Here is a 288,358-nt window from a genome sequence, read left to right on the forward strand (position 1 = left end):
TTTCAGGTCGTCATGCAGGATTGTGTGCACAGAACCCACAGAAATGCCAACCCTGGAGGCGATCTGTTCCACAGTCATTCGGCGATCCCCCAAAACCATTCTCTCCACTTTCTCAATCGTGTCTTCAGACCGGCTTGTGCGAGCCCCAGGTTGTTTCGGTTTTTTGTCACACGATGTTCTGCCTTCATTAAACTGTCGCACCCACGAACGCACTTTCGACACATCCATAACTCCATCACCACATGTCTCCTTCAACTGTCGATGTATTTCAATTGGTTTCACACCACGCAAATTCAGAAAACGAATGATTGCACGGTGTTCAAGTAAGGAACACGTCGCCATTTTAAGTATTTAAAACAGTTCTCACTCTCGCCTCTGGCGGTAAAATTCCATCTGCCGCATGGTGCTGCCATCTCTGGGACGTATTGACAATGAACGCGGCCTCATTTTAAAACAATGCGCATGTTTCTATCTCTTTCCAGTCCGGAGGCCTTAGAACATGAATGCACCTTGTAGTATGGTATCTTCACTCTGCGCAGGCCCTTCTTTGCGCAGCTCCTGGATTCGGCCGCTCGGACCTCGTGACCACCTCTTCCCGCAGCGCTACCGCCAGTTCCCATACTTCGTGCCTCTCTCACGGGCCAGCGAACCCCGTATAATCTCAGCACCAGACAGAACAGTCCACTAACTCAATGGAGCCACGGCTCAAGCATAAGTACAAAAATTATGGGAAATTTTTTTTTATATAAGTACTAACTAACAGTACAAACTCTATTTATTGTATGTTTTTTTTTTTTTTTTTTTTTTTCTTTGTCATCAGTCTACTGACTGGTTTAATACGGCCCGCCACGAATTCCTTTCCTGTGCTAAGCTCTTCATCTCAGAGTAGCACTTGCAACCTACTTCCTCAATTATTTGCTTGACGTATTCCAATCTCTGTCTTCCTCTACAGTTTTTGCCCTCTACAGCTCCCTCTAGTACCATGGAAGTCATTCCCTCACGTCTTAGCGGATGTCCTATCATGCTGTCCCGTCTCCTTATCAGTGTTTTCCACACATTCCATTCCTCTCCGATTCTGCGTAGAACCTCCTCATTCCTTACCTTATCAGTCCAGCTAATTTTCAACATTCGTCTATAGCACCGCATCTCAAATGCTTCGATTCTCTTCTGTTCCGTTTTTCCCACAGTCCATGTTTCACTACCATACAATGCTGTACTCCAGAAGTACATCCTCAGAAATTTCTTCCTCAAATTAAGGCCGGTATTTGATATTAGTAAACTTCTCTTGGCCAGAAATACCTTTTTTGCCATAGCGAGTCTGCTTTTGATGTCCTCCTTGCTCCGTCCGTCATTGGTTATTTTACTGCCTAGATAGCAGAATTCCTGAACTTCATTGACTTCGTGACCATCAATCCCGATGTTAAGTTTCTCGCTGTTCTCATTTCTACTACTTCGTCTTTCTCCGATTTACTCTCAAACCATACTGTGTATCCATTAGACTGTTCATTCCGTTCAGCAGATCATTTAATTCTTCTTCACTTTCACTCAGGATAGCAATGTCATCAGCGAATCGTATCATTGATATCCTTTCACCTTGTATTTTAATTCCACTCCTGAACCTTTCTTTTATTTCCATCATTGCTTCCTCGATGTACAGATGGAAGAGTAGGGTCGAAAGGCTACAGCCTTGTCTTACACCCTTCTTAATACGAGCACTTCGTTCTTGATCGTCTACTCTTATTATTCCCTCTTGGTTGTTATACATATTGTATATGACCCGTCTCTCCCTATAACTTAGCCTTACTTTTTTCAGAATCTCGAACAGCTTGCACCACTTTATATTGTCGAACGCTTTTTCCAGGTCGACAAATCCTATGAATGAGTCTTGATTTTTCTTTAGCCTTGCTTCCATTATTAGCCGTAACGTCAGAATTGCCTCTCTCGTCCCTTTACTTTTCCTGAAGTCAAACTGATCGTCACCTAGCGCATTCTCAATTTTCATTTCCATTCTTCTGTATATTATTCTTGTAAGCAACTTCGATGCATGAGCTGTTAAGCTGATTGTGCGGTAATTCTCGCACTTGTCAGCTCTTGCAGTCTTCGGAATTGTGTGGATGATGCTTTTCCGAAAGTCAGATAGTATATCGCCAGACTCATATTTTACACACCAACGTGAATAGTCGTTTTGTTGCCACTTCCCCCAATGATTTAGGAAATTCTGATGGAATGTTATCTACCCCTTCTGCCTTATTTGACCGTAAGTCCTCCAAAGCTCTTTTAAATTCCGATTCTAATACTGGATCCCCTATATCTTCTAAATCGACTCCTGTTTCTTCTTCTATCACATCAGACAAATCTCCACCCTCATAGAGGCTTTCAATGTATTCTTTCCACCTATCTGCTCTCTCCTCTGCATTTAACAGTGGAATTCCCGTTGCACTCTTAATGTTACTACCGTTGCTTTTAATGTCACCAAAGGTTGTTTTGACTTTCCTGTATGCTGAGTCTGTCCTTCCGACAATCATATCTTTTTCGATGTCTTCACATTTTTCCTGCAGCCATTTCGTCTTAGCTTCCCTGCACTTCCTATTTATTTCCATTCCTCAGCGACTTGTATTTCTGTATTCCTGATTTTCCCGGAACATGTTTGTACTTCCTCCTTTCATCAATCAACTGAAGTATTTCTTTTATTACCCATGGTTTCTTCGCAGCTACCTTTTTTGTACCTATGTTTTCCTTCCCAACTTCTGTGATGGCCTTTTTTAGAGATGTCCATTCCTCTTCAACTGTACTGCCTACAGCGATATTCCTTATTGCTGTATCTATAGCGTTAGAGAACTTCAAACGTATCTCGTCATTCCTTAGTACTTCCGTATCCCACTTCTTTGCGTATTGATTCTTCCTGACTAATGTCTTTAACTTCAGCCTACTCTTCATCACTACTATATTGTGATCTGAGTCTATATCTGCTCCTGGGTACGCCTTACAATCCAGTATCTGATTTCGGAATCTCTGTCTGACCATGATGTAATCTAATTGAAATCTTCCCGTATCTCCCGGCCTTTTCCAAGTATACCTCCTCCTCTTGTGATTCTTGAACAGGGTATTCGCTATTACTAGCTGAAACTTGTTACAGAACTCAATTAGTCTTTCTCGTCTTTCATTCCTCGTCCCAAGCCCATTTTCTCCTGTAAGCTTTTCTTCTACCCCTTCCCCTACAACTGCAATCCAGTCGCCCATGACTATTAGATTTTCGTCCCCCTTTACATACTGCATTACCCTTTCAATATCCTCATACACTTTCTCTATCTGTTCATCTTCAGCTTGCGACGTCGGCATATATACCTGAACTATCGTTGTCGGTCTGCTGTCGATTCTGATTAGAACAACCCGGTCACTGAACTGTTCACAGTAACACACCCTCTGCCCTACCTTCCTATTCATAACGAATCCTACACCTGTTATACCATTTCCTGCTGCTGTTAATATTACCCGATACTCATCCGACCAGAAATTCTTGTTTTCCTTCCACTTCACTTCACTGACCCCTACTATATCTAGATTGAGCCTTTGCATTTCCCTTTTCAGATTTTCTAGTTTCCCTACCACGTTCAAGCTTCTGACATTCCACGCCCCGACTCGTAGAACGTTATCCTTTCGTAGATTATTCAATCTTTTTCTTATGGTAACCTCCCCCTTGGCAGTCCCCTCCTGGAGATCCGAATGGGGGACTATTCCGTAATCGTTTGCCAATGGAGAGATCATCATGACACTTCTTCAATTACAGGCCGCATGTCCTGTGGATACACGTTACGTGTCTTTAATGCAGTGGTTTCCATTGCCTTCTGCATCCTCATGTCGTTGATCATTGCTGATTCTTCCGCCTTTAGGGGCAATTTCCCACCCCTAGGACAGGAGAGTGCCCTGAACCTCTATCCGCTCCTCCGCCCTCTTTGACAAGGCCAGAAGTCTTCGGCCGCCAATGCTGATTATTTATCACAATTTAGGCAGTGGCGGGGATCGAACCCGGTACCGAAGACGTTTTGATTATGAATCAAAGATGCTACCCCTAGACCACGGTTAAGGTGTATGTATATTCCCTGAGATAGGTCGTCGTCCTCTAAGCCCATTTTGAACTTCACATAATTGGACCTCTGCTGTGTCCTGCAAATGAACATTGAGTATCTCAGCATGCATTTTGTATCCTGTGTTCAAGGTGCTTGTTCCCCTGCATTTTTTGTACTGGATCTATCTCCTTTCCTGAAGACTAGTACCAAATTCACCGCCGTCCAATGCTCCTTTATCCTATGTCCAAGCTAGCTTATATTTATCAAATGCAGAAAGCGATGTTTCAGTAGCATTCCTCCGTATTTCAGTAGCTCCGCTGTAATGCCTTTTGAACCAAAGGTTTTTTTCCTTTCTTCCTTAATGCTTCTTCCCAATCACCTACTTTTTTGGTGCCTAAGCCTTTTGTTTCCATCTCCTCCCCTTCTTCTGTCACTTTATTATCACTGAACAATAATTTTTTAAAGTGTCTCACGAAATCTTTAATTTCTGGTGTATCTTCAGCGACTTATTCAGCTTTCTCAACAGTTTATAAGGGAATCACACGTCCATGTATATTGTTTCCTCTATAGGTAATAAAGGTGTTCCAGGTTTCCTAAATGCATTCCTTATGAGTGCTTTATCTTTGATTCTTTTTCGTCTGTATTTTCCACTTCATTCTTCTTAGTCACTTTGGATTAAATTCCGGGAGGCTTTTCGTTTTTATCTTAGTTACACTACTTTTCCCCAGTACATCTGTAGCAATTCTTATAATTCATTATTTGAAGTTATATATATATATATATATATATATATATATATATATATATATATATATATATAAAACCACAAACTCAACCGCCAAAGAAACTGGTACATCTACCTAAAATCCTGCAGGGCCCCCGCGAGGACGCAGAAGTGCACACACAACGTGGCATGGTCTCAACTAATGTCACAAACAGTGCTGGAGGGAACTGAAACCATGAATCCTGCAAGACTGTCATAAATCCGTAATAATACTGAGGGGTGGAGATCTCTTCTGCACAGTTCGTTGCAAGGTATCGCAGATATGCTCAATAATGTCTGGGGAGTTTGGTGGGCACCGAAAGTGTTTAAACTCAGAAAAGTGTTCCTGGAGTTACTCTGTAGCAATATTGGACGTGTGGGGTGTCACGTAGTCCTGATATTCTCGGTACACTCGTGAAATGGTCGTACGGGAAAATCCCCACTTCATCGCTACCTCGGAAATGCTGTGTCCCATCGTTCGTGCGCCGACTGCTAACACCCCGTTAAAACGCATTTAAATCTTGATAAGCTGCCATTATAGCAGCAGTAACCTAACTAACAACTCCACCAGACACTTTTTGTCTTATATAGGCGTCGCCGACCGCAGTGCCACATTTTGCCTGTTTACATATCTCCGTATTTGAATACACATGCCTATACCCATTGTGTGTGTGTGTGTGTGTGTGTGTGTGTGTGTGTGTGTGTGTGTGTGTTTCCCTTACCAAACGAACAGGAACTGTTGGAGGGGAAGAGAAGGGGGAGTGAGTACATAATATTTTGCATGGTAATAAAGGCCCAGAAAAGCACCCTCTCCGTTCTACTACGGTTTCAGTTCAGATGTGTAACACGTGCATATCAGCTCACGTAAATAGAAAAGTCTCACAGTTGCTTGTCCTGGTATACAGAAGGGCAAATAGGACGACGCTAAGTCAGGTGGTCACCTGATATCACGTAACGTCTGTCTTACTGTTTTATTTATGAGACTCCTGTAGAGTCAGTGGAAGATCTGCTGAAAGGAATCGTGGCCGCTGCACCAGAAATTTAAGAGACACAGGTGGAATGCAGAGTGTGTACCAGAACATGCTTCGTAGATACAACTTCTGTAGCAACGCTCGTCGTCGCCATATCGAGCCACTGTTGTAATACATCAGTACTCTTCCGTACGTGTATGCTGGGTTCTTTTTGTTTTGAAGTAATTTAAACACGTAAGGTTTAGATACTATTACAAACAAATGTACTTAAATGATAAATTGGTTTTTCGTTATGTTTCCATTCAAATTGTCAGGTAATAACTCAACTGCGTCATGGCAATTCACTTCCTCCAACAGAAGTGGATGAGATAAGCATTCGAACTGAAAACGTCGTGGAACGAAAACTGTGTTTTTTCCGGATATTGGTTCCTATTCAAATTATTGTGTACTCGCTCTCCTCCACAAGCCTAGTAGTTCGTAACGACAATTTTCGATCACCTTATATATGAATATAAAATTTTGCACACAGCTAGAGCAGCACTTGCAGGATGAAACCTTCTTGTGGAAACAGTGAACAGCCAATCAGTTGCAAATTGAAAGATTATTTAAACCCCATTATTATGACTTCAACGTTCATAAAAACGTCTTCTTCAGAAGGGAATACTGACAACTGGATTATGTGATATGGCAGAGGTAAGTTAAAGTACAACCGAAAGGCGTCAGTCAAATATAAAATTTTACCTCCATAATAAATGAAACATACAGGGTGTTTCAAAAATGACCGGTATATTTGAAACGGCAATAAAAACTAAACGAGCAGCGATAGAAATACACCGTTTGTTGCAATATGCTTGGGACAACAGTACATTTAGAGGCGGACAAACTTTCGAAATTACAGTAGTTACAATTTTCAACAACAGATGGCGCTGCGGTCTGGGAAACACTATAGTACGATATTTTCCACATATCCACCATGCGTAGCAATAGTATGGCGTAGTCTCTGAATAAAATTACCCGAGACCTTTGACAACGTGTCTGGCGGAATGGCTTCACATGCAGATGAGATATACTGCTTCAGCTGTTCAATTGTTTCTGGATTCTGGCAGTACACCTGGTCTTTCAAGTGTCCCCACAGAAAGAAGTCACAGGGGTTCATGTCTGGCGAATAGGGAGGCCAATCCACGCCGCCTCCTTTATGTTTCGGATAGCCCAAAGCAATCACACGATCATCGAAATATTCATTCAGGAAATTAAAGACGTCGGCCGTGCGATGTGGCCGGGCACCATCTTGCATAAACCACGAGGTGTTCGCAGTGTCGTCTAAGGCAGTTTGTACCGCCACAAATTCACGAAGAATGTCCAGATAGCGTGATGCAGTAATCGTTTCGGATCTGAAAAATGGGCCAATGATTCCTTTGGAAGAAATGGCGGCCCAGACCAGTACTTTTTGAGGATGCAGGGACGATGGGACTGCAACATTGGGCTTTTCGGTTCCCCATATGCGCCAGTTCTGTTTATTGACGAAGCCGTCCAGGTAAAAATAAGCTTCGTCAGTAAACCAAATGCTGCCCACATGCATATCGCCGTCATCAATCCTGTGCCCTATAGCGTTAGCGAATGTCTCTCGTGCAGCAATGGTAGCGGCGCTGAGGGGTTGCCGCGTTTGAATTTTGTATGGATAGAGGTGTAAACTCTGGCGCATGAGATGATACGTGGACGTTGGCGTCATTTGGACCACAGCTGCAACACGGCGAACGGAAACCCGAGGCCGCTGTTGGATCACCTGCTGCACTAGCTGCGCGTTGCCCTCTGTGGTTGCCGTACGCGGTCGCCCTACCTTTCCAGCACGTTCACCCGTCACGTTCCCAGTCCGTTGAAATTTTTCAAACAGATCCTTTATTGTATCGCTTTTCGGTCCTTTGGTTACATTAAACCTCCGTTGAAAACTTCGTCTTATTGCAACAACACTGTGTTCTAGGCGGTGGAATTCCAACACCAGAAAAATCCTCTGTTCTAAGGAATAAACCATGTTGTCTACAGCACACTTGCACGTTGTGAACAGCACACGCTTACAGCAGAAAGACGACGTACAGAATGGCGCACCCACAGACTGCGTTGTCTTCTATATCTTTCACATCACTTGCAGCGCCATCTGTTGTTGAAAATTGTAACTACTGTAATTTCGAAAGTTTGTCTGCCTGAAAATGTACTGTTGTCCCAAGCATATTGCAACAAACGGTGTATTTCTATCGCTGCTCGTTTAGTTTTTATTGCCGTTTCAAATATACCGGTCATTTTTGAAACACCCTGTAGTTATCACGGTTTTAGTAATTTCGTATTTCCTCTCGAGCGTATAGCTAGCGCAGTAGAACTAGTCATTCCTGAAGGACCACATCACGACATGATTGTATGCTTCTTCATTGGGTCCTATGAATTAACGGGTGGCAACAGCGAAAACCCGGGCGGAGGTTGCAGGCAATGCGTCACAACGAGACATCTGCAACAGATTACTGGGTGCTGGGTTGGGATGTCGATTTTCCATGCGTCGTTCGCCGACAGTACCATAGCATAACCTACAAATCCTTGCATGGTGTAGGGCCCGAATCAAGTGGGAAACTTAGTGGCATTCCGTTGAGCAGTTCAAAATGGTTCAAATGGCTCTGAACACTATGGGACTTAACTTCTGAGGTCATCAGCCCCCTAGAACTTAGCACTACTTAAGCCTAACTAACCTAGGGACATCACACACATCCATGCCCGAGGAAGGATTCGAACCTGCGACCTCAGCGGTCGCGCCGTTACAGACTGTAGCGCCTAGAACCACTCGGCCACCACGGCCGGCCGTGGTCAGTAATTATGTTTGTAGCTCGTTGGAATTACATTTAAGCTGATAATGGATATCATTTCCGAATAGAACGAGAAGTTTAATCTTTTAATTCTACTACTTCGGTATGTAGTGTTCTTTGTTGCGGAGCCGGCCATCTGCTGGATGGATTACCAGTATGTGGTTCATACAAAATTCATCTGTTAGGTGATTCATAGTTGATAAATGGGATTGTGAAAAAATAGTGCTGAAAAATTGCGAACGACGACTCTCAGACAAACCTATCGTTTTATAGAAGTCTGCAGGCTTTCATGAAAGATGCTCTCATGATAAAATATGAGTCGTAAGGCCACGTCACATTAGTATTCAAACTTCTCCAACGCGTGACGTTTCGATTCTTCTGCTGGGATCATCTTGAAGAGTCCACTGTTGTCCTCAGATGGCTGAAGAATCCTGAAGAAGATTCCAGCAGAGGTAGCGAATCGTGGAGCATATGAGAAGTCTGAAGAGAAATGTGACGTAGGCTAACGACACAGTATATTTTTTTCATTAAAATTGTTTATTGCTCATTTAGCGTGAACTGTTGCATATGACCAGGAACAACACATACATAAAGTATTACATAACAATCACAATAACAATAATTTACATGCTCGAACAGTCCTCGGGTATACTGCCCGTTGGACACAATGAATCGGCAGTATACTCGTGTACTGTTCGAGCAACAAATACGCCTGGAGAAACTGAAGAATCACAATAATTTGCATAATTAACGAAAATTATAATTGGCAATAATTACAATAATAGTAATAGTAACACTAATAATGTTGATAAAATACTGGAGAAATTAAGAACGGCCGGCCGAAGTGGCCGTGCGGTTAAAGGCGCTGCAGTCTGGAACCGCAGGACCGCTACGGTCGCAGGTTCGAATCCTGCCTCGGGCATGGATGTGTGTGATGTCCTTAGTTAGGTTTAATTAGTTCTAAGTTCTAGGCGACTGATGACCTCAGAGATTAAGTCGCACAGTGCTCAGAGCCATTTGAACCATTTGAAGCTATTATTTCCCGACAATCATCGAAACAGAAATTTCTGTCATGTTGCCATTTCGCCTCAATAATCTCAGCTAGGCTAATCTGCTCATTTATCTTTCCCGTATATCGCTTCCTTGACACTTTCAAAGTCCTAGCTTGCGATACAACGACTACATTGTACGGCAGTTAACACCATAAACTCTAGTTAACAAATGCGCTTGCTCCTGAGAAAATCGTAAACAGAAAGAGGGCGATTCAGTAAATGGGAAATTTTCCGCCCCCTTAGTCTCCATTTCAATGCATAATGTACGCTACTGGGATGGAAATCAGCATCCTTGTAGTCTTCACAGACTTAAACATCGCCCCGAGTTCATTTATCTAATTCGTATTCTCATGCAAACAGTACGTTGTCGCAGTAAAATGCCTGCCGAAGAAACAGAAATTAGCTGTTCAGTTGGAGATATACCTCTGCCTTTGCTTCACGCGAATTAAATACCATATGTAACAGAAATGCTGATGATGAATATCCTAACAACTGCTACAAAAGAACAGACCGAAATCAGCACATTAGACAAAGTAGCCCAATAACAAATATTCACAACTTTTTTTGACGTGCTATAATTGTAACTGACAAATTAATACCGACAATCACCTCTTTATGATGTCTGTGTTGACATATTGCTGACGAAAACACTGACGTAATCGGAAACGTTAACAATCTGAAGATGTGGATGACAACCTGAAACCGGTAATGGTGCTAAAATGAAGCTGTTTAAAAGCTGATTTAGCTCTTCACCAACAACAATAATTTTTGTCCTTCGGTATAAACAAAACCCGTGTTACACCAATTTTAGATTACAAACCTACTGGAAGAGAGACCGATCGGTGATCCTTTACGTACGTCACGGACCGTCACATGCGATTTAATTATAAAACAAGTTTCGCTGGGTAATCGAAGGCGGGAAATGGACTGAGGGAGATGCTGTTGCGTGTTCGCGGCCGAACACAACACAGCACAACAAGCCCCGGATATGAGTCCCATGCGGAGCGACCGGGGGAGAGCTGATTGCGGAGATATGGGTTTACAACCATACAGTCGACCATATGGGAGATAGCTCTGATTGGCCGCATCATTGCATTTCGCTTTATCTTATTTCAATCGATGTCCGACACGTTCGAGCCCCATTCTCTTTATCTTTGTTACAATCTATGTCTATACCCGCATGTACCCATAAAACGCGTTCTTCAATGTGTATATGAATTTTTGCGTGCGTGCGTCTATGTGTGTGTGTGTGTGTGTGTGTGTGTGTGTGTGTGTGTGTGTGTGTAGATGTAGACATCACATTATAGGAAGGCTAGAAGATTATCCCAGTTCACATATGATTTAAAAACGAGGTCTCTGCATGTAAAAGAAGCTGAAAGATATTTATAAAACATTAAGATTTTCGAAAAACATTTCTTGTAAGTTTCGTTCCCTCGGCACGGTTGTACAGAATTTTATTAGACTAAGCGTGGATGTAAGTGACGTAGAGAAAGCCTAGAGACCTTGAAAACTGTGGATTCTACTTTAATATCGGCCGTTTTCAATACTTTTTTCCCGATCTCCCTTTCTTTTCCCCACAGTGAGAGACGAATTATCATCGAGAGCGCAAAAAATCAGCCTATCAATACCAAGTACTATTGATCCGACACTAATACAGTTCGTTTTCAATCGCTTTTAAATATCGCTTCCTTTCTACCTGTAACCCATGGCCTAAGTCTGCGCAGGGTGTTTTATCTACACAGTACTCTTTCTCATTAGCGATTCATGTGTATATTAATTTTCCCCCACGCTCCATCCGTTTCACAGCTGCCACCAAAGAAGTGCTAAGAAAATTGCGTTTAATTTTAATTGTTCGGTATCCAAAGGCGCGCTTATTTATTGTTTCATTTTATCCTTTCTTTCCGCAGGCCCTCTCTTGTAATGTCGTTGACATGATGCGTAAGTCATTTGTGTGACAAGTTTGGATGATACTCCCCCAGGTATACAGCAACATGCAGGGACGAAAGCGGTGCTTCACACTCGCAGCATTTTATCCAGATAGTAAGTTGTGACTACGTAGACTTTCCCGGCCTATTAGTATATCAAATTCATGTCGGGTTTCCAGCCGAATCAAACTGTCATCTGAGCACAATATTTCAGCGGTCGACCTGGCCGCCATCATCAGGTTAGAAAATCTACGCTGCTCTCGCCGATAACTGATTCCACTCGCAAACGACTGCACCTTTATATGAATCGGAAGTACAACTTCGCATGCGCTAGATACAGTGCGCACGCGCTCAATCATTCCTGCAGCCCCCTGGCGCAAAAAGAGTTGCGGCGTCTCCGGTGGGGAATGCTGTTGAAAACTATATATCGTTACAAATTATTATTCATAGCCGGTCGATTCAGGTGTCGTTGTTTCTTCATGTCTGATAAAACAGGATTCCACTTTTACTTAGAGGGTATCCATTACCACGATTAATGGCATTATCTGCTAGTCTGATTTCAACAGATTCTTTTAAAACACAATCCTAATACCCAGAAGCATTTGCAGCTACTTGCGTCTCATTGTATAGCATCCTCTGTCCCTCTGTAAGGCAATGCTCAGCCGCCGCAGATTTATCTGGTTGTAATAATAGCGTATGGCGATGATGTTCCATACACCTGTCGTTGACACTACGAAATAACGGCACCTGAATCTTGGCCGGCTATGAATTATCATTTGTAACGATATATTGTTTTCAACAGCGTTCCCCACCGGAGACGCTGCAACTCTTTTTGCGCCAGGGGCCAGCAGGAATGATTGAGCGCGTGCGCACTGTATTTAGCGCATGCGCTGTTGTACTTCCGATGCACATAAAGGTCCGAGTGGAATCAGTTATAAGGGAGATCAGTATAGATTTTCTAGCCTGATGATGGCGGCCAGGTCGACCGCTGAAATAATGTGCTCAGATGACAGTTTGATCCGGCTAGAAACCCGACAATAATTTCAGATAGTAAGTTATTTTTGTAAAAAAGATTGATTGAAATTACTGCATTCGGTTCAGAGTTCGCCATCGCCCCAACTTTTCATGTATCCCTAAGTGTAATAGTTGTTTCCCAAACCCACACTATTCTTTACAGGGTAGAAAGTCATAAATGGACCAAGTTTAGTGGAAATTGCTCACGACGTTCCACCACTATGCTGGAACAAAGCCACATATCACCCTTCTCACAATGTTTTTAGAAGTTTGTGGTTGGGTCTGTGTATTTGCTTTATAGTATGTTAAATAACGCTATGGAGTTTCTGATTATAATTGAGGTAACTCATATGAAGTGGAGTTAAATATCTTACTAATCCATAGGATGTCAAGGAACGTGGTTTAGAGTTTTTTGCGCTACTGTGTATTAAGTACTAAGAAAGATAAGGAGTTTCATACATTGGTTTTGGATTACTGTAGTATAGTCGTTGAGCAATGTAAACAAGTTAGTTACTGCATTTATATCCAATTTACAGTTGCCTCGCTGCCTACACAGTTCACCAGTGCATATCCACCTACTCTTTCCTGATTGGCTGATGTCAACTGGCCTGGTTGGGAATCCTTTATGGCATGTCTATTTTACCAACGCATTGCACCACATACTACAAACGTCTTATGAACATTGCACAAACTCAAAGTAACGCAGTAACACTCACGAACTTTACAGATCCACATTTATAAACATACATTTAAAAGATAAAAAAAACATTAAATTTAAAAAATGGCTTTATTGCACATAAAGAGTGTGCAGGCTAACCCAAGTAATTGCCACAAGATTGAAAGCAATGTAAATAGACAGTATTTGCTTGTAAATATTATATTGGAATGAAAAAGTGTTTAACAGCAATATTAATTTCAGTACATGTAATTTTTATATTTGAAACTAATAAAAGCGACTTAGAAGTTCTGGAAACAAAGTTATGTAACAAAAACGACACACAAACTCAGCGAAAAATTTATACATTAATATTCAAAGGTTCATTTCAAACATGTTATGAGAATAGAGCTTCGTAACAGTCAGGATGTTCGACGTGGAAAAGCTGTTACAAATGGCGTGTCGTTATCCCATAGTGACGGCCCATAAAACTAATTCCAGTAGCGTAGTCTGTATTAGAAACTGCCATACTGCCATATGAATCACGATGAAGTAAAATGTACGCTGTAAAATGTACGCTGTTTATAGTCTCCTTCTTGATTAAATAATTGTAGCAGACGATGAAGAAAACCGTATTTCTACCGCAGAGAAAGCACTTTCCGCTAACTGCACTGCACTTCTAGATTTCTACCCACAGTTCAGAGGTTGTAGTTTTTCTACAATTTTATAAATATTACTCTATGATGAAACTTTAGTACATTTATAGTTCACAGCACGTGCTAATGTCAAATTATTTCACCGGATCTAAGTTTACGACGAGAAGTGCTCTGAAACCAATACAATTTTACTAGAAAGCCCGTGCTATACAGCGAAAACAATGTATATAGCGGCTGTTAAAGAATCGCCATTCCTTTCTTATGAGTCACCAACTACTTTTCTGTACTTCCGTGCTCAATTAGCGATGGATTAATACTGGTGCTTAACAATTCAATACTAAGATTTCCCTGTCGCAGAATATTAACATGATCACAACTTTATAAACTTCAATGTGGTGGCATAGCATCAACAAATTTTCAAGTTCACAGTACATGTATCCTTATAACAACCGTTAAGTTATGTTAAGGTATAGAAGCCGAACAATGACAGATGAGTTATTTCGACAGAGCAGAAAGCAATTGCCGACATTTGGAAAGAAGGAAAGTTGATGAATATGTTCTTTTCAACTATCCATCCATATGAAATTAAAAATCCTACATTAATAAGCGCCCAACTGTCGTAAATAAATAGTCTCAGAACAACTCCAGCTACAGCCATCTCCTTTAGAGGTGGAACGAAAAATTAAAAAAAAATTAAAAACTAAAAAGACTTACAAAAGTATAACAATCGATTAGAACAGAGTACCAAACACAGTGACGTAAGTAAAATACATGAGTATCAGACAATCAGAGAACGTATACAGCAAAGTATAAATTCTTACACAAATCCTTGTGTATAAGGACGTAAACAAAATATTCGTACAAACTCGAGACTGTATAGTCTACTTAAATATTTATAATGCTCCTGTGATATGAAAAGACTGACATAGGCGAGGAATTCGTGGGGTCCACCTCACCTGAGACCGCAATAATGTGTAGTTTACTGCGACTCTAGTAATGATTAGCTTACAGTCGGTGTACTAGTGATAATGGGACTGGATGTTAACTATTAAAGGAAGCGGAGACACGAGTGTGTTAGCGTTACATAGATACCAAGCATTTAAGTTAGTTGGGTACAAATACACTGCCAGAGCGAAAGAAAATTACTTCGACTCATTCGCCCATCACATTCTACACAATGGGATACAATGTTAAACATGTAGGTCCCTGTGTTGTTCTGCCTACAGATGTCCTCCTAATTTCACACAATTGTTACATTTTGAATGGCCTAGTACTTTGAAAAACGACAATTACAAACAAAATACGTGTATTGAACACACCAATTATGAATTCTGAATGAAACAGGTAAAAACAATGCAGTGAAAGAAATTCATCAAATCAAAATACCTAATGCAGTGCATCTGTAATGAATGTGTGTACATGACACAGAATGAAGATAGGTAAAATGTTCAATGTACCATTTCAACACGTCACTACCTGCTGCTCGTTGTTGCTCTTCTCCGTCTTGCCAGTAGTGTGTGTTTGCAAACCTTCTTTATGTCTTTCTCCATTCTTGCGGGCACTCCTATAGCGATAGGGTCCGCGCAGAATACCGTGGCCAGTGGATTTGCGCACAGGGCAGGGCATGCGTGGAGAGAGCGGTAGTGGGGCAGGCTGCGAGCAGGCTCTGTAGAGGAAGTGCTGTTCTAAGCTGAAGCCTACACCCATATTTTTTGTAGATATTTAGCGGGGCCCCTCCACGCCCACACTTTTATGGTGAACGTTCAAAAAGATCTGTCCCTTTGTAACTTTCAGAGAAGTATCACGAGTGGCGAATTTTAAGTGAAACCCACATATTTCTTTCATTGTTGTGATAAAATTTGCATCTTCTGGCAAAACACAGCGGAGTTTAAGCAGTCTTACCTCACTAATATTCTGTGCAGAAACAACTGCGAGATAATTCTGAAACAGTGGTTTATTAAATTTATTAAGTGAGGAACTGAGGAAATGTATGGTCAGTATCTTATGAAGAAGCACATCCTTGGTACAGATTAAACGTGAAATGTCTTCACTTACGTCGTTCGAAAACGTATAGCACTTCTCGTTTCACCAGCTGTCTATGGCCCTTAAAAATTAGATTCTTTCAACGAAGAAGTCTGTAGTGAGTGGAATATCACAGTATATAATGAAGTTTTGCGCAATAACCATACGGAAAAATACTCTCCTATCGTTTGCAAAATCTCATTTTGATACTTTAAACCGTTTATGAAATATGAGGAATGTTGCGAATATTTCACCCTGGCTTAACCTCTGTCGCGGTGCGATCGCAAATTAGTGTGCTACCTCAGATCAGTTTTCTTGCGATTGATAACAGTCCATACAACTCTAAAGAAAACTTCAACATGTTAGCTAAATTTCACATGCAGCAACGTATGTAATAGGTTCCAAACGCAAAATCGTAGCGACCCCTATTTCTCATTGTAAGCTTTTTCGAATTTCGCGCATTGTCTTACTTCCACGTAAATATCATAGTAATTATAACCATCAACGAAATTATTGGTACATCATATTGAACTTGACATATAAAGCTACAAGTAAAGCAAACACCAATGTTTTTACCGAATAGTTTCTGTAAATTCGCTTGAGAAATACTGTGCGACGTGCGGCTCGATTCTGTCACCGCCGGCCGACCGAAAGGTGCCAAAGACGACCACCCCTACCGAACAAACTGGCTCAACGCTTTGGACGAAAACTGGCCACTGGGCATCGTTCTTTAGAAATGCGAGAAAGCTGATATAAGCAGAGTAAAAGTATTGTTTAGAGTGATCAGTGAACGCCATATTTGATAGTAGTTTACTTCCCGTCTCGGTTGTACACCATGACTAAATGCAGATATGGAGCGGATTATGGTCAGCACACCGCTCTCCTGGCCGCTTCTTCTCAATGGAGTAATTCGTCAGTTGGCCTCACAGCGGGTGAGTGTACTCCACTTACCAACGGCGCTCGGCAGGCATGGAAAGTGACCCATCCAAGTGCTAGTCAAGCCCAACAACGCTTAACTTCGATGATGTGACAGGAACCGGGGTCACAACAGCGATAAGGCCGTTGGCAGAATGTGTACGTGCCATAAGATAATTGAATATGATCTGTCCGGTCATTTTTCATTTGTATAGACTTCACGAAATCATCTGATTCGTGAAATCTCACATACTTACAGCGGATCATCTTGTGATAAGCAGAGATATTAAGATGGTAGAATAAACTGATATTAGTTGCATCACAATTGATGTGCAACCGCGACTGGTAAAACTGTTATGAAGAAAGTAGGTCATCAACTGTGCTTGTTTTCTATTGATAAATTAAGAAATCTATTATAATTTTCTTTTTGTTACAGGTAAGAAATTCAGTGCAATAAGTGGAACTGGTGAGTACAATCATTCTGGTAAGTTTGGCCTTTCTGTAAAATACAGTTCAGTACCATTTAAAATGAAAAATAGAAATTTTCTCTCAAATAAAAGTGTGCAGAGCACAGGTGCCATCCGAGGACCATTGGGTGGCGTAATCTGATTGTTCAGGGTGAGGACAACGCGTTTTCAATCCAGCTGCGCTGAGCGAGGAAAAATAATTATTCCTTCCGCAGGTTTCAAATAATGTGCATATGTTTAGACGATCCTACGACAAAGGAGTGAATTACAGTAACCTGTCTTATTTCATTTTATTTCAAATTATATAAATTTGATGATTTTGTCATCATAATGAAATGGAAACGAATTGCTTCAAACATACCAGGAGAAAGAAGTAGCTACGGTAATTTTTTCATTGTGGTACTATATGTGAAACACTGTCTGTAGTTAGGTTTCTTTAGTGTCATTCTAAATTGTAATACTAACTTTTCTTCGACTAAGACTATACTGGATCTGTGGCCACGTCGTTATAAAACTACCGTAGCCAGCGTAGCCAGCAGCCTTCATAAGAGGGACTACAGGTAGCCGCCCTGATGAAGGATGCAGTTAGCAATAGCCGAAACGTCGGTAGTCCTGTCATACCACACGACTGAGCCAAGCGCTCACAGGAATCTCACTGAAAAGGAGTCGGCTACGGAAGACTACGCTCTTATATTAAATATCGTAAAGTCTGACAAACTGCCTGCCAGTCGTTCTGGCGAAACGTCAGGAAAATCATCAGACGAACGTCAGCCGAGGAACCCGACACAGAAGCCAACAGGCAGTTTGTCAACAAGTGGCCACGAAAACCTTAACAATTTTGTATCGTAGACTCTCTTATAGCTACAACTTAAACAAACCCTCCTCAGGGATTGAAGGAGCTGGTGAGCGCTGGGTTCAGTGACCAAACAAAGTTTGAGTCTCCCTGGATATACTGGGCTGCAGAGTAGACCGTGCAGTGGAGAACTGAATGCCTGAGAATACTGCAGCGTTAGCTGGGAAGCAATCTTTCGCCTCTCCCCTTTCTGCCCAGAGGCGGCATACGGTAGGTGGTACCGGGCGTCCGATTAATATTGCTCTGCTAATACCCTTCACTGTCCACCATTTTTGTGTTTGTTTCGTTGTTCGAGTTCAGATAGTATATGGATAAAAGAGCAGCACACAGTGCACACTAAATGATGTGGATACTTCATTTCTAGCAGTAAGTGTATTGTATATATGTGACGTCACGGCTTAGCCGTCGACATAACCCTAGTGACGTCAGATAGAGCTGTTCTGCGTGACCTTACTGATAATCAATTTGCTCCCATTAGAAACATTTAATGAGAGGTGTCACGCAATTGATCACTTAATGAATTTACTTTATTAAACCGGGGTGGTCCCAGCATACGTGAAACACAGATGCTGTAACTGACAAGATGACAAAATAGGGAGTTTCATTAAACCTACTGAATGAAACAATGGTTGGTGTGGGTTTCAAGTGAAACACAATTACCTAATGATATGAAATTCGTACGTTTATTGAGTATTAATGATAGTTTACAGTGGGACTAAGATAACCTTCCCAATGGTCTTGTAATTAGATTGGAGTGAATGCTTTGAAACATACATAAATACTGAAAGAGCTATTAATTTCGCGAAAGTCGCAAATATTGTCAACTGTTAATCAGAGAAGAAAGGAAGAACTGTAGAAAGAATCATGCATGCACCCGCTGTCTTGACTGAGCACATCTTCGAGATTTCTAATAGTGGTACTTGAATTAGAAACATAAAAATCCTGACGTCAGTCTGAAAACTCTACGTACCTCCCATCCACTTGGTTTGCGAACATTGCAGCTGCTCACCGTACGTGGCGTTAACGGTGCCTGTAACTTGTAGCTATGATGGTTGAAAATTCTGACTCATCTGGTCAGCACCGAAGGCTTCTGTCCCTCAGAGCCCGGAAATGAAGTCCCTTCCTCGGCTGAAACGACCCCTGGCGTGTCTCAGATGGAATAGTTCCAAAGAGCGCTCCCAACAAGAAGCGTAATTTTTACTGATTCTTTTTTTTAATGTGAGAATTGTGTATGATTTTGAGCACCAGTGACAGTGATTCTTCCGAGTACCGACAAATCACGAAGGTTCCAATAATGCGACAATCTTCCTTCCATACTTAATTTAAACATAAGTAACCTGTTGTGTGGGTGAACAGCTCGTCATTCCCAGTATCTATCCTCTGCTGCATTGTAGCCAACAAGTCCGTCCCCATTTACACACAGTGATTTCTCCCGCTCTAGATTTTATTTGCAGCCGCCCTTACTATTTCGTAGCAGGGTTAATAACAAGGCAAATTTGACGGGCTACGGGTCCCGAGTTCTTAAACATAAAAGGGCCGGACGGCCTCCCTTCTCACGACACTTAAGAGATCGTATCCTAGCGTTCCCCGGAATACTGTGTACTGGAGGGCAGGGCATCTTGCTACTGCTCTCGCTCGATGTGTGCTAACGGTACGTCTCCTGAGCGACAGCGGGCTACCCATGTTAATAACATGATACAGTGACTTGACATCGTTTATGATACAGAACAGTCGCCACCTCTTTTGTAGAGTTTATCCCCTATGCAGTATACTCATCCAAACTTTCTACCTGTTCTCATCCTTCCCCTGGCGGTGTTTGTCCTTGCCTCTCAATGGCCGGACACTGGCTCTCTCCCCTGATCAGGTGGCCTGTGCTCAACCTGTACTCAATAAGATTTCCAGCTACACTTAAACAGACCTCCGGAAGAACAATTTAATATGGAACCATAGTAATTATCTATGGCAATCACTCTCATTAACTTCAGTCATACTTGTCCTTGCATTTCTTGATTGGGGTTAACTTAGATTGGCTGGATTTCTTAATTTGTTGGAGTCAACTATGGTATGTGGCAGTTTTGACAAAAAAGGTAGTGTAACACTTGCATGTAATAAAACGTTTTTTATCACCTTACCTCTTAGTCACTTGTAACTTGTCAATGGAGACTTTCTATCTTCTTTTGCCCTGACGAATATATATGTTAGTTGCTCAATATTTCAAACGGATTTTATCTTTTACATTAGATTTTTTGCCCACGTTTGACTTATAGCGTTAGTGCCAAAGATGAAAATTCTTGAAATGTGCATGCAGACATCAAATGTTTTTTGTAAACAATAAACAAACGAGGAATCCACTCTTCCCCCTCCTCCAATCCCCCACCCCCCCTATGTCCTCATCTAGCTCAATGTTTAACCTGAAATACGAAACGTGTGAAAAACGCATTTCAGCAGTTGCAGGCACAGTGTTACAACTAATAGACCATTTATCTAGCAGCTACAGAAATCATGCCCACACAAATGAACAACCTAACTTATTAAGGTGAAACTGCCACTGTGCGTCATTTTTATGTCAACAACTCAGTCATAATTACAATGTTGGCTCAGCTGCGAACGGCTGCTCTAGACCACGTCACAATGCACAAGCTACTAGTCGGCGTATTCGTGTGATGCATTTTCTTCTCAGTAGTGAACGGTATATTCTTAATTCTTAAACCACAAGAGGATCTGTTTGTGGGGAGCCATGGGGCGTAAGGGGGGGGGGGGGGCGGTATGTGGCGAAATCGCTGCAACTGGAGAGCGAAAGTAGCCATCACAACCTTTAAGTAAGCAGGCAGTCAAAAGCTCAGCTATTCCCTGCCCCAATGGCCAATAACCTGATGTTCCGGGACGTTATGACCTGTACAATGTAGTGATCCACTTCATTTGAGGGAAGACATTCACAGTCGGAAACAGAGGTATCATAGCAGTAAAAGGGGTATTCGACATTAAAAAATTCTGACAGCATAGTACATGTCTCCGAGTACGATTTACCCTAATGTCCCAGTGCAAAAGCGTCTACATGTCTCCTGTATCTTGTCGTAAATTTCCTCTCCGCCTGTCGTATATATTTCGGATCACACGATGCACACTGTATTTTATAAACACTTACATGTTCAAATTTACTTATCCTGTTCCCAAATTAACGCTTAATACTATATTTCATTTTTGACATTTAAAACTATCTTTATTAGTTACTGAAAACCACTTCAGTTGTATAATTACACATTCATTTCTCTAAGACCGGTTACACTCAGCACTGGTAAATTTGATTGTAGAATATGAATGAAATGAAATGTGTACTTGAAATTATACAGTTACAAGTTTTAGATATAAATGTCACTATAATGACCAAAGATACGTTTGTCACTATACATGTTGGATTAAGTCTGGCACTCGTTTTACAAGAATAACAGATAAGTATTCTACAGCTTGCTTTGAGGTGTCAAAAACACTTCTGAAAAATCATTATGTCGCTGGTTAAATTGATATGAAACAGGTGATGTAACGCCTGCGCTCGTTACGACTTTTTGAGTCAAAGTGGTGAAATTGTTGGAATACCATAATGTAGCCTGGTAAGTCTTGCAACCGTGGCTAATTATTACGAGAGACGACTCCTTAATGCAGAAGTATTAATAAGCGCATTCGTTCATTATTATGTAAGCACCAATTGTTATGTCTTGTGGTGCACACTAAGACACTGCTTCTCACGATCATTTTTGATTGACTACTTGCCATTGGTCTCTTTTCTCGGCATAACAAGTGTTCCTGAAAACGGAATGCGACAAGACCACATGTTACCCCTATCTTAACACTGTTCGCCACGTCAGACTTAAGTGCCTTTTCCCTTCTAGAAAATGTGTTCGAAAACGGACCCAATAAGGAGAAAAGTTTGGTCTTCCTCTGGCCTAATGGCTTCTTTCTTTCTTTCTTTCTTTCTTTCTTTTGCGTGTCAGACTTCGACAATACGCCACGTGCATTGACGTTAACGCCGTACCATTGTTCGTGCACGAGCTAATCCAGAAACATGTGTACGGCTCTAAGAGACTGCACTGAGCCGTCAGCTGTCCCACAGCATTCCTGAGATGTTACAAGGGACTACAAGAGACGCAACCTCTGGTTATCTGTACCATTACTTACTGATTAATGAAAACCACTTCAGTTCTATGAGTACACATTCATTACGCTACGACAAGTTTCGTTCTTAGAAAATCTTCAGGTGGCCAAGTTCCAAGAACGAAGCCGGCCGTAGCATCATAAATGTGTAATTACGCAGCTGAAGTGGTTCTCATTTTAAAATTTGTCAATTATGGTGCTCAACATGACCAAGATTATTTCCGTTATTTATTTCTATCTGTTTAACAATGTTTAATTAATTAACCTATCTGCAGCAGTCATTGGTACATTAGCGGCTCCGTTCACTAAGCTTCTCAAGGCTGCTTCTTTACAAATTTGCGGGTTGCAAGGCCCATTAGGAATCACAGCATCTCTTACTGTTAGGCTTCTGAAGATCTTGAAGGCATGACATTTGCCGCGACTCGTTACCTCAAGATCCAAACAATACGATCGTATCTTTCGAGTTCTACAATGGTCAACTTTCTCAAGGAACCCACTGAATTTACCAACTGTTTTATCGATTTTATCAGTTGGACTTATGATTAACCACGTGTTGTCGACATAGCGTTAAGAATACGCTACCTTTTCCATTAGTGGAAAAGGAAGCATATTACAAACGCTATATCAATGACATGTTGCTTGTTGTAATTCCTTTTACTGATTTCATCCGAATTTTTTACAACCACCTTCCGCAGTGCTCGACGGTCCCTGTTCGTCAGTAAATGAGGTCTGCCTGCGCTTGGTTAAGCTGATGTTGTGCCTCGACGTTAACTCTTCACAGGCACATCACCAGCAGCAGTCGAGTTGGGCAAGATTTGAAAGTGCCTGACTGATTTTTTAGGAGGCATCGAATGACTAGGCCACTTTCGAAATCGCTGAGTTCTACTAAATCACGCATTCTCTTCTTACTGCCTCTCTGCTGACAACCCCTCTCCAGCTTTTATACTGACGAATCGGCCTCTCGTGACATCTAGCGGTCAGGTCCGCATTACGTAGGAGTGTCTGAATTCGTCAGAACAGAGAGTGTACTTGGACTGGTATATAACGTCCGGAAATTCTGAATGCTTTATGGTGACATTGTAGTTCCTTCAACATTACAAAATATTACAACAATAAACACAGCTGGCTGGAAAAAGAGTATCAAGAGAATAGCCTTTGTTGTCCATAAAATACTGTGCCATGGTCCGGAACAGCGCGACTGCTACGGTCGCAGGTTCGACTCCTGCCTCGGGCATGGATGTGTGTGATGTGCTTAGGTTAGTTCCTCGTCCTTCGACTGGAGATAAGAGTACAAGACTGACTCATACATTACGAGCAAGTAGGCAAATAGCACCGATTTCGATTTTTGTTCTTATTTCAATGTGAATGAAATGCGCTACAGGCCATTAAAATTGCTACACCACGAAGATGACGTGTTACAGACGCGAAATTTAACCGACAGGAAGAAGATGCTGTAATATGCAAATGATTAGCTTTTCAGAGCATTCATTCACACTAGGCTGGCGCTGGTGGGGACGCCTACTACGTGCAGACATGGGGAAAGTTTCAAACCGATTTCACAAACGCAAACAGCAGTTGACCGGCGTTGCCTGGTGAAACGTTGTTGTGATGCCTCGTGTAAGGAGGAGAAATGCGTACCATCACGTTTCTGACTTTGATAAAGGTCTGATTGTAGCCTATCACGATTGCGGTGTATCGTATCGCGACATTGCTGCTCGCGTTGGCCGAGATCCAATGACTGTTAGGAGAATATGGAATCGGTGGGTTCAGGAGGGTAGTACGGAACGCCGTGCTGGATCCCAACGGCCTCGTATCGCTAGCAGTCGAGATGACAGGCATCTTATACGCATGGCTGTAACGGATCGTGCAGCCACGTCTCGATCCCTGAGTCAACAGATGTGGACGTTTGCAAGACAACAACCATCTGCACGAACAGTTCGACGACGTTTGCAGCAGCATAGACTATCAGCTCGGAGACAATGGCTGCGGTTACCCTTGACGCTGCATCACAGACAGAAGCGCCTGCGATGGTGTACTCAACGACGAACCTGGGTTCACGAATGGCATAATGTCATTTTTTGGGATGAAACCAGGTTCTGTTTACAGCATCATGATGGTCGCATTCGTCTTTGGCGACATCGCAGTGAACTCACAATGGAGGCGTGTATTCGTCATCGCCATACCGGCGTATCACCCGGCGTGATGGGACGGTGTGCCATTGGTTACATGTCTCTGTCACCTCTTGTTCGCATTGAAGGCACTTTGAACAGTAGACGTTACATTTCAGGTGTGTTACGACCCGTGGCTCTACCCTTCATTCGATCCCTGCGAAACCCTATATTTCAGCAGGATTACGCACGACCGCATGTTGCAAGTCCTGTACGGGCCTTTCTGGATACAGAAAATGTTCGACTGCTGGCCTGGCCAGCACATTCTCCAGGCCTCTCACCAAATGAAAACGTCTGGTCAACGATGGCCGAGCAACTGGCTCGTCACAATACGCCAGTCACTACTCTTGATGAACCGTGGTATGGTGTTGAAGCTGCATGTGCAGCTGTACCTGTACACGCCATCCAAGCTCTGTTTGGCTCAATGGCCAGGCGTAATAAGGCCGTTATTACGGCGAGAGGTGGTAGTTCTGGCTACTGATTTCTCAGGATCTATGCACCCAAACTGCGTGAAAGTGTGATCACTTTTCAGTTCTAGTATAATATATTTGTCCGTTATTATCTGCATTTCTTCTTGGTGTAGCAATTTTAATGGCCAGTAGTGTAGGTACACATCCTTAAGCTTGCGAGAAAACTTGTTGTTCTTTGATAGTCACTTTGATAATTTTTGGGTCATATGTCACTGGACAACGGTTTCCATTGTAATTCATTTTAAATAGCGACACGAAATTAATATTTGTGTGTGGTAGAAGCACTTGCAGAGAACCCGCTTTTCGGGGGGAGGAGGCGCAGGAAGGGCGCATTTTTGGCAGTTCCGCCAGCGGCGCAGGCTCTCCTCGCTACGGCTGAGCCCTTCTCTCGACTCGCGGCCCGACTACTCCACGGCATTCCGGTACGGCACGGCCCACCCTGCGTTCGCCACCCGCTGTCGCGTACCGCGCGCCTGTTGTCCGGCCCGGCCGCTGGGAAATCAGACGGATGAAGCGGCTGTTTGCCGGCTAATAATCATCCCGTCCCGGATTTCTCCCTCCCTGCAGCCGACAAGTGCTAATTGCGTTGCCGGCCTGATCCTCGCCGCCGGAGACGTGGCCGGGAGGAGGGGCGGGCGGCTGACAACGGCCGAGATTCTTCCAGCAGCGGCTGCCGGCGCCGGGGTCCCGGTAATCCCGGGGAAGGAACGGAAGAGAGACGAGATCCCCACTGGAGCACAAAGGCGCTGCGGCACCCGTCAAGAGGCCGGCCGGGGGGCGGACAACGACGAGGAAACTAATTCGGGACAATCAGCAGCGCCGGCGGATGGCGGACACTGCGCCGGGCCCCAAACCCGATGCTTGCTTATTTCGCGTCCTTTAATCGTGGAACAGGCAGGCGCGCTGGATTGGCGGAAGCTACGGTTCGTCTCCGGTCGTTGCAACGCTGAACGCTGCCGGTTACAGTTACTTTTGTATAACTCGTAAGCACGAATTACATAGGAGTTTTAGTTGGTACCTTATCGACGTACAATGTTTGGTACCGACCTGAGAGTCCAACATCTGGAGGTTTGCGTGCTAGTTGCAATGTGGTCCAGAGCCATGATAAATTACTTGAATGTTTTCAGTATCCCGCACTGACATTGCTGGGATTAAAGCAACATTTTATACAAGGGCTTTTTAAATGATACACCCATTTTCAAAACGTCGTATTTATTCAAGTACAAATCCAAAATGAACAAGCTATATACCGAGGAAAAGAGTAAGTTTCAAAGCTTCTTCTCCATAATGATTGATATCAATTTCATAAATTTTTTAAATTGTAATAATCTCTAATTAATTAGTTTTTAATAATTATTTAATAATCAGAAATGTGATAAATGTTACTTAGTTGTGCTGCGGCTCGCCTTGGTGACATTGACAGGTTGGCTTCGTGTGTTGGGATTGTCACCTCTCGTTTTCTTGGTCTGTTCACTGGCGCCACCTCGTTTGCTCGCTTTGTCCGTCCGTCAGTGGCTGCAGCAGCGCTTATCGACAGCAAGTACTGTGGTACTGTCTTCCGAACGACCTACAGTATTTCCGGCTCGTCTTGTGTCAGGCAGATCGCTTAGGACGGAGCAGCAGTGAGTCCCGCACAGCGCCAGTACTGGCCGGGACAGCTGGCGATACATGCACTGCCCGATGGAAGCATGTGGTCGCGAGAGTGCACGACCACGTCGCGTTCCGGATTCAGCGAGTTTAAGTTGTATGGATTTTTACATTCGAGAAGTGCAACCTTCACGTGTGTGTGTGTGTGTGTGTGTGTGTGTGTGTGTGTGTGTGTGTGTGTGCTTCCATGGAAGTGACCTCATGGCGATAAGCTGTAAGTCGACTATTCATACTGGCACCTTTCCCTTGCCTGACTTGAGCGGGGACGACCGTTGGTTGGTTGTTCGGCCGGTCGTCTCACCGGACGACGTGTGTATGGTCCTCCGACCGCTTCTGAGCCCTCTGTGTGAGAATAACACTGGGCTGCCTGTCTCACCTTACTTACGTTTAAGGAACTTTTCCAGGTCGATCCTTGGAGCACTGTCTGTCGATCACTCCTTTATTTGGTCTGATCGTGTCAGTTGTTTAAAAATAGTATTTTGTTTAAATTATTCCTATTGTTTGTGACCTTCAGCCGACAAATAATTTGAATTCTTCTTAATAAGACATTCAGCCGTCAGTGTAGCTTGTGTTAGAATCAATTTATTTTAATTAATCTTTAAAAAAAATTATTTCCTTAAATGAAGTGTACGTGGTTTAAAAAAAAAAATACTGTGCAACCAACGGTAACTGATTAGGCCCCGTCCACACCTCTTCCTGTCTTCGCTAAGTCCCATGTTTCAGTTATAAATGTTCAATGTGGCCACTGTTGGCTGCAAGGCAAACATCGACGCGGTAGCCAAACTTTTCCCACACATGCGAAAGCCTACCTGCTGTTACTGAGTGTACGGCAGCAGTGATCCGGTTCCGCAGATCGTTCATGGTGGTTGGTAGAGGCGGGATGTAAACAGCTTCCTTCACATAACCCCATAAGAAATAGTCGCAGGGTGTGAGATCAGGCGATCTCGGTGGCCAGAAGTGCAGAGCCAGGTCCTCGAGTCCCCTGCGACCGATCCAGATCTAAGAGAGTCATTCAAAAAGCCTCGAACATCACGGTGCTAATGAAGCGGAGCTCCATCCTGTTGGAAAATGGAGTCCTGGGAATCTTCCATAACTTGAGGGAGCAGCTATTGTTGCAACATGTCCATGTGATTCCCATTACAGTTCTTTCCACAAAGAAAAATGGTCCATAAACTTTTGTACGGAATATGGCACAGAACACGTTGATCTTTGGTGAGTCTCTTGGATGTTTTTATGATGAATGTGGATTTTAAAAACCCCCATATACGAACATTGTGTCTCTTGACTTTTCCACTGAAGTGGGACGTCGCTTCGTTGCTAAAAATTACACGCTGTATAAATGCGTAAACCTCCATCTTTACTAGCACATAACCACAATATGCGAGACGTTACTCCTTGTCATTGGAGTTGACAGCCTGCAGAAGTTGTAATCGGTGGGGCTTGTACAACAAACGCCGTCTCAGAGCTTTACATACAGTTGGTTGGGGTATTTCAAGTTCTCGACTGACTCTGTTGGTAGACTTACTGGGACTGCGCACAACACTTTCTTGAATCCGTCGGACATCATCCTCTGACTCACGCTGTCGGCCTGTGCTTTTTCCTTTTTCACACACTCCCAGTCTGTTTAAATTGCTTATAATGGGTAATGCTTTTGCGAGCTGGTCGTTGAATACCGAATTTGGTACGAAAAGCATGCTGAACTACAATTTGCGACGTACTTTTCGCGAACTCAAGAACGCAAGAAATCTTGTGCTCCAATCGCCATCTCACTCAAAACTGACAGTGAAACGGAATGGCGGCCCTATTGTTGCGCGAACTCTACCGGCCGCTTCTGAAACAATCACCGCCCGTCCACCGCCGCCGCCAAAAACTTTGAAACTTCCTCTTTTCATCGGTATAAAGCTTGTTCGTTTTAGATTTGTACTTGAATATATACGAATTTTTGAAAATGTGTCCATCATTTAGAATAACCCTGGATTATATTTTTCACTACCATATAGTTTCGGTTTTCTAGCCAGTACAGGTGTAGAGTATAACCCGGTCGATTACGGTCAGCGGTCGTCACCGATTATGTAAGCATGATCATCTATAACTCTAGCCATGACTAATTACACTGACTAGCTATGTAACAATTGCTTCGTAGCACATTGTGTCATGCCTATAATTCTAAACTCCACTCTAGCCGGCCGCTGTGGCCTGCGAACCTTGCAATTTTAATCTGCCAGGAAGTTTCATAAAATCTCATTCTGGAAACATACCCCAGGTTGTGGCTGCGCCATGTCTCGGCAATGTCCTGTCTTTCAAGGGTGCTATTTCTGCAAGGTTCGCAGGAGAGCTTCTGAAAAGTTTGGAAGGTAGGTGACGAGCGAGGTACTGGTAGAAGTAAAGCTGTGAGGACGGGGCGTGAGTCGTGCTTGGGTAGCTTAGTTGGTAGAGCATTCGCCCGCGGAAGGCAAATGTCTCGAGTTCGAGTCTCGGTCCGGCACACAGTTTTAATCTGCCAGGAAGTTTCATATCAGCGCACACTCCGCTGCAGAGTGAAAATCTCATCCTAATAACAAAGTAGTTGATTCCGTAATCAGGCGGTATAAGTTCGAGATTTTTCGTGAACAAGGTCAGAAATAAAAATTATTTACTCCGTTTCAATAAAGCGGTTTTTTGTGTACGCTACTATGTGCAAGCGTTTGTCAGAAATATAATTACACTGATGTCAATAACGACTTATTATTATGTATTAGAGAACATACTTTAACCAGGCGAAGGCTTGATCTATTATCATTAGATTACTGATGCAACCTGTACGAAATTAAATAGACGTTTACTGTTTCTTAAGACTGTAAGCGCAGGTTTTCTGATATAAATTAAAGCAAACATACCTATCTATGTTAACTGAAAGTACAATTGTAGCTGAAGTGAAAGCTTCCCTATGTTTTAATGCCACTTACAACGTTTACTGATACTACAGTTACTAGAGATGGTATTACCTAGGTATTTCTGTTACGGGGTGTTTAAAATATTATGGTACTAGCAGTCAGCGTACCAGCAAGTGAAGAAGCTAAAGAGCTGGGAATAGTTTTGCGAAAACCCGAAATTAGTTGCTGATGCTGGTATGTGCGATCGAGCACTGAAAACAAATTCTGAATTGGACGGAAGTAGCCGGTTTCACAGTATATAACATGGCTTAACTTCCGCGTATCACACATGGCAGACAAAGAAGAATATGGTGGGTGATCGAAGACCTCCCACTGAAAACGTTGCAAACGCGGCTTAGTTGGAGCTGCAATGTGCGGCCGTACATTGCCATGGAGAAGAGCAATGCCTAATGACAGCATTCCTATTCGCCTGTTCTCAATTGCCATCGTGACGATTTTCTCGTGTCTCCTGACGTACTGGCTGATCAAGATCATCAGTTGATACTCGCTTTCTTTCCTGGTATCGAAATGTGTGTCAGTTCAACCCTTTACTGCTCGATGCAAAAGATGTTTAATTAGTACGAAAATTAATGTGGATAATTTGATAATGAGCTCAGGCTATAACTTTTATGGGTAAGGAAGGGAATTCATATTCCAACTTTGGCGATTCTCTGCATTTTATTGCATTATTTAGTTAACCAGAATAGTTACTGACGTCATACTTTCCAGAATGCTGTAAATCAATAAACTTACTACTAATTAATGCACGAAATAGAAGAAGCAAAGCTGTTCCATAAAAATGTTCAATTAGTATATGATTATATTGTATTAATAAGAATGATTTTTTTTTTAATTCCAGTTAACACCTCATTCTTTGTTAAATTATTTCCCCAAACAAGTTTTTGTAGCTGAAACAAGTTTTATCTAATGTTCAAAATTAAAAGCAGTTTTGTCTTAAATTCAGACATATATAGCAGTAAATTCCAGTTAGAGACAGGAGACTCTAGTTGTAACGAAGGCACGCAGTAGAAACTATTGTTAATTACGGAAAGCACGTTCTAACCATAAACCGGCTTTGACTGCAACATATATACCTGTAATCGCTATGAGGAATGTTTTTCCTTTGATCATAGCTGGCATCTACGTCTAGCAGTTGTTTGCATACCTTTAAAACCTAGCCGGCTGATGTGGCCGAACGGTTCTAGGACCTACAGTCTGGAATCGCGCGACCGCTACGGTCGCAGGTTCGAATCCTGCCTCGGGCATGGATGTGTGTGACGTCCTTAGTTTAGTTAGGGGGACTGATGACCTCAGATGTTAAGTCCCATAGTGCTCAGAGCCATTTGAACCATTGTTTTTGAGGGGAAAAATGTTTGTCTTGCAGTTATAACGATTTGTCGTAAGGCATATAATTGTTTTCGTGAACTAGGATTTGAGACGATGTGTTAATCATGTTAGGCGACCAGGAAAGACTGATTGCTTACGGAAGTTTACAAAAAGTTGCAAAGCTGCTTGATAACAAATTTGAGACAAAATTTTTGTTCATTAGTGCTATTTAATACGTAGCAATGGAAGACTGTACGTACATAAAGCAGTCAGATGCGGTGATGGCCAAATTTTCGCCAGCGCATTTCTGTCTCCTGAGAAAAACTAGGAATGAATACGAAGTACCTTAGCCAAATGCACAATGAATTAAGCAAGAGAAAAAATTACATTGCAGAAATAAGTAAATGTGAACCGCAATCTCCTTTGTAAAGAATTTAATGAGACTGACGGTCTGAAAATACCGTTTGTTGATAAAGAAACAAAACAAGATGCAGCGGAATGGGTTCTCCGTTGTTTTCTGGAGTGACAAGTAGACAGCCACGAAATAAGAGAGAATTATGATGTCAAACAAGTGCGAGGGAAGTATATCCGCCCTTTCTGGCTGTGTGGAATTTTTCTCTGATTTCATAACTGAGCAGCAGTGTCCGAAAACAGCAGCGTACAAGAGAAAGCTTGGGAAATAACTTCATTTATCACAAAAATTCCTTTCTTTACCTATCGAAAAATCATGAAACGATTTTGTTTTGGCGTTTCAGTACCAAGAAAATGGAGAAGTTTTATTTTATTTCTGATTAACAGAAGTCACTCTCAGACTGCAAGAAATGCTTTTTGTATTTAGTTGCTTCTTCGCAACGGCAGTTAATTATTTGAATGTCTTACAAATGGGCCAGCGTGGTCTATACCTTCTCTGGAGATTAAATGTTTGAACTGAATCAAACAAGAGAGGAATTTACCTACTCTCCGAAGTTGCTACGGAAGAGCAACAATTAAGAGAGAACCTTAATATTTGGGGCGGGAAGTAAAGTTTATTTGGAATATTTCTATTCTTCAGGATTATGTGAATGAAGACTTAACGCGTGTCGTACACGTCCTTAATAACTACACTACAGCCTTACCTTTCATATTGGCGCTCAATACGTACTTGAAAATGTAGCCCCTATTATGATTAGCAGATGGTTTTCGGCAGTATAGTTTCTAAACGCACATCAGAGGGGAATTAACGTCTATGAAAACGAGTTTTTCCTGCTACCATGTCAGTTCAAGTTTAAGAATCATATGACGAAAATAATAACAGCAACATCACTGGATTCTGCTACAGAAAACCTGCCACCCTTACCTCATCGTTTACAAAGAAAAATACTCACTCATTTCAAGAAGTAACTGACAATAACAATGAAGGATTTTAATTTTATTTAACGAATCCAATAGTGACAATGACAACATTTTTAGTTAAGATCAATTTCCACATGATTTCTTTCCTTCAGTATAGAAATTAATTAATACAGACACTGAAACGACTGTATTGATGATTGAGTGAACATGTTTTCTTTACTGTAGATTCCGTCGGTAACCATTTTGGGGTCATTGAGAATGATATTGTATACCGGTGTTGAAGACTCGCTACTGGTAACAGAGACCTATGGAATATAAAATAGGCCTGAACAGAGAAACGCTGTCAACAAACGATGATTGAGATTCTGCGCCGGCCGCGGTGGTCTCGCGGTTAAGGCGCTCAGTCCGGAACCGCGCGACTGCTACGGTCGCAGGTTCGAATCCTGCCTCGGGCATGGATGTGTGTGATGTCCTTAGGTTAGTTAGGTTTAAGTAGTTCTAAGTTCTAGGGGACTGATGACCACAGATGTTACGTCCCATAGTGCTCAGAGCCATTTTTTTGAGATTCTGCATCAGCCTTCAGTTGTTTACAAACGTAGAGCATACGATAAGCGCAGTAATGTGTAGGAAACGTAACTGACATACTGAATGGGCTCTTTTCCGTAATTAGAGTTGACTGTTGTTGGTTAAAGCATTGCGCGTTGTAAATAATTCTGCATATATATATCGCCGTTTTCCCTAGTCTAACCACCAATCAGTTGATCACCTCTGTCTCCATATCTCGGTCCCTCACATGCGAGTAGTAAAATGCCTCACGTCGGCTGGTCTTTCCGCTAGAACACTCCCCAACCATTCAGAAACGCCATTTAAAATTAACGCAACCAACTGACAGAATATAGGTCCGTCGTAAAGGAATAATTCGTGCCGGTTTGTAAATTTTTTAGGTCATGAGAGCAAGGATTTTCTAGCTACTGAACTAATAGAACAGGTCCAGCAATACCACCTTTTAATTAAGTCTAACAAATTCATACATTTTAAAATAAATAAACAGGAAATTTACATGGAAACGAAACATTAATATATGCGGTAAATTGTTCAATTAGGCTGATATTTCATTGCTATATTTGAGCTGGGCACAGGGAACTGTAGATACGAAACAAATAATGTCGTCTCCAGGGACAACATTCGAATCTAAATTCATCTATGCTGCAGAAATAATTGCGTTGACCATGGTATGAGAGAGAGGTGAACCGCGAATTTACTTTCAAAATATCTTTCTTAAGGAATCTACTTTATTTACTAGCGATTCATGAAGAACATTAACACATGTAATGACACTATGTGAGCGTGGAAGTAGTTGTCAATGGGTAACTAATAAACAAATTGAATTTTTAATAAATGGAAATTTTTTTTCTAAAAGACCTTTTTTCTTTAAACAGATTTAAAATTATAATCAGAAAGCACCCTGTAAATATAAAGTTACAATTTATTCAGAGGCAGAAATAACTTATTTTTTTTATAGTGTGAGCTTCCGGGCTGAGAACCTTGCCGCCCCCTTTTAACACGGCCGTAGTCACGACCGCATACAAAGAAACCCTGAAAGACTACACTGGTACAAATCTGCAACACACCAGATTACTTTAAACTAAAAATTTTAACAACTCACACAAACGCATAAACTATACAGCCCGTAAGAGGGATGGAAATGGTACAAAATACTCACATTAAAAATTATTTGCCACCGAAAGTGCAACTTGTTTTTAAAAGAACTCTTACGGTGGAAAACGACCATTTAAATAAAAACCCATGAAATGCAGTCTTACATAAAATGCTCTACATTACACAAATACCACCTCACAAGATGATAGGCAAGATAAAAATATATTTCAGGAATTCGGCCTTTACACCTTAAGCAATAAATTCGTTAACACCGAATCCGACAAACATGACAGAGGCAGCTATTAACGTACGGCAGACCGACAGACAGACACTAACTGCCCAACAAATGCGGACGGAAGACAGACGAGCAAGCTGGGAACGAGAGACTGACCAAGAAAACAAGTAGAATTTAACAAGTCAATGAAACAACATATCAGCAATCACTTAACTTCTAGTAAACTGCAATGTCTGGCGAAGAACTGGCGCAGCACCCCCATCACTCTCCTGAACCGTCCGCTGCCACCCGCTTCAGCGGACGCAGGAAGGCGCGCCGATCTCCCGTTTCACGGCGTCGCAGCTCGCGCCAGCTAGACCGATGTCGTGGATTGTTGACTCCTGTTGCTCTCGTGTCGGCCGCGAAGCCACTACTCCTCGCTATACGGCGCGGCCCACTGGCTGCCACGTGGCGACCTCGCATGCGCCGACGCTCGAGACGGACTAGGTATCATGTCTCAGTGCACGACCGACCAACCGATCGATCCAACTGGCCTTAAAGGTCGATCCGAATTATAGACATCCTGGCACTCCAGACGGCAGACCGACATTGGCTAAGCGATACACTCGGTCTGACCCACCCTTGCCGAGAAAACATGCCCTCAGGCTACCGACATCCCTGCCCCGGGAAGAGACCAACCAAGCAATCACTCCAATCGCCAATGCCCATTGCCTGAACAACTCGAGCAGATTGGCGGCCTAACACATACTACGACTCCGGACGACAATGACTGCCCCACACTGACCCGGCTGACCAACTGACCAGACTCGCTCCGACTGGCCGACTGGCAAGCTCATAGCACCCCTTAAATGCTCATGAACAGGCAACTTTTCCCCTTTCCCACCAGAGGGAGACACCAAAGCTGCGACTGCCACAGGGGCGACACCGCCAGAAACGGAGGGCGACTGCTTCACACAACGCGCTGCAGCGCGCTCTTCAAAACAGCAATTTTTACCACGGCTCAGGAGAAGTGGGGTGTTCTAAACAGATATTAAATGGAGTTATTGATACGACTTGGCACTGTGACTTGCAATAACGTGGATGCAGGTAAACAAATATTCATTAAGACGAAGTTCACTCGCGAATCACCTAACGTGAGGAAATCGTAATGCTCTGCGTAACAATTCAGAAGACAACAAGAGGATCGTAAAATCAAATTACCCTTGTTCAAAATACATAGCCTCCGGTAGCCGCCGCAACTCCAGAGACCAGCGAAGTTTGACCTGAATCTACCTATACTTATTATTAAATTAAAGTTCCCCGCAGCGTTATTCTCACCGTACGTGAAGGCTAATACAAGGAATCATTGCGGGGATTTTAATACCGTTTTCACTAATAGACAAATTGATACTCGAGGAAGGTTTGTGTACAGAATTTAATAACACCACCACAAATAAGTCGTTTGGCAGTATAAACTCAGAGCTAGTCGTTCGAAGCGATGTATGACTTTAATTTATAACATATGCAGATTTAGTCTTTCTTACTTTATACTCCACAGCTTTGATAAAACAAACATATGTGTATACCATCGAAAACTTTCTAAAACCTATAATATCATTCAGCTACACTCTAAGAAAGAAAAAAGAGTCTCACAATGACAGAATTATCCTAATAAATCGGTAACCTGATGTATATGTACAGACAAACAAATTATTACAATTTCAGAAATATAGGATGTTTTACTCAAGAGAAAGAGGTTCACAAATTGTTCAACTCAGTAATACGTTATTGGTCCACCTCTATCCCTTATGCGAGCTTAGCATTGAGTGTCAAATCCCGTCCAATTAGATCATTCGATCATCAAAAGCCAGACTTGGCTGGAGGTCTCCACCCATAATGCTCCAAACTCAATTCGTTAGGAATCCGGCGACCTCGCTCGCCAAGCTAGGATTTAGCAAACAGTACAGACTCTCGCCATGTGCGGAAGGGTATTACCCTGCTGAAATGTGTAGAAAATCACCGTTCTATCGCAGTGCCGTACGGATGCCGCTGATCACAATGAAAGGGGTCCGGCTATGGAAAGGAATGCCACCCCAAACCATCAGATTGCCTGACCGTGTGGAGGTCAGTGAGGTTGATATTCCACCTATGTCTGGGGTATCTGGAATCTCACAGTAGAATTGTATTCAGTGACAGACCCGCTTCGAACTGAACCCCTTCGACCAGCGAAGACATGTCTGGAAATGCTCCAGACAGCAGTGGGACACCAACCCGACTTTCACCCGCTTTACTGCCCTACAGGCAACAGTGATGGTATAGGGTGCCATTTTGCTTCAAAGCAGGGCCCGTTTGGTTGACATCCGCTGCAACCTTACATTATAGCTGTACGTCTACGATATTCGACGCTCCATTTTGTTAACATTTGTGGCTAGCGATATTGGGCTTACATTTCAACAAGATAACGCCCACTCACAAGCGGCGGAAGATTGTACTCTTGGTCTCCGTGCTTGTCAGACCCTGCTTAGGCCAACAAGATCACTGGATCTCTACTCAATTGACAACTCTTGGAGCAGTATGAGCAGGACCGTCCAACCAGCTCGCGATTTTGATGGTCAAGTGCGCCGATTGGACAGAATACGGCACGATAGCTGTCAGGTCGACATCCAACACCTCTGTCACTCGTAGCCAAGTCGAATAACTGGTTGCATATGGGCTAGAAGTGCACCATCATACTACTGTCTTGCACAATTTGCAAATCCCTTTCTCCTGAATAAATCATCCAACTTTTCTGAAACTGTAATCATTTGTTTGTCTGTAAAATGTGCCTCACATGTACACCATATGTACTGACTTCCATCGCATTCGGATATTTCCTTCGTGGTGGGTTGGTTCCTTTTTTGTGTCATAGATTGTAATTTTGGTCATTTACATCATCATCGGCAGACGCCAGTTTAAATTTTGCCACATCTTAAGATCAACCAGTTACATTCAGTAGCATGAAGGTTTTAGCAGCGGTTTGGTGGTACAGTAAAAAGTTTCTTTTTTTATTTGTTTTATATGTGTTGTGCATATGTTGTTTACATACGCAAACTAGACGTCACGTGAATCTATGTGCATATTTTATTGCTAATGCGCGGTGTTGTCAATCACGGGTGGCGATCAAAACAGCGCATCATAAATCGGGGGATAAAATCGAGAATCCCATAAATAACGGAAAACGGTTAATATGCGAATACGATAATCAGAGCGGTGCGATGACAGTTATAATGCGCATTTGATGAATATTCTAAAGCTCGCATTGCGGAATGAGTGATTGCTTTTGCCTCACACCCGAATTATTCGCGCAGTTACCTCGGGTCGCGCTAGTGGACGAATCTCTTTCCTCTCCATGGTCAAAGGTATTGCCTTGATGCTATTAAATGAACGGGAAATTTTATCAATCGCAAATCTATACTTTGTCACCCGCTGTGACTTTTCGACAGTATGTAACTTAACCGCTTATCTGCATCTCTCAGTCTGATCTTTCTAAAACTATCGACCAAAACATCTGAAAAATAATTACCAAGGCAAACTAATTCTTAACTTAGACTCCTGTGCTATGTATGACACTCATTATACTGAATTACACAAAGACTTAATATGATTTGCTCATGGTTCTAAACTGTGTTTTCCCTTATCTCATGCCTTGCACATTTCTCGAAAGCACCCACAGTGCACATCATCAAAGCAATATGAAAATCTGTGACCGAAAATTCCGTACCGAAAAGTGCTATGTATGTATATGCATAAGAAACTGAGTGAAGGGTGGGAATTTTAAATGCTAAGAAACGACTTCTCACAAAATTCAAATGAAACTCTGTATTATAAAGTAATGCTTTAAGAATCAACTGAATGTTCACAATAGTATTTACATAATAAGACTTCAAGGGTAACTTCAAGCAAGGGGACCCTCATATTCCTACAAGAGAAATCCATATAACAATCTTATTATTTGAGCTTCTTTACAACAGTATCGATCACACAAAACTATGCTACATGCTTGTGTGCTTACCTCAATCTCTGAACAATACAGAGAAACTCTCAAATAATCTCCTTAGATTCTCTCTTCACAATTGCTTGAAAAGTATTCTTATTCCGATTCCCTCAGTCTCATATCACATTTCCAAACAAAATATTCTGACTTTTCTTCAAAATACATCTGCCACTCAACGTTTCTCAGATTAGAATGCGTGCAACTATTCATCCGCTCTGAAGCAGAGGCGGTGTAGCAAGATAAAGATACTGTCGCAACAGTCAAAGATTACTCAGTTACATTGTTTTGCTCTGTGTGAGCTACGCATATCGATATTTACATAAGAATCGGAATTTACTAAGTAGTTGTCAATAGTATATCATGTCATGAAGGTCTGTAGTTTTTGCTATTTGCAAGGTAAGTTACTTCAGAATCGTCGTTATGCAGCAATAGCGAAATGAAGTACAAGATACCAAACCACAGTTTAGAAAAAGCATCTGATAGTGACTGCGTCAATAATCCGACTGGCTCGGTAACTCTGCCTATCTTTATCTGGGATAGTTCCGAGCAGCAGGTGAAATGCAGCCATCAATGCCTCCGTTATTTGGTGGGCCTAGGGTATCAGAATTTAAAAGAGTTCTGGAAGACTTGGCGTCAAATAAAGCAGAAGAGATAGATAATATTCCTTGTGATTTCTAAGGCCATTGGGGGAAATGTCAAACAAACGAATATTGGTGTCTAGTATCTAAGAGACTAGCGACTCCCGGGAAAACATCATACACACAATTTCGAAGATTGCAAGACCCGACAAAACCGAGAATTATCGCTCAACTACTTCAACAGATGCCGCATCCAAATTGCTCACAAGAATAATATACAGGAGAATGGAAAATAAAACTGAGCATCTGCTAGATGACGATCGGTTTGAATTTGTTAAAGGTAAAGGCACCACAGAGGCAGTTAGGAATTTGCTCTTGATAGTGGTCCCAAGACTTAAGAAAAGCTGAAATGGCTCTGAGCACTATGGGACTTAACAGCTATGGTCATCATTCCCCTAAAACTTAGAACTACTTAAACCTAACTAACCTAAGAACATTACACAACACCCAGTCATCACGAGGCAGAGAAAATCTCGAAAAGCTAAAATACGCCCATCCGATATATCGATCTAGAAAAAGCGTTGGACAACGTGAAATGGTACAAGACGTTCGACATTCTGAGGAATATAGGAGTAAGCTATAGGGAATGAATGGTGATATACGGTATGTATAAGAACCAAATGGGAACAATAAGACTAGAAGACCTAGAACGAAGTGCTCAGGTTAGAAAGGGTGTAAAACAGGGATGCAGTTTTCCGCTCCTACTATTCACTCTATACATCGAAGAAGCAATGACGGAAATAAAAGCAAGGTTAAGAGTGGGATTAAATTTTAGGGTGAAGAGAGGTCAATGAAAAGATTCGCTGATGACATTGGCATTGTTAGTGAAAGTGAAGATGAATTACATGATTTGTCGAGTGAAATGAACAACTCAGTGAGCACAGAATACAGACTGAGTGTAAACAGAAGAAAGACAAAAGCAAAGAGAAAAAGCAGAAATGGGAATTTTTAGAAACTTAACGTCAATGTTGGTGGTCACAAAGTAGAGCAACTTAAGAAATGCTGCAACCTTGGAAGCAAAATAAATTTTGACGGACGAAGCAAGGAGGACATAAAGAACAGACCAGCACAGGCGAAGAAGGGATTCCTCCATTATACAGCAGTGAAACTAGGACGCGGCAAAAATGAGAACAGCAGAAAGTCGAACCCTTTGAGATCTGGATTTACACAAGAATTTTGGAAATCCGGTGGACAGATAAGATAAGGAATGGGGAGGTGCTTCGCAGAATCGGCGAAGAGAGGAGCATACGGAAAGCACTGACAAGGAGAAGGGACAGGATGACAGGACATGTCTTAAGGTATCAAGGAATAACTTCCATGCTAGTAGAGAAACCTTGGGGTGCCGTATCAAACTATTTAGAAGCTTGATGACTCAAAAAAAAAGTTTTTCGCTGTGAATGATGTTGTTTAATAAAAATGAGGCTTCTGTTCCACGCTAAAAGACCCCATTAGTTTGGTTAACCACGGTGCCATTTGGTGTTAAGAGATTTCTCATGAGATGTCAAACATATTTTTGCTCGGCGTGCTTTTGCTAAGATATTCAGAACGATTCAAGTGATATTAAGCCTCCAGAAATAAAACTGTAAATCAATAAGAAGTACTAGCAGTCCGTCGGCAAAATGGTCCAGTGGTTGAAGCAATACAACAGCAACACTAAGAAGGGAGATGAGCCTAGAATTCCTGTTCCACACCGCATGCAGCAATCTATACTGAATAAGGCAGGGGATGTCGGCTAATGGAGCGAAATGAGCGCCTCCCGTACCCGCCAGCGTCAGTGGGGGCCCACTATCGATGAACTGCCGGTCGACCGAGGCCAATGTTACTGGTCGATCGGTCGACCTGCAACCTAGCCTCATGTCGCGTTACGACAGTTCCCCGGCTCAACAAACGCTCTGATCACGTTCCCTCCAACAGTTATAGCACAGTTTCTATGTTCAGAGCAATAATACTGCTACATTTATTACAAATGAAAGAGTCTGTTTTTGGTACGTCCTGCACAAGGTGTATCCCGTGAGTGAGAGATCGGTAACAAAAGTGAAGATCGACTCTGAAGATACTTGTACCCCGTCTTAGATGTCTGTGATGCTGAATGCCTATATCAGAAACAGTTTTTGCCGCAAATATAGACCATGCAACATGTGTTATGGAGTAAACTCTGTATCAGAGGGCAATCCGCTTGAAAAGCAATGGTATAGAAGAGCAAGAAACGTCAAAGTGTAAAATCCCATCACAGCACTGTACTGCGAAAGGCCAACATGCTCTATTCAACGAGTATGGGAAGGAAATCACTCTCTTCCTATTCAAAAGAACAGTTCCTGAAGTAACTTATAAAAACAACAGAAAATTTAAATGATGTCTCGTTGGGAATTCTACCCGTTCTTCGTCGAAACTCTAGTCCTATTTTTTTACAGATTCACCCTCTAGCAAGCTGTTTTATAAAAATTCTCTACTCCTTTGAAAAACAGATGGCTTTCTGTTTCGTAATGGTAAAACAGCAACTGTTTGCGAACAGTAGATCCCAAGTTCTTGTATTACGGAAAACGTTGTAACAACTACAATGATGTTGGATCGTGTTGAAAGATGCAATCGCCGTCCCCGAATTGCTCTTCAACAGTGGGAAGCAAGAAGGAGCTGTGATAGCGCCACTCAAAACAATAAGAGGTGCAAGCCCCTTCCATGAAAAACTCCACAACACCATAAAACCACCGTCTGCGAATTTTACTGTTGGCACTAAACAATCTTGTAGATGACGTTCACCAAGCATTCGCCATACCAACGCCCTGCCATCACATTGCCACATTGTGTACCGTGACTCGTCACTCCACACAAAATTTTGCACTGTTCAATCGTCCGATGTTTACGCTCCTTACACCAAGCGAGACATCGTTTGGCATTTACCGGCGTGATGTGTGGCTTATGATCAGCCGCTCTACCATGAAATCCAAATTTTCTCACCTCCCGCCTAACTGTCGTAGTACTTGCAGTGGATCCTGATGCAGTTTGGCATTCCTGTGCGATGGTCTGGATAGATGTCTGTCTATTACACATCACGACTCTCTTCAACTGTCGGCGGTCTCTGTCAGTCAAGAGACGAGGTCGGCCTGTTATGCTTTTATGCTGTTACATATGACGTATTCACAGTCTTTGTTCATTTTCACTGGAAACTGTTGCAACTGAAAATGGAATAAAGAGTGCGACTTCAAAAATTTTACTATTCGCACCACCAATTTCTTCAAGTGCTCCATGCCTGCAAATTTAACACAAACTGCTTCTTAATATACTGAACAGTGAATCCCGTCTGTCAGTCGTTGTAATTTTTTGCTGTTTGGTTGTCATCTGAAGATCTAATTTTTTTCTGCATGGGTCTATAGTATTGTTTCTCAGAAAATTACCAATCCTCTCATCTGTGATTCCTATTCATTTTAAAGGTCCTCTTTTTGTGCAGACAGCCATTGGACCTGTGAACGTCCTACATATCACGAACAAATGGACATGGGTAAACGGCGCTGACACCACGATTGTGCCCAACTCAGAGAGTTGTGCCGACCGCAAAAGGCTGCAACGCAGTGTTAAATGAAATGTCGCGCTATTCCTTGCAGTTCCGAGAAGAACCCAGCGAAGCGCACACACGGCCCCCACACGCTGCACGCTTGAAGTTTGGCACGCCGTGACAGACCGTGCTGTAGGGTATTACTTACGCGTTTGACGTCTTTATCAAGTGGTGACAGCAGACGATGTAGAAATGCAAAGGCATTTTTCCAGGACAGTCTGTATGAAATTTTAACGAAGACGTGAAGAAAATATGAAATGGAAATATTAGAAAATAAACGCATTGTTCTTGTAAAATCCTACTGGAGAAATTTAGACAAATGGTGTTACTAACTGTGCAATTACTTTACTGCGTTCGTCGTATATCTCACGCTCTAATTTTGAGAACAAGGTAACAGACGTAAAGGTGCATGAATGACATGCAGCCAATCACTTTTTCGCCTCTCTGTACGATAGCACGATACGACAGGTAAGGAAAGATAAGGGCACAGTGTGTAAGATTTTGCGGAGTACATAAGAAGACACTGACGAAAGAGCTTGTAATGGTTCTTTATTAATGTGACCATTACGGCACTCCAACCCCAGTTCTCGATACCAGTAATATCGTACTACTTTTCTGCGAAGTAACAGACATATTTTTGTGACAATATTCACATTTGCTTTTATTAGTGTATAGGTACTCCGATGTATCGCTATATTACAGTGATATGGTTCTTGTGTGTATTCATTTCTGTGAGACTGTCATAATCTTTGACTTACTTTAAAACATCCCCTTAGAAAAATTGTACATGACTGTGCTTAAACTGACACACAATATTTTTAGCGCAACGCAATCTGACTTTCAAAAATCCCTACAAAAGAATGGCCCTGACTAACATCAACCTATACGTTTCACAAATCACTTACCTCACAAAAATCTTGGCTACTGGAACTACTGCAATACAGCGATCGCCACTAATGCCAGCTAAATAAAAGATTCAAACTACGGAAGGCACTAACTACTGATAGGCATAGTTAGCAAATGAAAGATTTTAATAGAGAACAAACAATGTATTTACCTTAATAGATATCAAAAGGCGTAATACACTCCTGGAAATGGAAAAAAGAACACATTGACACCGGTGTGTCAGACCCACCATACTTGCTCCGGACACTGCGGGAGGGCTGTACAAGCAATGATCACACGCACGGCACAGCGGACACACCAGGAACCGCGGTGTTGGCCGTCGAATGGCGCTAGCTGCGCAGCATTTGTGCACCGCCGCCGTCAGTGTCAGCCAGTTTGCCGTGGCATACGGAGCTCCATCGCAGTCTTTAACACTGGTAGCATGCCGCGACAGCGTGGACGTGAACCGTATGTGCAGTTGACGGACTTTGAGCGAGGGCGTATAGTGGGCATGCGGGAGGCCGGGTGGACGTACCGCCGAATTGTTCAACACGTGGGGCGTGAGGTCTCCACAGTACATCGATGTTGTCGCCAGTGGTCGGCGGAAGGTGCACGTGCCCGTCGACCTGGGACCGGACCGCAGCGACGCACGGATGCACGCCAAGACCGTAGGATCCTACGCAGTGCCGTAGGGGACCGCACCGCCACTTTCCAGCAAATTAGGGACACTGTTGCTCCTGGGGTATCGGCGAGGACCATTCGCAACCAGTCTCCAGTCCGGTCCCGCACACCGTTAGGCCGTCTTCCGCTCACGCCCCAACATCGTGCAGCCCGCCTCCAGTGGTGTTGCGACAGGCGTGAATAGAGGGACGAATGGAGACGTGTCGTCTTCAGCGATGAGAGTCGCTTCTGCCTTGGTGCCAATGATGGTCGTATGCGTGTTTGGCGCCGTGCAGTTGAGCGCCAAAATCAGGACTGCATGCGAACGAGGCACACAGGGCCAACACCCAGCATCATGGTGTGGGGAGCGATCTCCTACACTGGCCGTACACCACTGGTGATCGTCGAGGGGACACTGAATAGTGCACGGTACATCCAAACCGTCATCGAACCCATCGTTCTACCATTCGTAGACCGGCAAGGGAACTTGCTGTTCCAACAGGACAATGCACGTCCGCATGTATCCCGTGCCACCCAACGTGCTCTAGAAGGTGTAAGTCAACTACCCCGGCCAGCAAGATCTCCGGATCTGTCCCCCATTGAGCATGTTTGGGACTGGATGAAGCGTCGTCTCACGCGGTCTGCACGTCCAGCACGAACGCTGGTCCAACTGAGGCGCCAGGTGGAAATGGCATGGCAAGCCGTTCCACAGGACTGCATCCAGCATCTCTACGATCGTCTCCATGGGAGAATAGCAGCCTGCATTGCTGCGAAAGGTGGATATACACTGTACTAGTGCCGACATTGTGCATGCTCTGTTGCCTGTGTCTATGTGCCTGTGGTTCTGTCAGTGTGATCATGTGATGTATCTGACCCCAGGAATGTGTCAATAAAGTTTCCCCTTCCTGGGACAATGAATTCACGGTGTTCTTATTTGAATTTCCAGGAGTGTATATATAGCAGTTCATGACATCCAGTCTTACAGATTTCAAAACTCCGCTATTTCTCTCCCCACATCCACCACTGCTGGCGGCTCACCTCCAACTGCGCAACGCTACGCGCTGTTCACAGCCAACTGCCCAACACTACAATGGCAGACAACAATGCAAACTAGCCACAGACTGCACACAGCACAGCCAGTGATTTTCATACGGAGCGCTACGTAACGTTGCCAATTAGAAAATATAAACAGCCTACTTACATAGCCCCCACGCTCCCCACAAAAAAATTTGCAAATAGTTTTGGGCACTGGCCAATACAGATTTGAAAAAATTTTTCATAATTACAGTAAGAAAGATATCAAGTGCACACACTTACTAATACAATGTTGGTCAAAAGCTAAAATTTTCTCACTGGCCATAAAGACAGTCCTGATCATTCATCACAGTAAAACTGCCGTTTCTTTTCTCAAAGTCTGAGCAGTAAAAGACAATGCACAAGGAAGTAGTGGATTTCCATGCAGTCTTGAAGAAGTAGTGTTGTCCTTCCAACAGAAAGACATTGCTGATTCTTGACATGCAGACAGGTAATGGGTCACAACAGAGCAAACCTACAGCAGAGTCATTCGAAGTTTTGAAGAATATTGGTAGGTAGGTCATCACAGAGTAGACCCACTGTAGTCCTGGTAGAGATTACGGTATTGGTGGGCCACCAGAGGTGCAGACCCACTGCAGTCCTTGTAGATATAATGGTACTGGTGAGTCAGCAAAGGTGTAGACCCACTGTAGTCCTTGTAGAAATAATGGTATTGGTGGGTCATCAAAGATGCAGACCCACTGTAGTCCTTGTAGAGATGGCCAGCAGCCATCTGTTGTGACTGTGCAGGTGCGCATCACCATTGAAGAGTCTTGCGGATAATATAGCAAGTCCATAACCACCACTTGTGCACTCACAAAGTTTTTTGGAATTGTCCTTAGAACCAGCAGTGCTGTTATCCAGTCCCTTGCTGAATTATTAACACATGTGCAAACACTAACATATTGTCCATATACTATGACCAACAGCAACGTGTACAGTGAAATGGAACTTACAAGTTAATAATATGATGAACTGGTGGCAATTACAATTTTATAACATAAGAATACAATTACAAAGGTACAAAATACATCATTAAAGAACATAACAATACAGATAACATGTGTAGTACAGGCTTTACAAAACAATTGAAATAACATATACATCGATGTTACAGGATTTATGACATGAGTACATACATAAAAGATCAGAATAACTTTCGAAACATCAATTTCACACATGAGCATTAAAACAGAACAGAATAAATAATGTCTAAACATCTTTACAAAGAAAATTACATATTATCAGAAAAATTCTACAACTTAACTCTTATTATCTAAACACATTAAGACAGGAAGAACACAAATACACAAGAGTACACAAACACATAGCGGAATAACAGAAAGGGAAAGGACAGGGTTTGTTTTACTGCAGTATCTTGCAAACAAAACTTTCTTTACTTCTTGGAGATCTCCCTTCGTTCTTCATTATTTCAAAAATTGCTATCTATACCTGCTTTCTGTACATTTTCGTAAAACTTCTCAATGCATTTCTTCCAATTCATCGCAACTCATTCTCTTATATAGTCTACTCCCTCTTAAGCTAACTTAAATCTACTGAGCTCAGATGCTAAACTAAGGGACGAGGCAATGCAGCAGCATAAAAGAATTCATACAAACAGCAATGGAAAAAATAGAAATTGTCAAAGCAAGCTGCAATAAACCTAAATTACCAAGCAATGCAACATTACAACTAATATAAACCAATGTGCAGCAACAAGAAAAATAAATCAGTAGTAAAACTAGCTTAACAGAGTAATACAAAGTGAAATTTAGTAGCACTATGCCTGGCAAACAGCAGCAAATGCAATAACTTATATCTAAACATGACATAGCTCAAGCAGAAAAAATGTTACAGTAAAATTGGCCATGTTTAATACCTATGTCACATCTCAACACTAGGGTCATGCATCACAAGAACTTACGCTAGCAGATAAGTTACCAAATCGTAAAAAAATTATTTATGCAATTCCTGTGAAGGGAAATATCTATTTATGTGCCCTCGTTTTCTTGGAAGTAGATCATAAATTTATAACTGACTGGATCTGTAGGCATAATATAACTATATTAGTACATCTATTAAATTTTATTTTAACCAATGCTGCTGCAGCTAGAAACATGATATTAAACAAAATGAGCAAACTCTCGACTAGAAAGACAATAGATGTAAAATGTTTTTCATCATTTCATTAGGCATTTTAGTAAATATCATAAATTAAAAGCTCCACAGTATAATCATATGTTTTCAAGCTTGAGCTTGTCGTATTTGCGATGCTTTCTACAAAGAAATGTCAATAGCGAGGGTAATGGCCTCTTTTTTTTTTCACCTGTGCCTCTGAAAGGCACACACTAATGGCTTTTTTCTAGGCGACTGTCGCGCAGCTGCCCACGATGCATTACATGCAGGTGGTCACTTAACTTTCTTACGGAAATATTTACGACAGCAGTTTCCGCTACAGAGACAGTCTCATATAAAAATATTTCACAGGTCGAGAATTTGCGTTACAAATCTGTAGTAACAAAATCCTATTGATATAACAGAGTCCAAAAAATTTTCGACGGCATTGTAATACATTCACGCATTTACATACATTTCATAATTCTTAAAGTACGATTCTTGGTTTCCAACATCCTTTTCCACAAATCAGAGTCCCTAACCACTACTCTTTATTCCTTACCTTGTTACACATATCAATATTCGTCGACACTTCTTCAATATTTCATCATAATAAATACGGAGCATAATCAAATTCCTCATATAACATCAGCTTATTGATCATAAACATACCGCAACAGCGTAATACACATCGTCATCATAACATCATAAACCCTCAGCCAAATCTCAAAATCGTCATAGCTTCCTCCAATAATTTCAGAACCCAAAAAAAATTCTCTGCTCATGTCAAAAGTTTCATCTACCTCAAATGTACTTTAAAAATCATGATCCCATACCAAATACATCATTCAGAGCTCTCGTAGTATCACGATGGTTCCGAAAAAATATGAACAGTTCACAAAGTACAGACAAAATACAATTTCGTAAGTGTGAAGTTATCCAACGGTGTAATTACGTAAACATCTGTCACTGATGTAGTAAAATAAATGTTTGTCTCTCTCAGTTAAATGATCAGGTAGCTGTTTATTTTGTGTTGGAGAAATATGGTACCGATGTGTAAAGTTGTATATGCAAATACCATATTAGCTAGGGCTCCTTGTGCTTGCCACACACATGGTACACAAAGTAAGCGTGTACCCCCCTGAGGATTAATGAATAATACCCTCAGGTGTTACAGACTACAGCAATGGAATGAAATGTATCATGGAAAACCTTTGTATCATTGTACTTCAAATATCTTTAAAAATAAATGTTTTAAGTACAAAATTAATCACTCAAATACGTGTACTGTAGCGCTAAACTGTGCGTCTTGTTGTAAGATAATCTCTGTGGAAGTGTCGTAGTTATCGTCCTCCGAAAGCCAAGTTCCACAAAAATCAATGTACTTACCTCATGATAAACAAAAGTGAAATGCTTTGCATATAGATATCTTAGTTATTACGCTTATTGCCGTGATGAAGAAAGTACTGTGCTGTAACGTATTGTTGTGCTACGGAAAAGGCTGTCTCATTGTAGCTATACCACAAAAGTTACTACTAAAACATGTTTTACATTCCAGAATAATTCAGGAAATCAGATACACTGCAAAAGCAACAATGTAAATTGTGTCACACATTAGTAACGTCGTGATATAATCGTGTAGCTGCCAAAGGAACCAAATGCTAAGTCATCTTTAATGTCACAGAAAGTACATCAAATAAAGAATGTCTTTTCAAGTAAACCAAAATGTTGCATTAATATCTCATTAGCAGCATATGTTCTAAGTATGTAAGCCTTATAGTCGTTATGTAATCGTGCAACTAACGAGCAAGAATGTACACACACAGTAACACTGTGTGTTCACTATAACAATGCATTTGTAATTACTTGTCTAAATAAGTTCCCTAGGTTCTTGGCTGCATATTTAACCTCAAACATTGTTGCATCTTAACAGTTTCTAAGTCTGACAAAGAGTACTAGTAATGTGAAGTGAAAAATTTTAAGACTAAGTTAAAAAACAGATTATCTCTCATTAAACGGTTTTACATGTGAAATGTGGTGCAATCTTTTACCCTTTCTAGTGCACAGTGTTTCAACTTTAATACAATTATCATGTTGTATACGTCAGTAAGGAATGCTAAAATTTTTCTCACGGTTAGCGTGTATCTTATTTTTCTCTGAGCCAGCTGGCACACATGGCTGCCTGTGGTGTGAGTCATTGTCTGTTTCTTTGTTGGGATTTGGAGATCTAACTTCTACAAATTCACCTTGTCGAGAGGGCCCCGCCCTGTTTGAATTCCGCCTGTTCTGATGCAATTCAGGTCTGTCGTTACGATCATATCGTCTGTCATCATGTCGGTAGATTCCATAGTTTCTTTCTAGTCGGTCATGTGGTGGAGAATTTCTCCCTGAATCGTAACTGCGCGCTGGACCGTTGCGTCTAAAGTTATTCTGTCTCCCTTGATAATAATTATTTTAGTTCCCATATTGTCTGTTTCTCTGATTGTCTCTGTGATAGTCACTACCGCGGAGAGGTGATCTTTCCCTGTAATTATTACTACTCCGCCAACGGTTGTCATATGGGTGGTGTCTGTTTTGGTCACGATTTGTGTTGTGAGAATAGCCTTGTCGATTCCAGTTCTTATTTCTTTCATCGCGGAATTGTGACGGATGTGACCTATAATTGTTGTGTTCCTGTTTTCGCGTTCCGCAATTGTCAGCGTCAATTTCCAATTCTTGTAACAGTCCTTGAAAAGCTTCAATGTCATCTTTGCAACGTCCTGCCAAAATAATATGTCGTAAATATTCAGATAGTTTGATTAAGCAAATGCGGATGAGTTCTGAGGGGCTGTATGGGTTTGACAGGTACTGATTCTTGTGCGACATGTCTTCAAAATATTTCACAAGACTGGAAAATTCAGATTGTTCGAAATGTTTCATCATTACGATGCTATGTTTTACTCGGTCTTATGTAGCTTGAGACCAATATGCTGAGAGGAAGGCATGATAAAATTCTTCTTCACTGTGACAATCGCGAATGACCGATCGCATTCTTTCAGCTGGTTTATTCTCTAAGTAGGGGAACATAAAGTCTAATCTGTGCTCTAATGAGCAGTTGGGAGGAAAACAATGAGAGAATTGATGGAGCCACGCTTGTGGATGAATGTCGTTGGCAGAATTCGTAAATGTTCTGAATTTACGTGTAGTAATTAACAGCTTATAGTCAAAATCATCGTGTTGGCGAGTAGCATATCGGTCATTGTTACGTCGTGTCGGCGGTTCTATCTCAAAATTCGGTGCACGTTGCCAATTTCTTTCTTAATTTCCGAAATGCCCTGTGTTATTATTTTGTGGCTTTTCCATATTTGTAAGTTCCTCTTCCCGTGTTGGAGCGCGAGTGTCCTCTGAAATATGAAATTTTTGTATTACTTGTGCCAACTGATCTTGTACTTCCCGGATTTTTCTTTTGTATTGCGTATTAATTTGATTCTGATTTTGTTTGAATTTCTTAAATTGTTCATACTCTTCTGTGTCAGTGATGGCTACAGGTCTTGTGTCATTCAGATCATCATCTACCTTTGCAGATAAGTTAGTGAACTGATCCGAAAGTTCGGCTACTTTCTCCGATAGTGTGCTTATTTCCTCAGTGTGTTTTTTTGAACCAAGTTTCAGAGTGTCCATTTGTGTTGAAATCGTATCTACTGTGTCCTTTAAGTTTTCCTGAGTTTTTGCAAGTTGCGTAACCGAATCGGTAGATGCAACTGAGTCAATTTTAGCTTGCAATGTGTCGTGATTTTCATGAACAATAGTTTGCAGTTCTTTAATGGCTGCTTCGTGATTCTGTAATGCATTTTTGTGACGCGAAAAAATAGGTTGGAAATGCTCACAAATTTGTGTTTTTACGTCATTACAGACTTTTTGACATTTCAATTCGATGTTATGTAACTCAGTAGTTAAATCTTCACGTGTTTGTTCAAGCGTGGTGTCTAACTTTTGAAGATTTTTTTTCCATTGTGTCTAACTTTTTAAGATTTTGTTCCACTGTGTCTAACTTCTGAAGCCTTTGTCCCATTTGTTGCATTAACTGTAATAACAGTGCACTGGTGTCTGAAACATGTTCCTCAGCGCTATTCGGCAATACATTTTGAAAAGCAGAAAATGTGTCTTGGCTTATTTGAGAAAACGGCGAGGATCCAAAACCTGAATCTACAGTATTTGCAAGATTGTGTCCTGTCATTTCAGATTCCTGAGGCAAGCTGTTGTCGACCGAACGATCGATAATGCTTCCCTATTCACTAATTGTTTCACTGCCTACACCATTATTTGCAGCCCGCTCCATTTCCCTATGTACAATTACCAAATTACTACTTTGAACATTAGTTAATTCATTACACGGTGGCGCTAACACACTGCTGTCGTCTTCACTGTCATTTCGCAGTTTACTTTGGAGCCTAGTATTACGTTTTTCACAAGCCATTATTGTCACAATATTTCACACGACAACACAGAAAAGCACAATTTGAAGAGCAAAATAAGAAAACACATTAATATAGCATTGAAAATAATATCTCGTTAATTGCAAGCGCAGCTGCGAAATACTTGGTGCAAATCTACATGCATGCCACAACTGTTTTACTGTACAAGAATGGAAACTACAACTACAAAGAAAATTCTCTCTATGATTACGCGCTAGCAATAAACAACAGCTACACTAATTACAATAGCTACAAGAACAAAATCAGAAGATTCCAGTAAGGTATCCTCGGCTAAGGGTCGACATATGAAACGTCCCCTTATGAAAAATTGTACATGACTGTGCTTAAACTGACACACAATATTTTTAGCGCAAAGCAATCTGACTTTCAAAAATCCCTACAAAAGAATGGCCCTGACTAACATCAACCTATACGTTTCACAAAACACTTACCTCACAAAAATCTTGGCTACTCGAACTACTGCAATACAGCGATCGCCACTAATGCCAGCTAAATAAAAGATTCAAGCTACGGAAGGCACTAACTACTGATAGGCATAGTTAGCAAATGAAAGATTTTAATAGAGAATAAACAATGTATTTACCTTAATAGATATCAAAAGGCATAATATATATAGCAGTTCATGACATCTAGTCTTACAAATTTCAAAACTCCGCCGTTTCTCTCCCCACATCCACCACTGCTGGCGGCTCACCTCCAACTGCGCAACGCTACGCGCTGTTCACAGCCAACTGCCCAACACTACAATGGCAGACAACAATGCAAACAAGCCACAGACTGCACACAGCACAGCCAGTGATTTTCATACAGAGCGCTACGTAACGTTGCCAATAAGAAAACATAAACAGCCTACTTACAACTTGTAACCGTTTTGGCGCGAATGCGCACAGGGCAGGCTTTGTATCACTTTGCAGAAGTTGTTATTTCGCTTTGTAATAGAACAGTCAAGTCTTGGGTTAGGTTAAAGTGGAAATTAAATATATGAAGATTGATACTAAACTGTTTTCTTGATGATGTGACAATTAAGAAGAAGTATATGTGAATTTACAAGAAGTTTAATAAAAATGTGGTTCGTGAACACCAAGTCTAAAATTATTTCTACCATACCATTGTTCTGATCTGGGATTGTTTGATCATTAAGAATTTCCTGAAAAACACATTTGTTAGGTCTTCGAATATTGCAATAATACAGATCTGGACCCTCTAGCAGCCAAAGTGGAATCACCCTAGAATCGATAAGATGAGCCATAACAACTTCGACGAAATCTAAGTGGGAATCCATTCAAGATAATTGCCAAAATTAATGACTTTTTTAGTCACTTCATTATTTCCATTCTGACGATACTAGCCATAGTCAATAACTTTGTTGTTACCCCATAAAGCGAACATATGCTGCGTGAGCAACATTATTAATCTGATTTCTAACCTACTTCACAAGTGGTGGTATTGTTAGAAGCTGGTATGCGAAATCATGAGCTTCTATTAGAGAGTAATTCGTTATGAGTGGATTATACATCTGACCGCGATATGTGAACAAATTTTCTTAGATATCATGAACGGGCTGCAACAGATCAGGGAGGCTCTGTACTACTTTAAGATGTACCACTTCTATGAAATATTTTTATACATTAGTCTACCATGAACGCAACTTTAATTGTTGTACTTACTATCCGAAAAGATTTCTGCTCAAATGTTTGAATGGTGCGGAAACAAAAGCCCTTAGAAATTCCACAACGAATATTTAACGAACTTTCATACCCAAACGAAGTGTCACAAATGGAAGAGAAGGGTATCGAACTGACAAACGGGAGATGTCATTTACCAAAAAAGTTTTAAATTCTCGAAACTGACAAAAAATTAGAAAAAAGAAGTTGAAAGAAATGACCAAATGTTTTGTGAAATAATTTGTCTAAAAGTAGGAAATAAAATCCATTATAGAAACGATTGATGTGTCTTTCAATGTCCACGAAATCTTAAGCAGCAAATGAGGTGGCGATTGAGAGTTTAGCGTTCAATGTTTAATTCGAATCATGGAATTTTAAATAATTTATTGTCTGGAATTTCACTCAGTCATCTCCACACGACATTAACATATGAGCGTCTCAGCCGCTGTGCATGATTCCGAACATCATTCAAAGACACGTTAAGTGTTATGCTAATCTATTTTATTTCTTACTTTTAGACGAACCAGTTTACAAAACATGTGTCCGTTTGTTTTGCATCGTCTGCAGTTACCACGACATCTGGTAGAGCTGTCACGCCCACCTAAGTTGACACTCGTGTAACAAAGGCTTTTTTTTCCACGATTCTAGATCGTAATCGATTCCCCGAACCGATTCACGAGCGAAACTGCAGCCTCTCGCACAGTTAATACCCTTTAATACAGCCTTTCATGTTTCATTTTGAAAGCACAACACTCGGATTTACATGGCGAACGAACGAACGATGAATGTGCTAAAGGATTTCAGTCCAGACACAATTTTTTTTTTCTGGCTTTGTTGGAAAATACAACAGTCAGGCACCACGGCCAGCAGGCTGCGAAGCTTAATGCAATAAATTCGTTAATGAGAGCTTTGATAGATGGCGCTGGAGTGTGCAGAATTTCCGATTTTTTTATTGTCTTTGTAATCGGCCGCCCATTTTGCACGGCTTATTTCTGTGCCCCGGAAAAAAACAAAAACCAAGTGAGGATCGTAAATGGGGACCGATTTTATCCTTCCGGCAATGCTGCAGGCTTCCTTCGTGAATGGCGTGAGACTCAGTGGCGTGGCCAGAAACTGGCCGAGAACAGGCGTGCAGCGGAAACCAGGAGGCGTGACCACACGATTGCGGCAGTACTCGCGTTCCGCTATTATCCGCGTGAAAATACTGGAAACACGCTGCCGTCAATCTCTGAGAGATGCAGAGCTATTTATCTGTACCCCATTTAAATTTCCTTCTGACAATAGCGCTTCAGAATGTAGGTAGTTCGTTTGTTACATGTTCTATACGTCATCTGGATGACTTTTCGTATGGAAGTGATGTGTAAAGAATCGCTTCCCAGGATATATATATATATATATATATATATATATATATATATATATATATATATATATATATATATGTACAGGATTATTTTTAACATGATTAGTTTTGACATTAATAAACAATATTACATTGAGGTGACCATGGGATACAGGTATGCGCATATACACTTGCTGGTAGTATCGCGTATGCAATGTATTAGAGGACAGTGCATTGGTAGAGCTGTCATTTATATCAGATGATTCATGTGTAACGGTTCCCGACTTGATTATGACCTCGCCACGGGAATTAACTGACAGAACGCGGAATGATAGTTGGAGCTATACGCACGGGTCATTCCATTTCGTGAATCACTAGGAAATTCAATATTCCGAGATACTCACTCTCAAGAGTGTGCTGAGAACACCAGATTTCAGTCACTACCTGTCAGCACGGACAACGCAGTGGCCGGCGGCCTTCACTTAACGACCGACAGCAGCTGCGTTTGCGTAGAGTTGTCAGTGCTAATAGACAAGCAACACCACCTGAGATAACCGCAGAAATCAATATAAGACGTACGACGAATATACCCCTTACGAAAGTGTGGCGAAATTTGGCAGTAATGGGGCATGGCAGCAGGCGATCGACGCAAGTGCCTTTGCTAACACCACGACATCGCCTGCAGCGCCTCTCCTGGGCTCTTGACCGTAGCGGTGGGACCATAGGCGACTGGAAAACGGTATCCCTCTCAGATGAGTCCCGATTTCAGTTGGTTAGAGCCGATGTTAGGGTTAGATTGTGTCACAGACCCCATGAAGCCATGGAACCACGTTTTCAACAAGGCGCTGTGTAAGCTGGAATGTGTTTACCAGGAACGGTCTGGGTTCTCTGGTCCAAACGAACCCATCATTGATTGGAAATACCAGGTAATCAAAAAGTCAGTATAAATTTGAAAACTGAATAAATCACGGAATAATGTAGATAGAGAGGTACAAATTGACACACATGCTTGGAATGACATGGGGTTTTATTAGAACCAAAAAAATACAAACGCTAAAAAAATGTACAACAGATGGCGCTTCATCTGATCAGAATAACAATAATTAGCATAACAAAGTAAGACAAAGCAAAGATGATGTTCTTTACAGGAAATGCTCAATATGTCCATCACCATTCCTTAACAATAGCGGTAGTCAAGAAATAATGTTTTGAACAGCACTGTAAAGCATGTCCGGAGTTATGGTGAGGCATTGGCGGCGGATGTTGTCTTTCAGCATCCCCAGAGATGTCGCTCGATCACGATACACTTTCGACTTCAGGAAACCCCAAAGCCAACAATCGCACTGACCTGGGAGGCCAAGCATGACGAAAGTGGCGGTTGAGCACACGATCATCACCAAACGACGCGCGCAAGAGATCTTTCACGCGTCTAGCAACATGGGGTTGTTTTTTTTCGGGTCTAATAAAACCACATGTCATTCCAATCATCTGTGTCAATTTTTACCTCTCTATCTACATTATTCGGTGATTTATTCAGTTTTTCAAATTTATACTTATTTTTTGATCACCTGGTAGCTGTATTCGGCTACTTGGAAACCATTTGCAGCCACTCACAGACTTTATGTTCCCAAGAAAGATGGAATTTTTGTGGATGACAATGTGCCATGTCACCAAGCCAATTCACGATTGGTGTGAAGAACATTGTGGACATTTCGAGAGAATAATTTTGCCATCCAGATCACCCGACATGAATCCGATCGAACTTATATGGGACATAGCCGAGAGATCAGTTCGAGCAGAAAATGCCGCACCGGCTACACATTTGCATTATGGACGGCTATAAAGGCAGTATTGTTCAATACTTCTGCAGGGGACTGACAATTTGTCAGGCGGATGATCCGTTGCACCCAAAAATTTGGGACATTCTGTCTTGTTTACTGACTCCGGTCCATGCGCTACTTCAGTTGTTGGAATATACTATGGGATCTGAAAACCAAGAGACCGCTCATTTTCAGATAAAAACTTAATAATTCTTATACTCAGCATGCTGGGATTGAAACAGGTCTGAAATTTCTATGTAAGTACTATAACTGTTAGTGGAACCGTTTCAAGTTGCGTAGGAGTTTTTATTTTTTATTGATGTCTAGTTTCAGGAGGCTTGCCCATTATCGTAATGTCCGTGTACATAAATCTTGCATTACAGTCTAATGTGCTTGTAAGCTAGTGACCACAAAACATATAAATGGGGCAATATACATCACAACAATTTCACATGCAAATCGCTATATGTAAAAATGTAAACGACATCCAGTGGTGTTCAGGTATAGACGTTACATTGCATATCGCCACATTCATATATTTTGTGGCCAGTAACCCTCATGCATGCCCAGTTGTAATGCGTAACTTCAGTTCATCGATGATGTGGTAATTAACAAGCCAACCGTGACTAGTGATGAATAAATAAATAAAAATTCCTGCCCAACTTACGACTTATCCTCTTACGGATATTGTAACTTAATAATTATTTGATATACATCAATAACAATTTATTCTGCTGCTTTCTGTCTAATGGAATTTATTATAATACTAGTATCAGCTGCAAAAATTACCTATTGTACTTGTCGAATCAGAAGAGGAAGGTTATTCACATATAGTAAGAGTAGGACGGAACCCAAAATTGAACCCTGTGGAACGTCTATCGTGAATTGTTTTCCCCGTCATTACTATTTTCTCTCTTTTCAATAGTGTTTGAAATATTTAGCACAACATTTCTGCGTTCTGTTAAATGTTATTCATACCAATGGTCTGTAAGTCCTTCAATTTCGTAAAAATTAAGTTTTCCTGAGAGAGTAACATGATCAATATAATTAAACACTTTGGAAAAATTGCTTAAAATGCCTTCTGGCGATAATTTTTTATTTAAAGAATTCGATATTTGAAAAGAGAATGTGTAAATAGCATTCTCAGTTGAACCACTCTTCCAGAATTCAAAATAATATGTTTGACTACAGTTGGCAGAAAGACAATAGAAAAAATAGCGCTCAGCTTCTCAGTAGTATGTTATCTAATATTTGCCTTCCGACATAATGAATCAGTTGAGTTCCTTCGATGTGGCAACATAAGGATTCCAGGTTTTCTATTATATTTCCTTATTGGATGACCTTTGAATTGTTTGCTAATTAATGCATGTAATCGGTTTCGAGATGTTCGATGTTATTTCCTGATGTTACCATTGTACTAACTGTTTCGTGTTTACGTGAAATATGATTAATTCTGTATATTTCCGAAGCGTTTAAGGCTAGACACAATCTTGGATTGGTGGTTGGAAGGGGAAAAAAATCTGTCCATGTGTTTCTCAAACTATAAGCTAATTATTCGGGATGACAAACTACGAAATCACAATGACTTCAAGATACTGTATTTTTCTGTCACATTTTTAACAATGCACCGCTGACGACCAAGCCACTGCAGACGTAACGGACAAAGAAGAAGAAGAAAATCGACAGTGCTGTTTTCAGAGGAACCATGTGGCTCTCGCTTTGTGCGACTTGGGGAAATGAATGAAAACCTAAAGCTGAATGATTGGTGGGTATTTGAATTCCTGGTTTCCGTACTTTGCGAATTCATTATGTTTTTCCTAAACCTTGTTTGAGAGTTTACATTCGTTAAAGCAAGTCTCGATTGGATTGCTATGGATTCCTATCAGTCTTACGATGCTGAAAAAATGAACGTAATCCGTGTAACTAAATGACTAACCACATGCACGGTAACCCAGATTCAACTGCAGATTGCCTATCTCAAGGCTTGCAGGGGTAGCAAAATATCAATTTTCAGTATGTCTGTAATTATTAATCGATATAATAACTTAAAAAAGTTTTCAATAGTCTGTTAATTGAAAGACAAGTGTTATAAGTAGGAACTATACTTACAGGGTGGCAATCAATCTGAAAACTTGTAAGGGTGTTGCAGGGTAGGTTGTGACAAAATTACACTACTGGCTAACGGTTCAAATGGCTCTGAGCACTAAGGGACTTAACATCGGAGGTCATCAGTCCCCTAGAACTTAGAACTACTTAAACCTAACTAACCTAAGGACATCACACGCATCCATGCCCGAGGCTGGATTCGAACCTGCGACCGTAGCGGTCGCGCCGTTCCAGACTGAAGCGCCTAGAACCGCTTGGCCACAACGGCCGGCACACTACTGGCCATTAAAATTGCTACACCAAGAAAAAATGGAGATGATAAACGGGGGTATACATTGGACAAATATATTGTACTAGAACTGACATGTGATTACATTTTCACGCATTTTGGGTGCATAGAGCCTGAGAAATCAGTACCCAGAACAACCACCTCTGGCCATAATAACGGCCTTGATACGCCTGGGCATTGAGTGAAACACAGCTTGGATGGCGTTGTCAGGTACAGCTGTTCATGCAGCTTCAACACGATACCACCGTTCATCAAGAGTAGTGACTGGCGTATTGTGACGAGCCAGTCGCTCGGTCACCATTGACCAGACGTTTTCAGTTGGTGAGAGATCTGGAGAATGTGCTGGCCAGGGTAGCATTTTCTGTATCCAGAAAGGCCCGTACAGGACTGCAACATGCGGTCGTGAATTATCCTGCTGAAATGTTGGATTTCGCAGGGATCTAATGAAGGGTAGAGCCACGGGTCGTAACACATCTGAAATGTAACGTCCACTGTTCAAAGTGCCGTCAATGTGAACAAGAGGTGACCGAGACGTGTAACCAATGGCACACCATACCATCACCCCGGATGATACGCCAGTATGGCGATGACAAATACACGCTTCCAAAGCGCGTTCACCGCGATGTCGCCAAACACGGATGCGACCACTTTGATGCTGTAAACAGAACCGGGATTCATCCGAAAAAATGACGTTTTGTCATTCGTGCAGCCAGGTTCGTCGTTGAGTACACCATCGCAGACGCTCCTGTTTGTGATGCAGCGTCAAGGGTAACCGCAGCCATGGTCTCCGAACTGAGAGTCAATGCTGCTACAAACGTCGTCGAACTGTTCGTGCAGATGGTTGGTGTCTTGCAAACGTCCCCATCCGTTAACACAGGGATGGAGACGTGGCTGCACGATCCGTTACAGCCATGCAGATAAGATGACTGTCATCTCGACTGCTAGTGATACGAGGCCGTTGGGATCCAGCACGGCGTTCCGTATTACCCTCCTGAACCCACCGATTCCATAATCTGCCAACAGTCATTGGATCTCGACCAATGCGAGCAGCAATGTCGCGATACGATAAGCCGCAATCGCGATAGACTACAATCCGACCTTTATCAAAGTCAGAAACGTGATGGTACGCATTTCTTCTACTTGCACGAGGCATCACAACAACGTTTCACCAGGCAACGCCGGTCAACTGCTGTTTGTGTATGAGAAATCGGTTGGAAACTTTCCTCATGTCAGCACGTTGTAGGTGTCGCCACCGGCGCCAACCTTGCGTGAATGCTCTGAAAAGCTAATGATTTGCGTATCACAGCATATTCTTCCTGTCGGTTAAATTTCACGTCTGTAGCACGTCATCTTCGTGGTGTAGCAATTTTAATGGCCAGTAGTGCAGTATTAGTTATTCTCGTTGCATAGAAGACAGCACACAAGACTAATTTGGATAGGCTTCGGAGCTTACTACAGTCCCATGTCCAGTGTTCGTATCGTTCTGTTCTTCGGTTTCAGGAAACCATATGAAGAAGACGTATGGTGCCACCGTTCCCGGCGTGCCGCATTAATCTGATCGCGAACCGACCTAACTGGATGATTTCAATACCAATTGACTCGGAAACTGCGGAACGCATCGGAACATTTTTTAACAATTATATTATCAGCACAACCTACACTGCGACAAGTATTCGGACTGTTTCTGACCACACCGTATGTCTTGACGGAGCGTAACTCGCGGCACACAAATAGCCACACTATGTTCAACCATTATTTCAGAATGGTAGCACTTTGTCATTTCCAACAAGCTTTAAACATAGTTTCAGACCGTTGTCAAACTATTTTCACGGAAAATACCCCTTTCTCCGTCCTCATGATGAAACATGATGAACGGAAAGCAGTTTATTGCTTACCAAATTAAATGTGCTCAAGCTGCAACAGTTCAGCATCATGAACAACATCTAATTTATTACTCCTTGGCTGCTAACGTTATTCGTATTACATTTTGTAGCCTGTATTCACATGAAATATTGACGGTACTGCAAAATTATATCACGGTACGACAAGCATTTCAGGAGGTATGATCTCATAAACATTGAGATGTGTGCAAAGCTAGCTTTTTCTTAAAACAGAGTGCAGATTAGACAATGTTCATCCAGCGTTTCACAATGAGAGTACGTAGAAATTGCTGTAACGTAACACGTATACAGGGTGAAAAGTATTTAAACCGACAAACTCTGGGAGTTTGTGGGGGACATCAAAACAAATATTTTTCCCTAACGTCATTTTTTCCTACGAGGAGTATTTAAACCGGTAGAGGAAGATTTCTCTCGTGGCACCTTAATTAAACCATCAAGCACTTATCCATTTTTTAATGACCAAGAGACAACACATTAACGCAACCTAATTTCAGTTAAAGTAGATTTTCAAAAATACCTCCATTGACACGTAAACAAAGGTTACACCAAATGGTTAAAATGGCTCTGAGCACTATGGGACTTAACATCTGAGGTCATCAGTCCCCTAGAACTTAGAACTACTTAAACCCAACTAACCTAATGACTTCACTCACTACTACACTGGTGGCCAGCAGTTGCCTGCAACTGAAGAGCGTAATACGCCCTCTAACAACTGAAGATCGTAATACGGCCTCTAAGAACTGAAGAGCGTAATACGGCCTCCACTGGCTTAAATAATCCTCATAGGAAAATTGACACTAGGGAAATATATTTGTTTTGATTTCCCCTATAACCTCCCAGAGTTTGTCGGTTTAAATACTTTTCAACCTGTATAGGCGAGCTGATCGGCGACTTAGAATTGGTAGAAGGAGATTTAAATTTGTGTGCTGGGATGGGTACGAATCAGATGGACACAAAAGACGTCACGCGACCGCCCCAGGCCAGCTCAGGTGCAGAGACAATGGGCGCGTCGCCGGAAACTGCTAAATCCTGGTGCTGGAAATTTGGAAGGCCGATGCAACAAAATCAAAACGAGGATCATGGAATGAATTCGAATTAAATCAAGTGATGCTGGGGGAATTAGATTAGGAAATGAAACACTTAAAGTAGTAGATGAGTTTTGCTATATGTGTGGTAAAATAAGTGAGGATGGTCGAAGTAGAGAGGATATGAAATGTAGACAGGCGCTGGCAAGGCAAGCGTTTCTGAGGAAGCGAAATTTGTTAACATCGAGTATGGATTTAAGGGTCAGGAAATTTTTCTGAAAGTATTTGTATGTAGTGTAGCCATGTATGGGTGTGAAACATGGACAATAAACAGTTTAGACGAGGAGAGAATAAAAACGTTTGAAATGTGGTGCTATTGAAGAATCCTGAAGATTAGACGGGTAGATCATGTAACTAATGAGGAGATACTGAATTTGGAAAAAGAGGAATATGTGGCACATCGTGACTGTGAGAAGGGATCAGGTGGTAGGACACGTTCTGAGGCATGAGGGGATCACCAATTTAGTACTGGAGGGAAGCGTGTGGGATAGAAATCGAAGAGGGAGACCAAGAGATGAATATACTACGCAGATTCAGAAACATGTAGGTTACCGTAGGTACTTGGAGATGCAGAAGCTTGCACTGGATATAGCAGTATGGACAGCTGCATCAAACTAGTCTTTGGACTGAAGACCACAACAACAAACATGGTCGCATTGCCTTTGTGCAGGATATGCTCCAGGAAATGGCGAAGTATCATGCAACCGTAAAGATGGCAAAGTGACAGCTCTCTGTGATTCAACAATAACTCACATCAAAAATAATTGCAAATCTGAATACATCTGCGGTATCACAAATATGAGAGGTATGCAGTGACACTAGAATTTCTCGATATCTTTAAAACTACAGAAGTTAACGTCTCACAGCGAATAAATCTTTTCAAAATAACCCTCTGCATTAACAACTTTTAATCGCCTCATGCGATTCCAACAAGCATTATCTCAGGTGACAACATTGCGTTATACTATCATCCCTGAAAGCAACATATCTGTATATATTTTATTTATTCATGTACGATGTCTTTTACATTATTTTCAATATGCAAATGTCTTTTAGAACGTCATTTTCTCCACATTTACACAGCAAATGAATGCAGCATGAAGTCCTAAAATTTTGTAATTTTTGTGTTTTTATTACTACTGTGCTGGTTGCAAGTGCTGTTAAAAGACTGTGCAAATTTAAAAGTGGTCCATCGCAGGTGTTAGTGGACACCACAATTGAAGAGAACCAAAATACGCTTTAGTCAAGAAGGATTAAATAACTGTTTAAATAATATTTAACTAAATAAAATTCATTGCCATTTAAAGTGAGCGCTCTTGTGCAAGAATACCGGCTTATTTATTTGTGAAGCAACTATTACTCACATCTGTTGTAAATTATCTTAGTGTGACCAAGTGTGTAAAACGTTTCTTTTATTTAAATATTGTTGTAATATGTTAGTTTACCGTGGAAAAGTGGTCATATTGAGTCAAATCATGTATGTAAAGCTCTAGGACTATGTATTTTTGGTCGGGACAGCCTTCAGGCAATGGCAAAGCAGACATTAGCAGAACACTACGGGAGTCAAATGGATACTGGGAATTTTCGAATGAAGTCCTCAAAGGAGCGTTTCGGACTCTTTAGGACACGTTCTGGAAGCAGAGAGACCTGCTTTGATAACAAGTGGTATTCATCGTGGAGGTGTTTGTTTCTGGGCAGCGGACGGGTGCTACCGTACATTAACTTCTGAGGGGACTTCGCATTTCGAGGAATCTGACTGTGCTCCACAGTAGGACTCTAACTTTTGCCGCTTGATTTACAGAACTGAGAATAGACAGGTTATGAGTTACTATTCTTTGTATCGCGTGTGTTAATTTGTGAATCATCATGTTGAACTGTGAACTGATTTGAGCTGATGAATAGTTCGCGTGTTGTGATTACGAAATGGACTTAGTTTCCGTGTATCTTTGATGACTGTTTAGTTTTTGGATTTTGTTACCGTTCTGGTAACGCTCTCAACGTAATTTTACCGCATTTCTTAAGGATATTGTCTGACTCCATTTTAACCGAATATCGTAGGATCACTTTCCGTTTATCTGAGATGTCCTTTTTGACTAGGCGTTATTCAACATAATTCCCTGTCGTCTTCATCTATTACAGACTTTAGAACAGAAATCTTTTATTAAATTATTCGCTTATCTTTTATGTTTCTGTGTATTTTAGTAATTCTCATGGATCATTTGACAGCAGAATCACAGCTAAAGGTTATTAATTGCTGCGTAGTAGATGCGGGGTATGAAAACAGCCGTGTGCAGTTCGACCCTGTGACTATACCCAGCTACTCTTTTTTAAACAGAGCCATGCATAGCCCCAAGACCTAAAGTACAAGTAACCCAAGGTAAAGACGCAACTAGTTTGCTCGTATGGACTGCTGTTTGCAAGAGCAGCTACACTCGACAGTAACCGTTAGGTAGCGTCACACTGTCAACAAATTTTAAACATAATTTCCAACCTTTTCTGATCTTTTCTCGCTTGCATGCTTAACATAAAATATTTAACACATTAAATCATTTATGAAGTAGTCAGGAGTTTTAAATTCTTTTATACACTGGAGTTCGATTCTTTAAAACAGCGGGGGTTTACTGGGATTTGATCCGAAACACACAAAGAAGAAAAAAAGAAACTGGATATCGATTCTTTAAGGGCCGACTTCATAAGTCATTCAAAACGGGATCGACCAAATCGTAACATATTAAGATCCTACACTTGCAAAATGTAATTCGTAGCACATATGCTGGTAATGTTGTTACGCATTCTGTTTTCATTGGATGTAAATGGATTACACAACAGCATTACCGGTTTAATGAACTGCACTAAGCGGATATACGATTTCGCCTTTCAGTTTCATATTCCATGATAGTGACTCATAAATAGACTTTAGTAAGTACATGAACATTTTAAGCAGATTTACTTTATGCTTGCAACAACTGTTTCTGTTTATTTCAGGGCATCACATTAAAAAAAAGAAAAGAACACCACTCATCTGAGGCCCCAAATAATAAACCAGTAACATCCCAGTGGAAACGTATTTTTCGAGTCTGAAACGATGTCATTGAATAAAATATCCAAAACAGTGTGGCTGTTGTTAATCTTACAATCCTATGTTGCACTACGTTTCTCTCATTACAATTATATCTTCTTCGTTCTCTTCCGCGTATTTTATAGTATTTATTTATTTATGTTTTTTTGTTCTTGTAAATTTTCTATCAAGAAAACGACGGTGCGTTGTCATTTCAATTTAGCATCTGCAGGGTCCATATTGTATCTGATTTTATGGTATTTGTTCTTCCCTCTAGTTGTTTAGAGCGTTCTTTTAGCGTATAGTTCACTGAATATCGTTCCACGTCTCGGTTCTTTATTCTCTCTTCTGAGCCTCCTCTGCTACATGCCGAAGATTGTTCCTATCTTGAGACACATATAAATCGTCTCAAAAGTCTTACGTCCAAATTTCCGCTTTTGTCCTACTTTTTACACACTACCTGATGACCCCATTTGGGCCGTTTACTTATTTACGACCATTTCTCAAAGTGCTCATACAAATCCGTGCAGATAATTTTTTTTGGACATTTAGTTATTCTACAGGGTTCTGTTCTTTCAACTCGTCTATACTTAAACTTTAGTCAGAAATACTATCAATTAACAGAGAAAAAACACACACACACACACAGGCACTCGCAGACATTAGTTCACATAAGAAAATGAATATCTATTTTCTTGGAGGCATGTTGCACGCTATCACAGGAATATCAATTCTGTGTTTCCATAACATCTTTCCCAGGAATAATTTATGAGCAGCCACATGAATGACTAGACATTCGTGTCAGGAATAGAGATTTTGACAATGTGTCATAAGAACGTTGCCTTCCAGGGCCGGTGTCGCTGATTTTGGCACTTCGTTGTCCTTTGGAGAGTCTTCTGATCCTTCCTGGAACTTGCGGCACACTGTGGCAGGCTGTCAAAGTTCCGCATATTTAAAGAGAGTATTTTCCTCGCATATCGACATAAATGTTCATGAGCTGTTATTAATGACGTTGCTATGGTTGAGGAAAGCTTTCGTAGATGTATTACTGGCAGTAGGGCGCGGTGCGAGTATTAAAAATTGTTTGTGTTTATGTTTGCACACGCTGGTGTTGTCCTTATACAACAACAATGCGGGCAGGCAGCAGAGCTGCATGTGTGCAAGACTGCAGAGTCTCGCGGCGTAACAACGAATAAAAAGTTCTCCTGTTTCCAACTGCGCCAAGTAATTAAATTCAGTCATGCACTTCTTGGCCATTGTCAAGTGGCATGACAGCCAATGGGCTGCAGGTACGCCCCATACGAACACTGGCTGCAGCCTCTGACGTCACTGGTGCCTGCGGCATCCCCATATAGAATCATATGTTGACTCGGCGTTCGATGCGCCCGCTAGAACCGAGATCGCTGCATCCCAGGCCGTGCCGAGCTACAGGCCACCGAAACTCTTTAAAGTGTTATAGGTAATGTTCTGGGGTTGTGTAATTAAAGAAGCCACTAAAAGAAAAGTCACCAATCACGCCCTAAACAGAGTCGGTGGCCACCAGTTCAGCCCAGCGTGTGATATGACGCGCGGTGTTGAAGCAGGTGCATCGGACACCGAGCTAAGAAACGCTCGTATAAGGCGATGCCACAGCCCGCAGCTGGTATATATACAGGGTGTTACAAAAAGGTACGGCCAAACTTTCAGGAAACACTCCTCACACACAAAGATAGAAAATATGTTACGTGGACATGTGTCCGGAAACTCTTACTTTCCATGTTAGAGCTCATTTTATTACTTCTCTTCAAATCACATTAATCATGGAATGGAAACACACAGCAACAGACGTACCAGCGTGACCTCAAACACTTTGTTACAGGAAATGTTAAAAATGTCCTCCGTTAGCGAGGATACATGCATCCACCCTCCGTCGCATGAAATTCCTGATGCGCTGATGCAGCCCTGGAGAATGGCGTATTGTATCACAGCCGTCCACAATACGAGCACGAAGAGTCTCTACATTCGGTACCTGGGTTGCGTAGACAAGAGCTTTCAAATGCCCCCATAAATGAAAGTCAAGAGGGTTGAGGTCAGGAGAGCGTGGAGGCCATGGAATTGGTCCACCTCTACCAATCCATCGGTCACCGAATCTGTTGTTCAGAAGCGTACGAACACTTCGACTGAAATGTGCAGGAGCTCCATCGTGCATGAACCACATGTTGTGTCGTACTTGTAAAGGCACATGTTCTAGCAGCACAAGTACAGTATCCCGTATGAAATTATGATAACGTGCTCCATTGAGCGTAGGTGGAAGAACATGGGGCCCAATCAAGACATCACCAACAATGCCTGCCCAAACGTTCACAGAAAATCTGTGTTGATGACGTGATTGCACAATTGCGTGCGGATTCTCGTCAGCCCATATATTTGATTGTGAAAATTACAGTTTGATCACGTTGGAATGAAGCCTCATCCGTAAAGAGAACATTTGCTCTGAAATGAGGATTGACACATTGTTGGATGAACCATTCGCAGAAGGGTAGGAGTGGATGCCAATCAGCTGCTGATAGTGCCTGCACACGCTGTACATGGTACGGAAACAACTGGTTCTCCCGTAGCACTCTCCATACAGTGACGTGGTCAACGTTACCTCGTACAGCAGCAACTTCTCTGACGCTGACATTAGGGTTATCGTCAACTGCACGAAGAATTGCCTCGTCCATTGCAGGTGTCCTCGTCGTTCCAGGTCTTCCCCAGCCGCGAGTCATAGGCTGGAATGTTCCGTGCTCCGTAGGACGCCAATCGATTGCTTCGAACGTCTTCCTGCCGGGACACCTTCGTTCTGGAAATCTGTCTCGATACAAACGTACCGCGCCACGACTATTGCCCCGTGCTAATCCATACATCAAATGGGAATCTGCCAACTCCGCATTTGTAAACATTGCACTGACTGCAAAACCACGTTCGTGATGAACACTAACCTGTTGACGCTCCGTACTGATGTGCTTGATGCTAGTACTGTAAAGCAATGAGTCGCATGTCAACACAAGCACCGAAGTCAACATTACCTTCCTTCAATTGGGCCGGCCGGCCGCGGTGGTCTAGCGGTTCTAGGCGCTCAGTCCGGAGCCGCGCGACTGCTACGGTCGCAGGTTCGAGTCCTGCCTCGGGCATGGATGTGTGTGATGTCCTTAGGTTAGTTAGGTTTAAGTAGTTCTAAGTTCTAGGGGACTGATGACCATAGATGTTAAGTCCCATAGTGCTCAGAGCCATTTGAACCATTTCAATTGGTCCAACTGGCGGTGAATCGAGGAAGTACAGTACATACTGACGAAACTAAAATGAGCTCTAAAATGGAAATGAAGCGTTTCCGGACACATGTCCACATAACATCTTTTCTTTATTTGTGTGTGAGGAATGTTTCCTGAAAGTTTGGCCGTACCTTTTTGTAACACCCTGTATATAGGGGGTACCTGCAGCTCTCTGGCAGTGATAGCATGTGACAATGGCCAAGGAATACTTCGCGGAAAGCTCATGTCATTTCAATTACACGACGCGACTGAAAAGCAGAGAACTTTTTATTCAAGCTGTTTATATGTCCGCACAACCCAACGTAATTGGTAAAGCACCTGTTGCAGAAATCCTCCTTGTTGATACAACAACTAGATCATCATGAAGCAGAATAGTGAAAGTGAGTAATGTTTGACAGAAGTCTGATTTCAAGGTAAAATACCTTTGAAGTGAAGAGCATTTTCGTATTCTCCATAAACACGGAATGGGTATGTTCCATTAAATCGCCTTCATTGCTCTATGCTTGTAGACAATATTTGTACAGCATGTAATCGACTAATTAAATAGTCTACATTTCTTTCCACCGACTGACTACCATTTCTTGCTTCGTCATGGCATTCGCCCTCCGCGTCTGACAGTGTAATAACAGCAAGCGACGCATTTCAAGAAAGCTACGCAACTTGTGTTTCCGTGGGCAGCAGATCGCCCTCAGAGCGAGCGGCGCACGTCGCCAGGCAAGGCCTCCGGCCCTGAGAGCGCTGGGCAGCTGGCCAGCAACCACCCTCCTCCCTCCCTCCCTCCCTCCACCCGCCCCCTAACCAAGCATCAGCCCTCAGGCGGACCGCTCCCTCAACCGCACTGCGCACGCTAACTTCCCATTTTGCGATACACTTGAAAAAGAAACTTCTGGCCTAAGCTAGCTCTCATGATTAAATTATGCTTCTATCCCTCCTCCCACCTCTACAACTCCTTCTTTCCCTCTGTCTCTCTCTCTCTCTCTCTTTGAACCTCGCAGAGCGCAGAGTTTATCAAAAATGACTTTACCAAGTTTAAAATTACTTCCTCGGGACGTAGCCTGCTCCCTGTTTATCGGAACATTATTAGTGGTCTCTGTGTAAGGCGTGGTGGGTTGGTATCGTGTTACTGTTAGGGGTGTGTTGGTGTTATGTGTTTATTACTACCGGTTAAAATTAATAGAAACTCGCCCTGATAGAAATATCGATTTGCTCCCGTTACAAAATTTGCACTATTATGCTACAGCGGGTTGTACGTTTGTATATTTTGTGCAGGCGATGGCACCGACCTCGTAAATATCTGAACAACCACCGAGAGATTATGATGAAACAAACCTTTCACCACTGCCAGTTTCGACCAACCTACCATTATCTGGTAACACAATCGTTTTTATACCAGCCTATATGGTATCGTTCGTACTATGGAGCCAAAAATAAAGACAAAATAATGAAGTATCTTGCGTCATCTGAAGTGTTGTCGAAAGTGAACTGTAAGAATACAGTCAACGGTAAATTGCATTAATTCTTCTTTTTCTTTACGTTAATCCTGTCTAGTACGGGGACCGCTACACACAAGATTAGGGATTTAATATAACATTATGACTGTGTCAATCTAGCTTCCAATTTTGCCTGCAAATTCCTCTCTGACATAGTTCGTCTGATCCCCTCTTCCCATCTTTTCAGAATTCCTCATCTTCTATAGTTGGAATCGATTCCATCATCTCCTGAGGCCATCTGTCTTCACCCAAAAAGCATACACGCCTCACCGTCGTAATCGTTTTGGTTCGATTGTATCCATTACTATTGTGCCCAGGTTCATTTTCTTACATAAGTCTTTATTTTTTAATTTTATCCTATAGAGTCACCCTACACCAAGTGTGCCAAAATTCTCCATTGACTATAAGTTACTTTTAATTCTTTCAGTTATTTCCCATGTTGTGCTGCATTCGTTGCTGTACTTTCTACAATAGTTTTAAATATCCTGATCTAAGTTTCTGATCCGTGTGCTGCATATAACTCCGGTTAACTATTTGGCCAATGCAGTTCTTAATTTCGTCTTTGCTGGATCCATTTTTGTTACTAATGACTCCGAAATATTTATGAGAGTCCAAGACCTTATTACCCGAAAATCTAGCGTCAGGTCTTCATTCACTCCCCCAGTAACCAAACATTTCATCCCCTCTAAATTAATGGTTGAACCTCATTCCTGATATTCTCTGCCCAATTTTCTAACCACGTAGTTCTTGTCATGCTCGCCTTCTGCAAAATGGACTTGGTCATTAGCAAAATGCAGCTGTAGTACAGACAGACTGACTGCAAGTACAGCCTAAATAATGTAGAGGTATCGTGTATCCTTGTCGTAACAGTTTGGTCACTAGGATCTCTCCAGAATTTTTTTTCTACTTTAATTCTAAAAGTTGTGTCACTATATAAAGCTCTACTCTATTCTCACTCCATAGCATGTTACCATCTCCGAGGTACAAATCGCATATCGAAAAGAATAGTAACATTTTTTACAGTCGGACTTACGCAGCATATTATTTAGCGAGGGAAGTTTGTTGTTTAACGGCCCACTGATGATAATATCCTTACACAGAGTAAAGATATTCGGCTCGACAAAGAAACTTGACAAGGGTAGAAAAGGAGATCGGCCTTGGTCTTTTCAAAGGAAACAGTACGGTGTTCCCCTTAGTGACTAAGCGATATCATAGGAAGGAGGGTTCTGCCGAATGCCAGCCTGACTTTTCTCGTGAATCTGATAGGAAGTGAGGAAAACTACTACCGTTAGGATCGTCCACCACACATACATTTCAGATGCAGATGTAACATTCTGAAAGTAACGATAAAGTATCTGCCTCATAAAACTGAATTAATCTTAGAATCATTTTTATTCAAGGATTTTAATTTCAGTTATTATTGTTATTATTATTTTGAGGGGAGATCTCCTGACGCTTGGTGACCGGCATAATCTCACGCGCTGTGCAATGCGTGAATGGTTGCACAATTAGTGGCTACACCCAATAAATTTTTGAATATATCGATAGTAGCATAAAACAAAATGGGAGTCTCCGAAGCTGTTGGCTCGAAGGCACTGTACGATGATCCTGCAACATAAACATTAACCACACAAGCAATTTTTTTTTCAGGAAAAGGATTGATGTTTAGGTTAAATATATGAATAAAAATAGTGATAACATACCTTGCCCTCACCACAACTATTTCATTACACCAGTCTTCAGTGTCGATGAACAACTAGCACATCAGTATTAATCATGCAAACACGTGAAATGCATTTAGACTACATGGCGCCATATGTCTCTAATTAAAATCACATCTATCCCAACTAAAAGACAAAGCCATGGTAAGTATTTAATGTCTACCTCTACTGTAAGAAACTGTGAACCAGATGAAGTGTTGTAGCGTGCACACGAAGCGCAATCGCCCCACAGTAGCTACTCTGACATACACAGAAACATATAACTCAATATTACAACGAACACAATGCGTCTTCTTTATGAAGTGAAAGAATACGCCAAGCGAATGCTCGAAGACTGATAATATCTACGTACTGTAAGTAGATCGGATTTTCCATAATGGTTGAATGAAGTGTTATTTAACAATGACTACATACGAAGCGTTGCGTATGTAGTTACTCGAAGCACTTTCACCTGAAAATAATAATAAACTATATTTTTCGGGTGCAGCAATTTTTCAGTTTTGACAAAGGTCAAACGAAAGAATATCGCTACGTAGAAAAATGGCTCTGAGCACTATGGGACTTAACATCTGAGGTCATCAGTCCCCTAGAACTTAGAACTACTTAAACCTAACTAATCTAAGGACATCACACACAGCCAGCCCTAGGCCGGATTCGAACCTGCAACCGTAGTGGTTGCGCGGTTCCAGACTGAAGCGCCTAGAACCGCTCGGCCACACTGGCCGGCTCCGCAGTTCAAAGAGTACAGTATGAACAGTAGTAGTGATGCAGTAGATGCGCAGCTGTCATTAGCAACCTGCCCAAGCAATGGCTTTCAATTATTCTAAATGCAGTGTACAGTTCCGTCAGTAGTTACAATGCGATTCAGACATTGGAAATGGCAGTCGCCTCCTTGAATTTGCTATGAATCTTAGCTGTTGCTATTTGGTGTAAGATTATTATGTAAATAAAAAGTTAAACCTTCATTAAAGGCCATTATATTCTTTCATCGAAGTATTCGCTTACAAATCGTATCGTCTTTGAATTATTTTGATCCTGCAAGTTTGGCACCCCATCTATAGGGTCTACTAATCAAGTCAGACTCACTCTTCTTCGCAAGAAAAGCGCCTTGTTGTTGTAGAAAACACTGCAAGGGAGGTGGTGTTGGCGGCGCTTTTAGGTAGTTCCTACTGGTTACTGTTCGGCCTTCATGGTTGATGAAGTTTTCCACAGTAAAGGTATACATGGAACCGATCCCAGATATATGTGTTAATATCACAGATATTTACTCTCAGAACCTTCACTTTGCAAAACTATTGAATTTTTTTTTTTAATTTTATTTTGTAGTTGGTTTAAAATTCTTAGGAACTCTCTTAAGATAGGAAGAACAATATGAGGATTGTTGCCTAGTGGCAAACGAAAATAGGTAACCACAACACGTTTATGGCTAGGATCTTTGACGCTGCCAATACTCTCAAGTGATACTATGCAGTGAGTTGACTTATATGAGAGAAAGGCAGGCCTTTGAGTTCCCAGATCCAAACGACATTTTGTATGTATAATTCAGCGAAAAAAAGTAGTACTGTCTACTTAACTGCACGCAAAGAAAAACGTGCGTTTCTCCCTTGACAAGTGAACAATAAGAAATGAAATGTCGTGTGACAAGGGCCTCCCGTCGGGTAGACCGTTCGCCTGGTGCAGGTCTTTCGATTTGACGCCACTTCGGCGACTTGCGCGTCGATGGGGATGAAATGATGAAGATTACAACACAACATCCAGTCCCTGAGCAGAAAAAATCTCCGACCCAGCCGGGAATCGAACCCGGGCCCTTTGGATTGACAGTCTGTCGCACTGACCACTTTTTTGATCACGGGCAAGTGCTCTACCAACTTTTTTTTTCTTTTTTTACGGGCTGAGCTAGCACTTGGATGGGCGGCCATCTTTTTTGTTGTTTTTGTTTTTTTTTTTCGCGGGCAAGCGCTCTAACAACTTCTTTTTTTTTGTTTTTGTTTGTATCCAATGTCAGGCTTACCACCTTTGCTGACATACATGTTGTTGTACTATCGCATAAATAGTGTCTACAAAGTCCATATGTTGACAAATAGTGGCTAATTAGAAAATTAATTAATTAAGGAAATGAATAAAACTGAAAATGCCCAAATGAAAGACACGAAGACATTGCGGATAGTACAAATACAAAAGAATCATGCTCCTGTAGCAATGAAATGAAATTCATGTCGGGGGCGACACCTGCTCACGACCCAACGTTCGATAGACGTTGGTGTAAGACTGGGTCGTCTTCTCGAAATTAACTAAGGGTCAGTAAGTGTGATCGATGTCTATCTCGGCTTCTTCGTCTATCTCATCTCTCACCCGTCACACCCCATCTGGCCGGCGGGTCGGTAAATGTAAGTCGCAAGTAATTAGCGAAGTCTTGCCTATATTTCTTATGCTGTTGCAGCTTCGTGTGTCCATCCAGGAGAAAATGCCAAAAATCAATTTTGTCCTTTTCCGATTCGTTATACACGTAGCCCACCACCATTCCCCGCACCCATGTCACTGCATTGGTTTTTTGGACCGGGAAATAAGATTCGTGGGGGAAAAAAAGTGTGTCTGATGAAACTGTGTGAGGGGCGGAGCGTAACAGGAACGCCAATATCTGTTGTGCCAAGTGCCACACTGGAGCCGTCCCACTACATGCTAAACGATGTTCATCAGTGTCCACTGTTGCGCAGCCTAAACATAGTGGAGTATCTGCCAAATGAATCGCGTGCCGCCGTTGATTCGTTGCGAACTTCCTATTTATCACCACATACCATGTTGAGCGTACCGACGTTGGGAGGTAAACGTTCCGTATAACGCGCCATATCTGTCGCCAGTTCTTGTCTGGTACTTCTTTTCCAGGGTATTCCTGGGGCACCGGCGCAGTAAGAGTTGGTATACGTCTCGCGTCGTCGGTAGTCGTGTTGTTGGGAAGGAATCTCTGACATAGCTAAGCTCCAAAAAAAAAAAGACTTGAAATGTGACAGCTTCGGTGATATATGGCCCACATCGACTGGGGGCAGCATTGAAGTGGGCGCTAGTACATCGGCCAACGCACCCGAGATATTGCAAAATTGACCGCGCCACTGTCGGAAAATCGTACTGACGAATAACGCCCGTGCCTTTTCATATACGTTCACTAGACCAAGTCCACCCTCTCCAGGTGGTAGCGTAAGCGTTGTGTATCGGATCTTAAACAGGTGTCCCACACTCACGTAGGTTCCGAAAGTTGCTTGTATCCGTGATGCCATTGTGCGCGTTAAAGGCAGGACATGCGCTACGTGAGTGAGTCTCGGTGCTAGGTAAACGTTAACATAGGGCACCCTCTGAATCATATCCAACGCTCTTAATTTCTGTAACAGCACCATTGTCCGCATCAGCTTCAATATGCGTCGGTAGTTATCTGCTGCTGTCCGCTGCACATCCGTGTGGAACGTAATACCTAGGCATTTTATGGTCTTAACTAAGATGAGCGGGCCTTCCTCCCCCGGTTGTAATCCTCGACTGACATTCATGCAGCGTGATTTTTGTAGATTAAGCACGCTTCCTGCCGCCATCCCGTATCGCTGTATCCATGCCAATGCCGTACGTACGTCTTCGCCTGTCCGTGCCACCAGCATCACATCGTCAGCATAAGCGCGGCAATGAAAGGTCAGTTGTGGCAACGGCACTCCCTCCAACCGTCTTCTGAGACCATATAGACAGGGTTCCAAAGCCATTGCATACAAAAATATCGAAAGGGGGCAACCTTGACGAACTGGTCTTGAAATAACAATGTAGTCAGTGCCCCGCCCATTCACCGAGACCTTTGATCGTACGCCTTGTAACAGTCGCATGATCACTAGGATGAAGGCCTGTGGGATTCCCAATCTGCCCATCACCGCATGCAAAAAGGTATGATCCACTCTGTCGAACGCATGATCGAAGTCAATAGCGACGAGTGCCCCACGCACTCGGCATGCCGCTGCTAATGCGATGATATCTCGGTAGTCACTGAGCGCCGTATGTACGTTGCTCTTACCGCCGAGGCAAGTTTGATTTATGAGGAGTCTATCAGAAAGTGAAGACCGCAGGCGAGCCCCAAGGAAGCGCGCGAAAATCTTATAGTCGCAGTTCAAGAGAGTGAGTGGTCTATAATCTCCTGGATTTCTGCCACCGCGTGGTTTGGGTATTGGGATGATGATACCCTCCGTGAATTCAGCAGGTATCTCAGTCTGCGGTAACAGGAGTTCGTTGTACATCTGAATCCAGGTCAGTCCCATGAGGTATGCAAAGGCGCGGTAAAATTCAATTGGGAAGCCGTCCGGTCCTGGGGACTTGTTCGGAGCCCCCCTGGCAATTGCGTCTGTCAGCTCGTCCTCTGTTATCGCTGTGATGAAAGTCTCTGCATCCAGTGGTGGTCCTCTATCTGGCATTTCCGAGATGACATCATGTAGTGTCTCGTGGTTCACACGTACAGGTCCATATAACTGGCGGAAATAGTCGGTAAACACATGCGCAATGTCACGCTGGTGCACAACTTGCTGGCCAGTTTCAGAGATTAGTTCCTTGATCAATGTCTTGCGTCGTCGTTGGCGGTCACGTACCACGTGGTGCATGGAGGGGGTTTCGGCAGCAACTGTGTCCGCCAATCTCGCCCGGACCATTATACCTTCCATTCTTAGTCTCGTCAGCTGTAATAACTTGGCTTTTATCCTGCGCATGGCCGTGTGCCTTTCCGGCGATGGTTGTTGGGTCATCAGCTCCCTCAGGGCTGTAAAATAAAAATCAGCCGTTGTGCGGTTCCACTGCGATTTGTCCTGCCCGTATCGTATCAACGTTCTCCGTAACGTTGGTTTTGCGCATTTAATCCACCACTGGAGAACCGAGGTGTATGTTCGTTGGCGGCGAACGCAGGTCTCCCAGGCCGCCTCTATCGACCGGTGACATTCAGTGTCACGTAAAAGTGCACAATTCATTTTCCAGTGACCTTTACTCCGCCATATCTTCTGACGCGTTAGTGAAATCGTGCAGACGTACGCCATATGATCCGTAAAAGCCGCTGGCCAGATTTCGGCATCCAGTATCGTCGTCACGTACACTCTATCAAGTCTACTCGCCGAGTGTCCCGTGACAAACGTATAACCCGGTCTGTCACCATGCTGCAGTTCCCAGGTATCCAGAAGCGCCATTTCGGTAATCAACGCACGCAGTTCCATGCATGGCACATAATGAGGTACTTGGTCCTTTTTGTCGACGACACAATTAAAGTCGCCGCCCACTATATAGTTATCAAAGCGTCCAGCGAACAACGGTGCTATCTCTTCGGTGTAAAAAGTTGCCCTTTCTCTTCGTTTTGTGGAGCCAGATGGTGCATATAAATTGACGAAACGAACGCTGTCGACAGTGATCGCTATGCCGCGTGCCGAAGGGAGAGACCTGACGTCCTCCACTCCTATTCCTTCCCTGGTGAGAATCGCCACACCGCATCCACTTTCATCGTGCACTGAATAATGTGCCTCGTAACCGTAGAACTCTGGCGTCGATGTGAAACGCACTTCTTGTAGGAGTACAATATCCACGTCCGCAGCGCGTAACATATCTTTCAGCATTTGAATTTTAAGCGGTGTCCGTATGCCATTAATGTTTATCGTGGCAATGCGGTACGCCTGGCTTCTGTTCATCAGTTGTAGGGCGGTGTCATTAAGCGTCCATCTGCACCCTCAGCGCTCCTCAACACACTAAGTTGGTCAACATTTCCCGACCCCTCCCGGCCTCTGGCCAGGGCTGTCCTCAATCGTCGCGTTCGTATTTTCATCCTGTTCCTGTTGGTCCATTTCTTGCGCCCAGTCCCCAAGCATATTTCCGGAACTGGTCGAAGGATGGGAGGTAACGTTGTCATCGCTCTGATGTTGGACAGTTGTTGTCTCCACTTCCTCCTTCCGGTCACCAGAAGGAGAGTTCAAGTTATCGTCGCTGTGTAGTTCCTGCATCGTCATCTCGGTATCTGTTGAATCCACTGGTCTCAGGTCGATACTGTCGTTGTCGTCCACTGTCCCCTCGGGACTATGGCTATCGTCAGCAGAAGTCAGTCGACGCTTCTTTCTTCTCTTCGGCGAACGCTGTTTCCGTTGCCTTGCTTCCGCATCGGCTGTTGGGGTTGCGTATCCTCCGTCTTGGGCCTGGCCTATCACGCTCTCGGTGGAAGCACTGGCAGCCACCACGGACGAGCCTGGAGCGGCAGTCAGCTGCATCTCTTGTGTGGTGTCCTGTGTCTGCTGTGGTGGAACCGGTGGTCGGAGTTCCAGTCCGTTGGTGTCCATGTTCTCTATAGGGGGCAGCTGCTGGTGCCCATCGGAAGTCTGCCTCACGTCGCCTCTCAGGGCTTCCACAAAGGTCAACGGTAAGACAGTCGTCGGTTGTGGCGCCTGAACGTCATCCCGTGGAGTTTGCACTAAACGTCGCTGAAGGCATTCCGAGCGGACTTGACCTTCTTTCCCGCACCCCGAGCAAGTGCGAGGTTGCCCATCATAGATTATAATCGCTCGACAACCTCCTATGTACAAATAAGAGGGGACGTGCTTGCGCAGTTCTATCCGTATTTGTCGCACCCCATTTAAAACGGGGTACGTGGTAAAACTCGTCCATTTTTCGGCCACATGGGATAGAACTGTACCGTATGGTCGAAAGGCGTCGGTAACAAGTTCAGACGGGACCTCAAACGGAAGTTCGAAGACTCGTATAGTGCGGATCCCCATTCCCGCGTGATCGACTGTAACCGCACCAACATTCCCGTCGGCATGACAGAAACGATACCCGTTCGGTGATCGTTGTAGAAGTCTTTCGCAAGCAGCCTCGTCAACAAGCTTGACATAGACGACGCTTGAAAAGAGCGATAAATTGATTCCCACGATTTCCTGTGGATCGATTTTTACCTCTTCTCTGAAGAAACGTTCAATCTCGTGTGCCTTTGGTCGTGTATAGTCGTTCGCAAAACTGAACTTAAAAGTCGTTATTCTGTACGAGTGTGCCATCTCGTTCTAGACTCACAACACCGCACACGCGAAGCTGCTCCGGTGTTAACAAACAGGCGCGCGCACCACAGCGCGGCCGGCAGGCAACACAGTCCGCACTGTGTCACTGCCGAAGGCAGACTGCAACTGAGCTGACCACTCAGCTACCGGGGGCGGACAACAAGAAGAAAAGAGATACTTTGAAGAATCAATCTATAGTGCCTCGTGAAAACTAATAGTTTCAGTGTTCAGAATGGCTGATAATCAGCTTTTAGACTTTCCCAAATAAGTTCACTAATACTGATTCATTTTATTATAGGACGATTACAGATTATTCAGCAACATGAAATGCAAAGGAAGGTAATACAATGTTTGTACGATATCTACAATGAAACACCGAAGAAACTGTTACAGGCATGCTATTCAAATACAGATATATGTAAAGAGGCAGAGGAGGAGGAGATTAGTGTGTAACGTCCCATCGACAACGAGGTCATTAGAGACGGAGCACAAGCTCGGGTTAGGGAAGGATGGGGAAGGAAATCGGCCGTACCCTTTCAAAGGAACCATCCCGGCATTTGCCTGAAGTGATATAGGGAAATCACGGAAAACCTAAATCAGGATGGCCGGACGCGGGATTGAACCGTCGTCCTTCCGAATGCGAGTCCAGTGTGCTAACCACTGCGCCACCTCGAAAGAGGCAGAACATGGTGCTGCGGTCGACGACGCCTATATAAGACAACAAGTGTCTGGCGCACTTGTTAGATCGGTTACAGCTGCTACAATGGCAGGTTGAGTTTGAGCTTGGTGTTACAGTCGGCGCACTAGCAATAGAACACAGCATATCCGAGGAAGCGATGAAGTGGGGATTTTCGCATACGACCATTTCACGAGTGTAACGTGAATTTCAGGAATCCGGTAAAACATCAAATATCTGAAACCGCTGCGGCCGAAAAAATATCCTGCAACAGCGGGACCAACGACGACTGAAGAGAGTCGTCCAACGTGACAGAAGTGGAACCCTTCCGCTAACTGTCACCCATTTCAATGCTGGGCCGTCAACAACTGTAAGCACGTGGAACATTCAACGAAATATCATCAATATGGGCCTGGGAGCCGAAGGCCCACTCGTGTACGCTTGATGTCTGCACTACACAAAGCATTACCGCTCGCCTGGGCCCGTCAACACAGACACTGGACCGTTAATGACAGGAAACATGTTGCCTGGTCGGACGTGTCTCGTTTCAAATGTTTCGAGCGGATGGACCAGTACGTGTATGGAGGGGAACTGTTTGAAAAAAAGGTAACTGCATACAAAAAATGCCATAATGTCGACCTGTATAAGAATGTAACTTGAAACACACGAAAATTTCTGCACTGACGTAAGGCCGTGATAAAATAAAGAAACTGACAGAACCTACATTGCGCAAAGGAAACGAAATAATCACGTATTATGAATCTCACCTGCACGATTCTCTTCAGCCGTCGGTGGTCCCGTTCTCGTAGGGTCTTTTTCCGGAGGCAGCGATGTCGGAGATTGAAGAGAAGTACTGGCAGTAACAGCAGTATAGCAAGACTCCGCAACAGCCCAAAAAATACTGCTAAAAATTACTACAGTCGGTCCAGGGAAATTGGGTTCATAATCTTGAAACGGAATGCCAATGAAAAACATGACTCAACCTTTAAGTTCTAAAATTTCAGTTAGGAAGTAACTTATTAAAATAATGTAGACTGTAATATGAACATTCATTTCAACTAATAACTTTCGTGGTACAGTAAATTTACTCAGAAGATCAGTCAATAGAATAATTATCAAAAACTCGACTGTTCCGTAGGGGAAGTGGACCAACAATGCAAGTCAATAAAAATAAAAAATAAACTTTTTGCCTCATCAAATAATACCTTGTTCTTCATTTCAGAACCTTTTCTGTGTCCGCATGCTATCCAGCCATTCTTCTCAATCATCATCCTTCCTCGTAATAACTCTGCAACTCACGTAGTTTCAAAAGTGTGCCCATGCGTTACATTGTACACTCAACTAATACCCCGCCTGCTGCACACCGCAGCTATGCACTTCTGGCTGTCAAAGATTCTACAACTCCATAGTGCTGTCATCGCAGACATGGGTACGGTTTCCAGAATGAAGTTCGGAAGGTAGATGACGAGGTACTGGCGGAATTAAAGCTTTGAGGACGGGGCGTGAGTCGTGCTTGGGTAGCTCAGACGGTAGATCACTTGCCCGTGAAAGGTAAAGGTCCCGAGTTCGAGTCGCGGTCTGACACACAGTTTTAATCTGCCAGGAAGTTTCATAGGTACGGTTGCCTAAGAACGCCTTCTCTGACCACAATTCTTCAAATATATCATTTTTATTTACAAATATTAACACATTCAATAACATAATCAAAAAATAGCCATCTTACACCACACTGACGCAGCTGTGAAATCACTAACACGGAGCAATTATCGCGTAAATGGGAGGAAATGGAGTATCGATTTCATGTTTGCCGCTCTACTCAGGACGCTCAAGCAGAATGCATAAATCCACAACAGAATCCTTCTGTCAATATATGCGTATGTCTTATCTCTGTGTTGTACACTAACTTCAGAACTTTTTTTAATCTGCTCTTTCGGTTTGAAACATGGAGCATCTGGTGATATAATTTCTCCAGCACTCTATCCTGTGTTTAAAAAATGCATATAATACTTTTTGTTGTGAACGATGCAAACTGACTCTCGTGCAGTCGCAACTCGGTATCTTGTTAAGAAGCGTTTTATATTTCTTTCGTACGGATAACTATTGGGGAACGAATCAGATCGTTTGTCCTATTTGCAGAGAATACAAACATAGCAATAAATAGCAAATTACATATTGTCCGATCTTCGGTTAATGAAAATTCATGGACGCTAACAAATGGTTCCTCACTGTACTTATCACTAAAGTATGGAAAAATACACCATGCAGTTTACAATTTGCAATAGGTTTTCCGCCAGTACATGCCTAAAATATGATGAGATACAGTTCAGAAACGTTCGGAGTGTTAAATTCTTATTGTTTCAGCTTGACAATAGCTCTGACTGGATAAACATACCCAGAACTGCTGAAGGTCCTAAACAAATATCTGTTTGCAGTGCGAATGTTGTCAGGCATAGGTGACACAAAAACATTAAATCCAGAATATTATGCGTACTTTCGTTTTGTTACGTCATATAGGATTATTTTTTGGGGCTACTCATCAAACAAGTTACGTTTTCTAGGCACATAAACGTCTAATAATAATTATTTGTGGTGTGGACTCAGTAACAGCCTGCTGATGTCTGTTTAAGGTACAAGAGATATTATCTACTGCCTTCCAACATACTTATATTGTAATGAGATTTATCTTTTATTTTTTTTTTTAAACCGACAGCTCAGTTCATAGAATCAGTGCTAGAAACTAGGAATAATCCAGACAATGATTTAAAATCGTTTACTTTGATCCAAAAAGGTGCCCCATTAAAAGTTTAACTACTAATAAAATTGAGTTTGTTGGTGGTCAACTCCAGTTGATGAATTACTTAGAAGAACCAACTGCTGTGTATGCGTCACTAATGATATCAAATAATCTGAGTATTAGTAGAATCTGACTTCAGTACAACAGTGAGATCATTGCAATTATGTGCTGTAAAATGATTTTGCTATTTGGTGATGAAAAATGGAAATGAAGTCCCATGCTTCTTTAGAGAGCGTAGGGGAACGATGCGGGAGACCCGCACCGCCTTACTAGGCAAGGTCCTAATGGAGGTGGCTTGCCGTTGCCTTCCTCCGACCGTAATGGGGATGAATGATGATGATGTAGACGACACAACAACACACAGTCATCTCGAGGCAGGAAAAATCCCTGACCCCGCCGGGAATCGAACCCGGGACCCCGTGCTCGGGAAGCGAGAACGCTACCGCGAGACCACGAGGGGCGGAAAATACATAGCTATCATAGCCTGAAAATCCATGCGTTCCTCAGTGAATTGACCATTTACCTGTTTTATGAGAAGTTATTTATTAACTTTTGAATGAAAATTTGTTTACAATTTTGTTTTTGCTTAGTCACATCCATGAGGACAATTCACTTAGGGTATGCAGATAGTACACCAGCAATTTTGTATTTCTTCGTAAATATTTATTGTGTAATGTCGTTTTTCTGACATGTTCTATATGCTGGATGATCGCATCTCTTCAAATCTTTGATATTTCTCTTATACTGTGGTGGTATGTTCATTTACTGAAATGATAAATGATTATATGATCTTCAAAACATTAGTTTACTCATACTGAGTATGAAGGGCCGACCTGTACTTGCTTTCTGATGAGATGAAAAACTTCTTAACCAAGATCGCAATAAGCTCTGTATTGTGGATAATACACTGTTTTATTTGTTGCGGTCTTTGCTGAGAAGTTTTTCTTTTCTTAAGATCTTCAAAACGCCTGTTCGTTTGTCTGTATAACAGTTTTTGTGGATTACGCACATAGGGAAGGTGGAAGGTATTTGCCGGAAGCGGTATTGTGAATATTTCCTTATAAATCTAAGCAGTAGTTGTAATAAATTATTACAAAAGCATTAAAAGGTCGCAAATTTTCGGTTGGCAATATGTCAGTTTTAAAAATATCGATACGTAACTCACATTATTGTCAACATGATCTGCATTAGAGAATTCACGCCGATACGTTTTTATCTCCTTGTTATACCATCAACGCTGACGTAGTTTCCGCTTTTTTCTGCGTGCCATCCTTCCACTGGAAATATGGTGGAGAACCCAGATAGAACAATAACGTTAGTGATTTTTCTATCGAGGGGACCAGAAGTTTTGTAAAACTTCTTCAATGAAATTTCCGCCGTTTGATTGTAAATTAATATTTATTTACTTCATACAATAATGATTTCGGCTTTATAGTCGATGAAATGTCACAAAATTTCCAATATGATTAAACGTCATTATCGAAATAACAGGTATGTTTCTCAAATCAGTCGTCCTGTAATATATTACTTTAGTGTCTGATGGTTGTTGTCTGTATTTTTGTGTTCTACGTTGGAATGGTTGCGTGTAGTTGGCGTTTTCACTATTCTCAAGTTATTGGCAGAGGAATGTAGGTAATTGCGGTAAGAAGCTAAATAAATCGTAACTGATATATATCGAACGACTGGATACACAAATTCTGAAACATCCGAAATTTCATATTTATCCTAAACGGCGTTCTCATGTGACAATCCAGTTACGTATTACGTGACTCATTATATAATACCTTTATTTCCCCATTATACTCTCCGTTCTTGCTGCGTGAAGTTCTGTCTTCCGACCGACTCTTTTAATTTTATGCGAATTAATTACAAAATACAACAAAATAAAAATGAACTATACATCCATTAAAGAATGTATTCCACATAGCCCTATGTTTACGTACACATTTCCGTTTCTTCCTCGGACAGCACAATAAAATCAACAACATTAATTGAGAGTGAAAAGTGTTCAGAATGCGACACCTAAATCCACAGCGTTCACTTTCTATAGACTAATTTGTAATGACACGGAGTGTTTTCCATTTAATGAATTTACGATCGACTGAATGAGGCAGGCCTGACATTATATGCAACACTCCGTTCTCTGCACACAGCGCTTGTAATTACGAATGCATTCCCAATTTTTCTCGCTTTATTAGTTTATTAGCTCGCGCAGTGTTAACAAAATTTTCTTTTTAATTAACTTTTTTGATCATTTGGCCATGTTGGAGTTTACACGTTTAACGGAGACAGTTTATAAACAAAACAAATAAGTTAAAAAAAGCATTCATTTTTGACGCGTTCTACGCTTGTCATGCTGAATAAAACAGAATCTATGAGGCACTCGTCACGAGCTTCCACAAGACATGATTCTTCCTTTTCGTGCCGTAATTCACACGGTCGGGAGCAATATTGAAAGTGAAGTAATACGAACTGATCTTCGAAATTTAGTTCGCACAACAAGAGATCACACAGCGGAAAAACAAGTATACTGAATACACTGATCAGCCATTACATTATGATCACCGCGACGTTGGATGCCGCATGGTGGTGTTGCGGGCACGTGAGTCGGTAACAAAAGTATGTACACTACTGGCCATTAAATTTGCTACACCAAGAAGAAATGCAGATGACAAACGGGTATTCATTGGACAAATATATTATACTAGAACTGACATGTGATTACATTTTCACACAAGTTGGGTGCAAAGGTCGTGGCAAATCAGTACCCAGAACAACCACATCTGGCAGTAATAACGGCCTTCATACGCCTGGGCATTGAGTCAAACTGAGCTTCGCTGGCGTGTACAGGTACAGCTGCCCATGCAGCTTCAACACGATACCACAGTTCAAGAGTAGTGACTGACGTATTGTGACGAGCCAGTTTCTCGGCCACCATTGACCAGACGTTTTCAGTTGGTGAGAGATCTGGAGAATGTGCTGGCCAGGGCAGCAGTCGAACATTTTCTGTATCCAGAAAGGACCCTACAGGACCTGCAACATGCGGTCGTGCATTATCCTGCTGAAATGTAGTTTTTCGCAGGGATCGAACGAAGAGTAGAGCCACGGGTCGTAACACATCTTAAATGTAACGTCCACTGTTCAAAGTGCCGTCTATGCGAACAAGAGGTGACCGAGACGTGTAACTAATGGCACCCCATACCATCTCGCCGGGTGATACGCCAGTGTGGCGATGACGAATACACGCTTCCAGTGTGCGATCACCGCGATGTCGCCAAACACGGATGCGACCACTTTGATGCTGTAAACATCCGAAAAAATGGCGTTTTGCCATTCGTGCACCCAGGTTCGTCGTTGAGTGCACCGTCGCAGGCGCTCATGTCTGTGACGCAGCGTCAAGGGTAACCGCAGTCATGGTCTCCGAGCTGATAGTCCATGCTGCTGCAAACGTCATCGAACTTTACGTGCAGATGGTTGTTGTCTTGCAAACGTCCACATCTGTTGACTCAGGGGTCGAGACGTGGCTGCACGATCCGTTACAGCCATGCGGATAAGATGCGTGTCATCTGCACTGCTAGTGATACGAGGCCGTTGGGATCCAGCACGGCGTTCCGTATTACCCTCCTGAACCCACCGATTCCATATTCTGCTAACAGTCTTTGGATCTTGACCAAAGGGAGCAGCAATGTCGCGATACGATAAACCGCAATCGCGATAGGCTACGATCCGACTTTTATAAAACTCGGGAAGGTTACGGTACGCATTTCTCCTCCTTACACGTGGCATCACAACAACGTTTCACCAGGCAAGAAATCGGTTGGAAACTTTCCTTATGTCAGCACGTTTTAGGTGTCGCCACCGGCGCGAACCTTGTGTGAATGCTCTGAAAGCCAATCATTTGGATATCACAGCATCTTCTTCCTGTAGGTTAAATTTCGTGTCTGTAGCACGTCATCTTCGTGGTGTAGCAATTCTAATGGCTAGTAGTGTAAGTGGAGCAGACACATAAGGGGGATCTCGCTAGCGAAGATATGGGCTGCAAATGTTGAAATCCGTTGAGATAAGCGGCTGTGACAAATGGAAGATTGTTATTACGCAGATCCCTGTAAACAAATATCTCGAAAATGGCGAAGGTGGTCGAATGTTCGCGTGCTAGTGTCGTGAACATCTTCGGAAAGAGGTAGAAGGAGGTGAAAGTATCACTAGGCGCAAAATGTTTGGATGTCCACGACTCTTCACAGAATGTGGGCTTCGGAGGCTTGTCTGCTCTGCAAACTATGATTGATGGTGATATGTGGCATCTATGCCGAAAGAGCACAATGCTGGTGCACCCACAAGCGTTCGGAGTGCACTGCTCAATGTGTGTTGTTGAACGTGGAGCTCTGCAACAAACCACCCCTACGTGTTCATATGTTGACACGACATCGTCAGTTACGAAGGCAGTGGACACAGGACCATCGGGATTCGACCATCGATCAGTGGAAACGTGTAGGCTCTTCGAGTGGATCACATTTTTGCTACACTACGTCGATGGTCGTCTCCCAAACGGAGTCATCGAGGTGAACAGCGGCTCGGAACGTGCAGCGTGTCAATGACGCTGCCTTGTGGGAGCAGTATTATCCTATGGGAGACATTCTCCTGCGCTTGCATGGGACCTGAGGTACTAATCGAAGCCACGCTGACTGCAGCGAACGTCCTGCATTCCTTCAAGCTAGATGTCTTCCCCGACAGCGATGTCATTTTTCAGCAGTGAAATTGTCCGTGTCTCGGAGCCGGAACTTTGCTATAGTGGTTTGAGGAGCAGTATAATGAACTCTCGTTAATGTCTCGGCCACCAAATCCGCCTCATGTAAATACTATGGAACCCATCTATCGGGCGCCATCACAGTTTACATAGATAGGTAGCCCGTTATTTAGGCGAATTATATAACCTTTGTGTATACATACCTCCACAAACCTACCAACAAACTGTCGGATCCCTGATACTACAATCAGTGATGTATTTTGTTCCAAAGACGGACGAAAATACTATTAAGCAGGTGGTCATAATGTTTTGGCTCATCAGTGTATTTACATGAACACTTTTGCCGAAGGGACTTCCGCTTTCAGTTAAACGCTTGGATTTCTCTCAAAATTATGCCCAACACAATCGTTGCTTCTAACTTGGAGCGTCAGTCTGTCGATACAGTCATCGTCCAAAAGAATTGTGACTGCTGTAATTGTCGTTTCGGTATTGCATAGCGAGTGATTATCCACTCACGAAGTCATCATATTTTTGAATCACTTTCAGTTTACCGTATTATGATAATCACAACCCTGAAGTTCCGTGTAAGAATGGCCATAATCTATACCAAATGTAGACCACCCCGAGTTGGATCGTTTCTAACCTGACACGCACATATAGTTCGGGCGTTAGCATTTCACAGCAGCGCTTGAACACTATGTCCTCAAATATTTGCTGAATATATTCCAATCTCTGTCTTCCACTGCATTTATCTCAGTAGTTTCGTCTAGTATCATGGAAGTTTTTCTCCGATGACGTAACAATTGTCATATAGTCCTCTCCATGGTGTTAACAGCAATTTCCATTTCTTTCTTTCTTCTGGTGAGAATCTTCTCATTCCTTATCCTATCATGTAACCTAATTTTCAACATCCTTCTGCAGCACCACATCCCAAACGCTTCGGTTCTATTCGGTTACAGTTGTCCCACTGTCGACGGTTCACTTCCATACAATGCTATGTGGCCTAATTAAAGCCTATGTATGGTATTGGTAGGCTTCTTTTGGCAAGAAATAGCCTCTTTGCCTCTCCTCGTCGGCTTCTTATTTCCTTCTTGCTCCGTCTGTAATGGATTATTTTGTTCTCAAGGTAGCAGCACTCCGTAACTTAGTAACTTCGTCTACTTCGTGATCATCAACTTTGACGTTAGTTTTGTTGCTACTCTTATTTCAGCTGCTTATCACTACTTTCGTATTCTGCACACATTAGGTAGTTTATTCCATTCAGCAGACCTACAGTCCTTCACTTTCACTGTGGGTAGCGTTTCCCTCAGAGAATCTCATTATTTGATATCCTTCACTCCGAATTTTTATGCCACTCCTGGATCGTTTTTTTATTTTTGCCATTGCTTCTTCGATGTACAGGGACGATGTACTTTGGGCGAAAGACTCCCTCCCCGTCTTAAACACTCTTTAATGCGAGTACATCGTTCCAGTCTTGTTGTTTCCTCTTTGTTCTTGTACATATTGTATATTACTTGTCTCTCCCTATAGCTTAACGCTGTTGGTCTTAGAATTTCGAATATATTGTACCGTTTTACATTGTCGAACCGTTTTTCTGGGTTGACAATTGCTACGAGTTTTCTCGTAGGGTTTTAGGAAGCATTTTTTGAGTTCTCGTTTAGCGAGTCAATCAGGTCAGAGCCCGCCTTGTGGCGAACCCTGGGTACGGATTTTGAAGACACAGTTTGTGTTCTGAGAAGGTTAACGAGCAGCGCGGAGTGGCCACGTGGTTTGAGGCGTCATGTACGGATTGCGCGGCCCCTCCCGCCGGAGGTTCGAGTCCTCCCTCGTGCATGAGTGTGTGTGTTGTTCCTCACATAAGTTAGTTTAATTGAAGGAGTGTGTAAGTCTAGGGACCGATGCCGTCAGCAGTTTGGTCCCTTAGGGACTTACACACAGTTGATCATTTGCAAATGTTAGCGGAAGATCTTGTATTGCAGTCTGATGGAGTTGTTAGTGTTTGCTATTCGTTCAGAGGAATCGTATACGTCATGTGTAATTATTTCCTTGGTTTATTTCACGAAGTCTTCTACATGGAGCTATGGTCTTTCGATTTTCTGAGGACGTAGGCTTCGATGCTCAATACAGGACCCATTTACATTTATTCGTCAGAATGGCACAACATTTTACTTGATCATTCTTCCGACCGATGAGTTTTTGTCCATGGTTTTGCGATATGTACAAATTTTGCTTTGGTTTATTTCGTATCACGTGTAATTCCGTGAGCCACGTGTTTTCTGAGCGTTAATGTTACATCTGCTATCGTATTTTAATTACATTTGAAGACAACTAGACGCATTGTATGCATTTTTCTAAATCATTTATTCCTTGTGATCACTTTCATATTTATATGAATTTAGCAGTTCCCGTGTAATCATAGGCCGTAGAGGGTACCATTTACCTTTAACAACGAAATAATTTGTCCTGCATTCTAACTACAATTAATATTGAAACTAAAGTGAATTGCGGTGAACATTATACTTCACGTTTATGTGCATGATTTTTCAACATAAAGGATGCGTGCGGAGTTGGTGCAGCTGTCAAATCCGCAGTCTTTCATTCTAGAACAAGAATTATTTGATGCCTTACGTTGTAGGAGACTGGGTCCAGATGCTCAATGAAAAGCACAGGACTATAAGCCGCATTACTCTACATGTTTTCATGCAAGATGAGATGTTGCTATGACTACTTTGTTTCACGTAAATTCTGTTTTCTTATGTTATATCGATAGTAAATCGATGCGCTAAGTATGTGTTCTGTGTTTATGTAGTATTTATGAATTTTTCAGTTAGATCTGTTACCAGTTTGATTCATAGTTTAAACATTGTATATGAGAGTGATTTTTTTTAAACTCAGGACAAATTCGCACTTACTGTCATAGGTAATTCGTTTCCAAAACCTAGCAGGAACTTCAGAAATTTAACTAAATTTAATTGGTAACCAGTCAGAATTAGCAGTATCTAGAATTGGAGACCAACGGAGCTCTGCTCATTCTACAGGATAGTCCTTGTAATGCCTCTTGGTAACCAGTATGTCAAATAGTGATAGTTTCTGCCCCCTTTTTATGCAAAGTGCAGGATTTCTGCACCTGTCACTTAACTGTGTTTTTATGCAGTAATATGCGTGGCGTCTTTTCTTTCTGACATGTCCGAAAGAAGAGACACCACATATACAACTATAACCGTACAGGTACGCCTCGACGAGCATATGACTCTTTCAATGAAGATACATACCTTTCTTTCCTCCCCTTGCGGGAATTCAGCGAGGCTGAGAGCAATGCGTAAAACGAACGGGATCACAACATCAGTAGTGAGCAGTATTTGGGAATTTTGGTCGGACGGGAAGAATGATAGAACGGTCATGGCGGTTCAGGCCTTTATTGTAGAGAAGCAGATGATCTGAATTCGAATCCCTATCCGGTTCAAATTTTCCAAGTCCAACTGTTGAATTATTTTATCGCCCAAACCAGTTACGACAACCAAATTTACCTTCAGTCATCCTAATTTCCCTTTAGTTATAACTGTGCTCCGTTTCCGCCTTTATGCAAACTGTGTGTACTTGCAACAACTTGTAAACATAGAAAATCTGGCTCACACGCAGTTCTACTGACAATCACACGCGTGCCATCAACGAAATAAATGGAATACAATAGCTATGAAGATGAGCTGTTTTAATAGGGGCACAGCTGAAATAATCACAGCAGTCAAGTCAATCTCGGCGAAATTCTGTCCTTCGCGTATTATTTTTACTATATCTTTTAGTCTAAACAAACAGATTTTCTCTGGTGACATATTTCAATGTCTCTGCATGACGAGGCAATAGACCCCCCCGAAGGAATGGAGGCACGCTCCCATCCTTCTGTCTTCACTGAAGCGACTCACGAGTGGTGCCTGGGGCTGAAGAGCGTCCACTTACCACGAGTGGCTCAAAGGAAAGGTCAGGCGGGCGTCATTGAGGGATCAGAATGTCATGTGAAAACTCACACAATGGATGACGCCAATCTTCATTATCTTTATGCCGCTGTGCGAACACGTCAGCTCTGACTCTCCAACGTCGGCACGCTTTGTTGCTAAATTACTTTTGGCTCAAATGGCCGTGATTACGTAAATACGCAAACGGGAGAGTGGGGAGGTTGCGGTGGTTTTGTCTGGGCTCACTTGCGCATGACACCCCGGAGGACGGAGGGCTTCACACTCGGTTGCGTGTCCGGTAGAGGGTGCTTCGCACGTCCAGTCTGCTCGCTCCCCCCCAGCAGCATGCGCTGTTGGACCGACAGCTGTGATTCATCTACTGCGACTCCACACACACTGCTTCAACAGCGCCATCATACCTAGGAAGAGGAACATACCACGATATGTGACAGGTCAGCGTGGGAATTACAACAACTAACTGCCAAAACGCGTAGGTGAGAAATAGTATTGACGTCAATCTACCGTTTAAATGCACGAAAACTGTGACCTTTCTGGAGAGCGGAAACGTCCTCCGCATGAATCAACATGGCTTTCGCAACGACAACTTTGCGAAATAAAGCTCGGTCTGTTAGTCCGCCAAACCCAGACGACATTAGACAGCGAGTACCCATGTTGATTCTGTGTTAATTGACTCCCGGAAGATGTTCGATACAAAGTTCCCTCCACAACTTTGGGAACAACATGCTACGTGCTTACAACCGAGAAAGTTGGGAGTGATATACGTGTGCTACTGGCCAGAATACAGAATAGTATGCTCAAATAATGATTAATAATGCTACATACTAGTATTGCTCAGTTTTATATAAACTTATATTACCTGTCCGTGGCCTTGAGGACGGCACCGCATTGTAGAGGTACGCTGTTCACAGTTCTGTCAATTGTAGTTCCGTTCGTATGAAGGCAGGACAGGCGGCGAGAGCAGGTAGTACACGCAGCTACAGTAATTGACAAAGGCCCCATAGTGTCATATTCCTTTGCACCAAGAAAACAATAGTGACCGATAAATGCGAAAGAAACTGAGCATTTCTATCAGTGGAGTTGTCAACAGCATACACTGGCACTGAGATTACAGGTACTGTGATCGTCCTCGCTCAGGAGCACCCAGCAAAATACCAGAAGGCCAGGAAAAGTATTTAGTAGTGAACAATAAACGTAGTAGGCTCAAAAATGTCCTTGGATTGACTGCTGAACTGAACATCTCCAGGGATACACCTGTGAGTGGGTCAACAGTGAGATAGCGCATGGGAGAAAACAATCTCCAGGGTTACGTTGCAGCAAGGAAGCCATTGTTGCACCCAGATGACAAGAAGAACAGCCTCCACTGGGCTACGATACACCATCTTTGGACAGCAGGGGTTTGGGAAAGGGTCTTATTCACTAATGAACCCAATTTCGAAATATTTTGAAGTAAACGGTGTCAAGTCGTACGCCGCTCACCCCATGAACGCTCGAGGGCGTAACTCCAACTGTGAAACATAGAGAGGGGTCCCGTAATGATATGGGGGACTTTTGGAGAGAATTTGGTGAAATTAGAAGGAAACATGAACCAATAGGGTTACTACGCCTTTTTCCAGCGACAGGCCAAGACATTTGGTTTGAGCCTGATTGGAAAGTGCTTGTCCTGCTGCGAGACAACGACCCGAAGCATAGAGCCTGCTTGTTTCAGAAATATGTCAAGTCTCTAGAGGGTCAGAGATTTTTGGAAAACATGGAATGGCCTCCCCAGTCCCCTCATTGTAACCCAGTCGAGCTACTACGGGATTAGTTGGACAGGACGATCCGTAAACGGGAAACCATGAGTGGGAAACACTTGTGGGAGGTCCTGCAGGAAGAATGGAGGTTAAATCCAACAGAAAACCTGGCAAACTGACCCATCGCATGCTGAGAATATGCAAGGCAGTGATTAAACCAAGGGGTCGCTATTTTGAGGAATCTAAAATTTAATAAGGTCATTTATCTATGTGTTCTTTGAGCTTAGTAAGCATTTAGACAACAATGAAATCCAGTTTTATAATATATTCTTTTCCATTGTCCATAATCACTTGGTGTTTCCAAAGTTATGGAGGGTGGTGTAGTTCCGAACTTTCACCTACTGAACAAAATGCGAGCGGACAGAATATGACAACAGTTTTGTGAAAAGGTTAAAGCGTTTTTAGTTAAAGTAACACACAGTGTCATTTTAGACGGGACCTTCAATTCTTGTGCAGCCCAAGGGAGTGTTAAATGCGCATTACTTTTCACAATGTATCTAAATGAAATTATGGATGTTATAGGCTCCCTTGGGCTGTTCACGAGTGTTAAGAAGTCGAAATGACAGAAAACTGTTACTTTTGATACAAGCAGTGAATTATAGTTCAACCCCAAGCACTTTCAGGAAACCATATGGTCGTTTTTCTTAAAATAGACCTTAGATGGAATTGCATTACAACTTCCTTCTTACGAGATGGCCAACGAGGAAACGCGTTCTTGTTGTATCTGATTGTGCCGGAAAGTAGAACATTATTAAAAAAGTATTTTTCGAATCACTAATGTCACCATTGAGATCGAAATGTCGTTTTCATCAAATATCGCTATGCTATTCAAGAAGCGATTGATCGTTACCTTAACGTGTTTCGCTTCTATCTTTTCTCTCTTGTCTGAACAATACACACTCCTTTCAACCTGAGTAAAATTCACACTCCATCACGCAGCTGTCTTCTCTAGGTCGTTTTCGCTAGTAGGAATCTGACACTGGAGTGATCATCTTCACTGTATCGGAGAACTACATATACCTGCAGATCCAAAAACGTCAGTGACATATTTGTCAAACGACAATTATGCTGAACTGTGTCTGCACTCCTTATTCCATTACAACTAAAGACCCTTATGACTGAAATTATATCTGTTTGTGCTGGACAGTAAATCATTTCGTATCCAAAGTTAGAGCGTAGGGAAAAAAAGACTCTCTTAAACTATAAAATGGATTCTTCAATAAAATTCTTCAGGGTATCAGACCGCATCGTCATAATTTAAAATGCGCCAACGTTTCGGCCAGCGTTGCAGCTAGCCTTCATCAGGGCCTTACGTTAACTGCTAAATGAACACACTTGGTTCCCTAAATAGCTGCACGAGAAAACCGTGTCGTTACTTGATTGGCTGTAAAAGGAGGAGGAGGAGGGGTGAAAGGTATACTTTTTTTTTTTTTTTTTACTTTATTGTTATTTTAAAACCTGTACAACTCAGGTAGGCTGGCAGCGGCACACTACGCCGCTCTTCAGCCATAGCGTTTTACAAGAGTATAAAAAAAAATGGAGAATGACAATGAACAAAGTGACGGGCAAAAGAGAGAGGTCACAGAGACACAAAAAACACGGAGTCGTTCACATGTGACGATAACAACACTGAAAACACGTTGGCACGGCGCACAAAACACTGATGAGTCCGACGGCACAAGTGAACGTAGGAGTGGGACTGCAGACACCAAAAACACTATACGACGTCACACACACGAGACACAGAAGGCGACGATCTCCGGCGCGCAAATGTTCACTATGCGTGTGCGAGTCCGGGGGCCTGCCAAGAGAGGAGGAGGAGGAAGGGGAGTGGGAGAGCGAGAGGGGAGAGCAGAGATGCCACGGTCAGGCGAGATAGGGGGAGGGAGGAAGGGGGTGAGGAAGCCCGGGGGAAGAGGGGGAAGGGAGGGGATGGGGAGATGGAAAAAGAAGGGAAGAGAAGAGAAGGGAGGGAGGGTGCCGAAAAAAAAGGACACGGGAAGTGGGGGGCGGGGCAGGGTCAAAGTTGATAGGAGGGGTAGATGGAGGGGACGAGGACATCATCAGGGAGAGGGAGCTGGCGGAAGCCACCTTGGGAGAGGGTAAGGAGGGTGGACAGATGGAGACTGGGCGGGACGTGGGAATACAGGCGCGGCAGCGGGCGGGGGTGGGAGAGGATCGGGGAGACGAGCAGGTGAGGAGGATCAAGTTTACGGGAGGTGTACAGGATCCGTATCCTTTCAAGGAAAAGGAGGAGGTGGGGGAAGGGGATTAGATCGTACAGGATCCGCGTAGGGGAGGGGAGACAGATGTGATAGGCGAGGCAGAGAGCATGGCGTTCAAGGATTTGGAGGGATTTATGAAAGGTAGGGGGGGCGGAGATCCAAGCCAGATGGGCATAACAAAGGATAGGGCGGATGAGGGATTTGTAGGTGTGGAGGATGGTGGAGGGGTCCAGACCCCATGTTTGACCGGAGAGGAGCTTGAGGAGACTGAGTTGGGAGTGTGCCTTGGCTTGGATTGTCCGGAGATGGGGAGTCCAGGAGAGGCGACGATCGAGGGTGACGCCAAGGTACTTCAGGGTGGGAGTGAGGGCGATAGGACGGCCATAGATGGTGATGTAGAAATCAAGGAGGCGGAAGGAAGGGGTGGTTTTGCCTACGATGATCGCCTGGGTTTTGGAGGGATGGTATACTTTATTGGTGTTTCCTCTATTATCTGTCATTGGCTGAAATAGCTGTTTTCTATTGGTCTTTGTATTAATCCACCCCATTCAAGTTCTGTCTTCAGATGTTCTTCGTCGCTTATCCTGTACGCTCTCTTCGTTAGCGTGTGCAGGGCGGACTTCTTCTGCGTGGGGTGATGGTGGGAGGAGGCGTGAAGGTACCTGTCCGTATTGGTTGGTTTCCTATACACTTTGTGGCCAAGTTTACCATCAGGTTTTCGATAAACTTCCACGTCGAGAAAAGGCAGCACCCCATTCTTCTCTGTTTCCATTGTAAACTGAATTTTCCTATGCTGTTGGTTAAGGTGCTTGTGGAAGTTCTGTAACTCCTCTTCTCCGTGGGGCCAGATGACGAAAGTATCATCGACATAGCGAAGCCAACAATTTGGGCGTAATGGTGCGGACTGGAGAGCTGTTTCCTCAAATGCCTCCATGAAAATTTCTGCTGCGATAGGCGATAGGGGTGAGCCCATAGCTACACCGTCAGTTTGTTCATAAAACTGACCTCTCCACTTGAAATAGGTGGTCGTCAGACAGTGGCGCACAAGCTCACATATATCAGGTGCCACGCGTTGTTCTAGGATGTTCACAGTATCTGACACTGGGACATTCGTGAATAGGGATTTGACGTCGAAACTAACCATCAGATCTTGGTCCGTAACACGCATTTCCTTTAGGAGAGACACGAAGTGAGTGGAATCCTTACCGTAGGACTCGGTTTGGTGCACTTGGTGTCGGAGCCTAGGTGCCAGTTCTTTCGCTAGGTAGTAGGTCGGCGAATTTACTATTATACTGTTTACTATGGGCCTTAAGCGGAAGTCGGTTTTGTGTACCTTCGGTACACCATATATCCTTGGTGCCATAGTAAACAGTATAAATTCGCCGACATCAAACCAATTTTCCGAAGCAGAAACAAAATATCAGACATGCTCGGTTCTACCAAGGATGCAGTTGACAAACTACACACAGCTGCCGTGTATGAAATTGGTTGTGCGTGTGGATTAGTCTACATAGGTGAGACGGGACGTCCGATTAGCACAAGGCTCTCAGAACATGAAAGATATATCCGCCTGAAACAACACACTAAGTCAGCAGTGGCGGAACACCGAGACGAGTGCGGGAAACCAATATTTTTTCAAGAAGCCCGCGTCCTGGCGAAACAGCCTCTCACTTTCAAAAGAAAGATTAGAGAGGCGATAGAAATAGCCAAAAGACCCGCCAACATGAGTAGAGAGGACGGGTACAAGCTTCCGAGGTCTTGGCTGCCTGCAATAGCAGGGCTACGGAGCGGCGGCAGAGCCGTGGCGGCCCATGCAGACACGCGGAGAGCCGCAGTAGTGGTCGCGAGCACACAAAGCAATGGCACGCCGCAGCCGGTTTCTGGACAGCATGGAAACAGTGTGACGTCACAGCCATCACCTGTTCGCTATTCGTCCGTCTCCTCCAATGGGGTGGATTAATATAAAGACCAATAGAAAACAGCTATTTCAGCCAATGACAGATAATAAAGGAAACACCAATAAAGTATACCTTTCACCCCTCCTCCTTCTCCTTTTACAGCCAATCAAGTAACGACACGGTTTTCTCGTGGAGCTATTTAGGGAACCAAGTGTGTTCATTTAGCAGTTAACGTAAGGCCCTGATGAAGGCTAGCTGCAACGCTGGCCGAAACGTTGGCGCATTTTAAATTATGACGATGCGGTCTGATACCATGAAGAATTTTATTGAAGAAGACAACGGCCGCGGAAGCCTACGCTTACATTTAACCAACCTGTATGGGCAGGAAATCCACGGAAACATCAAGAAGTTAGAAGCACTGCGGTTAAAAAGATGTAAACTGCTGAATGACCGTGCTTTTTTTGAAGAGATGCAGAGACACGAGTGTTGTGCCGTATTCTTTGCGGTTGACGTCTCACATAAAAACGAACAAGGCGAGGAATATCTGTGTTAAAGCCAGTAAAGCATTGCAACGGGAAAGGATCCGCCACATCCGCATAAGTCTCGATGCTCACAACAGAAATTTGTGTGATCTGCACCTATTTCTGGCCGGAAAACTTCAGATGGAAGACTGGGATAAAGTCGACAGGTTAACCTTTCAGCAAGCATCAAGGACCAGCAATAGTATTACTAACCGCCAGATGAGAAAGTACGACAAACTACAACAGAAAGCCACGGACGAAACATTGGCGCTGGACAGGCGACGGACAGTGGTCAACCTCTCCAGCCACACCTTGAGCGAAGCAACCACAGCAATTCTGGCCAAGGGGATGAATTTCGCAGTCGCACCTAAGCGAGTTCCAAAAGAAGATATCATAGAATCCGTAGAGGCTTCGGTACGTCATCTGCCACAGGCCGAGGCGGAGAAGATCCGGCAGGATACGGTCAGAGTTATGAATAAAGCAAAGCCACCGAAGCAAAACATCAACGCTAAGGAATACCATGCCATCAAGGAACTCAGGGACAACCCCCACTTAGTAGTGGTACAGGCAGATAAGGGCAACGCCACTGTAGTCTTGGACACAACTGATTACAACAAAGGAATGGAAGATATTCTCGCAGAACCTATCTACAAGAAACTTCAGGGAGATCCGACGGCCAAGGTAATCAAAACGACGCAGGCACTGCTCAAGCACTCTAGAATCAACTTCGACAAGGCCAGAAGATTCATCCCGCAAGTGACACAGGCACCAAGGATATATGGTGTACCGAAGGTACACAGAACCGACTTCCCCTTAAGGCCCATAGTAAACAGTATAATAGTAAATTCGCCGACCTACTACCTAGCGAAAGAACTGGCACCTAGGCTCCGACACCTAGTGCACCAAACCGAGTCCTACGTTAAGGATTCCACTCACTTCGTGTCTCTCCTAAAGGAAATGCGTGTTACGGACCAAGATCTGATGGTTAGTTTCGACGTCAAATCCCTATTCACGAATGTCCCAGTGTCAGATACTGTGAACATCCTAGAACAACGCGTGGCACCTGATATATGTGAGCTTGTGCGCCACTGTCTGACGACCACCTATTTCAAGTGGAGAGGTCAATTTTATGATCAAACTGACGGTGTAGCTATGGGCTCACCCCTATCGCCTATCGCAGCAGAAATTTTCATGGAGGCATTTGAGGAAACAGCCCTCCAGTCCGCACCATTACGCCCAAATTGTTGGCTTCGCTATGTCGATGATACTTTCGTCATCTGGCCCCACGGAGAAGAGGAGTTACAGAACTTCCACAAGCACCTTAACCAACAGCATAGGAAAATTCAGTTTTCAATGGAAACAGAGAAGAATGGGGTGCTGCCTTTTCTCGACGTGGAAGTTTATCGAAAACCTGATGGTAAACTTGGCCACAAAGTGTATTGGAAACCAACCAATACGGACAGGTACCTTCACGCCTCCTCCCACCATCACCCCACGCAGAAGAAGTCCGCCCTGCACACGCTAACGAAGAGAGCGTACAGGATAAGCGACGAAGAACATCTGAAGACAGAACTTGAACGCCTCAGGTCCATCTTCGGAACTAATGGCTATGGGAAGCAGATGATAGACAGCACCATGTCGACAAGGGAGAAGACTAATAGGGAAGAGGAGAAGGAGGCACAGAGCATTGCTGTGTTACCATATGTACAAGGGGTCACCGAACGTATTGGCAAAATTCTACGAAAAGCCGACATCAAACCAATTTTCCGAAGCAGAAACAAAATATCAGACATGCTCGGTTCTACCAAGGATGCAGTTGACAAACTACACACAGCTGCCGTGTATGAAATTGGTTGTGCGTGTGGATTAGTCTACATAGGTGAGACGGGACGTCCGATTAGCACAAGGCTCTCAGAACATGAAAGATATATCCGCCTGAAGCAACACACTAAGTCAGCAGTGGCGGAACACCGAGACGAGTGCGGGAAACCAATATTTTTTCAAGAAGCCCGCGTCCTGGCGAAACAGCCTCTCACTTTCAAAAGAAAGATTAGAGAGGCGATAGAAATAGCCAAAAGACCCGCCAACATGAATAGAGAGGACGGGTACAAGCTTCCGGGGTCTTGGCTGCCTGCAATAGCAGGGCTACGGAGCGGCGGCAGAGCCGTGGCGGCCCATGCAGACACGCGGAGAGCCGCAGTAGTGGTCGCGAGCACACAAAGCAATGGCACGCCGCAGCCGGTTTCTGGACAGCATGGAAACAGTGTGACGTCACAGCCATCACCTGTTCGCTATTCGTCCGTCTCCTCCAATGGGGTGGATTAATATAAAGACCAACAGAAAACAGCTATTTCAACCAATGACAGATAATAAAGGAAACACCAATAAAGTATACCTTTCACCCCTCCTCCTCCTCCTTTTACAGCCAATCAAGTAACGACACGGTTTTCTCGTGGAGCTATTTAGGGAACCAAGTGTGTTCATTTAGTAGTTAACGTAAGGCCCTGATGAAGGCTAGTTGCAACGCTGGCCGAAACGTTGGCGCATTTTGAATTATGACGATGCGGTCTGATACCCTGAAGAATTTTATTGAAGAAGACAACGGCCGCGGAAGCCTACGCTTATATATAAAATGGATTTTTCTTAGAAGTTTCTGAGCCAGATGACGGCTGGTAAACTGACGAATGGTACAGTGTACTTACTGGTGTGAGATCTTGTTTCGCAGAGAAAGATTTAATCGCTTGAAAGTAATCATGGTAATTAATTACAACTTAATTACTAACTTGAGGGAATATTAAAAAAAAAAATTCCGAACAGCCATACGAAAAGTGGGTAATACCATGACAAAGCATTAATATTTTTTTTTTTTTTTTGGAAAAAAGTATAACTGCATGAAAGAAATCAAGGTAGTTAAGAATTACTTAATTGGCGAATCGTAGCCAAATGCACAGTGGGAAATAGGCAAACGGTACACCAACAAGACAAGCATGGGATCTAGGTTTGTAAAAAAAAAAGGATTAAATTGCTTGAAAATAATCTTGATGATTTTACGGAAAGTGAAATACAAGGGCTATTTGGAACGTAAGGTCCGCTAGGTCGCGAAATGGGAACGTCAGTAAATATAAAATGAATCCTTGCACAGATGTGTTGGACGGTGTCTGTGAATGGCGTCACGTTGCTCTTTTCAACTCTGGGCACACTGTGTGCGCTTAAGGATGCCTAGAACAGTAGTGTATCCCGCCATGTATGGATGCCCGCTGAGAGGTTTCGCCTGATTCCATGCAACCCCGTATAATGTAACTGTCATGCATTTCCTTCTTCAGGATAGTTCTCGCCGCTAAATGCAGGGGCGACGAGGACGCCCCTGCAGCGTTTTCCATGAGAACAGTTTGATGACCAACCACACAGCCGGGTCTTGTCTCCCTCTGATGTTTATCTCTGCTCACATGAACTGCCGGGTATGATGACAAGATTTTGACACAGGCAACGAATTGCAGACCAGCGCAGAGAAATGGCGGAAAGCACAGGCGGCTGACTCCTTTGACAACAATAAGGTTTGTACAACGCTACGACAAATGTCTACTTCCTAGCAGCGACTATACAGAAAAGCAGCTGGACGATGAAGCAAACTGTTGCCTGTAAAACAATTTTTTTTTTAAATTTTCACTGCAGTTTTAATTTTGCGACCGATCCGACCTTACTTTCCGAATAGTCCTTGTAATTTACGAACTACAGTAAATAAAAGAACTATCAAAAATTTCAAATAACAGTATAAATCGAAACTTCTCTGATTTCTCTGAACTGTACACAATTAATGACAGAAAAGTTCTCAGTATTTAAATGTGTTATACATCATGTTTTCTGAACAGAACATGAAATTTAAAAAAATTGAAAAAGGTCAAATGTTTCGTCTGGAACTAAGATAAAATAGATCATATGAACATTTCGCTCAGCTTTAAGTGATTCTAGAAATTTATTCAACAAATGATATTTCGACTAATACTTGTAAATTGTTTTACGTAGAATCGTACTAGAGGATATTTGACTGGCTCAGTGTTCTAATTACGTCATTAACTTATCTGCATTTCAAAAGCTGTACATGATTTTGAAATTTGTCTATTTTATTTTTTCTTTTAAGACAAATCATTTGAAGAAATAATTTTTAAAATTTTTAAATTACTATGGTTGGCCAGAAAGTAATGCACCCCATTTTTCTTCAAGAATTCTTTTTTGAACATAATGAGAACTATACACACGAAAGAATGGTTCTTTTATTTACGCATCCTATTTTCCCACGTAATCTCCATCCCGTTCTATGGCACTCCTCTTGTGCGAAACAAGAGGGTGTACGCCCCGTTGGTATCAATCGTTATCCTGGTGGTGGAGCCAGTGCTTCACCGCGTGAGTCACATCCTCATCCTCCTCAGAATGTCTTTTAACGAATGATATCCTTTAAGGGCCCAAAAAAATTGAAGTCCGATGGGGCTAGATCAGGACTGTATGACGGATGAGGCAACACTGCCAACCCTGTTTGTGATGAGTTCAGCAGTCCTCAAACTTTTGTGGGGCCGACTGTTATCGTGTTGCAGCAAAACATCTGAAAGGGCTGCTGTGGCGCCAAAGTCGCCAGAAGCGCGTCATCAGTTTTGTTAATGTGTTGGCATGTGTTTTTGAATTAACGGTACCGCCTCTTGACATCAAATCAATGAGAATCACACCTTCACAGACCCAGAACACGGTGATCATGACCTTACCGACGGAAGCAGTTGCTTTGAATTTTTCTTCTGTGGGGAGTGGGAATGGCACCATTCCATCGACTGCCGTTTTGTTTCGGTCTCAAAATAGAGAACCCAGTTTTCGTCACCTGTCACAATCCGAGAGATGAAGGCCTCCCCCTCGGCAACAAATCAAGACAAACGTTTTTCCTGTGCGATTTTAGACACCGCGAGATCCGTCTTGCATACACTTTTGAATATCCAAGAGTGCGGATAATTACATCCTTCGCTGATTGACAGATGCAGCGCCAACTGCCGAGTCGTAATGCGTCCATCCTTGCGAATGGCAACATCAGCTCGCTGCAACGTGTCAGGTGAGACAGCCGTGGATGGTCTCCCCAACCGATGCAAATCGTGGATCTCCGCCGAACCGCCTTCTGATAACCTCACCCTCCGTACCAAAAATGGTTCAAATGGCTCTGAGCACTATGGGACTCAACTGCTGAGGTCATTAGTCCCCTAGAACTTAGAACTAGTTAAACCTAACTAACCTAAGGACATCACAAACATCCATGCCCGAGGCAGGATTCGAACCTGCGACCGTAGCGGTCTTGCGGTTCCAGACCCCTCCGTACCCAGCGACTATCTGCACTTCTGTTGACAGCAGATGCTTCATAGACTTTGCGCAAGGGTTTGCGAATATTCCCCAAAGTCTCTTTCTCTGCAGTGAGAAATTCAATGGCGGCACTTATTTGTAACGTACATCACCCACAGACACAATTTTGATACTGTCCTCAAGCTGCGCTATCTGTTGGAAGTGATGGAAACTTGACGCGCTCACTCAGGAGACTTCAAATAATACGTACGTAACATTTCGCATTCATAGCATTGTTTCCGGATCAAAAAAATGCAGTGCGTTATTTTCTGGGCAACCCTCGTAAAAAGCGCCATATAATATATTAACAAAGAGCAGATACCGTACAGTAGATTTATAAAACAAAGTGGTATTTTTTTGTGTTAACTTGCCTGTTTCCAGTCCAAGTATTCGGCGGCGCGCCCTGTATCTATAGTTCCGTGTTAAGGTACGCCCTCTGCGGAAAGCCATTTCACAATTGCCGAGTTGCCGAAAGAGCCGTAAAGCAGGAGCTATCTGCCGCCGTCCCCGGCAGTTATCGAAATCCGCCTACATAAATCGCCCTTTAAGGACATACACAGGCGCGCAGACGAAATCGATTAGCGGCCTGGGGGCCAGCAGTAATCGGCCTTTCTGAAAGGGAGGAAAAATAGCGGGGCTGGTGGCCCAGAGGCGGGGTAATGGCCCGGAGGTAATGCTGATAGCTGCCGCGCCAATTACTGTCTCCGAATGTGTCAGCACCGCGCACGCCGGGACGCCTAATTGAAATCTATTTTAATGTTCGTCACCCATTACGTCACACCGAGGGTCACCGATTTAATACGTCGGGCAGCTGGAGTAATCGGCCAGATGTCGCAGAGACAGAGGGGGCTGCCACGATCGTTCGTCATAGAAGTCTTTATTCCACGCCGTAGAGCGTCGCTCAGTAGTGCGTTCCTACTGGATGAGATATCCTTGAACTATTGACAGCCTTGGGAGAGCCAGTACTGACAAAACTCTACCATCTGGTGAGCAAGATGTATGAGACAGGCGAAATTCCCTCAGACTTCAAGAAGAATATAATAATTCCAATCCAAAGAAAGGAGGTGTTAACAGATGTGAAAATTACCGAACTATCAGTTTAATAAGCCACAGCTGCAAAATACTAACACGAATTCTTTACAGACGAATGGAAAAAGTAGTAGAAGCCGACCTCGGGGAAGATCAGTTTGGATTTCGTAGAAATGTTGGAACACGTGAGGCAATACTGACCCTACGACTTATCTTAGAAGAAAGATTAAGTAAAGGCAGACCTACGTTTCTAGCATTTGTAGACTTAGAGAAAGCTTTTGAAAATGTTGACTGGAATACTCTCTTTCAAATTCTGAAGGTGGTAGGGGTAAAATACAGGGAGCGAAAAGCTATTTACAATTTGTACAGAAACCAGATGGCAGTTATAAGAGTCGAGGGACATGAAAGGGTAGCAGTGGTTGGGAAGGGAGTGAGACAGGGTTGTAGCCTCTCCCCGATGTTGTTTAATCTGTATATTGAGCAAGCAGTAAAGGAAACAAAAGAAAAACTCGGAGTAGGTATTAAAATCCATGGAGAAGAAATAAAAACTTTGAGGTTCGCCGATGACACTGTAATTCTGTCAGAGACAGCAAAGGACTTGGAAGAGCAGTTGAATGGAATGGACAGTGTCTTGAAACGAGGATATGAGATGAACATCAACAAAAGCAAAACAAGGATAATGGAATGTAGTCGAATTAAGTCGGGTGATGCTGAGGGAATTAGATTAGGAAATGAGACACTTAAAGTAGTAAAGGAGTTCTTCTATTTGGGGAGCAAAATAACTGATGATGGTCGAAGTAGAGAGGATATAAAATGTAGACTGGCAATTGCAAGGAAAGCGTTTCTGAAGAAGGGAAATTTGTTAACATCGAGTATTGATTTAAGTGTCAGGAAGTCGTTTCTGAAAGTGTTTTTATGGATTGTAGCCATGTATGGAAGTGAAACATGGACGATAAATAATTTGGACAAGAAGAGAATAGAAGCTTTTGAAATGTGGTGCTAAAGAAGAATGCTGAAGATTAGATGGGTTGATCACATAACTAATGAGGAGGTATTGAATAGAATTGGGGAGAAGAGGCGCTTGTGGCACAACTTGACTAGAAGAAGGGATCGGTTGGTAGGACATGTTTTGAGACATCGAGGGATCACCAATTTAGTATTGGAGGGCAGCGTGGAGGGTAAAAATCGTAGAGGGAGACCAAGAGATGAATACACTAAGCAGATTCAGAAGGATGTAGGCTGCAGTAGGTACTGGGAGATGAAGCAGCTTGCACAGGATAGAGTAGCATGGAGAGCTGCATCAAACCAGTCTCAGGACTGAAGTCCACAACAACAACAACAACAAGATATTCTTACTTATAATACGTATATTCGAAGCTTCATTTGTGTGGGAAGTGACATCTCTCACGGTATTCGCGTGATCAAAACCTAGTTCCTGTAATACTATTTTTGAGATACCGTCAATGGAAGTACATACCAGGAAGAAATAATGCCAGGGGCAGCACAGATTTTGGCTTGCAGGCCGTGCACGACTGTCAAACCAGTCAGTCACGCTGCACATTTATCTCGCCGTCACGTGCGAGCTGAGGTAAGAGGGGAAAACAGGACGTGCTTCAGTTAAATGACAAGGCAGACGCATTGCATACAACTTTGTTTTGTATTTCACATTTATTAGTAACATAGACCACAAACAAAAAAATATTCAGTATTATTTATTTTAGGCACGCTGAAGGCATAAGAGGATTTTTATCTAGTGCACACTGTCGGCACACAGACAGACACAGAAAATTTCGCACTTTAGTTGCCACATAATCGTGACTTATTTAGTTTTATAACCGAAAATATGTCTATCGAAGCATTGTAAGACTTTGGCAACTTCGTTACGGAACGTGGAATCTTTTATCGGGAAAGCAATGTAGAGGTCCTGGACAGCTTTAAGTTCAAAAGATTTCTCATCAAAACTATTGTTACCTTACAGACCAGTCAGTTATTTCTGCACATGCTTTGGGGGTCTTGCAACTGAAGAAACAAATGGTCTCGAAAGTAGCTCTAAATCAGATGTAAGACTGACTGTGTCCTCAAAATCTTTATCCAACTACCCTTGAATTATTTCAAGGCCGCAATCAGTTCTTCAAAGCTAGTATTTTCTTGAACGCCAATGAGCTTAGGGAACTGGACTTCCTTTGTCAGAATGAGTCTCCTGATCCACACGACTTTATTTTCAATTGTGTCCCCATCAAATCAGAAAGAAGTTACCTTGCAATGTCTTACTGTGGACAATGTGCAGTCAAGTCCATTTAAAATGCTAAGTCTGCAGTCCATTACAGATGTTCTAACTTAGGTCGTTGCACTTCTTTTCCTTCATAAATTCAACAATAGCGAGTTTTAAATTGAGGACTCATTCCAGGCATGCCTCTTGACTTACCCAACGTACTTTGTAGTAATATGTGAAGTCTCCTCGTCCAGTTACATTGAAAACTGTTGCAACTTACAATGAAATATTGGGTGCGACTTTACAGATTTTATTATTAGTGCTCCATGACCGCAAGTTTATCAGAAAGTGCTTCTTGACGTTCAGAACGATGAATCCTGTCTGTCACTCATTGTAATTTTTGTCCCTTCGTTGTCAACTAAATCTTTAAATTCATAGCCGGCCAAAGTGGCCGAGCGGTTCTAGGCGCTACAGTCTGGAACCTCGAGACCGCTACGGTCGCAGGTTCGAATCCTGCCTCGGGCGTGGATGTGTGTAATGTCCTTAGGTTAGTTAGGTTTAAGTAGTTCTAAGTTCTAGGGGCCTGATGACCTCAGAAGTTAAGTCCCATAGTGCTCAGAGCCATTTGAACCATTTGGGGCTCAGTTCGAAGCGGGACTGGTCGCTGAAAACAGTTCCACGCCACTCAGTAATATTCCAGGCCAAAGAAGAATCTGGTGACGCCCTGGGAAGCGGTGGGATATCAATTTCACTGGTGTCCGCCATACTACCCACCAACCAGGAATGTTGACCTGGGGTGCCATTTCGTTTCATAGTATGACCCCGTCGGCTGTCGTCTGCCGCACCCCTACAGCAAGTAGTACGTAGACGATATTCTATGTGCCGTTTTGTTGCCCTTCATGGAAATATATCTTGGGCTCATACTTCCGCATGATAATGCCCACCAGCACAGTTTCTACGCTTTATCCGTTCTTTCTAAACTCTACCTCGCCAGCAAGGTCGCCGGACATCCCTCAACAGAGTGCGCTTGGAGAATTATGGGCAGAGCCTTCCAACCACTTCGGAATTATTTTGACACGTCAACTGGACAGTTTTTTCCACGTCATCCCTCAGGTGGACATTCAACCACTCTGTCAATCAATGCCGAACAGAATAACTGGTTGCTTAAGGACCAGAAGTGGACTCATCAATTTGTGAAGCTCTTTCTCTTGAATAAATTATCCAATTTTTCTGTAATTGTAATCTTGTGTTTGTCTCTGCATGTATATCATATCTACCGACCTCCGTCACTTTCGGATAATTCCTTCGTGTTAGAGTGTGTTTAGAATGTGAAAGTTGACTGTGTGGTCTTTATGAAAAAAAGAAACAGCAACAACAGTTTCATTACTGTTGTGACGAACCAAGCATATACGTCAGTATCGATATACCTGAAGTAGGAAACTCCTTTGACTCTAGAAACATGTGGTGCGTCTTTGTTAGGATGGATAGAGAATAGATGACGAAACCTTCCAGTGGCAGAAAAACGCAGTCACAGCTTCAGTGTGACTGTGCGACTGTGTGGGACCTTCTCCTGATGAGCTGCGCTGCAAACTGTAGGGAAAGTTACCTCCAGGTTTCTTATGCGTGTTTCGTGAAGATACGTTTTATAAATTTCAAGGTTTTTAATCTATAGACTGCTATTGTGGTCGCTGGTACTTGATATTCCAAGCTTCTATCGGGCCGTCTCATAACTAAGACATCCAAGAAAGATATTCTGTTATCCTTTTCTATTTCCATGGTAAACTGTATTTTTGGGTGAATTTTATTTAGATAATCAAAGAAATCGTCCAAGGCCTATCTGCCATGGGACCAAATCACAAATGTGTCATCTACATATCGATACCAACGAGATGGTTTGTTATTCGGAAGGCAACACATACGGACAGATATTTACATAAAAATTCTAATCATCATCCTCAACAAAAAAGAGGTGTCATAAAAAGTCTTGTCGATCGAGCGGAACGGATATGTACACCTGAACATTTGGATGCTGAAGTGAAACATCTGAAGCAGGCTTTTGAAAAAAAGGGCTATTCAAGAAAAGAGATAAACAGAATTTTGCGTCCAAGGAACAGAAACCCAAAAGATAAGAATGAACCACAACGACAGAAAAATACAGTAGTTCTCCCTTTTATTAAAAAGGTAACAGATCGGATCGGTAAGATTTTACGAAAACATGACATAAAACCGATCTTTAAACCAACAAAGAAAATAATTCAAGTCTACGATCTGTGAAGGATAAACGCCCTCCCTTGTCGACATGTGGTGTGTATAAAATTCCATGTACCTGTGGTAAAGTTTACATTGGTACTACCAAAAGAAGCGTAAACACGCGACTGAAAGAGCATAAAAGTCTTTGTCGACTTGGAAAAATAGATAAGTCAGCTGTAGCGGAACATGCTCTTCAACCAGGCAACCACCAAGTGAAGTTTTCGGATACCGAAGTTTTATCTACAACGTTAAATTACTATCCACGGCTATATAGAGAAGCTATCGAAATTTATAAACATCACGATAATTTTAATAGGAAAGAGGAGGCTATGAAACTTAGCGATATATGGACAGTGGCTCTACAAAATTGCTAACAATTTTTATCTTTGACAAGGTGGTAATCGATAGTCAACCTTATCTTTGCTATGGATTATCACTGCTCATCACGTGTCACCTGAACCACGCCCCCCTTTCTCACAATATATAAGTCGCTCTCAGACACCCGACCAGTCAGTCGGCAAGACTCAGCGGAGCAGCGCCTCTGAGGAAGTGTAGCGCAGTCCTGGACGAAACGTAAGGAGCAGAAAAGTTCTTGGACCACGACCTCACATCCCGGAAAGTATATCAACAGCCATGTCACCCGGTCGTGAAAGCCTTCATTCTACAACCTGTCTTTGGCCTCTAGTAAAATGCGGTACTGAATCGATAGAGCTTCTTGTACTACTTCCAAGATTGCATTCTCATTCTCTTGAAGTACCATAATTTTTACTGTTCTTTCACATAGCATAGCTACCGTCAGCGCCAAAACTTTTTTAAGTTGCTACAATTACTAGGAGGAGGACTTGTATGATGTGATAGTAAAATAAAAGAAACGTGAGGAAAATGTATGTTGAAATAATTTCTCCTATGGAAAATTATAATTTGGTCGCCATTTTATGGAGACGCTGTATGATCTGATAAGTTTGCGCAACAATCAAGAGATTACTATATACATACTCGTGTAATTGCAAATTTAGTGTTTGCGCGAATTAGCTCCAATGCTTTATTTTTCTGCTACATCCTGTCATTTTACTTTTTAGTCTCTGTGGGCTATATTAGAATGGTAATGCTGAAATAAATAATACAGAGGAGTGTGTGTGTGTGTGTGTGTGTGTGTGTGTGTGTGTGTGTGTGTGTGTGTGTGTGTGTGTGTCATAAACCCCTCATATAACAAAACGTTTCGAGAAAGAAACGACCGAGTTACTTTACAAGTATTTACAAGTATAAGAATTTCAAATTCCACGGCTTTCAGTTTTCCACCTAATCCGATGAAGATTGGTTCAAATGGCTCTGAGCACTATGGGACTCAACTGCTGAGGTCATTAGTCCCCTAGAACTTAGAACTAGTTAAACCTAACTAACCTAAGGACATCACAAACATCCATGCCCGAGGCAGGATTCGAACCTGCGACCGTAGCGGTCTTGCGGTTCCAGACTGCAGCGCCTTTAACCGCACGGCCACTTCGGCCGGCCGATGAAGATTCAGAATAGGTATAAAACATAAATCATAAAGTCTTCACTAGGTGTCCGTATAAATTAATAGGTTCGAATGAATAACAGTCTTCAATTCACACACATATTTAGATCTGCTATTGCTAGAGAGACATGTTTCTATAAAATGTAACAATATGGTTTCAGAGATATTTCCTAGTCTCAGTGTCTACAATGTATAGATGCAGAGAAATTAAAATTTATACCAAGGACGGGATTCGAATCTGGCTCTTTTACTCAGTAGCCAGATGCGTTAGCCACTACACCACCTGGGCGATGATGTTCCAGTTTAGGGGGAATTTTAAGTGTGTTGAGGCATGAATGGGAAATTGGACTGATGACGGAGGCATGCTAGGGTAGTCTGTGCAAATCCAATGGGACAAATTTGCGTATTTTTTAGTGCATCAGCATAGAGAGCAAGAGACCCAGGTTTGAAACCTGACCTTGGCACAAAATTTCATTCGTCGCTTCATCCTGCATATATGCATCATACACTTGTTTCAGTTACATAAAAATTTTGAATGTCAAAGGAGTAAATATAAATCATTTTTCTAATAAGGAATACAACTTAATAGACATGAGGATACAAAACGGGATAATAAGGTGAATCCAGAAGACAATACTCTTTATATATCTTTCCACATGTTAACGACTTCCTCTATGCCTGTAACGGGTTTGTATGTTTCTTAATTACTATTTTGCATATGAATATCTCAGAATTACTAAACGTTTTTCCCGTTATTCGAGCTATTTAGTTACATTAGCGTAACTGCCTAACTAGAATGGCCTTCTATTCAAAATAATTTTTACATTTGTCCAACGTGAGCTACGTTTTTCTGTGTTACTATTTCTGTCGTACTTCAGTTCTTTAATATTTTTCTGGAACTGGGAACTTCTGGTGGCTGCAAGCAGTTTCGGTGTGCGAGTTAAAGTCGCTAGTGCATCGACCAGCGGTGGAGATGAAAGCACTGGAATATTTAAGTGCAGGAAGTGTCACCGCAAAGTATGCGAGCAAGTCCAATGCATTTAAACGAGCGCACTTAGCTGAGTTCCTCTATGCGCGTGGAGAAAGTTTGACTGTGGAATAAATGGGGGGGTAAATTTGTCGATCTATGCGAGTGGTCTGCTTCTCTTTGCAGCTAATGAATACCATTTTCTCCAAGTAGCAAGCAGTCACTTTTTTTTTAACTTCACTACGTCGTCCACAAACTTCGTGGTATTTTTTCCATTTCTCTAACAAGATGTACGTGACTTTCGCCACGCTTTCGGCTTTCTATAAGTAATGCGAGGGAAGGTTTCGAATGCCATGCACTTGTGTAGACCATGAGGAGTCTTTTTTCACAAATCTGTTATTTGTGCATGGAAATACATGGGCTAAAACGATACATCCAGTCCTTAATCAATACCCATATAGAACAATTCAAACATGTTTTGAAACATCTTTATCTAAATGAGTGTGGCTGTACTTAAATTGCTGATTGACTGAGACCCACAATGTACTAGCGCAACGCAATCTTAGTGCTCAAAAAAAAGATAATCTGACTTCATATGAATAATTCAAAAGAATTGCCCTGACTGAAAAGAAATCCTAGCAATAACCTATACATTTCATTAAGCACTTACCTCACAAAAATCTTCATTATGCGAACTACTGCAATACAGCAAGCGTCAATACTGCCAGCTAAATAAGAGATTCTAACTACTAAAGCCACTAACTACTAATAGGCATGTGGTTAGCAAACCAAATAATGTATGTTTTTTTCACCTTAATAATGTGACATCCAGTTCAGACACGAATATAAATCGTCATTGACATCTAGTACAAAGGTATATTATCATCAATAATATTCAGTCTCCAAGTCGAACATGTACAGATCGTTAACCTACGCTAAAACTTCAGACCTCTACCCTCCATCAATCTGCTCATCCCCAAATGCCCAACAGTACTTCCATCACTGCTGGCGACTAACTTCCAACAACGAGTCCAACCAGCCACAGAGTCTCCTACAAAGAAAGCACAGTCAGAGATCCAATGCAAAGCGCTACACAGCGCTGCCAACACAGAAGCAGCCCACTGACGGTTTCACACAAATTTAATTTGCGATCTTCTGCATGCACATACGAGACCAAATGCCGCAATCAATCTCCCTTTCCCCCTCCCTCCCCAAATTCACCAACCAGCACCACCATATTTTCGTGTTCCATTCACAAATTATGCCTGATAAGAACGTCGAGCGACAAGCTACCTTACGAGCAATAATTTACCTAACCTTTCCTCTACGCGGGAAGTAACAAGTTGCCAGTCTCTTCGTGGCTCGCCCGTTTCGGGTCTTGCAAAAATAACCCTGCCCGTGATGTACAACGCATCACTCATAGCGACAGCAGCGGTCTCTGTGCGAAGAGATCACAAGCGCCGCGCCCCAACGGCCGCGGCCCAATTCTACGAAAAGCTTCAAGATTAGTCATTTCGCTTGTACTGTGTAGCATTGTCTACACTGAAGAAACTTGTTTATTGTTTATGTCGCCCTTTGCTTACGATACGTCTGTGTATTTCTCAAAGCTGAGTATTGCCATTTACTTTCTCGTAACAAAACTCATTAATACGATTTGCTTGAATTGTTGGTTGGTTGGTTGGTTGGGGGAAGGAGACCAGACAGCGAGGTCATCGGTCTCATCGGATTAGGGAAGGACGGGGAAGGAAGTCGGCCGTGCCCTTTGAAAGGAACCATCCCGGCATTTGCCTGGAGCGATTTAGGGAAATCACGGAAAACCTAAATCAGGATGGCCGGACACGGGATTGAACCGTCGTCCTCCCGAATGCGAGTCCAGTGTCTAACCACTGCGCCACCTCGCTCGGTATGCTTGAATTGTTGTCTAGCGATTCGAAAAGGCAGGTCTCCTAGACACACCATATTCGACGACTAGGCAGGATTCAACAAAAACATATTGAGAATGTGCATAAGAGAAAAAAAGACAACTAAACTCAAGTTGCAATAGTCGTGGGTCACCGATATGCATATATACAGACGGCTGTCGTGTACCCAAGGTATAAAATGGAAGTGGGCTTAGGGAGCTGTCACCTTTACTCACGTGATTCATGTGAAAATATTTCCAACGTGTTGAAGGCCGCGCGACGGGAATTAACAGACTTTGAACGTGGAGTGATAGTTGTAGCCACATGTATGGGTCATTCGTTAGGCAGTTCAACATTCCGAGATATACAATATCAAGAGTGTGTCGAGAGTCCAAAATTTCTGGGATTATGTCTCACTCCAGGCAGCACAGTGGCCGATGGTCTTCACTAAACAACCGAGATTAGCGGCGTTTGCGTGGAGTTGTCAGTGATAATAGACAAGCAACACTGCGTGAAGTAATTGCAGGAATCCTTGTGGGCCGTCTCACAAAGGTATCAGTTAGGACAATGCGGTGAAATATGGCATCATGGGCTACGGCAGAAGACGACAGGCGCTAGTGCCTTTGCTAACAGCACGACGCCACATGCACCGCCTCTCCTGGGCTCCTGCCTTTATCGATTGAACCCTAGACGACTGAAACACCGTAGCCTGGTCGGATTAGTTCCGTTTTCAGTTTGTAAGAGCTGATGCTAGGGTTCGAGTGTGTCACATACCCCACAAAGCCATGGACGTAAGTTGTCAACAGAGGCTCTATGCAAGCTGGTGGTCGATCCATAATGGTGCGAGCTGTGTTTACGAGAAATGAATGGACTGAGGCCTCTAGTTCAACTGAAATGATCATTGACTGGTAATAGCTACGGTCGGCTATTTTGTGACCATTTGGAACCATTCATGAAATTCATGTTCCCATGACAATGCGCCATGTCACAGGGCCGCAAATGTTCGCAACTGGTCTGCAGAACATTCTGGAGAATTCGAATGAATGATTTGGCCACACACTTGGCCGACATGGAGTGTGACATAATCGAGAGGTCGGTTGGTGCACCTGCAACACATTCGCAGTTGAAGACACCTAAAGAGGGTGCAAGTCTCGCTATTTCTGCAGGGAACTTCCAATGACTTTTTTACTCGAGTTGCTGCACTACGCCGCAACGCCGGGTAAAAAAGGTCTGACACTATATTAGGAGGTATTTCATGACGGTTATATTGTTCTAAGGCACTGATGCCAACCACTTGTCTTCTGTTTGCCACTATTGAGACCTCTACGAATTTTTGCTCTTTACTGTCATTACGTTTACTAGCGTGCTTATGCACTGGCATTTTTACTTCTCGCACGATGATGTACTAGTGATGATATCAACTTCATTGCTGTCATTAAGCTTGTAATAACGTACACTACCGGCCATTAAAATTGCTACGCCAAGAGGAAAGGCAGATGATAAACGGGTATTCATTGTAAAAATATATTATACTACAACTGACATGTGATTAGATTTTCACGCAATTTGGGCACATAGATCCTGAGAAATCAGTACCCAGAACAACCACCACTGGCCGTAATAACGGTCTTGATACATCTCGACATTGAGTCAAACAGAGCTTGGATGGCGTGTACACGTACAGCTACCCATGCAGCTTCATCACGATACCACAGTTCATCAAGAGTAGTGACTGGCGTATTGTGACGAGCCAGTTGCTCAGACACCATTGACCAGACGTTTTCAATTGGTGAGAGATCTGGAAATGTGCTGTATCCAGAAAGGCCCGTACAGGACCTGCAACATGCGGTCGTGCATTATCCTGTTGAAATGTAGGCTTTCGCAGGGATCGAATGAAGGATACAGCCACGGATCGTAAAACAACTGAAATGTAACGTCCACTGTTGAAAGTGCCGTCAGTGCGAACAAGAGATGACCGAGAAGTGTAACCAATGGCACCCCATACCATCACGCCGGGTGATACGCCAGTATGGCGATGACGAATACATGCTTCCAATGTGCGTTCACCGCGATGTCGCCAAACACGGATGCGACCATCATGACGCTGTAAGCAGAACCTGGATTCATCCGAATAAATGACATTTTGCCATTCGTGCAGCCAGGTTCGTCGTTGAGTACACCATCGCAGACGTTCCTGTCTGTGATGCAGCGTCAAGGGTAACCGCAGCCATGGTCTCCGAGCTCATAGTCCATGCTGCTGCAAACGTCGTCGAACTGTTCGTGCAGATGGTTGCTGTTTTCCAAACGTCCTCATCTGTTGACTCAGAAATCGAGACGTGGCTGCACGATCCGTTACAGCCATGCGTATAAGATGCCTGTCATCTCGACCGCTAGTGATACGTGGCCGTTGGGATCCAGCACGGCGTTCCGTATTACCCTCCTGAACCCACCGATTCCATATTCTGCTAACAGTCATTGGATCTCGACCAACGCGAGCAGCAATGTCGAGATACGATAAACCGCAATCGCGATAGGCTACAATCCGACCGTTATCAAAGTCGGAATCGTGATGGTACGCATTTCTCCTCCTTACACGAGGTATCAAAACAACGTTTCACCAGGCAACGCCGGTCTACTGCTGTATCTTTATGAGAAATCGGCTGGAAACTTTCCTCATGTCAGCACGTTGTAGGAGTCGCCACCGGCGCCAATCTTGTGTGAATGCTCTGAAAAGCTAATCATTTGCATATCACAGCATCTTCTTCCTGACGGTTAAATTTCGCGTGTGTAGCACGTCATCTTCGTGGTGTAGCAATTTTAATGGCCAGTAGTGTACTTATGTTAAGGGATTACTATTTTCGTATGATAATGTACTGATAGACCTACAAGGATCTTAAATTACGCCAGTATATTTTACGTATTAGTGTTTTCAACATTTTGTCCTATACTCGTTCATTCGAAAGGTGCATATCTGTTAGTAACTGCTTACTGGCTATTTATGCCGCCAAGTGTACATGTTTATCGACGCATGCATCTCTGGATTTGTTTTTGTGCTATCCACACTCTTCACTTTCCCTCAGTCGCCGTGTAGCTATTAGCACGGTCTGTTATTTTAGGAGATTAGTTTTCTGGATGAGACTAATTCTTGATTCTAGGGACCTTAACTTTTACATATGGGCACACAGACCGTTGCTGACACATTTCGCATAGTTAGTTATACTGACTGATTGTAAATGTGATGTCTGTAATTACTACTTGCCCTATGTGCGTATATAGCATGTTGTTTGTGACATACCTTTTAGTTGTTGTAGAGAGTAGTTTCTGTTTGACACGTAATATTGATCCATGACGTTTTGATTGTAAGCAATGTTATAGCACTGTATGCAGGTTTGTCCTGCTGAGGAAGGCGGGTGGAAATCCGTCGAAAACATGGTAAAGGTTATATGAAAACCACCATTTACTGCACTTGGTTGCCTGTCTGTTACACCATCTGGTTTTACATGACTTTTGTCACCTCAGTGTACATTGACAAGAAGAAGGATCATGTGGAGCAGAACGCGTGTCGTGTTACCGACATGGCGTTATGGCCTTTAAGATTCAGGAAAAGGAACTAACCGAAATACGCACAGAACGATGTTTTAATTCTGAATAGTAACACAACAAACACGAATGACAGTAGGTGTTTCAAGAAACTTGTATTAAACTAATAGACTTTTCGTTTCCTAGCGCTTCCAATTCAGTCCATCCGAATATAGCTCCTTTCTCGCATGCAGTTATTGGGAAAGTTTGTCTTCACATAAAAAGTTCTACCTGCGTTTCCGCGCCACAGGGCGTAACAGCTGCATTATCTGATCAGCTCAACATAGACACACGTGTCTGGCACGCCCAACGATTTTCCCGTTACAGGAATATCGATCCTATCAAGGTATCTTTGCTTCAGCAGATATTTCCTCTGCTGAAAATAGATGAAGTATTAGAAGTCTGATGAAAGTTACTGTGACAAACTTCTATAGGCACGGATATAGTTAAAATGGCCAACTTCCAGTTGACTTGGTGCAGGTACTTCCCACATCTGCCACAACCAATAACGAAAGGCGATTTTCTATACTTCTCTGCGCCAACAGCACTGCCGACTGCGACGGCTCCTTTTCAGCCACCGCGCCCCCGCGGGGGAACGAAACAAAGGGAAATATCGTCGATGTTGGACAGAACAGAATCACATACGAGAAGGTAGTTCAGTTGTTTCCATGACGAGGTCAGGTGAAGGTAAGAGAATCCAGCAAGAGAACCCACATCCACTGCAACGCGCTACGTATGTGCTGGCTCTCCATCAAGAGGGTGCGGGCAGGATTTGCCCTTGGAGCACCTTCCATGCGGGATGTTCGTAAAGCATAAAGGCACCGAAGCCGACGCCGTTATCTTGGCGGGAGCTCCGCCTCCTCGCCCATTCTGCGTACCCTCATTCCTCACACACATACACGTACGAGGAGAGAGACCAGCTCCGCCTCCACCTCCGCCCCCGCGGGAACGCACAAAAGGCCGCCCGGGGACCGCCAGAGATTGCATGAGCAATAACCGTTTAAGTCCCCGGACGCCGGCCTATCTCTAATTATCCGTCTGGCGTGTTCGAGGCTTGATAAAGTCTAGTCTGGCGGAGTGCCTTGGTCAGCCCACCACACACACACACACACACACACACACACACACACACACACACACACGGTGAAACGTTTGTCTCCCGGATAGTGCTGGAGCGGCACGTCACAGCCAAGAACCCCCGCTGTTGTTTGTTCCTTAATTGAATACATTACGTGCCGACGACTGAACAGGGTCTTCCCCTAGCTCGCCAGCACACCAAAGCGTATCAAGATACTTAAATTAGCCATTTGCATTTATCGCAAAAGCCGGACCGCAGGCGTACGTTTATCCTTATTCCGCCAGGCTTATTTCTCCCCCGAGAGGAATTTGGTCAATATAATGGAAAGCACGCTGCATTACTCCAACAATCCTGTTTTAGAAAAGCTAAAGTTTTATGGAATTTGCCTCACAATAACTGGATTGAATCATACTTAACAAACAGAATACAGTAACTTGTGCTGAGTAATTCAAAGTTGGAGAAATCACGAAAGAAGTCCCACAGGGTTCAAATTGGGTTCCCCTTCTGTCAATGACCTTCCACTTAACATCCAACAAGCAGAATTTCTGCGGAAGAGTGCCGGCTGCGGTGGCCGTGCTGTTCTAGGCGCTTCAGTTCGGAACTGCGTGACTGCTACGGTCGCAGGTTCGAATCCTGCCTCGGGCATGGATGTGTGTGATGTCCTTAGGTTAGTTAGATTTAAGTAGTTCTAAGTTCTGGGGGACTGATGACCTCAGATATTAAGTCCCATAGTGCTCAGAGCCATTTGGACCATTTTTTTGCGGAAGAGTGATGTACCATGGAAAACGAGTCTTCGTCTCTAGCCAGCCCTGCAATACAAGATCAGTATCTCATTCCAGTTTTAAATCACGGCGGTCGCTTTTTATATACTGCAGTCTTTTTCTGAAATTACAAAAAATATTCCGGATAAATTAGGGTTTCTCCATATGTGGTAACCTTCTCCAAGGTACAAGAAGATCATGTAAGTAGGAACAAATATTCTATTGCAATTTAAAAACACTGTAATCGAGAAATCTTGTCAATATGGTATTTAGTCGTCCGTCTGTTACATTATTAATCTACTCCCAGCAATAATCAGTAAATGAAATGAAATTAACTAGAAGTACTATGAAAAACCGGTTACGAACTAAATGCATTTTCCTAAATAAAGATAGTGTAAGTAATGAACATTCCTATTTTCAATACACATAAAATTGTTAGTACATTAACGAAAATCATTTAATATGCAAATATCACATACTCCATGGTAAAAGACTTGTTTCAAGGCAGACAGAAGACCGTCATCACGTTGTACACTGTCAAGTAACATTAATGTGGTAACTTGTCAAAAGCCTGCACAACCAGCGTTCGGAACGTGGAGGTGCGGGAAGAGACTGAACGAGGTTCTGAAAAGTACCGACTCCAATGCAGTGGACAGCTGGGCTACGTTACCCAGCTGAGGATCCATGGCGAGTGTAGCCCAAAGAGGTGGTCCCACAGATTCTCAGTTGGATTCATGTCTGGGGAGTTTGGCGGTTAGGGGTATACGGTAAACTCATCCAGGTGCCCTGCGAACCACGCATGTACCCTGCCAGCTGAGTGATACGTCGCATTAAGTAGTTACCACAGTGACAGGGTAAAATAAACTGCATGTAAGGGTGAACACAGTGTCCAAGTGCAGATTCACAATTGTGAGGATCCACTGTGCCTCCCACAGTGAGGATATCACCCGGAGAATATCACGAAAACATTCCCCAGACCATAACGCTCCGTGCTCCGTCATAGACCCTGTCGACGATTGTTGCAGGTGTTTGCTTTCAGGTGTTTCGCCGTTCACGACAACGGCAGTCTGTCTCCGATGGACCATACAACGCAGTTCATCTGAAAAAGTAACCTGTCGGCACTCACTGGCGTACAAATTCCAGCACTGGTCGCCGATTAACAAGAGTAATCGTGGGTGCGTGAAACACGCGCCTGCTGCAGAGGCTCATACGCAGTAACTTTCGCTGAAAGGTACTTGAGCAGACGCAGTTCGTAGCTCCTTTTTTTACCTGGGCGGTCAGCTGCTCAACAGTTGCACGTCTGCTCACTCGGACGCACCTCCCAAGTCTGCGATATCACCTTATAAAATTAATAAAATAAATTAAATTAAATAAAATATTAATTATTTTATCTGTATGATTGTCTCTCCTATGAGTCGTCAGGTTTTAATTATTCGGTATCAGACGCTTGACAATGGCTTTTTCGTAAATGCAATGTTACTTGTAGTTGACCGTGAAATAAAACTGAAATAATCGGACTTCGTAATTAAATCGTTTCCAAAGACTGCTGCGGTAGGTGCGGACTCATAAACTAAATCTCAATGTTACAATAATTTGCCAGCCATGCCAAAACGTCGTACAGAGGTGAATGTCTACCAAACAAAAAAATTACACAGTTAGTTAAATCAGATATATTCAATGAATAAGCCTACAGTTCACAATCCTACTTACTTTTATAAATATAAATTCTTTTCAGAATCGAGTGCCTAGTATGGTTGCTTCTCGCTGTAATTTTCTATAACATGAAATATGGCGGTGTGCCAGGCAATAAACTAAAATACGTGCTTCTCGCACCACTTCAACCAGAGCTCTCTTTTCTTAATCAAACATACGAGTAACGTAATTGTGCTTTTGTTTTATCAGCGACACAGCGCTGCAGTTGTGTGCCATAGGCTTTATTTATTTGTCACTGATTATTTATTTAATTAATATCTCGCGTTTCCGAGGAAACTCACGCTCGGCATGCAAATGTGCCTTTATATTGCCCCCTGAATTGCGAGGCGAAAGGACACACCTGCAGGCGAGCAATTCACCTAAAGGCACAAGAAAATCTAAGTTATCTACAACTATTTGCATGACCTACATTATACACATTATACACATTATATACAACTTTGAATGACGCGGGTGCGCCGTAAAAGTTCTTACGTTGGCAGATAGAGTGCGCGCATGCGCAGAAGCGTCTGTGTGACTGCCGTTATGTCGTACAGTTAGATCGCGCGGCACAGTATTGCAGTTCATATTGTTCGTGTGCGCGCGTTTTTCAGTCGTTGCACAAAGAAAATTTTCAACCAAGATTACATATGAAGACTACATTCTATGACAGGTAACTTAGTTTTAAATTTACAATATTCGTTATAACACAATGCAACTTAGATTGTTGAATGTTCTTAGTTACATAGTATTGTTTTGAAATACTTCAAAGAAAAATGTCCGTATTTTTCAGGTGCGTTGACCTATACACATCGTGTCGTTATTACAGTTCATATTCATCGGCTGCACAATAATTTTTTTTTTTTTTTTTTTACAGGTTAGTATCGTCGTGGTAAAGTTTTTTGATCACAGTAACATCGTTGTATAACAACGTGATTAATACATAAGCGTGTCCATTTCCCATTTCCATTATAGTCGTTGTGATGCAGTTCGTTGTAAGTAAAAGCATTGCTTATTACAGATCAGACGTGACCCGTCGAGTAATTGGTCCACGTGCAGTTCGTTTTTTACATTCCGTGGAAGCTTGGTTGCAGAACCTCGAACGGCACATAGCTGGCGTCGATCCTTGGACAGTCCAGGTAAGAGTGTCCGTCACATTTCGAGAACATTTCATTCCCTGAAGTTCCAACCAAAATTCTTCCACCCGTCGTGTTGTTTTCTGGACAGGCACTTTGTGTCCATTTAATCCAGTTAACATCTTGAAGTTGGGTACTGTAATAATGTCACTAGACGATGCACGAATTATTCACTTCACATTTTCAGTTTTTTTTGCTGAATATAGCTCACCTAAATGTTCGTAGTTATTAATCAAGGAAATCGTTCATCGCGTTTATATAGGTACGATGCATAATGAATGGCATTAACCGTTTCCTTCACATAGGTTTCTGCGTAGTTGCAGAGTTAGTAATGTTCGTTAATGTCCGTGAACAGAGGTTCACTATGCAATGTCTTTTTGGCACTCGTTTTGTTCAAATTTTTACATGATACATCAGTTAAAAAAATAAGTAATTATACATACACACGTCACATATTTTCTTAGCATAAACATAATACAGTTGCACATAAACATGTTTACATCATCATTACATAGCTATAGGTTATTACATTGTGTCACATTTGATTACATGAATTGCAGATATTTACATCCTCTTTAGCGGTTTTGCTGGGATATTATCGATGTTTTTTGTGATGTCATCTGAAATTAAGATAGGTTAGACACAACATTCATTACATCAGTAGGCAAGACCAGGCGTTTTCACTACTCAATAAATATTCAAAATAGTAAGAGAGAGAAAATGTTCGATTCCTCGCGTTTTGTGCGTGTGTGTAGAGTGTCTGTGTGGCCTTGACTACTGATAGATGCTTTTCGTGTTGAGAGATGTGCGTCTAATCTATTTCTCAAAGTAAAAGATCGCTTCACAGATGACGTCTGTCAGTTCGTCAGGTGTCATACCATGTCAGTGGTACCTACAATAACAAATGTTCCGTGAAAAATTAACATGTCATTCACTGCTACGTAATCATAAATTTTACTTTAATATTCAGTCTTCTCGGTGGAGCCGCGGCGTTGAAAGAAAAGTTCTTCTGTCTTCAACTGCGACTCTGGAACGCTGAAATGAAAATTTCTATACTACTTATTATCTGTGTTGTAGCAACAGAGTTTTTCGAGTTGCTTAGCAATATTTTGATGGGTATGTCTTTGACATTATTCAGCATGAAATGCTCTAAGATCTCGGTGTGCGTATAGCCCAATAATTTTGTTAGTTCTACGATGTTGTAACAGATACGCACCAGGGTGCGGTATGTTAACAATTATATAAGGTCCTTCATATAGCAGACGCCACTTAGCGTTGCGTCGTTTGAGTGCAACAGATTTATGATGAGTACGAAGTAGTACAAGCATTCCTACCTCGAATTTTTGTTTTCTTTTTATTATGTTTCTGTGATGTTTGTTTCGTATCTGTGCGTGATGTGTCAGCGTAGTCAATACTTCTTTTATTTTCTGTTCAGGTGTGATTTCCTTGTCTGACAACTTAGGTAATGGTTCTATCCACTGATCGTTCTGTTTGCAATTGAACATGATCTCGTTAGGTGTGTAATTTGTATCGTAAATATTTAAGTTATTGTGTACGTCTTCGAAAAGACTTAGGTAGGACACCCCAATTAGTATGTTTTGATGAAATATAGGTCCTCATGAAACGGTTTAATTCTCGGAAAAGTCTCTCGGTCGCGTTACATTGTGGACTAAACCTCGAAATAAATATACTTTTAATGTTATTGTCCTTCAAGAAATTTCTCCATTTGTACCCAGAATAGTATGCTGCATTATCTGATAGAATTGCTTTAGGTTTTCCCACGTGCGTCAGGTAATCATTTGAGAATCTTCGTATTATAGCACTTGCAGTGGCGGATTTTAAAGCATAAAGTTTAACATGTTTAGAAAATATATCGTAAAAAGCTAAGATATATTTGACGCCTCCAGAGCTTGCTGGATGCGGTCCACTGATGTCAGTACACAGAATTTCCAGGGGTTTACTAGGTAAAATAGAATGTAAATCTGTTTTTGTGGATAAATTCTGAGGTTTTGATTTTTGACATATGACACATGTTTTCAGTTCCCTGTAAATTTTTCTTCTCATATTGCTAAAATAACAGTATGTACTGAGCTTCGCTAAACACTTTTTTTGTCCCATAATGACCCCATACTAAGTGTGTGTGCCAAATTAAATTACGTTCAGACTCTTTGGGAATGCATACACACCAGTTAGTAGCATTTGGATGTCGGCGGTAAAATAGCACATCATTGTGTAACTTGTAGTACTTAGTCAAAGGATGATTGTGTTTTTCTACCAGTAATGTTATTATTTTATACCAGTGAGGATCAGATTTTTGTAATTCAGCCATGTTTCTGCACATATCAATATAATATTGGTGATACTGCTTGTCTTGCATTAAGAGAATCCTGTAGTCATTTATATTTTCTAAGTCACTGTTGGTATCATTCATACCTTGTGGAAGTCTAGACAAAGTGTCTGCAATGGTGTTGTCCTTACCTCTTATGTACTTAATTTCAAAAGAGTAGTTCTGAAGTGTAACTGCCCATCGTGATAGTCTAGGATGTACAAGTTTACAAGTTAACAAAAATGTCAGGGCCTGGTGATCGGTGTAAATTACTGTATGTTTTCCAAATAAATAATAATTGAATTTCTTGAATGCCAATACTATGGAAAGTGTTTCTAACTCAGTAGTGGAGTATGTACGCTCACATTCAGTTAGAGTGCGACTCGCAAACCCAATAATTCTTATCTGTTCCTCCTCTTTATTCTTTACAACTTGAAATAAGCAACAGCCCAAGCCAGTACGTGAAGCGTCACAAGTCATACAAAAATCTAAATTGAAATCTGGATGGCTCAATATGTTAGCATTCACTAAAGCATGTTTAATTGTATTAAAGTCATTCTGGCACTGTTCCGACCAGATCCAAACTTGATTCTTTCTGAGTAGATTTAGCAGATGTTTACTGTTCAAAAGTGGTTGTGGCAAAAAACGTCTGAAAAATGAACATAGCCCAAGGAATGATTTTAACTGCTTTTTAGTTCGAGGGCTAGGAAAGTTTCTGATAGCATCTAATTTACTGGGATCCGGACGTATGCCCTGTGAATTAATGATATGTCCTAAATACTTTATCTCACTGCAACCAAACTTTGATTTTCTAAGATTGGCTGTGACTCCAGCTTGTGCAAATTTTTCTAAAATTCCTTGAAGTGTGTCAACGTGTTCATTCCAAGATTGTGTAGCTATCAGTATATCATCTACATAGTGTGTGACTGTCTCAACTAAATCGTCGCCAAGCACGGTATCCAGGGCTGTAATGAATACCCCAGAGCTGACATTCGGTCCGAAGGGTAGAACACAAAACTGATAGGTTCGCCCCCCGAACATAAATGCAGTATATTTCCGAGAATCAGGAGTGATACCCACCTGCCAAAACGAATTAGCGAGATCTATTGTGGAAAAATATTTTGCATCTAGAAATTTCTGTAATTGCTCTTCTAAATTTTCAGGTTTTGTGTGAACCGGTAAAATTATTTCATTAATAGCTCGTGCGTCTAACACTAACCTAATGCTTCCATTTGATTTTTTGACAACAAGTAGAGGACTACAGTAAGGTGAGGTGGATGGTTCAATGACGTTCCAGTCTAACATTTGTTTTAATTCTTGCCACACAGCAGGTCGTTGAGATAACGGTACGTTATATGTCTTATGGTAGAAGATCTTGTGAGGCTTAACTTCAATCTTGTACACATACGTGTTGATAACACCTAATCGTTTGGTAAAAACTTGTAAATATTTGGATAACACTTCCTGTAGTTTTATACGTTCATGTACACTGAGAGCTGTAGCTTCACTTATCTTATGATCAAGCAATGTTTTCAAGTCCATTAGCTCTGCGTCAGATGAGTGTGTTTGCATGTCTTGAATGTCTTTGTCAAGTACTAACTGAACCTTGTACCCTGTACAGTGTTTGTCATGCTTTAGAGTTCTCCTGTCCAAATCAATAATAATTACCCTGCTTTTATCATTTAAAATACATTTACCTTTGGAGAAGTCTATAATGCAGTCCTTCTCGCTCATAATATCTATTCCTAATACGCAATTAGTCACAAGGTTTTGTACAACCAGGAATGGCCATTGTACGGTTCCATTACCTATTTTAACGTTTACAAAAACTTGCTTCGTAACCCTACATGACTTATTACCTAGTGCAGTAGTTATTTTACAGTTTTGGGCAGGAAACTCAGGCACAGGTTCCAATTCACACATCTTTTTATAAAAATTAAAAGATAAAACGCTCACAGCTGCACCTGTATCTAGGATAATAGTAGTTGGAATCCCACCTACTACACCAGTAGTGGATGCTAAAACAATTTCATTTGTGTTTAAACGACATTGTGTACTGTCTTGTAAAAGTTCATCTGATATATTGTTATTGTGGTTGTATCTTATAAATAAAACAGGTAGTTTTTGTTTAGAATTACTCGGCATATCATTATTCTGTTGTTCAAGTGTGGTGTCAAATAACTGATTAACATTGAAGCCGCCCCCCAAGGATTCTTCAGCCACGACCTGGGGCAAAGTAGTGACTGTTTCTAGTTTGTTGGATTAGCATTTGTACTAGGTACTGACACAGATTGAGGTTGTGCATCAGGTGTCATTTCTATTATATTCACATTCGGATATTGCCTATTATGATCTCCAAACTTTTGCGGTTGTTGTTGCTGTTGCGCATTATAACTTACCTGTCGGTCGTAAGGTATGCTCCAATTTTGACCTGGTGGCTGCTGTGGTAAAGCAGAGTTTGAATGAAAGTACTGATCGTTACGAGTCCAACCTTGATGCTGTCTTGGCTCGTAGTTATTATTATTTCTATTTCTGTTTGTGTTTTTGTTATTACCTTTGTATCCGTTGTTACCGTTGTAGTTATTACCGCGGTGCCTTTTGTATGGATTGCCGCATGAAATGTTATTACTGTTGTAACTATTGTTTGTATTGGAATACGCGTGTTGATTTTGATTTCCGTACTGAGACGGCATGTGAGTTTGCTGTTTTTGTTGTACCGCGTATCCAACTGTGGGCGCGCCAGAATTGTGTTGGCAAGCCTGCATGTTTTGCATACCACTAGTGTAAACATTGTGGCTGCTGTTTTGCCGCGCGAAGCGCTGATCTTCAAGTAACATGTCAACCGAATCTAAAGCTGTTAAAAAATAATCTGAATCGTCATCCGGGATATGTAGGAGTTTTTCTTTAATGTTGAAAGGCAATTTGGCCTTCAACGCACGGAGTATATCTCGCGTTGCGACTGGTTCGTCTAAAAAGTGTCCCATGTTCAAGTATTTTTCAAAATATCTGCGTAAGTTACCATTTTTACTGTTAAAAGTTTCAGGTTCTAAAATTTGTCTTCTGAGTCGCTCCTGAACGGATTGCGACCAGAATTTGTTCAGAAAAGCACGCTCAAACTCACTGTACGTGGTACATACGTCAGCTTGACTGTATGCCCAGACAGCTGCATCGCCTTGGATGTAACCGACAATATATGAAATCTTTTTCCGGTCACTCCAAGTGCGTGGAAATGCGTTACTAAAAGATTTGAGAAAAATCACCGGATGAATGGTTCGTTTTTCTGGGATAAAAATCTGAAATTGCCTGTGTTTCATTAAGCTTTCGTCTTCCTTTGCATTATGATATGGATTTGTCCCACTGTAATTACTGCTATGTCCAGCTGGCGAGTAATTACGATAATGTTGCTGTGGTTTACCATGATAATAGCTTGTGTTTGTGTTTGCACATCGTGGTATGTGTTGTAGTCGTGGTGTGTTTTGTTCTTGTGTGTTTGTCGTGTGCGGTATGTGTGTGTCATACTCGAATGTATATTGGTTCCTGGACTGTGCATTTTGACTGATATTTTCGTTACATTCAGACTGTGGTCTATCGGTGAATTGTCTCATGGGTGCAGTGACGGATTGTACTGCGTCACTGATCAGCTGTTTGTTATTAGTAATGTATTGCGCTACGGAGTCGTGCACAATTGTTGGTAAATTTTCACGTAAGCATCTATCAAAATGTTTGTCTTTGTTGACTACCCAATCATGAAATTCTTTATTAATATTTTGAAAATGAGCTGTGGGATCAGATTGTAAGATGTCAGTCAGGTGTTGTTCAACGTTGTCAAATTTATTCTGTACGTCAGTAATTCGTTTTTCAAGGTTGTCATGTACTGAAGGATATGTTTGAATTTGTTCAGTAAGAACTTCACACGTGACATTAAGGTTTTTTACTTGTGTCTGTAAAAGTGCTACGTCAGTTGTAGTCTTTTCTTGTCTCGTATTAAGCTGGGAAAATTTAGCACTGAGTTCAGTCATCTGTTTGGTCAGTGTGGCGTCTATAAGTTCCACACGCTTACATAAAGTGTCATTACCTGTCTTGAGTGCTATGAGATCAGATTTGATTCCGTCATTTTGTGTCTTTAACTGTTCATTTTGCGTCTGTAAGGTTGCCATGTTTTCGGCGTTTTGCTTCATTAGCATTTGTAACATGTCGGCAATGTTTACCGTTTGCAAGGTCTCTGCCCCCGCCGCGTCATTAGACGTGACGTCATGCATTAACATGGGCTCTGATTGAGACTTTGAAATTTTTGTGGTGGAAGGCCTATTGTCAAAATTTTCGTCAACACTCGCGTCAATGTTTGATGAATCGTCACTACCGGTTGCTGTCGTAAAGTCATTTTCTAACATTTGTCTCTCGTCCGAGTCGGATTGCGTCTGAATAGTACGTCTTTGCTGTTCCATTTTTGCGTATTGTTTTCTAGTTATTACCATGCCACACGTGATATATGTTTCAAGAAAATATTTGACACTGATTTTAAAATAAAATGCAGTTGAGCATGAATCGGTCGTAGCAACAATGGCTGTCTGTTAATTTAAAAATATAAACTGAATTTGAGATTATTGGTAATGGCTGCTGGCCATGTTACATGATATCGTACAGAAGTCGGCCATATTGTACACTCGTGTATTGGTATTGTTGTATACGTTATTGTTTAAGGAAAAATACTGAGAATGGAATTTATCACTGAAACTGTTATGCGGAAAAGAAACACTACAGAATCTACTGAAAAGCTAATACACTGAATTATACGTCTGGTCAAGCCTGCTAATGCAAAGATGCTGCGTCTTACCTTATTTTGCTGGAAGCTTCTTTGCGTCTTCCCGCAAAATTTTATAATTGGCAAATATCTTCTGATTTTTGTTATTTCTCATATAGTCAAGTCCAGGTCCAGAAAGTTGATTTTTCACATGAAACAAAGAGAACAATGTAACAAATGACAAAATAACAAGTCCGACACGCAGTCGCCAATATAAAATTAATAAAATAAATAAAATAAAATAAAATATTAATTATTTTATCTGTATGATTGTCTCTCCTATGAGTCGTCAGGTTTTAATTATTCGGTATCAGACGCTTGACAATGGCTTTTTCGTAAAGGCAATGTTACTCGTAGTTGACCGTGAAATAAAACTGAAATAATCGGACTTCGTAATTAAATCGTTTCCAAAGACTGCTGCGGTAGGTGCGGACTCATAAACTAAATCTCAATATTACAATAATTTGCCAGCCATGCCAAAACGTCGTACAGAGGTGATTGTCTACTAAACAAAAAAATTACACAGTTAGTTAAATCAGATATATTCAATGAATAAGCCTACAGTTCACAATCCTACTTACTTTTATAAATATAAATTCTTTTCAGAATCGAGTGCCTAGTATGGTTGCAACTCGCAGTAATTTTCTATAACATGAAATATGGCGGTGTGCCAGGCAATAAACTAAAATACGTGCTTCTCGCACCACTTCAACCAGAGCTCTCTTTTCTTAATCAAACATACGAGTAACGTAATTGTGCTTTTGTTTTATCAGCGACACAGCGCTGCAGTTGTGTGCCATAGGCTTTATTTATTTGTCACTGATTATTTATTTAATTAATATCTCGCGTTTCCGAGGAAACTCACGCTCGGCATGCAAATGTGCCTTTATAACCTCTGTCATATATATACATTCTTTCGGGCATGTCCGAAAGAACAGATACCATAGGCAACCATGTAACTCGTTAGAATGAAATTACATGAAATGAATACCCCTAGCTGCATACAGGCGTTGATATAAGTCAACGAGGACAGCTGAAAATGTGTATCCCGACCGGGACTCGAACCCGAGATCTCTTGTTTACATGGCAGCCACTCTATCCATCTGAGCCACCGAGGACACAGAGGATAGTGCGACTGCAGGGACTTACCTCTGGCACGCCTCCCGTGAGACTCACACTCCCAAGTTATTGTCACGCTCTATATTCACAGTGTTCCTGCCCATTGTACCCATTACTCGAGGCTTTTTTCCGATTCCCGTATGCACAAACAGTGCCCGAAATCTTACGGGAATTGTACCCATTACTCGAGGCTTTTTTCCGATTCCCGTATATATATATATATATATATATATATATATATATATATATATATATATATATGAAGCACAAACAGTGCCCGAAATCCTTCGGGAATCCCGTATATATATATATATATATATATATATATATATATATATATATATATGAAGCACAAACAGTGCCCGAAATCCTTCGGGAATCGGAAAAAAGCCTCGAGTAATGGGTACAATGGGCAGGAACACTGTGAATATAGAACGTGACAATAACTTGGGAGTGTGAGTCTCACGGGAGGCGTGCCAGAGGTAAGTCCCTGCAGTCGCACTTTCCTCTGTGTATATATATACATATAGTTAAGGCTCACCGGCCATTTGACCATCTTCTTCTGTGCGGATGCACAAACAGTGCCCGAACTCTTACGGGAATCGGCAAAAAGCCGCGAGTAATGATTCATTTCATGTAACTTCTGTCATCTATGCCCCGTGCTGAACCACAGCTGCGTTGCCGCAAGCTTTTGGATAGCGCCATTTTGCCATTCACGGTATACTTTGCATACGATGTAACGTGAACAATTTAGAAACATAACCGTTTCGGATACGCTTCTACTTTTGTCCTGAAAGAAAATGATCATGCCCTTTTGGATGTCAGATAAATCGCCCCATTTCCTCATTACGATAACGACAACACTGTGTCCATGTCCCTCCACTGCTAGTTCTGCCACCTGCCGTCTGTGAGTAGTTATTGGACATTGATATCGAACATCGGCGGTGGTCGTAGTAATGTGACTGGGCCGTATATAGCTAGTTTTAAAATATGTAGAACTTTACTTGCCATAGAATTACCTAAATAAAAATTTAGCAATATATTTCTAATATCTTTAAATATATTACACAGCACTTAAATACGAGAAATATTTAAAAATGCTGCAGAAAACGAAATGTGGCGTCTAACAGCAACAAGAAATCTGGAAAATGCCTCGAACTACTTATGGAGGTGTCTAGCGCGCATTCTTTCATTTCATTCTAAGATCAGTCAGTAAACAAGTACTGACAAACAAAAATCATGTGTCCGTTGGCGCACTCTCCTCTAGGTACAATACTGTCCAATCATGTTTGCAGACTAGTGTTATAAAAAATCTCATTAGAGAGAAAGCAACACAATTATTGTTAATGATGTTTTTCAAAGAATTCTGAAGTGGTTCACTGAAAATGGTGTCACTCTATTTTTTTGGAAAACTCAATATATTCGGTTCCGTACAACAACCAACAGTTGTTTTAGCATATGGAGTCAGTACCCAGGCTAGCACGTTCCAAATTTTCGGGTGTGCATATTCATGAAAACCTGAAGTGGAAGAAGCATACTACCGAGCTGCCTAAACAATTGAGTTCCGCTACACTTACTCTTCATGTAATTGCTAGTACTGGGAAAAAACAAAACGGGAATCTACCTCCGAATGTATTTTACATATTACCACTCTGAAATCTCTTTTTGGATTAAGTTTCTGGGGTGATTCATGGGGAACGACTTTTGTTAGAGAATGTTCGCTGATGCTTCTGTGCAACGCTAGACGTATTCGTCGTCTTTGGACGACGAGATTTCACCGAACTGTCAGTGTTACTAGTTAGCTGTGTTCCGTACCTCTTACCACAGTAAACTGATAGTGATTTTCGACTATATAACCTTAAGAATGCATTTCTCTTGTGGAGAAACATATTTTAAAGGTGAATTATAAACGCTAACTTTGTTGGGACCATCCACCTTCGCAAACAGTAAATGGCTGGATTATAGGCAACACTCACTGCATGAGCATGGCGCAGCTTGCTTACGCCCTGCCATACCGGACGTTGTGCTATTAAAGAAGCGTTTGGGATTAAATTAGCAAGTGACCTTACAAACGAAAATAGTGCTTTTTGCTTAGGTGCGGCTTGCAATATTGTTCTCTCTTAGATACAGTAACCAACAGAAGGATTTAATCCTACCTCAACCATTCGTTACTAATATTTATTATCGATAACATCGTCGTATTTGGTTGCATGGTTGCCCTCGAATATACGGTGTTCTAAGCAGTATCTTGCGGCATATGCTCTGCCTATCAAAGTCAGCGCCGGTTATCAAAGACGTTCCCATAAGTTGCTGAAGCTCAAGTTCCGCTAAAAAGTCGTAATCTACAGAAATCTACAGAAGTAATAAGTCAGAACTCTATCGAAGTTAATAGAGGAGAGACTCTCGCCGGCAGTTTTGGCCGTGCGGTTCTAGGCGCTTCAGTCTGGAACCGCATGACCGCTACGGTCGCAGGTTCGAATCCTGCCTCGGACATGGATGTGTGTGATGTCCTTAGGTTAGTTAGGTTTGAGTAGTTCTAAGTTCTAGGGGACTGATGACCACAGATATTAAGTCCCATAGTGCTCAGAGCCATTTTTTGAGAGACTATGATTCTCAGTTGTATCAAGACATAAGTTACGAGTTCAGCGACATTTTGTCATGCTGAGATTGACCCCAAGTTAAATATTCTATCTTGTTCAAGTTTTAGCATAGTGTTCTAATATATTGTGTGTGTTTGCATATCTCATCGGCTTCCTCCAGAAGTATATCTAGACATGGTAGAGCCGCTGCAATGCCGACTCTAATGTCTCAAGTGTAGTTTTCATCTGCCACTACAAGCTTTGGGATAACAACAATGTCTTGGCGAGACACGTGTGTGTTTCGAGTTCAGTAACGCCTAACGGTGAGGTTATCAGCACCATGATATATGATAAAAGAAACAAATGTGTATAAAATCGCTAAAATGGTTGCACACAGTGAGGATGAAACATATAAAACGAAACTCATGCACTCAATCCCAACTCATTACCAATGATCCACACAATCACTCTATTTCACACACCTTAGAACAACGGACAAAGCATGAAATGTGCTATATGAGGGATTAAAATACAAGTTAAACAACGGAGGAGCTAAAACAACAGCATAGGCAAATGTCACCGGCTGACAACTTACAAAAAAACAGGGGTGAGACACTCACCCTGTAATGCGATACGTTATGCCAACTCTGGATCAAGGTAGAATCATATGCTTCTAAAGAACATGATGGCCAGACTTCGAGAGAGAGCAAAAGGAATGCTGGAAGTAGTAAATGTGTAAAAGACATTGTCTCAAAATTTATGATTACGTTGTACACTCAGGCCGGGCAATAACAGGGTTTCCCATAGTATGAACTACTCTTCTGGTCGTTTTCTTATTAACTTAGGTTTAACGAGTTCTTGGAGTGGGTGAGCTGATAGGTATAATAATATCCCAAATGACAACACTCCTGCGATTCAGCGTATACTAACACATCATTTCGAACGTTTGATCTGAGCTCGCTGAACTTCTTTTGCTGAAGTTGTTTGACGAACTTGTCGTACGAAACAACAACGGCGTTAGACTTTGGCTTAATTTGTTCCGTGCATGCAGCTTACGATGTACTTTCTACGACAGATATCTCAGTTTCTTCTTCCACATACCTGGTAGAACACTTTTAGATTTTACGGTGAGTTCTGGATAACCCTACACATGGGTTTCATACAGTCCGCAACAGTTTCAAATACCGCGCAGAAGATTCTTATATTCTCATTACGTGCAAACTACTAGTTCTACAAAAAAAATTGTGGTATACACCACTTCTAACAAACACCGAACAACGCTCTCCAGTACGCGGCCGCCAAATACATCGCTGGCCGCACTTCTCTGGGCGGCCCGCTGCTTCCATCGCTGGCCGTCTTCACACGCACGCTTCCTTACGTGGCCAAGAAATACATCACTGGCCGCACTTCCCCGGGCGGCTCGCGGCTACCATCGCTGGCCGCCTTCGCGCGCGCGCGTTTGTCAGCACACAGCAATTGGCTACGCCAGGAAACATTGCGTTTGGTTTTCCCTGGAAAACAGCGACCCCAGCCGACGGCTCCATTAACTAGCAAGCCTTATGTAAACCCGGCCGCCGCCGCAAACGACAGTTCTCATCGGGAAGTGCAGTACGCCGTGTTCCAGCTGCTTGTGGATGACTCGCCGCACCACTCGAGGTTACCTGGCTGCTCGGCGGAAATCTTGCGACTTTACTTGGAGAGACTGAACTTCACTGGACTCTGGACTTGGGACGTGCACCCCACTGGACATTGGTATAACCAAACTTTAATTATGCATTACTTCTGAGTGTGAGCCTGGGTAGACGATTGGCTAACATAATTGTTAAAAAGTGATTTGTGATTTAATAAACCAGACTGACGAGGTTATTGTGTTATTCCTGGTAATAACAAAAATTAACACATCTTTCTGTAAGAAATTTAATGCAGTTAAATTTTGTGCTAGTATACGCTTTCGCTAGACGCCGTAGTTTTCGAATTGTTCAAGACAAACACACAAAAGTGACCATGAAAGGCTTTTTTCTAACTCGAAAACCGTGGCCTCCAGTGAAAATCTGTTCCAGAACAAAATTTTACTACATTAAGTTTCCTACAAAAAAAGGTCTTGTTGGTTTTTTCTGCACAACTAAGAGTTTGCGTGAAGCGAGAGAGAGAATATGAAAATTTCGTGTGTGGTTCTTGAAGGCGTAAAGCCGACAGACAAGGGCAACTGAATCACCTAGTATATATATATATATATATATATATATATATATATATATATATATATCGATGTAGGTTACACTGCAGATAAATACCCTCAGAAAAAACTTGCAGCACTTGACTTTATATTAGATGATAAAACAGTCTTCGTCTTCAGAAATGCTTTTGTTGCTATAGACAGTCTGTAATGTATATCCTCTCTATTTCGGTGATCGTCAGTTCTTTTGCTGCACAAACAGCAAAAATGAACTCATTTCCCAATGCGATTCCCTCAGTACTGCCTGTTTTAGTTCGACCACTTTCCATTACCGTTATTTTACCTTTATTTATGTTCTTCTGATAACATCTTTTCCAGACATTATCCATTCCGTTCAGTTGCCCCTACAAGTCCTTGGCTAACAGAATTGCACAGTGATCTGCCAACCTCGGTTTTTTTTTTTTTTTTTTTTTCCTCTTCGTCAACTTTAGCTGACTTCCCCAATTTTTCTTTGATTTGCTTTATTGCTTTCTCCATGTACATGTTAAACAACATCGCAGATGCCTCGCTCTGTTGTCAGTCATTGTTTCTGTTTCGTGCTCTTCGGCTCATATAACTGCAGTCTGGTTTCTGCACGAGTTGTGAACAACATTTCACTCCTATATAAGAACGTAGGCTTCCGCGGCCGGTGTCATAGTGATTAAAATTCTTCTGGGTATTATGCCGCGTTATTGCTAAAAACTAACAACAACATTTCACAATAACATTTCACTCCCTTTATTACCTTCCGTTATATGAAACCATTGGTTGAACTTCTTGGAGACATCTTAATGTACGAGCGGCATTCAATAATTAATGCAACACTTTTTTTCCGGCCAGCTTCTGTTGAAAAAATGCTGTGGGAACATCATAGAATATTTCCCCATGAGCCTCTATCCTTTTTTCGAAGTTCCGATAGGGGGCGGCGCTATACGTAGCCATCAGAACGGTATCTGCAACGAAGGTGCGTTCCAAGCAGAGAGCTGTCATTGAGCTTCTTTCGGCGGAAAACCAGAACATTGGAAACATTAATAGGCACTTTTAGAGAGACTACATGTACCTGGCAGTGAACAAAAACAGAGGGGAAAGACGTTGGGCGAGGTCTCTGCCATCACTGCAACATGGCAGCTCAAACCTGTCCGACCACCCGCAAGCCGGTCTGCCACATACAGCTGACTATTGCAATGATGGAACGTGCGGACACTCTCATTCAAGGTGATGGATGGATCAAACACTTTGCTGGGCAACTGGACGTCACGATGCTGCCTCGTCCACCAGTGGGGATATTCACTGTGTGTGCCGCTGGGTTCCTCGCCGCCTTACGGAAGACCATTAAGAACAATGAAACACTACTGATGGAGAGTGGCTTGGGCGTTACAAGTTCGATCATTATAATTTCTTGGTGAACATTGTCACAGGTGATGAAACACGGTTCATCACACCCGCGCCACCACCTCTCCTCTGAAGCCAAAGTTCAAAGCCGCACCTAAGCTGGTAAAGGCCTGGCGATGGTTTCCTGACACTCTGAATGGGCTATTCTGACGTCCTCTCTCAAGGTGCAAAGATCAAATCTTAAGTTAATTGTGATACCCTCAGGAAACTGAAGAAACGATTTCAGCGTTTCCGTCGCCATAGCAATGCAAAAGAATTTCTGCTCCTCCATGACAACGTAAAGCGTAAGGTAAGTCTGACATAGGATCTCACAAAACTTCATTGGACTGTTTTTCCTGAACCACCCTACACACAGGAGGTCGCACCTTCTAAGTCCTATCTGTTTGGCTCAGAGAAGGATGAACTCCACAGGAAGCCAGTACGAGGATGATGAGGACGCCACTGATGCTGCAAGACCTTGGTTCCGACATCGACTTATACAGTGCGGGCTTACAGACTTGTCGTAAGGCGCCATAAGGTCGTCGCATTGAAAAAATGGTGTTTCGTAGCCAAAAAAAGTGGGAATCCTGAATAAAGCCAAACTTCTTGCAGGAAAAAAGACTGAACGCGCTTTGGTTACTCGTAAGTCGTATACTGACGGGGTGAAGTCGAGAAAGACATCTGGTGAACAGTAAACGGCTTCCCACGGTATCGGGAGACGCAGACGGGTAGGCAGAAGCAGCCTCTGCAGCGGCTGGCAGCCGCTTACCGGGCCAGCGGCCGCAAAGTGGTTGGGGGACAGTGGGCGGCGATGGAGGGGGAGGGGCGGCGGCGATGGGCCGCGCCGGTATTGTGCCCTTTGTCAAGGATCCTGCGGAAATGGCGACATGCATAATTCAACTGTCGCCAAACATCGAATTCCAATTAGGGCGGCGAGGGCCGCGGCCGGCGGCACATCTGGCGACCGCCGCCCACCGCGCCTCCCACGTAAAACGCCCTCTTCTCTGCCCTCCTCTCTCAGGAGCTCTCTCTCTGCGACGTCGGACAGCCATCTCAAGGCAGCCGAGAACCACTTGCTAGAGAGCTACTTGTCGGCCGAGATAAACGCTCACAGTACGCGTCGCGACGCAGAGAGGTAGCACTGTGTATTCCCACTGGGAATATGTATGGAGACGAGGCTACAGGACCCAGGGATATGTCGATCGTCCACACTTATCTACCCAACCAAGTTGTACAGGGCGAGTCAGGATAAATGCATCGACGGGTAACAATATTGGTGAATCCGAACCAAAAGACTCCATATGAAAATGTGCCCTTTTCTTAACCATATTCAACTTATAGCTCTTTGAAAATCACGGGTGTCACTATGATATCTCGATACGTTACCGCCGACCAGTGTGGCCGAGCGGTTCTAAGTGCTTCAGTCTGGAACCGTGCGACAGCTTCGATCGCAGATTCGAATCCTGCCTCGGGCATGGATGTGTGTGATGTCCTTAGGTTAGTTAGGTTTAAGTAGTTCTAAGTTCTGGGGGACTTGTGACCTCAGATGTAAAGTCACATAGTGCTCAGAGCCATTTGAACCATTTGATTCGTTACCAGCATATTTGTAGGATATTGCTTTGGCAGCATGACGAGACTTCCAGTTTCAAAACGCTGTAGAAAGAGAACCACTGCTTAGAATGTCGAATTTTACGAATAGATGGCGCTATAGGCCTGTTAACGTAATTGGGGTCGGCTACAAATGACAGATGGATCGCAATACGGTGGCTGCGGTTTGAGCTGCACATTACACCATCAGTACTCTTCAATGTGCATAACTGCAGAAGTTCAGCAGCCAACAGCCGTGGCACTGTTAGTTACGTAAGCCCATCCATCACGGCGACAACGTGCCTCATCGGATGGGGAAAATCGGTTTTTTAATTCTCATGAAACTAAATTCCTCCTAAAAAGCAAAATGGGGTAAAACCGCATAAATAGCAAAATGACGTCGTGAGACTGGCGGAAGTCGTGTTCAGTATGCCGTCCACCGTGTTGTGCCACAAGCTGAAATTGAGGAACTGCATGGTCTATAACAGATCGGACTATCTCGGGGGTCAAGTTCAGAATGCGTTGCGCAGTGTCTGTCTTCAATGCAGGTATGTTCGTTGTTGGAGCACTGAACACAACATCTTTCAGGTGACCCCACAGGCAGCGGGATAGTGATCAGGTGATCTGGATGGCCAGACTGTACGGAAATGACGGCTAGCATTTCCGAAATCCATGTGCAACAGCCGCTTCACTGACTATGCAATATGCCGAGGAGAGACATACTGCATAAAAATGATTCTACCCACACATCCACGCTGTAGAAGGGGTGCGCAACAGACTGTCATAGCGTTTACCAGTGATGGTACAGGTAATGGGGCCGGCAGGACTTATCCCCTCGAAAAGATACGGCCTTACGATAAACGATGGCGTCAACCCGCACCACACGGTCACCTCTGCAGAAGTGTTGATATGCATGTCGAGTTTCCTTTGCCCATATTCTGCCATTCCGCGTATTGACATGTCCTTGGAGGTGGAAATGGGTTTCGTCTTTCTCAGAATGTTTCATGGCCTTTCATTGTCCACTTTCATGCGAGCAAGAAATTCCAGAAAGAACGATTGTCTTGCTGGCACGTCGCTAGGAAGCAGCTCCTAAAAATGGGTGCCTGCATAAATAGCGATGCATGACGTTCCGTAGTATTTTACGCACCGTGCTCACAGCAATGTCCAACGTTCGGGTGAGTCCTCATGCACTATATGTTTGCACGCCACCGTTCGACCCCTACTTCAATGAAGTGACCACGTTTTCAACAGACGTCGGATCAACTGCTTCCATCCCCCCGCCACATCGCACTTCAAAAGAACTTGTCTTTCCGATGTTTGTAATCATTTGCTCCATACCCTTAGCAGACACGGACCAGTGCCTTTTTTCATACCCTTGAGTGTCCGGAATTTCTGAAAGGCCTCTGGCCCACGGTCACCGTTCTTTTACCAGCAAAGCGCGATCCGTCATCGAGACAGTGACGTCCGAGACGTAACCTGAGGAACAACCGTATGCCTCACGTCTGTTGGTGTGCATATTCAGACACTAGCAGCTCCATCTATTGGACAATTTTTTTTCCGTGACGTTTATCCCTACTTCAATAAAATGATGTTCAAATATGACGGCAGTCTGAGGAGTGGTTCTCTAGTTTCAGCATGACGGTGCTCTTGCACATTAAGCACTGCCAGTGACACAGTACTTCACTGAAACGGGTCCTGGCCATTGGTTGAGTCGCCGTGGAGTCATTTCTTGGCCATCGAGATCACCCAATCATACTCCATTACGTAACCATTTGTGGAATAGGCTAAAGACCTAAGTCTACAGACGCAGACTGGACGCGAAGGAGGAACTCCTCGCTCGTATTTTACATACATAGGGTCAGGTAGAGGACCGAGGTCAAATCAGCAACATAGCAGCTATGTAAAAGAGATGAAAAATTAATGCAGTTCAAAGTGGACTTTTTGTTGAAACTGTGACCTGGTAGTCATGGAGAGGCAGGATAAGGCAACGATTGTGGATGGGGCCGTAATCAACTACCGTTGGCTGCAGTAAATACCGTTGACCAGGTCCTGGCAATGGACGCTCACATTAGAAACTGCACCACCTCCTAGCGCCTGCTGCCACCCTGGCCCATGTCCTGGCAATAAATGCTCACATCGGCCACCGCGCCAACTCATTATGCTTACTGCCGCCCTGCCCTAGGATCTGGCCATAATTTTCAACACTCGTTTTAAAAGAATTTACTACACTGACAGCTGAAGGCCTTACTAAGAAAGAATTCAAAATTATTTGTTGGCTGAAGGCCACAAGCAACTTCAGAATACAAAACAGCTGAAGGCCTGAATTACAAGAGAGGAAGGCAGTTAGACGTTATGAAATACTAAGATATTTTCTTCTTAAACAATCAAAACTGTAACAAGCTAAAGTAACGGCTGAAGGCCTTATTAAGAAAGAATTGCAAATTACTATCGGCCGAAGGCCACAAGCGATGTTACACACAATCAATGGCTGAAGTACTGATTAAGAAAAAATTCAAAATTGTTCGTCGGCTGAAGGCCACAAGCAATTTCAGAAAACTCAACGGCCGACGCTCAGAATTACAAGTGAGGCTGGCAGTTACACGTTAAAAACATTCTTAACAAACTGCAACAGGCTATGGTGATGGCTGAAGGCCTTATCAAGAAAGAACTGAAAATTATTTGTCAGCTGAAAGCCACAAGGAATGTTACAAACAATTAACGGCTGAAGGCCTGAATTACAAGTGAGGAAATTAATTACACGTTAAAACATTAAGGTAAATTTTAAACAATTATGACAACTTGACCAAGTAAGACGGAGTGATCCACAGACAGTGCTCCCTGGATCGAGCTGAGGGAGGTCACTACAACTGTGTAAGCGGTGAAACTGGCAGCCAAGAGTAATGTTCACCTAAGGAGGGCAACTCAAACCAGAGACGGTTTAAACGCCGATCAACCTTCTTACCGAATCCGCCTAACGCCAGATAACAAGTACAACGATGGAATAATTCAGGCAATGGCGAAGTGACAGACAGCACTGCCTCTCCAGAGTCTGGTGTTTTAAATACCAAAAGGCAGAGGGAACCACTATCACCAAGGTAGACAAGGAAAACAGTTATCCACACCTCAATCAAGGAAGCTGTCAAATTATATGCATTGCCGGACAGCATCGGCAAGACGAGCAAAAATTACGCTAACCTCCAGGGCAGGTAACTGGGGCGTTAGCGGCCACTAGGCAGTAAGATACTGCTGGTTGCACTTCACCAATAATAACACCAAATTCAAACTAGTATCAAACAGTAGAAGGCGGCTAACAGCTTCCATCAACCTGACAGACTGCACTTGTTGCGGTTGGTCTCATTGACCCTGGGAGCAGCAACAAGCAAACAACAGCGAGATCTCAAACAGCGGAGGTTTCAGTACTGGAAAACTTTCACTCAACTTCAAAAGTCCTGGGTTCGGTCGTCAACTACAGCCCCTCGATCCGACTGTGCCGCACGCCGCCAGCGGTCCCGGCCTGCCCTCGCGCTGCAGACATCCTGCATGCTCCGTCTGAAGCCGAACTACCTGACACACACGACGACCTGGAAATACAAGCGCTCGCACCAAAGATACTACCATATTACTGGCTATTGATATCTGCTGCTGCTGCCACTCAAGGACAAATAACATATTCAGTAGCGCCATTAACACAAGAAGGAAACAAGACACCACTACCACTATTACAAGACACCAACTTAAGAACAGCAAGAACGCGAGGCGCACACGGCTTAAAAACATTAGCTCATAGATTTTGATTTACTACCACCTACATTTGTCCCATTCCCCATTGCTTCCATTACTTTCTTCATAAGCTGTTAAGAACAGTCATATGTTCATAAGCCCTTTCTCATTCCGAATCGCATTAGCTATCACACTCAAACGATCTACCATTTCTCCTGAGTCACCCCGTGCGCCATCATAAAGCTGTTACAAAAATTAATTTTTTCAACTGCTTTAGACCTTTTTCGACATCATTAGGCATATTTTAACGCTTAAAACGGTGTATACACTGAGCTAACAAAAGTCATGGGATTCCTGTTAATATCGTTTCGGATCTCCCTTTTCCCAGTGAAGAACAGCAGCTCGAGGTGGCATGCACTAAACAAATCCCTGGAAGTCTTCTACAGAAATACTGAGGCTTTCTGCATCTATAGCCGTCCATAATTGCGAAAGAGTTGCTGGCGCAAGGTTTTGTTTACGAACTGACCTCCCGATTATGTCCTGTAATTTTTCGATGGGTTTCATGCCGATGGGATCTGGGTGGCCGAATCCTTCGCTCGAATTGTCCAGAACGTTATCCAAACCAATCGCGACCATTTTTGGCACGGTGACATTTCATGTTTAGAAACACGAAATCGATGACTCGCTGCAAATGGTGTCCAAGTACCGGAACATAACCGAAGATCCGGTCCATTCCATGTAAATACAGCCCAAACTATTACGGAGACACCATTAGTTGGCACAGTGCCTTGTTGACAACCTTGGTCCATGGCTTCGTGGGGTCTGCGCCACACTCGAATCCTACCATCACGTCTTACCAAATCCAGTAGTGTAGGGTCCAACCACCTCTAGGGGAGGCGCTGCAGGCAATGTCGTGCTGTTAGCAAAGGCACTCGCGTCGGTCGTCTGCTACAACAGCCCAATTTTCGTCGCACTGGCCTAATATGTATGTGTTCATCGTACGTCCCTCATCGATTTCTGCGGTTATTGCACGCAGTGTTTGTTGCTTGGCTGTTAGCTCTGACAGCTCCACGCGAACGCCGTTGCTCTCGGTCGTTAAGGGAAGGCCATTAGCCACTCCGTTTTTCGTGATGAGGGGTAACGCCTAATATTTGATATTCTCGGCACGCTTTTTATACTGTGGATCTCGGAATACTTGAAATCCCTAACGAATTACGAAACGGAATATCCCATGCGTCCAATTTCAACTACCACTTCGAGTTCAAAGTCTGTTCATTCCAGTCGTGTGGCCACAATCACGTCGGAAACCTTTTCACATGACTCACGTAAGTTCAAATAACAGCTCCACCAATGCACTGCTCTTTTATACCTTGTGTACGATATACCACCACCATGTGTATATATGCTTATCTTTAACTCACGACATTATTCACCTCAGTGTACTACGTCTCTATCACTCCACATACATTACACACATAATTAATGCATTAACTACGTGTAACATTTTGTAATAATATAAAGAAAAATTTTAAGATATACATGATTGATTTGGGCAGTAAAGCATTTGGAACGAAGCTGACGGTGTTACTACGGTGCCTTACCTGTCCTGACATCAATGTGGAACAGTAATAGTGCTGATAAGAACAATAATAATAACAGATTGTCTTGGGCAGTAATAAAGAAAAGAGTAAGTACAGACGAAGGCTGTAGTTGGATGCAGCAATTAGTTTAAGTTGGTGGTTCGCAGTAGCTATGCTCAAAGGTCAAGAGTGTGAGAGAAGTGGCGAACTGTTAAACACACTCAATTCAAGAAAGGTGATAGTTCAAAGTCCCATGCGTTCACTCAGGAATAAATATCGGTGTTCTCTGTAACTCGATGAAGGCGAATGCCGGTTCTTCTCAATAACGATTTCATGCTCCGTTTCCAATGACTTCGCCGTGAACTGAGACTCTGCCGGAACTGAAAGATGAAAAGATTTGCAGTGTATATGAGCCAAAAAATGCCCATAGCGAGACAGTATTCTATGGGCACTTGTTGTTTGTGTTGTCGGCAGGTAAAGAAAATACACAGTGTGAATCACCTAAAACATGCACTGCAGATATTGCGGAAATGGAAAGTGCTATTGATGTGCGGATTTCACAGAATGGGTTGGTAGTCAATGGCTCGTACTGTTAGCCACTAATACGATTGTAATAATACTAAACCTCCGCTTAAATGCTAGCACATGTGAAGCAAGCGTGTAGGGCTGCTACCGGTGGTCATTCTGAACACTACCGATGGTGGTCACTTGTCCTATTACTGGTCATAATCCACATAATAGTGCGTGAACATTCGTTGTCCTTTAGTTTGTGGAACCACAGATATTGTACAAGTGTCGGTATGTGAACTTTTCAAAATGCGACATCTCTTAAACGACTCGCACTAGAATCGTGCAACAACGATCACAGACGTTCGAATTTACCATACTTCTAGTTTATTAATGTCAATATGTATCGTTACGCGTAAAAAAGTGTATGTTTTCACAAAAAGTACACTTCTTAGATATTATTTCAGTCTGTTTATTTGGAACAATACTAGCCCCTGACTACCAATCCATTCTGTGAAAACCACCCATCAACCTTATTTTTAAAAAAAATGGTTCAAATGGCTCTGAGCACTATGGGACTTAACATCTGAGGTCGTCAGTCCCCTAGACTTCGAACTACTTAAACCTGACTAACCTAAGGACATCACACACATCCATGCCCGAGACAGGATTCGAACTTGCGACCGTAGCAGCAGTGCGGTTCCAGACTGAAACGCCTAGAACCGCTCGGCCACAGCGGCCGGCTCCTCAATATTAATTTCCACAATACTTGCGGTGCGCGCTACAGGCTATTCACCACGTTATGCTTGTCCGCCTTCTTCTGGAGTGTAGATGTGGCTGTTGGATTGACGGAGAACACTGAAAAACATCAAAGGTCGTGGGGGAGCAGAGTGTCACGGATATGATGGTGACAATCATTAAAAAAATGGACGTTTTTGCTTACGGTGAAATCTTTTCCCGAAGTTCCGATTAGCAAGTTGTTCTCCTAGTCCGTAAATATTTCTTTTATCATTTTTTTTTTCTCATGTCTGCACAGGAAGGAGTGGCAGTCGTAGTAAAATAAGAGAAATTAGAACTCTCACGCAAATGCTGAGTTGTTAATTTGCCCCACGTTCTACATGAGAATGGAACTGAGGAGAAATAGTCTGACAGTGTTTATATGAACTCTCTGCCAAACACGTAAGGGTAATTGTAGAGTATTCACGTAAATTTTAACGAGTTTCCGTCAAAAGTATTTCAGCTTCTGAACACAATTACACCGAAGGGAAAAGTTCATTAGCGATGCTTACAGAGCTCAGCAAGCAACGGCTGCCTAAAGTTTAGCAAAACTCTTATTAAAGGGGAGAGAAACAAACACGGCTCTGGTCCCACCTGTGTCACCGGTACCACTCACCCCCGTTTCTCACGCCACAGCGGCCGGGGCCAACATTGAGGGCCACCGTCTCCAGTCGGCCGACAGAAACTCAGGTGCAGGGTGGTCGGCTCGGCTGTTGGCGCAAGTTGTCACCATTGTCCGCGACTGCGGTGCGAGCGGACGGCCCGACTGCCGAGTTCAGGGCGGTGTCCGTGTGGAACGAGGGGCAGCTTATTGTTCGGCCTCGCCTGCGCCTGCCGTTTGTTGGCAAACTCGGATTCGTTCCCACCTCCCACCCCCAACGGTCCCCTCGCCAACAACCCTTCCTTCTCACTCATCGTCTCGCCCGTCCAGGCAGGGGCTGCGTCCGACCACAACGGCAGGCTTCACTGTCCGGCCGCCCGACCAAACATGGACGCGGGCGAGTATTGTTTCAGCCGGAGCGGCAAGATCACTGGACACTCACAATGCGCTCTCTGCTTCTCTCTCTGCAACGCTTCACACCCCTCCCCTCCACTTCCTTGTACGTCGCTCCAGGAAAGAATCCAGGCGCAACGATGGCGCTCCGAACATCCCTTCACCCTCACCCAGACGCGTCAACCCTTTCTTTCCGCACTGCTGCGCGTCCAAGCGCCTGTGTAAAGCGAGAAAACAGGATCCGCAAAGTCGACAAGCGTTGATAATTCCCTGTACATTGCACATCACCAATTCGCTACTGTCCCCTCCCCCCCTCCATTCTTCCCATACGCCAGCAGTGCTCCTTTCGCCAATGAGCATATCTACAGAACTCTCGCCGGACAGCGGTCAGCGCCCGAGGGGATGTACACGGAGAGAGGAGGAGGAGGAGGTGCGGGGAGGAAATGCTTGAAGTTTGTGGGGGGCTGTATTCTAGCAGGACCGTGGAGCTAGGGAGAAGGGAAGGACGCTCCAGAGCTTTTCAAAGTAATAACATTTAAGGACACAGAAAATGGGATGCCTCCCTTTTGTGTAGAATGACCGCACGCTAGCCTCTTGAGAGAAAAGAGAAAATCCTTTTATCCGTTTCTTTCGGCGGGGAGAAGGCGACTTTCTATCCTGGCGAGCGCGCACGTGCCGCGGTATTTCTGTCCGGGCCTCCACCCCACACCGGCTGGCGAAGCGGTGCTGTAGCCAGGGGGAGTGTTTCTGCGACAATTGTTTTACCGCTACTAGGGCCAGCTGAGCTGTTCCGTGAGCTAGCGTGCATCCGAGCCGAATTGTGTAACAGGTTAGTATCACACTGAAACACAAATACTGCTGGGAAACCTATTGTAGTTAAGAAATAAGAAGTGACCACGTTCTGCCAAGTTACTCACTTGACATGCGTCCTAGTTTCGGAGCACCAACTTGCCTGTCCAGCAAGAAAACGAACTGGAACAACAATTTGAGACTAATATTTCAGATGTAATACGGTAGCGGCAACCGCAAAACTTTCGTGTGATAACATTCTACCACAATGTCTTGCAGTTGTTCGTTTAGAATTATCCTAATGGAACGGAAATCAATATTTATGATCCTACACGTACAGAGAAGCAAATGCTTTATTTAAGAGAGAGAGAGCTTCACATATTGAGCAAGTCAATAACACGTCGGTCCACCTCTGGCCCTTATGCAAGCATCTATTCGGCTTGACAATGATTGATAGAGTTGCTGGATGTCCTCTTGGGAGATTTCGGGCAATATTCTTTCTAATTGGCGCCTTAGATCAACAAAATCACTAGCTGGTTGTAGGGCCCCCAATTGGGCAGAGCTCTTGGAACATTGCTGGTCAAGGCAGGCTGTGGCAAGCGTGAATTCTTACTGTGGATGGCAGGAATTACACTACTGGCCATTAAAATTGCTACAACAAGAAGAAATGCAGATCATAAACGGGTATTCATTGGACATATATATTATACTAGAACTGACATGTGATTACATTTTAACGCATTTTGGGTGCATAGATCCTGAGAAATCAGTACCCAGAACAACCACCTCTGCCCATAATAATAGCCTTGATACGCCTGGGCATTAAGTCAAACAGAGCTTGGATGGCATGTACAGATACAGTTGCCCATGCAACTTCAACACGATACCACAGTTCATCAAGAGTAGTGACTGGCGTATTGTGACGAGCCAGTTGCTCGGCCACCATTGACCAGACGTTTTCAATTGGTGAGATATATGGAGAATGTGCTGGCCAGGGTAGCAGTCGAACATTTTCTGTATCCAGAAAGGCCCGTACAGGACCTGCAACATGCGATCGTGCATTATCCTGCTGAAATGTAGGGTTTCGCAGGCATCGAATGATGGGTAGAGCCACGGGTCGTAACACATCTGAAATTTAACGTCTACTGTTCAAAGCGCCGTCAATGCGAACAAGAGGTGACCGAGACGTGTATCCAGTGGCACTCCATACTATCGTGCCGGGTGATACGCCAGTATGGCGATGACGAATACAGGCTTCCAATGTGCATTCACCGCGATGTCGCCAAACACGGATGCGGCCATCATGATGCTGTAAACAGAACCTGGATTCATCCGAAAAAATGACGTTTTGCCATTCGTGCACCCGGGTTCGTCGTTGAGTACACCATAGCAGGCGTTCCTGTCTGTGATGCAGCGTCAAGGGTAACCACAGCCACGGTCTCCGAGCTGATAGTCCATGCTGCTGCAAACGTCGTCGTACTGTTCGTGCAGATGGTTGTTGTCTTGCAAACGTCCGCATCCGTTGACTCAGGGATCGAGACGTGGCTGCACGATCCGTTACAGCCATGCGGGTAAGATGCCTGTCGTCTCGACTGCTAGTGATACGAGGCCGTTGGGATCCAGAACGGCGTTCTGTATTACCCTCCTGAACCCACCGATTCCATATTCTGCTAACAGTCATTGGATCTCGACCAACACCAGCAGCAATGCCGCGATACGATAAACCGCAATCGCGATACGCTACAATCCGACCTTTATCAAACTCGGAAACGTGATGGTACGCATTTCTCCTCCTTACACGAGGCATCACAACAGCGTTTCACCAGGCAACGCCGGTCAACTGCTGTTTGTGTATGAGAAATCGGTTGGAGACTTTCCTCATGTCAGCACGTTGTAGGTGTCGCCACCGGCGCCAACCTTGTGTGAATGCTCTGAAAAGCTAATGATTCGCATATCACAGCATCGTCTTCCTGTCGGTTAAATTTCGCGTCTGGAGCTTATCATCTACGTGGTGTAGCCATTTTAATGACCAGTAGTGTATGTTGCTGAAATGTAATTACGATGACTTGCCATGAAGGGCAACAAAACAGGGCGTAGAATATCGTCGACGTGCTACTGCGTAGTAAGTGTCGCGGATGACAACTAAAGTGGTTCTGCTACCAAAAGAAGTGTGCCACCTCAGACCCTCACACCCCGCTGTCGGGCCATACGGCTAGCGACATTCAGGTTGGTATCCCAGCGCTGTCCGCGGCGTCTTCAGGCTTCTGACTGGGATCTCGTCGACTGGAGTAGAATTGCCTTCAGTGATGAGTCCCACTTCGAACTGAGCCCGATGACTAGCACAGCTCATCTGTTTTTTGTTGCACCTGAAACACATGTATAACAGTAGACACATAGGCTGTCTAACGAGTCAGAGTATTTCTTGTCCGTAGTTTGACTTTGTTGTACTAAGCTATTTGTGACTTTGGCACTTCGCTGTATAGCTAGTTACGGTTGGTAACTAGTTGTGTGGTTTGAGAATGATGAGTCAGGTCGAAACGTAACCAATGCAGCAATAAAATTGTATATTATTGCAACTGAGACGGACAAAATTTCAAAAAAGTTATCAAATGTCCTCAGTGCTACACAGTTACCAAACTACCATCCCAAAGCATCGTACCTCGAGTCGTCAAACGTGACTATATTGTCCCTGAAAAGTGTAAACACAAATAACTCTCTGTAGCTAGAATTCTGTTTACATTCAGTCATAAAAAACAGGCTTACATCGTCAGGAATATGGTTTGATACCATCGACCAGACAGACCAAGTACTTCTGAAGAAAATGATATGGAAGAATTTAATAGAAAACAGAATGAAATGAGGTTAGCAATGACAGTTACCAGCCACTTGTAACCTTCACCAGCCGTGTGAATACGTGTACGTGTAACAGCACGAAAAGTACGAAACACGACCGGACTTGCCTCGAACCTTAAGACGTAATTCAGCTAAGTAAATAATTTAGAACGTTCTTGCAGGTAATCATGCATGCGGTACAAATTTTCACAACCCGACCCCATTCCATCAAGCAAGGTAATTTCGTTAGAAAAGTATGCTCCATCAAATATGGTTCCAGAATCAGCCACATGTTAGACTATATCAGGAGAAGGATAAGAGACCTGATTGGCTGATGGCCTACGGCTCACCAAATGCAGATATCCCGATGCACTAGTTAAGCAACGTGTTTGCGAACTTACCAGAAAAATTAGTCAAGACTCAGTGCCCCTACCTTTGTGTTTTATGTAACCCGCAATGCCTTCGAAAACACCGAGTAAAATTTTCATATTCCCTCGAGCACTTTGCACACACCATTAGACCCACAGAAAGAATGAACAAGACTTATTTGTTGGAAATTTAATGCAGTTAAATTTTGAACGTTCCTGCTGGATGTCATGGTTTTCGAGCTGTTCAAGGAAAACACTTTTTAAGGTCACTTCTGTACCATTTTTTAATAATTCGAAAACTAAGGCCTCTGGAGAAAATATATCACAATAAAAAATTTAACTACATTAAATTTCCTACTAAAAGATCTGTTCGTATTTTATATAGGCTTAATAGTTCGCGTGTAGTGACCGAGAGAATATGAAAGTCTTTGCGTAGTGTTTGAAGGCACTGGAGGTTGCGTAAAACCAGTAGATAGGGGCAGCTGAATCACACTGCATAGTGAAGCTGGCAAAGTTGATATCTGGGCGACAGTTGTAAAATAAATATTAAACATGCTGAGAAGCAAAGTGAGCCAACAACAGGCTCCTTTTGACTGCTACGACTTACGTCAGCCATAACAGCTCTGTACAACCTGCTGTGCTTCAGAGCGACCAGTGTGAGTAATATTTCTCCCGGTTAGCTCATTAGAGACGCTAGTATCATGTAGGGCTCTACTTCCCGCGTAATTGACACAGTCTTGTCTTAAATGTGTTACGCCTTTTCCTTAGATGGTGGACTGCCGCGGTGTCCAGAATGGCTAAGTCAGACGCTGCGATATCCCTCTTTATGGAAACCGAACTTCAATTTTCCGGCGAGCCGTAATTCGTGAAGGAGGAAGGCCGCAGTGCAAAACTTTTCTAGTTAGGCCCGCTGCTTATGGCGGCACATATGTCGCAGGTAAGAAAGTGCAGTCGCGTGGGCGGCGCACGCGGGTTATTCGCACGTGCGTGTGACACGCAGATAAGTGCGGCCGTGCCGAGGCATTGTGTGCGCGGGCCCTCCGCCATAACCGCGCTGGCCGGGAAATGGAACTGTCAGGCGCAAATCACGACCACCGCGCCGCGGGATTTCTGCTCTGCGGTCGTGTGGTCGTGAGGAGCCGAGGAGACGGCGGCCCAGTAAGGAAGGTAGAGCCGCAGAGGGGTGGAGGCGGCTGTGACGGCGGCGGTGCGCTATCGAGATGACGACCATCGATATCTCGATATGACTCCCACGCGAGTATCTCGCAGCAAAGGTACCATATCGCAGTCGCTCTTTCGGGGCAGACAGTATCGACGACTCAAATGGTCGAATGCCATTGAGAGGCAATCGATAACTCCCTAAGATACAGTCGTTATGATTTAGTGAGACGCTGATGATTAGCTAGGTAGTAGAGTTATTGGCAAAAAAGAGTTGTCAGTAAAACATGTATGGAATCACACTGATCGGAAATGTAACGGGCAGAGAAAAATAATTAGTCTTGCTTGGATATGCAGAGCATGATCTTTCTCAGAAGTGGATGGGCATTCCAGCGCCCCACTATGTGTATTATTCTACATCTACATACATACTCCGCTAGCCATCAAGCGGTGTGTGGCGGAGGGCACAATTAGCGCTAAAGTCGTATTCCCCCCCCCCACACACTGTTCCACTCGCGGATCGCGCGAGGGAAAAACGACTGTCTGAACGCCTCAGCACGAGCTCTTATTTCCCTTATCTTTGAATGATGATCATTACGCGATTTCAAAGTTTGTGGTAATAATATATGCTCTACATCCTCGGTGAAGATTGGATTTCGGAATTTAGAGAGCAGCCCCTTCTGTTTAGCGCGTCGTCATCTGCAAGTGTGTCCCACTTTAAATTTTCTATCAGATTTGCAACGCTCTCGTCATGGCTAAATGTACCAGTCACGAATCTTGCCGCTCTTCTTTGGACCTTCTCAATCTCTTGAATCAGACCCAACTGGTATCTGTCTAGAGTTCGCCTTACCAGTTACTTGTGTAATCTGATCATTCCATTTGAGATCATTTCGAACAGTCACACCCAGATACTTGACTGATGTTACCGCTTCCAAAGACTGCTCATTTTTTTTGTACTCATACATTAATGGGGATTTTCGCCTCGTTATACGCAGTAGATTACACTTACTAATATTGAGAGATAACTGCCAGTCACTACACCACGCATTTATTTTCTGCAAATCCTCATTGATTTGTTCACAACTTTCGTGTGTTACTACGTTCCTGTAGACTACAGCATCATCGGCAAACAGTCTAAGGCCGCTGTCAATACCATCAACCAGATCGTTTATGTAAATCGTATTCCTCTTCGCAACACTTCTAAAATCTGACGTAGTTAGTTACAATTATCATGTTTTATTATTTTCAGTACTTCGTATGCGTTCTTTTCCTTACATGTAGCAAGTATGGTTTTAGATTTGTCTGATTAAGCCTTATGGATACAGTAAACGTTAAGCCGCTTACATTCTGAATCTCCAAGGAAACTGATATAGATAACCATGCATATTCAAATACAGAGATACGTAAACAGGCAGAACACGGCACTGCTATCGGCAACGCTGGCGCCGTTGTTAGATTGGTTACTACTGCTACAGTGACTCGTTATCAAGGTTTAAGTGACTTTGAACGTGGTGTTATAGTCAGCCCAAGAGCGACAGGACGCATCTCCGAGGTAGCATTGAAGTGGAGAATTTTCCGTACGACCATTTGACGAGTGTACAGTGTATCAGGAACCCGGTAAAGCGTCAAATCTCCGACTCATGTACCCTTGATGACGGCATGACACAAAGCTTTACGCCTCGCCTGGGCCCTCAACACCGACGTTGGACTTTTGATGACTGGAAATACACTCCTGGAAATTGAAATAAGAACACCGTGAATTCATTGTCCCAGGAAGGGGAAACTTTATTGACACATTCCTGGGGTCAGATACATCACATGATCACACTGACAGAACCATAGGCACATAGACACAGGCAACAGAGCATGCACAATGTCGGCACTAGTACAGTGTATATCCACCTTTCGCAGCAATGCAGGCTGCTATTCTCCCATGGAGACGATCGTAGAGATGCTGGATGTAGTCCTGTGGAACGGCTTGCCATGCCATTTCCACCTGGCGCCTCAGTTGGACCAGCGTTCGTGCTGGACGTGCAGACCGCGTGAGACGACGCTTCATCCAGTCCCAAACATGCTCAATGGGGGACAGATCCGGAGATCTTGCTGGCCAGGGTAGTTGACTTACACCTTCTAGAGCACGTTGGGTGGCACGGGATACATGCGGACGTGCATTGTCCTGTTGGAACAGCAAGTTCCCTTGCCGGTCTAGGAATGGTAGAACGATGGGTTCGATGACGGTTTGGATGTACCGTGCACTATTCAGTGTCCCCTCGACGATCACCAGTGGTGTACGGCCAGTGTAGGAGATCGCTCCCCACACCATGATGCCGGGTGTTGGCCCTGTGTGCCTCGGTCGTATGCAGTCCTGATTGTGGCGCTCACCTGCACGGCGCCAAACACGCATACGACCATCATTGGCACCAAGGCAGAAGCGACTCTCATCGCTGAAGACGACACGTCTCCATTCGTCCCTCCATTCACGCCTGTCGCGACACCACTGGAGGCGGGCTGCACGATGTTGGGGCGTGAGCGGAAGACGGCCTAACGGTGTGCGGGACCGTAGCCCAGCTTCATGGAGACGGTTGCGAATGGTCCTCGCCCATACCCCAGGAGCAACAGTGTCCCTAATTTGCTGGGAAGTGGCGGTGCGGTCCCCTACGGCACTGCGTAGGATCCTACGGTCTTGGCGTGCATCCGTGCGTCGCTGCGGTCCGGTCCCAGGTCGACGGGCACGTGCACCTTCCGCCGACCACTGGCGACAACATCGATGTACTGTGGAGACCTCATGCCCCACGTGTTGAGCAATTCGGCGGTACGTCCACCCGGCCTCCCGCATGCCCACTATACGCCCTCGCTCAAAGTCCGTCAACTGCACATACGGTTCACGTCCACGCTGTACAGCCCTCTCGCAGTGTCCGGAGCAAGTATGGTGGGTCTGACACACCGGTGTCAATGTGTTCTTTTTTCCATTTCCAGGAGTGTATGTTGTCTGGTCGGACGAGTCTCATTTCAAATTGTATCGAGCGGATGGATGTGTACACGACCTCACGAATCCATGGAACCTGTATGTCAACCGGGACTATTCAAGCTGGTGGAGGCTCTGTAATGGTGTGGGGCTTGTGCAGTTGGGGTGAAATGGGACCCCTGATACATCCAGATACGGTTTTGACATGTGATACTTACGTAAGCATCCAGTCTGGTCACCTGCATCGATTCATATCCATTGTCCCTTGTGCATTCAGACGGACCTGGGCAATCCCACCTGGACAATGTGACACCCCACACGTCCAGAATTGCTACAGAGTGGCTGCAGGAACACTCTTCTGAGTTTAAACACTTCCGTTGGCTGCCATACTCCCCAGACATTAACATTATTGAGCATATCTGGTATGCCTTGCAACGTGCTGTTCAGAAGAGATCTGCATCTCCTCGTACTCTTACGGATTTTGGACAGCCCTGCAGGATTCATGATGTCAGTTCCCTCCAGCACTACTTCAGACATTAGTCGAGTCCAGGTCACGTCGTGTTGCAGCACTTCTGCGTGCTCGCGTGAGCCCTACACGCTATTAGGCAGATGTACCAGTTTCTTTGGCTCTTCAGTGTGTGTTTATATACCCCGTTTGAATAAATCAGCTAGTTTTGTGACTGAAGAAAGTCTTTCAGACCATAGTTGCTCAGTTTGAAGAAGGACGTGCTATGGTGTTCGTCATTTTCTCATGAGTAGAAGGGTACAGTATATACGATAATCATTTTTTTTTTAATTTTAAACGAATTGGCATATTATATTATTTACCTTTGAAAAATACTTTTGAAGGCCCGTGAGATGCATTTAGTTCCTGACTAATTATCTTACGTCAGACCATGGCGTTGATCTTTTACAAGTGCATTTGCACAGACATACAGCGAAACTACGCCCCTGCTCCTCCTCTCTCCGTGTACACCCCCTCGGGCGCTGACAGCTGCCCGGCGAGAGTTCTGTAGATATGCTCATTGGCGAAAGGAGCACTGCTGGCGTATAGAATTCACGCAGTAGTTATTTAATGACATTAGATAACTTTGCTACAACAAGCGTCCAAAAAGGTGGCCATTAGCTGTAGTACATGCTGTAACATGACTGGGTGTGAACAATACAGCACACTGAATTTCATCCGAACTGAGAGCAGAACCACTTCTTGTAATACGACCATTCAGATCTTCGAAAATGTTTGAAATTTCATTGTAAACTTCTTGTTTCAGTTTACACCACAAATAAAAGTACAGAGGAATTAGGTCTCGTCAACGAACAGGCTATTTTGTGTTGCTGGACCGTCCAATCTTAATATCTACTATTCAGAACCTCTGTAATTCGCCATGCGGAATGTGCACGACTTCCACTGTGTTGGTACCACACCAGTTGTGGTATATCTAGTGGGATGACTTCTAGTAATAATGCAATGCCTCTGTTAAGGAATCAAAATAACTCGAAATATTTAAGATTCTATCAATAAAATAGGGACAAATAATTCGATTATTTAGAAGACCGTACCACACGTCGATTGCCATAGGTCTTTTTTTATCCATTTCGCTCAGCCACTTTGTGTTTTCAGAGGACCTGTACTGCATGTCACGAACATAAATGTGCCCATGGTTCGTAAATGATGCTTCATCTGTAAATAACACCTGGGTGAAGAACAAGTGATCTGTTTACAGAGAATTGTACTCTGCGACGAAAATCATCGCCATGGATGTCCTGGTCAAAAAAATGGCTCTGAGCACTACGCGACTTAACTTTTGAGGTCATCAGTCGCCTAGAACTTAGAACTAATTAAACCTAACTAACCTAAGGACATCACACACATCCATGCCCGAGGCAGGATTCGAACCTGCGACCGTAGCGGTCGCTCGGCTCCAGACTGTAGCGCCTAGAACCGCACGGCCACTCCAGCCGGCGTCCTGGTCAAGTGAACACTTACTTGACTAACTCCACATTCCCATACGAGCCGTCTAACATGTGAAGTGTGAGCTACAACTACTAAGAGGTCAATTCCAAGTCGTTTGTCTGTGGCCGTTTTGAGCCGTTTACGTTCTTTTACTATCGACGTTTCCTGTTTTCTGAAATATGTATTATGTTTGTGAACGTAGATACACCATCAGGATATCGATCAGCCTACAGTCGCACTGCTGCTCTCATATTTTGGCGGCATTCACCGTAAATAAAACCCAAATCAGCTTTCTCAGCTTTTGCGGAGAACATTGTGAAGATTAGACTACTTTATGAAGACGTCGTCTACTCGCCACGACAGCAAACCACAGATTAATGATCTTCATGTAACATGTGAACCCTACAGTGAGTGGAATGTCCTTCATAGTTGATGGTTTTCGTGCGACAGGTAAACACACGAGTCCTGCAGTGAGAGCAATGTTGTTTAAATTCGATGATACCTTTACAGTAAAGCTACCACATAGAGTTCTTTGTCGGTGATAATCCATGATTAACCGTCCCTCAGACACAAATCTAGCAGAATCTAGCACATTGTACACGTCTTCAAACTTATTTGTAAAAGAGAAACAATATAACATGTCAGTCCATTTAAAATAACAAAGTTGACTGTCATTTCTACACTTCCATATATGAAAAAATGATGTATACCACACAAAGACTCCATCAAGCCATGCAGCCTTCGTTTGAAATATTTCCTTCTTTCATTGAAAGTTCTGAGCGATTCTGGTGGTCTAAGTGCGTCTCCATATATATGATACATAAAATTTAATCGAGTGGGTTACAAGTTGTCACAGGACATTCCTCAATTTGTTTACTGAATTTTCCGGTTTCGAATAACAAGTCACTGTCAACAGTCCATTATTGTTTCTTGGCCGATAGACACGAAAACCGTGATAAGAAACGACATGTCCTTGACGATCCTACTATCGAGGTCGTCCTTATTCACAAATGTGCCAATGGAAGAGAGGGATGAAATGTTTGACGAACAACTGCCAATGGATATGTGTGACCTTACCCGAAACTATTTGAAGCATATGATATAATTCTGTTCATCTCGCTAACTGCATTTCAGCTAACAGCTGTACGAATATCATTCTTATAGCTGATGGCTAAAAAGCAATTATTTCAGTTCCTGACAGCTGTAGTAAGTCATCTCACTGAAATATCTGTTCAGCTCGCCGCTCGTTTCGTAAAACCGAGATCGTCTGCGACCAATAGATAGATAGCTTCAGATGAAAACATCTCTGTTCACCATTATCTAAATTTTACGTAATAAAATTTAGTTCTGATCCAATATAACGTACACTTTCGGCCACTACACAAAATTGCTTGAAATTATCCGTCCCTTTTCATATTGGTCCTTTTACTTATATTTAGATAATCAAATTTCTTCGACTGGTTGAAGTTTTCAGACTTCGTTTCTCTTTTAGAAATTATTTCCAGTTTTACTAACATGTATTGCAAGTCAGAACCAGGTCTTATTCCAAGCGAGACAATAAGCATTTTAGAAAATCCTTTTGCAGCATTTGATTCGTTTCACTCAAAGCAGGCAGTTAAAAACCCTCGCTTCTGACAACTAGTTCCTCTTTAAAGACGATGTTTTCATTATTACTCAGTAATCAGAACATCGATAAAGATATATCAGTATCTTTCAGAAAACTTTTTCTAAAAGAAATCCTCTAATCGAAAGGAATCGTTTGACGTGCGTCATGATAAGATCCTGTTGTATTTCATTTTGATATTTTTCTAATTATTTTTGTTTCTGTATGTTTTCAGCTAATCCCACCTCTTCCACACATGTTCAGTCAACATATTAGGAACACAACTTGCAGACGACGAGAACCAGCAGTTTGTCAGGGATTCTCAATGTTGTTTGGATTCAATGGAGCATCTGCATCATTAACTATCAACATAAATTTTACCAAAGAAAAATCGCCAAACAGAGGTATGTTTTCGGAAGTTATTTCATTTAGACGAACAGTTTCGGCATCTCATTAATGCCATCTTCAGGAGGCTATGCACTTTGCAAATATTTACCACACAAAAATCGCCAAACAGCCGCATATATCGATGCATGCATAACCAGAGCGATCAATATTTGGTTTCGGTGAAATTTTTTGTGGAGCGTTGTTTCTCAGACTTGACTTCAAAGCAAATCTCCACAAACAAATTCAGGGAATCCAGATGTTGACGGCTTCAGTTATGCATGTATCGATATAAGCGGCTGTTTGGCGACTTTTTTGTGGTAAATATTTAACTGGCTGCTGTTCCGTATCCAGGACGGATGAATGAAAATCAACATAAATTTTTGCGAAGGAAAAGAGGGTAGTATCTTACAATATTTTTCAGGCTTTCACCTCTAGCCAGCCCTGTAAGGGAAGTTCAATACATTATCTCAGTCCATTCTTAAGCGATGACATTCACTTTTTATGCGCTGCAGTTTTTTTCATTAGGGGAATTAGGAACAAAACGACCATTCACGTTGGTTTGTAGAATGTATGAGTCTGACGATATGCCATCTGACATTCGAGAAAATGTCATCTACACAATTCCGAAGACTGCAAGAGCCGACATGTGCGAGACTTATCGTACAATGAGTTTAACAGCTCATGCATGCAATTTTCTGACAAGAATAATATACAGAAGAACGGAAAAGAGAAATGAGGGTTTGTTAGATGACGATCAGTTGGGCTTTAGGAAAGGCACCAGAGAGCCGCCCGACATCACGGTTGATTATGGAAGAAAGACTAATGACGAATCGTGATACGTTCATATGATTTATCGACCTGGAAAAAGCGTTAGACACTGTAAAATGGTGCAATATGTTCGAAATTCTGAGTAAAATAGGAGTCCGCCCTAGGAAAAGACGGGCAATATACAATATGTACAAGAACCAAGAGGAAAAAATAAGAGTGGAAGACCAGGACCGAAGTGCTCTGCTTAAAGTGGGTGCAAGACAGGGATGTAGTCTTTAGCTCCTACAGTTCAATCCGTACGTCGAAGAAGCAATGAACTAAAAGAAAGGTTCAGGAGTGGAATTAAAACTGAAGGTGAAACGACATTAATGTTAGAATTCCCTGCTGATACTGGTATCTTCAGAGTAAGTAAGGAAAATTACAGGATCTGCTGAATGGAGTGAACAATCTAGTGAGTACAGAATATGGATTGAGAGTAAATCGAAGAAAGGCGAAAGTAATGAGAACTACCAAATATGAGAACAGCGAGAAACTTAACATCAGGATTGATGGTCACGAAGTAGATGCTACCTAGGCAGCAAAATAACCAATGACGGACGGAGCAAGGAAGACATCAAAAGCCGACTGTCACCGACAAAAAGGGGTTCATGGCCAAAACATCAAACATAGACCTTAATTCGAGAAAGAAATTTCTGAGAATGTACGTTGAGAGCACAGAATTGTATGGTAGTGAAACACTGAGTGTGGGAAAATTGGAAAAGAAGAGATAGAAAAATTTGGGATGTGGTGCAAAAGTAGAGTATTAAAAATTAGGTGTACTGATAAGATAAGGAATGAGGAGGTTCTCGGCAGAATCGGTGAGGAAAGGGGGAATAGGAAAACAATGACATCCTTTAAGACATCAGGAATAACTTCCCCCGCGCGGGATTAGCCCAGGGGTCTGGGGCGCTGCAGTTATGGACCGTGCGGCTGGTCCCGGCGGAGGTTCGAGTCCTATGTGTGTGTGTTTGTCCTTAGGATAATTTAAGTAGTGTGTAAGCTTAGGGACTGATGACCTTAGCAGTTACGTCCCATAAGATTTCACACACATTTGAACATTTTTGAATAACTTCCATGTACTAAAAGGAGCTGCAGAGGTTAAAAACTGTAGAGAAAGATAGAGAGTGGAATACATCTAGCAAATAATTTAGAACGTATATTGCAAGTCCTATTCCGAGATGAAGAGATAGCCACAGGATACGAATTTGTGGTGGGCCGCATCAAACCAGTTAATACACACGTATTAAGATACATACAGTATTGATTTAGATTTATCACAACGATTCATGGACTTTAAGCATTTTATTGATTTAAGAAAGTATGTCCCATTATGAAATGTGGACATTGTGCCTTACAGAACCAAAGAAAAAAATCAGAACGATTGACGTGGTTTTGTTCGTTTGTGTCCAACTGTATTACTGAATAGGTAAAACGGGCCAATCGCAGTGGCGGATTGTTTGTCTAATGGCTTCCAGGGTATACAAAAGTTTGATTTTCATTGTTTCATATACTTATTGACCGTGACATGATCTACTCATTAAAAGGTACAACCTTATTTTAAAGGTTTAACGTAATATCAAGTACTGGGGCACTCTAGAAAATAAAGAGAGTTTTGACATAATTGAATATAAACTAAAGATAGAAACAAAACATTTCACATATGAAGTTGTAGTGACTTACTCTGTTTTTAAATATTGTGGACGTAGCTCTCAAGCCACTTGTTGCAGCTTGGGACCAGTCTTTCAGTTCCCATCTTGTAATTCTGCACCGTGAAAGATCTGAACCCTGACGTCACTACCTGTTTGAGGTCTTCATCGTTTCCTAACTGTTTTGCACCCAAAACTTCCTTTACTTTCGGGAATAAGTGAAAATCATTTGATGCCAAATCAGTGCTTCAAGATGGTGTTCAAAAATTTCCAACTTAAGACGAAGTTCTTACTTGTCCATGATGATAACTGAGGCTGCGCATCGTTATGAATAAGAAACACCTTTGCTGGAACCTTTCGTCTCCTTTTTATAGCACGCAGATGTAGTTGAAGAGTTTCACAGTAAACATCATCAAATGGTTCAAATGCCTCTGAGCACTATGGGACTTAACATCGGAGGTCATCAGTCCCCTAGAACTTAGAACTACTTAAACCTAACTAACCTAAGGACATCACACACATCCATGCCCGAGGCAGGATTCGATCCTGCGACCGTAGCGGTCGCGCGGTTCCAGACTGAAGCGCCTAGAACCGCTCGGCCACTTCGGCCGGCAGTAAACATCATAATTTATTGTTTCTCCTCTTGGCGTTTACTGCACATGGGACAAACCCCTTCGATCCTAAAACAAATTGTGCCATCACTTTCCTGATATTGAGGTTTGCTTTTTCATTGTTTTGTCGAGAAGTTTGATTGATGCCACTCCATAGACTGATGTTTGTCCTCCTCACTCGTTCATTGCACTGTCAGAGTAAACATTCTTTATTTGCCTATAATTTTCGATAGGCTGCACATTTTGTGAGTTCAGAAAACGAACTGCCATTATGCACATAGCATTTGGCGGAATTTTCGTTGGGCGCCACCATTTCGAAAGGCTGTGGAGCAAAGACGTGTGACAACTCGGCAACAAACCTCGGCACACCCAGGGATAGGAAAGCAGCTAAATGACACGCTTGCAACCGCGTTGGTGGCGGATCAATGTCTGGCACGGTGCGAAATCGTTCATTACTTTCTGGACGACCGTCATATTAAAGGTGCTTGTCTTGAGCTGGCATAACTCACGTCGCGCAAGTTACCCTGACTATGTTCAGTCTGTATTTGAGAGAAACAGCAACAAACTCGACGCAGAATTTCAGTCCTTTTCGAATCTTTCTCTCGCTTCCACCTTCCGACCCTCTCCCCCACCTCCACAGGCCCGCCCCCCCCCCCCTTCCGCAAGCACGAAATAACGAAGGGAAGAAAAATTTAATCACTTACAACATTTTTCACTTCTTTCCTACTAACGGTGTTCGCAATACATTTTGTAGAGATTCTCCAAATATACTACTGGCGATTAAAATTGCTATACCACGAAGATGACGTGCTACAGACGCGAAATTTAACCGACAGGAAGACGATGCTGTGATATGCAAATTACTAGCTTTTCAGAGCATTCACATCAGGTTGGCGCCAGTGGCGACACCTGCAACGTGCTGACATGAGGAAAGTCTCCAACCGATTTCTCATACACAAACAGCAGTTGACCGGCGTTGCCTGGTGAAACGTTGTTGTGATGCTTCGTGTAAGGAGGAGAAATGCGTACCATCACGTTTCCGAGTTTGATAAAGGTCGGATTGTAGCGTATCGCGATTGCGGTTTATCGTATCGCGACATTGCTGCTCGCGTTGGTCGAGATCCAATGACTGTTAGCAGAATATGGAATCGTTGGGTTCAGGAGGGTAATACGGAACGCCGTGCTGGATCCCAATGGCCTTGTATCACTAGCAGTCGAGATGACAGGCATCTTATACGCATGGCTGTAGCGGATCGTGCAGCCACGTCTCGATCCATGAGTCAACAGATGGGGAAGTTTGCAAGACAACGACCATCTGCACGAACAGTTCGACGACGTTTGCAGCAGCATGGAGTATCAGCTCGGAGACCATGGCTGCCGTTACCCTTGACGCTGCATCACAGACAGGAGCGCCTGCGATGGTGTAGTCAACGACGAACCCGGGTGCACGAATGACAAAACGTCATTTTTCGGATGAATCCAGGTTTTGTTTACACCATCATGATGGTCGCATCCGTGTTTGGCGACATCGCGGTGAACGCACATTGGAAGCGTGTATTCGTCACCGCCATATTGGCGTATCACCCGGCGTAATGGTATGGGGTGCCATTGGTTAAACGTCTCGGTCACCTCTTGTCCGCGTTGACGGCGCTTTGAACAGTAGACGTTAAATTTCAGATGTGGTACGACCCGTGGCTCTACCCATCATTCGATGCCTGCGAAACCCTACATTTCAGCAGGATAATGCACGATCGCATGTTGCAGGTCCTGTACACTTTCTGAATACAGAAAATGTTCGACTGCTGCCCTGGCCAGCACATTCTCCAGATCTCGCACCAATTGAAAACGTCTGGTCTATGATGGATGAGCAACTGTCTCGTCACAATGCACCAGTCACTACTCCTGATGATCTGTGGTATCGTGTTGAAGCTGGATGGTCAGTTGTACCTGTTCACTCCATCCAAGCTCTGTTTGACTAAATGCCGAGGCGTATCAAGGTCATTATTACGGCCAGATGTGCTTGTTCTGGGTACTGATTTCTCAGGATCTAAGCACCCACAGTGCGTGAAAATGTAATCACATGTCAGTTCTAGTATAATATATTTGTCCAATGAATACCAGGTTATCATCTGCATTTCTTCTTGGTGTAGCAATTTTAATGGGCAGTAGTGTATATCAGAGAATTTATCTGCAAAATTGCATTGTTGTACAAGGCGTAGTTTAGGACATATGACATCATAAATATTCAGATCCGTCAAAAATTAGCTTCTCTTAAAACAGAACGGTAATTACTGAGATTACATCATTAGTCCGTGGGTGAATAAACAGAAGGAAGTAAAATCACAATAATAATGATACCGACTCTTCAGCCATAAAAATTCCACATCCTTATGACAGATATGGAGCACATTAATTCGTTTGTAAAGTAACGGTACTATAGTTTTGTTGTCTCTTAGTTATTGCCTTCATCATATACCGCGAAAGAGGCAACTTTCAGCCAGATTCAGCAAACAACCTGTTATCGAGCAGTTCAGAACTTGAGACTCGAGAATCGAGTCGAACTCTCGGCAGCTGTGAGGACGCCTGTGTGTGGCTAGTAAGCAAGCGTCGAGAGGTCGTGATTCTGAGCGCTCTAGTCAAGGCGGGACGGGACGCGAGGGCGAAGCGGCGCCAGGCGTCGCGGCAGTAATTAACGAATTGCTTGAGCAGCGGAGACTGACGGCCCTCCGCGGATGCGGGGCGTGCCAGCCACGGCAGTGGCAGCCGCCATTAATTTGTCGGAGTGACGGCTCGTAATGACGCACGGCGGTGCGCTGCCGTGATGCACCTGATGATGTGCCTCTGCTGGCGAAACAGCCGTACGCAGCGTCTTCCTTTCTCTGCGCTAACTCTACACACTTCCAGCTAGTATTTCATTTCCTTACGCCTTTCATTCATAATATTTCCGAAAAACACTAAATTAGCCACCGCAAGTATCTGTTTCATATTTTTTGATTCTTGTGTACAGTTCAGGAACAATTTTTAGGTTGCAGCGGTATGCGAAAAGAGGAGTCTGCTATTCACCGTATTGGTCCGAACACAATTCGCACCCGAAAATAAAGCCCACCCTTAATTTTAGGAGAGAAAAAAGGAGAGAATTTGAATCTACATCTACATGTCTTGTTGCAATCCTTGTTCACTCAAGTATGAGCAGCCCTTAGCGGCTCGCCATCTTATTTACAACCATTCATGACGTCGCCTTTCCGGCTTAGATTTTTTAAAAATGTGACTTGTAAGTATTGCATCTCTTTCCAGTCAGTAGAAACTTTAATTTTATTAATGTATTATATATCTAATATGTTTTAGAACAGTTAGTTTAATTCTGAAGACGACGCTCATAGTAGCGTCGAAACCTGGTCAATTTTGACTTAATATTTGTGACCGAGGGCTTATTTGTTCTAATATAATCACACTTAAGTGCCTAGCAGAAGTTTCATCGATCCACCTTCATAAAAATTCTCTATTAATCCAATCTCTGGTATTCCAATCATTATTTCAAACTCGATCAGCGCGAGGAAAAAAACGCTACGTTTCTCAAATTTTATTACTATGGTTGTTTCCCTCTATGTACGCGTCAACAAAATAATTTCGCTTTCGGAAGAGAAATTTGCTGATTGACATTTCGTGAGGAGATTCAACCGCAACGAGAAACGCCTTTGTTTTAATGATGTTCACACCAATCCCTGTATCATGTCAGTGACACTCTCTTCAATATTTCGCGATAATACAATACGTGCTGCTCTTCTATGAACTTTCTCCGTGTACTCCATTAATCCTAAGTGGTAATGATCCCAGACGCAGAAGCAGTACTCCAAAACAGGACTGACAAGCGTAGTGTAGGAGCACGTGTTCCTCTCGCCGCGGACTTCTAGTACTCAGCCACACACAATTGATACCATCAAAGTGTACGGGCCTGAAGATGGCGTTGACGCAACGTCGAAACTAGTAGCCAGTACAGTTGGAGTAGTTTCCATTTTAATATAAATTATACCAGCTGATGTCCCACCATCATCCAGTTTAAATATGGATGTACGAATCTTTAGCAGTCTTTGGTTCGCCTCCCCCATAACATTTCCTATACGTTCTTTTGAATTTAAGTTGTTTGTAATGGTAGTTCCTAGGTATTTAGTTGGATTTACGGCCTTAAGGATTTGACTGATTTATCGTGTAACCTAAGTTTAACGGATTCCTTTTAGCACTCATTTGTATGACCTCAGACATTTTATTATTTAGGGTCAATTGCCAATTTTCATACCATACAACTGCCTTTTAAAATCATTCTGATCTTCTGATGCCTTTACTGGACGATAAACAACAGCATCATCTGCAAACAACGTAAGACGTCTGTTCAGATTAATGAACCGCAGAGGGCCCATAGAACTGCCTTGGAGAACGCTGGAAATCACTTCTGTTTTACTTGATGACTTTCTGTCATTATTACGAAATGTGACCTCTCTGACGAGAAATCACGGATTCTGTCACATAATTGATACGATGTTCCGTAAGCATGTAATTTGATTATAAGCCGCTAGTGAGGTACGGTGTCAAAAGCATTCTGGAAATCTAGAAATACAGACTCAATTTTAAATAACTTGTCAATAGCACTCGACACTTCGTTTGAGTAAAGAGCTAGTTATGTTTCACAGTACCCATGTTTTCTGAATCCGTATTGACTGTGTATCAATAGATCGTTCTCGTAGAGGTAATTCATAAAAATTCACATCCCCTTTACAAAAGCTGTTCTTATTAGGGTCGACCTTGATGTTGTAACGTACATAAATCACTTAGAACCAGTCACGTTTGACTGCTGCGATTTTTTTCAAGTCTCCCAGAATTGTCACACGCCTACTATCCAGGGCATTAGACACGCCGCAGTTCTTGAACCTTTTGATGGCATTGTGCACCACGAAGAGAGACTTCAGTTACACATACAGTAAGGCTGACTGGTGGCTTATTAACCTTGTAGGGACGGTGTGAATGTACGAACCGCTTCTGCAGACTAATCAGTGTTTTCGGACGCAGTCTTCCAATGATTTGTTTACGACGATATCGAACACCTGTGGCATTTCTTCATTTTGGATTAAAGAACTAACGCTACAGTAGAAGTTCCTACGATACGAAAGTATTCAGGCGTCTGAAAAGTCGTGCAGATAGGCGGCAACTAACTTTTGGTGGCCAAATGCTGCGGACTAGCGAGAATATTTCAGAAAGGATTATAACGAGTTCTTTTTGTGACCAGCTCTTCAGTGAGTGCTTTCTGTTATACTAAAACCATATTTACCTCTACTGAACGCTGCCAGACATTTTTATAGAGATGAACTTCAGTTAATCATTTAGGCGTAGCACATAAAAAACCAGTTTCGGTTTGTGCATATTTTCAAATGAAGTTCTGTTGGTGAAATGAGTGTCGCTGTATTTATAAACTATTTCATGCTGCTTGGAAACGGAGATCTGTTTCCACACTGAAGCCGAAAATGTGCATATTAGTTTTGAGAATCACATACCGAATACAAGAATTCACTGTGAAGTACCTCGTGTACGCGAATGCACTGCAAACATCTAAACGTGTAAGATTATGGTCGGAAAAACAATATATTCCATAAAGCTTGGGCTGAAATATGTCCATAACATACTGTTTTCACAATCCCGACAACATTTATCACAGCAACATGCGATGGTTTTGTGTGATGTCGTAGTTTATCTAACCCTCATTTATACAGTTTAGTACAGTGCCAGTAATGTGAGTTGCGTAGAAACTTCGTGAAATGCTCTCGTTGTCTGCATGAATTCTGCTATCGACATTCAGTTGAACCTTCTTATTGCAGTCAAACCTCCGTCTTCCTTTACAACTGTAATGACCCGTATTTTCTCCCGTTACAAACCTGACAAATTCTTGACCCCCGTAAGATATGTTCCACCAACTAATTTGCTCTTTAGTCAGTGTGTGCCATTAACTATTTCGCTCAGCTGTTGTATCCAGCACCTTTTCATAAATTATCCTATCTCCTCACCTAAACTTCAGCATTCATCTTCTGCAATACAATTCAATAACTTCTGTTCTCCTGTTGCCTAAACTGTTTACCATCAACGTTTCACTTCGATATAAGGCTAGACTCTAGAAAATACCTTCAAGGAAAGACTTCCTACAACTTAAATTTATAATCGAATTTAACAAATTTCTCTTTTTCAGAGATGCTCCTTGCCATTGCCCGCCTGCACTACACGTCTCCTTTACTTCACCCATTGTCTATCATTTTACGGGCGAAATAGAAAAACTCTTTGCTGCATTTGGTGTATCATTTCCTTATCCAATTCCTTCAGGATAATTTTATTTAATTAGACGACTTCGCTTTACATCAAACCAAAACCAGGGTTCGGACTGATCACCACAACTGCAGGAACCTCACAACTATAAAAAAAATCCAGGGAATTTGTAGAAATGAAGGGAAGGCTTTTAGAAACTTCTGGAAGAAATTGTGCAAAACTTATTTTTTCATGAATTTTTTGTTTTTTGTTGTTACTGTGGTCTTCGCCTCGATGCAGACCTCAATGCTTGGTGGTCCCTTGACGTCCTATCAACCGATCCCTTTTTCTAGTCAGGTTTTGCCACAAAGTTCTTATCTGCCCAGTTCTTTTCAGCGCCTCCTCAGTAGTTACAAGACCCATCCATCTAACTTTCAACATTTTTTTATAGCACCACATTTCAAAAGCTTCTATACTTCTATCGTCTAATCTGTTTATCGTCCATGTTTCACTTGCATACATGGCTAAAAGCCACAAATATGCTCTCAGAAAAGACTTCTTTTCTATATTCTATGTTCTATATTCGAAGTTAACAAATTTCTCTTCTTCAGAAAAGCCTTTCTTGCCATTACCAGTCTACACTTCATATTCTCTATGTGAACAGCTAATTTGCTGCCCAAATAAATTATTACCTCGGAAGAATATATTTCAAATTAAGTATTTTTTTCCGAATAAAAGACGGGCTGACGCAGAAGAAATTTGTTCTTTCATTTACACTAATTTATTTACAGCGGCTGTGGCGATATGCATAAAAAGGAGTATTGTTCAAAAAGTTGTCGGATAACTCCGGATAATCAGCTAGTTATGTTGTATACATCGACATAACCCACTTCCCTGCTCCCCCCCCCCCCCCACTCCCCCCGCCCCACGACCCCATCATCCCCACCACACCCACTGAATGCTAACTTCCTGATTTGAATATGGACATATTAAAACGCATTTTATCTCGTAATCGCCTGGGAATCAAAATGTGTCCATCTGTTCTGCGTCAAGCTAACATTTTTTTTAAAGAGTATAAAGCATTTGGCGCAACGAGCTTACTCATTCACGGTCGCGTGGCGCCTCCACAAAAGTGTAATTAAGTTTTTATTCCGTATTTAAAAGTAGATTTCAGCAGCAGCCGCTGCTAATCTGTGTGACTTGTTGCAAGGCATTTAGGCAGTTGGCCGTTTCGGCGGCGTGTGTACGCATATATGATTAAAACTGTTAATCCGCTACTAATACCGCTGCGGATTCCGTTTCATAATTGACCAAATGAAGCTTTATTAATGACTGAAATTGTGTAATTCGTTGATTCGTGAATTTATGGGGAACTGTTCACTTCTGTCATGGCGCCGAAACTGGTACTGATATTGCCTGAAGAATACGTCCGCAACTGTTTGATGAGGGAGCTGAATTTGGTAGGGTGATCAAATGACATAGGTTAATTCGTTTAAGTCTCAATCAGAAACGTTAGCAAATAAATTTAATTTACCTAGTCAGTATAGCCTTTCCAGTTGGAGCGTTATCCATTTATTTATACCGGCAAGATTATGGCTATCAGGTTCCCGCTTACACCTAATCAGGCGTTCTACAAATTTAACGTTGCATATACTACAGCAAGAATATTGTGGTAAATGTAGGAAAATGAAAGCTACAGTAGTACTGATAAGAAAAAACGTACACACAGTTTATGTTCGTACAAAAATAATTAAAACTGGCGTGCTACGGATCGGAGCGTGGAATGTCAGATCCCTTAACCGGGCAGGTAGATTAGAAAATTTAAAAAGGGAAATAGATAGGTTAAAGTTAGATATAATGGGAATTAGTGCAGTTCGGTGGCAGGAGGAACAAGAGTTTTTGTCAGGTGAATACAGGGTTTCAAACACAAAATCAAATAGTGGTAACGCAGGAGTAGGTTTAATAATGAATAAAAAAAATAGGAGTGCGGGTAAGCTACTACAAACAGCATAGTGAACGCATTATTGTGGCCAATATAGACACAAGTAGTTCAAGTTTATATGCCAACTAGCTCTGCAGATGATGAAGACATTGAAGAAATCTATGATGAGATAAAAGAAATTATTCAGGTAGTGAAGGGAGACGAAAATTTAATAGTCATGGCTGACTGGAATTCGAGAGTAGGAAAAGGGAGAGAAGGAAACATAGTAGGTGAATATGGATTGGGGCTAAGAAATGAAAGAGGAAGCCGGCTGGTAGAATTTTACACAGAGCATAACTTAATCATAGCTAACACTTGGTTCAAGAATCATGAATGAAGTTGTGTACATGGAAGAATCCTGGAGATACTAGAAGGTATCAGATAGATTATATAATGGTAAGACAGATATTTAGGAACCAGGTTTTAAATTGTAAGACATTTCCAGGGGCAGATGTGGACTCTGACCACAATCTATAGGTTGTGAACTGTAGATTAAAACAGAAGAAACTGCAAAAAGGTGGGAATTTAAGAAGATGGGACCTGGATAAACTGAAAGAACCAGAGTTTGTACAGAGTTTCAGGGAGAGCATAAGAGAACAATTGACAGGAATGGGGGAAAGAAGTACAGTAGAAGAAGAACTGGTAGCTCTGAGGGATGAAGTAGTGAAGGCAGCAGAGGATCAAGTAGGTAAAAAGACGAGGGCTAGTAGAACTCCTTGGATAACAGAAGAAATATTGAACTTAATTGGCGAAAGGAGTATACTCCGAATGAGGGACAGCGAGGACTGTTTCCAGTGCGTGACTTGGCGATGTAGATTGTTCCGCGCTGGCTATGTCACCGTCGTCAATACGCGCGACGCGGGAGTATACCACCTGTATTGGTAGCGTCCAGAGATCCCAGTGGTAGCAAGTTGTATTGTTATTGTTGTATTGGCTGGCTACGGTTCTGGTCGCAGCCGAACTGAGAACGCCTCGCGATTGCTGGTAGAGGACGACATCTGAAAGTAGATCACCCACAAAACGCGGATGAGCGTGCAGTAGCAGTACGGTCGGAATATAGATGCAGATATATTAGAAACAGACTGCAGAGACATCACATGAAATGTTCTTCGGAGGATGTGCGCTAATAAGATGTGTTCCCTACAGCAGGCAGGGGTTTGGACATTTGGTTGTTCTGTCGTGCACACAAGACCTACGGTCAAACCATACAAAGAAAATAAACTACAATTGTAAATAAAACAAGTTATAAAAGAAGTGATTTAAATCGTGTCTGCTTATTTGAAAAAGAGCGCTTTTAAAAGTATCATTACAAGCTTCCATATTAACTTCGGTAAGTTCTGAAGTTTTATGGGAACTTAGCGCATGAACACATGCAAGAACATCTGCTGAAACAACATTGAAGAACTGCGCACACATTCAATTCGTCTGTGGGATTGTCCTGTTACCTCGCGATAAGTTTCCCTTGCGAACTAATTATCTCTAATGACTATAATTCTTATATATGAGTGTGAAAACCTAGTAAAGCTGTATTGACTTAGTTCGTGACAGTGGGATACTAAATTAAGGAGGGTGAAGTTTCCCCGTATTTTGCATATGCTTAAAATTTAGATTCTCAGTTAGAAAAATATTACATGTACACATTTTGAGCACTAGTTATATTTGACATTTGCCCTGTTTTGTAACCCAGTCTGACATTTGATTCTGGAATTACTTTTGTGTTCCTAGATTATGCCTACCGTAATGTGTACCACATTAAAGCAAAGACACTTTATATGAATGTGACGAGATAGCGTACCGTTGCAAAGGCCCAAATTTTGCGGCAGAGTCTAATATTTCGGTGTTGTTACGAAGTGAGGTCTTAGAATGGTTTTCCGTGTTATCTGCCAGTTGGATGCTAACATTGAAATCCGCTATCTCCCTTCGAGCTATGGTTTATTTGCCACATGGTCCTCATCCTATCTTTAGTACTGCTCTGTATACATTTAGAATTCGGATGTTTCCTTTTAAGGTCCTGTCTCATATATTTACATTCATGGTATGCACTACAAATTTTAAGTACGGTAGCTTAAATCATTTTAACCCTTCGTCTGTGAAGATGGTCCAAGACCCAAACCGGAAAAATTTGCGTTTAAGAATAAAAACAGCTGTTGGTTCAAATATGCATTTTACTTATTACTTAACGGCCGTTGGCAGCCATCTTCCAAACATATTTCTACGTGAGCCGGGTGTCACCGGCTGAGAACATACCAAGGCGGTCATGACATTGCTTCGATTAATGGACTGTAGAAACTTTTGTAACGCACGAGTTAAAAAACCTTTTCGTCCTAACGTTCTAGAAGGGTCATAGCCCTTTCAAGAAATGTAATCGAAAAATAGAATTTTCGACGATTTTGATTGAGAACCTGGACTTTAAAGTGCAAAAGCATTCACAGCTCGCAGGCTCACGTTTAGCATCACCACCATAACTCCGATAAAGACCGTACTGCACCACATCCAACAGTAGTGTAGTAAGATGCGCGTGTGTGTGTGTCAGAACTACTTAACTAGTGTGAAGCTGTTCTTCAAAAGAAGATGTCTCCCGTGTTAATAGTAAAGCATCAAACTGTATCTTGCCAGGAAGAGGATGAGAGTAACGAGTTACTAATGCCGCAGGTGACAGTTATGATATTTTCTCCGTGTGCGTTGCTTCTTCCTTCTATCTCTACATTTCTTCTCGACCCTCAATTCCATCTTTCCCCTTTAATCTTCTGCTTCATTACAGCGGCTTTCCAGGCTACGGCGGTATCGCCTCATTTAATTATCTCACCCATTCCAGTTGTTTACACACCATTCATCGCGCAGTTCCTCTTTAATTCAGACTGCGACTATGTCCTGCCCTCCTTGTTACGCCTCTTGTAGTTTCCACTCCCTCGACCTCTCCCTTTCATCGTGCATCCTAATTTATTCGCTCCTTTGAATTTCTCTTCCCAGATCAAGCTGCCGTCTGCATTATATATGACCTCTAATTTCATTCCTCTTGGAAATATCCCAGACCGTACACCGCAGCTCGCTCCTTTGAGATTCGCTTAACCTTGCAGTTCTTCTGTGTCGCCGCTGCACAGACGGAAATATAATTCGGCTCCTCCTCGCACTCGCCTCGCATTCAAACCGGCCGCCGGTGGTCCTCCTCCACCGCCAGCGCGTGCTCGGAGCCCTCCAGAAAAACGTTTTGTCATCTGCTCAAACTCGACTTCTGCATAAATTTGTCACCAAACACACAGAAAAAAACACACACACAAACATAGTCTTCGTTCGTAGCGAGCAACGTGGCAGCGTGTAACGTATCGATGTCGGTACAAGGGAAACTGAAAGCACGAATTCGAAGAGTATATCCACACGTGGAGTAACTTTTCCTTCAGCATGACAACGCCATACCACGCATGGAGGCTGCGACGTCTGCAGTACCCCGCCGCCTTGGGTTTACTGTCATCGACTTGGCCCCATCCGATTTAAACAACATCTTCGAGAGCTTCAAAGGGTTCAAATGGCTCTGAGCACTATGGGACTCAACTGCTGAGGTCATTAGTCCCCTAGAACTTAGAACTAGTTAAACCTAACTAACCTAAGGACATCACAAACATCCATGCCCGAGGCAGGATTCGAACCTGCGACCGTAGCGGTCTTGCGGTTCCAGACTGCAGCGCCTTTAACCGCACGGCCACTTCGGCCGGCCTTCGAGAGCTTCACTTCGATACTAGTGATGCGATGCATGAAGAGATGAGGTTGCGGCTCCGTCAACAAAGACACACATTCTAAAGTGACGATATCAACAGTCTGGTCTGTCGTTGGGAGAAATGTGATAGTTGGCAAGGAGACTATTTAGAGAATTAATATGTAGACATCAAGAATAAAGATGTAGAGTATTACTAAATTTTAGTTTATTTTACATCCTTTTAGAGTTTTCACATAACAAATTTAATGCTTGTTTCACTTTTACTAAATGAAGAAACAAATGGCACTAGTATAATAATGTACAATATTTATTTTATGTTACAACCGGGTTTCGGCTGTTCCGCTATCGTTAGTTACATGGATAAACATGTGAGACTATGAAACTTCTGTGGTATTAAAGTTATTAAACTAGGAATACCTGTAAAGTATATTTCGTTTAGGATTAAAAGGAGGGTAATTATATCAGTAAAATGCGATGTAAAACAATTTAACTTAGTAAAATATGCGACGTATTTATTAATCGAGTACATGACAAATTACAACAATTGTTCTCAGAAGAAAAAATTTCGTTGAACAATGCATAGTAAACTTTGATGACATGTTGCAAGAGGGTGATTGGACAATATAATCTTGCCCTTAGTATTTCTAATATTACAAATAGGTACAGTATTAGAAACAAAAACAGTTACGAAAGTTAAAATTTTGACAGTGCATGGGAAACTACAGCAATCGAAGGAGGAAATGTGGCGTCTAAGTAGGAGGGTAATTTACAAATTGGTTTGGATGTGATTATTAGCAGTAACTAACAAGTGCCGAGGAAGCAAATTTTGTCTTATCATTCAGCTTTGGTCAGTTGTCATATGTAGATTAGTTTCCATTATTTCAAGGTAGCTCATATCCATTTGCGACGGCACAAAAGACTTCACGTTGTACCGTGTAGCTGCGGCCTTTTTGGAGCTGGTAGTCTGAAAAAGCAGTCTCCTTTTCTATGACTTACATTGTGTGTCTATAAGCGGATGGATTGTCGTATACAGAATTCGCCACAACTACAACTGATTTTGGGTATTCCACTCCTTTCCAGAGATCGAGGGCTGTCTTTACCATTGCAAAAATGTGCCTAGTAGTGTCGTACGAACAAAATTATGTTCTAACTTACCTAAATTTAAAGGTCCTGGCCACTTTCGGATAGACTTTTAATAAACGTAAGCACTAGCTCACTAATAATGTATTTTACGGAAGGTAGATCCTTATCAGGCATTAAGGAAATAATACTACTGTAATGTCTATTGCAGCGGTCTCTCCGCGTTATTTTCAGAAATTTTATAAATTATATAACTCAGTACATATCTCGAAATATCTCTTCTTATCTTACGGATTCCTAAACTTTAATATACGATGATTATCAATGCAAAGTAGTTTCAAGCCCTATTATTGATTGGAGCGTGCATTTACTCCATGGAATAGCTTCTCTGCTATCTATGTTTTCTCTCATGAAAAGAAGGATTGAGATCTTGTCGATTAGCCGCGAAAGAAGGAAGATGTATATGTATGTATTGTTGAGCTAGTCGCCCTCTTGATGAGATTCTGTATGAGAAGGAATTTAATACATGAGCTAAACTAAAGTAAGTGTGTTCACGTATTATTTAACTGATTATTATTGACAGTGTCTGCTTACTACGCTGTGTTGCACGGGATCAGTGGGGAACGTCTGATTTACACTGTACTAACCTGCCGTTTTGTATGCTCAAAATATCCAGTTTACTACTTTCAATAAATAGGCTAACACGGTCTTACCAGCAGATCTCCGGTCTTCCCCACCTGATCACCGAAAGTTAATAATTATTACAAATATTTTCAGGAGATCGACTGACAATTTTCGTCCCACCGAGACTTCGAAATTGCTTCACTGCCTTATGGAATTTAAGTTAAGCTCAATTTAATCAGGATAGAACAGTATTGAACTACGTGAATGTGATAAGCCTGCTTTGCGAATGAAAATTCCCTTAATACACGCATGTTTTTTACTATCCTGATCAGTGAAGCTAAATCAGGCCGGTGTGAGAGAGGTTTTTAAATTTCAGATCCCACACATAAATATTAAACTACCATTCCTTTACGTTACTTGATATGCACCTTATACCTTCTCTATATCCTTATACGGACAACACTAAGCTGAACTAAATTTTTGGGCGGAGACAGAGTATGAAAAAAAAGAAAACATGTATTCGCGATACATATCGCAACAACAGTGGGTTTCACTCATTCTGTGACGCATGTGAAGTACCGCTAATTGTGGATGCGTGTCGTTTCTCTGCTAACATAAATATCAGGAACTAAATCACATTTACAGATAAATACTTTTCAGCTGCATTCAGATCACTTGGTCAAACCAGTATCGGGAATTAGCCCGTAAACAAGGAATAAAACGAATTACATAGCTGCGGCTTCGATTACTGCATTATATCTTCTTGAGAAACTTAAACGCCATCAAGACACTTTAAAAATAGTTTTTGTGAACACATGTTGTTGTTGTTGTGGTCTTCAGTCCAGAGACTGGTTTGACGCATCTCTCCATGCTACTCTATTCTGTGCAACCTTCTTCATCTCCAAGTACTTACATCCTTCTGAATCTGCTTAATGTATTCATCTCTTCGTCTCCCTTTACGATTTTTACCCTCCATGCTGCCCTCCGATACTAAATTGGTGATCGCTTAATGCTTCAGAACATGTCCTACCAAACGATGTCTTCTTCTAGTCATGTTGTGCCACAAATTCTTCTTCTCCCCAATTTTATTCAGTACCTCCTCATTAGTTATGTGATCTACCCATCTATGCTTCAGCAGCCTTCTGTAGCACCACATTTCGAATGCTTCTATTCTCTTCTTGTCCACACTATTTATCGTCCATGTTTCACTTCCGTACATGCCTTCACTCCATAAAAATACTTTGAGAAAAGAATTCCTGACACTTAAATGCCGGCCGCGGTGGTCTAGCGGTTCTAGGCGCGCAGTCCGGAACCGCGCGACTGCTACGGTCGCAGGTTCGAATCCTGCCTCGGGCATGGATGTGTGTGATGTCCTTAGGTTAGTTAGGTTTAAGTAGTTCTAAGTTCTAGGGGACTGATGACCACAGATGTTAAGTCCCATAGTGCTCAGAACCATTTGAGACTTAAATGTATACTCGATGTTAACAAGTTTCTCTTCTTTAGAAACGCTTTCCTTGCCATTGCCAGTCTACATGTTATATCCTCTCTACATCAATCGTCACCAGTTATTTTGCTCCCCAACTAGTGAAACTCATCTACTACCTTGAGTGTCTCATTTCCTGATCTAATTCCCTCAGCTTCACCTGCATATGCGTAATAAACTCACCGAGAAAAATATTATTTGCACCCTTATAAGAACACTGTTCGCTTCCGAGCACAGTGGGTGCTAGAAAACTAGTAGCTGACCGTCACGTGACGCTTCAGCATGTCGGAATCGCAGTGACGTGGTGTGACTGTGCCAGTCGGTTGTACGAAATCATCACCGTGGATGGGTTGATCCATCTCACCGCGCAGCTTCCATATAGACGTATCGGAAAAGAACTACGTTTGGACGTGCCAGTTACCAGTCATTGTATGAAATTTATCGATTTCTTGGTGTTTCACTACAGAGTATACAACGTGTATACACTGCATGATGTATCACTCACCAACAATCACTGACGAGCTAAAGAAATTGGTACACCTGCCTCATATCGTACAGGGCCCTCGCGAGCAAGCGGAAGTGTCGCAACACGATGTGGCATGGACTCTACTAATATCTGAAGTAGTGCTGCAGAGAACTGACACCATGAATCCTTCAGAGCTGTCCATAAATCCATAAGAGTACGACGGGGTGGAGATCTCTTATAAATAGCATGTTTCAAGGCATCCCAAATATGCTCAATAACGTTCATGTCTGGCGAGTCTGGTGGCCAGCGGAAGTGTTTAAATTCAGAAGAGTGCTCCTATAGCCACTCTGTAGCAATTCTGGACTTGTGGGGTGTCGCATTGTCCAGCTGAAATTTCCCAAGTCCTTCGGAAGGCGCAGTGGACATGAATGGACGCAGATCATCAGATAGGACGCTTACGTATGCGTCACCTGTCAGAGCCGTATCTATCTAGACTCATCAGCTGCACACTCTCCACACCATTACAGAGCCTCCACCAGCTTGAACTGTCCCCTGCTGACATGCAGTGTCCGTGGATTCATGTCTATCCGCTCGCTACAATTTGAAACGAGACTCGTCCGACCAGGCAACACGTTTTCAGTCATCAAGAAATCTGCAGCAATTTGTGGAAGGGTTGCACTATTGTCACGTTGATTCTCTTCAGATGTCGTTCATCCTGTTCTTGCACGATTTTTTCCGACCGCAGCGATGTCAGAGATTTGGTGTTTTACCGGACTGCTGATATTCAGGGCCTCTCATGAAATGGTCGTACGGGAAAATCCCCACTTTATCGCTACCTCGGGGATGCTGTGTCCCATCGCTCGTGCGTCGACTATAATACCACATTCAAACTCACTTAAATCTTGATAATCTGCCATTGTAGTAACAGTAACCTATCTAACAATTCCGCAAGACATTTGTTGCGTTGCCGACCGAGCGCCATATTCTACCTGTTTACATATCTCTGTATGTGCCTATGCCGGCCGCGGTGGCCAAGCGGTTCTAGGCGCTTCAGTCCGGAAGCGCGCGGAACGCTACGGTCCATGCCTCGGGCATGGATGTGTGTGATGTCCTTAGGTTAGTTAGGTTTAAGTATTTCTAAGTTCTAGGGGACTGATGACCACAGATGTTAAGTCCCATAGTGCTCAGAGCCATTTGAACCATTTGTATGTGCCTATACCAGTTTTGTTGTCATTCCAGTTTACAACACGTCGAAAGTACACTGGTCGTAAGGACTTCTTAATAGACAGGGAGCACAGTCAAGAGCCACACTTCGTCAACGAAAATCGCTTTCAGTTCTGACAAGATTTTTTTGTTCCCAATGAAATCGGGTCTGTTTCAGCCATTTTCGGAACGAACTCTGCCAACCGCATTGCATGCAATGTAGAATGCTCGTAACGGCTTTGGGCCCAACAGCACTGAAACGGGACAGTAGCTAACTATAGACGTATTATGCTGTTTGACGAGTTACGATTTAGTCTCTTCATATCATGCGAGGAGTCAAGTACACGGACGGCCCAATGAGATGTTCAACCCCAACAGCTTATGGAGGTTGTGGTTCATGAGGGACGTAGTTTAGTGATATTTTGGATGCGTTTCTCGAACCACGCACGACTTTTGCGCATTCGGGTTACCGTGAACATGAGCAAGAATGTTTCGGTCAGTATTATCGGTGACCAAGAGTTGCCTTCTTTTCTAAATCTTCACAATGAGTTTGCTATGGAGACGAACTTCTTCCAAGATATCGGCAGGTGACTTCATAGGCCGTAAATATTCGTTCCTAGGTGGATGAAGACACTCAGACCCTATCGCACACTGGCTTATGGATTGGTAAGGAATGAGGGGGTTGTAAGTATACTTTCCTTTGTGGATGAACACATGGGGATCCTATCGCACGTCTGCTTGTAGACTGAAAAGCTACAGTCTAGCTACCTTTCATGGTGCACTGCATCCTCGCAGGCTACTACCATTCATTTTTATGGGGTATCGCGTAGATGTTGAGGGTGTGCCTTCTAGCAGATGCAATTATCACAGATCTACCTTAACATTCTTCCGATTGTCCTCCATTTTGACTTTTTCTTCTGACGTATAACGTTAATGCCTGGGACATTTGATGAATTTATGGTGTATTATTGCCTGGTTTCTTACATGGTTACCCAGGTAACTGGCTGCCTTGTACCTTTACATCATTTGTGACATTAATTAGTAGTATATATGGGTTCCATACAGATATTCCGTTGTATTTTTTTCGTTTTACGACATTAATATTTCCTTCCTGTCAGATATGCCATATCTGACCGGTATTGGTATAGGATATATGGATAGGTCTAGTAAATAATACATCCAAAGCCTTGTTTCCACTATAGGCTTAAAGGTTTTTAATGTCTTTTTACTAGTTTTTGAAGCTAGAAATGTGTGATGATATTGGTACTAGGTATTTAACATTTTGCTTACTAGTTTCAAAACAGAGACGCACCAGACAAAGCAAACTAGTCATAAAATAAAGGAGAAATTTTACGATAAGGGCTGATTTTGGTTACACAAGTTCTTAAACATTGGGCCGCTGTATACTTTAATGTCATTACTTGGTGCATCCACTTTCTGATAGATTCTGAGACGAAAGCTGTTATTATAATATCTTTGTACAGCAGGGACGAAGCATTAAGATGTTCTTATAGGTCGTATTGCATCAGCAACCGATTTAGAAGTACGAAATTAATTGCAAATACCGTAATACATATAAAAAGAGAAGAAGATGTTATGTGTACTGTTTAAAGATCAGTTTGATTATGTCACAGTTATTACAAATCTATGTAGTTCACATAGATGGTGCCATGTAACCAACCGAGGTGTTCTCCACACTGCCCGCCTTCCGCAATCATCAGTATTCAATGAACTGTGAATGAATCCCTACCAACAGGCATTACATGCATTGATCAAAGTGATAGTGTTATGTAATATACAAACCATATGAGTTAAGCCATTAACTGCAACTTTTTTTATGACATCATCTAACTATATACCTGTTGTATTCTTAGGATTGAGGATGGCTAGTTCCTAGCTGAAAACTAGATCTGCCATTAAAATTTCAAATGATGACTGATAGCTGAGATCTATTATTTACAAGTCAATAAGAGTCCCCGCGTGCAACAGCCTCTGAATGGAGGGTAACCTGATAAATATCGTTTACTTCAAAGGACACTCATTAGCAGCAGAATTAAAAATAGCCACGGTACGAGAGAAACAGTTCTATTGGCGGGATGCATTGATCAGTTGGGTGTGTCACGTGACTAGATGTGGTCAGACACCGAGTGGTCGTAGGGGTGACAGTCGAGTGCATGTTGGGTAACACACACGATATCAGTGGATATGATCTCGCCCTGGTAGTGAATGCCCGAGGTAAGGAACGCTGTATCTCCGATGTCGTGAAGGCACTGGAATTTTCACTCATCACAGTACACCACGATCGCATCCAGGGAGTGAACCAAAATGGTTAACAGTGGATGTACCGAGAATCAGGCAGAAAATCCGTCACTAAAGGGCAACAACAGCACCTCCTTAATATACTGTACAGAAGCTGTTTTTGCTCAACGAACGCCACACCACCTTGACAGCTATATGCAGCTCAAGCACATTAGCGTTAAGTGAGAGGTGTTGGGTCGTAGGGAGATATGATGAAAAACTAACTTCGAAGTCTGTTTGATGTATACAAGATATTTCTGCCATTATCATCGGTTGTGCTGCCCTCGTTTTGCCACATGTCCTCAAGGAGAGGAAACTTGTATTGAAACCTTACCTTACGCGTCTGATTTAAGCTGCTTACTTTCCTGTTTTTACTTCCTTTGTTTCACGTGTAGGAACTGAGGAAGTATGACGAAAGGCAAACTTACCTTACTTGTTGCTGGAAGCATAGTCAATTGGTGGAAAGCACACTAGTACGGACTTAAGATACATTTACTAGGTAGAGATCTCAGATAATAGGCTGGTAACTCTCGAGTGTTACAACTGTTCTAGATCAGCATAATTTTCTGACATTTTGCAGAATTCTCGATTAGTTTTGCAGGCAGCAGTCAATAGCGGTGGCTTCGATTTCCTTATGTCTTCCTGATACTTCTCAAAGTCTTGTTGCAGAATGTTGTCTCCTTTGTCGTCTACGTCTACTTCGTCCTCTTTGCCAGTATACAATATGGTTAAGATGCTCCGTCGTACACTTCATCAATGTATTCTTTCTATGTCTTCACCCAGTTACACTACTGGCCATTAAAATTGCTGCACCAAGAAGAAATGCAGATGATAAATGGATATTCATTGGACAAATATATTATGGTAGAACTGACTTGTGATTACATTTTCATGCAATTTTGGTGCATAGATCCTGAGAAATCAGTACCCAGAACAACCACCTCTGGCCGTAATAACGGCCTTGATACGCCTCGGCATTGAGTCAAGCAGAGCTTGGATAGCGTGTACAGGTACAGCTTCCCATGCAGCTTCATCACGATACCACAGTTCATCAAGAGTAGTGACAGGCGTACTGTGACAAGCCAGTTGCTCGGCCACCATTGACCAGACGTTTTCAGTTGGTGAGAGATCTGGAGGATGTGCTGGCCAGGGCAGCAGTCGAACATTTTCTGTATCCAGAAAGGCCCGTACAGGATCTGCAACATGCGGTTGTGTATTACCCTGCTGAAATGTAGGGTTTCGCAGGGATCGAATGAAGGGTAGGGCCACGGGTCGTAACACATCTGAAATGTAACGTCCACTGTTCAAAGTGCCGTCAATGCGAACAAGAGGTGACCGAGACGTTTAACCAATGGCACATCATACCATCACCCCGGATGATACGCCAGTTTGGCGATGACGAATACACGCTTCCAATGTGCGTTCACCGCGATGTCGCCAAACACGGACGCGACCATCTTGATGCTGTAAACAGAACCTGGTTTCATCCCAAAAAATGACGTTTTGCCATTCGTACACCCAAGTTCGTCGTTGCGTACACCACCACAGGCGCTCCTGTCTGTGATGCAGCGTCAAGGGTAACCACAGCCATGGTCTCCGAGCTGATAGTCCATGCTGCTGCAAACGTCGTCGAACTGTTCGTGCAGATCGTTGCTGTCTTGCAAACGTCCCCATCTGTTGACTCAGCGATTGAGACGTGGCTGCACGATCCGTTACAGTCATGCGGATAAGATGCCTGTCATCTCGACTGCTAGTGATACGAGTTCGTTAGGATCCAGCACGGCGTTCCGTATTACCCTCCTGAACCCACCGATTCCATGTTGTGCTACCAAACATTGGATCTCGACCAACGCGAGCAGCAATGTCGCTGTACGATAGACCGCAATCGCGATAGGCTACAATCTGACCTTTATCAAAGTCGGAAACGTGATGGTACGCATTTCTCCTCCTTACACGAGGCATCACAACAACGTTTCACCAGGCAACGCCGGTCAACTGCTGTTTGTGTATGATAAATCGGTTGGAAACTATCCTCATGTCAGCACGTCGTAGGTGTCGCCACCGGCCTTGTGTGAATGCTCTGAAAAGCTAATCACATACATATCACAGCATCTTCTTCCTGTCGGTAAAATTTAGCGTCTGTAGCACGTCATGTTCGTGGTGTAGCAATTTTAATGGCCAGTAGTGTATAAAGACTGAAAAGGGTCTAACAGTTTTCTAAGTACCTGCAGCAGGAGTTCTGTGCTGTAGCTGTAGAGATTTCCGTCGGGAGCTGGGAGCAGCTGTACCATTTGGGCGTTAGAGCGAAGCGCATAAATCAGAGCGGCGTTCAGCGGCAGAAGTTACGGCTCGTGAGCGTCCCCTGGGCTTCTGCAGCAAGCAGACGCCGCCAGTAACTTGGGCTTTCATTAGGGTAGTGGCGCCAGCCGCCCGCCTCAGGTATCGGCAACCGCGGCGGACAGGCGTGGAAGGCCGTGCATCACCGACGCTGCCAGCAATGCTCAGCAGGGGATTCAAACGCCAATGGCGGTCGATAAAGCGGACGCCGCGCCACTGTTCAGGGAGCCGTGGACGGACAGACTGCGCGCACAGTACGGGAAAAGGCTGCGACAGACACGTAGCCATTGTTACGTCATCAAGCGGGCAGCGGAAAGTCGTCACCAGACGGTGAAGCTGATACTGAGGTCACCAGGCAGCAGTGGCCTTATGATGCAGCACTCTCCACATCAGTATTAGGTCAATTAGAGAGGACCGAGTTCTTGAGGCACACCATGGTTCAAATGGTTCAGAGCACTATGGGACTTAACATTTGAGGTCATCAGTCCCCTAGAACTTAGAACTATTTAAACCTAACTAACGTAATGACGTCACACACATCCATGCCTGAGGCAGGATTCGAACCTGCGACCGTAGCGGTCGCGAGGTTCCAGACTGTAGCGTCTAGAACCGCTCGGCCACTCCGACCGGCTGACCCACAATGATGTACCATTTACTTTGACTGTAATTTGATCCGTAGTTTCACGTAGTGATGGGAACAACCAAATGAAAGTAATTGACTTAGTCGATTGCTGAAAAACAATCGACTCATTCGCTTGTAACTTTACATACTTGTTCCATTCTTTTGAGTGAAACCAGTCTGTGGGAGCAATCGAGTGAGAACCATCGATTCACACCATTGTTGAAATACGGTTGCCGCATTCGGTTGTAGCTTCACGTATTGGATGAATTGTTCATTCATTCTTTTGAGTGATACCAGTCTGTTGTAGGAACGGCATGAAAACAATCTCTCTATCGATTATTGGAAAGCAGCTGGTTCATCTGCTTTTAGTTTTACATTTCGGCTGAATTATCCATTCGTTCATTCTTTAAGTGAAAGGAGTCTCTGAGGGCAGTCGAATGAGAACAATCGATTCAATCGATTGTTGGGAAACGATTGACTTATTGCCTGGCAGCTCTACATATCAGTTACCGAGCGAGGTGGCGCAATCGGGAAGAAGACGGTTCAATCACGCGTCCGGCCATCCTGATTTAGGTTTTCCGTGATTTCCCTACATCGCTCCAGGTAAATGCCGGATGGTTCCTTTGAAAGGGCACGGCCGACTTCCTTTCCCATCCTTCCCTAATCCGATGAGACCGATGACCTCGCTGTCTGGTCTCCTTTCCCAAACAACCCAACCCAAACATATGAGTTGAATTATTCACTCTTTATTTTGAGTGAAATCAGTCTGTGGGAGACACCGAATGAAAGTAGTAGATTTAGTCGTTTGCTGGAAAATAATCGACTCAGTTGGTTGTAGGTTCGCACGGCAGTTGAATTATTCACTCACTCATTCATTCGACTGAAACCCGTCTTTTCAACAGCCGAATGGAAACTATCGACTCTATCGATTGTTGGAAAACAATCGATTATCTAGACGGAACTTCTACATATCGATTGAATTATCAATTCGTTCTTCGGTGTAAAACAAGTTTACGGTAGGAATCGAATGAGAACAATCGATCAGTCGATCTTAGGAAATCGACTCATTCAGCTGAATTATTCATTTATTCTTTTGAGTGGAGCCAGTCTGTGGGAGCAAATGAATGCAGCCAATCGATTCAGTCGGTTGTTGCTGAAGTATCGGTTGGACTATTATTCGTTCATTTCTTTCGAGTGAAATCAGTGTATGGGAGCAATCTAAGCAAAACCTTCGACACAATCCGTTGCAGTTTTGGCATTATTATTGCTAGAATGGAATTACAATTAAATCACTATGCTTACCTGCATACAGGCGTTGATATACGTCAACGGGGACAATTGAAAATGTGTGTCCCGCCCGAAACTCGAACCCGGGATCTCCTCCTTACAGGAGATCCTGCTCGGTGCGGACGTCGCAAGACACCCGTTTCAGTTCGTCGTTGATCCATTAAATCAGTTTTTTTTATTACAGAGGGCAGTTAACCCTCTGACCGAACACGCTGAGTTACCGTGCCGGCATCCATCTGAGCCACCGAATCCACAGAGGACAGTGCGACTGCAGGAACTTATCTCTGGCACGACTCCCGTGAGACCCACATTCTCCACATATTGTTCCACGCCATATTCATAGTGCCCCTGCCCATTATATTCATTACTCGCGGCTTTTTACCGATTCCCGTAAGAGTTCGGGCACTGTATGTGCATCTGCACAGAAGAAGATGGTCAGATGACGTGTGAGCCTTATTGTTGACTGCACTGTCACCACTGTTACAGAAGTTCCGGTAGTTAAGTCGATAACTAGCTTTCAGTTCACTTTCTCGTCCATATCTTGAATAGGCATTTACTTGAATGCAAACTTTGTCTCTGGACAAAAATGCCGAATTACTCAATGGCGTGGGAATGGAGGGAATCTTATGACTGGATGTGTAGTTATCTTCAAGATAAATTAATGAGTTATACAGTTTCTGCAAGGATAGTCCATTTTATAAAATACAAAGAAAATTAACGAATGATAGCAAATATCCTTTGCGAAAAACAAAATGTAAGGGGCGATAAAAATATTTCCGTTCTAGGGCGTTGCTGCATCGTGTATACAACGTAACGCGACTCTCATACTGGTATACAAGTACCGACAGGTAGACATGGGGTTAGTGTGGCATTCGTGTCTTTCCGACGTGCGTGCTGTAAATGTGGAAACTTGATCTGTGGTGACGTTACTACCAAAGTCCTCCAAACAGGACCAACGTGCTGTTATTCTTTTCTTTGCTGTCGAGGAACAAGCACCGGAAGGCATCAATCGAAAACTAAAGAGCGTGTATGCGGCAGCATGTCTCTTGCAAACCTGGGGAACTTCGACAAAGGGTGCTGCTCTTTCATGTTAGCGCACGGCCCCATACCGCAAATGTAGTAAGGCAGAAGCTACGCCATCGCAAGTGAGAGGCACTTCAGCACCCACCCTAGAGCTCCAGTCTCTACCACGCGATCTATTAAAAAGGCCTTCAAGGCCTCCTGTCGGATGAGGAAGTGCAGCTGGGTGTTACAAACTTCTTCACGCAGTAGGGCAGTGTTTTCTAAAACGGGTATCTTCAATCTGATGCGTCTATGGGATGACTGCCTCAATGCTCAAGGCAATTTTGAATGATTTGCCTACTGATCATGGACTGTACCACCTTCGAACGGAAACTTTTGGATCGCCCCATATACTTCCGACGAGTGTGAACATATAATTAAAAAGCAAGTAATTAAACCACTAAAATGTAATCTTAATGGGCTCGATACCTCAGCAATTACCGAAAGAGAGCTATCGGCGATGCGTTAAAACCAGCGAGAGGAGAGAGAGACCGAGCTTCAACAAAATTAAATAAAAAGTAACTAAATATATTTAGAAATAAAGTTGTAATGTAGCGCTTCTCACCAACCTTTAAAAACCAACCAAAAATCCATATTTGATACCAGAAGTTCGAAAAATTCGTATTTATCGTAATAAATTTTGGTCATACTTCATTTTTAGCAAAACACTTTTTATTCACGTCTCCTCGAAATAAGATACCTTATTTCTCCCTGAAAAAGTGATAATCCCTGTCATAGTTCACGTATAATGGAAAGTCTTAAAAAGTATGTAAGTGAAATGAGTCAAACGTGGAGAAAGGGTGAAAAATTTAATATTGTGTTTCCATTCTTGTTGTACCTCTTGGGTCTTCTGGGAATTGTGTACCTTCTGTCTTTCCCAGTAGATTATACCCATTGCCCTGAGGACTTCAACTAAGTTTCATCGCTTTACATTGTCCTGTGACGTGCTTCCAGAATCAAGTTAAACGCCAGAATTGCTTCTCACGTGTCTTTTCAAAGCCAAACTGATACAATGCAATAGATCCCAAATTTTCTTCTCCATTTTCGTTTCATTTATTCAGGCCAGTGACTTGGGTGCAAGAGTAATTAGCCTAGTGTCGGGAAAATGCTGTTGATGAAATTATTTCCATCCTGACGACTCCACTAGGATAGCTCTGCATCAAGTACAACACGTTTATGGAGATTGGCAACGGAAATTAATTACTGACTAATTCCGTAACAAGAGTTTGTGGCCGAGCGGTTCTAGGCGCTTAAGTCTGGAATCGCGCTACCGCAACGGTCGCAGGTTCGAATCCTGCCTCGGGCATGGATGTGTGTGATGTCCTTAGGTTAGTTAGGTTTAAGTAGTTCTAAGTTCTAGGGGACTGATGACCTCAGATATTAAGTCCCATAGTGCCCAGAGCCATTTTGAACAAGAGTTTTGGAGGGACAGAGGACATCTGCTAGCTGCGCACAGGATACTAATGGAACTGTTCGCAGCCAGATAAATTCCCACTTGCTCTGTACACTGAGGCATGAATAATGAAAATAACAATATACAGTGTAAGATTTCTACAGCGGACCCGCTGAAACTTAGAGAAATCTGATGATACATAAAATCATTATTTTGCAAATAATATGTCAGAGAGTGAGTGATGCCGTCATAAGGGACAATGAAAACCTCAATATCTTTAATTGCACTGTTGGCACGTAGGGAATTCAGAAAGTAAACTACATATATCGTGTCGTGTTAGCAGTTAGCCAACACTACGAACACTACCTGAGTGAGGAAGCCGATATGCACGCGTTAACCCACGCAAGCTAGAGATAGGTCTGAAACAGGATACGTAATGAATGCTATAAAGAAAAGTACGTAGCTTCTGGAATACTTAACTTTAATCCATCATTTGTATACATCGTTCTTGATGAGACATGCTTCATACGATAACTATCAATTGCTATGGCGCCTTGCTAGGTCGTAGCCATTGACTTAGCTGAAGGCTATTCTAACTATCTGCTCTGCAAATGAGCGAGGCTTCGACAGTGTGCATCGCTAGCTACGTCGTCCGCACAACTGGGGCGAGTGCTAGTCCGTCTCTCTAGACCTGCCGTGTTGTGGCGCTCGGTCTGCGATCACTGACAATGGCGACACGCGGGTCCGACATGTACTAATGGACCGCGGCCGATTTAAAGCTACCACCTAGCAAGTGTGGTGTCTGGCGGTGACACCACATATCGTCACAAGGTAAGATCAATGTGCAACAAGGGTGACGCCTTCTCAGTAGAGAGTACGTTTTCCTGGTTTCCTACAGACACGATTCTGATACGGCACTAATAACAGGTGCATAACAGTGTGTGACTGATATGATGCGGCATCTAGAAACCTACTCCAAAAACTGAAGTTAACAGAACAGTACGATCCTTCTGGATAAAGCTTCTAGCTAGCACACAGATTCGCTCTGAAATTGTGGTTGTATACGGGATCAAATGCCACTTCACGTCCAGCCGAAGCGAACTGGTCCCAACAATTTGACCAAAGCAGCAGATACGTGAATGACGCTGTTCGGGAAGTCCTGATCTGACATCACACGGGTTCCATCTTTTCAGCAAACTGAAGAGGGCAAGTAGTTTTTCAGCCATGAGGACGTCCACACAGCGGTTTTCAGATGGCTTCGTGACCAAACAATGGATTTCTATCGTCAAGGAGTTGGACGATTAATAGAAGTTTCCGATGTTGTTTACACAGACGAGATGACTATCTTGAAAACTAGTCTCAGGTATCTGGCATGTGGATCTCGAGGACACACCGAAATCACAGGAGTAATCCGTTGTAGTTGCCACATATTTCTTTATTACAAACATAAAACTTTTATCAGATCCCAGTTATAAAAATAATACAAAGGCGATTGCCTTTATAAAGCCACGTAACTTTAACAAATGAGAAACAAATTTCTTTAATTAGAACAATGCCCATAAAGCCTGAAAAGTTGAATGAGACTAGGTGAACTACCTCAAATAAATTTCATTACTTCGATGAACCTAATGTCCACACGATTCCTATCAGAACTCTAATTACTTTCAACCGCAAGGAAAATACATTAAGTCCAATACACAGATCTTGCAACATTTGGCTAGCTAACTTTCCTTAAACAAAACAATATTCATAAAAGCTTTATTAGTAAAAACAAGAACCACTTCCACGACTAAGGAGGTGCATTAATTTTACCAAAAACTTTTTTAAGTTTGGTTAACCAAGTTGATTAACGAAAAATATTGATAAATCCATTGCTACTAGAATATAACAATATGACAAAGAGCCCCTAAAATGAGGCCGCTTCAATTCTGCGTATGAATCAGATAGATGCCAACACACCAAAGGATTTTAACCGATACATGAGATCCACGGGACAGAAAATGAAATAGAAATGTACTCAACTTTGCTCTTCAATTTAAACTTCAGACACCATAACTCTTCACCAGAAGGATGGAATCACAAAATAGTAATAACAATAAACCGAAATGGGGGGGGGGGGGCAGGGCCCCTAAATATCATTCTGCCACCGCAGTACTCGGCACTGCCAATGATCTGCAACATAAAACACATCAGCGGCAGACAATGTTCTGCGGCATGAGACACACAATCTTATCTAGAGAACATGTTATCAATAACTTTCAATGATAGACGTCACAACTAAATGCAAGCACAATTAACCTCGCGTGAGTTTCTTGGCCAGTCACGGCCCTTAAAATTTATGAACCAATTGCTTAAAACCACCAATAAAATAATGGCCCAGAAGTTAAAAAGACACACAATTATCTCGGCGCACATTTAAACGACATACTACAATAATGAACTACAAGGTAGAATGGGAGAAATATCCCGGCGTAGCTTCGAACTCCAGACACCGACTTACGCACTACTTGATGCATTTCTAGCAACGTATTTAGCCACACTTCGGCTCTGTTTGATGGGCGTAGCTACATTTCCTTAACTGCCGTCTAGGTATCAAGTCACGACACCGAACTGAGTAATAAACATCTAGAACAGTCCCAAATGGTTTTAGTACACTGGAATATTCAGCAAAGATGCACACAACCCACCGAAGCAACTCGACGACTCCAATTCATTCGGCCTGTGTAGCTCGCAACAGACTTGAAGGAACTTGTCCTTCCAACCTCTAGGAAAACCCAATCACCATGGCCAATGGATCTGCCTTGCACGATTAAACAGGTCGTAGCGGCTGGCCAAGCTCCTTCGGGATGCCGACTCGGCCTGTCGGCGTACTACTTACATACACAGTCTGACGTCACTCCACATCACACCGCGGATACCCGCATGCGCCTCAGGCAGAGTGCACGCGCTGCCCTTTAATCCCGCCGCCAAAGATGTGAAGAAGACAAATAAGCATCGAAGTCGACTCAAAGATCAAAATGACAATAAGGACTGGCGCCAGAAATGCACCAGCCGCGCGGGATTAGCCGAGCGGTCTTAAGGCGCTGCAGTCCTGAATTGCGTGGCTGGTTCCGGCGGAGGTTCGAGTCCTCCCTCGGGCATGGGTGTGTGTGTTTGTCCTTAGGATAATTTAGTGTAAGTAGTGTGTAAGCTTAGGGACTGATGACCTTTGCATTTAAGTCCCATAAGCTTTCACACACACTTGTACACTTGAAATGCACCAGCTCAGTATCTGCGTGTGTTTGAAGTGTAGTGCAGCATCCAATAAAAGTTATTTGGCCTGCCATAATAATGTCTAACTTACTTCCTGAAGTCCCTCGTACTGACTGACTGCATAGCCAACGACATCGAGCTTGATATCGTGTTCCTTGAATTCGATACAATTCCGGAATGACACTTTGTGAATAAAATACGACATCTGACCAGTGTTGTGACTGGATAAAGAACATCCAAGCAGACAGAACGCAATATGAGGTTCTTAATGTGACGAAATGTCCAGATGTCAAAGTAACTTCGCATGAACGTAACTGGCTTGTTCGATATGAAATATAGAAATGATTTGGTGTGTATCGTGAGGCTATTCACTCTGATGTTCTCCGCATACAGAAAAATTGCAACGCCATATATGTACGTCTATATGGAACATTAAACTGTAACCTTTTTTACCATATTTGCAAACACATTACGTCTTTCACTTACTTGTATTACCCACGGTAATACAATTCAAAACGACCAACGCTCAACCCATGAAACGTGTACTAGCGTGCACTGAGTTTTTAGATACTTGAGCACGTTGCAGTCCATAATTTTCTCGATCATAAATCGCCTTTAAAACACAATTCAGTTACTTTCCACGCGGACGCAAAAAAAAGTATTATTTTATTGCGTTTCGATGACAGCTGTCGTTTTGCTCCAGTGACAGCCCAACGCAGTACCGTTGGACATTTGTCATCTACGTTCCGAAACTAAATTAAAAATCAGTTTAGCTCTAAGTGTAACAGCGCTTTCCAATGTTCACAGATAATGGACGTAAAAACAATTTTTCTCTTACCTGACAGGCGTGCAAAAGTAACTGGAGATCCCCCCCATGAAAAGTCTATCACGCCATTACACATTGTCAATACGAGGCTTAAATAAATAAAGTTAGGCACCTACGGCGAATATTGCGTCATTCCGAAGAGTTTTGTAGATCACATTGTCCACTTCCGTATATTGGAGGACGGTTTTTCAGATTGTCATACATTTGATCCGTGTTTGATACTTGGTGTGAAAGGACAGCGTAGTAGCGGGGCGTGTTTCGACAACCAGCATTAAAGGCCGGAAGAGACTGTTTAAATACGCCTCCAAATTTGACAAACGTTAACACAGCATTTTCTTTGGTATATCCAAAGGCTAAGGGCATTGTCGAACTATGTAGTCACGGAAGCATGTGGTTGTTCTTTTTACACATTGTATTTTGTTGGTATTTGTTTGTTATGAATAGTTGGAGCTAAGTATTACTCTGCCAGCTTCACAACTAGAAATTTATTTACGTTAGTGACTCAGTTGTGGTACTACTCGCAGTTAGTTTGCTCGACATGTTGTTTTTATATTAAAAGACTATAAGCCCCACCGCCACACCTTCACCCGCCTATGTTGGGCAAAATTTTTCTGCCTGACTCATGTAGTACCATCACCGTCGGAGGGTGGTATGGGACTACAAGTCCCACCGCCACACGTCCAAAGTGGAAATTTACTGCCTCACCAACACAGTTAGACCGGTGATGTTCCCCTATTAAATGTGCATAAATCATTGACATGTATCACTTCATGAATAAAGGAGTTGTTACAGTAAAAAATTAGCAACACTCTTAAGCTATAATTGATTATATTTAGTCTAAATATTAAATGAAACTCACACGTTTTCTTGCTTCGTCACAAAATGGGAAGTGAGTGCGATCCTTTTACAAAAGGAACAGAGGTTACAATAACATTTGCAAATCATATTAATTGATTACAGTCTTCGTTATTTTTCTGCGATAATATTTATTTCGTTACGACGTCAATTTTGTTATATTTGCGAGATTCTTCAATATTATTTTTTCGGGTTATGTGGCGTACCGCCACGATTATTCATCAAAACTAGATCTTCTCGCATACTGTAGCTCGGAGATATTTTCGCTTATGTTACAGAATTATGGGAACACTTATACTGTCTAACTGATCTATTCAGCTTAACAGTAACTTGAAGATTCCGTCTTCTGGAACCCATTTAATTTACAAAATTTTATCACATGTTACAGTCAAAACAAGAAACAATAAGAAAGTCTGATTCGAGTTGCGATGTTCGCAATTTCCTCACGCAAAAAAGGTATATTCCATTTTCCAGACTGGGCTGATTCTCACTCTTTTAACTATTCACCACATGCAAAGTCGTGTTAGTTCAGCCATTCCTCTCCGTGTCAAACTGTCCACACCGTTCGCCTTCGTCTACAGCAGTTCGTTCATTCGGTCACGTTTACCAATAACGATGTATGTTGCGATCCTTATTGGCAGTTCTGTCTTCGAGAACGTTTCTCAAGGAATCCTGCTGAATCACATGTAAAAATAATCATGCTTTTTACTTCTGTATGGTAGTAAAACTCTTTCTGCATTAATTTACTTTAGTATTTGCTCATTTGGTTGTCTTTCGCACCAGGTTATTTTTGTAGCTCTCTCACAAACATGGTTTTCACCTTTTGCTTGTTTCCCCTGTATCCTCAATTCACAGCTGCAACATGAAGAACTCTAATTGTAATGCTATGTTTCAACCATACAAATATCACATCAAAGTACTTTGCTTCATTGAAGATCATATATCTGTAGATGAGGGTTTCATATGCAGGGAAACAATACAGCGATGAAAGGACTCTTCAAGCGATAAATTTAAAAATGTCGTGTGACTAGGGCCTCCCGTCGGGTAGACCGTTCGCCGGGTGCAAGTCTTTCGGTTTGACGCCACTTCGACGAGTTGCGCGTCGATGGGGATGAAATGATGATGATTAGAACAACACAACACCCAGTCCCTGAGCGGAGAAAATCTCCGACCCAGTCGGGAATCGAACCCGGGCCCTTAGGATTGACATTTTGTCGCGCTGACCACTCAGCTACCGATTAAAAAACTCAAATATTGAGACTGAATAAATGTCTTTTTATTTCCCTAATAAGTAAAGGGTGTTGCCATACAGTTGTTAGTATCTTCCACTGTAGTTCAATTGTATGCCGTAAATTATTCTCCTTGTGATATTGTTGAATTGCAGCTCTGAGAATTCTATAGCTCACTCGCGGATGTCTCAGTTCAAAAATGGGTCAAATGGCTCTGAGCCCTATGGGACTTAACATCTGAGGTCATCAGTCCCCTAGAACTTAGAACTACTTAAACCTAGCTAACCTAAGGACATCACACACATCCATGCCCGAAGCAGGATTCGAACCTGCGATCGTAGCGGTCGCGCGGCTCCAGACTGTAGCGCCTCGAACCGCTCAGCCACCCCGGCCGGCGATGTCTCAGTTCACGTTTCATAATGGAAGCACTAATACTCGAACAAAATTAGTTGATCGTAAATACATTTTGGCCGCATCTTTGTGGTGAGAAGTCATTTTAACATCACAGTGATCCAAAAACAGCACCATCCAGAATGGCCACTTCTCGATATGATTCAAATACACGAAAGAAGTCAACTGTGGTAAAAAAAATTTAAGCGTTCTCTGGTACACATTTTGTCTATTGTTTTTCCTTTTTCTAAAGAGGATGATGATTCCAGGAATGGCCAGGCCAGTCGACCAACCTCAGTTATAACCCTGGAAGATGTGGAGCGAGTGCAAACCTTATTATTCATTGAGGAGTCCACTATATCAACAGGACAACGCAGCACAGAAAGTCAGGATGTCACGACGGTCTGTCCGGAGCGTAATGAAAGAGAAAATTAACCTCTTCCTTCACAAAATTCCATTTTGCCAAATTTTGTAAGAAACGGATGTGAAGCGGCGATATTCTTTTGGAAAGGAAATCACTGAAGCTTTTGAAAATGGAACAGTTGATATGGATCAGATCCGGTTTAATGACGAGGCGCACTTCCATGTCCCATGGTACGTCAACAAACGCAAATGGCGCTACTGGGCTACTGAAAGTCCTCACGATCAAGTTGCTGCTCCACGTCATCAACAAAAAGTCACTGATTGGAACACCATCAGCCTACAGTGCAATACTTGGCCCATTTTTTATGGACAGGCTTGATACAGCAGACAAACAGAGACAGTTGCTGGAACATTAATTTGTGCTGAATGCTCAGAAACTGCTGGTTCATGCGGGTTAGAGCACGGTCTACACATTACTGCGGACGTCTTCGATTTCTTTCAAGAAATGTACGCAGATGAGATCGTTGCTCTGACACATCGATATTCACTCAAGGTGGTGCCGAATGGCCCCCCTCATAGACCCGATTTCAAACCCTGTGAGTACTTCTAATGGGTTTATCTGAAGGACAGAAGCTTCAAACGTGCATGTGCAACGTTCCAGGATATCTCCAGAGATATTCAAGCGGTTTAAAACAATATTCTTCAGAAAGTAATCGCGGAATTCAAGGCTCTAGACATTCGTTGCTGCAGAAGAAAAGCTCTTTAAAAGCTTCTGTACTAAACTTCACGTTGCCTGGTATAGCATAAATATGACAATAATAATCTATCACCCGCATGTTATAGTACACAAAACTCTCTAACAATTACTGTAAGAGCATATTAATAAAATACTTTTAGCTATTGAGGCCTCAGTAGGAAATAGCGAAGCATTTTGTACTAAACAGGAACCTCCAACTGTATTTAGGTACCGCATTTTGCAAGTGGCATCTGGCAAGTGACAGATACCAGTTGCTTACTACAGAATTGTATTCGATGTCCTAAAACTGTCCTGAATCTTTCCAGTTTATGTCCCAGTATAGTTTGTTAATATCTACCGGGACAAAATTACTTTTTATAACTAATATCTTTTTCTGAGTATACGCAAATTGGCTTTGTTCTGTAGGCTGTGATTACTAACAAAGAAGGAAACCTTTGTCACAGTGTTGAAGGAATCGTATGAGATTTTATCAAGTGCCGCAGTGGAACCACGGCAAACATAATTAGGAACACTCTACTGGAATTTATATCAGGCTCATACATCTTCCTAATAACGACACCAATTAACTCATTGCTTACTTGCGACGGCAAAATTCTGTTTCATTAAAAAAGCAAAAAAAAATTCGTATTGCATGACTGGCTGGGAGGCCCCAATCCACCTAATTGGAAAGGTTTTTCCATACTTCAAGAATACTAGTACCTTTCCTTCGCGTAGTATGATATTTCTGTGTTAAGCGTATCTCATACGTGTAGGTGACTGCAATGGATGTGTATGTAATGTGGTGTTTAGTTGGCGGTACATGATGATGAGAGATGGGAGAGTCTGAAATGCCGGCCTCGGTGGCCGAGCGGTTCTAGGCGCTTCAGTCCGGAACCGAGCGACTGCCACGGTCGCAGCTTCGAATCCTGCCTCGGGCATGGATGTGTGTGATGTCCTTAGGTTAGTTCGGTTTAAGTAGTTGTAAGTTCTAGGGGACTGATGACCTCAAATGTTAAGTCCCATAGTGCTCAGAGCCATTTGAACCATATTAAGCGACAGACCATTTTATTATGTACATAGCGGATTTTCTGAGTAAGTAGATTTACGGTCAAATGCGACCATAGTGTCCTCAAAAACATAACTACTTTCTCGAGGTTATAATTACCATTTCTGAGAATTCAGAGGAAAGGAAGGTGTAAGAAAAGATAGAGGGTAATGGTGTGTTTCGGGTGGTTGAAAGCTCAGTGGCTAACAGTGAAATAGTTGTATACACTTGGAGTAGAGAACGTGTTTGCAGATAATTTAAGTTGTTAATATTCTGCAAGCTATTTATGAACTCATAGTAGCTACAAATGACGAAAAAACGTGGCTTTTACGGTGAGGAATGATGGATTACTAAACTTGGTAAAGGCACAGCATTTCTAATTGCTTAATACGTTTAATAAAGGCTCGAGCTCCTACAATTGTATATCTAATGCTGCGATCAATTATGACAAAATCGGAAACTGTAGGTAAATAGAACATATGAGTCTAGCCTCGATATTCCTTCACACACTGCTCCGAATTTATGTGTATTTTTCAGAACAGTTGTTTGATTCGAGCCAATTTATCCTCACAGAGAGTCAATCATCATTTTAATGTACATTTGTATGCAATCTAGAGGGGCGACGGTGGTCGGAAAGTTAAACACGTGCCCCGAAACCAAAAGGTCTTAGGATCGAATACTGGTCGCACTACGAAATTTTCGATCTGTCTTTAGGCCTAGCATTCACGTTCCAGTGATGTGGATATTCTGCAGAGGCGACGCGTAGTCTGATTCCACGTTGCAGTACCATGTGTGCATTTGAGCCGGCCGCAGTGGCCGTGCGGTTCTAGGCGCTACAGTCTGGAACCGAGCGACCGCTACGGTCGCAGGTTCGAATCCTGCCTCGGGCATGGATGTGTGTGATGTCCTTAGGCTAGTTAGGTTTAATTAGTTCTAAGTTCTAGGCGACTGATGACCTCAGAAGTTAAGTCGCATAGTGCTCAGAGCCATTTCAACCATTTGTGCATTTGACGCAGCGTACTGTAAGCAGCAGATAGTGTTTGTGTACGGCCAAGCAAATGGAAGCGGTCGAGAGGCAGCACGGCTATACCAAATCATGTACCCTCACGCACACCAACCACATCACACACGTTTGAAGCCCTTTCTGGGCGTTAGTGTGATCATTGGTTCTTAGACAAATCTGCAGGGAGGCGGCAGACTGTCGGACATCAGATCTGGAGCACTAGGTTTCACAGGATATTGAGGCGAACCCTAGTATAAGCTCCAGGCAAGAAGCTCGCCTACATGGTGAAAGCCAAAGAACGATAATGTGTGTCCTGCGTGACCACCGCTACTCTCCCCATCCCCTGCAACCCCATGGCGGCCACTTTGAACATCTGTTGAGAGGCAGATGCGATGAGCACTGTACTGTGTTCCGGGACAATTTGGTTTCGTTCCACGCACAGCGTCCATTTTTGCATACATGTTCATAGGATCTTTTTCCGCTGTTTCCAGTCATTAATCAGTCCCCGGAATTAATCGGTTTTGTTAGTGTTCTTACCACACCACACACACACACACACACACACACACACACACACACACACACACACACACACACACACACACACACGCCCGCGCGCGTGTGTGTGTGTGTGTGTGTGTGTGTGTGTGTGTGTGTGTGTGTGTGTGTGTGTGTGTGTGTGTGTATGGTGAACACTAACAAAACCGTTTAATTCCGGAGACGGGTTCCTGACTGGAACACGTATGCAAACATATAGCAAAACTCGACGTTCTCATATAACAAGAGATTGGAATAAAACTTGCAGCTGAAACTAAATTAAGAGTTGAAATATTTATGGGGCTGACTTTTCTTCTGGTGTAATGATCTATCCTACAAATTTTAGTGTGCACATAAGCCGGCCGGAGTGGCCGAGCGGCTCTAGGCACTAGTTCGGTTTAAGTAGTTCTAAGTTCTAGGGGACTGATGACCTCAGAAGTTAAGTCCCATAGTACTCAGAGCCATTTGAACCATTTGCACATAATCGAAAGCACAAACTGCTACTGTAGGATGGAAAGGACTATGCTTTACTGCATCCCACCCTTTCCCTCAGAGCACAGAAGATTTACAAAGATGTTCGTTGTGTGAAGTATATCCTCGCTCTACCGAGAGGCCAAATTATATCCCAGCCCCGAGTCTGTGCTATTGGGCGTTATTTCATCGTTTGTTGAGTTAAAGCTGAGCCGATTAGCTGGAAACTGTAGCCTCTCTTTCAGTACACACCTCCGATGGCGTTCTCTAATAAACTAAAATTGTAGTATCCATTGTTAGGAAAAACAGAGCTCCAGGCTTAATGGTCTGGAATGCCATATAGCCACAGGCATAGTTGCCTGGACAGCAAGACTTAGGAATTGATAGTTAGGGTGCGTGGCAGGTAAGGGTCCAGTCTGAGGATAGTCATACCACGTCTGTTGGGTCTAAGATACAAGGATTAGGGCCAGAATTAAAAACGCGAGTAAGTTTTGCATCCCATCTCCACCATAAAAAGTCAACAGCTACCGCTAAACATAAAACCCGACGAAAACCAACAGATCTACCACAACCACACCGACCGAAACTCAACAAGTCACCAGCCCAACAGCCTCAGTCAGACCTACAGACAGGTTGAAAGATGGTTATTGTTAATGAAGTACAAGATCCACACAGTGGACACCAAGTGAAAAAGCTACTCCTTATGTTTCAGATCTAGACTGCCGTAAAAATGTGAAGGAACTGTTAGTCAGAATTCAGTGAGAAGTTGTAGTCTAATTCACAATAGATTTATTGATCTTAGATGTGACAATACAACAAAATTATTAAAGAAACATCATATAAAATATATTTTGTTTAACAAACGCCTTACTAACATGGGATCTATGGTGGGCAAAGTGATCTGCTGGGTATCGACACACGACACTATCCAGAAGACTACTCGCTCTATCTCGCTTCATAGACGTGAATCCAGGTTATGGCATCAAACTACGCCACCACCATGCATCTATATTCTACCATACAAAAAAAGAGGAAAAATATGGTTCGAAAGAACAGGGTGCTGAGAAATATATATTATAGCCCTACGTCACAGCAGCAAATACTTTACCGTCCTACTGGTCAAGGCGGTACACCATGTTGTGTTCGGCGACTGAAGTCATGGACAGCAGCAATCTGTTGTTAAATGCGCGTTCCCGAAAAATGCAAGTACTCGGTCTCACGTTTGGTTAATTCAGAATGCAGTACTTCCCTATGAGCCTCTGAAGCCCCGATAGACTCCAGTGTGCAGGTGGACCCGTTTGGTGATCTGTCAAACCAATTTGACTCCGTGCCATGACTGTACACGTCGGAATACGTCAAATGTTTATATGGCCGAATCAAGACAAATAAGTACACGCACACGTCACTCGTTGTGACCGTGATGATATAAGCAGTACCTCTGATGGTTCAGAAGGTGACTGGCACAGGCTCTAAGTGGCACACTAGCAAAGGACGCAAGTCTCACCGTTTAGGTAGAGACCAGCAGTTCTTTACTAGCGAAGCGCCAGTGCAAGAGACTTGTACTAGAGTGAACCTTCTTCCTTTCTCACCACGTCCTCCTCATCTCAGTTCCGAAAGCACATTTCTCTTTTTTGACTTCCTTCACTTCGCACAAGCCAATCACGATCTGGAGCACTGCATTCTCAGCTCGGAGAATGGTCTTTGTACTGCAAACTGATCTGACCAATCGGAGACTTTAAAGTTTAATGATAGGAAACGGAAAAAAGTTATGCTTCGCGGCCTCTTTCCCACACGGTTGCCATGTCTTTTGCAAACAGAATACAGGGTGGAAGCACAGCCCCTGTTGCGTCCATTTCAAAGTTGGCAAAGAACGGACATAAATTCGCAAACAGCTTTGTACATTGACAAAACATGTTTTGAAACAGAGTCTGGACGTGTGGACGCCAGTTTCCCTGTCCCATGGAGATTCACAGAACGTTTGCATTTCTTTTGGCAGCTTGCTCCCTAACAAGGGCCCATCCTCTGCTTTACTCTCGGCCTACAACACGCTGTCAGCGACTTTTCGGCGCTAGGCCGTATACCTGGACTTCTGCCCCCTGTCCGGCTCCAGGCTAATGTGTTTTTGGCACAATGCGACTGCGGCACGTGGCTGTCTGGAAATGCCTTCTCACCATTCTCCAGAAAAACGTGCATTGTCGGACCACTAACACCTTGCTTTTACTGCAGTCATTTAAGTCGGCATTCCGGCCGGAGTGGCTGTGCGGTTCTAGGCGCTACAGTCTGGAACCGAGCGACCGCTACGGTCGCAGGTTCGAATCCTGCCTCGGGCATGGATGTGTGTGATGTCCTTAGGTTAGTTAGGTTTAAGTAGTTCTAAGTTCTAGGGGACTGATGACCTCAGCTGTTAAGTCCCTTAGTGCTCAGAGCCATTTGAATCATTTAAGTCGGCACCCTGTTCCTTTGAACGCAGATAAAGCTTACCATATTTTCTTCCCTACAGCACGTTAACAATACCATAAACTGCTGCCCACAATTTCATCATAACGTATGAAGTCAAATCACAGTAGATCGTATTCCTTCACTGAATAAGAAGTGAGAGTGCCCTGCAATCCCTCAAGGTACTCATTGACAGACCAAGTAACTTCCTCACGAAACGAAATTTCTTGAGTTACATGAGGGCAGTTTTAAAACTGTGCGCTCTAGGCGTAAACCGAGCGAGGTGGCGCAGTGGCTAGCACACTGGACTCGCATTCGGGAGGACGACGGTTCAATCCCGCGTCCGGCCATCCTGATTTAGGTTTTCCGTGATTTCCCTAAATTACTCCAGGCAAATGCAGGGATGGCTCCTTTGAAAGGGCACGGCCGACTTCCTTCTCCGTCCTTCCCTAAACCGATGAGACCGATGACCTCGCTGTTTGGTCTCTTCCCCCAAACCAACCAACCAACCAACCTAGGCGTAACTGGAGACGAAATTCCACTGTGGCCACTGAATCCAGTGAGAGCCCAGCAAACTTTGATCTGAACATCCAACCAAAAATTATTGTCATCGAAAATCTTGACCCCAAGGAAACCGCTAATCTTTTCATACAGCACTAAAATAATACAACATTGCACAAGTTGTGATTGCCATGTATTTCAGAAGTAACAGTATCAGAATTAGCAGTTACCAAACTAACTTTGAAACTAAGCTCAGAAAAAAACAGTTGGCACCACATACAGACAGGAAGCAACTATCAAAATTAACAAGTTCACGCAGCAAACCACAATCTGATTGGAAACCACATTGAACCTCCCTAACTTTCGTCATCGCTAATGTTGATCACGATTTTACCAATGAAGAAGTCGAAGAGGAACCCTAAATGCAGGTATACAAATTCACAAAATCAACGCGCATCGCTCGGGACTCATGGAACGACACATGAAAAAAAAAAAAAAGCTTTGCATCTGATCACAGGGAACAACAAACTTCTCAGAAGCCACTTCAGCATGCATTGCGTACTACATAGTATTGAACCATAATGCAACACTTTTCAGCACACTTCCAAACACTGTCGCCACGAACCCAAATGTCGAAAATGTAGCGGACCAAGCTTGATTTTCAACTGCAAACTTGATTCAAAACATGAAACACCTAAATGCAGCAATTCGAATGGTACTCACCTCGCTACAAACCTAAATTTCTCAGAAAGGCCAAACCAAACCCATTTACACCGACAGAATAGAGAAAACCAATATATTGATGAACAAACTTACCTCGCGCATCACTGCTCACAAAATGAAAACTTTCTGCGTTCATTTATCTCTGCATTATTCAACATTCTTCCGGGGCGCAGATCCCTCATTACGGAAACGATAAAAACGTTTCCCAGGGAGTTCGTCTAGCGCGGTATCGTAATTACGCACACCTGGAATAACCATACACGTCTATATCAGCAAACCGCCAGATTCCACAACGCAAGCCTAGCCTGTTGCTACGTTCTGTAATGTTGCCTATTTTTTAACATTCACTGTATAAAGCAACTATATGATTTGTCAACGCAAAAGGTTTCTATGTTTAAAAAGGTCTTCCAGAAAAATTGTTTCTTGAAGAATTGGTTCGAGAACAAAAAATTACCGTTATTAGAATGACCCTACCAAATGCTTCGACAAAGACGTAACCCTTCTTTATTACATATACCACAATTTATATAAACCCAAAACTGTGTACTGTGGGTTTTAGCAGTAAAATTAACTGTGAAACACGGACTAAAATATCTTTTATGGTGCAAATAAAATGTGACAACGGCAACTGATAAATAAATAAAGTATTCCAACAACAATTCTGTCCAATTCTCTAGCTGCAGCTCATTCCGTGATATAGTGACGTCTGGTAATACACTACTGGCCATTAAAATTGCTGGACCAAGAAGAAATGCAGATCATAAACGGATATTCATTGGACGAATATATTATACTAGAACTGACATGTGATTACATTTTCACGCAATTTGGGTGCATAGATCCTGAGAAATCAGTACAGAACAACCACCTTTGGCCGTAATAACGGCCTTGATACGCCTGGGCATTAAGTCCAACAGAGCTTGGATGGCGTGTACAGGTACAGCTGCCCATGCAGCTTCAACACGATACCACAGTGTATCAAGAGTAGTCACTGGCGTATTGTGACGAGCCAGTTGTTCGGCCACCATTGACCAGACGATTTCAATTGGTGAGAGATCTGGAGGATGTGCTGGCCAGGGCAGCAGTCGAACATTTTCTGTATCCAGAAAGGTCCCTACAGGACCTGCAACATGAGGTCGTGCATTATCCTGTTGAAATGTAGGGTTTCGCAGGGATGGCATGAATGATAGAGCCATGGGTCGTAACACATGTGAAATGTAACGTCCACCGTTCAAAGTGCCGTCAATGCGAACAAGAGGTGACTGAGACGTGTAACCAAAGGCACCTCATACCGTCACGCCGGGTGATACGCCAATATGGCGATGACGAATACACGCATCCAATGTGCGTTCACCGCGATGTCTCCAAACACGGATGCGACCATCCGGATGCTGTAAACAGAAGCTGAATTCACCCGAAAAAATGAAGTTTTGCCATTCGTGCACGCAGGTTCGTCGTTATCGCAGGCGCTCCTGTCTGTGATGCAGCATCGAGGGTAACCGCAGCCATGGTATCCGAGCTGATAGTCCATGCTGCTGCTAACGTCGTCGAACTGTTCGTGCAGATGGTTGTTGTCTTGCAAACGTCCCCATCTGTTGACTCAGGGGTCGAGACGTGGTTGCACGATCCGTTACAGTCATGCGGATAAGATGCCTGTCATCTCGACTGCTAGTGATACGAGTTCGTTGGGATCCAGCACGGCGTTCCGTATTACCATCGTGAACCCAGCGATTCCATATTCTGGTAACAGTCATTGGATCTCGACCAACGCGAGCAGCAACGTCGCGATACGGTAAACTGCAATCGCGATAGGCTACAATCCGACCTTTATCAAAGTCGGTAACGTGATGGTACGCATTTCTCCTCCTTACACGAGGCATCACAACAACGTTTCATCAGGCAACGCCGGTCAACTGCTGTTTGTGTATGAGAAATCGGTTGGAAACTTTCCTCATGTCAGCAAGTTGTAGGTGTCGCCACCGGTGCCAACCTTGTGTGAATGCTCTGAAAAGCTAATCATTTGCATATACAGCATCTTCTTCCTGTAGGTTAAATTTCGCGTGTGTAGGACGTCAATTCATGGTATAGCAATTTTAATGGCCAGTAGTGTTACTATCTCAAACAATGATTTTGTCGCAATGTATTCTCGAGCTTGTATTTCAGTGGGTTTACTACGATATATTTCGTTTGTTAGGTTGAAACGTCCCCTTAGAAAAATTTTACATGACTGTGCTTAAACTGACACACAATATTTTTAGCGCTACGCAATCTGACTTTCAAAAATCCCTACAAAAGAATGGCCCTGACTAACATTAACCTATACCTTTCACAAATCACTTACCTCACAAAAGGTTCGTTACTTGAACTACTGCAATACAGCGAGCGCCAGTACTGCCAGCTAAATAAAAGATTCAAACTACGGAAGGCATAGTTAGCAAATGAAAGATTTTAATAGAGAACAAACAATGTATTTACCTTAATAGTGTTGAAAAATCATAATATACATAGCAGTTCATGACATCCAGTCCTACAAATTTCAAAACTCCGCCATTTCTCTCCCCACATCCACCACTGCTGGCGGCTCACCTCCAACTGCGCAACGCTACGCTCTATTCACATCCATCTGCCGCTGCCCAACACTAAAATGGCAGACAACAATGCAAACTAGCCACAGACTGCACACAGCACATCCAGTGATTTTCATACAGAGCGCTACGTGGCGTTACCAATAAGAAAACAGAAACAGCCTACTTACAAGGTGTTTAGTATGTGATTAATTTTCTTCCTTGCCATTTTGTTTTTCAACTGATTAATTGCATTTGTACGTGGGCCATAGCTTGTTCTTGTGGCTGGTTCGTAGTTTTTCGCTTATATTTGCACTCCCACCACGCGGGTAAAATTCACTTAGTTATTCGAAGAGGCTGTTGTATCGAACGCTACAGCATATCGGGAAATCTCAAGTGCTTCCTAATGTAACTGTAGTTTGCCCGGACCTATTTTATAACATCAACTATTATTTTTATCGAAGTTTACGGGTGACTCATGTTGTGTGTGTGCATGAAACTTGCATGAGTGTCCTGAGTACTAGTATGCCACGGGAATAAAGTAGCGAAGGGAGACAACTGAATATAATAAAAAACGGATATTGTTAAATAGGCTCCGGTCATGAAAGTATTATTTTTATTTGGTCCTCTCTGTTGAAGCTACTTACCTTGCTGAGCGCATATTACCTGCATCTTAAGAAACAGAAAACAGCTCTCGCAAATAGATGAATAAGAGCGCGCTGTGCCCGAGTGGAGGCGAACACTTCTGGCTACCCCAATTTGAGCTCCGTCTCAGCACTCAGCCACAGACGAAGCAACCGCGAGGCTGATGTCATTGCAGACAGGGTGGCCACGTCGCAATCCAGCAAAGTCACTGGCACAGAGACGGACGTTAACCGAATCGGTTTTAATATGGCAGAATTAATTTTAATAACTCTGCCCCACATTGCGGCAGGACGGGAGTAAAATTTAATTAAGTCGTCGCGGAGCCCGGTTCGCCAGCGCAGCGCGGCACTTAGCGAGACCAGGCGCCGGGGCCGGCCTGTATGGCGGCGCAGAGATCCTGAGGAAAATTAGAGTTCCATCTCGGGCGGGACTGTGCGAGGTGCTCCGCCAGACGGAAGGAAGCGGTGGTGGTCAGTGGGAAGGGGTGGCGAAGAAGGGCGGAAGGCAGCCGCCTGATGGGGTGCAGGGGAGGAGGGGAGGGGATGGAACGGGGCAGCCAGAATCTCGACGCTCCACGCAGCGAGACGTGGCGAGGCGGGCTCCGGCGTCGACTTTATTGCCCTCTGGCGGCTGCAGCGCCGGCTTGAGGCTGGTCAGGGACGTCTCTGTTGGACTGAACAGACGGCGCGCTACACCCATGGCGGCCGAAAGTGGCTGGTGAGGCTCAGTGCCACTGAACGCGGGCAGGAAGGGGGGAAAAGGTTTTGGGTTCTACTTACTACGACAATGTACATGAGGTCGAGCGGTCAGCACTTGTTTGAGGGTATCCATGACTGCCTTTAAATGACAGAACAACGAATTAGGTGATCAAAAGGTCAGTATAAATTTGAAAACTGAATAAATCACGGAATAATGTAGATAGATAGGTACAAATTGACACACATGCTTGGAATGACATGGGGTTTTATTAGAACTAAAAAGATACAAAAGTTCAAAAACTGTCCGACAGATGGCGCTGCATCTGATCAGAATAGCAATAATTAGCATAACAAAATAAGACAAAGCAAAGACGGTGTTCTTTACAGGATATGCTCAATATGTCCACCATCATTCCTCAACAATAGCTGTAGTCGAGGAATAATGTTGTGAACAGCACTGAAAAGCATGTCCGGAGTTATGGTGAGGCACTTGCGCCGGATGTTGTCTTTCAGCATCCCTAGAGACGTCGGTCGATCACGATACACTTGCGACTTCAGGTAACCCCAAAGCCAATAATCGCACGAACTGAGGTCTGGAGACCCGGGAGGCCAAGCATGACGAAAGTGGCGGCTGAGCACACGATCACCACCAAACGACGCGCGCAAGAGATCTTTCACGCGTCTAGCAAAATGAGGTGGAGCGCCATCCTGCATAAACATCGTACGTTCCAGCAGGTGTTTATCAGCCAGGCTGGGGATGATGCGATTCTGTAACATATCGGCGTACCTCTCACCCGTCACGGTAGCAGTTTTGCTGTCCAGCCCCATCTGTCGGACATTTTGTGACCTTTGTTTTTTTTTTGGTTCTTATAAAACCCTATGTCATTCCAAGTATGTGTGTCAATTTTTACCTCTCTATCTACATTATTCCCCCGTGGTTTACTACGTTTTCAAATTTATGCTGACTTTTTGATCACCCGGTATTTCACTGTACGGTATTCAAAGAGCGCGCCTAGTTACTAAGTTTAGGCCGGTCCAGGAGGTAGAACAACCAATTGAAATGGGCAACGGAAGGGGATGCGGTACCTTTTAACTGATGTCGTTGGTCGGTCATGAAACGCAGTGCCAGAGGCTCTACCTCCCAAGAAAGACGTCTGTTCTGCTCGAGGTCTGGATCACAAGAGAGCGAAGTAACTGTGTTCCAAACTGCAGAACGTTCCAGCGTCCACACACGTGACCTGTATCCCACGTATTCTATTGGCTAAAACCAGTGCCGTGAAATCGCTGGCAGTTTCAGCAGAGGGCTCAAGGCGCCTCTTGTCAGCAGCCTTAACTGGACAGAACTGCCTCAATTCTGTAAGGCAGGCAACTTGTGGCACGTAGGCACAGCTGAAGTTGCTCTGGGAGAAAACTTGTAAAGATCTGATTGGGGCCCTTGAAATAAAATATTTTAAACCAGTTCGCTGAAATATTTATTGACTGGCTGAAACCCTCTACACCACTACTATCCAATATCCTCGGCATCTCCCACATCTTAGAACATTATCTGGGCGCAGGTATATCAAACAGAATGACCTTCTCGGTACCGACCAGCAAGGTTTCCGGAATCGTCGACCACGCTGAAAGCTGTGGATTCAGAAAAAATCTTAACAGTCAAGATAGTAAATATAAATTTCTTTGATTACTAGCTTCGTCTTATGTACAAGTTACCTTCAGATCTGTAATACAGAAAATTAGCTGTTACTCCTGGCTGCGCTCGCAAATCAGTGGTTTTGTTGTAATGAGTGATTGTGAATAGGTACTGTAGGGAAAGATTGGGTAAAGTGGGCATTGTAAGTGAAACTGAATTTTCGTGAAACCATGGGTATTAACTGAAGCTTATGGCACCTATATCTACATGCAGTAAGGTATCACACCAAATATTTATAACTAAGGTATCCTATTTTATAGGATATATACACGTTTTTCTGAATGCTTACATAGTGGCCGCTTTTCCCTACCTAAGGGGGTAAAGTGCCCAGACATTTGTCATCATTTCCAAATAGATAGTTTAGTTTTTAAAAAATGGGTAGGCATGTAATTTTTCCTTCACTATTATTACTACGAAAACAATAATCCAGACGAGAAAGAAATCTCTTGCAATACATTGTTGGCACCAAAGGTCAATATTTCTTAATGATATAATAGAGAAACACACTATTAATTGTAGGTTACAATTTCAGTCTCATTCATTTACAATTTATCCGCTCAGAAACATTACTAAATCATGCACGGAGTCCGCTCGTGAAGTTGTGATCGTCCTCATCACACCCAGCGCACAGTTCACGAGCCCAGTGTTTTCAGCTCCGACATCTTATCAACCTAGTCTTTGCCTGTCATTTCAGATTCCTTGTTGAAACTATGTGGTATTTTGTTGTGCTCTGCCAACTGGAATGCTAATCGCCGCAGTTCATTCACTGCTATTCCATAAAATTGCTTTTTTGTGCTAGAAATGTAATTATGGATTTTTTGCTCTTATTCTTCACTACACTGTCCTTAAGCTGCTCATAACCTTTTTACTGCCAACTGCACTTCCGTTTTACCTTAGAACTCTTCGTTTTAGCCTATTACCTGGAATATGGAATTGTTTTTCTGGTGTCATTCTTTACCGCTTTAATTAATTTTTGCATCCCAACAGGGTCCCATGAATGTTCACCTGTTTTCTTTCTATAATTTCTTGGTATCTTGAAGCTCTCGAAAACACTTGCAGAAGAGCAGTATAACGGATATTAGTTTTAGGCATAAAACGATTTCTAGTGTTTTAATTTCAGTTGTTATACTATACACAAAATATGGTATTATCTAATTCACATTGTGTCAAACAGATTGAAAATGAGTTGTGGGGAATAGTGGCCAACTGTCGGGAAAAGTGACCACCTTGGTAATTTTTCCCGACGCGTAGCGTGCTCAGATTTCCCGATCGAGCTACACGCCTGTATCAGTGACTCACACGCGAAAAAGTGCAACCGAAGGAAACGACAGTGACTTGTATTCGTAAGCCAAAAGACATTGCGTGAGCCCTGATATCGCAAAAGCCTATTGCTCTACGTAAAGGAGAAGCTGCTAAAGTAATATGAGTGATTTAACTTACATCAATCGATCGGAAAACCTAAATATTTTCACAGAAAGGTAACGGAGAAAGCTTCCTCTGTAAACGTCACTGACAATACTAACGGTGTCGATTACAGCTAGTTTGGCTACTCCTCGATAGGAAGCAGCAATGTTGAAGACATCAAATAGGCTGTGGCCAATTTTCCCAACCTGGCCACTTTACCCTTCTTTTCCCTACATGCAGTACCGTGGTCTGTGCTCATGTGTCTGTCTGTTCGTGTAAGCACAACCCGTGATGCTCATTCTCACTCATTCATTCAGCCCAACTCATTGTTATTCTCTCTCTTCTCGTGCCTCTCTAAATGGCACTGCTTCCTGTCTCACAGCCAGAGTCTGCTTCTTTCTGTTCTACCACTACTGTATCCTCTCACTGTCACTGTCTCCCTCTTGCTCGCTGTTATTGCTGATGTTTCATTCATTCCCTCCGAATGCTGCAGTCACTTCTCACCGTCACTATCTCTCTCTTCCTCACTCCCATTGTCATAGACTTAGTTTCTCATTAGCTCTGGCCCTCATTCACTTACAATTTTTCCTTCTCTTTATCCTCTTCCACTTCTTCTCTCGTTTCCTAGTTTCCTAGCAGTGTTCTGTCTCTGTCAACTATGTTCCACTACCATTGTGTCCCTCTCTTTCTCTCACACTTGCATTGTCTTCTTCGCTTTCTATACAACAACCACTGTCTACTACCTTTAAGTACTCATTACTTTTGTCCCTCTTTCCCACTGCCACTGTCTCCTCCTTTCTCAGTATAAAAAGAGCGAATATTTTTGCATGCAATTTTTGGGAAAATTTTTGAAGGTGATGGGGAACGTAGAATGAGGCACTTTCCCGTCAGAGTTACATAGGAGCATATACGCCTGTTTTGTTCCCCAATAGGAAATTTTTCGTCTGGTTCCCTTCTTTTCTCTGCTACAGCAGAGCACGTCACTCATCTGAAAGGAAGTTTATGCATCAATAAAAGTCCGATATTTACTTACGTGAAACTCAAATAATGCAAAAGTGATTTTACAACTCAGGCCGGATTTTAAGAGCACAAAAATGTTGCGTTTGCTACAGTAGTGCAACATGAGGTTTCCAGAATACTTCTCATAATACTTTACGACATATTCCTACGTCCTGCGTCACTTCTTAAGCTACGTTTTTAGCTTACACCGGATTTTACTTGTAGAAGTAGGATAACTTGCAAACTCCTTATCTAGCAAACTGACAAAAATATATAGAAAATTTTCAAGATTATTCGAAACGGCGATATTAGCAGTATAACGAAAAGATCTCATCTATTTGCTGTCTCGGATCATGCGGTTTGGTTTTGGTACCCAAAAGCCACGTTTTGGGCGTGTCTCTCAATAACGGATAAAGATCTGTGGAAATAGGAAGAGGGTAGTTTTAGATAAATTCTCTAAGAATATACCACTCTAATTTGAGCATTTTGCTGAGGTTAGTTATTGAGATAGCCGCTGGGGACAGCGAAAAAATGGTGAAAAATACTTTTTTCACGTTTTCTCAGAAACAGACCATGAACTAAACAGCGTCTCCGTACGCCCCTTAAGGCTCACCGTAGACAACATCCCATGCAACAAGAACGAACTGATTTTCTCCATTTGCTTAAGTGGGAGAAAATGTGTAATAATCGGACTTTGATACTTGTTTTGTAAATAACAAGGATGACCACGCACACGAATTTCTTAATCGGACTTAAAACAAATACTGTTAGACAGTTACAACAAGACCATCCTTCTGATGGGCATACAAATAGTCCCTTGCAAAAGGGCTATCGGAAACACTTGACAATACCCGTTTTTCATATATAGAACCCGAGGTATGAGCTGTCGCATGCGTGCTGATGGTTCTTTCTCTGTCACTACCACGATACATAATTGTTAACAGCAAAGCATTCGGTAATGTGCCAATTTTGACATCAGTATTCAGAGAACAATTCTACAGAAGTAACTGAGGGATGACATTCAGTATGGCAGTACATTTTCTTTTAATAACAAGCCTCACGTGCCTCATGTACCTTTCAGTTACAAGATGTTGAGTGATAAAAGCATACGAAATTTTACATTTGTCACTAAGGGGATGACTCATTTAATTGTGATTAAAGTAAAGCATGTTGAACATAGATGAAACAAACATCACACTTTTAACAGAAACTTAAGTCCGTTGATGAAATATAACTTGTTCATCACGTCAAATAAAAATAGACCTCAGCTCCACGTGCTAACTATCGAACAGAGGTATCACCATAATTATGACTGAGAGACTCTACAATGCTTTTATTTACATTAAAAATGTAAACGCAGACAATAAGCAGAACTTCTATACACTATACATTATACGTTCATGAAGTCAGTCGACAATGAAACTCGAGGTCTAAGTGCTACGTAACAGTCTTGGTAAGCGACAACAAAAAGTGAGTAAGCAATACACTGTTAATACGTTATTGGAATGTAAATGGTGTGATGTCTACCATACAGGATGCATTGGATGTCCATAAAACATATTAACACATACATAAGCTCAACGTAATATGCAAACTGAGAACTCAATGCTGAGTGCACAAAAAACGAAGTGCAAAATCAAAACAAAAAATATTTATTATGACGCAAAACGTGATGTATGTTCATCGTCCATTTCATGAGAATATCATAAAATAATTAGAAATACGGTTGAAGACGTTGGAAGTCGTTCGTACAGATGTCGACAGCCAGGCAACTGTGGTGCTGCAAAAGCCATAGTTGACAGGGATGAATGACGGCTGTGGAGGTGTGGACGAGCGAACAGACTCGCAACTGTTGAGCGACTGGCCACCCAGATGATCCAACGAGCTACCAGCAGTGTCTCCTCAACGACCATCCAGCGAACGTTGCGGCGTATGGTCCTCTGCAACAGGCGCCAGGTTCATGCACCCATGCTGACTGCTGCTCATCGGCGACGAAGACTGGAATCTGCACACCAATACTGCAACTGGAAGCCCAATGAATGGCGCCAGGTAGCCTTTTTAGATGAATCACATTTTATGCTACATGAGACAGATGGCGGTTTTTGTGTACGGCTTCGTAAAGTCTGAAAGCGAAAGGTCCACGCAGGAGAGGGGCACGTTATGGTCTGAGGAATGTTTTCGTGTCATTCCCAGGGCGGTCTCGCCGTTATAGAAGGGACAGCATATCACCACAAGTATAATTCTATCCTTAGGTACCACGTCCACCCCTACCTGCAGTCTGTTTTTCTCCGCCACAATTTATCTTTCAGCAGTGGAGTGCAATATGTCACACAGCCCGCAGTGTACGTGCGTTGTTCGAAGTGCACCAGGATGAGTTTACCATACTTCCCTGGCCACCAAACTCCTCGAATTTAAACCCAATCGAGAATCTGTGTGTCCACCTCGATCGGGCTCCCCGCGCCTTGGGAGCTGGACACGGCAATGGACACGTTACTGGCAAGCGATCACGAGGTGACTCTACAAGGATTTAGGCGAACAAGCAGATCAGCTTTCATAACGACTGCCTAGAACAATCATGAAGTGAAATACAACGAGACCAGTATTTTACTGTACTGGCCCTGTACTGGAGCCTGTCGATAATAAAGATGTCGAGAAACCTAACAAACTAGTACAGAAGTTTCGACGGAAGCAAGGCTTGGGATCCGGCATTAATTTCATTAAGATCTCTGTGGGCATCCGACACGATCCGTCGTATATGGAAGACGCTGGTATTGTAGAGGTAGATGGAGGTAGGTGTATATCCAAGAACTGAAGACTAGAGCAGGAGGGAAGCTGTGGCTGTATAACGATTAAATTGTAAAAAAAAATGAAAACGTGATTTTCAGTGCTTAAATTTCTGTGGTGTCTTTAGTTAATTCTTGTAATGCAAGCTATTTGAAAAGAAAAAAGTAAATGGATATTCAGCAACTGCATTTGAGAACTAAAATCAGTGCAGCAAGAAGAGTGGACGAAGGAGAACTTGTTTCGTTCTGGAATGCAAAAAACAGTCAAGCAGTCAAGTGAAGGTCAGTTATGTATTGCGAACTTTTTGTATTGACTTTCTGAAACAAACAGCCAACACATCGAGGAGGCCACACACAGTGATTCAACTGACACTGCCAATGGGTTTTAGGCAACCTGCAAGATCTTCGAACACGTCACACGAGATTTTCATATTCTCCCGCTGGCTGCACACCAACTATTAGTCCTCCAGAAAAAAAATGGACGACATCTTTTTGCAGAAAATTTAATTTTATTACATTTTGTTCTGTGATATGCTTTCGCCACAGGCCACTGTTTTCCATTTATTCGAGATAAACGTACAAAAGTGGCCTTCAAACTCCATTTTCTTGAATAATCTGAAAACTGTAGCCTCCAGCGAAAATGTATCCCAGTACCAAATTTAGCAACATTAAATTTCCATCAGAAAAGTCCTATTCATTTTTTTTCTGTAGGAGTAACAGTTCCCACGTAGCGAGCGGGAGAACATGAAAATCTCTCGATTGATTTATGAAGGTGTTGTGGGTTGCATAAAACTCATAGGTAGGGGCAGCTGAGCTACCCTGTATACGTACAACATTATCTGCAGTAATTGTAATATTGGCCGAGATCTGAAAACACTGAGAAGCACATCATTCTTCCACACAGATATCAATCTAATGAAGGGTGCACAAAGCTGCCCGTGTAGTCCCAGCGTTCTGTGAGTGGCCATAGGACTCTCATTATGTGTTAATACTCTCGACAACCGAAGTGGGACAGATGAAATTTGGTGCCTTCACCTGCCACGCCCGGCGAAAGATGCTACGTGACCAGCATCCTCTGCGGCAGCTTATTCTTCCTGATGCCACAGCGGTCAGGGTGAGGGTACTGGCAAAAAAAAGGCCATCCACGACCGCCGTGCTGTCTAAGGGGAAGTGAGGCAGCCACCAGCCAGCTGCCAGCTGCGCTAAACTCTGTTACCATGACAGACTGGTGGTGAGAAAGGAAGGGGGGGGGGGGGAGAGAGAGAGGAGTGGAGGGCATCATCCGTTGCCTGTTTGCAATCGGAGCATCACTCATATCACTGCAGTATCACATTTCGTAGGTGGTCCAGTTAAAGGCGCGTGACTTTCGGACGCACAGTAACTTGTTAAAATTCATGGTGAAACCTTCAGCTGTCATTTATTTCGCGCAATTCGCTACTACTTTCGATCAATGGCCGTTACCAAGCTTAGCCTGCATAAACGACAACAAAGTTATACCATAACATGAACGAAACTAGTTTGCTCTTATATGCTCACCGTAGTACGTCAAAAATTTCTGACGATAATAACTGCTTATCGGCATAAAGGAGAAACTTATGTTATAACTTTCAGGGCGCAAGTGTGAGCTAAGCTTGATGATAATCACTGACCGAAAATAGTAGGGAATTGTGCAAAATAAATGAGAGCTGGAGGATTCACCATGACTTCTAACAATTATTTAGTGGATGAATATCCCCACCTCTAAACTTACATACACACAGTAACTTAACTGGGCGAAAGGAAGAAATTCATGACATTAGCTGCCAGTGGGCATTGATCTATATTAAAGCAATCAACACAGCTCAAAAAAATAATAGTATACTTATCGCTTACGGTATACAACGTTGTGAATTGTATCTACCACGATATAGATATATTCATGAAATCCTTCCTCTTTCTTTAAAATAGCTCACATGGATAAAGCGGAAATCTTTGGAGATACGATGTTAGCGTATAAACAGTAGAGTCCAGACCTGCGTAAATAATTTATGAGCACAAAGTTCTTATTATGACTGATACTTCTCAAGACTTCTCATTACGACCCACACCAGTGCCTATTAATAGTCTTTCAATTTAATTCTTATGATCTAGACATGGGTTTACATTTTATGCAAAATCCGTTCTGCGACTGTAGCCGGGTTGAACAACATAATATACGCACATGTCATACAATGCATGATCCAGTTGTACAGGGTGTTTCAAAAATGACCGGTATATTTGAAACGGCAATAAAAACTAAACGAGCAGCGATAGAAATACACCGTTTGTTGCAATATGCTTGGGACAACAGTACATTTTCAGGCAGAAAACTTTCGAAATTACAGTAGTTACAATTTTCAACAACAGATGACGCTGCGGTCTGGGAAACTCTATAGTACGATATTTTCCACATATCTACCATGCGTAGCAATAATATGGCGTAGTCTCTGAATGAAATTACCCGCAACCTTTGACAACGTGTCTGGCGGAATGGCTTCACATGCAGATGAGATGTACTGCTTCAGCTGTTCAATTGTTTCTGGATTCTGGCGGTACACCTGGTCTTTCAAGTGTCCCCACAGAAAGAAGTCACAGGGGTTCATGTCTGGCGAATAGGGAGGCCAATCCACGCCGCCTCCTGTATGTTTCGGATAGCCCAAAGCAATCACACGATCATCGAAATATTCATTCAGGAAATTAAAGACGTCGGCCGTGCGATGTGGCCGGGCACCATCTTGCATAAACCACGAGGTGTTCGCAGTGTCGTCTAAGGCAGTTTGTACCGCCACAAATTCACGCGTTCATCCGTCACGTTCCCAGTCCGTTGAAATTTTTCAAACAGATCCTTTATTGTATCGCTTTTCGGTCCTTTGGTTACATTAAACCTCCGTTGAAAACTTCGTCTTGTTGCAACAACACTGTGTTCTAGGCGGTGGAGTTCCAACACCAGAAAAATCCTCTGTTCTAATGAATAAACCATGTTGTCTACAGCACACTTGCACGTTGTGAACAGCACACGCTTACAGCAGAAAGACGACGTACTGTACTGTAATTTCGAAAGTTTGTCCGCCTGAAAATGTACTGTTGTCCCAAGCATATTGCAACAAACGGTGTATTTATATCGCTGCTCGTTTAGTTTTTATTGCCGTTTCAAATATACCGGTCATTCTTGAAACACCCTGTATCTTAATACGTGTGTATTAACTGGTTTGATGCGGCCCACCACAAATTCGAATCCTGTATATTAGGCATGTGGTAATATTAAATGAGAACTGGTTTTAGATCATATGAGTTCTTAAAGCTTGACTATGCCAATAGTGAGAACGCTGCCATGCATAGTGTGAATGATGGTTTTTCTATGAAAAGATGAAACGATTCATATCGTATACCTCTTGGATACTTTCACTAAAGCTCGAGATGAACACTGCAAAAACACGGTCTTAGAGTCTCTCCCTGTCCTGTTCATCCCCCCTTTTTCCACCCCTCCCCATTTTCCTTTTTCATCATATGGCTTAAGAACGTCGATGATTTCACGTGTTGGAATGTTAATAGCTACTATATTCTGAATAACTGTACATCTATCACTTCTAAATAAAGTCTTGCACACATTGTAACAGCATGTTACTTACGCTGTTTAATGATGTAGATGTACTCTGTATAACTCTGTAACATTTGGCTTCCTATACACGTCAAACTTATTCATAAGCACGACCCTTGTCAGTAATTTATTCTCATACTGTTAGTGTAGGTACAAATATTATGAAGAGTGCATAAATGTAAATTAATGGTCTGTTGAGAACAGAGACGACACTTTAGTAACTTGGACTGTCTGTTTTTAATTAGTGCGCCTATTTGCAGCGACTTGACACAGCCCTTTCTTGTCAAACTTTTCATAATAATGGACCGATCTCCTCGTGCCGATGTCAGATAACCATCTTACGAGGGTTGTCCAGAAAGTGAGTTCCTATCGGACGCGAAATGGAAACGATAGCGAAAACCTGAAACGTTTTATTTGCAACAGTTAGGTACACCTTCCATCTGCTTCTCCACATGGTCGTCGCTACAACTTCGAGTGTTCTCGTAGTGTTGAATCAACTTTCTAATATCTTCGTCACAGAAAGCAGCCGCGTGTGATTTTGGCCAGTTATCAACACTGGTCTGCTGCTCGTTGTCTGTGGAAAAATTTTGTCTTCATAGCCAGCGGTTCTTGTGAGCAGAGATGAGACTCCGGGGGAGTGCTTGTAGGTGATCAAGCACTTCTCATCGGAAACGCTGCAGGAGTGGATCCTTTATTGGGCCAAACAGATGGAAGACGGAAAGTGCAAGATCCTGGATCTAGGTTGGATGAGAAATGAAGTTTTGTGAGCTGTAATTCCTTGCGCTGTCATGGGGAAGGAGAAGATCGGTTGCTTTTTCGTGGCGACGTACACGCTGAAGTCGTTTCTACGCGGCCGACGCGTGGGAAATCAGACAGGTTTCCGCGAACTTATTGCGATGATGACAGGTGCCTTGTACAACTACTCACCGTGCTTTTGTTTACTGCCAGGTCTCCGCAGACGTTCTGAAAGCACCTATGAACATCTGTGATGCTCTAATTTTGTTGATCAGCATCGACATAAACAAGGAAGGAGTGAAATTGCAATGGCCGGTGGCAGTTATCCAAAATGATCTGTTCAAAACACTTTCAAATTAATTAACAGATTACTTTATTTCTAAAACGGAAAGATGCATAACTTAACTTCTCGTTATGAGGTGACTTGATGTTTTCTGTGCATCCTACATGCAGCTGTTTACACAGTATTACTATCTGCAGAACGCAGGCTAATTATCATCTTCCTATTACTCAGTACTGATGCTGTAGACTGCGTTGACAGGGGGCGCTGAATGTATTGTTGAAGGTGTGGCGCTGCCCGCTCTCTCCACTGGCGCGCGGGTCAGCGCCTTCTTGATGCCGTTTCGAGACTCTGCACGATTTTTCCGCCGAAAGAACCCGAACGACAACTACTGTCTGTCTGATATGCGCCTCCATTTCCAAGGCTACATTTACTGCCGCCACGCTTCAGAATTTCATGAAACTATAACAGCTGAAGTGGAAATATTCCACGATGTCCTACAACAAATTCGGCATTTTGTCAACACAAACTGGCCGAGAAAATGAATGTGCTGCATCTACCCTCGCATAACGAACGCAGTAAAAGCGCCACTGACCTGGGGGCCTCTGCCCTCCCGAGAGCACCTTGCTCGACCACAGCATCCGCACTCGAGTAAGCCAACCCCAGCCGCTGTGGGCTCGAGAGATTACGAGGGAGCAAAACGCCCGATTTGCAGACCTCTGGTACGGATTCACATGTCTAGGCTGCCTGCCAGCATCCTATATGGACCGATGTTGCAGATTTACGGGTAATACCCACAAGTATTAGCCAATAGTTGCAACCGTTTAGGGTTTTCAGTAGTGCTGTGTTGGACTACATTAGAATAGCAGACGTTTGTAGAGGTTTGCGTGTCCTGCCATCCTGTGTTCGACTGTGAGCCCGACTGTCAGTACATCTACATCTACATCTACATCTACAAGGATACTCTGCAAATCACATTTAAGTGCCTGGCGGAGGGTTCATCGAACCACTTTCAGAATTCTCTATTATTCCAATCACGTATAGCGTACGGAAGGAATGAACACCTATACCTTTCCTTACGAGATCTGATTTCCCTTATTTTATCGTGGTGATCGTTCCGCTCTATGTAGGTCGGTGCCAACAAAATATTTTTGCATTCGGAGGAGAAAGTTGGTGACTGCAATTTCGTGAGACGATTCCGTCGCAACGAAAACCGCCTTTCTTTTAATGATTTCCAGCCCAAATCCCGTATCATTTCTGTGGCACTCTTTCCCATATTTCGCGATAATACAAAACGTGCTGCCTTTCTTTGAAGTTTTCCTATGCACTACGTCAGTCCTACCCGGTAAGGATCCCACACCGAGCATCAATATTCTAAAAGAGGACGGACAAGCGTAGTGTAGGCAGTCTCCTTAATATGGTTCTGAGCACTATGCGACTTAACTTCTAAGGTCATCAGTCGCCTAGAACTTAGAACTAATTAAACCTAACTAACCTAAGGACATCACACACATCCGTGCCCGAGGCAGGATTCGAACCTGCGACCGTAGTGGTCGCTCGGTTCCAGACTGTAGCGCCTAGAACCGCACGGCCACTCCGGCCGGCTGTCTCCTAAATAGGTCTGTTACATTTTCTAAGTGTCCTGCCAATCAAACGCAGCCTTTGGTTAGCCTTTGCCGCAACATTTTCTATGTGTTCTTTCCTATTTAAGTTGTTCGTAATTGTAATATCTAGGTATTTAGTTGAATTTAAGGCTTTTAGATTAGACTGATTTATCGTGTAACCGAAATTTAACGAGTTCCTTTTAGTATTCTAAAACATATTCAACAGCCTAAATTACGTAAAATATTTTTTATTTAACATTACCGGTTTCGACAGAATTAGCAGTCATCTTCATAACTTGAAATCTTTTTGTTGTGACAACGTGTTCATTTTACGTAGAAGTCCATGCCAAATTGTGTTGATTTGTATCCACATGACAACTTCGCGTGTTCAACGTAAGAGAAACACGTTCTCACAACAAACAGATTTTTTAAGACCTCAAGATGACAACAAAGTCTGTCGAAACCCGTTGACTTAAATAAAGAAATATTTTATGCGATCTAGACTGTTGAAAGCTTTTTAGCAAGTACAACAGATCACACCTTCAGTGCTCTAAAAATGAGAGAATTCAATCATTAGTATTCTGTCATCATGAATTTTAATTCCATTCGTGAACTTGTCTTATTTGCAGTCAGAGGTTCGGACAAAAATATGGCTCTATGCACTTTCGTACTTAACATCTGAGGTCATCTGTCCCCTAGACGTAGAATTACTTAAACCTAACTAACCTAAGAACATCACACACATCCATGCCCGAGGCAGGATTCGAATCTGCGACTGTAGCAGCAGCGCGGTTCCGGACTGAGGCGCCTAGAACCGCTCGGCCACAGCGGCCGGCAGGTTCCGACCAAACTTTGCGGCATTGCCGGGTGCTCTCTACCCCTTTCTGAAGCCACACTCTCAAAGCCCTGTGAAGCCTGGTTACCGGCAACACCGGGGTATGTCTTCCCCTCGGTCACTACTCACTGTTACTACTTATGACTGTCCCTAGAAACACACAAAAATTCGGAAAACTATCAGTATTGCTTGTTGCATCGTACTTGTCCTGTTTACATCACTTTCAGCCTCGTAACAAATTGCCATTCGCCTATCACACTTTCTGCTCGACGTGAAACAGGTGGATCTACGCTGGATAAGCGCTTACGTTCTACAGTTTCAATACTGCAAGCGGCGCGAAAGTGTGTCGGATGAAATACGCTTACAGCAATATTTTGAAAGAGCTCTCCGCTTTCATTTGTAACGAGAAAGTCGTAAATCACGACGATGATGGCCTACTGCGTCGCGTTCCCTCTGCAGTTATTCCACGCCGCCTCCCCCCGCCCCCCTTCGCCGTCATACCTAACCACTCCCTCTTTGCCTCTGTCTCTCACTTTTAACGGCCACCTGCATGAAAATTACAAAAGGCAACTCTTCACCGGCCGCCACGGTACAAAGGCAGGGTCTAAAGCGAAAGAGCCCTGCCGGGGAGAACATTCCCCATTCTGGTGGAACGCTGGTCGCCACTTTTGTACGCTGCAACTCTCCCCCTCCCTCCCTCCCCCCTCCCCTCCTTTACCCCTTTTCTTTTATTTTCTCCTCCTCCTCCCTCTTTTGCTGCTTCCGCGCGACACGAAGCCCGCATTAAAAAATGCCCTGTGACTCTGAGTGACATTGCAGTTGAAAGGGATCAGGCTACAGAGAGGGAATCGCAGGTCCATCGAATCGCGTGTGCACTGTTTGCCCAGAGATCGCCATCGGGGCGGATTTAGACGTACCAATTATCATCAACATCGCTGACACACACACACACACACACGCAAAGTATCGTGCGCGTTGGCGTGCATTGTCAGCGATACTATAAATCACGGAATCCCGCCAAGTTCGGTGATGGCTGGGCGCACCTCGCCCGTTGTAGCGCACAGACACGCCTAGCCGTTGAGCACCCCCGCCGCGGCCACAGAGCTCCGCTGTCCCATTACACGATAAGCTGGCCGTGCGGCAGTCTCCGCAAATGACCGGCAGTTTGTGGCAAGTGACAAATAACAAAGCTGATATTGACCTCATAGGGCTGGCCCGCGCGGCGTGGCGCGGCTTTTGTCCGCGCAATATCCACGCCGCGTTCTGTCGCCGGCGCTCGACAACCGGCCGTCCCCTCCGGCGGCAAAAACAACGGCACGAGCGCATAAATCTGGCCTCCATTTCCTAAATGGCGCGCAGCCAATAAAATCTGTTCTGTCGGCAGCGGCCGGCGGACATTACCGCCACTTGCTCGCGAAGCCACACGCGTCCCGCAAGTGGCCCGCGGACAGTGCATTATTGGGCTCGAATTACCGCGCGTGAAGAGGGCAGAGTACGGTATAATTCGGCGGTGATTTCGATAATCGGCTCTCTCCCTCTGTCCACCAGGAGCTGGTTAGTTGAAACAATCTCGGGCCCTCAAATTTGAGTGCTAAAAAAAAGTTCTTCCCAGATTTCAAATGAAAAGTAGGGCCGGCCGCGATGGTCTAGTGGTTCTAGGCGCGCAGTCCGGAACCGCGGGACTGCTACGATCGCAGGTTCGAATCCTGCCTCGGGCATGGATGTGTGTGATGTCCTTAGGTTAGTTAGGTTTCATTAGTTCTAAGCTCTAGGCGACTGATGACCACAGAAGTTGAGTCCCATAGTGCTCAGAGCCATTTTTTTGAAAGTAGGAATGTACTAACAATTATATCACAGAACGCAAGTGTCGTGGCAGCTGTTTCCTCTATTGCTGATATGGTCAAACGCATAATCCCCCACCCATTGTTTCGTCTTTCAATGCTAGAGATATCATGAGAGGCTTCTACGACGCAGAAAGCGGCTATAGTCTCAAACAAGTTCAACAAACCGAAATGTTTATATACACTGATTTGTCAAAAGTCCCGGGATAGCGATACGTACATATACAAATGGAGGTGCTGTCACTTACACAAGATATAAAACGGCAATTCGTTGGCTGTGCTGTCATTCCTACTTAGGTGATTCATGTGTGAAGGACTTAAGTAGTAGAACCCAGTACGTTGTCCTCGATGGTGAGTGTTCATCGGAGGTGAGGGTATCATCTGGAGTGCCCCAGGGAAGTGTGGTAGGTCCGCTGTTGTTTTCTATCTATACAAATGATCTTTTGGATAGAGTGGATAGCAATGTGCGGCTGTTTGCTGATGATGCTGTGGTGTACGGGAAGGTGTCGTCGTTGAGTTACTGTAGGAGTATATAAGATTACTTGGATAGGATTTGTGATTGGTGTAAAGAATGGCAGCTAACTCTAAATATAGATAGATGTAAATTAATGCAGATGAATAGGAAAAAGAATCCCGTAATGTTTGAATACTCCATTAGTAGTGTAGCGCTTGAGACAGTCACGTCGATTAAATATTTGGGCGTAATATTGCAGAGCGATGTGAAGTGGGACAAGCATGTAATACCAGTTGCAGGGAAGGCGGATAGTCGTCTTCGGTTCATTGGTAGAATTTTGGAAAGATGTCGTTCATCTGTAAAGGAGACCGCTTATAAAACACTAATACGACCTATTCTTGAGTACTGCTCGAGCGTTTGGGATCCCTATCAGGTCGGATTGAGGGAGGACATAGAAGCAATTCAGAGGCGGGCCGCTATATTTGTTACTGGTAAGTTTGATCATCACGCGAGTGTTACGGAAATGCTTCAGGAACCCGGGTGGGAGTGTCTGGAGGAAAGGAGGCGTTCTTTTCGTGAATCGCTACTGCGGAAATTTAGAGAACCAGCATTTGAGGCTGACTGCAGTACTATTTTACTGCCGCCAACTTATATTTCGCGGAAAGACCACAAAGATAAGAGAGATTAGGGCTCGTACAGAGGCATATAGGCAGTCATTTTTCCCTCGTTCTGTTTGGGAGTGGAACAGGGAGAGAAGATGCTAGTTGTGGTACGATGTACCCTCCGCCATGCACCGTATGGTGGATTGCGGAGTATGTAGATGCATATGTAGAAGGTGTACGACGTGATTTTGGCCGCACGACGAGTATTCAGAAACACTGAATGCGGAAATCGATTCGAAATATAATATTCCGAAACCAACACTGTGACGAGAATGCCAAATTTCAGGCATTACCTCTAACTGCAGACAACGCAGTGGCCGACGACGTTCTCGTAACGACCGACAGCATTGGCATCTACACAGTGTTGTCAGTGCCAAGAGAGAAGCAACACTGCGTGGAATACGCGCAGAAATCAGCGTGGGGAGTATGACGAACATACCCGTGAATACAGTGCTGTGAAATTTGGCAGCAGACGACCGACGCGAGTGCTTTAGCACGACGTAGCCTGCAGCCGCTCTTCTGGGCTCGTGGCCATATCGGCTGGACACTGAACAATTGGGAAACAGCGGCTTGGCAGATGAGTCACGATTTCAGTGGGTATAAGAGCTGATGGTAGGGTCGGACTCTGGCGCACACCCCACGAAGCCATGTACCTAAGTCGTCATCAAGGACCTGTGCAAGCACGTGGTGGCTCCATAATGGTGTGAGCTGTGTTTACATGGAGTGGACTGGGTCCTCTCAGTACGTGCACAAAACTGTGCACCGGCAACATTTTCGCAGTCATGGTCGGCTGTAGCATGGGTCATTAATTCTGCAGAGGATTTACAGCAACTTATTGAGTCCATGGCACATCTAGTTGCTGCATTAGGTCGGGTTATAGGAGCAGATGTTAAGTCCCATAGTGTTCAGAGCCTTTGAACAATTAACAATTAAAAGCAAGGGTAGTAACATTAAGAGTGGAACGGGAATTCCACTGTTAAATGCAGACGAAGGAACGGATACGTGGAAGGATACCTTGAGGGGTTCTGTGAAGTGCAAGACTTGTCTGATGTAATAGAAGAAAAAATAGGACTTGATTCAGAAGAGATGGGGTATCCAGTATTCGCAAAAGAATTTAAGAGAGCTTTGGAGGACTTAAGATCATGTAAGACAGACTGGATAGATAACATTCCATCAGAATTGCTAAAATCATTGGGGTGGTGGCAACAAACCGACTATTCTCTTTGGAATGTAGAATGTATGGCGACATACCATCTCACTTTCGTAAAAATTGTAGCCACGAACTTCCGAAGACTGCAAGAGCTGACAATTGCGAGAATTATCTCATAGTCAGCTTAACAGCTCATGCACCCAAGTCGCTTACATGAATAATATACGGAAGAATGGAAATGAAAATTGAGGATGTGTTAGGTGACGATCAGTTTGGCTTTGGGAAAGGTAAATTGCGACTTCCCGGTTGATAATGGAGGCAGGACTAAAGAAAAATCAAGACACGTTCATAGGATTTGTAGACGTGGAAAAAGTATCCGGCAGTGAAAAATGGTGCAAGATCGCAAAATTCTGAGAAAAGTAGGGGTAAGCTATACTGATAGACGCCTAATATATAGTGTGTACAAGAGCCAAGAGGGAATAATAAGAGTGGACGTCCAAGTACGAAGTGCTCGGATTAAGAAGGGTGTAAGACAGGGATGCAGTCTTTCTCCCCTAATGTTCAATCTGTACATCGAAGAAGTAATGATGGAATTAAAAGAAAGGTTCAGGAGTGTGAGTAAAATTCAAGGTGATAGGATATCAATGGTACGATTCGCAGATGACTTTGCTATGCAGAGTGAAAGTGGAGAAGAATTACATGATCCACTGAATGGAATGAACAATCTAATGAGTACAGAATACAGACTGAGGGTAAATCGAAGAAAGACGAAAGTAACGAAAAGTATCAGGAATTAGTAGAGCGAGAAACTTAACATCAGGATTGATGGTCACGAAGTAGATGAAGTTACGGAATTATGCTACCTAAGCAGCAAAATTATCACCGACGGATGGAGCAAGGTGGATATCAAAGGCAGATTAGCAATGGCAAAAATGGCATTCCTGGCGAAGAGAAGTCTACTAGTATCAAACATAGGCCTTAACTTGAGGAAGAAATTTCTGAAAGTGTACTTTTTGAGTACAGCATTGTGTGGTAGTTAAACATGGACTGTGAGAAAACCGGAACAGAAGAGAATCGAAGAATTTGAGATGTGGTACTAAAGACGAATGTTGAAGATTAGGTTGACTGATAAGGTAAGGAATGCACAGAATCGGAGAGGAAAGGTATATGTGGAAAACACTGACAAGGAGAAGGGACAGAATGATATAACTTATGTTAAGACATCAGGGAATGGCTTCCACGGTTCTAGAGGCAAAAAACTGTAGAGGAAGAGGTTGGAATACATCGAGCAAATAATTGAAGACGTAGGTAGCAAGTGCCACTCTGAGGTGAAGAGGTTGGCACAGAAGCAGAATTCGTGGCTAATCGCATCAAACCAGTCATAAGACTGATTACTCTAACCAAAAATAAAGAAAAGAAAAATAGCTGGTTGTAGGGTTTGTAGGTGACGCAGACCCCACGAAGCCATGGCACCAAGTTGTCAACAAGAAACTGCGCAAGCTGGAGGTGGCTCCATAATTGTGAGCGGTCCGTTTAGATGGGATGAGCTGCGTCCTTTGGTCCAGCGGAACGGATCATTAACTAGAAATTGTCATGTTCGGCTACTTGGAAAACACTTGCAGGCATTCATGGATTTCTTGTTCCGAGACAACGAAGGAATATTTATGGATGAGAGTGCGCCATGTCATTGGGACACTGTTCGCGACTGGTTTGAATAACATTCTGGACAATAAGAGGGAGTGATTTGAACACCCAGATCGCCCGATATGAACCCCCATCGAACATTAATGGAACATAATCGAGAAGTCAGTTCGTGCACAAAATTCTGCATCGGCAACACTTTCCCATTTTCGCAATTATGGACGGCTATAGCGTGACCCAGTATTTCTTCCGGGGACTTCCAACAACTTATTGAGTCCATGGTACGTCGAGTTGCTGCACTACTTGGCGAAAAAGGAGGTCCGATACGCTATTAGGAGGTATGCCATGACCTCTGTCACCTCAGTGTACACCAACGCAGCGATTAGTGACATTATCAGACTTCTGCCTAAGATATCGCAGTCCCATCGACGTTTGTTATGGAGTATGTAGGGGAGAAAAATTGCCGCTGTTTGTTTTATTTAGCACTAAGGTCCACAAATGTTAAATTCCAATCTTTCTACTTTTCTGTTAAGATTTTTCTCACATTTTGAATTTCTATGGCCTCTCTGTACGTCGTAGCATAGCAATGATTATACCTTGTTAAAACGATAGTATCATGAAAACGAATGTAGTGGTTCCCGGGGTCACTACAAGATCCGTATGGCTGTCAACACCGGTGGCTACCCAGAACATCACAGAACTCAGGAAAGAAAATCCGTCGACTTTCTAGAAAACATCTGGGAGGTAGCACTCACCACCGGTCTCCGCATACGAACACGGCCATCACCTCGCGTCAGATGATATTTGGACTCGTCTGTGAATGACTCGTTTCGCCAGTGACGAAACTGCCAGTTGACTTAGGAACGGCAGAACTGAAGGCGAGTTGCCAGATGTCTTGTCAAGTGGAGCAGTCGAACAGAATGTCTGCGTCGTGAGGTCCTGTCTCGTAACCTGCTCATTATAGTTTGATCGATCACAGGGAATCTAACGGCCCTTTTCAAAAAGTCTCACAGTCCTCTGGTGTAGCGCTGTTGATAAAATATCGATGCATCGACGTATAGACATTTTTTCAAGAAGTATCGGTATGTCGGCGTTACATTTTTCAGCGATAATTCGATACATCAATGTTGAAATGAAATGGCTCTGAGCACTATGGGACTCAACTGCTGAGGTCATTAGTCCCCTAGAACTTAGAACCAGTTAAACCTAACTAACCTAAGGACATCACAAACATCCATGCCCGAGGCAGGATTCGAACCTGCGACCGTAGCGGTCTTGCGGTTCCAGACTGCAGCGCCTTTAACCGCACGGCCACTTCGGCCGGCACATCAATGTTGAGATGGTAACGACGAGTGCCGATATTTTTATTTTGCATTACATATAGATCGCAATTTTCGATAAAAGAAGATGTTCTTTTGAAATAATTCTAGACCATAATTTTACTTCCACTGTAGGAAGAAATCTTACTACTTTTTGAGCTTTCATCAGGTCCAGTCTTTCTCTTTGACTGTGTGAAGCGGTGGTGTGAATGGAATAACAAAACATCCGATGTGAAGAAACAGCACACCAGTTGCGTTGAAAAACAATTTTAACACAAGTAGAGTGCTGTTTCTTCAAATCGTAATTTTTCGGAAACAATTCATGAAACTAATAAACAAAAATCTACATGACGAAATTGGTCTTTGTGGTGGGCGGAGAAGTGTGAGGGGAAATGCTGACGCAATCGGTGCTCGGCGCTACCAACCGAAACAGCAACGTTTAACTTCACCACGCAGTTTTGCCACTACAACTGCTATATCGCTGGCGTTTGCAAAAATGAGGAAACAGGAAGTCGACATGAAGTGTTCAGATTAATCCCATATGCGATGAAACCGAACGACAGACCCATCGGACACTTATAATTGTGCCACTTACAGGCAGTTACCATTGTTACCAAAATGGTTATCGCTAAGCTTGAACGTGCATCGTTTTCCTTTCAATTCTTACTGTGAAGGGGATAAGTAGTTGATGTACAAAATACCTAGTAATAAGAGTTAAACGTACAGCTCTAAAACTGGCAGTACATTTACAATGTCCAACAGATTTTTTTATTGTCTGATACATCGACATTTCTTCCGCCGGTATATTGACAATTTCTTTCGATATACGAAAGGCCGATAAATGTACTTTTTAAATAGCGGTATATCGGATTCCCGATATATTTAAAAGTATCAACAGTCCTACTCTGGCGCTACCCGTGCGACGCCGCAACGCAGAGATGTCCGGATATCTGTTTTGACATGGGGCTGTAATGCGTCGGCGAGTTTGTCCAACTCGGCTGTTATACTACCTGCCTCCCTGTAGCATATCTACAGCTTAAGTATAGACGGAGCGACATTGGCACCCGAAGTAACACAACGGAAAACCCATCCTTTTTTAATCAAGCAGACTACCCTTGTAATTTGCATTGCATTAAAATGTCGCACTGCTTGAGCCTGGTTGGATATGACGTCCACAAATGGAAACTGCCGTCTATGTACCTCACAAGAAAACACTGAGACACCGGTACTCAATTCCTTCTGAGGGATCACCAGACAGTGCAAACCGTTCAAATGGCTTTGAGTACTATGGGACTTAACATCTGTGGTCATCAGTCCCCTAGAACTTAGAACTATTTAAACCTAACTAACCTAAGGACATCACACACATCCATGCCCGAGGCAGGATTCGAACCTGCAACCGTAGCGGTCGCGCGGTTCCAGACTGAAGCGCCTAGACCCGCTCGGCCACTCCGGCCAGCCCAGACAGTGTAATGCAATGCAATTTTAATTGGTGCACACACTGAAAGCTAAGGCAATAAGGCCACAGGTACTGCCTGTATTAAAATAATTTATCGTACCGGAATTCACGTGTTCCCCTGTACATCTGCGAATAAACATCTGATGTGACTTAAAGTGGAACGATCACATATGGAATAAATAGATGTCGGACTAACATACATTGTAAATGTCAAACATAAATGTAATAAAACCACCCTCTTTCGAACGATACTTGAGTAGTGATTGTCAGTCTCTGCCCTTACCATAAACGAATAAATAATATCCTACACTGGGGTGTTTCGTTACGTTTACTTTGTATGCGTAAGAACGTTGTGGAGACGCTCATCAGTCTCCAATGGCAAACGCTACAAGAGTGACACTGTGCATGATGGATGGGTTTACTGCCTGAGTTCCGAAGCGACAAGTCTTGTAAGTGTTTTGATGCGGCCCGCCTCTTCTGCGCAAAACTCTTCATCCGAAGGAAGCACTTACACCCAATAACTTTGACTACTTGTCAGATATACTTCAGTCTCTATCGCCTTCTACAGTCTTTCCTTTACGTCTCCCTGTGGTTCCATGGACATATTGCTTGAGCTCTTAACACATATCAAGTCATTTTGCCCGTTGATCCCTGATGTTTTAGCAGGTCCTATCACTTTGTCCTTTTTGTCCGTTCTTCTCCTCAGCTGCTTCCAGTGTTGTCTGTTACAATGGCGTATGTAACAAATGCTGACCAGAGCCACGTACGCTCACATACATAGTACTTACTTTATTAATGTTGATGGACTGCAGTGAGACATCGCTAATGACTATACTATCAATGCTCATGGCGGATTGTGGTGTGGTATCGATATCCTTGGTCAATACTAGAAATCTCGTTAAACCGAACAGGAGAATAACACAAAATTGGTCATAGGACATTGGTAAGGTTCGAACCCGACGCAAAGGACAAGCAGCCTCGTGCTCTCTGTCATCTGACACTAACTGTATCTACTGGTCAGCTGGAATCCGTGTGCGAAAGGCCCTAATCGGCTAACTTTAGTGCCAATTAACTCGGCAACGGGGCAACGTATCGGATGTTTTTCTTAGCCATTATTTCTCAGCAAAACCTACCCTACATCACCCTGACAAGCTTTCCAGACTGCTTCCGGTTACGAAGTACGGTGGTTCGTTGGTTGATTCGGGGGCAGAGGATAAAGCAGCAAGGTCATCGGTCCCATCGGCTTAAGGAAGTCGGCCGTGCCCTTTCAAAGAAACCATCCCTGCATTTGTCTGTAGCGATTTGAGAAAGTCACGGAAAAAGTAAATCAGGATGGGCGGACGCAGATTTGAACCGTAGTCCTTCCGAATGTGAGCCCAGTGAGCTAACTACTTCGCCAACTCGCCCAGTCCAAGTGCGTGACGTGTAAAATTATGTTTGCTCCAGGTGTTTACATTACTGCGTGTAATTTACGTCTCGATTTTATATGCTACAAGATTTTTTTTTACTAGCCCCTGATGATCTCAGAAAAAGGGAGAACATAAAATATTTTGCTAAAAGGAACATATGCTTGGGAAACATTTCGCAGATTTATGACGTTAGAGCAGGACGAACGACCACTAATACAGCTATAAATGTAATAGTTGAGGCTAAATTTATAGTTTGTGAAACTGTACTATACATTTTGACAGATATCTGGTAAGACAAACAAACACACTGCTTAAGTACGGAAAATGTCAGAGTAACCAGAAGAACCAGCAGATCAGTCGAATGAAGTTAAGAAAGCATGTTCACAAACGTCAGTTTTCATGGCGATATCGCAGTACAAGATTCTGCCCCGCCGAGCTTCATTTTCTGTGCAAATGACATTTTTCGTCACAATTAGTGAAATAAAAATTGAGTACGTTGTCCTCTTATTAGACGAGGAAGGCTTTTTAAGCAGATGATCACTGATTTGTCAATTAGTCCTACAGTTACTCTCAAAGTGCTTGGTTATCCAACCTAGAAGAAAATATTTGTATTACCAAAGTTCGAACGCAGAGCCTCATTGTGGCACTCAAATGCGTTACTGCTACACTCGGAACGTATACGATATAGGTGTTGATTATACGAAACAGGAATGCAAGATTACAAAGCAAAGAAAGTGAAAATACAATGGAGTTACAAACTTTGGTAAAATGTTTTTGATGGTGGGGAGGGGCGGCAATTGTAACTTGAGATGGACACTTAACTGACCGCCTTACTGCGAATCTTTCGAAGTATAGTCTTGAGCGGCAGTTACTGTAGAGCACGAATACGAGCCGAATCGAGAGGAACAACAGCATTACAGGGCGTAGACCCACGCTATTACCTCGTCAACGAAACAGCGCTCTCCCTCCTCCCACGCCGCTCAATTTTTTCCGAGCGACTGCATCAGCACGTCCGTTTAACGCGATTGCAAACAAACCTACTGCGACGTTTTCCCTACTTCCCTTCCATCTTCCCTCCTTTCCACTTCCTCTGCGTCCTCACAGAACGCCCCACTCCTTCCCCTTCCTTTTGTCTCCGGAAGAGAAGGATGCAGTAAGGATGGCTCCTTATTTGAAATACAATGAAGTTCTTCGGGAGATGCCAGCTCGATTGCGCCGTAGGAAGGAGGTGAGGTCGGAGAGAAACGGCAGCGCCGGTAGGGGAAGTGCCCCAGCGCAGTCAGCTCAGATGCAGTTACATCCTCATCATTCCCTGTCCTCTCGGCTCACCATCAAATAGCCTGATGAGGTGCTGGCGAAACGTTTCGTTCTTCACTATCAAATGGCTCGATATTTACTAAACTCATTTCTACACATTTTGCTGACGAGGAACCAATGTACGTGATATTTTCAAGATAATAACAGAGAGACTTTATAAAGATTTTCCATACCGAAATGGATTAAAGGATGACACTCCTAGAAGTATCTGAAAAGAGGCACGAGTTCTAATGTCTAAAACTATTGCACCACTAGTATAAAGTATCTCTTCTGAAACACTTGCCTGTCTCTTGGGAAGAATAAACAATTGTTATTCGCAAATTTAGACTTTCTAGGAAGAAATCTTCTCAGGTCACTTGTCATCTTCAGCCGAAGACTGCACCTGAGATGCCAGGTAGGGAATCTGTTAAATTGTTGCCGCTGAACGACGCCTTGACTCGGCTGACAAGCCGAGAAGAAGTCGTCAATTTATTTTTTGTTGAGTTTGCTGTTTCTTTGCAGCTTAAGCCTCTATCTTCACATTTTTCTGTGCAGACTGCCACAGACTTCATATATATATTCTATATATGGTACTCTCAAGTATTTGTATTTCTCCTCTTAAGCAATCTTCTCTCTGTACCGAGTGCTTCTCTTTCTACAAACATGTTTAAAAAATCAACAGTAGTTTTGATATTACCTTTAATATTATCTGTACTGTTCCGTATATTTGCTCAGTACTTGTGTAAGTAATTGACATTATACTGATCGTTCTGGGGTTAGAAACTGCTGTTGTCTTTTTTTCCGCGTTCGAAAATTAAATATGTTTTATTAAAATATCGCTTTTTGCAAAAAAAATTGTATCACTTTGTCCAAATACACTACGTGATCAAAAGTATCCGTACACCCTCAAAAACATACGTTTTTCTTATTAGGTGTATTGTGCTGCCATCTACTGCCCAGTACTCTGTATCAGCTACGTCAGTAGTCATTAGCCATCGTGAGAAGGCAGAATGGGGCGCCCTGCGGAACTCACGAACCTCGAACGTGGTCAGGTGATTGGGTGTCACTTGGGTCATACGTCTGAACGCGAGATTTTCACACTCCTGAACATCCCTAGGTCCACTGTATCTGATGTGACAGTGAAGTGAAAACATGAATGGACACGTACATCACAAAAGAGTACAGGCCGACCTCGTCTGTTGACTGGCAGAGACTGCCGACAGTTGAAGAGGGTCGTAATGTGTAATACGCTGACATCTATCCAGAACATCACACAGGAATTCCAAACTGCATCAGGATCCACTGCAAGTACTGTGACAAGCGGGAGGTGATAAAACTTGGATTTCATGGTCGAGCAGCTGCTCATAAGCCACACACCGTGCTGGTAAATGCCAAATGAAGCCTCGCTTGGTGTAAGGAGCGTACACATTTCACGACTGAACGGTGGAAAAAAGTTGTGTGGAGTGGCGAATCACGGTACTTAATGTGGCGATCCGATGGCTGTGAGTGGCTATGGCGAATGCCCGGTGAAAGTCATCTGCCAACGTGTGTAGTGCCAACAGCAATATTCGGAGGCGGCGGTGTTATGGTGTGGTCGTGTTTTTCATGGATGAGGCTTGCACCGCTTGTTGTTTTGGGTAGTACTATTACAGGCCTACATTGATGTTTTAAGCACCTTCTTGCTTCTCACTGCTGAAGAACAATTCGAGGATGGCGATTGCGTCTTTCAATACGATTGAGCACCTGTTCATAGTGCACGGCCTGTGATGGACTGGTTACACGACAATAACGTCCCTGTAATGGACTGGCCTGCAGAGAATCCTGACCTGAATCCTATAGAACACCTTTGGGATGTTTTGGAGCGCCGACTTCGTGCCAGGCCTCACCGACCGACATCGATACCTCTCCTCAGTGCAGCACCTCTTGAAGAATGGGCTGCCATTCCTCAAGAAACGTTCCAGCACCTACTTGAACATACGCCAGCGCGAGTGCAAGCTGTCATCAAGGGAGGACCAACACCATATTGAATTCCAGCATTACCGATCCAGGGCGTCACGAACTTTTAAGTCATTTTCAGCCAGTTGTCCGGATACTTTTGATCACATACTGTATGTTTAAGCCTATATATCATTTACACAGGGTCTTCCTCCCCTCGCACCCTCATTCACATCCACTCACCCGACACACACACACACACACACACACACACACACACACACACACACACACATTCCTACATACATGCGTACACACAGACACACCAAATCAATTATAAAACTTCCATGCAAATTAAAACTGGGTGCTGCACTGAGACTCGATCTCGGGATCTTTACTCTATTCGACAAAATTAAATCTGTGAAGTAAGGTCGTCAGTTGTGCTTGGGTGGCTCAGTCGGTAGAGCTTTTGCCCGTGAAAAGCAAAGGTCTCAAGTTCGAATCTCGGTCCGGTGCATAGTTTTAATTCGACAGGAAGTTTCATATCAGCGCACAGTCTGCTGCAGAGTGAAAGAAATTAATAATGTTTACCAAGCTCCTCTGCTTCTCAAACTCGCACCATACATTCAAAATTTGCGTAATTCTGGACGAAGAAGACAGCAGCTACAGTTCTAAAATATATCTCGATTTCGGGACGACAAAACCGGTCTATAAATCAAGTTCGGAATCAATTTGTAGCTGTTTGGGAAATTCCTCTCCTCCATAACATGAATGTTATTGTCAGGACGTTTATCATGTGGCCGTTGGATGGCACAATGAACATTTGTGAAAGATGAATGATCCTAAACGTAGTTGGAAAAGATATATCCTTTGCAGTTAGATTGTTCGTTTGACAATGAAATCTTTGTCGTGCTATACGTGAGCTCTGACTCGTACTAGATTCTATTTGCATTCATGTAGAATATCCAGTCTCGTGAAACTGAATGAATATTTTGAAACACTTTACACGATATGTGAAGGGATAATTCTTATGTTATCTGTGATGAGGTGCGGTTCGTCTGCACCTAGTGTCGAATGCGGCGATATTAGGAGGAAGGGCAGTCACTCCAGGTGTTCCTAAATTTATCATCTTGACCCATGTTTCCCTCAACAGCTAATGTTAACAGTGCATCAGTAATTTCATTTAGGACTACTACCGCTAGCGACTCCCTTTCATGATGTTATGGCAACTGTTGCCTTTCCTTCCATCCCGAGAGAAAGGAAAGAAAAAAATTAATGTCCTCTACACGTTCCTCGACGAAGACTTCGCGTTCGCAGCTGAAGCTAAGACCAACTGCGGCGTGGCGAATATTTCAATAAGCTGATCCGGCAGAAAGCAATTTCGCTTTGTGACGTCTCTTTCTCGGCGTCGCGCCTCTCCTTTATCCTGTCCCCTTTATTAACACCGCCACGCTGGCTGCCTCATTTTACGCAGTAAAACAAGATTTCACGGTTTTGTGTCGCTGGGGCAGAAAAGAGATTCGGTAGGACCTCTTCCGCTTGCCCGAGCTTCGCCACTTCCTGATGGCCACGTTCCCTTCTTCGGGAGATTAGCCGCTGCTGCGGATATCTGCCGCCACCTTAATACCTTCTGAGAAAGAAATGAAACAATCTTCCCGGCCGCGCTGCGCGAGAGAGCCAAAGTACAAGCCGCAGTCCTCAAAAACATTTGACAAAGTTATTGTAGTAATGACGATGATGGCTGGTACACTTTTGCTTCAACTGCCATCTGGAGAGCTCCACTTCTCCTCTGGAATTTTGTCGGTAATATTTCGCGCCATCTACGCTCGTTAGTGAAGATTAAGGCCTCGTTTGCTATCTGTTTCCACGAGAGCACTTGAGTTCTGTAGAGGGGATTATTTTGCAGCACAACAAGGTCGTATTACAGAAGTTTAACTTATCTTTATAAGCGAAGAATTAAGTGGAAAGTATTGCAGATAATCATTTTTCCTCGTGTAAATAACTAAGCGTCGAGTGGCTACAACAGGATATTCGTAAACGTACCTCTTTCGTAACTCTGTTTAATTTCGAAGTGGTGTTGAGTTTTTTTTAACGACGACTTTTTCGCCACTGGTCTCACCCTCTCCCTCTCCCCCCCCCCCCCCCCTCCCAACACACAAGGTATTTTGCACGTAAGTGCAAATATTTTTACACGCAGTTAAAAAAAAATGGTTCCAATGGCTCTGAGCACTATGGGACCTAACTGCTGAGGTCATCAGTCCCCTAGAACTTAGAACTACTTAAACCTAACTAACCTAAGGACACAACACACATCCATGCCCGAGGCAGGATTCGAACCTGCGACCGTAGCGGTCACGCGGTTCCAGACTGTAGTGCCTACAACCGCTCGGCCACTCCGGCCGGCTTACACGCAGTTCCATGGTATGTACACACATTTGTATGTTGGATGGTTTTTCTCTGCATCGAACAGTTTTCCCAGAAACACTCACAAATCTTACGACCTTATATTTTCTGCATGGGCAGGGTAAAATAATCATTTATAGACCATGCCACGTGTACTTGATGGCCCTAATCAGCCTAAAAACATACGGTTTTAATGGCTATATTTACTAATCTGCCAATGACATACTGATGTAGTACGCCATTCTCACTTACCAACGGACAACTCTTCACTTATACACACTACAGCCGGCACAGTTTCAGTGTAGACTTTATGCTATAATCAAGCAGTTTACATATTAAAACACAGAAACTTTAACCCATGTTGACAAATCTGTTCATAACGGCTTAATCCTAAAATTAAAATGGTGAAATTGTGGAAATTACAATAACAGTATAAGCAGTCAATGGTGAAAATAATATCATTCAACATCGCCCTTCCGGCAGCAATTTACATAATATCAAGCGAATCTATTGGATATAGAAACTGAAATTTTGGAGGGAAGAGAAATCCAATAGAGTCTGAAACGGAAATGTACTACCCCCAAAGAAATGTAAACATTACCAAAGTTAGAGGTGAAGCACAGTCAATATTTTGAACATGAACATAAAGTATCAAATATCTGACTCTTCTAGAAACCATTATTTAACCTTTTCGTTTTGTGACGTCTCCCCTCCGCCTTTGTTGTCACTGTTGATGTTGAGCCGCTACTGCTACAGCTCCGTCAGTGGAATGGAGACGCGACGCGCAGTGATGGTTGTCCCCGTCGGATAACGTGGAACACACTTGAAAATATCTAAAGAAAATTGTTCCCCGCGTAATGTATGAAAGACTTCTCAGTGATGCGAACTGCTGATTTTAATTGTCTGTTATGGTTTTATGATGATGTGCTATGCCCGGTTAGTTAGTTAGTTATTGCAGTATTGAGTGAATCATTCATCACCGGCGTAGTTTCACACCACTGAAGTAATAAGGAAAAATTCATTTGCGGTTCAGTATCAGTAGTAGTTGTTACGTTGCTAGGCAGAATTGGTCACTACGGCACGACGCAAATCCAGAGATAATCTATAATGCTATCTTGCTTTCATGCGTCGTGATATTACTTCGGCAAAACACTCCTTTCAGTGCTCAGTGTTCATCAAGTCAATCTTTCAATTAAAATATTCACAGTTAATTAATTTTGATCATCAACTATCACACAGTTCAATTAATGATGGAGCCAACACGTGAGATTTCCATTACTGATGGACAATTTTGTTGTTCCTTCTTAGGAATTAGTTTATAATCATCACACGACACGCACACCGATGGATCAGATCAATTACGATTCTTTTCAATTCGGTGATCGTGACAATTACGACAACTTTTACAATTGGCGCATTTGTATTATCTTCATGTGGTCGTATTAATGTTTCCTACTCCATGCTAATCAGGTATTGCAGTCTTCGATACTATGTCCATTCTTCGTTGTAACTGTTCACTTCGATGAAGGTTGAGTCCAACAATGATATCTCCAATAATTAAAGTTCATTAACTCTTCGTACACTATCAGAATATCACTTCAGAATAACTGAGAACAAAGTCCCAGAATCTCTGTCTCACAATATTACTTTTTTTTTTAAGAAACAATCTCGTAGCGTTCCGTTTGTAGTACTACAACAAACGGTGCTCTCTCATGACTTGATAGCAAGCAAGCTAGCAAGCGACTAACTTTTCCATGATCGAGCGTTGTAGACGCATTGAATTTCCTTTTCGCCGTGTTTACAACTCTCTTTCACAATAAATATTATCTCTGACCGACTTATTATTTTGGACTTAACTTTCGTCGCACTGATTTACAGTCATTACTGAGATAGCTAATTAAAAATAGCGTTTCCTTCTTTCTACCTTTATATCATGACATGCTCAGTAATTATTGAAATTGGTGTTCATCAAAACTTTAAGGTGTTATATTATTGTCAAAGTTGTCATACCTCTCAGGATAACACTGTTCCCTACATTAAATTATCATGACATTCTTATTTGGGTTTTCGGGTTTCTTAGGGTGTTACAGTTTCTAGGCAACATGTAACTAACTTTTCATTTGTTCTGTCAATTTGAAATTTTTGGAACGTGGTTTATCATGTCCCTTTGGCCAAAGAGGGAGGTCGCCGGCGCTCTCCCGTGAGCTTCTACTAGATGAGCTCCGGAGGAAGTTAGTGACTGTTCCACTACGAACAGCCAACGCTTCCTGTAGATCATCGCTGGGACCGTGGTAGAAGCTGGAAAGCCTATGCCAAATGGCTGGTGGTCAATACAGGCTATGGCTGAGCTTGGAGTAGCGGTCGACGTTGTTGGATAGCTGAGCGGGAAGTGTGACGACTACTCCCAGACCCCCCGCCGGAGGCCGCGGCGCTAGCAATGGGCCGAGTACGGGACGCTAGCCAGACTTGTTTTGGGATGGGCGTGACAGGCCTACAGTAACGCAGTGGGGCACAGTTGAAGATGTAACGGTGGAGTGAGGAGGGCTGCAATGAAGGAGTCGGTTGGTGGCCAGCATCCAAGGAAGTCACCTCGAAGCCAGTGTGTCTTGGAGCAGTGTTATTTGATGGTCGACGAGAGCGCGTCTGAGTGATTGTAGTCACAACACACTAGGACGGTTTAAAAAAAAATTCCACAAACAGCCATGAAAATTGAGAAGCTAATTTATTTTATTTTTGCTACCAGTTCCGGCAATTCAGTATGCCACCGTCAGGCGCCATATGCACCTCTCAAAAATTATCGATATTGGCACACTGGGCTCATCTGCTTCTAGCTCTCGGGAATTCTCAAGGACTTCCTTCGAAGACCTGACTGCACTTGAATTCTCAAGTGCTGTCAAGTCTTTGAAGGAAGCACTTGAAAATTACCAACACCCAGAAACAGATGGCCACAGTATCTCAACATCGATAATTTTTTAAAGATGCATTTTGGGTCTGGAGATGGAAAACTGAATTGCCGAAACTGGCAACGAAAATAAGACAAAATAACTTCTGAGTTTGCACGGTGGTCTGACGAATTTCTTTGGTAAACATTCGATCACTCGCTGTCCTACTTCCACAGTGGATCAACAGAGACCAGTAGGGTGGTCAGTCTCCTTCTCCAGTAGCGAGATACGACATTAAGAAAACAAGATGAATGCTTCTGATTACTGCACCAGAGGTGGAGCACTAGTAGTGTGCTTTATGTGTCTGTAGCAATTCTATGATAGTTGACAAATTCAGAGGTTCGTATGCCGAGTACAGTGTATAATGAAAAGAGAGCTTACATGTGTTCTGGGTGCAACGGTTCATTAAAAACATATATTGTGCGGCGGGGCTGTAAGCACACTATAGTGTGAGTGTATATTGTTCGCGCCGGCCGGAGTGGCCGAGCGGTTCTAGGCGTTACAGTCTGGAACCGCGCGACCGCTACGGTCGCAAGTTCGAATCCTGCCTCGGGCATGGATGTGTGTGATGTCCGTAGGTTAGTTAGGTTTAAGTAGTTCTAAGTTCTAGGGGACTGATGACCACAGAAGTTAAGTCCCATAGTGCTCAGAGCCATCTGAACCATTTGTATATTGTTCGCTTTGATGCTGCTGCCGTATGTTAACGTTTCTCTAAACGATAGATCTATATTTTTTGTTTTATTACACTGAAAGCGAGTTTAATATTGTGTATACATTAAAATGTGGAAAACTATGTGCTTGCTGTTGTTCACAGCTAAGGTAGACCTGTAGCCTTTCCGACTGTAAAATTTGGAAATTTGTGGTAAGGTTGAATGGACCAGACTGCTGAAGTCATCGGTCAGTAGGCTTACACACTAATTAAACTAACTTACGCTAAGGACAACACACACACCCATGCCCAAGGGAGGACTCGAACCCCGTGCGGCTTTTTGGACTGTAGTAGCCGTAGCAGTGAGCAGTTGTTGGAGGTACTGGTTATTATAAATATAGCTAGATTTTGTTATTTATTTGTTCTACTATATAGACAGGATTCCCGACTAAGGGTATCACTAATACTATACTGATAATAGTACTATACTGATAATAGTAAGGTACAGGACGACAGGACATGTGTTAGGACAAAAGCAAATCACCTCCATGGTATTAGAGGGAACTCTGTTTCTGAGGAGATATTAGTCATTTCTTATTTTAACAGTCCTCGCTGTTGTGTCGTCTACTGTGGGAGTAAGCATCGACACAAACAAGTAAGAAGGGAAGTTGTAATAGCAGGAATACAAAATGATCTATACATAACACCTGCAGATTAATAGAGGACTTTATTTCTAAAAAGGAAAGAAACATACCTTAACTTCTCGTTATGAGGTTGCTTGACGAGCTTCCTGTGCCTCCTACATGCTGTTACTTCTACACACCATTACTAGGCCCTGAACCCAGCGTACGTATCGCCTTCCTATCGCCTAGTACAGACGCTCTCGAAGCCTGCGATCGTACTGGGGCCCAACCAGCGACGGGCGGCTGGTTACGTCAGCACTGAAAGAGGACGCTGAACTCTGTCTTCCTGTACGTGTGGCGCTGCCCACTCTTTCCACAGGCTCAGGTCAGCGCCTTCTTGACGCCGTTTCGCGGCGCTGCCCTTGTCGGAGTGCAGTCGATGCTGTAGTACCGCAGACTTCCATTTGTCAACATAACTTCTGTAGCACGATATGTCAAACACTTTGTTTCCCTTATTTTCTGGTTTCCCCACAGCCCATGATTCCTGTCAACTACCGTTTTTTTCGATTTTTCCTGTAATGTTTTCACCTCGTCTTTCCTGTTCTTCATATTTATTTCATTCTTAAGTGACCTAGATTGCTGCATTTCCGTCCTTTCCTAATCATTTCTGTACTTCATTCCTTAGTCGATCGAATGAAGTTTTTCTTCTGTTAGCCAAGGATGGCTCGAAATCGTGTCCCTCGTACCTGTTTCTTATCCGGTCAACAACCCCAAGTAGTAAACTCTATCGTTTTTCAGTCACAAAATCCATTATTGCTACGTCGTACTTCTGTTGGTGCTGCTGTCAGACACTAAAATAACGGACCCGCAAAATTACATACCAATCTGTAAAATCGGTTTGCTTCGGAATTCCTGACCATATTCTTCAGACGCATAAGCTTCTATCCACGAATCAGCATGGTTTTAGGAAGCATCTCTAGTGCGAGCCTCAGCTTGCCATTTTCTGACATCATATTCTGCAAACAATGGATGAAGGGAGACAGACCAATTCGATATTATTACGCTTCCAAAAAAACATTAGACATGGTGTCCCACTCCGGACTGTTAAGGAAGGTACGAGCATATTGAACAGGTTCCCAGATATGTGAGTGGCTCGAAGACTGCTTAAGTAATAAAACCTACTAAGTTGTCCTCGGCGGCGAGTATTCATCAGACACAAGGGTATCGTCGGGAGTGCCCCAGGGAAGTGTTGTAGAACCCCTGTTATTTTCTATACACGTAAATGATCTGGCGGGAATGGTGACAAGCAGTCTGCGGTTGTTTGATGATGATGCTGTTGTCTACGGGAAATGTCGTCGTTGAGTGACTGTAGGAGGATACAATATGATTGATTCAAAATTTTCGTTGGTTGGTAAATGACAGCTTCCTCTAAATATATCGTTCAAATCGCTGTGAGCACTAAGGGACTTAACATCTGAGGTCATAATTCCCCTAGAACTGAGAACTACTGAAACCCAACTAACCTAAGGACATCACACACATCCATGCCCGGGGCAGGATTCGAACCTGCGACCGTAGCGGACACGTGGTTCCAGACTGAAGCGCTTAGAACCGCTCGGCCACAGTGGCCGGCCTCTAAATATAGAAAAAAATGTATGTTAATGCTGGTGGGTAGGGAAAAAAATCGTAATTTTCGAATACTGCGGTAGTAGTGCCCCGCTCGACACAGCGATGCAGATTAAATAACTAGGCCTGACGTTACAAAGCGGTACGAAATGGAAAGAGTATGTAAGGATTGTAGTAGGGAGGGTGAATTGTCGACTACGGTTTATTGGGAGGATTTTGGGAAACTGTGCTTCAGCTGTAGGAGACCGCAAACAGGAAAGTAATGCGACCCGTTCTTGAGTATTGTTCGTGCCTTTCGAACCCGCACCTGGTCGGATTCAAGAAAGACATTGAAACAATTCAGACGCGGACTGCTGCACTGATAGCGGTTGGTTTGAACAACACACAAGTATGACGGAGATGATTCGGAAATTCAAACGGAAATCGTTGTTGGGAAGGCGACGTTATTTTGACGAACATTATTGAGAAAATTTAGATAACCAGTACCTGAAGCTGACGGCAGAACGATTCCACTGCCACCGACGTAATTTCGCGTAAGGAACTCAAAGATAATAGAAATTAGGGCTCCTAGAACGTATACAAGCTGACTGAAAAAACTTGCAACATAAAAAGCAATTAATTTAGAGTAATGAAATATCGAAACTATGTTTGTTTGGATACCATATTAAGTGATTAATATTGTAAGACTGCAGGTTAATCTAAGCGTGAAATAAGGCATTGGAAATATGAAATGCTGGTACATTAATAACTGGTCTAACCACGAGAATGTTGAATGCATGCGTGCCATCAGGCATGCATTGTGTTGTACAGGTGCCGAATGTCAGTTTGAGGGATGTCGTTCCACGCGTTTTGCAGTTGGTCGGTCGAACCAGGGACGGTTAATGCTGCTTGAGAGATGGCGCTGGATTTGTCGTCGGATGACGTCCCATATGTGCTCGATTGGAGACAGATTTGGTGATCGAACAGGTCAAGGCAACATGTAGGCACTCTGTAGAACATTTTCGGTTACAACACCGGTATGTGGGCGAGCGGTATCCTGTTCGGGAACACCCCGCGGAAAGACGTTAATGAATGGCACCACAACAGGTCGATTCACCGGACTGACGTAGAAATTTGCAATCAATGTGCGTGAGACAGCCGCGAGAAACTCCAGCTGTCATACGAAATTGCACTGCAAACCATAACTACAGATGTAGGTCCAGTTTGTCTACCTCGCACACAGGCTGGTTGCAGGTGGAAAACTGGTCTCCTTCTAGTCAATACAGCGAGGTCACTGGCATCGAAGTAGAAACGGATTATGTCAGGTAACACAACATACCTCCATCCTGCCCTCTCTCTAAAGTAGCAGGTGGCGGTGGTTAGGGGACAGCGGAATGCACGCTACAGAGCGTCTGGTTCGCAGCTGCCCTTGAAGAAAGGGATTTCTGTCATTTCTTTGTCTCACTGTAGTGCCAACTGTTGCTCAGATTGCTGCTGCAGATGCAGTACTATGCATCGTAGCCATTCGCCCAACACAGTGGTTTTCCCTCTCCGTAGTGGCACGTGACCGTCCAGAGCCAAGTCGTCTTGAAACCGTACATCCCGATGACCATCCCTGCCAGGAATAACGCACAGTGGATACATTCCAGTCAAGTCTTCCTGCAGTATCACAGAAGGAACATCCAGCTTCTCATATCCCTATGACGCAACATCGTTGAAGGCGAGTGAGGTGTTAATAATGACGTCGCAGGATAGACACTGTTGACTAATTCACCACGTGCAATCTCAAAGGTAAATACCGCTCCGACCGTTGCAGCTTGTATTTAAACAATACCTCATCTGCATTCTCATGGTGAAGCGGAATATGAATTGACGTCGTCTTCCAGATGTAGAAACACGCCTGCCACCTTCCGTTAACGTCGCACGACTTCTACTTGGTGTTGCTATTCTCTTTTTTTTTTTTTTTTTATTCCTCAGGTAGACAGTCGCTTTGCCCCCGCTCTATCTGCGAGTGGGGCAGTAAAAGATGTGATTTGCTAGTAGTGTGGTGAGATTTCATCGAGAGGATGCCGTCTCCTTTTACAGTATAGCACCCACCTAGCGCTGAAGCCTGCGCTCCTGCTGGGAGAGCAGACTAGGCCACTCTGGCGTAGCTCGCACGCTGCGGCACGGCGCGGGCGGCCGCTGACATTTCTGCGGCCGGCGCCCCCGCGTTTGGCAGCGCTGCACGGCGTCCGGCCGGCGGGCCACCCTGTGCTGCGCTGCGCGAAATGCCGCACCTGCCCGCGGGCCAGCGGCAGGGGTCACACACAGCCCACAGTGCACGGCGTCCAGCGTCCAGCGTCCGCCCCACCTCTTCCTGCATCCGCACCGGTGGCGGCTGCTGTCCAACAGCACAAGTGCTCGTGAACACCCTCTAATGGCCCTCCCTTGGCCACTAGAGTCGTGCGCGATTAGCCGTGCGGTCTGGGGCGCTGCAGTCATGGACTGTGCGGCTGATCCCGGAGGAGGTTCGAGTCCTCCCTAGGGCATGGGTGTGTGTGTTTGTCCTTAGGATAATTTAGGTTAAGTAGTGTGTAAGCTTAGGGACTGATGACCTTAGCAGTTAAGTCCCATAAGATTTCACACACATTTTTTTGGCCACTAGAAAAATTATTAAATATTCCTGATAAGAGTAAGAAGAACAAACAGGCAAGCAGCCTCGAAACTTTCCGCTGCAAAATTATTACTACTGTTCCCTACTCTTACCAGGCCCTCTTTCCTTCCCAGGATTAAGGGGACCCGGAACGTCCTATACCTCCAATGTTAAATATAAGGAACATTTTCTTATGAACTATTAACACCAGAATGATGAAACTTTTACAGTATAATATTACATTTATTCAATACCATGTACCATATGGATTTTAATTTATTGTAATTTTTTGGGAAGATATTAATTATTTTGTTACTGAAAATAATTGCCACATTTTTTGGCATAGTTTCTTTGAAATAAAATCTGTTATCAATTATGTATTACAAAAAGGCTATGGTACAAGGTGTATATTGGCACTGTTTACGTTCCTTGAAAATTTTAATTCTTTATCTCTAATAGTTTAGCAGAAAATGTTCCTTATATGGCAAAAAAGTTAACTTGTGGAAAACGAGTTTCAAAGTTTCACTAACATTTTAGTGGAGTCCAGCACCATAAGAGGGGTTTTCACTGTCACTAGACACCTCCCCATCTAGCCTTCTTTTTACACCTTTCAGTCTTTGTCTGGCTTGCCTCTCACACTCCTTTTCTTTCCTTTCAGCATCCCGTTTCCTCTCATTGTCACCGACATCATTGCACTCACCATGTACTTTCCAGGCATCACATCCAACTTCTGTAGCACATTGCACTTTATAATGTTACCTTTGTTGTACGTAGCAATGGCATCATATACTCCAAAATGAAGAGTATGAATTTCCACGAACATATTTTTTGGGAATGTGGTCAAAATAACATTATTCACACTCTCATTTTGATTTTGTGTACGTCCATGGAGACATTTCTTCAAAAGTTCAGTTGCAGAAAATCTCTGAAAATTGGTTTTATAGCCTTCATGACAGTTTCCCTGATATTTGTTGTACTTGCACCAGGAATTGGGTCCCTGTGGGCATAGTCCATGTAGTGGTTCCTCGTCAGTCGATAAGGTGTGGTAGTAAAGTGCCATTACAGCTTTTTCCATTGCATCAACACTGAGTATTTTGTCTTATTGCCAGTCCATAGTCTCTCTGCAATCTGTTGATTACCTCGTCTGTCAGTCTTTTAGCTCCACCCAAAGATTTTCCATCACTGAGTACTTGGCCTTTCATTGTGGTCTTCAGTCGACGCAGCCTTGTTCCCATACTTTTCTGAACGTGACCTATGCACTCCTGGTTAGTAATGGTAACATCATTTCCATAAGGTTTCAGCTCAGATACAGCAGCAAAACACTTCGAATCACCATCATCCAGGAACTGTAGGTATCTGACCTTGTACCACAGAAGAGAGTGACTGAAAATGTCTTTCGCACCGGGAACTTCCATGGCCCCACTAGACCCACTGTAATTCCTTCGACAGTTTTCTGCATGCTCATCCTTCACTCTTTTAGGACACCTACAGAGCTTGGATTTAATTACATCATCTATAACTTTTGTAGTATCAGCACCTGTTGCCGTTATTACCCCATTATGTGAAGTGTGCCCGCACTTCTGCCACGTACCATCTAGTGCGACAGTCAGGTTGGTTCAAATGGCTCTGAGCACTATGGGACTTAACATCTATGGTCATCAGTCCCCTAGAACGTAGAACTACTTAAACCTAACTAACCTAAGAACATCACACACATCCATGCCCGAGGCAGGATTCGAACCTGCGACCGTAGCGGTCACGCGGTTCAAGACTGAAGCGCCTAGAACCGCACGGCCACACCGGCCGGCTGCGACAGTCAGGTCCCGAGGATTCTGAACAACTGGAATTTCTTCATTCACCGCCACAGCCTCCTCCACTGCTTCTTTCAGGGATTCTTGGGCAATATCTTCAACACAGGATCCAACAACCGAGTTATATTTTGAGAATTTCGTTGGTGGGGGTGGTAGATTCATTACACCACAAAACATTTGACCAGCAGAGTATCCCTTACCGATTGACCTTAGAGCATAAACACATCTAATATTTACCCCATAGTACTCGCTTTTCTCATTATCAGTTTCACCTTGACCTAGTTTGACGTGTTCTGAGTTCCAAAATGAAACACTGCAATGACAACTAGTACAATGGAGACAGATTTCTGCTGCAAGTCCTATGTGTCGCTTGGCATTTACTGACATACTCAATTTGCAACATTCCTTACACAGTACTGAACTCTCTGTCACCTTTGAGAGCAATGAAATGATAATTATTTTGTTCACATTATCCTCACTACACTTCTCCAATAATCTGCAGTATTTTTCAGTTGATCCATGCAACTTCTTGCTTGTGCTAGAGACAGGAGTAGATTTCACTTCATGAATAACCTCTCTATTTTCAGAATCATTTCCCAAGGTCGGGGAAATTTTCACAGTTCCACTAGTGTACCGCGGAGGAGGCTTCTTCGTCTTGTAAACTCTGTTATTATATCGAGCCATATTTGATAAGTTCCAGTTACGCAATAGAAATACAACACAAATCGTACAATAACCACCAAATGCTCAATGTAAACAGTATCCAAAGACTACAATACACAGACAAAACAATTACCTATCAAATCGTGTTGCCAACATAATATAAAGTCTTTGGAAAGACGGGAAGTTTTGAAAAACGATGTTTTCAATGAACATGTATCCATGGAAATTCAATGTCGCGGGATGCCCTCTACAGCACATTATTGAAAATAATATTTCCAATACTTGGAGTTGAGATACAGGTCAGATTAATATGTCATTTTAAAGAGGAACATCTGTAGTATTTTATTTCACAATAAACTGAAAACCCAAAATTTCATCGTTTTTAGGTTCTGGGTTCCCTTAAATGATTTAAATAAATCTGTCCTTTTCATTAAAAAATTAGTGCTGTGGATATTAATTACTGTCTTCTTGGCTGAAAAAGAGTAAATCATTAATTTTTGTGGTAATCCGTGGCGTTTCCAGAGTGCAATCGAGCGCACCCAAGAACAGTTCTTCTTGGAAGCCAGCGTAAGGACAGCTTTTCAAGTTCTGCGTCGTAATGTAGCTCCGAAAAATTCTTGACGCTGTTATTGAAGAGCAAGTCAAAGGGATACGATTCTGAACGAACTATGATAGTCTGTGTCGGTAGGGCAAGTTCCACAAATTTTCGCTTTTCATAAAAGAGAATCTGTTCATTCCAAAAGACCGTGATTCTAAACAGTAATCGCACAGTACTACCTAGCATTCAAATTCCTAAGTCTTCTGCTTGCATGCACTTCGTATCGTAATTACTAGCAGAGGAAAGATGAGCATAATATTCACTTCAAAAATGAGAAAAATTTTACCTTTCAAGATAACAATTATTATTTCACAAAACGTTCTTCTCAACTATTACTGCACATCTCTATCTTCTTACAAGAGCGTATACTGACAAAAATTAATATATTCTTATATCACGCAGCAATTGGGGCTGTCGTTTCTTTTTGAACAGTAGAAGTACACCTCCTTCAATAGTCAAGTCTACTATCAGAAAAAAATCGTTAGTAAAGTCATGGAATACACAAGTGTGTCCAAAATCACGGAACGATAACAAGCCAACGATATTATTTCAAATGCTGCGCTCTCGCAGGCGAAAGCAATAATTTAGGTTATCAAATGATACTGTATCAGTATCTTTAATTGCTGTTAAACGTTTAACAGATGATCATTTTGGAAGCATTGTTTGTAAGCTAAAGTTGGGCAATACGATTCGATTCCTACCATTCGTTCACGATTCATTGTTGCCTGCGATGGCACGATTCTTACGGAATGCAAGAAGTTTGGAACCGCGTTACCGCTACGGTCGCAGGTTCGAATCCTGCCTCGGGCATGGATGTGTGTGATTTCCTTAGGTTAGTTAGGTTTAAATAGTTCTAAGTTCTAGGGGACTGATGACCATAGATGTTAAGTCCCATAGTGCTCGGAGCCATTTGAACCATTTTTTTTTTTTTTTTTTGCAAGAAGTCTTACATCTTACTCATGGATGGCAGGACATGTCTGAAATTGTCGATGGGGTTAGAATCGAACTGTGTCATGATAAGATATGACAGAAATAGTTTATTTATGAGTAAACGTGCATGGGATGTTACAGGTGTGATTCTCGATTTATACGTGTAATGCAGTAATTGATGAAAAGTCACGCGTGATTTAATTGCATCTATTGTTTTATTTCAGTATTCCAGGAAAGAGGAGTCGATTTGTGCGAAAGATGGTGTAAAATGACGTGATATTCCAGTTTGGTTGTGTGGCTTGAACGTATCTAACTGCAGACGTCTGTTTTATAGTAAAAAAATCTAGTAGTGAGGCAGACGTGGTTTGGCTCATATCAACCTACGTTTTTCTGTGCTAAGATGTCTTTCCAAAAGTCCACATCACCCTTGTAATTCATAACGCAGCTGACAGCCCTCCCACACAGCAAATTTAGCTTAACTTTCATTTCTTCTAAACACAAAGCATAGGCATTTTGCTTTTAATTTGTCTGAGAACTTGCCGCTGTCACTACTATTTACGTGAGAAGACGACATACTTCTAAACAGTAGGATTCAATCGTGTACATTGTTCGTTCCAAGCTTCCTTTGTTCACACGCAGCCTCCACTTGACTGCCATCTGGCGGTCGTAATCATTCGGCATGATTCGTAAGTTGCCTTCGAAGCATAGCGTACTATGAATCGTTGGAACTTGGAATCGTCACGACTCGGAAACACGCAATCGTTCTTACGATTCTTTTGAACGACGATTCGTCCGTATCACGATTCGATTCTCTATTTAGAGTCGTTCAAATGAACGACTCATTCACGAATCGCCACAACTCTATGTATGTCTATCACTCTACTTCTCTTGTGGATTCTGTGAATGCTGGCAGCAGGGTTGTGAACACACTTTCTCTCGTGCACATTTTAAGAACCTGTTTCGCATGCTCTGATCGTGTGATGTAATTGGCTTATCGGCAAAATACATACGGGTTCGATGGACAACGGGCACAGTTGACGATGTGCACAGCTAACCCTTGCCACTCAACGAGTTTACGTTAGTGCCACCAGATGGCAGCTCACTGTAGCAGACTTTTATCCTCATTTGATCGGCACAAATCGTGCCAGATGATAGCACATATCTCAGATATGCTAATTAACATTCTATATACTGAAATAAAATTAGACCAGACGCTAGTACATGTTATAGCTGTACTGGCAATAAACCTGTTTCGTGGGCTTCTGTACAAGTTATAGTATATTAAGTTATGAATTTTATCATACAGTAATGCATTTGAGGCCCTGAGAATCGTAATGGCCTAAAGCACATCATCACCGCTTGTGAGACTGTAGCATTTATTCATGCTTCCGAAATCTGTTGACCTTACAGTGAGTCAGGTTTATCTATGGTTTCGGCGCACATTGTATATATGAAAATTCAAGAAAAGCTGTACCACTGGTTTCTCTGACATTTACTTGAATGTGGGATCGAGAGCAGTGTTCACCTTTCAACATGACGATTATTATTTCACAACACGTTCTTCTCAGTGCTCAACTATTACTGGATATGTCTATCTTCTTACAAGAGTTTATACTGATCGAGCCCTTATGGTTCACAGCGCCTCATTTGAATTCTATTCAAGTGCACATGTTGGTAGACATTACTGCTTGAGTTTAACCATTTCCAAGAACGGCGCTTTGTGTTTGGAGATTGGTTTTTACTCTGCGGGAATCGGCTTTCAGGTGCCGTGTAGTCATGAACAATGCTGAATCTGTTTGAAATACTAACAGAAAAGTAAAGCTATGAAGATGGGTCGTGAGTCATGGGTGGGTAGCTCAGTCGGTAGATCACTTGCCCGCAAAAGGCAAAGGTCCCGAGTTCGAATCTCGGTCTGGCACACAGTTTCAATCTGCCATACCAGCACACACTCCGCTGCAGAGTAAAAATCTTACTCTGGGAACAGAAAAGTAAATTACAACGAAAAGTTAGCCGCAAAGGAACAAGGGCATCCGACAACAGGTCCTTTGATTGAGACAGTGACGAAATGAAATAAGCTTGACTGAAAGCGAAAATTTAATAAGGAAGCACAAGTTGTTGCGTGGTGCAGCGTAAGAAAATTTAATTTTCAGTCCAGGAAGAAATTCTTGAACTAATATATCTGTTGGGAAACTTGTACATTAGTCTGAAAAAAGTAGAAAAGCACGATAACTGAGCTACTTACACAAAAATGTAAACTGGAGAGTTGAGAAAGCTTACATATTCTTTTCGTTATTGCCGTAAACTGTACTGAATTATATACAAAAGAACAAAATTCCACATAACTATAATTTCTTGTTCAGTTGTTAATGCATCTTATTATTATTATTATTATTATTATTATTATTATTGATAATATTGTTGTTATTATTATTATTGTCAGTAAATGTAGTTTCATAAAATTGTTGATAAGCAAAACTGTTATACAGCAGATGCTATTAATTTCACACTCTCTGATTTATCTACCACCACTGATATGCACCCCAACTCTGCTAGTCAGCAAGTCACGATATGGTGTGTGGCGAGGAGTACACCTGCTCTCCTTTACCCAGTGTCATTCGCAAATGGCTCGTGGCCTGACATAATTTCATAATCGATTATCGCTTATCGAAGCAAAGCCCATCACGAATCCTTACAACAAACTCTGCCCTAACCAGAGACTTATATCAAGTGAATTCCACTGTTTTCTTACACAATAGATACACTGGGCGTTCCAAGAACAATTAAATGATTTTGGAGAGTAATAATTAGGAAAAATGAGACGTGCCGCCAAGGAAATGTGTTGCTGTTTGAATCGGCGTGGCCTAGAGCTTCAGAAAATCCCCGTTATATGTCAGTCAATGCGTCCTCTCAGTTAGCAGTCAGTCAGAATTAAGATGGCGTCTGCTTAACAAAAGGTGTATGCGGGCTGCAGTTTGGAAGAGAGAGTCAGTGATTTCTGTCCAGCGTGCTTTTCGTCGGCGTTTCTGCATTGGTCTGCTTGCACCCAAAACATTCGGCGTTTGGAGGGTGAGGCACACAGGGGTCAGTTACAATCGCACAAGTTTTTTTATTATGCTTGCAGATTTAGATTTCGGCTATAAATAGCAATCCTCAGTAAATTTTCGTTACAATGGCAATTAATAGCCGAAATCTAGATCTGCGAGCATAATAAAAGCCAAAGGGATTGCGACTGACTGCTGTGTGACTCTCCTTCCTTGCAATCTACAATCGATGTGCACAACGGTTCCTGATGGAGTCTAAAATGGTCAACATTCGTCCTTGGTATCGTCAGTTTGAAGAGACGGGATGCTTTTGCAAAGGTAGGCGTCCAAGTCCACGCCACACATCGGCTGACATGGTGGAGACAATTCGGCCAGCAGAGAACTCGTAATGTCCCATACGAGAATCTGGAAAGTGTTACGGCGTCGTTTGGTCCATAAACCATACCGACTACAAATAGTGCAAACCCTTTGGATTGGTGGTGAGAAGAAACGTGCTGACTTCAGCAGTGCTCTGTTACAGGACATGTGAGACGAAACACATGTTCCACGGTTAAATTTTAGTGATGAAGAAACAGTTCATGTTAGCGAAAAGGTAAGCCGATAGAAAGTGCGCATATAGTGACCCCAGAATCCTCATGATGTTATCGAGCACGAAATAGACTGTTCTAATGTGAAAGTTTTATGTTCCATTTCTCGTGAAAAAGTGTACAGTCCCTTCTTTTTTGGGGGAAAAGACAGTGACGAGCTATCTTCAAATGCTGCAGAACTGGCTCTCATCACAACTTCAGGAGGACTCCGATGTATTCATTTCCTAGCAGGATGCAACTTCATCACATTGGGACAGCAACTTACGTGAGTGATTCAGTGACTTTCTACTTCAAGGATGGATAATGCACACGGGAGCACGAGACATCGTCCTGCTTTCTTGGCCTCCAAGATCGTCAGACATGACCTCATGCGATTTTTTCAGTGGGGGATATGAGAAAGAAAGTGTGTTCATATCGCCCTTACCTCGTGACATAGAAGGAATGAAGAACTGAATAACAGCCGTCATAACTGCTGTAAAAGCAGATACACTGTGTAAAGTTTAAGACGAATTTAGCTGTTGTCTAGATGTTGGTCGTGCTGCTGCTGGTGGACACAGATAGTTTGTTATAGCGTAACTAAAATTTTGAGATTTTGTATTTTGCAGTTCGACCCATTTTGTAGTATGTTATTATCAATAAATAAGGAGTTATGAAAAACAGCTCATTCTTTTTTAAACACCCTTTATTTAAGACCATACGACCACTTTGCTTATTTCATTGATACCATACAATCCTACTGAATCTGTATATTGGGATTCTGGTATGAAATACACATTTCGCGGGTAGAAACCACTTTAACACATTCTACCATATTTTGCTACCATGAACTGATTAACGACAGCAAACTGAACACAATAATAGGGCAACAGGTTTTTTAGGAGACGCTATCATTTGGCTAACTCCAAAATTGTATTACCAGTTAAGGAAGCAAGCTGTTGAAAAATATTGGACTTCAATTAAAAAATCTGGTGAAAAGCAAAATTTACTCAGCAGATTCTGGCGGACGAAAGATCTTTGTTTGACACACAAGTATAATCCTAACCCATCAGTTCGATTAATTTTACTAAAATGTAAATCATAGTATTAAATTCTCCATAACTTTGGAAATATTACAGATTAGCAAAACCTAAGTCCACCTAGGAATCAACACAAAAATTTCTTAAATATGACAAATAAATAAATTCTCAGTCATTTTAAATTTCGTAAGAATTACACTTACTTGATTTATCTGAGTTGGCAGACAAATTTGTGGAAATAATAGTGGACACTAGTGTGGTCTGTAATCACATTAATGTACTTTAAAATGAATTTAATATGTAACACAAAACTGTTTTCAGTTAATGCTATTGTAAATTAAAATAGCGCTAGACGTCACGCAGGTTAACGGTGCGGTATTAGAGAAATGTCTATATTTGAGTCGGCCTCAGTTGGTCAGTTGACCCCTGACAGATGCAGTGGTCTGACAGCGGCAGCATTGCGGGCTTGCCTCAGCCAATAACGTAACGCGGTTTTGTGGACGTCTCTATGGCAAAGCCTCAGCGTTGTCACAGCTCTGTAGACGGCTACTGTTTTCGCCTGTGGCTGCCGCCGCTTTGCAGTTGAAAGCTGACAGCAGCGTTACGAGCTCCCAGGGATCTTCCTTCTTACGCAATTTATAATATAGTCCCGTGACATCAAATACAAAAAAAATGTTCATATGTGTGTGAAATCTTATGGGACTGAACTGCTAAGGTCATCAGTCCCTAAGCTTACACACTACTTAAACTAAATTATCCTAAGGACAAACACACACACACACACACACACACACACACACACACACACACACACACTCCGATGCCCGAGGAAGGACTCGAACCTCCGCAGGGACCAGCCGCACAGTCCTGACTGCAGCGCCTAAGACCGCTCGGCTAATCCCGCGCGGCAACATCACGTCTCAGAAACTGGTGTGGAGAGCGATATCTTCAAACACATTTTAGAGAGACGTCAGTTACAACCTATGATTCAGTAGAAGTTGTGGCAGGTCACATAAACCTGCAAATTATTCCTGTGAATGCCAAGAAAATATAGGTTGGCAACAGTGCACAAACATATACGTTGTGAGCACAACTTGTGAATTGCTACACACACACACACATATATATATATATATATATATATATATATATATATATATATATATACTCCTGGAAATTGAAATAAGAACACCGTGAATTCATTGTCCCAGGAAGCGGAAACTTTATTGACACATTCCTGGGGTCAGATACATCACATGATCACACTGACAGAACCACAGGCACATAGACATAGGCAACAGAGCATGCACAATGTCGGCACTAGTACAGTGTATATCCACCTTTCGCAGCAATGCAGGCTGCTATTCTCCCATGGAGACGATCGTAGTCCTGTGGAACGGCTTGCCATGCCATTTCCACCTGGCGCCTCAGTTGGACCAGCGTTCGTGCTGGACGTGCAGACTGCGTGAGACGACGCTTCATCCAGTCCCAAACATGCTCAATGGGGGACAGATCCGGAGATCTTGCTGGCCAGGGTAGTTGACTTACACCTTCTAGAGCACGTTGGGTGGCACGGGATACATGCGGACGTGCATTGTCCTGTTGGAACAGCAAGTTCCCTTGCCGGTCTAGGAATGGTAGAACGATGGGTTCGATGACGGTTTGGATGTACCGTGCACTATTCAGTGTCCCCTCGACGATCACCAGTGGTGTACGGCCAGTGTAGGAGATCGCTCCCCACACCATGATGCCGGGTGTTGGCCCTGTGTGCCTCGGTCGTATGCAGTCCTGATTGTGGCGCTCACCTGCACGGCGCCAAACACGCATACGACCATCATTGGCACCAAGGCAGAAGCGACTCTCATCGCTGAAGACGACACGTCTCCATTCGTCCCTCCATTCACGCCTGTCGCGACACCACTGGAGGCGGGTTGCACGATGTTGGGGCGTGAGCGGAAGACGGCCTAACGGTGTGCGGGACCGTAGCCCAGCTTCATGGAGACGGTTGCGAATGGTCCTCGCCGATACCCCAGGAGCAACAGTGTCCCTAATTTGCTGGGAAGTGGCGGTGCGGTCCCCTACGGCACTGCGTAGGATCCTACGGTCTTGGCGTGCATCCGTGCGTCGCTGTGGTCCGGTCCCAGGTCGACGGGCACGTGCACCTTCCGCCGACCACTGGCGACAACATCGATGTACTGTGGAGACCTCACGCCCCACGTGTTGAGCAATTCGGCGGTACGTCCACCCGGCCTCCCGCATGCCCACATACGCCCTCGCTCAAAGTCCGTCAACTGCACATACGGTTCACGTCCACGCTGCCGCGGCATGCTACCAGTGTTAAAGACTGCGATGGAGCTCCGTATGCCACGGCAAACTGGCTGACACTGACGGCGGCGGTGCACAAATACAGCGCAGCTAGCGCCATTCGACGGCCAACACCGCGGTTCCTGGTGTGTCCGCTGTACCGTGCGTGTGATCATTGCTTGTACAGCCCTCTCGCAGTGTCCGGAGCAAGTATGGTGGGTCTGACACACCGGTGTCAATGTGTTCTTTTTTTCCATTTCCAGGAGTGTATATTCGTTAAGAGGTACTTGCATACAGGTACACAGCGGAAACATTGTGAACTACTATTGTACATTTGTTTGTTTGTAAGCCAGTGTACAGTTTACGTGTTTTCGAGCTGTACATCGTTTCTTCAGAATTCAGAAAAGTATTCATTCCAGCATACCATTCGACGAAATGTGAACTTCTTGAAACGCTTACAATGTAGGGTTTTACGATCGGCATTAAATTCACTTGCTTGACTTGAGATCCTGGTCGATGCACGAAAGTATTCCCTGGCTTCTTGTCTCCGACTGTGGGTATCTCTTTGGAGATAAAACTTCAGCTACATTAAGCCTTCAACGGAATCCAGAATTTATAGAATTGTATAGAAGACATCACCGTTCCTTACATGATGCCGATTGTGTGGTTGAGTCTGATTGGCGTCATCGTTCTGGATTAAAACTATTCGATTGTAATCCTGTTGGTGCATATTTTTTCACCAACATTTTATTGAACTCCCTCTTATTTTCTGTTGAGACTGTCATGGTATGTATAAATCGCAATGGCTTCTCAATACAAGTGCACACGATGGAGGTATCGATCGGAAAGTGAAACTTCCTCACAGCTGATGAAAACATTTCGATATTTTATGACGCGGTTTAAACAAAGTGTGCCGGCCGGAGTGGCCGAGCGGTTCTAGGCGCTACAGTCTGGAACCACGTGACCGCTACGGTCGCAGTTCCGAATCCTGCCTCGGGCATGGATGTGTGTGATGTCCTTAGGTTAGTTAGGGTTAAGTAGTTCTAAGTTCTAGGGGACTGATGACCTCAGCATTTAAGTCCCATAGTGCTCAGAGCCATTAGAACCATTGCTCTTCTTCATCATATCTGTGGCTTTAATTCATTATTTCACATGCTCAGTATTCGACGACTGACAGTAGTTACATAATCAATTAAAAGCGTGAATCAGCTAAAATTGCTAACGCAAACATTTTCAAGTTAATTCTGCAATTGATATGGCACAGTCTCAAAGTAAACGTATATAATGGTGGAGATAAAAGGTGTATATTGTTGGTTTCGTAAATAGAGCAATGACCATTTTCATTTTTAAAAATGTGAATCCACTGTTTGCATTTTCATCGAGTGAAAACAGTACATTTGCACCCCCAAAATTCAGCTGCTTTAGCTGAATCACCTTGCGTCCTCAGAACGTACGAAAGTTGCCCAGAAAATAATGCACCGCATTTTCTTCTCAGCTGGAAACAATGCCACGAATGCGAAATATCATACTTCGTAATTGAAAGTCTCTTCGGGTTTGCTGCCGGATCCTAAAATCAACTTGACTCGATATTTCGGCGATCCAACTGGTCGCATCTTCAGGAAAATGCTGCTTCTGCAGATGAGTCCCGATGAGAACTGACGCCAGGTTTTTTTTTTTTCTTTATTGTTATTTTAAAACCTGTACAACAGGCAGGCTGTCAGCACTCCACGATAATCCACACTACAAATTGATGACACGACGCTCAAACACTGAAGATGTCGATGTCACGGGTGAACGATGGAGTGTGATGGTGAACACTGAACACAAAACACGACGGCACACACGAGACACTGATGGCGAGTCTGGGGACCTGCCGAGAGGGGAAGAATGGTGAGGGGGGGGGAGAACAAAGATGGCAATGGCAGAGGAGATGGGAGGAGGAGTAGAAGGACAGGGGAGGGGAAGCCCAGGGGAGGAGTGGGGAGAAATGGAGGAGGGAGGGAAGGGGGAGAGAAGGGAGGGAGGGTGCCCAAAGGAACAAACACAGGAAGAGGGAGTGAGGATCAAAGTTGGTAGGAGGGGTAGATGGAGGGGAGGAGGACATCATCAGGGAGGGGGAGCTGGCGGAACCCACCTTGGGAGAGGGTAAGGAGGGTGGAGAGATGGGGAGCAGGTGGGACGTGGGTATACAGGAGCGGCAGCAGGCGGGGGTGGGAGTGGATGGGGGATACAAGCGGGTGAGGAGGATCGAGTTTACGGGAGGTGTAGAGGATCTGTATCCTTTCAAGGAAAAGGAGGAGGTGGGGGAACGGAATGAGGTCATACAGGATCCACATGGTGGAGGGGAGACGGATTCGATAGTTGAGGCGGAGAGCATGGCGTTCAAGGATGTGAAGGGATTTGTAAAAGGTAGGGGGGGCGGAGATCCAGGCAGGATGGACATAATAGAGGATAGGGCGGATGAGGGATTTATAGGTGTGGAGGTTCGTGGAGGGGTCCAGACCCCATGTACGGCCGGAAAGGAGCTTGAGGAGACAGAGGCGGGAGCATGCCTTGGCTTGCATTGTCCAGAGATGGGGGGGGGGGGTCCAGGAGAGGCGACAATCGAGGGTGACGCCAAGGTACTTAAGGGTGGGGGTGAGGGCGATAGGACGGCCATAGATGGTTAGATAGAAATCGAGGAGGCGGAAGGAAGGGATGGTTTTGCCTACAATGATCGCCTGGGTTTTGGAGGGATTGACCTTGAGCAACCACTGGTTGCACCAAGTGGTGAACCGGTCAAGATGGGATTGGAGAAGGTGTTGGGAATGCTGCAGGGTGGGGGCAAGGGCAAGGAAGGCGGTGTCATTGGCAAACTGGAGAAAGTGGACGGGGGGGGGGGGGGGTGACGACTGCAGCATATCCGCCGTATACAAAAGCTACAGAAGGGGGGAGAAGATGGAGCCTTGGGGCACACCAGCGGAGGGAAAAAAGGTGTAGGAATCCCTGTTATGGATGGTGACGTAGGAAGGACGGTGGGAGAGAAAGGAGCCGATCAGACCGACATAGTTAATGGGAAGGGCGAAGGTTTGGAGCTTGAAGAGGGGACAGGAATGCCATATAGGCATGTTTGAGGTCCAGGGAGAGGAAGATTGCAGAGCGATGGGAATTAAGCTGTTCGGAAAGGAGATGAGTGAGGTGAAGGAGCAGGTAATAGGAAGAGCTGGATGGCCGAAAGCCACACTGGGTAATGGGAAGGAGGTGGTGCTGGCAGAGATGCTGGTGGATGAGTCGGGTGAGGATCGATTCCAGAACCTTGCTGAAGACCGAGGTAAGGCTGATAGGACGGTAGGAGGAGACAGCGGACGGCGGTTTGCTGGGTTTAAGGAACATCAGGATACAGGAGGTTTTCCACAGGTCGGGGTAGTAGCCAGTGGACAGGACTACATTGTAGAGCCTGGCCAAGGCAGAGAGGAAAGAGACAGGAGCTTCACGAAGGTGGCGGTAGGTGACACGATCGTGACCAGGGGCAGTGCTGCGTTTCGTGCAGAGTGTAGCAATGAGATACTGTGTAGTGATAGGGGCATTGAGTTCCGTGTGTGCAATGTTGTCCAAGTACTGGAAACCAGGTGTGAGGGGAGGGACAGAGGTGTCAGTTTGATCACAGACATCTGGGAAGAGGGAGTAATCGAACTGGGGATCGTCGGGGATGGAAAAGACATCGGAGAGGTAGGAGGCAAAGTGATTGGCCTTACTAAGGGTGTCAGGGAAGGGGTGATCATCATGGAGAAGAGGATAGTAGGGGGAGGGTTTAGTTCCGGTAAGGCGATGGAAGGCTGACCAGAACGAGTTTATAGGTAGGGTAGCATTAAACAGGTGCATGTCTGTCGCCATTCCTGGCGTTTCTTAGTCGCGAGCAAGTTTTGGATGTGTCGCTGGAGTTGCCGGTGGCGTCATAGTGTGTCTGGGTCACACGTCTGGAGGAAGGCACAGTAGAGACAGTGGGATTCAAGGAGGAGGAGGACGGCCTGTAGGGGTAAGGTAGGACGGTGGGGGTGGATGGCGACAGTAGGGACGTGGGCCTCCATGGCCTCAGACAAGGTCTGCTGGAGAAAGGAGGTGGCATGGGTAACATCGTCAGGGTGGTGGTAGGTGAAGGGGTGGCTTTCCACCTGGGTGGAGAGGGTATCCCGGTAGGCATTCCAGTCGGCACGGGAATAATAATGGATGTACTCTGGGGGGCTCATTACGAGGGTTGGGGCGGGGGCGACGACCGTCTGAAACGGTGAAGAGGACAGGGATATGGTCGCTACCAATGGGGTCCAGGACATCCACCGCCATGCGGCCAAGGAGGTTGGGGGAGGAGAGGATGACATCATGAGTGGAGTTGGATTTGGGGCGGGTGTGCTGGGGAATTGGGACGAGGTCGCCTTGGAGGGTGGAGAGGAACCGATGCCACCGCCGTAACTGGGTGGTGGAATGACTATGGATGTTGAGGTCGGCGGCGATCACGTAGGAGGAGAAGGTATGATCAGTGTGGGAGAGGAATTCGAAAGGAATAGGGGCTTTAGGGCGGACATAGATGGTGACGCAGGTGACGGTAAGGCCGGGGAAGAAGAGACTAAGGATCAGGAGTTCGGTGGGGTCAGGAAGGACATGTTGGAGCCGAACCGGGATCTGGCGGTGTTGACCAATGGCAACTCCACCACGCGCAATCAGGAGGGGATTACCGGAGCGGTGGAGAAGGTAGGGCGAAGTGTGGATGGTATGGTGGGGTTGGAGGAAGGTTTCATTGAGGAGGAAGGCATCCACGAGGTGGGTTGCAAGGGTGTGCATGAAGAAGTTCTTGTTGGCGGGAAGGGAACAGATGTTGTTGAACAGGATACGGTGCTGTCGCGCCATTACAGGGATTTAGACGAGGGTGTTGAGACGGGAGAAGGTGAAATGGGCCTGCTTGTGGGCGTAGGTGGCATACATTTTTAGGTGGAAGACGGAATGCACGGCGAGGGAGACCTGTTGGAGGGTGTGAGGACGCTGGAAAGGGTGGATGGTTCGCAGGACAATGGTGACGAACCCGATGATGTCCTCAGTGGTCGGAGAACAAGGGAATTGCCAGAAGGGGTGGGGGCATCCAGAGGGTGGACAGGGACGGTGAGTTCAGGAGTGGTCGGAGGGAGTCGGGCTTTACATTTTTGGGAGTAGGTGGGATGGGGGAGATTGCAGGTATTACAGGAGGGAGGGGACTGAAGGTAAGGGCACTGCCGGAGGAAGTGCACTTGTTTACAATGCGGGCAGGTGGGGGCCTCGCGGCACTCAGCTGTTGGGTGTGCATTGTAGTGCAGACACCTCTGGCAGCGAAGGGATTGAGGAGGGGAATGGGAGGGGTCGACCTTATATCGCTGGTTGAAGAGGAGGGCACCCTCCTTCAGGAGATGGTCAACGGAGGGGGTGTCCTCGGAGAAAACCCGCATAAGGCAGGTGGGGCCGGCCAAGTTGAAAATGTGGCGGACCGCCCACACCTCCCGTGAGGGATGCGCCTTGAGCTCCGCCAACACCTCCTCCTCCGTGATCGTTGGACTGAGCCGAGTGATCACGGCAGTGAGGGTCAGCGGGCGACGCGGGGGTAGGGGTTGGCGCATAGGAGGTGGAGCAGGGGTGAGGGAGGCATTGGGGCCAAACCGTGTGATGGGGAGGTGGGAGAGGATGTCAGTATGGAGGGTGGGTCTGGGGGAGGAGATGAGAACAGAATACCATCTGAAAAGTGAGATGGGGTCACCAGCAAAGTGTTGGCAGAGGAGGGAGAGGTTCCGGGCCTCGAGAAGGGAAGGATCAGGATGGGAGAGGAGGTATTTGTATAAAGATGGAGGAGGAGGAGGAGGAGGAGGAGGAGGAGGAGGAGGAGGAGGTGGAGGGAGCAGGACCAGGTGGTATGGTATCCTGGGGGGTGAAGGAGGATGGGGTGGGGCCTTCTTGGGAGCAGAGGAGGTGGGGGTGCCACTAGGGCGTTTAAGGGCGGCGGAAAGGTGGGTGGTGATATGAGGGACGGGAGCTATTGGGAGGTGGCGGGAAGTGGTAGGTGCCGGCGTGGACGTAGTAGTCGGCGCCAGAGATTGTGATGGTGAAGGCGACAGCGATGGCGATCGTGGTGGTGGTGATGGCGAAGGCGATGGGGAGAGCTGGGCATGGGCAGTGGCCCATTGGGTCACCGCCCAAGCTGGAGCTGCAGTGACAGGCTGGGGGAGTGGGGGGAAAGGATCAGAGGTAGAGGAGCGGAAGGAAAAAGCTGGGGAGGGGGCGACAAAGAGCGAGGGAGAAGGGGGAGTTAGAAGAGGAGGGATGGAAAGAGGGGGGGGGGGGCGACTGGGCGCACCATGTAATGATGGTGGTGGCGGCGGAGGGCGAAGTATACACTATGGCAGTGGTGGTAGTAGTAGTGGCAGTGGTGGTGGGGACTGACATGACGACAGGGAAGAACTAAAACAGCACAGGGCGAAAAAGAGAGGAAAAAACCGGGGACGGACGAAGGCGGACGAAGACGGACGAAAACGGACGAAGACGGACGAAGACGGGGACCAGAGTCCCATGCTGCTGGCGCTGGCGACGGCTGGCAGGAACGCCGCAGCTGCTGCTGCCGCGGACGGGGCCAGGCCGCTGCTGCTGCTGCTGGCTGGACCGCTGCTGCTGATGCTGCTGCTGGCTGGACCGCTGATGGCTGCTGGCCGGGACCGTTGCTGGCTGGCTGGCTGGCTGGCTGGACCGCTGATGGCTGCTGGCCGGGACCGTTGCTGGCTGGCTGGACCGCTGCGACCGCTGCTGCCGCTGCTGCTGCTGCTGCTACTCGGCTGGACCGCTGCTGCTCGGCTGGATGGCTGGCTGGACGGCTGGATGGCTGGCACCTGCAACCCTAACGCTTCGATTAGTGCACGAAAACACAAATCGAAGGGCAGTACTCGTAGCGAGGTACCGCCGGAGATGGACGCCAGGTCGCAAATCGGCGTCCTATATAGGCCACCGTTCAGTACACGGTGCATGCGCCGCCCTTCACGGTTTCTGCTTTCCAAAACAGGGAGGTGGCGCCGCCCTTAGTGAAACACTGCTGGCAACGATATATCGCAATCAAGGCGGCACCGAAGAACGTTCAGTTTTGATACGAGATAATACAGGATTGCACGTTTTGCTAAGAGGAAACCCATTGTCTCTGTTGATTAAATTATCAGCCAACCTAATTTCAATCACCTCTTTATAGACACTGTTCCAAAAATCGGAAATGTTGGCAACCACAACAGTTTCCTCAAATTTCATTTTGTGTCGCTCATTTAGGCAGTGTTATGCTACTGCCGATTTTTCCGGCTGTTGTAGCCTCGTATGACGGCGATGTTCCACACACTTGTCATGCACTGTGCGAATAGAACGGCCAACATAAGCTTTCCCACATTGACCCGGAATTTTATACACCCCGGGTTTCCTAAGCCCCAAATCATCCTTCACAGAGCCGAGCAGAGCCCTAATCTTAGAAGGTGGACGGAACACACTCTTAATGTTGAAATTCTTTAAAATTCGTCCAATCTTAAACGATAAGCCTCCAGCATAAGGAAGAAAGGCCACAGATCTATGTTCCTCTTCGTACACCTCCGATGATGGTCCAAACTCCATAGCCCGACGAATCTGCTTCTCGGTGTATCCATTTTCCTTAAAAACAGTCATCAAATGCTCAAGTTCTTGGGTTAAGCTGTCTGCGTCGGAAATGGCATATGCTCTCCACACCCAAATCCTAAGGACGCCACTACGTTGGTGTGGTGGATGACAACTCTTAGGATGCGGATACCAATCTGTGTGTGTCGGCTTTCGGTGAACACTGTGTCCCAATGTTCCATCTGGTTTTTTTATAAACCATTACGTCTAAAAATGGAAGCATCCCATCATTTTCAACCTCCATAGTAAATTTGATATAGGGATGAAGACAGTTGAAGTGGTCCAAAAATCTGGTAAGAGCATCACGTCCATGCGGCCAGACGAAGAAGGTATCGTCCACGTTGGTTGCAGAGCTGAAGTCCTCAGTGCCATGTCATCGAAGTCCTCCATAAATAAATTGGCGACTATGGGTGACAAAGGAATACCCATAGCCACTCCGTCATTCTGTTACCGTTAAATAAAAAATACGTGGAGGTCATCACATGACGACAAAGCTTCACCAGCTCTTCATCTAGTTTGATCAAACTAAGGGACTATTACGCCGGGGATGCCTACGTAATCACATTATACTTCGTACGTCGTGAGGTCTGACAGCTGGCAGCACAATTGCCAGTAGGGACGGGCAGAGAGGCAACATCGGTCGTGCAGCACGTCAACACTGGCACTGGGGCGTTGCCACCGTAACAGAAACAAAGGCTCACGACCTGATTGGCCGTCGTGGATGCGCGAAGCACGTGCGCCTAGGCCGTGTCAACTGTCAGAGCTCTTCTCTCACCGTACCCTCTTTAGGTATGTATTACTCGTATTATTTGAAGTCTCCTAAGTGAGCGCGCCTGGTTTCTGTCACGATAGCGTAGCTGCAGGACAGTTTCAAAGGGGCGTTTGTAGGTGATGACGTTACAAGCAACGTGCCGTGATTGAATTTATCATTGCGGAGAAAGAAACTGTGGAGAATATTCACAAACGCTTGTGCTAAGTCTATGTAGCATCTGCTGTCGACAGAAGCGCAGTTAGTCGCTGATCACGGAAGGTGAGGTCATCAGAAGGCGGTTCGGCGGAGCTCCACGATTTGCAGCAGTTAGGGAGACCATCACCGGCTGTCACACCTGACCTAGCTCCCAATGACTTCCACTTGTTTGGGCCATTAAAGGATGCCATTTGTGGAAGATATTTTGAGGAAAATAAGGAGGGGTTGCACACAGTGAAGCATTGGCTCCGCCACCAGGACAAGGATTGGTGTAATTGTTTTGCGCTCTAGGAAGGCCATTGAAATTTTTGGTATGTTGCTATGAGACCAAACCGCCGAGGTCATCGGCCCGTAAGCTTACACACTACCTAATCTAACTTAAGCTAACTTACGCTAAGGCAACACACACACCCATGCCTAAGGGAGGACTCGAAACTCCGACAGGGGGAACCGGAAGGCCATAGAACGGGATGGAGATCACGTGGAAAAATTGAATGTATAGATAAAACACCATATTCTCTTGTGTGTTATTGTCATTATGTTCAATAAAGAATTGTTGGAGAAAAGAAAGTGGTGCATTACTTTCTGGGAAACCCTCATAGTATTCAACGAATACACCACACTGATGCACCACATTTCTCGAAAAGTGAACCATAAAGACTACTCTACTCGCGTGCCATACAAATTCAAAATACGTACAGCGGATCAAATTAAGTAAAGAAATATGGGAGACTGTAAGTTGAATAATGTAAGAACGCCCCACACACAATTGACATAAAAGAAAGAATCGTAATAAAGAAGAAACGAACGTTCAAGTTTCTATAGCTGGCGTCGCACATCAACTCTAGCTTGATGTGCGTTGTTCATATCACAAATGTCTTTTGCGAAATCTGTGTTCCTTTTTGGGATACAAGAATTCATTTCATTATAAGCACCGGTACATTATGTGTAACCAATCTGCAGAAGTATCTGTTACCTGATTTTATCAAAACATGGTTCAAATGGCTCTGAGCACTATGGGACTAAACTTCTGAGGTCATCAGTCCCCTAGTACTTAAATCTAACTAACCTAAGGACATCACACACATCCATGCCCGAGGCAGGATTCGAATCTGCGATCGTTGCGGTCGCGCGGTTCTAGGCGCTACAGTCTGGAACCGCGGTTCCAGACTGTAGCGCCTAGAACCTCTCGACCACTCCGGCTGGCTGATTTTATCACATCTATGACGACGCGAAGCAGAAAACTATTTGCATTACACAGTACAAAAATCGCCATTTGGGCAATATGGCATTTCCGTCAAGTGACCAGTATCTATGGAAAATTGCTATAAGAGGTTAATATGTTTCCACACGTAATTGTTTTTTCTCTTAGGATGCAGTGCGCCACACTGGAACCAACGCGACATTAACTTGCTCCAGCGGTTTCATCTTTCAATGCGACGCTGTTTCGAATGAGACCCTCTAAGCACCTTGTCATAAGGAGTACATTAGAGTCCCATTAATTGGCTACTTGGCAAACCTGATCAGTAAGGAGATTATGACGGACTAGTTGTCCAAATGCGTGATCAATTTACAAACACAACGTATTTCTGGAAGACAGTTCTTAAAAGTATCATGCCGCTATGTGTAGTCAAATACAATTTGAAGAAGTTGTTAGTGGGAAAATGTGTTTGTAAATTAATCACACATTTGTCCAACTAATGCATCATAGTCTCCACAGCGACATCAACACATAGTTACACTAACCAGGGGAGGCCGCAAATTGTGAAATTGAGATTCGATTCATACTGCGCATAATAAAAGCTCATGGTCAGAGGTGTAATGTGGCAAAGCACCAAGATGCACTTCTCAGCCGTTGTCGAGAAAATCGACAGTTAAAAGAAACCGTTGCGGTGAAATACTCTCGACGATTAGTAATTTTCTACAGCGTCGTGGCGCAGCGGTAAGCGCTCGGGTTCGTAATCCGAAGGTCGCCGGATCAAATCTCGCGCCATGCTATTTTTTTTTTATTATTAGTTTTTTGTAATTCAAATAAATATATATATATATATGTAAAGTATTAATGAATTGCTTATGCATGTTGGTGAAGGCGGATCGCTCTCCAATTGTACCGCCTCCATTTTCCCGTTTTTTTTTTAACAGGGTGTACCAAAGCTCTCCCGTCCGCACTGATTTTCGACAATGTTATAAGTTGCGCTAGGGACCGCATCTACCTTCTTTCGAAGTTAGCAGGCAACTACGCTGTTATGCGTCGGCTCGTTTCGGCCCATTCAACATCTGTCATTCAAGTGTAACGAGCGAGTAACGGAGTTTATATTTCATACCCGCCACAGCAAATTTGTGTTCGTGGGGTCTCTATTCTAATTCGAACGTTTGACTTACGCTATACGTATTCGTTTCGGAATATCGTTTCTACGTCTTCCGTTAACTATGCGTGGTTAACATTATGAAGACAATTAATAACATTTGTGAAATACAACTTTGTTTGCGGAAAACATAACGATGTTCGAAGTCGCCAGTTTTTCCACGACAAACGACTTTCGACAACTTATTATATGCATAATTGTTGCAACTGATTGCCGGGAATTATATATATATATATATATATATATATATATATATATATATATATATATATATTTGAATTATAAAAAACAAATACTAAAAAAAAAAAAAGGTTGGATAGCGCAAGATTCGATCCGGCGACCTTCGGATTACGAACCCGAGCGCTTACCGCTGCGCCACGACGCTGTAGAAAATTACTAATCGTCGAGAGTATTTCACCGCAACGGTTTCTTTTAACTGTCGATTTTCTCGACAACGGCTGAGAAGTGCATCTTGGTGCTTTGCCACATTACACCTCTGGCCATGAGCTTTTTTATGCGCAGTATGAATCGAATCTGAATTTCGCAATTGGCGGCCCCCCCTTGTAAGTAAGGCTTCATTTTTTTCTGGTCAGTCGTTATGAAGAATCTTTATTTCGATTATCAAATTATCATAAACGCTCCATAGCCCGTTGGGTAGACATAAGACCGTTGAGGCGCATGTCAAAATGTGTAATTTTGTAAAGGATGCTGGAACTCCTTACTTTATATAGATATTAACTTATTTCAACGTTTCGAAGACGTAAGCACTTTTAAGGATTTTCTGCAAATGGAGTACGGAACGATGTTAAATCAGCGGATTTCGTTTGCAGACTTGAAGTTAAATTACATTCTCGAAGCTCCCTCAATTTGGAAGAAGATTACTCAGAAATCGTTCTCCCTCGCGTTCTCAGCGGGTATGTCGCACGGTAGGGCTACAGAGAAATGAGACTTGAAACAATGACTGCTGTTAGCTATAGATGTTGATTCCCTCACCCTTATGATAACAAAGATTTTAGCGTTTGCTACATGCAATCATTATTGGTCGTTAGATTCAGACGAAGTGCTCTGAAGCAAGAAATTTGCGATTATGGAAATAAATAATCTAGATACCTATAAATCAAAATCGACAACACAAATAACATAATGAAGTACTGAAAGAGAGGCTGTAAGGCATTAAAAACTTAGAGTTGAAAAATATTGTATTGAAATAGAATACTGACGGCAACATTTTAATTTTGAAAACATTTAGGTTAACGTAGGTGACGTACCTTTATTACGACGTTTGTTATTGTAATGCAAGAAAGGATAAAATTCAGAAATCTGCACATTCAAACAATATACAAATTAAATATGTGACACAGCAGCAATACTTGATTGTAAAATAATATCGCATATAAGATTTTGGACGACATAAAACATGACATAAAAACGTCAGCTTTCATTAGTAACAAAAGAATGCAAACAAATTGTTCACATCTTGAATAACTTTTGTGAAGATGTAATGTATTTTTAAGAACAAAAGCTTTCACTTAAAAATATAACAGAATTAGGATAAAAGTAAATCACTTGTGTCTTGAATATCTCTGTAGAAATATAGCAATAAAAGTAAGGGGCATTTTACTAAAAAATGGAAATTTTTCTACTACTGACAAACGAAAACCATCCTGAATATGGAAGATAAAACGGGATTATTTTATAAGAAAAGCTGTAGTGAATTTACCCCGAACAGGGATATCAGATGAAAGGTGGATATTTTATAAGAAATTATACTTCCACGCCGAAATGTTGGCCAAGGATGGGCTGCCTTGGGCAAATCATAAGGTCCTGCAGTCACTACCTACTGGCCTCATATGGAATTTCAAGGCCGGCCGAAGTGGCCGTGCGGTTAAAGGCGCTGCAGTCTGGAACCGCAAGACCGCTACGGTCGCAGGTTCGAATCCTGCCTCGGGCATGGATGTTTGTGATGTCCTTAGGTTAGTTAGGTTTAACTAGTTCTAAGTTCTAGGGGACTAATGACCTCAGCAGTTGAGTCCCATAGTGCTCAGAGCCATTTTTTTGGAATTTCAGGCTTGATAGAATGTTATTCAGCTATTAAAAACATTAATATTGATTACATGATCAACGGGTATCGTGGAAGTTTACGCAGGAGCTCGGTGGTCGTATTAACGCAAGAACTGCGCCAGAATGCATGTTCTCTCCCGTTTTTTAGCCGTTAATAAGAAGCACGTCATCGGATCGGATTAAACATGTAGAAGCAGAATAACTTTGGCATCATACTGAGTATTTACAAAAGATGGTTATCATAATTCCATCGAATGGCAATTTATTAGAATATAAGATTCCCTAAGATGTCCACGTAGGCGGGAGGAATGGTTTTAGGACACAAATCTTCAGTTTACGAACAAAGGTAATACAATTACAATTAAATTGTTACTTAACACAGATCATAAAGTAACATACTGTATTTAGGGAAGTTACTGCGGGTAAATTTGGCCACAGGTACCTGACGGGTGCGAAGTGGATACAAACCGGGTCAAATCCACTAGGCCTAGTTAACACGTACGCTCACATACACGTTTTCTCAGATACTAGTGGCGCTAAACTACTACAGTTAAACACACTAGAGCGTATGCAGTAGGAACACTGGCATTTTACTGGGCAGGTACTGAATCATCAAAAGTTGATTTTAGTCTATAAATAGAAAATGAGAAAGAATTCCTTATGCATGTTGGTAGTCGCTCTTCCCGTAATTTTAACTATTACGAAATGGGTCAGGGTACTATTTGATTGATACAAACTAATCAACAAGTGGCGTAGGCTGCCCAAAAAAGCTACGTTCACCAAGGAAAAGAAACAACTTGTGCTAGATCTTCACAAACAGTAAATTAGAACCTTGAAGATGCTAGTGTACCCTTAAACAATTTAGACTGGTAACAGACTAATCATGCCACACTCACAAAGGACCAAGACCGATGGTGCTGGTAACATGCTGAAAAATAACAAAATAACGAATAATTCCCGTAACTCTAATGAACAAATACGTGTACGAATTACGAACTGAATAATGCAGGGACTAACTGCCACAGGCATTGAGAAACGTAGTTGCATTTCTTCATGGATAAATATCTACAATACACCTTTTTCTATACGTAAAGCTAAAAGAAAACTAACCAAAAAATATAATCGCAAATGCGCTATCGAATTATATTTTTAACTGAAACAGATTAAAATTTACTACATGTTGAAATGAAACAAGTCGTTAGTCAGCTTCAAATTATACAGGCTCCAAGGAGCCCTTCGATGATACTCAGAGATACTGGAACAAGAGCGCCAATCCTCTCATTTATTCTTCCAATCAGAAGGTAGACCCGAGAGGCTGTGGGTTAAATTGGTCCAGTTACACTCATTATTTCTCTAAAGGCTCATCAACAAAGCGAAAGAGTAACATATCGTGAGATTTGCGTACCGTATACATGGTGGAAAATCCTAAACGATGGCACGTATGAAGAGAAAGTGGATGTACCGCTTCAGCATACTTTTGAGGAAAAAAAATTATGAGTCTATACCGAATAACAGTAATTCTTACAGCTAAAATTGGGAGTGGACAACAAAACAGGATTTTATGTGGTAGTCGTTGCTACTATATCACCGATTTCGTTTGAATAGAGACCATTGAGGAGAACTCTGAACACGCCATTCGAATTTTCATTTTGAATAACTAACTACCTGGCATAATACTTGTTTAGCCTACTCTTCTACTGCGCGAAAGAAGAGTATCAAAGTAATTTTATATGTACTTACAATTATACGTTCCTGGCAGTCATAGGATTGGTACGATACAAAGTTTTATCCATTGCAAGTTTCTTCATCTATGCACAACTATTGGAATCTCGCACCCACATCAAACTATTTAACTATATTTGGTGTTCAAACATGAGTGTGTCTCTCTCTCTCTCTATATATATATATATATATATATATATATATATATACTATACTATATATATATATATATATATACTCCTGGAAATGGAAAAAAGAACACATTGACACCAGTGTGTCAGACCCACCATACTTGCTCCGGACACTGCGAGAGGGCTGTACAAGCAATGATCACACGCACGGCACAGCGGACACACCAGGAACCGCGGTGTTGGCCGTCGAATGGCGCTAGCTGCGCAGCATTTGTGCACCGCCGCCGTCAGTGTCAGCCAGTTTGCCGTGGCATACGGAGCTCCATCGCAGTCTTTAACACTGGTAGCATGCCGCGACAGCGTGGACGTGAACCGTATGTGCAGTTGACGGACTTTGAGCGAGGGCGTATAGTGGGCATGCGGGAGCCGGGTGGACGTACCGTCGAATTGCTCAACACGTGGGGCGTGAGGTCTCCACAGTACATCGATGTTGTCGCCAGTGGTCGGCGGAAGGTGCACGTGCCCGTCGACCTGGGACCGGACCGCAGCGACGCACGGATGCACGCCAAGACCTTAGGATCCTACGCAGTGCCGTAGGGGACCGCACCGCCACTTTCCAGCAAATTAGGGACACTGTTGCTCCTGGGCTATCGGCGAGGACCATTCGCAACCGTCTCCATGAAGCTGGGCTACGGTCCCGCACACCGTTAGGCCGTCTTCCGCTCACGCTCCAACATCGTGCAGCCCGCCTCCAGTGGTGTCGCGACAGGCGTGAATGGAGGGACGAATGGAGACGTGTCGTCTTCAGCGATGAGAGTCGCTTCTGCCTTGGTGCCAATGATGGTCATATGCGTGTTTGGCGCCGTGTAGGTGAGCGCCACTATCAGGACTGCATACGACCGAGGCACACAGGGCCAACACCCGGCATCATGGTGTGGGGAGCGATCTCCTACACTGGCCGTACACCACTGGTGATCGTCGAGGGGACACTGAATAGTGCACGGTACATCCAAACCGTCATCGAACCCATCGTTCTACCATTCCTAGACCGGCAAGGGAACTTGCTGTTCCAACAGGACAATGTACGTCCGCATGTATCCCGTGCCACCCAACGTGCTCTAGAAGGTGTAAGTCAACTACCCTGGCCAGCAAGATCTCCGGATCTGTCCCCCATTGAGCATGTTTGGGACTGGATGAAGCGTCGTCTCACGCGATCTGCACGTCCAGCACGAACGCTGGTCCAACTGAGGCGCCAGGTGGAAATGGCATGGCAAGCCGTTCCACAGGACTACATCCAGCATCTCTACGATCGTCTCCATGGGAGAATAGCAGCCTGCATTGCTGCGAAAGGTGGATATACACTGTACTAGTGCCGACATTGTGCATGCTCTGTTGCCTGTGTCTATGTGCCTGTGGTTCTGTCAGTGTGATCATGTGATGTATCTGACCCCAGGAATGTGTCAATAAAGTTTCCCCTTCCTGGGACAATGAATTCACGGTGTTCTTATTTCAATTTCCAGGAGTGTATTTCGTAAACCACATCAAATACTGACGAATCGATTCCATAGTCCGAACGTGAGGAGAGGGGCTAGTGTAATTGGCTAATACAAACCATAAAAAACTGCACAGAAGTATGTTTTTTAACACAAACCTACGTTTTTTAAAATGGAACCACGTTAGTTTTGTTAGCATATCTTAACGTATAAACAAATACGTAATCAGTGCCGTTTGTTGCATTGTAAAATGTTAATTACATCCGGAGATATTGTAACCTAAAGTTGACGCTTGAGTACCACTCCTCCGCTGTTCAATCGTGTGTATTGGAGAGCACCAAATTACGTAGGGATCCAAAGCGAACGGTGATGGGCCTTAAGTACACAAGAGACTGGAACAGCACATTACGACCACATGCTAACACCTTTTTATTGGTCTTTTTCACTGACGCACATGTACATTACCATGAGGGGTGAGGTACACGTACACACGTGGTTTCCGTTTTCAATTACGGAGTGGAATAGAGTGTGTCCCGACATGTCAGGCCAATTGATGTTCAATGTGGTGGCCATCATTTGCTGCACACAATTGCAATCTCTGGCGTAATGAATGTCGTACACGCCGCAGTACATCTGGTGTAATGTCGCCGCAGGCTGCCACAATACGTTGTTTCATATCCTCTGGAGTTGTAGGCACATCACGGTACACGTTCTCCTTTAACGTAGCCCACAGAAAGAAGTCCAGAGGTTTAAGATCAGGAGAACGGGCTGGCCAATTTATGCGTCCTCCACGTCCTATGAAACGCCCGTCGAACATCCTGTCAAGGGTCAGCCTAGTGTTAATTGCGGAATGTGCAGGTGCACCATCATGCTGATACCACATACGTCGACGCGTTTCCAGCGGGGCATTTTCGAGCAACGTTGACAGATCATTCTGTAGAAACGCGATGTATGTTGGGCCCCTGCAATGAAGTGAGGACCAATGAGGTGGTCGCCAATGATTCTGCACCATACATTTACAGTCCACGGTCGCTGTCGCTCTACCTGTCTGAGCCTGCGAAGATTGTCCACGGACCAGTAATGCATGTTCCGTAGATTCACTGCCCCGTGGTTTGTGAAACCCGCTTCATCGGTAAACAGGTAGAACTGCAACGCATTCTCTGTTAATGCCCATTGACAGAATTGCACTCGATGATTAAAGCCATCACCATGTAATTGCTGATGTAGCGACTCATGAAACGGGTGAAAGCGGTGACGATGCAGTATGCGCATGACACTACTTTGACTCAGTCCACCGGCTCTCGCAATGTCCCGTGTACTCATGTGTGGGTTCATGGCAACAGCAGCTAACACACCAACTGCACCCGCTTCTCCTGTGACGGGCCTGTTACGGACCCGTTTGCGTGCTACGACCATACCTGTTGCATACAGTTGGCGGTAGATGTTTTGCAATGTGCGGCACGTTGGATGCTCTCTGTCCGGGTACCGTTCTGCATACACCCTGCAGGCTTCAGCTGCATTTCGTCGACATTCGTCATAGATGAGTATCATCTCCGCCTTTTCAGAGTTCGAATACACCATGGTTACAGTTCCTACAACACTACACTATCACAGACGTCTGGTAACGCGGTGTACTACACTTGGTCTGCGTGCGGAGACGAATGCAGAATAACAATAGCAGCAAGCGCAACATGCGGACACTGCGACAGCTAGACCAAACCACAACAGTGCACTACAGCCACACACGTAAGCACGGTCGTCATCGTAAACATGTCCCTGCAGATGGTGCTCACCGACCGTGGCCCGTGTTTGTTACAACACGCAACTGAACGTCGGAGGTTTCAAGCGTCAGCATTAGGTTACAATATCTCCGGATGTAATTAACATTTTACAATGCAACAAACGGCACTGATTACGTATTTGCTTATATGTTCAGATGTGCTAACAAAACTAACGGGGTTCCATTTAAAAAAACGTAGGTTTGTGTTAAAAAACATACTTCCGTGCATTTTTGTGTGGTTTGTATTAAACAATTACACCAGCCCCTCTCCTCACGTTCGGTCTGTGGAATCGGTTCGTCAGTATTTGATGTGGTTTACGAAATATATCCAGCGGTAACGTTAGGTGACTCACCATATATATATATATATCTGCTCCTCACTTCCCTCTATTAATATTCTAGGGTGAATAAGTATAGATGCATGTGCATTCAAAATATGTCTGAGACGTCCTGAGGAAATAACTAGCTACTTTATCTGATAGCTGCCTCTACCTCCCTCTCTGGTCACATTCTCTATACATACAGGGTCTTCATTTTAACTGAAGACACTGAAATATCTCGAAAAACATCGGATCAAAAAATTTATAATTCCTTTTTTTGTCTCTACCCCCCCGTTGGACGACAGGGAGGGGGGGGGCGACGACTTCGAAATCTTCAATTGGAACTCTCGTTTTATTACTGCAGATTACGATTATACGGCAAAAGCTACTTACGTTTTGTCTTAAGCATTTTCTCAGTTTCACCGCTGATGGAGCTGTAATTGGAGGAATATGTGACATGCCGAACAAGGTACTACTCGACGCGCTATCGTGCCCGTTTAGTGAAATACGACGTATCATAGCAGGCAGTACACAGAGTCCCGGGCTCACGTATCGTGCAGACATAGATAAGGTAGCGTCTCTAAACATTTCAGTACTCACGCAGTGTATATTGCCTGCACACCTTCTTGTCATTTAGATAACAGATGTGCAATTGGATGATGAATGTTGCAACTACCGAAGAAAAAACTGAAATTATTCGGATTTACGGAGGATATCAGAGAAATGCTGAGGCTGCTGTAACCTTGTACGCTGATCGATTCCCAGAGAAAACTGACTCTCGTTCATTCTTCTATGAGATTATTAACGCCTTTATGTCTGATGACAACGTTTTTTTTTCCTATTTCTTCTTTTTCTTTGGGTCATCAGTCTTCAGACTGGTTTGATGCGACCAACCACGAATTCCTCTCCTCTTCATCTCAGAATTCCTCTTCATCTCTGAGTAGCACTTGCAACCTACGTCCTCAATTACTTGCTGGGTGTATCCCAATCTCTGACTTCCTGTGCAGTTTGTGACCCCTACAGCTCCCTCTAGTACCATGGAAGTCACTCCCTGATGTCATTACGGATGTTCTATCGTCCTGTCCCTTCTCCTTGTCAGGATCTTCCACACATTCCTTTCCTCTCCATTTCTCTGCAGAACCTCATTTCTTACCTTATCAGTCGACCTCCTTTTCAACATCCGCCTGTAGTACCACATTTTAAATGCTTCCATTCTCTTCTGTTCCAGTTTTCCCACAGTCCATGTTACACTACCATACAATGCTGTGCTCCGGACGTACATTCTCAGAAATTTCTTCCGAAAATTAAGGCCTGTGTTTGATACTAATAAACTTCTCTTGGTCAGGCATTTCCATTTTGCCAGTGCTAGTCTGCTTTTGATGCTCCCGTTGCTCCGTACGTCATTGGCTATTTTGCTGCCTAGGTAACAGAATACCTAAACTTCATTCACTTCGTGACCATCAATTCTGATTTCTCGCTGTTCTCATTTCTGCTACTTTTCATTACTTTCGTCTTTCTTCGATTTACTCTCAATCCACATTCTGTACTCATTACACTGTTCATTTCATTCGGCTCATCATGTAATTCTTCTTCACTTTCACTCAGGATAGCAATGTCATCAGTCAATCGTATCACTAACACCCTTTCACCTTGAATCTTACAGTGCTTCTTCGATGTATAGATTGAACAGTAGAAGCGAAAGACTACATCCCTGTCTTACATCCTCAATTTTCTTTTTCATTCTTTTGTACGTTATTCTTGTCAGTAACTGAGATGCACGAGCTATTAACCTGATTGTGCGATAATTCTCTCACTTGTCAGCTCTTGCAGTCTTCGGAATTGTGTGGGTGATATTCTTCCGAAGGTCTGGTGGTACGGCGCCAGACTCAGACATTCTACATACAACGAGAATAGTCGTTTTGTTGCCACTTCTCTAAATGATTTTAGAAATTCTGATGGAATGTTACCGATTCATTCTTTATTATTTGGCAGTAAGTCCTCCAAAGCTCTCTTAAATTCTGATACTGGATCCCCTATCTCTTCTGATTCGACTCCTGTTTCTTCTTCTACCACATCAGACAAGCTTTCCCCTTCATAAATGCCTTCCATGTACTCTTTCCACCTATCCACTCCCTCCTCTTCATTTAACGGTGAAACTCCCGTTGCACTGTTAATGTTATGACCCTTGCTTTTAATGTCAGCGAAGATTGTTTGACTTTCCTGTATGCTGAGTCAGTCCTCTCGACAATCGTTTCCTTTTCGATTTCTTTACATTTTTCATGCAGCCATTTCGTCTTAGCTTCCCTGCACTTCCTATTGATTTCATTCCTCAGCGACTTGAATATATGTATCCCTGAATTTCCCTGAACATTTTTGTACTTCCTCCTTTCATCGATCAACTGAAGTATTTCTTCTGTTACCCAATGTTTCTTCGCAGTTACGTTCTTTGTACCTATGTATTGTTTTGCAACTTCTGTGGCTGCTCTTTTTAGAGATATGCATTCCTCTTTATTGTACTGCCTACTGAACTATTCCTTATTGCTGTATCCTTAGCGTTAGAGAACTTCAAGCGTATCTCGTCATCTCTTAGTACTTCCGTATCCCACTTCTTTGTGTATTGATTCTTCCTTACCAATATCTTAAATGTCTAATGTCTTAAACTTCAGCCTATTCTTCATCACTACTAGATTGTAATCTGAGTCTATATCTACTCTTACGCATAATCCAGTATCCGATTTTGGAATCTCTGTGTGACCATGAAGTAATCTAACTGAAGTCTTCCCGTATCACCTGGTCGTTTCCAAGTAAACCTCCTTCTCTTGTGATTCTTGGACAGAGTATTCGCTATTACTAGCTGATATTTATTACAGAACTCATTTAGTCTTTCTCCTCTCTCATTCCTTGTCCGAAGCTCATGTTCTCCTGTAACCTTTTGTTCCACTCCTTCCCCTACAACTGCATTCGAGTCCCCCATTGCTATTAGATTTTCATCTCCCTTTATGTACTGTATTATCCTTTCAATATCCTCATATACTTTCTCTACCTCTTCATCTTCAGCTTGTGACGTCGGCATGTATACCTGAATTATTGCTGTCGGTGTTGGTTTGCTGTCGATTCTGATTAGAAAAATCCAATCACTGAACTGTTCACATTAACACTCTCTGCCATACCTTCCTATTCATAACGAATCCTACTTCCGTTATACCTCTTTCTGCTGCTGTTACTGTTACCCTACATTCGTCTCATCGGAAATCTTTGTCTTCTTTCCATTTCACTTCACTAATCCCCACTACGTCTAGAGAGAGCCTTTGCATTTCTCTTTTTAGATTTTATAGCTTCTCTATCACATTCAGGCTTCCGACATTCCACGCCCCGACTCATAGAACGTTATTCCTTCATTGATTAATCAATCTTTTTCTCATTGTCACATACCCCTCCCAGAGATCCGAATATGGGACTACTCCGAATCTTATGCCAGTGGAGAGATCAACATGGCACTTTTTCAATTACAGGCCACATGTCCTGTGGACACACGTTATGTGTCTTTAATGCAGTGGTTTCCATTGCCTTCTGCATCCTCATACCGTAGATCATTGCTGATTTTTCCACCTTTAGGAACAGTTTCCCACCTAAAGGACAAGAGAGTGCCCTGAACCTCTGTCTAGCGTCTGTTCCTTTGAGAAGGCCGTTGGCAGAATGAGCGCCAATGCTGGTTATTAATCAAAATTTGAGCAGTGGTGGGCTTACGAACCGAGGACCGAGGACGTTTTGATTACTAATCAGAGACCAGACGTTACCCCTAGACCACGCCAACGTACATTCCGGGAAAAAAATGAAAAACTAACCTATGTGTAATAGGAGAGTCTAATAAAAGCGCTATACTAACGCCAGTGTACCACAACCCACGAATAAGCGTCCGTAAATTACACCTTGATTGCGGTATGCTTGTAGGTAGTATTGCCAGAACACTGCATCGTCATAATTGTCATCTATACCACGTGTCACTGCATCAAAAAATTCATGGTGCCAATTTTCATAACTGGGTAGTGTTATGTGAAAAGGCACGTCAACAAATACATACGACGCCCAAGTTCTTTGCAGACGCACTATTTTCCGATGAGTCTACTTTCACAAATCATGGTTGACCGGCATAAAATTCGTTGCTGGAGTACAGACAATATCCTCTGGTTACTGAAAGTTGACCATTAACTTTCTTGAACGGTTAATCTCTGGTGTGGCACCATGGGGAACAAACGCATTGGTCGGTATTTCATCTCAAGCACGTTGGATGGACCCAAATATTTAGTTTTTGGAACAGGTAGTACTACAGCAGGATGTTGCCCAACGTGTGTGGTGTCAACATGACGGTCTCGCAGTGCAGTACGCGTTTGAAGAACTGTAGATATTTGACCATATTTACTCTGGCCTTATTAATTGGCACCATAACTCGCCGCATTTGACATCACCGGATTTCTTTCTGTGGGGATATTTCGAGGTTTCGGTGTAAAGTGCCAACAGGTTGTGAAGACTGGTTCGACTGCTTCAGAAATGTCTTTACTGACATTCCCGCAGATATGCTTTTGTCCTCTGTATGGTCATTTGGAAAGTGGCTCTCCAAGTGCACTGAAGCTGGCAGTACTAAGTTTGAACTCTTACTCCAATTGGGTAAGTGGAGTAGCTTTCCCCTCGAGCCACGGACACAGTGGCTCGTCGAGTAGTCCCCTATTCGATGAGTCGAACGTTGCGATTAGAGTTACGAAATACTGCCCTGTCCTATCCTCGCAGCTTGTAGGTGGGGGTCCCACGTACCATTGTATATTCAAGGGACATTGAGTAGTATGTCGTAAATTACGATTGTTTACTCATTTCCATTCCTCTGATTACGGCACTATCTGTGGCGAAAAGAAGAAAATGCTTCATACAAAAGATATGTAGAATTTGGCGTAGAATCGTAATCTGCAATGAAAGAAAAGCTGGATTCCCACTGAAGGTTTCAAAGTTGGCCCCACCCAACCACCCACGCACGGGGAAGGGTCGAGGGTGGGGGGGTCGAGTAAGATATCGTTAGATGTCCCCCTCCGAGACAACCAAATTAAACTGGAATTATATATATATATATATATATATATATATATATATATATGAAAATGAAATGAAATGAAAATGGCATCCGTCCATCCTTGAGGGATGATGGTGTAGCATGCTTGGTTCAGAGCCTGCAGCGTCTGCTGTGGCTAAGAAGTCCCACTCGAGAGTGGCAGTCCCTACTGCAGTTTGGACATGTGAAATTTGAGGGACTTCGAACAGAAGCCGCTCTGTCTCTTCGCTTTGTCCTCTTCCTGATTTGTTCCTGTGTGCGTTCGTCCTCTGAGACCTTGACGCCGTTGCGCACAGTTACTCGCCACCTGATACGGTCATCTGCAATGCTTTCCCAGCGACTTGGATTGATTCTGGTCTTGGTCAGGTCTCTCTTGCAGACATCCTTGAAACGAAGATGCTGTCGTCCCACTGGCCTCACACCTTCCTGAAGTTCGCCGTACAGCAGCTGTTTCGGTGTCCGCTCAGGATCCATGCGCCTAACATGTCCCAACCATCTTAGACGTCGATGACTCAGAAGTGCAAAGATGCTGTTTGTGCTTGCACGATGAAAGACTTCGGTGTTGGGTACTCTATCTCTCCAAGAGATCTGAAGGATCTTCCGGAGACAGCGGAGATGGAAGCTGTTGAGTCGAGATTCATGCCTAAAAAGAGTTGTCCATGTCTCACAGCTATAGAGAAGGGTGCTTATAACACAAGCGTTGTAGACTTTTAATTTAGTTTTTGTGGTAAGCAGTCCGTTGTTCCATACTCTGTTTTTCAATCTAGCCATGACAGATGATGCCTTTGCGATTCTGTTGGTAAGTTCAGTGTCCATGGACAAGTTGCTACATACTGTGGATCCCAAGCATATATATATATATATATATATATATATATATATATGTGTGTGTGTGTGTGTGTGTGTGTGTGTGTGTGTGTGTTTAGTACATCTGTGATATAGGGGAAACCAATAATTATGTACCAAACCACAAACTAAAGTAAAATAGAATCATTCTCAAGTATTATGTTTTCTCTCCAATATATTATTTTGCATGGTGCCCCCAACACGCATATTAGTCCTAGCAGTGGCAACACGTTGTCTTTTTCCGACGACTCTCCATTCTGCGCACAGTACTGGGATCTGGATATGAAAGTTCCGGGGACACACTGTAATCATCGTTGTGTAGATCCAGCACCTGACGTGATGGTATGGTGTGCCTTCGGTTACGTAACACAGCAATCTGTCCTTCGATAATTTGGGCTGCAGTCGTTAGGTTACTAACGTGTTAAGGCCTTCGTTTGCGGCTGTCTTCGAGATCTCTGTGTTGTCGTCTTTTAACGTCATGAAGGTACACTGCATGTATCTCGTGCTGTTCTGACCTGCCTCGACACAGGACGTTCGATCGCTGCGCTCGCCGTATGTTCTCCATATCTCTCAACCTTTTCAAACATCTGGTCCACGGCTACCGAGAGTCTGTCACTTCACCTTCCACCAGCAACTGGTACAGAGTTAAAGGAGCGTAGAATGACATAATCCTATCTGTCATCTAAGTTCGAATGACTGTCATAGTTGGCAGCTCCACGTACTAAAATTCGCACCCTGTATTCACACAAATCACCTACAAATTTAGTCAGGTATTGTCTCTACTTACTGCTGTTACATTACAGTAGGCTACCGTAGACTAACAATACGTAAGTGCAGGCTACGGTAGTTTTTCTAATAGCCTTTGACATTTAAGATGTACCCACGTTACCTGTACATTAGGTGTGTTGCATACCAATCGGGCTTTGCCTCATATCGATCACTTCGCTTATATATGCAATCAGTGTCTTATTAGATACACTTAGAAACCGGAAGCGGTGAGCTGTCTATAAAATGAGTGAGGATATATAAAGGGCTGCGTAAACTACGGAACATTTTTGTTCTACATACACTCCTGGAAATGGAAAAAAGAACATATTGACACCGGTGTGTCAGACCCACCATACTTGCTCCGGACACTGCGAGAGGGCTGTACAAGCAATGGTCACACGCACGGCACAGCGGACACACCAGGAACCGCGGTGTTGGCCGTCGAATGGCGCTAGCTGCGCAGCATTTGTGCACCGCCGCCGTCAGTGTCAGCCAGTTTGCCGTGGCATACGGAGCTCCATCGCAGTCTTTAACACTGGTAGCATGCCGCGACAGCGTGGACGTGAACCGTATGTGCAGTTGACGGACTTTGAGCGAGGGCGTATAGTGGGCATGCGGGAGGCCGGGTGGACGTACCGCCGAATTGCTCAACACGTGGGGCGTGAGGTCTCCACAGTACATCGATGTTGTCGCCAGTGGTCGGCGGAAGGTGCACGTGCCCGTCGACCTGGGACCGGACCGCAGCGACTCACGGATGCACGCCAAGACCGTAGGATCCTACGCAGCGCCGTAGGGGACCGCACCGCCACTTCCCAGGAAATTAGGGACACTGTTGCTCCTGGGGTATCGGCGAGGACCATTCGCAACCGTCTCCATGAAGCTGGGCTACGGTCCCGCACACCGTTAGGCCGTCTTCCGCTCACGCCCCAACATCGTGCAGCCCGCCTCCAGTGGTGTCGCGACAGGCGTGAATGGAGGGACGAATGGAGACGTGTCGTCTTCAGCGATGAGAGTCGCTTCTGCCTTGGTGCCAATGATGGTCGTATGCGTGTTTGGCGCCGTGCAGGTGAGCGCCACAATCAGGACTGCATACGACCGAGGCACACAGGGCCAACACCCGGCATCATGGTGTGGGGAGCGATCTCCTACACTGGCCGTACACCACTGGTGATCGTCGAGGGGACACTGAATAGTGCACGGTACATCTAAACCGTCATCGAACCCATCGTTCTACCATTCCTAGACCGGCAAGGGAACTTGCTGTTCCAACAGGACAATGCACGTCCGCATGTATCCCGTGCCACCCAACGTGCTCTAGAAGGTGTAAGTCAACTACCCTGGCCAGCAAGATCTCCGGATCTGTCCCCCATTGAGCATGTTTGGGACTGGATGAAGCGTCGTCTCACGCGGTCTGCACGTCCAGCACGAACGCTGGTCCAACTGAGGCGCCAGGTGGAAATGGCATGGCAAGCCGTTCCACAGGACTACATCCAGCATCTCTACGATCGTCTCCATGGGAGAATAGCAGCCTGCATTGCTGCGAAAGGTGGATATACACTGTACTAGTGCCGACATTGTGCATGCTCTGTTGCCTGTGTCTATGTGCCTGTGGTTCTGTCAGTGTGATCATGTGATGTATCTGACCCCAGGAATGTGTCAATAAAGTTTCCCCTTCCTGGGACAATGAATTCACGGTGTTCTTATTTCAATTTCCAGGAGTGTAGTTATCCTCCCGTCTGATATTTCAAAATCAACAATTTTATAGCAAAATTGAAACTGTCAATCTTTAACCCAAGTCTCGTTCAAAAATTGTTGATTTGTAACGTATAACAGAGGGATGTTGGAGGAAAAATTTTTGAAAAATTACAGATTTATCATATGACGTCAGGAAACGTAATTTCTTTAAAAAATAACACTTCAGCACTTCGTTAAGCTTACATACATTATTTTTCTATCATTCATAAACAACTTTCGCATTTATCAGCAACAGAAACCCTTTGCCTTTATCAATGACGTAGAACGTTCTAAAGAGTACAAAATAACAACAATAATTATATAGACAGCTTTACGTCTCTGCATGTAAACTGTACTTGCATCAGACGTTATTGCCTAGGTTAAACAGTATAAAAGTGCTTGTAAACTGTACTTGCATCAAAAGCTATTGCTTCGGTTATACAATACAAAAGTACAGAAGTTACCCGATCAACTAATTTTTATTTCTTTTAAAATGATTTTTATATTCTATAGGGATGTAACATACACAATACACTAATACTCAATGATGTACGGTTCTAATTATGTGCAAACCAAACAAACAAAAACAAGGAGACTCGTTGATTCCAAGTTACTGTCCCACACATTCATTATGTTTCTTTCCCTGTCAGTGCTATCAGTACTACCGATAATCCTACCATTTATTTCATCGTTTATGTGTTGCGCTGGAACTACCGAAACGATATTTTGGTAGAACGCAACTTTATACTACACAGTACACATACAAAAAGCAGTATTTCGTTCCTATTCTTCGTGCTACTGCATTTTAGTGGTAAGCAGTAGGTTTTCCAGTCGTTGTCAATACATGTTGTTTTTGGCTGTACGTCAAGAAAATTCTCACTTAACGGAATGAAGCACAAAACAGCATTTTTTCCTCTTTTCAGATATCATTGCCAAGAGCCATGATAATTTTCGCCACGTTCCTCTTTTTCTTTTTCGAGTACTACGTACCGCGTTGCGTATAATAAATTTCAAGCGCACTGTTCTTCATGTTCGCCTGGGGAGCAGTTCTTGAGAGTCTTTTCTGTCAGCGACGTAGTAGAAGCCCCCGCTTTCCGCCCGTTACGGCGCACTGCGGCGCCAGTGGCCCCGTTGGCGTATTGTTCCTCGGAGGCGTGCCGAAGTCGACGACCGCGAGTTACCCGCTAACATCGTTTCGACAGCCGTAGAACGCGCACAACATTAACAACTCAGGTGCATTTGGGGGCTTATTTAACGGCAATGTTTTTTCATGTTCTACATGGGGGACATCATGGTTCCTCTTCAAATGTATTGGTTTTTTTACTACAAACCTCTATCGCTCACCGATAAATCTGTACCTACAGATTGGATAATTGCGCAGGTCGCACCAGTGTTTAAGAAGGGTAGTAGCAGTAATCCATCGCACTACAGACCTATATCATTGACGCCGGTTTGCAGTAGGGTTTTGGAGCATATTCTGTATTGAAACATTATGAATCACCTCGAAGGGAACGATCTATTGATACGTAATGTTTCAGAAAACATCGTTCTTGTGCACCGCAGCTAGCTCTTTATTCGCACGAAGTAATGGCCGCTATCGACAGGGGATCTCAAGTTGATTCCGTATTTCTAGATTTCCGGAAAGACACCGTTCCTCACAAGCGACTTCTAATGAAGCTGCGGGCCTATGGGGTATCGTCTCAGTTGTGCGACTGGATTCGTGATTTCCTGTCAGGAAGGTCGCAGTTCGTAGTAATAGGCGGCAAATCATCGAGTAAAACTGAAGTGATATTAGGTGTTCCCCCGGGAAGCGTCCTGGGACCTCTGCTGTTCCTGATCTGTATAAATGATCTGGGTGACAATCTGAGCAGTTCTCTTAAGTTGTTCGCAGATGATGCTGTAATTTACCGTCTAGTAAGTTCATCCGAAGACCAGTATCAGTTGCAAAGCCATTTAGAAAAGATTGATGTATGGTGTAGCAGGTGGCAGTTGACGCTAAATAACGAAAAGTGTAAGGTGATCCACATGATTTCCAAAAGAAATCCGTTGGAATTCGATTACTCGATAAACAGTACAATTCTCAAGGCTGTCAATTCAACTAGGTACCTGGGTGTTAAAATTACAAACAACTTCAGTTGGAAAGACCACATGGATAATATCGTGGGGAAGGCGAGCCAAAGGTTGCTTTTCATTGGCAGGACGCTTAGAAGATGCAACAAGTCTACTAAAGAGACAGCTTAGACTACACTCGTTCGTCCTCTGTTAGAATATTGCTGCGCGGTGTGGGATCCTTACCAGGTGGGATTGACAGAGGACCGCGCGACTGCTACGGTCGCAGGTTCGAATCCTGCCTCGGGCATGGATGTGTGTGATGTCCTTAGGTTAGTTAGGTTTAAGTAGTTCTAAGTTCTAGGGGACTGATGACCACAGATGTTAAGTCCCATAGTGCTCAGAGCCATTTGAACCATTGACAGAGGACATCGGAAGGGTGCAAAAAAGGGCAGCTCGTTTTGTATTATCACCTAATAGGGGAGAGAGTGTGGCAGATATGATACGCGAGTTGGGATGGAAGTCATTAAAGCAAAGAAGTTTTTCGTCGCGGCGAGATCTATTTACGAAATTTCAGTCACCAACTTTCTCTTCCGAATGAGAAAATATTTTGTTGTGCCCAACCTACATAGGTAGGAATGATCATCAAAATAAAATAAGAGAAATCAGAGCTCGAACAGAAAGGTTTAGGTGTTCGTATTTCCTGCGCGCTGTTCGGGAGTGGAATGGTAGGGAGATAGTATGATTGTCGTTCGATGAATCCTCTGCCAAGCACTTAAATGTGAATTGCAGAGTAATCATTTAGATGTAGATGTAAATGTACTGTGAAAAAGTAGTCAGATGTTCATAAGTTGATCGTGAGCCCTACATATCACTCTTACACCATATTTGAGCAATGAAACGTTCTTTCTGACAAATGACCTACCTTAGAGCATTATTCCATGCAACATTACTGAATGAAATTGCGCGGTATATGTTAACTTGCTGATTAGCCTCTCTCCACGATTTATAATAATTCGAGGAGTAAATGTGATTGAACTGAGCTGCACTAACTGTTCAAAAATGTGTTTAAATTCTGGTGATTATCGACACCACAAAATCTTGAAGTTCGCACCCTAGTGGACTAATATTCTCATTCGTGTAGTACAACATGACGTGCCGATCTGAAGGTGCTGAGTGTATTTGAAATTTAGATGGAGGCTATTTCCAGAGACTCACTTACTAATACTTTTAAAAACATTATTTACTGTTTCTTCACTTACTTTATGTATGTTTGGAAATATTAGGATACCAGCGTCACGTGCAGGAAGTAATAATTCTGCTTGTTGTATGTTAAACAGTACGTCTTTTGTGTACATTAAAACAATAGCGGACCTAGGAGTGAGCCTTGTAGATCCCTGTAAGTGAATTCCTCCCAATCAGGAGACTCTTTCCTTCTTACACTGGCTGAATTATTAAGTACCATTTTCTGCGTTCTGTTGGTCAGATGCGACATTATCCATTGATTTTCTATACCATCAGTTGCAGAAAATCTCAATTTATCTAGAAGTATATAGTGATTCACCCAGTCAAACGGCTTAAATACGTGATAGAAAATACCAACCGGGGCTATTGTGTTATTTAATGGTTGTCAAATGTAATGAGTGACCATGTAAATGACGTTCTCTATTGAACAGCTCATCTTAAACCCGAACTGTGACATACTAGGGATTTTTTGGCAGGTTTCACTTTCCTTTACGTGCTATAATCTTTAACTACATATTACAAACAAGATCCTCCACAAGCCGTTTCTCGCTCTATAGCGTTTTCAAGAGCAAACTGGAATGTGGTTACGGTACTGGATTCTTATAGGGAGTAGGGGTTTCAAATTCCAGTCCAGCCATATAGATAATATTTTAGCTGGATTTTGTGAAATGATATTGGTTAATTCTATAGAGGAATTGGATGAGTGGTGAAAGCTGACCTCGGCGGCAACCAGATTGCGTTCCGGAGAAATGTAGGAACACATGAAGCAATACTCACCCTAGACACCTTTGACTGAAGAAAGACAAGCCTAAATTTACAATTTGGGGATTAAGAGAAATCTTTTTATAGTATAAATTGGGTTAGTCTTCAAAATATTGAAGGAACCTGTTATGAACTACAGGTAGCGAAAGCTTATCTACAACTTTTTTAGAAACCAGACTGCAGTAATAAGACTCGAAGGACATGAAAGGGAGGCAGTAGCCGGGAAGGACTAAGGACTGTAGCCCATCGCTCACATTATTCACTCTGAATATTGAGTAATCAGTAAATGAGGACCAAGAGAAATTTGGAAACGAAAGTAAAATTCAGAGAAAAAAAAACTTTGAGGTTTGTGGCTGATACTAATTCTGGGTGAGAAGTTAAAAAACTAGGAAGAGTGGCTCAATTAATCAGTAACGTCTTGAAAATTCTTAGGACGGATTCTGTAAAGGTAAAACTTGAGCGATAGAATGCAGCAAAGTCAAGTCAGATGATGCTGAGGTAATTACATTGTGAACTGAGACATATAATTTATAGAAGAGTTTATTTAGGCAGCAAGATAAACGCCGACAATCGAAGTTCAGAGGATTTAAATTGAGAGTGGGAAATCAATTCTGAAAAAGAGAAATTTACTAACATTGAATATAAATTTAAGTTTTAGCAGTTGTTTCCCGAAAGTGTATGGAGCGTATGAGTAGTAAAGATAAAAAGAGAAAAGAAGCGCTCGCAATGTTGTGCTATAAAAATGCTACATTCCGGCTGTATTGTCAGGTAACTAACGGGGAGGCACTGAATCTAACTGGGACGAAAAGAGTGTTACTACATAGCTTGACTATAAGATGGACTCGATTGAGGGGAAAAACATAAGGCACCAAGGAATCGACAATTTTGTTAGGGAGGAAACTGCACGAAATGAAATCCTCAGTGGAAGACCAAGGTTTAATTACAGTGAGCCGGATCATATAGATGTAGTCTGCAATAGTTACGAACCAATTAAGAGGCATTGTCTATCAGCCATCTGCATCACAGTTTGGTACTTTTCTGTTGCATTTCTGCTTGCTGCAATGCTTTAAGAATTATTCATAACAGAGAATATATTAAGAAAATTTGATATGGGGATATCGGATTTTCTGTTCTGTGCCAAGAGTGGCTTTTGAATACCTGTGACAAATCTATCATATTCTGCAGTAGGATTACGCATTTTATAATGCATCCACAATCCTTCAGTACCACAGGCCCTTTTCACAGAAAATACGAGTAAAATTGTTTAATTTGAACTTGTAGCATGCACAGAAATTCATCAAACGTATACTAGCCATGAATGAAAACTAAAGAATATACTGTATGGTAATTTTGATTTACTTGTCCGTATACAATGATGCTTGAAGTCACTGACAGAGTATGTATTTTAAGTTTCTTCTTAATCATACTGTACATGTTTGTCTTCGCGCTATGCAGGGTGATTCAGCTGCCCCTCTCTATGCCGTTTTATGCAACCCGCACTACGTCTGCATCAAAAACTGTATCCAGACAGGCGACAGCCACGCAATCGATATAGGTTCCCTCTCAGAGTTGTAAATGATTCAGAAATGTTGCCCTTTGAAGAGTGCCTCACCTTCGGAAACTAAGAAATTAACAGGAGATATCAAAATGGGAAGCACAGAAGTAACAACTTCCGGTATATAACCCAATGAAAGGAATACTATATTACTCGTTGCGTTAATGTGCTGAAATAGTTTCATAAACAATATTTATACAAGTCTAACATGTCGTCATATACTTTACCAGTTATTCTGCAAAATTCTGACGTGCTTCACATATGCAGAGCTAAATGGCCAACAAAATTGTTCTGTCATATGGGATTGCACAAAACAAACCTGAAGCACCCTGTGTATTAATGTTTCCATTGAGTTCTATACTGAAGCTGTTACTGCTCCTCTTAATTGCATTGTTGTGATGGTGGTGGTGTGTTGGGGCTTATGGGCACTCAACATCGAGGTCATCAGCGCCCTGACACACATTAAAGGGAACGAATGTGGACAGACCTAAGAAAACTAAAGCACACACTCAAAGAAAGCAGGAAAAGAAGGAAAATGCTACATAAGAAAGTAAAACCTAGGGAAAGAGGAAACATAGGAACAAGAATGTCACAGGAAATTTTTATTGGCTGGCAACTTACATAAAATATGGCCGAGCTTGTCACACAGTTTGTAAAAACATTTGACAGGGCACAGAACTTTAAAACTTTAGCCACATTCGTCTGAGTGTTGCCTAAAAGAGATGGCAGGTCCGCTGGCAAGTCAGCCGCGGCCCGCTGGTCAGAAAATAAAACGCAATCCAATAAAACGTGGCGCACAGTGACCTGGACGCCGCAAGCACCACACATTAGAGGGTCCTCTCGCCGGAGCAGGAAGCCATGCGTCATAGGGCTGTGGCCTATTCGAAGCCGAGTAAGGAGAACCTCGTCCCGCCGATGGGGCTGAAAGGAAGTACACCACACACGCGTTGTGGGCTTGACTATACGGAACTTATTGTCAGTCACTTCCAGCCCTCATCCTCCCACCGACGCATGACCCGTGAGCTCAACAGCGAGGTGAGTGCGTGCAAGGGGATAGCACACTGGGATACTTGTGGGGCGAGACACGCCTCCTTGGCTGCGAGATCTGCCCTTTCATTCCCAGCAATGCCGACATGCCCCGGAACCCAGCAGAAAGCTACGACCTTCCCCAGTCGCTGTAGTCGGTGGAGGGCATCCTGGATGGTCTGGACAATTTTGTCTGCCGGATACAAACGTTGCAATGAGTGAAGGGCACTGAGTGAATCGGAACAGACAAGAAATTTAGGAGAGGAAGAATATCTCATGTGCTCTAGTGCCCGCAAGATCGCGAACAATTCTGCATCAAAGACAGTAAAAGTCTGAGGCAGTCGGATCTGGAGGATACGATATGGAAAAACAACTGAGCAGCCAACAGAATCCCCTTGTTTCGACCCATCCGTAAAAACAGCTACATAGTCGTGGTGCTCAGATAAAATGGCAGAAAATGCTGCATTAAAAACGGTGGCAGGAGTGCAATCTCTCTTGTACTGCAATAAATCTAAAATCACTCCGGGCCTCTTCAGTAACCAGGGTGGCAGGCGGTTAAAACCCAGGATTTGGGGTTGTACAGACCCCACACCGAGGGACTCCAGTACACACTGCACACGGATCCCAAACGGCAACGTAGCCCGGGGAAGGCGGGAAAAATGGCGGTCCAGAAGTGGATGGGCAACAAGACGGTGAGCAGGCGAGCTGGGAGCTGCAAGAAACTTACAAGCCTGGCGCCCCAGCAGGAGCTGCCTCCGGATGGTAAGTGGCGGTTCGCCAGACTCAGCACAGAGGCTGGGTACGAGACTGGTCCGATAAGCACCCGTGGCCAGTCGGATCCCAGCATGGTGAACAGCGTCAAGGATCCGCAAATAAGATTGCCTCGCTGACCCATATACTGTGCACGCATAGCCCAGCCGTGAACGCACAAAAGCTCCATAAAACTGAAGGAGACGCGCCCTGTCCGCGCCCCAAGACCTGTAGCTGAGGCACTTGAGGATGTTCAGTGCCTTCAGCGTTCTGGCTTTCAAGTCACGTAGGTGTGGCAGCCATGACAACCTGGAGTCAAAAATTAGGCCCAGAAACCGCACTGTGTCTCTAAAATGTACGACAGTATCCCCCATATGCAAGGCAGGCAAAGTAAAAAGATGACGAGAACGATTAAAATGAACACGAACACTCTTATCGGCAGAAAACCGAAAACCCGTCTTTGCACCCCATTCCTCTAACCGCCGCACTGTTAGCTGCAACTGACGGCTCACGGTTGCAACACTGGAGGAGGAACAGAAAACAGCAAAGTCGTCCACAAATAAGGAGCACTATACTGGACTCCTCACTGTAGACGTTATACTGTTGATGGCTATGGCAAAGAGGGTAACGCTTAAAACACTGCCCTGGGGGACACCGTTCTCTTGCTCAAAGCGATCAGACAGTGTGTTACCAACGCGGGTCCGAAAAAACCGCTGAGACAGGAAAGATCGAATGAAAATCGGGAGGCGGCCACGAAAGCCCCATTGATGCATTTGTGCAAGAATACAGTGTATCCAAGTAGTATCATATGCCTTACTGATATCAAAGAAGATACCGATACTGTGATGCTGACGAAGAAAAGCCTGCAGAATAGCCGCCTCTAGGAGGGTCAGGTTGTCGACCGTGGACCGAAATTTTCGGAATCCACACTGAAAGCGGCTAAGGAGCTGTCTGGTCTCTAACAGCCAGACCAGACGCCGGTTAACCATCCATTCCAGGGTCTTTCCAACACAGCTTGTCAAGGCGATACTACGATAACTACCGGGACATGTGCGGTCCTTTCCTGGTTTAAGGAGAGGGATGAGGATTGCCTCCCTCCACGAGGTGGGGAACACTTCTGTCTGCCATATGAGATTAAAACATTCGAGGAGGATTTCCTTTGACGCCGCTGGCAGATGTCGAAGCATGGAGTACCGGATGCGGTCGTAACCTGGTGCAGTGTCAGAAGTCTCAGTAAGTGCCGATTCAAGTTCCCACATGGAGAAAGGGGAACTGTAGGCCTCAGAACTGTTCGACCAAAAGTCCAAGGTCGCTCTTTCGACAGTCGCACGGTAGCGACGAAACGCTGGATCCTGATTTGCAGTGGCAGTACTTTGTGCAAAATGCTCTGCCAGCGTCTGAGCAATGGCTCTGGGTGTCGTTTGGAGGCATCCCTGGTTCAGGACAGCAGGTATTGGTAAACGGCTATGTTTACCGGAAATCCTCCGGATGGCTTCCCATACTCTTGTGGAACAAGTGGAACGGTTGATGGAGTCCAGGAACTCCTGCCATGACCTTTTCTTGCTCTCTTTAAAGACACGGCGTGCCCTGGCTCTCGTGATTTGAAAGGCGGTGAGATTGACCACTGTTGGGCGGCATTTAAATCGGCGAAGAGCCGCACGCCTGCCCCGGATGGCTGAACGGCACTCTTATGTCCACCAAGGTACAAGGCGCCGCTTAAGAGTGCCAGAAGACTGTGGTATGGACAGGTCAGCAGCATGATGGACCACAAGAGTGATGTGATCCACCCATTCCTGTACGTTATTGTGGCGGTCAAAGACAGCCAACCGAGTGAACAGTGGCCAGTTAGCCCTGCCAATCATCCACGGTGGT

The sequence above is a fragment of the Schistocerca americana genome, chromosome 2 (assembly GCF_021461395.2).
Source record: "Schistocerca americana isolate TAMUIC-IGC-003095 chromosome 2, iqSchAmer2.1, whole genome shotgun sequence".
Classification (NCBI taxonomy): domain Eukaryota; kingdom Metazoa; phylum Arthropoda; class Insecta; order Orthoptera; family Acrididae; genus Schistocerca; species Schistocerca americana.